Consider the following 280,892-nt stretch of genomic DNA (forward strand, 5'->3'; position numbering starts at 1 on the left):
CTCCCACCCAAGGCATCCTAACGTGCCTTTAAAAGGAATAAATGTCTTTACTGAACTGCTATCTAGACTACCATACTGTTAGCATTTGCTCAGAGAATAAGTTGTTACGGTATACCTGGTTTCCTAGAACCTAACTATAAGCCACACACTCCCCAGAGGTTTGTATTATCTATTGCTGTGAAATAATTATTTATTTCTAACTCTAAAACTTAGTGGCTGAAATACCAAACATCTTAGTTTCTGTGGGTCCAGAATTTGGAAGCAGCTTAGGTGGTGGTTCTGGCTCGGTCTCTCATGAAGTTACTTACAGTCAAGGTGATAGTGGAGGCCTGCAGTCATCTGAAGCCTTTATTCAGTCTGGATGATCTGCTTCTAAGCTCACTCACATGGCTGTCGATAGCCAGCTTTGGTTCCGTGTTGCCTTTTGGCCAAGAGACCGCTCTTCCCCCTGTCGACAGCCATGTGAGTGAACCATCTTGGACCTAGTCCAGATTCAAGAGGAGGGGAGATAGCTTGTTAATAGAAGTGGTAGCAAAAAAATTATCACCATATTTAACCTACCCTAGTTAGGTAAAAACAAAGCCTATTGCTTTGTTAGAATTAGTACTATAACTTCCTGGGCCTATTTAGTTCCCCCTCCCCCCCAAATCAAAGTTTAGCATATGGAAAAGCGATGTGCACAAAATGATATTTATATTCTCAAGCATAGTCATCAGGGGAATCAGTAGCAAAGTACTTTAACTTCTCTGGGCTGATATTTGACTAAAAGAAACCTACAGGACAGAGATAGCCAGGTATTTCTGTAATTTAGAAGTTCTTTTCTGCAGTATTCTTGATAAATGATTATTGTGATGGTTAATTTTATGTGACAACTTGACTGCGCTATAGAGTGCCTAGACACTTGGTCAAACATTGTTCTGGGTATACCTGTGGAGGTCATTCTAGTTGAGATTAACATTTGAATATCTGTAGACTATAAGGCAGATTGCCATCCTAATGTGGGTGGGCCTGTCCAATCAGTTGAAGGGCTGAATTTAAAACAACAAAAAAACGTTGCCTCCCATGCCTCCCACATTACTCCATGAATAAGGGAGAATTCCTCTTGCCTGATTCATCTTTCCTTGCCTTTAGACTCAACTGAGACATGGGCTTTTCCTGGATCTCTAGCCTACCAGCCTTTGGATTTGGAACTATACTAATGGCTTTTCTGGGTCTCTAGCTTACAGACTGGAGAGTGTAAGACTTGTCAATTTCCATCATTGTGTGAGCCAATACCATATAATCACTTTCTTCTGTGTCTCCCTCCTCCCTCCTTCCATTCTCCACCCCCCACCCCTTTCTCTCGACCCCTAAGGCAATTATCATGCCTCTGGTTATATTCTTCCAGTGATAATGACGTCACTACTTATTGAAGAAGCACATTTCGGGATCCCTGGGTGGCGTAGCGGTTTGGCGCCTGCCTTTGGCGCAGGGCGCGATCCTGGAGACCCAGGATCGGATCCCACATCGGGCTCCCGGTGCATGGAGCCTGCTTCTCCCTCTGCCTGTGTCTCTGCCTCTCTCTCTCTCTCTCTGTGACTATCATAAATAAATAAATAAATAATTAAAAAAAAAAAAAGAAGCACATTTCTTTTATACACAGTTACAATTATTCTTTATTTTTTTGGTAAATGTTCCTATAACTTCGGTCATGAGGTCCTATTCTACACTCTAGAGCAATGCGAAAATAAATTTGGTGTCTTTCTATATGCTACTACCCCTTCAGATAAAGGGACAGCTATTTTGATTTTTTAAGTCTTCCCCAAGTGAACTATCCTTACTACCCATGACTTTGTTTAACCTGGATCTTATGCATCTTAGCTATTCTTGTCACCATTTTCTGGATACTTCTGGTTTATTAATGGTTCTTCAAAGTGTGGTACCTATAAATAATCAGTACCCCAGATGTGATCTGAGCATTTAAAAAATATGGAATTGCCTGAATTCAGCTCATGCGAAGTCTTGGAATGGTGGTATTTTCTAAGGGAGCACAGATTTTCTGAAAGACAAGTGTGCACATAGAAGGAATAACAATGAACTGGAGGGGCTTCTGGGTGGCATGCAACTCTTGATCTTGGTGTCATGAGTTTGAGCCCCACGTTTGGTGTAGAGATTAAAGAAAGATCTTTTTAAAAAATTGGAAAAGGATTAAAAACTGAAGGGAAATGAGACATAATCTTTATTCTATCATCTATGTGAGACTGGGATTAGCTCTCATGTCCAAGTAGGCCTGCACACCCCCAGGTGCAGGTAGTCTAGGATTGAGTCTGTTACTGATAAGTCAACTTGATATTCTGACTGGAACACTCCATTCTGCAGCTCCTCAGGATTCTACCAAAGCTGATAGGATATGATACAAAAATTAGAGTTCCTTACTCTAATTAAGAGTTGTAATTGAGAGAATAGGAAATGCATGTTGTAATTAAGAGAATAGGAAATGCATGAATAATTGAACAGCATAATTTTACAACTCTTGAGTCAATGGTTTATTATCCTTAACAGAATTTGTACCTGTTCTAAGGAGGAATAAATTAGATTTTTATCCTTTCATATATGTTATCTCTATATTTTAAGCACCATGAAGGTAGGGACCCAGCTTTTATGCCTTTTTTCCTGTCCAGTATGTACAGTGCCTTGCTTATAGAACATATTAAGTTTATTTAAAAACAAAGGGTGTGGGATCCCTGGGTGGCACAGCGGTTTGGCGCCTGCCTTTGGCCCAGGGCGCGATCCTGGAGACCCGGGATCGAATCCCACGTCGGGCTCCCGGTGCATGGAGCCTGCTTCTCCCTCTGCCTATGTCTCTGCCTCTGTGTGTGTGTGTGTGTGTGTGTGTGTGTGTGTGACTATCATAAATAAATAAAAATTAAAAAATAAATAAATAAAAACAAAGGGTGTGCCTGGTTGTCTCAAGTCAGGCAATTGACTGCTGGTTTCAGCTCAGGTCATGATCTCAGGGCCATGGAATCGAGCCCCGCGTTGTGCTGGGTTCCATGCTCAGTGGGGAGTCTGCTTGAGAGTCTCTTCCTCTTCCTCTACCCCTGGTCTTCCCTCCTTGTGCCCTCTCTCTCCCTCAAATAAATAAGTCTTTTTTTTTTTTTTCAAATACATAAGTCTTAAAAAAAAAAAAAAAAAACTTGGATAATTCACAAGTCCGGAGGTCTAGATTTTAAAGAATCATTTTAAGTGGAGGCCCACAGAGGCACTAGAAAGGTGTTTGTTTCTACCTCTCCGGGTCATTTTGCTTCTGAGCAAGCTTGCCCTAGACTGGGACATATCAATGCACTCTGCTCAGCCAGTAATAGGTTACCTGGTTACCTGCATGGGGTAGATTATATTAAGGTGAAGGATATCAAGATGGTTTGCAAGCAAGGCAGAGGAAAAGGCTTTCTTTTTGTAAGAAAAATGACCTATCCTCCCTGCCTCCCAAAGAAATTAGCAATGGAAGTTACTATCTTTTTTTTTCTTAAAGATTTTATTTACTTACTTGAGAGAGCACGAGCGGGGATGGGGAGGGGCAGAAGGAGAGGGAGAAGCAGACTTGTTTTTCCACAGATTTCTTCCCATTGCTCCCACTTCTTGAACCCTTTGCCATCCCTGCCTGCTAAATAATAACCCTTTCTTCTAAGCTCAGCCCAGATATTTCCTTTTTTAGTAAGCCTTCCTTTATCTACCCAGAATTAGTCTTCTCCTTCATGCTCAATCTTTTATAGGTTCTGCCTCTTACAGTAAGTTTGTTCTAATACGTCTCCCCTTCATTGTTTTGAACTTGAGGCCGTAGTTTCATACTTTATTTTTCCCTGTGCCTTGCACAAACTGATATTTCAATGTTAATATAGCAAATATATTTTGTCTTCCAGCTAGTTGAAAGAAAAGAAATCAGAGATAGGCAGAAATGGGTGAGGATGGGTAAGAGAAATGGGATAAAGGCAACTGAGGGGGAGAACATCATAGTATATTGGGAAGATTGCTGAATTCTGACAAAAATCTGCTGTGAAGGGGGATCCCTGGATGGCTCAGCGGTTTAGCCCCTGCCTTTGGCCCAGGGCGTGGTCCTGGAGACCCGGAATCGAGTCCCACATCAGGCTCCCTGCATGGTGCCTGCTTCTCCCTCTGCCTGTGTCTCTTCCTCTCTCTCTGTCTCTCTCATGAATAAATAAATCTTAAAAATAAAAAAAAAATCTGTGAAAATAACAATTTTGTCAACGATCTCATTCACAAATTAATGATATATAAATTAAACCAGGCCCTTCAGCCCCCGTGGCACAGCGGTTTAGCGCCGCCTGCAGCCCAGGGCGTGATCTGGAGACCTTGGATCGAGTCCCGCGTCAGGCTCTCTGCATGGAGCCTGCTTCTCCCTCTGCCTCTCTCTCTCTCTCTGCATCTCTGTGAATAAATAAATAAAATCTTAAAAAAAACAAAAAACAAAAAAAAAGAAACAGGCCCTTGATGCCCTATGGTCTGGAATAATAGCCCTGAAACTCACCAAGGACATTAGTAGAAAAGCATTCTTCAAGGATGTAGAAACTATAAACATGAGCTGAGCTTTTGGACTTCTATGATATACTACTAGTAGGTAGCCCAAATGAGAGTCCTAATAAAAATTCAACAATAAATAAGCACCTTATTTATTCCAGGCACTACAGGTAGAATAGTGCACCAAACCCATATCCCTGTCCTCATGGAGCTTACATTCTAGTGCATTTGTTGAAATTATCCCCTGAGTGAAGCTTCAGAGGGTCCTAGTGGCCTGCCTTTGGGACTTCTAGAAGGGCTGTTAGATTTCCAGCCCTGAACTAACCTAGGGCAATTTTTGCTGCCTGAAGTTCCTGAGTTCTGCAACAGTGGCTGTGAAGTATTCCCAATGAGGAAAGGTCCTGGAAATCTGAGAAAAAGACTCCTAGGCAAGGAGAAAGAGGTGAGTATGTACCTAAATAAGAAATTGGAAGCAAGGATTGTCTGACAAACAGCAAGCAAATCTTTGACCATTCAGAACAGTCCTGATAGCCAAGGCTGTAAGTTTCTACCCCAAATTGGGGGATTTTGATGTCAGGAAAGAGTTCCCATCTGCACTCCAGTACTTAAACATTTGTGTGAGATTCTCAGAATCTCTGTCTCTGACTCCCTTTCATGGTATTTGAAGTCACAAGGCAACAGCTACCTTGAAGCCCCGTAGTTCCTGCCAAGCCAAGCCCCTCACCTTGTCTCCAGTTATGCCAGTTCGGTACCCATAGTCCGTGCTTTTGCTTGGGGTGCTCCATCTGTCTGCAATAATCTCCCTTCACTCTATAAACACTGGAGTTCATGTGTACATCTTTCAAAGCAGTACTTGACCAAGAAATTAAAGTGAATTGATCATGTGGAATTTTACCATACTCTAAAGGACCACTGGCCTTTAAGAAATTTAGTTTTGGTTAATATTTGATTTCCTTCAATGACTGTTTTAATCTTTTCCCACTCTTTCTGCCAAATGTAAATACTGTGACAATGGTAAATACAGTGGAAAGAGCACAGTCTTTGGAATCAGATTGGAATAGAAATCCCAGCTTTGAAACTCAGAAGCACTATGATTGCACCCGAGACATTTAACCATTCTGGGCCTTAGTTTCTTCATCTGTCAAGTTGGGATAATACATGATGGATGTTAGATTTATTTGATCAATTTGCAATATATACAAATATCTAATCATTATGTTGTGTATCCGAAACTAATGTTATATGTCAATTAAACCTCAATAAGGGATGCCTGGGTGGCTCAGCAGTTACGTGTCTGCCTTTGGCTCAGATCGTGATCCTGGGGTCCCAGGATTGAGTCCCCACATCAGGCTCCTTGCATGGAGCCTGCTTCTCCCTCTGCCTGTGTCTCTGCCTCTCTCTCGGTGTCTCTCATGAATAAATAAATAAAATCTTAAAAAAAAACAATTATACCTCAATAAAAATGACAAAACATTTGGGATAATACTACCTACTTTATAAAGATTGTTGAGGATTCAACAAGAAAATTTATGTAAATTAGTATATAGGAAGTGTGATCAATAAATGTCACCTGAGACAGAATAGAACAGGAAATGGAGAACTCGGGGCACCTGACTGGCTCAGTTGGTAGAGTTGTGACTCTTTATCTCCAGGTCCTGAGTTCAAGCCCCATGAGTGTAGAGATTGCTTGAAAAAAAAAAGAAAAAAAAAAAAAGACTACAATGCATTAAACAAAAGGTTGAATCAAAAAGTTTATTTGTAAAGTTTCAGGTTAGTTGCAGTGAAGGATACAAAAGAAATATTCCATTTTTAATGAAAATACAATCTAATATGGATTAAATTATTCAATTTTGATAATGTCAAGTAGTTAATAAAAACACTTTGCCATTCACAACATTCCTATTTACAAAGCCCTGTGAGTGGGTGAGGATTGTTACTTTCATAGCTTTTTTTTTTTTTTACTTTCATAGCTTTTAATAACGTCACAATATTATAACAAAAATACAATTTTACTCACAACCTCAGTACACTAAACATCTGTTTTTCCTTCCTAAGACGTTTTCACTGGATACCTAATTTTCAGTAATCAGTCAATGGATAAACTGAAATCTTTCCAAGCCAGATAGTAGCTGCAAATATTAAGGTTTTACAGAAGAGGAAACAGGTTTAGAGACGTCAGATGGAAGAGCAAGGGCAGAGTTTAACCCAGATTACTTAACTTCCTTCAAGGCCCTTTAGTATCCCCACTAACAGTGGTAAAAATTGGTAGAAATGGGAAAGCTTCCTCAAATTCTTAGGCGGAGGCTGATAGCCACTGTCATGCCACTGCCTCTACTGGAGGAGTTGGACTTTTCCTCTCCCTTGTTTTCCTTTCCTCTTTCCCGGCCTTGGCCTTGACCCTGATCTTCCCACTCTTCTGCCCAAGTCCGGATCACACCTTCTTTCTCATTTTAAAGTCTCTACACGTCATAGGGTCGTTTATTCGAGGAGTATTTACTGAGCACCGACCATAATACACACGGGAAAATGTGCGAGATGCAGGTAATACCCTGGAGGGCTTAAATGAATCATGAACCACACAAATCACATTTACCTTTTTATTAATTCCTCTCCTTGGGAGCCTTAGCTTTTGAGTAAACGCCTCAATTCCCACTCCTCTGGCACACGTTTGAGTCTCAACCACCTAACGGGGTTGCCCCAGAACCGCTCAGAGGCGTCTCCCCCCCACACCCAAGCCGACCCAACCGAAACCCCAACCCGCAGTTTCCGGAAGAGGAATAAAGGTCAGAAGTGGCTTTTCGGAGATCCCCGGGGGGCTCAGCGGTTCAGTGCCTGCCTTAGGCCCAGCCCAGGGTGTGATCCTGGGGACCCGGGGTCAAGGCCCACGTCGGGCTCCTGCATGGAGCCTGCTTCTCCCTCTGCCTGTGTCTCTCATGAATAAATAAAATTAAATAAAAAATACAATTAAACTAAAAGAAGTGGCATTTCCAAGGTGTTCCTTTCCAAGGTGTTCCCTAGAAGCAACTTCCGTCCAGCCTGTACAAACGCGGAGACACCTTCTTAGGTGAGACCTACTCAAAATTCAGAGAATGCGTCCTACGTCTGATTCCTCGGGGAGACATTTCATTTTTGCTGATCTTAGAGGCCGAGATTTTAAAAAAAATAAAAAATAGAAAGAAAGGAAAGATAGGAAAGAAAGAAAGAAAGAAAGGAAGAAAGAAAGAAAAAAAGAAAAAGGAAAAGGAAAAGAAAAAGAAAAAGAAAGGTAAAGGAAAAGGAAAAGGAAAAAGAAAAAGAAAAAGAAAGAAAAGAAAAAGAAAGAAAAAAAAGAAAAAGGAAAAGGAAAAGGAAAAGAAAAAAAGGAAAAGAAAAAGAAAAAGAAAAAGAAAAAGAAAAGAAAAAGAAAAGGAAAAAGAAAAAGAAAAAGAAAAAAATTGGGGCAGCCCGGGTGGCTCAGCGGTTTAGCGCCGCCTTCAGCCCAGGGCGTGATCCTGGAGACCCTGAATCGAGTCCCACGTCGGGCTCCTGCATGGAGCCTGCTTCTCCCTCTGCCTGTGTCTCTCATGAATAAATAAAATTAAATAAAAAATACAATTAAACTAAAAGAAGTGGCATTTCCAAGGTGTTCCTTTCCAAGGTGTTCCCTAGAAGCAACTTCCGTCCAGCCTGTACAAACGTGGAGACACCTTCTTAGGTGAGACCTACTCAAAATTCAGAGAATGCGTCCTACGTCTGATTCCTCGGGGAGACATTTCATTTTTGCAGATCTTAGAGGCCGAGATTTAAAAAAAAATAAAAAATAAAAAGAAGAAAGGAAAGATAGGAAAGAAAGAAAGAAGAAAGGAAGAAAGAAAAAAAAAGGAAAAGGAAAAGGAAAAGAAAAAAAAAGGAAAAGAAAAAGAAAAAGAAAGAAAAAGAAAAAGAAAAAGAAAAAGAAAAAGAAAAAGAAAAAGAAAAAGAAAAAGAAAAAGAAAAAGAAAAAGAAAAAGAAAAAAATTGGGGCAGCCCGGGTGGCTCAGCGGTTTAGCGCCGCCTTCAGCCCAGGGCGTGATCCTGGAGACCCGGGATCGAGTCCCACGTCGGGCTCCCTGCATGGAGCCTGCTTCCCTCTGTCTCTCTGTCTCTGTCTCTCTCTCTTGTCTCTCGTGAATAAATAAATAAAATCTTAAGAAAAAACGAAAAAGCAGTAGGCGGAAAAAAAGAAACCACACAACTCGTTGTCATGACAACCAAACGGGTCTTGAAAACCCCGCCAATCGGCCTGCGGGGCTGCCCGCCGCCTGGCCAATAGGAAGAGCACGGCGCGGGGCCGGCCGCCCAATGGGGGCGCGAGCGGCGCGGCATTTGAATCCCGTCACCGGCGACCTCGCGCAGGGCCCCAGCGGTGCGGGCCGGAGTGCGGGCGGGAGTGCGGGCCGGCGGCGGCGCGGCAGCTGGTGTCCTCCCGGGCCGGGCTGGCCTCCCTGCCTGCCCCTTCCTTCCTTCGCACATGGCGCTGCTCCGACGCCCGACGGTGAGTGCGCCCGGCCGGGCCGCGGGGGGCTCGGGCCGCGCCTCCGGCCTCCCCCTCCCTCTGCGCGGGGCCTCTTGGTCCCAACGGGCCCGGCTCTCGGCTTCTGCCCGCCCCCCTGCGCCCCGGTCGGCTGCCCTCTTGGCGGCGTCCGCGCCGGGGCCCCGCTTCCTCCGGCGGGGGGTGAGGACGGTGTAGGAGGCCCTGGGAGGCGGCAGCTGTCAAGTGAGCCTCTGCAGCGCTGCCCTTGGGCCCCGCGAGCGACCCCCGAGCGCTCTTTGTTGCCAGAGGGCTCTGTGGGACTCCTGGCCAGCTAAGGGGTGGCGCGGGGGCGGGGGCGGAGGGGGGAGGCCTGCAAGAGACGCTTAAGTAGTAAACGGTTCCGATTGGGCAACAGGCGTGGCTGCTTTTCGGGTTTTTCACATTTCGCCTTGCACACGTTTCCCATTTATTTCTGCCCACGAAGTCTTCCAGGCTAAGTTCACTAACATATGCGTTTGTCACTTGAAAAAAAAAATAATTTCTTTAATCAAGGGTAATAGAGATTTTTGCATATAATTGGGGACAGTAGGGCAGAGATAAAGATGGGTCCAGATTAGTTTGTTTCTTCTTTTTTTGCATATAATTGATTTGCATATAATTGATATTTTGCATATAATTGATATTTTGCATATAATTGGGGACAGTAGGGCAGAGATAAAGGTCCAGATTAGTTTGTTTCTTCTTTTTTTGCATATAATTGATTTGCATATAATTGATATTTTGCATATAACTGATATTTTGCATATAATTGGGGACAGTAGGGCAGAGATAAAGAAGGGTCCAGATTAGTTTGTTTCTTCTTTTTTTTTTGATAATAAATTTATTTTTTATTGGTGTTCAATTTGCCAACATACAGAATAACAACACCCAGTGCTCATCCCGTCAAGTGCCCCCCTCAGTGCCCGCCACCCAGTCACCCCCACCCCCCGCCCTCCTCCCCTTCCACCACCCCTACCAACCTAGTTCGTTTCCCAGAGTTAGGAGTCTTCCATGTTCTGTAGTTTGTTTCATTTTTGCAAAAACTCCCAAGTGTTAATGGTGTTTTGAATGTTTTTGTTTTTGTTTATTGCCTGTGGGCTTGATTTGTATCTAAGTCTACTTTTCCTTTGCTGAAAAAAATAGAGGGCCCTGACACACCTGAGTTCCATCCTCCTGGCTGTAAGGCTAGTTTAAAAGCTGCCAGTTTTCCTCTCCAGATGGCTTTAAACTAAGATTAGTTTAAAGGCTTCAACCCATAAGCATTAACATTTCAAACACTTTTTATTTATTTTTTTTTAAAAAAGATTTTATTTATTTATTCATGAGAGACAACAGAGAGAGGGGCAGAGACACAGGCAGAGGGAGAAGCAGGCCCCATGCAGGGAGCCCAACGTGGGACTCGATCCCAGGTCTCCAGGATCACATCCGAAGGCAGCGCTAAACCCGCTGGGCCACCCGGGCTGCCTCAAACACTTTTTAAAATTGGCAGTTACTGCTGGAAAAAAAACCTCAACAGTGTGCTTTTGAGAATCCTAATAAGTTGTACACATTGAGTATTAAGGATCTAAGTTGAACTGACAAGTAATTTTTGTCTCATCCGTCCCATAAAGTTCTTTCATTGTCAAATTCTTTCTGTTCAGGGAAGGCTTGAATTTTCCCTTGCCCCTCGGCCTACCCTGGTAGGTCCATTCTGTCTATCCCTGTAGATCCACTCACACCCCACTGAGAGATTTTTTTTTTTTAAGCATTAGGACCCACAGTTCTCAGGGGTAGGACATGCAGTTTTTTTCCTCATGAAATGTTTATCACTGCTATAATAAACTTTTTTATATGAATTGTTGTTTTTTTTTCTAGCAGGCTCTGTTTCTAAGCATATTCTGTCTAAAGTATGTTAAGGACAACTTATAATTTTTTTATTTCATATCATTTCAACTTTCTGAATTTGAGAGTAAAACTATTTTACCTGTGAAAACGATAACAGCACAATATTATAACAAATAAAAATATGATTTTACTCACAACCTCAGTGCCCTAAACATCTACTTATAAGAGAATCCATGCAATGGCAACCTCATTTTAAAAGGCATTATCTCTAAATATCATGTGTCTAGGAGCACTTCTTCTTTGTAGAATGGCATAAGAATCAAAGCTAGTTTAGGTTTTAAACATCTGGACCTACTATAGGATTAGCATTTAAATAGTGTATTAATTGTACTTGTTATTAATCTCTCTAAAGAAAAGTTTTGCTGTTAGTGAGAGCTTGCATGTAAGGTAGAGAGGCAGAGGGAGAGAGAATCTTAAACAGTAGAATCTACCCAGCACAGAGTGGGGTGGGGGAGGGGGGTGGGTGGGTCTGGCTGGATCTCACAACCCAGAGAGCAGGACATGAGGTGAAATCATGAGTAGGATTCTTTTTTTTAAGATTTTATCTATTCATGAGAGAGAGAGGGAGAGAGGCAGAGACACAGGCAGAGGGAGAAGCAGGCTCCACGCAAGAAGCCCGACGTGGGACTCGATCCCGGGTCTCCAGGATCATGCCCTTGGCTGAAGGCGGCACCAAACCGCTGAGCCACCCGGGCTGAGTAGGATTCTTAACTGACTGAGCCACTCTAAAGGATGGGATTATTTATTTTACAGATAAAGTAGATAAGTGATTTGCCTAATTTCAAGTGACATGATCAATCACAAATGGTATTTTTAAACTTTGTAAAAAATGTATCTTTTCCCTCTCACAAATAGGTCACTGCATATTCACCTTCCCAAATTCTACATTTGGGTATCAGACATTAGCAGAGTAGTGTATGTTGTCTCAATTTGTCATTAACTCTCTGTTTTTTTTAGGTGTCCACTGATTTGGAGAATGTTGACACTGGAGTTAATTCTAAAGCTAAAAGTCATGTGACAATCAGACGGGCAGTTTTAGAAGAAATTGGAAATAGAGTTACAACCAGAGCCACACAAGTAGCTAAGGTAACAGCCATGAGGACCGTACATGTGCACACTAGGCTGATTGTGTATAGCTCTGAAGAGCAACACTGGCTGTCTTGCCCTATTTACATTTCTTTTCCTTGTAGAAAGCTCAGAACACCAAAATACCTGTTCAACTCACCAAAACAAATGTCAACAAACAACTGAAACCTACTGCTTCTGTGAAACCAGTACAGATGGAAATGTTGGCTCCAAAGGTAGGATGCTTTGTATTTACAAACGTACAAAGTAGCTTGTTTTTGGCTAGACTGCAGGGGTGCCTTTATCATTGCTGCAACTTTTTTTTTTTTTTTTTAAGATTTTATTAATTTATTTGAGAGACAGAGAGAGAGATTGTGAACAGGGGGAGGGGCAGAGGGAGAGAGAGAGGCAAACTCCCTGTTGAACAGGGGATCCAGCACAGGGCTCGATCCCAGGACCTGATTGCATGGGATCCCAGGACCTGATAGCTCATGACCTGAGCTAAAAGCATCTATTTAACTGAATGAACCACCCAGGTGCCCAATCACCTCAACTTTTGTAGAATATTCATAACTAGAGCTCTACTTTGAAAACAGCAGTGTACAAATTGAACATACGCATCCTTTTAATGATGGTACCTTACTATAATGCTTTAACTTTGAATAACAAAGTTAATCACCTTGGTACTCAAATAAATTTAGTGTTCTCAGAGTGAAATGTGGTAGGTTTTATGATCCATTATAAGAATGAACTTGCCAATGAAGGCTGGGGAATCTCACAGTTCATGTAGTATAGGTAAGGTAATGCCCAAATTCTGTGTTGATAAATTGTGGGTCTGTGACTGGTTAGCTCAACTGGAATTAGAATGCTAATGGACCTATTGGCCTGTAATTATAGGACAGGCACTATTGTGCTGAGAATATAATAATAACTACCTTGATCTTTCCAGCTCTTTCTCTGTATGTGTGTGTGTATGTATGTACATTTATTTATTTAATATATAATATAATATATAATATATTAATTATATATTATATATAATATAATATATATAATTACATTAATAATATCCATAACATAGTTTGAAAATTTTCAAAATAGCACATTGGACATATTCAAGAAATATATATATTGAGCACTTACTATACACACCCAGTAGTGTTAAGGCTGCTGAAGAGATTTCTTGCCTTGAGGAGACTATCCGGAAGGGGCCTATGTACCTGAAATTAGTAGTTCTGGGGAATGATGCCAGATGCCCCTGGGCAATGGATGATTGAGCATCAAATGTCTGGAGTAGATGGAAGCACCATCCTTCAGAACATACTTCTATGGGAGGAGAGAACACTAAGGGATGGAGTGGTTGGGGGAAACTTCATGGAATGAGTAGGATTTTTAAGGTTAGAGATGATGCTGACAGGAAAGAGCACTTTTTTGGTGGAACAAAGCACAATAGGAATCAAGGCACCAAAGCAGAAATAAGCTTTTTTTTTTTTTTTTTTTTTTAAGATTTTATTTACTTATTCATGAGAGACTACACACAGAGAGAGAGAAAGGCAGAGACACAGGCAGAGGGAGAAGCAGGCTCCACGCAGGGAGCCCAATGTGGAACTCGATCCCAGGTCTCCAGGATCACACCCTGGGCCCAAGGCAGGAGCTAAACCGCTGAGCCACCCAGGGATGCCCCAGAAATAAGCTTATAATCTTGTCCTCTGGAGAAGGAGTCAGAACACCTAAGCTGGATCAGAAGGTTTGTGTGAATAAGCAGAACATAGAAGTCGAGAAGGTCACAGTTGGATTTGAAGGCTTTGGAATTCGGATTTTATCCCATTAGGCAATGAGGAGCCTGTAGAAAGTTTGAGAAGGTGGGAAATGATGAAAGCTGTGTAGGCTGGCCATGGGAGGGCCATAAATTAGGAGGTATTGCAGTTGTCCAAGCAGGAGCTGATGAGGGTCTTGAACTAGCCTGGATCTCCCCTAAGCACTCATCCATATACCCCTATCTATAAAGGTGCTAGAAACAACATGGAATGTGTTGGGGTGTACCAACTCCTTCCAGGGACAGCCTCCTGTATTATAAGGAATTATTGGGCTGTGTTATTTGCAGAGGAAGAAGAAGACCCTTAAGCACTTGTATATTTAAGAAACCATTTATTCAGTAAGGTAAAGAAATGGGAAAGTCAGGAAAGGGAGGTGGTTCTGGGGACAACATCTCACTTGGCTTTAGATTTGTTGAGGTAACAAACACCCACGGGGAATGGCAGTCAGAAATACGCCAACAACATCTGAAGGAGAGGGCGGACTTGGGAGCTTTCTACTTACAGGTGATGGTTGCACGCATGTTGCTGTTCTAAAGCCAGGACAGCGCGTCCAATGAAGAACTAAAGCTAAAGCTCACAATCCTGAAGATTGACCTTCCTTTCACGAGCCTTTCCTTGGAGGTTTCTAGTGATATCCTGAATGCCAAACCCAAAGCAGCTTTTCAGCTCTAACCTCTTGTATGTTTGTTTGTTTGTTTTTTTAAGATGTTATTATTTATTCATGAGAGGGAGAGACACAGGCAGACAGAGAAGCACAGCTCTGACCTCTTGACCCTTATGCAACATTTGATACGGGTGACTGTGGTTCCTGCTACATGTCCGGAAAGTGATTTGGCAGTGTATTTCAAAAGGTTATTCTCCATACCCAGCAAATCTGGTTTTAAAATTTATCCTGAGAAAATTATTAGAGGCACACCAGGGATTTTTAAATAGTGCTGCAATGAATATCTCTTATATAATAGAGAAATATTAGAAAATTGGTTAAAGCTATCTATTTAAATTCAAGTATAATTAACATACAGTGTTATGTTTCATGTGTTCCACATAGTACAGCAATCCTGTCCATCAATCACTGCTCACCATGATAAGTATACCCTTAATCCCCTTAACCGAATTCAGCATTCCCTCTACCCAACTCCCCTATGGCAACCACTGGTTTGTTCTCTATATTTAAGAGCCTGATTTTTTATTTTTCGGTTTGTCTCCTCTTCTTCTTCTTCTTCTTTTTTTTTTTTTTTAAGTTTGTTTGTTTAGGTATGTAATCTCTACACCCAACATGGGGCTTGAACTCACAACCCTGAGGTCAAGAGTCACATGCTTTTCTGACTGAGCCAGCCAGGTGCCCCTCTCTTTTTTTTAATTGTTTGCTTCATAAAATCTGCTTATGAGTGAAATTGTATGGTGTTTGTCTTTCTCTGTCTGGCTTATTTTGTTTAGCATTAGACCCTCTAGATCCATCCATGTTGTTGCAAATGGCAACATTTCATTCTTCTTTTTTTTAGAGGCTAAGTAATATTCCATTATACACATACACACACACCACATCTATCACCTGTGGATGGATGCTCGGGTTGCTTCCATATCTTGGCCATTGTAAATGATGTTGCAGTAAACATAGGGGTGCATATATCTTCTCAAATTAGTATATTTCATCTTCTTTTTTTTTTTTTTTTAATTTTTTTTATTTATTTATGATAGTCACACAGAGAGAGAGAGAGAGAGAGGCAGAGACATAGGCAGAAGGAGAAGCAGGCTCCATGCACCGGGAGCCCGACGTGGGATTCGATCCCGGGTCTCCAGGATCGCGCCCTGGGCCAAAGGCAGGCGCCAAACCGCTGCGCCACCCAGGGATCCCAGTATATTTCATCTTCTTTGAGTAAATACCCATAGTAGAATTATCAGAGCAGCTTAAATCCATTTAGTGAAATACATTGACTATTAATATCATGCTTTAGTAGAAAGATGTCAAAATGCATGTTACATTAGTGGAAAAATCAGATTATAACACAATAGATGCAGTACAACCCCAAATTTCCTTTTGTTTTCTTTTTTTAAAGATTATTTGTTTATTAATTTTTCTGAGAGAGATTGTATGTGGGGTGGGAGGAGGCAGGGGATGGAGGAGGGAGGGCAGAGAGAGAGAGAGAATCTTAAGCAGACTCCATGCCCAGTGCAGAGCTTGATTCCATGATCCTGAGATGTCACGACCTGAGCCGAAATCAAGAGTTGGATGCTTAACTGACCGAGCCACCCAGGCTCCTCTGATTTGCTTTTAAAAGTGTGTAAAGTGTGCATTTTCTTTGAGGGGAGGAGGAGCAGAGGAAGAGAGGATCTTAAGCAGGCTCCACACCCATTGTAGAGCTTGATCTTACAACCCTGAGATCCTGACCTGGCCGAAATCAAGAGTCGAAATCAAGAGTCAGATACTTAACTGACTGAGCCACCCAGGTGTCCCTAAAAGTGTGCGTTTATATGCAAAATTTGATGGTAGTTATTTTTGAGTATTATGTTGGGCATAAGATTCATTTTCTTCTTTAAAATTTTTGGATTTTTCACTCTAAGTATATATTACCCTTCCAATCAGAGAGGAAGGGAAAAAGACATATTAGAAGAAAAAAAAGAAGAAAAAAACCCCAAAAAACAAAAAAGAACCAAAAATGTTATGAACAAAACAAAGGAGAGATTTCCTCCTGTGACTTCTGCAACTCCACTCTTTCTGAATTAACTCTGCATTTCCTTGGTGACTCTTTGCTTTGGCTTCCTGATAAAATTGAGGCCACAGTGTTTGAGATAAAGAGTTATGGACCTGTAACTCCGTTCATATAAATATCACTTCCATGGCTGAACTGTGCTGCTCATTTTAGAAGACATCAGGGATTAATGAACAATAATTACTTCCAATTCAAATATGCTTTTCTGGGGGATCCCTGGCTGGCTCAGCGGTTTGGCGCCTGCTTTCGGCCCAGGGCGTGGTCCTGGAGTCTCAGGATCGAGTCCTGTGCTGGGTTTCCTGCATGGAGCCTGCTTCTCCCTCTGCCTGTGTCTCTGCCTCTCTCTCTCTTTCTCTGTGTCTCTCATGAATAAATAAATAAAATCTTAAAAAAAACAAAACAAAACACAAATATTCTTTTCTCTGAGAAATGCAGGACAGAAGAGATCCACAGTTTAGGGAGAGCTCCTCATCCTGACAGATGAGACCCTCTGCTTGCTTGGCTCTGCTCAGCCATATGGCTTTTACTTTGTCATCTGTTCTATCTGCAGTCATTGCTGCTCCTTTATAGCTGGTCCCTGGAGATGTGGAAATACCAGTTGAGCACAGGGTTCTAGCAGCAATGAGCCCTGGAAAATTTATAAGCCCTGTGCTCATGAAAGCAGATGTTCCCAGCCAAATCCACTTACTATACTCTGCAAAACTAGGGGCAAGTCTTATTCTTTGTACCGTATGAAGCAACTGAATCACAAAGGACTCTGGCTGAGAACTTGAAATGGTTTCAGCCATTCACAGATGTTTGCAGAAGCAGATTATCCTGCAATTTTTGGAGAAAACAGTGTTTTTGTTATTTTTTGCTGACCAGTTTGGTTTTGGCAAACACTGAGTTTTTGTGGGAAAAGAAGGAGAAGGTTTTTTTACTAGTCCCCTTGTTTCCTGGGCACTGGAGAAATCAGGTGAATGAACTACCAGCTCTTTCCTCAAGGAGCCCCCAGTCAAATGGAGAAATGTCATCATATGCATTATAATAGGCTGTAGCAGAGATGGATGTAGACTTAGGAGAGGTGCTGGGGAGTCAGAGCTAGAAATTCAGATGAAGTTTTAGATTTACAGATTTAATCTAAGCACTAAATTCAGTGATAGTTGTGGGGCGCTCTGATTAAATGGGGGCCCACCAAATGTATGGTGTCCCAATTGGGTGGAGGCCAGCGGTGTGAGTGGTAAAAGAATTCACCCACAGCAGAACAAGAGAGAAAGTCATTGAATACACCACTAGGGAGCAGTGGGCAGGACAGCAAAGGAGAGACTGTCTGCCAGAAGATTGTGGTGAGGGGACACAGTTCATAGGGTGGAATGAAGGAGTATGGGAATGTATGGAATCTTCCCGTTTTGGGTAATCTTCAAAACTATGCATGGATGTAATTGGTCAGTTAGGGCCTGTGCCTATTTCGAGGTAGTTTGCTTAATGAGCCTGTTTGCATTCAGCTGGGTAGTCACTGTGAGCCCCTTTCCTTTGATCAAGTTTCACTGCTCAAGCGTGTTGCCTAAAAGTGCCTCAACAGTAGTCATTATTCAACTAGGAGAATGTTTTATGGCTAACCATCCCTAATACAAAAACTACATATAAAAGGGAAATAAGGGATCCCTGGGTGGCGCAGTGGTTTGGCGCCTGCCTTTGGCCCAGGGCGCGATCCTGGAGATTCGGGATCGAATCCCATGTCGGGCTCCCGGTGCATGGAGGCTGCTTCTCCCTCTGTCTCTCTCTCTCTCTCTCTCTCTCTCTCTCTCTCTGTGTGTGTGACTATCATAAATAAATAAAAATTAAATTAAAAAAAAAAGGGAAATAAGGACACCTCGTCACATATTTTTTAAAAAAAGAGTGCCTTTTATTTTTAATCACCCAAGAAACAGTCATAACAAAGCAAAATACCCAGAAATACATGTTGGGGGAGTGCCTGCCACTGAGTATCTGCCTTTGGCTCAGGTCCTGGGATGAGTCCTGCATTGGGCTCCCCATGGGGAGCCTGCTTCTCCCTCTGTCTGTGTCTCTGCCTCTCTCTGTGTGCCTCTCATGAGTAAATAAATAAAATCTTAAAAAAAAAAAAAAAAAACCCTCAAGTACATAGAATAGAAAAAGTCATTTTATTTTTACTACTCTTTCTACCTTCCAAATTCCATTTCACTGTGTTCCCTAAAGCTATTCCCAGTGAATGATTTTGCCTTTCTACAATTGTGTATGTGCCTCTGTATGTACAAGTACGCATTTATTGCTACAAATCATGAGCTATCTAATTGGAAGCAACAGTTTTTCTGGGAGTCCTTTCTTGTTGCACTTAATTGACATTATTATAAACTTAGTAAAAAAAGGAAGTCTGGTTGCGAAAAACTTGCACAAATGCTTACATGTTTGCATATTAATAATAGTATATTCTATCAACAAACCCAGCTTAGTAGTAGGAGAATTTCAGTAGCCTATGCTCAGAGACTCCACCCTGCTCCTGACCAAACAAGAGCTCTCAAGTTCAGCAAAAACTCACATCTTTGTTATTTCTGATATGACTTTTCAGTTGTCTCTGATAACCAACAGAACTCATTCATTAATCTAACTTGAAGGTTTTTATTCTCAGATCACTTTTGTCATTCAAAAGTTTGTGATGGTTAACTAGCTAATGAAGCTTTTAGTCTTGCATGCAGCAGGCACTGGACAGAGGATTGCATAATTGTCCCGTAGGGCTTAGGCTACTACCTGCACAGACAGTGGGGTCTTAGGAAGGATTTTATAATAATTAAATTATTTTGGAGCCCAAAAGGAATGCTTTTAAGAAATTCTAAATTAGGGGTGCCTGGCTGGGCATTCGGTTAAGCATCTGCCTTGGGCTCAGGTCATGATCTCAGGGTCCTGGGATCAAGCCCCTTATCAGGCTCCCTGCTCCTCGGGGAGTATGTTTATCCCTCTCCCTCCCCCATCCCCAAACCCCCCTCCATCACCACTCCTGCTCTCACTCTTGCTCTCTTTCTGTCTCAAATAAATAAATAAAATCTTTAAAAAATAATTCTAAATTAAGGGCCAGAGCAATTATCCATGTCTTTTCCTGCTGGCTTTGGGATATGGCTAAACTCAGGTATACTTCAGAATAGACACGGGTAAACATTTCAAGCTACTAAGGCAGTACACATGGCACATGACTGTAACCTCTGCCTCTTTAAACCAGGCTACCCAGTACTGACTGTACTTCCGGGGGACAGTGATGATGCTTATCCTTGAAACAAACTTATCCTTGAACTTAACCTAGCTGTATGTGCTCATTAAAATACACATCTGACTCTAGTCACTCTTTTCTTTTTTAAAAAAGATTCTAAGTGATTTCTATACCCAACATGGGGCTCAAACCCACAACCCCGAGATCAAGAGTTGCTTGCTCTACCAGCTGAGGCAGCCAGGTGCCTCTGATTCTCGCCACTCTTGCTCATTTCCTTTAGTGGGTTCACTTCCCTTCGGGTAAAATCTAAACTCCTCACTTGGGTTTTCACTCACCTTTCCAGCCCATCTTCTCACACATCATACACTAGCGCCTGCCATCCCAAATCACATATGCTTCCCAGAATGGCCTTTATCTCTTGGCTTCCTCTGGGACTTTGTACGCGCATATCTTTTGCCTACTCATTTTCCTTAAGAGCCTATCCTCTGTGGTAACCTTATCTAGGTTTTTCCCTGGTGCCCCAAGTAGCTCATATTCATCTGAGTTCGTTGAGGTTCTTAAGTTGTTGAATAAATGGCATGTATACCTGCATGACTCTTGCTCCTCTGGCCCTCCCTCAGCTGGAGAACTCTGATGTAGGAGGGAAGGGTTGGTTTTGAACTACTATACATATTTTGCTGCTGCTCTTTCATCCTTCTCTAAGCCTGGAAACTATCATCACAGAGCTTTAATGTTAATTAAAATTGTTGTTTATTATACAGCCTTCTCTTTCTGTATTTTATTTCTTTAATCCATAGTCTTTATAGCCTTGCAGTCTTGTTAGGTTTTACTTTGAGAAGTACCTTTTATTCTTTTAAAAAGTAATGGGTTATTTATACTTCATTATTAAACACTTGTTTTAACTTACTTTATAAATTTTTAATTTGTGTGATTTTTTTTTTATAGTCACCCAGTCAGCATAAGAAAATACTGGGTGTGTACTTCCTTGGTTTCTGCTTCCTTCTATTTTATTCATAGGCCAGAATGTGCTTTCCTGCTTTTAAATTGCCAGTTTCTCAGTTTAGAATAAATTAGTTTGTGAGAGGAAATCTGCATACTCCGAGAAGAGGCTCCAGCTGAAGTGAACTATCAGCTCTAAGAGTTTCTGCACCCAGGTGTCTAAGTTTCTTTGACTCAAATATTTACTGAGTGCCTACTATGTGTGAGGGATGATATAGGTATTTCAGAGGCTGAAGGGGACAAAATCAGTTTAAATAAATGTATTATTTATTTATAAAGGTATTGGTAAATTTATCTATTTATTTATTTATTTATTTACTTGTTTATTTATTTTAAAATATTTTATTTATTCATGAGGGACAGAAAGAGAGGCAGAGACACAGGCAGAGGGAGAAGCAGACTCCATGCAGGGAGCCCGATGTGGGACTCGATCCCAGGACTCCGGGATCATGCCTTGGGCCAAAGGCAGCTGCTCAACTGCTGAGCCACCCAGGCATCCCGTAAATGTATTTATTTATAAATATCATTTCCTACCTCTTCTATCTCTATAAGCTCTATAGAGCTGGCAGTCTAGCAGAGATAGAAAATAATACACGTCATACATAGTAAACTCTGTAATATGTTAGAAGGTTATAGGTTCTCTGGGGAAAAACACAGAGAAATGACATGTGTGAAGTGGGGAAATAGGTGGCAGATGGTAATTTGAAATAGGGGTCAGGATAGACCTAATTGAGAAGGTTACATTTAAACAAAACTGGAAGACGGTGAGAGAATTGCCCATGAGGGTGCAGGGACAAAAATGCGAGCATTGTTGGAAGAGGGAGCACTCTTGTGGTCAGGGAGGCTGCCGTGAGGCAAACCCAGAGGAGAGAAATAGGAGACAGGTCAGCAGAGGAAGAGGGCCAAGCTAGATCATGCAGGCCCTCAGGCCACCTTGAGGACTTCTGGTTTTCTCTTGGAGTAAAATCTGAGGATTGTATACAGAGGAGTATATCTCTAAAAACTTCATCTACTACATCTTGAATTCCTCATGTCTTACTGTGAAATTTATTGTTTTGGCTTTCACATATTTTAACAATGCGTATGATACTCTTAAACCTGTTGACTCTGCGCATATGTGGCCATGATTAACGATTCAGGCTCCTGCCGACATAGTGGTATGTGCACTTTAATTCGTTCACGTAGGGTCCTCCACCGGCCCTGGAGGAGATCTCCATGAAGGAAGAGAACCTCTGCCAAGCTTTCTCTGATGCCTTGCTCTGCAAAATTGAGGACATTGATCAAGAGGACTGGGAAAACCCTCAGCTCTGCAGTGACTATGTTAAGGATATCTACCAGTATCTACGGCAGCTTGAGGTGAGCGCGCCTTTTGTGCTTTGACTGTGGAATGTGGAATCTACCTACAGCTGGGAAGGAAATGAGGTCTGTTTTTTTTTTTTTTTTTTAAGATTTTATTTATTTATTCATGAGAGAGAGAGAGAGACACAGGCAGAGGGAGAAGCAGGCTCCATGCAGGGAGCCCGACGCGGGACTTGATCCCGAGTCTCCAGGATCTTCACCCTGGGCTGAAGGCGGCACCAAACCGCTGAGCCACCCCGGCTGCCCTGAGGTCAGCTTTTTAAACTTTTAATTCTGCCAACAGGTTCTGCAGTCCATAAATCCACACTTCTTAGATGGAAGAGAGATAAACGGACGCATGCGTGCCATCCTGGTGGACTGGCTGGTGCAAGTCCACTCCAAGTTTAGGCTGCTGCAGGAGACTCTGTACATGTGCATCGCCCTCATGGACCGATTTTTACAGGTAAGTGTGGCTTCGGGGACATTGTACCAGTGGCTCACTGTAATTGCATTTATGCAACACCAGAGGGTGATAACCTGGAAGAAAAGATCAAAAGCCACTTTGTGAGAAACCGAGGAACTTGAGGTGCTAGAAGAGGAAGGAGCCAGGTGTGTCCAACCTCTGGTGACGCTGACTAGTGCTAGGCATTTCTGCTGGCTCAGCCTTCCATGGAGTGCTGGGGGCGGGAGGTCAACGCTGCATGGCCAGTCTTTCTTCAAAGGAAACATAGCAGCAAGAGGTCTGAAAGTCAACCGGAAGCCTGTGGTGCCTGCGGGCACTGGTTTCTCAGGCCTGCTTACGGGATTTCCCTGTAGCTTATAGTTTGGTACTCCTTGGTGTTAAGTTTTCTCATCTGAAAAATGAGGATTTTAGCTAGAGAATATTGCAGTTTCCAGGCAACTGTGACATGACTGGGGAAAAGAGAGGACGCAGAATTATTTAAGAAGGATATGTGTGGGGAGTGTACTGAGAACGGAAGCTCTGAAGTGGAAGAATGTCAGAAATTAAGCTGAGAGGTGGAAGTGATCATCAAAATAGTTATCAAATGCAGACACAAAACACTGATCAAAAAAACAAAAAAAACAAAAAAACCCCACTGATCAGTTAGAAGAAATGCCAGACATTAAGCACACTAGTGTGCTATCCACCAGCCAGTAGCCCTGCAGATAAGGATTTATTAAAGTCAACATTTAGGATACAGTTCAGGTATAAATTCACAGTAATAATTGTGTTTATTATAATAATGACTCTGAGATACTGCAAAATCCTATGAAAGCATAGATTCAGTGGTTTACATTATACATTCCTCATGGGGTAGGAGAGTAGTTAATTTTAAGTAGATTTTCATTAAGAGTTGAAGCAAGGAAAGCAAATTCCCCTTAAAAAAAAATTAAGGGAAACACTTATACCATGAACTGTGATTTTCCCCAACTTTGAATCTTTTTCCAATGTTCTTTAGGCTGAATAATGAATGCACTTTTGGTAAGGATTAAGAAAGTGTTTGAGAGATCCCCTTCCTCATCCCTAGGTATCCATTATTTTATCCTGCTTTGGGGCTTGGCCTCATCTTGAGGCAGACATGTTGAATGCCGGGTGGGGCTTCACCCAGACTCAAGCCGGGATGACGGGGCTGGAGCACAGACCAGGAGATTGGTTCTTAGGCATAATCTATATACCCAATGTGGGGCTCAAACCCACAACCCCGAGATCAAGTCACACACTCCACCGACTGAGCCAGCCAAGTGCCCCTGATGGTACTTGGTATTAACGTGTAGGTTACCTGTGCTTGTAAGAGGGATGCAAGCAGAGACGATGTGTGCTTCTCTGGGATGTGGTCCCCTCTCACTTTCCAGAGCCCCAGAGGCCCAGTCCTCTCGTTAGATAGGACTTTTGACACGTTCATCTTCAATTAGGTTCAGCTGGTTTCTCGTAAGAAGCTTCAGCTGGTTGGGATTACAGCTCTGCTCTTGGCTTCCAAGTATGAGGAGATGTTTTCTCCAAATATTGAAGACTTCGTTTACATCACAGACAATGCTTATACCAGTTCCCAGATCCGAGAAATGGAAACACTGATTTTGAAAGAACTGAAATTTGAGCTGGGTCGACCTTTGCCACTGCATTTCTTAAGACGGGCATCAAAAGCTGGGGAGGTAAGTGCCTCCAGTCCATACCAGACTTTATTTTGCTGCTTGTTGTCTTATCCTAGAAACATTGATCCAATTAAAAGACAACTTAGGCATTTATAGGAAACATCTTTTCAATAAGTTCTAATGCATATCTCTCAGTTCTTAAGAGAAAAGACCTCATGCTCTGTGTTAGTAACACACTGTGGAATTAGGGCAGTTGCTGAGCAGGACTGGAGAGTTGAGTGGATTTGAACTCCTAGGCCTTCACCTAGGATTTTGCAAGAGGGTGATAGTAACCATGCTTCTCATTGTCCTTGGCTGTTCTTTTGTAGGTTGATGTGGAACAGCATACTTTAGCCAAATATTTCATGGAGCTGACTCTCATCGACTATGACATGGTGCATTATCACCCTTCAAAGGTGGCAGCGGCTGCTTCCTGCCTGTCCCAAAAGATTCTGGGCCAAGGAAAATGGGTAAGTGTTGGGTTAAGAAATTAGGTTATATTTCCCGCCCTCTTGATATGAAAGGCCTTAGCATTTTCACAACACTATCCTTGAAGCAGTTGTTAAAACCCAGAGGCCTAAAAGAAGGCTGCTTGGAATGCTTCAGATGGAGACTGAGTAATCACGTCATGGCACCAAGTGTGCTTAGAGTTGTGAAGACTGAGGAAGGCCACCAATGACTTGTGTGCTAACATTTCTGGGATCTTTGGTTAAGTGAAACAAACAAGTTGTCAAGCATATATGACAAAGCAAGGCCAAGGCCTGACTGATTTCGCCAGTAAAGATAAAAGGAGCCACTTTTAGATTCATATAAGTAGCCAAAGCTGCCAGCAATCTGGGTCCTTATCTCACACACCAAAAAAGGGACCAGATGACTGCAGTGTGAGTCCTGGGATACCCTTCTGTGGTCGAGCAAATTCTAGACTGCCACTAAGCAGTCTTATAGTCTGTAGATGTACCCCAAGAGCGACAGGATGGAAGCCTCATCAGAAGCCAGGTGTTAAGAAACAGTTTTGTAATAGCCTCTTGGCGGGGAGATCCGGAAGGGAATGGGAGCAGCTCCTCCCACGCCTCCATCCTCTGCTGTTCCAGGAGGATCACAAAACATTTTGCCGAGACAATATAAGCTGTGGTTCAGGCCTTTGCCTGGGTGGCCCTATGTGGATACACGCAAGATTGCCAGGGCACCATAGCAGAGCTGTTCCTCTACACAAGTGTATACGTTTGACATTTTATATAAGATAGAAGGGGAATAAGAGAGAGAGTGTATGTGTGCTTATGTATTTTCTAATTTTTCAAAAACTACATGTAGACCAGAAACTAATGAAAATCATACCTGTGGGATTGAGAGGGAACAGTGTAGTAAGCTGATGATGAGAACAGGACTTCTGGTTGTAACTTTTTAGTAATTGTGTACAATATAATGTAACTTTTTTGGCTTTTGAACAATATGAGTGTTGATGCAAAACTCTAAATGGAATTAAGCAGAAACAACAATGTCACTATATATCAAATTGGTAACAGAACACAGGGAAGAATTAATTCAAATAACTTTTAAAGGCAATATTCTAACTGTGCATCCTTAGTGGTATGTGGTTAGGCAAATCAAAGAACTAAAAAATGTAACATGTTTAAAGTTTACTTAGGAGATATATTGTTAATAATAATCTGTTATTATAATTGTGAAACTTTTTATGAATATTACAGAATAAAGCAAACATTCAGGTTACCAAAGACTAAAATTTTCACCATAAGAAGAGAGATAATATATTATTAACAATTGAAAACAAAAGGAAAACCCTGTAACATTAAATCTGTTTTGGAAATATGAGTAAACTAGTAATGACAGGAACCGGAAACAATGATAGCCACGTAGCAATGCACATATGTAGTGCCCACATCTTGGATACTAAATGCCATAACCCACTAGGAACTAGGCATCCCTGGAGAAACACTAATATCAGGCCTGTGGCAGAGGAAGCACAAGGTGAGCCTAGGTCAATTTTTTTGTGTGTGTGGGTTTTGTTTTGTTTTCTTGTTTTTTGCCTAGATCAATTTGTAATAGATACCAAGCAAATTCTCAAAGATCAATGGGGCACATTAAAAGGACATTAGGGAAAAAAAAAAAAAAGGACATTAGGAACTGGCTTGAAAGAGCTCTTACTAAATCTGAGGTTTTTTCTTTTTAAATTTAATTTTGTCTTTTAAGATTTTATTTATTCATGAAAGATTCACAGAGAGAGGGAGAGACATAAGTAGACGAAGAATCAGACTCCCCACAGGGAGCCTGGTGTGGGACTCAATCCTGGGACCCCGCGATCACAACCTGAGCTGAAGGCAGATGCTCAACCAGTGAGTCACGCAGGTGCTCCTAAATCTGAACTTTAAAAAGAATAGGGACAGTAATAGATTGTAACGCATTTTTATAAATCCATGTGTTTATAATGTTACAAAAGAAAGAATGGAAGAGGGGGCCTTTTTTTTTTTTCTTAAATCAGTAGAATAACAGCTGATTAAGACAGAAAGAATGGTAGAGTTAGAAATCAAATTGTAGGGGTGCCTGGGTGGCTCAGTCGATTAAGGTCTAGTCTTGATCTCAGGGTCCTGGGATTGAGCCCCATATCCGGGTCTCTGCTCCATGGGGCGTCTGCTTCTCCTTTTCCCCTACTTGCTCTCCCCTCCCTTTTTTTTTAAACATTTTATTTATTCATGAGAGACACCCCCCCCACACACACACACACACAGAGAGAGTCAGAGACACATCCATGGGAGGGAGAAGCAGGCTCCATGCAGGGAGCCTGACGTGGGACTCGATCCTGGGTCTCCAGGATCACACCCTGGGCTGAAGGCGGCACTAAATCGCTGAGCCACCTGGGCTGCCCTCCCTTTCAAATAAATAAATAAAATAAAATAAAAAATCGAATTATAACTCCTAATGCAATAACCAATTCAAGCAAGAATCAACTGATGCTTAAGGTGAAATAGTTTTGGAGAACAAGATTCACATGGTCTCAAAATATCCCCCCCACAGATCTATAGTAATTCTGAAGAAAAACCATGCCTCTGTGATAGAGCGGTCTGGCACTTACCACCTTAACCTGGTAATCAAGCTTGGCATCACCGGTGGTAGGACCTCTTGACTTGACTGGTCTTCTGGTGCAGTAGGATGTATAGATGATCGCCTATATGAAATTCATACCCAAAATGTTTGACATGAATCCAATTGTCAGGAAACACTGAGATTTAAAATGTGGGACACTTTTTTTTTAAGATTGTTTGATTGATTGATTAGAGAGAGAGAGATAAAGAGTGAGCATGAGGAGGGGAGAGGGGCAAAGGGAAAGGGAGAAGCAGACTACCCCCCTAAGAAGGGAGCCTGACGTGGGGCTTGATTCTAGGACCCTGAGATCACAACTCAAGCCAAAGGCAGCCGCTCAATTGACTGAGCCACCCAGGTACCCCAAAATGTGGGACATTCTAAAAGTAACTGGCCTGGATCCTTCAAACAAGTTGTCATGTCAAGCCAAGAAAATAGGAGTCATTTTTTTAAATTAAAAAAAAAAAATTCAGATACACTTCATGTACCTTGGTTGGCCTGGATTCAGAAAGGAAAATCTGTAGAAGATATTTTTGGAACTATGGGAGAAATTTGAGTATGGACTATGTACTAGATGATAGTGTGGAAATGTTGATGTTTTTTCTGTGATAATGATTTGTGGCTAGATAGGAAAATACTTTTTTTTTTTTTTTGAAGATTTTATTTATTTATTCATGACAAACGCACAGAGAGAGAGAGGCAGAGACACAGGCAGAGGGAGAAGCAGGCCCCATACAGGGAGCCCGATGTGGGACTCTATCCCAGGACTCCAGGATCACGCCCTGGGCTGAAGGCAGGCGCTAAACCGCTGAGCCACCCAGGGATCCCCGGAAAATACCTCTTAGGGATGTTTCTGAAACATTTAGAAGTGATGTGTCATGGTGTCTGCAACTCCTGTTCAAATGGTTCAAAAATTGTACGTGAATACATACATACACAATATTTGCTGAACCATTTGCAATTTAGTTGCAGACACCATGATAAAGTGGCAAAATGTTAAATATAAATGAATCTACACAAAGGATAAACAGACGTTCATTATAATATTTCAGTTTTTCTGTGCATTTGAAATTTTTTGAAATTAAAAACAAAGCTGCTAGTACATGAATGATACATGGTCCTGATATGATAACAGTGACTCATTTTAGCTCAATTACTTTACTCTTAGACCTGCCTTCCTTGGGCTCTAAAACTATTAACTATAGGTCTCCCTGTTTTCTGGGAATTGATTTCAAAAGACCAGAAGTTGTGTTATTTGAGAATTACTCCTACTACTACTACTACTACTTCTTCTTTTTAAGATTTTATTTATTAGAGAGAGTGAGTGAGAGAGAGGAGTAGAGGGAAAAGCAGAAGCAGACTCTTCACTAAGCAGGGAACCCAACGTGGAGCTGGATCCCTGGACCCTGGGGTCATGATCTGAGCCAAAGGCAGAGGCTTAACTGAATGAACCATTCAGGCGCCCCTATTCTTGCTTCATTCTTTTTCTTTAAACTATTTAAGATTAAGATTAAATTGTGATTTATTTTCCCAATTACATTGTGCATATGACACAGATGTACTTTAGCCTTTAGAATTTTATCACAGAACTGAAATAAAGTCAGGCTACAGACACTTACACACTTTACACATAGGTGATAGGTCTTATTATCAAACAGGAACTATCCTGTTGCTTGATTTTTGTTCTCTGGGAGCCTAGGTCACAAGGCTGGGGGTAGAGGCTTCTCTGTTCTCCAGTGCTTACGTACACAGGGCCAAACAAGAATTCCAGGTAATCTTAGTTCTTCTGAATTTCATAGATTCGACTGCCACTTGTGGCCCATATTTCTTAGTTCTGAACCTGTTTCCCTGACAGTATGGATATCTGGACTCTTGAGCTCCCCACCAGCCACTGCCCAGTAGGGCTTTGATGAGGGGTGGGTAACACGTGAGAACTGCTAGTCCCAGGTTCTGCCATTCCTGTGAAGCAGGCATTCCTTTGTTGGGTTTTGTTTTTACTCTGTCCTACTTTCCATCCCTTTTCAGTGTGGTGATAGAGGTTAGCATGCAAGTTTTGTTACTTGGAGGAGCCTACATACCTGTGCAACCTTTAAAAAATGATATAGGACCTTTGACACTTGATTTAGCTGAAGCTGTACATCGTCTTCCTTTAGTCTCGCTCAGAGCCAAAGTCATCTGGCATTTACTGGCTGCTTTGCTGGCAGCATGATAGTGTTTAGGGCTGTTACTGAATTTTCAAAAGGTAAGAATATAGTTTTACAGCTTTTATGTAAGTGATAAGTGATGTCAGCATGTATAAGCCGTGCTTTTCTAAAGAAGTGAAGCCTTTATCTTGCCCCTACTCTTTGCGTTGTGTTCCAGAACTTAAAGCAGCAGTATTATACTGGATACACAGAGAATGAACTATTGGAAGTCATGCAGCACATGGCCAAAAATGTAGTGAAAGTCAATGAAAACTTAACGAAATTCATCGTAAGTACTCCTTCCTAAACTGTGGAAAGCATTAGATTATGGGTTTTGTGAATGAGGGTATGTGTATGTATGTGTTTGTGTTTTCATGTAATACTGGCATATGTGAGAATCTGTTTTAGCACAAACTCTTTTTCAGTACAGCAGGGGATGGAGCATACTGATATACCCCAAAAGCAGACTTTCTTTAAAACACGGTAGCTAGGCTGTGTCCAGGCCCAGTGTAGGCAGCCAGCCAGGCATTCAGTGCGTTTAGCCATGCTCATCCTTGCATCCTGGGGACAGCACTCAGGAGTCAGGGGAGGTGCTCACCATGACATCTGGAACACCCCGAAGGGCCCTGTGGAAGGCTGGGGTATTCAGGACCCCTGTTCGGGACCTTTTGGGACAATGACCAGAAGGCACCTGAATTGCAAGCATGATGAAGGAGGAGGAGGGGCAAGAAACCTATTCAGAGAGCTTCCCGGGATATCTGTGGAGTCAGACAGATTGGGTGCTGTCCTGTGCTTGTGTGACAGAAAATCACTAGGGATCTGGTGACAAAGAGCCAGCATCTGTGCCAAGTGTCCTCACAACCTGATTCACTTCCTTGCGTGAGCTTTCTGCATAGCTCAGCACACCGTGGAAGTGGAACGTGTTTTCAGGCCTGAGGGTGTTGTCTGGGATCTGCTGAGCACTGGTTGCCACTTGCTTTTATTGCCAGTTACTGCTCCCATCCTGGCAGACCTGTTATGTCCTGATGGTACTTAGGTATGACAAACACGGCTCCCACCTCCCACCCCTCTGGCCACATAGGAGAGAAAGCCTCCTCCTTGGACCTTGACATCGTTTATGCCTCCACCACCTGTGCTACCAGCTGGGCTCTATCTGTTGCTGGGCACAGAAGGAAATTGTCAGGTGCCAGACATTATGACCTCAGACTATTTGCTGGCTTCAGTGATGCGGCATCTTCAATTGGAGATTGTGGGTCTGGCCCTTATGTACTTGGGAGTTAGACTAGGAATGAGGTATAAGGTGGGGGTCCTGATGTGTGACCTAATCACAGATGACTTCTGCAGGCCATCAAGAATAAGTATGCAAGCAGCAAACTCCTGAAGATCAGCACAATTCCTCAGCTGAACTCAAAAGCCATCCAAGAGCTTGCCTCGCCTCTGATGGGACGGTCGTAGGCTGCCGTGGCCCTGGGGGGAGAATGCTTCGTCCGTGCACTTTGTCTTACTGATTTGGAACTCTTCACTTTGTATATAGTCCTCTGGTCTATTTCATGAAAAATTTTCTTAGACCTATTTTCTAAGTGTATATTGAGGAAAAATAAAGCTATTAATTTTTCTTAAGGTATCCTGTGTGTATTTATTTGTGTTTTATACTGAATAAAGTCAGCAGAAGCTTAGTCTAACTTCTTTTTTGAGATATTATGAATAGCATGAATTGAAAATGGGAGGATAACCATGACAATTGTCTTTCTAGAACCTACTCAACTATCTTATCCTATACAGGAACACCTGGCTCACTGGAGTGAGGGCAACCTGAATTGCAAGGAGGAACCCTCATAATGTGTCTCTGTCTCAAAGGCACAGTGGGGACCAGGAACGTCGTCCTAAAGGCCAACATTGGCTAACGAAAATGGCCTGCAACACCTTGTTAGAGTTGAAGGTTGGAATGCATTTTCCTATTTAAGCTAATGTCATAGGTTATTGTTTGTTACTTATTTTTTGGCAGGCAGTCAATCACATTTGACATTCTCCGGCAGCCCGGGTGGCTCAGAGGTTTAGCGCCGCCTTCAGCCCAGGGTGTGATCCTGGAGTCCTGGGATCAAGTCCCACGTCAGGCTCCCTGCATGGAGCCTGCTTCTCCCTCTGCCTGTGTCTCTGCCTCTCTCTCTCCTCTCTCTCTCTCTCTCTCTCTCTCTCTCTCTCTCTCTCTCTCGGACTCTCTCATGAATAAATAAAAACAAAACAAAACAAAACAAAAAAACCATTATTCTCTAAGGGGGAATGCATTCTCAGTCATAAATGAGTGCCTTATGGCAACAACTTCCCAAAGTATTAGTTCAATACATGTTAATTGCTTTTTGAGAGAAAGGAGCAGCTAGTCAAATACATTTGGGAAACATTGCAAACTCACATTAAGATTCATAAAGGCTCTGAAGCTTTGCAGTAAACTAACTCCGCCTTCCCCCAAGGGAGAGTGTGATAAAAGCTGCCTTCTGTGTGACAGTGAGGTCTGCAGGTGCTGGTTCTGTGACTCACCTGTGGCTTGTGACTGTCCCAGGAGGAGAGCCTGGGTGGCTCCAGCGAGGGCTCGCTCCCCACCTCTCTCCCTAGGCAGGTCTGGGCCACCTATGCAAGTGCTGAGCACTTGGAGGAACCAGGAATCTGTATATATTGAAGTCCTGGTGTAAGGTTTTCTAAGTATCCCTTGTTGAGTGAGGCTTGTTCCCATGGCACCCTTACACTGACTTGGGTCACACATGTGAATAGTAATGAAGTGAGACCACGCAGGGAGCTTTCCTGGCTCTGAAAAGCAAAGTTATTTCCCAGGGATGTGTGTGCTCCAACTTCTCATCAAGAAGGGGATGGGTTTTGTGGGAATATTTTATAGCTTATTGCATATTTTGCTTAGTTAAATATTAAATACACTGACTCAGGAAATTCATACTTCCAGGATGTCATAAAAAAAAGACCTTTAAGATACTTCCTTATGTGCCACGGCAGGCACCCAAAAGTAAAGTGTTATAAATGTGAGAGAAGCTGTAAAAGTAGGAATCATAATATCATAAAAACACCGAATTCGAAAATGAGATGATGTAACCACAGTTTGAAGAGCACACATCCTGAAGCTGGATTCCATGGGTTTGAGTCAACTTGACAGCTGTGTGGAGCTGTTTCTGTAAAATGGGGCTAAGAGCATCTCCCTCATAGTGCTGAAGTACTGGGTAAGATATGGCCAGCCCTGAGCAGTGTCTGGATATGCCCCAGTGTTAGTGGCTATTAGTTGAAGGATCTTGGAAAGAGACGGACTCTGGGCATTCAAAGATATGTTAGACACCGTGCTTGCCCATCGAAGGAGTTTGCAAATTTAAAGCTATTGAGTCCTATTTGTGAGGTTTTCTTCCTTTTTAAAAAAATTGTTGATTCTTGCTTTTTGAGAAAAAGAGAATTGGAAATTGAAAGGTTGACGTTAGCCTATCAAACTCCTTGGTACTAGCTGGATTGAAGACAAAAATGAAAAGCATGGGCCTTGGGGTCCGATCAAGGGTCAAATGATGGTTCCTCTACTTACAAGCTCCGTGACCTTGGGCAAGGTAGTGAACTGTACTGAGCCTTTCATTGCTAAGTGGTCTTAGCCTAGGCCATGCCTGTCAGAGGGGGCAGGTACAGGACTGGAGGATGGAAAGGTGTGAAGTAACTGGTAAGAGTGAAACTCCTAAGTTCAGGAGCAGCTGTGAAGGCCAGCTAGGCCTCGGGAGAGACCCAACACGAGGCAGGAAAGGGAGCGAGCAGATGTTGCAGAATGGCTTCCGCTCTCTGACCATAAAAGTGAAGGGTACCAGGAACATCATTAGGTTCTCCACTGAAGATGCGTCCTGTGCGTACTGCATTCCTGAGACCATGCTAAAAGCAGCAAGTAGAGGCAGGGGCCCTTAGTCTGCCCAGCTCCACTCGGGAGGTCTGCGGAGTCTGGAGGGAGTCCAGAAGAGAAAAAATTGGGATTTTCTGTAAGCCTCGCTCTGTGGCACGCAAGCCAGCGAGATCATCAGTTACGTGGGCAGTTACAGGATTACGTGGTGGCCGGGTTGTCTCACTCTTGTTCTTGTGGACATCGCTGCCTGGAAGGAGACATGCCTGAAGGGGAAGATCTCTCCCTGGTGCCCTGGCAAGCTGCTCTCTGCACTGAGGCTAATTCTCCCAGCAAGAGACTCCCAGCTTCCCTGGCAGTGAGGCCATGTGAGTAAGTTCTGGCCACTAGAATATGAGTGGACATGGTGTGTGGACTTTGCAAGGAATGTTCTTTGTGTTTTTTTTTTTTTTTTTTTGATTTTTTTCAGATCTGAGAGAGAATGAGTTTGGGGAAGGGCTGAGGGAGAGGGAGAAGCAGACTTCCTGCCTGGCAGTAGGTGGGGCACATGGGGGCAGGACTGGGGCTGTTCTTGCTGCCTTTGTGGATGTTAGACTCAGTGTCTGTGCTGTCACCTAGAGCCTGAGGGGTCCCAGTTACACGTCAGATTAAAGGCCAGTCATTAAATTAAAAGCAGCCGAGACTGATTTTTTCCCTCAGGGAGTTTTTTTTTTTTTTTTTAATGCATAACATTAGGAAAACTAGGTAAAGCCAATAATTTTTGTTCTGAGTGTAGCTGGCACACAATGCCTCAGTAGTTTCAGGCATACAACTCAGGGATTTGACAATTTGATACGTTCTGCTGTGTTCACAAGTGGAGCTACCCTCTGTCTCCTCACATCACTGTTACAGTGTCACTGACTGTATTCCCTACACTGTGCCTTCTATTCCGATAAGGGACTCATTCCATGACCAGAAGCCTCGATCTCCCATGCCCCCTCACCCATTTTGCCCTTCCCCCGACCCCCTCCCCTCTGCCAACCACCAGTTCTCTGTATTTATAAATCTGATTCTGTTTTTTGTTCATTCTTTTTTTTTCCTAGATTGTACTTACGAATGGGATCACATGGTATTTGTCTTTCTCAGCCTTATTTCACTTAGCATCGTACCCTCTAGGTCTATCCCTGTTGTCTCAAGTGGCATGATCTCATCCTTTTTTATGAACACATTTTTATTTAAGGAATTTCACAAGTGATTCCTTCCACTGCCCAAGGCCACCTTGGTTCCTCCACAGCCTGAGTTAACACTTAACCTCAAGAGAGACCTTTTCAAAATAACCTATGCTTAATTCAGGTTGTCCTGTCATTCGGCCCCAAATGGTTTTATTTTTTCTTAAATTTTATTTATTTTAGAGAAAGAGTTTGGGGGAGGGCAGGGGCAGCAGAGGGGGAGGGACAAGCAGACTGTGCTCAGCACAGAGCCTGACATGGGGCTCAATCTCACGACTCTGAGATCGTGACCGGAGACGAAATCAAGAGTCGGCTGGCTGTGCACCCGACTCAGGACTCAGCCACCCAGGCGCCTTGGAACCAAAACAGGCTTTAAACATTGGGTGTTACTGTTCTGTTCTTGAACACACACAATTAAGTGGCTTACTTTGTTCCAAGTTCAGATACTATTTTTCCCTCATTTGTAACCCTTGATGATTTTTCCCCTTGGGCTCGGGAATCTTGGAATGACTAAAAGGGTCAAACCCTACTTTCCTAATAGCTTCAGAAAGGCTAAGGCAAGGAGGAGAAGAGGCAGAGAAGTGACAGTCTCCCTCCGAGGACCACTGCCTCACCGATGGTCCCGTTTCCAACTTCTCCCTATTTCTGTCCTGAATGATGCACTGGCCTGCCAGGCTCCCTTCACAAAGTGCCACACTGGGGGGGCAGAGATGTGTCGTCTCCCAGCTGCGGAAGCCTGAAGTTCAAGATCTGCGTTCCTTCTGAGGGCTGCGAGGGAAGCTCATCTTGGCTCCTCTGTCCGTCCGAGTCCAAGTGCCTTCACCAGAACACCAGGTATATTGGAGAAGGGCCTACCCCAATGACTTCATTTTATCTCTGTAAAGACTCTATTTCCAAATAAGGTCATATTGCGGGGCCTAGGGGTTAGGGCTTCAACGTATCTTTTTTGGGGGGGAGGAGGGTTGAGAGACACAATTCAACCTGTAACAAATGTCACAAAGGAGCAGGTGGTTCACTGATTCCTTTATTTATTTAGGAGGTAGGGGGAGGGACACAGGGGACAGAGGAAATTACCTACAGGGAAAGAGCTGGGGAGGGTCTGCAGGGGCTGGGCTAGAAAGCAGTAACACTGATTCTATAGTTGAAAAGGAGTAGTGCACATTTGTAAGTACCTGGTGGGAGTCTTGTAATAAAACCTACCTTATGAATAAGTACAGTGGAATACTACTTAGTACATTCATACATGTTTCTACCATCTTAAGATTTTTATATATACAGTATATGATCTGTTTTTATAAATGTACAGCTTGAAAAAAAGAGATCCTTCTTGTAATAGGTACAGCACGAAACACAAAACCAACATGGGCCAGCCACATTCCAACTGAAGACCCAGAGTAAGCAAGGCCAACAGCCCAGCCCCCGGCCCCCGCTCAGCCCGGCAACGCGACGGTCCTGGCGAAGTGGGGACCAGCGCCCCTCTGCGCCCGTGGGCTCCGCCGGCCACGCCGGCCCTCGGCATGTGCACGGCAAGTGCCCACTCACGCCAAGCCCAGCCTGCGGAGGGCAGGTCCTCCCTGAGGGAAAGTGGCAGAGAGGAATGTGTGTGTCGGGGAAGGAAAAGAAGGATGGGAGAAATGTGCTCTTTGACTAAAGGCACTTGTCAGCGGCCGCCTCCAGCCGTTCCCTGGGCCTGGTGAGCGAGCGGGCTGCTGCTGTGACAGAGCCAACAAGGTCTGGGTGGCCCTCGCCTGTCCTCTCACCAGGTTTAAATACAATAAATAAATCTTAGTAGGTGGTTGTTTTGCCCTCCTGGGCTCCTAGGAATAGGCTACCTTTTAGGATCGTTTATGGAGTGACACTCCTTGTCCCCAACCCAGCTTTTCAATGTCCTCCATGGGGAAGGTGCCAGAAGAACTCTAGGCCTTGGAGAAGGAAGCAACTGCTCGCTATGGATCAGAGAGAGAGCCCCGAATGTCCCCTTCCCTGCCTGGAGCTCCTTCACCCGTGCGTCAGAGTCTCTGCGCGCCTCAGATCTTGGTCACATAGTTGTTGGGGAACAGGCCCTGCTTGCCTCGTAGTCGACCCGTCCACCAGCCAGAAGGATCTGCAGGAGACAGAGACGGCGAGAGTGAGGGTGGGCAAGGCAGTCTCGCCTGGGCTGCACACTCTGCTCCTGCGGGTGCGTCACATGGGCAAAGGTGGTTTGGCTCCATCTGCGTCCTTTTTCCTTCTTTCTTTTCTTTTTTCTTTTCTTTTCTTTTTTTTTTTTAAGATTTTACTTATTCATGAGAGACACAGAGAATAGAGAGAGAGAGAGACAGACAGGCAGAGGGAGAAGCAGGCTCTATGCAGGGAGCCCGATATGGGACTCGATCCCGGGTCCCCAGAATCACTCTGGGCTGAAGGCAGTGCTAAACCGCTGAGCCACTCGGGCTGCCCTATTTTCTTTTTTTTTTTTTTAATTATTTTTTAAAAAAGATTTTTCTTGGGACGCCCAGGTGGCTCAGCAGTTTAGTGCCACCTTTGGCCCGAGGTGCGATCCTGGGGTTCCTGGGATCGAGTCCCACATCGGGCTCCCGGTGCATGGAGCCTGCTTCTCCCTCTGCCTGTGTCCCTGCCTCTCTCTTTCTCTCTCTGTGTCTCTCATGGATAAATAAATAAAATCTTCAAAAAAAAAAAAGATTTTTCTTCATTTGAGAGTGGGCGAGAGCATGAGTGGCGGGGAGGGGCGAAGCAGACGCTCCACTGAGCAGGGACCCCGGGATCATGAGCTGAGCCAAAGACAGACACAACCCACTGAGCCACCCAGGTGTCCCCTTTATTTTCTTTTACATGAAAGAGTTTGTTGTAAAAAGTAACCCCTCCCCGACAGCAGACACACACCTCGCACTCAGGGCCCAGTTCAAGGAAGAACTTGCTGCTCCCATGTGCGGCTTTGCTGTCAGCTGGAGGCTGTTGGCTCCCTTGGGGCCCAGGGTGGTGGGGGATGGCCCCCAGCCCTGTCCCCACTTTTCCCCACCACATCCTTCCCACGCCTTCCTCCAGCGCCAAAGTTGCTGGGAGAACCTGATCTGCAACATCTCCCAGGCCCTCCCTCCACCGTAATGAGTACGGGGTCTTCATCCTTCCAGACCCTCTGCTGTGATTATAACCACACTCAGGCTCATTTTAAACAGAAACCGGCCACTCTTACTATTCTGCATCATGCTTTTCAATACTTACTAGATACTGTCTTTCCATGTCTATCTCATTTTTAGTTTTTTTTATATTTTATTTTTTTAAAAGAGTTTATTTATATTTATAAATCATATAAAAAGATTTGGATAAGGGAACATGGGCTGTGTCTTCATGAGAGACACACAGAGAGAGAGAGAGAGAGAGAGAGAGGCAGAGACACAGGCAGAGGGAGAAGCAGGCTCCGTGCAGGGAGCCCAACGTGGGACTCGATCCCGGGACCCCAGATGCTTAACCGCTGAGCCACCAAGGCGTCCCTATTTTTAACTTTAATAATACATACTATAGATCATTTCATATCAGGATATAGTTTCCATATGCTCTTCTAATAGCTGCATGAATTCCTGTCATTTGCCTATTTCTCTAACAGCTATTGGGCTTTATCTTACTGATTAGGAATTCTTTATATATTAGTGAATTTGTCCTATGAGTTGCAAATATTCCTTTGACCCCACAGGTGCCCCTCCTCCCATTTTTAATTATATCTTAACAGGTAAGTATTGAATCAAATGATCTATTATTTTACAGCTTCTTGATTTTTCTATCACTTTTGTACATCCTTTACCACACTGATATTATTAAAAAAAGAAGCTTCCCCCATACTTAGGTCTAGAACTCCTATTTTATATATTTACATATTTATGTATTTGGGATTTATCTTGGTGGAAGGGATTAAATATAAAATCCAAGTAATTATTTTGACATGGGGATTTTAAAATTTTGATACATAACTTTATATTTCCTCCACAAAAGTCGATTCTAGCAGTAAACTCTGAAAGAAGGTATCTTTCTCCCGGACTTACCACAGATATTATAGTCCACCCTTTATTTGCAATGACAAAATCCAGAAAGTTCTGAAAAAGTTCTTAAAAGGTCTATAAATTCACTGGATGGCAACACTTGACCTGAACTGATGTGAATTTATGAGATCTCCTCCCAGAGTGTGAATGCTCATCATGTTGCTCAGCAGAGATACTAGGTTTGACGCAGGACGTTGCCCTGGGAACCATAAGGGGTGTCCTAATTTATGATATGATGTATATGATATATTACACATACACACCCTATTATTGACTATCTAACCATCTCTGATCTCTCAAACTCATTTACCTTAAAGATTTGGATAAGGGGGGACACCTGGGTGGCTCAGCGGTGGAGCCCCTGCCTTCAGCCTAGGGCGTGATCCTGGAGTCCCGGGATTGAGTCTCACATCAGGCTCCCTGCTAATAGAGCCTGCTTCTCCCTCTGCCTGTGTCTCTGCCTCTCTGTGTCTCTCATGAATAAATAAACAAAATCTTAAAAAAAAAAAAAGTTTTGGATAAGGGAACGTGGACTGAATCATGACTTAGTCTTTTGCTGGAGCCCCAGGTGGAGTCTTTTTCCATCCCCCTGGTGAGCAGGGAGGCTCTGGCCTGCATTGCCTCAGTAGCCTTGGTCCACTTTCAGACCAGACTGTTTCTCACTGTTCATGTGCAGGAGCTATTTAGATGTGGAAAACATTTCCTCCCAGTCTGTTTTTTATCATTTAACTTGGTGTCTGGTGCAAGTCACCATACAGAAGATTTTGATTTCACCTTTTGATGAGGTTTAAATCTTCTATGGTTTGGGGGTTTAATGTCCTCCACAGGAAGACTTTCCCTCCTCAAAGATTAATACAATATTCTAGGTTTCCTTCTAGGATTTTTTTTTATTTAAAGATTTTATTTATTTCCTTCTAGGATTTTTATAATTCAGTTATATATCTTTAATTCATCTGATATTTATTTTGTGTATGAGATAGAGCTCTAACTTTATTTTATTTTCCAAATAGAAAGTCACTGTCTCTTCTTTCCCCTGATTTAAATGCCACATTTATCCTGTATTAAACACCTGTATACACATGGGTCTGTTTCTGGATTCTGTTCTGTCTGTCCCATTTATTTATATGTCTATTCATGTACTCACACTGCACTACATAAATTACAGTAACAATTTATAGCATTTTCTGAGAACTTCAAGGACTCGGCATTTTACACAAATACGTAATTACTTCGATTTATAACCAAAATACATGTTATTTCTGGAAAAATCTGAAATATTGAGAAATAAAAGAAAGCAATACTCAAAATTCAACACTCAAGGAGACCACATGTGAATATGTGTATACATACACTCAGCCATTTGTTTTATATTTTTATAAAAATGAGACTAAAGTCCACAGTCTATAGCCTTTTTCCCATGAACATTTTTCTATGTCAATAAGCATATTACACTACTGCATCATTATCTACAATAAAAATGTCTGTCATTGAGGTTCAGTGAATGCATATTGTAAAGCTTCTTTAGCTAACTTCAGCTACTGGGTAATTGGTCATCTCCAATATTTTTGCTGAACAGAGCTGGTGATAAAAACTCATTTGTGTTTACTAAGCATTTATTCCAACTTTTATTTTTACTCCAACACTTTCTAGGAAGGATACTAAATGGCTAAAATAGGGGATCCCTGAGTGGCTCAGTGGTTTAGCGCCTGCTTTCAGCCCAGGGTATGATCCTGGAGTCCCGGGATCGAGTTCCACATCGGGCTCCCTGCATGGAGCCTGCTTCTCCCTCTGCCTGTGTCTCTGCCTCTCTCTCTCCCTCTGCCTGTGTCTCTGCCTCTCTCTCTCTCTCTCTCTGTGTGTCTCTCATGAATAAATAAATAAAATCTTAAAAAAAAAAAAAACTAAATGGCTAAAATATTAAGCCTATAGCAAACTAGATGGCTAAAGGAGGTCAAAATAATCCCTAGAGGCCGATTAGAAGGATGTCGGTCCAGGGACATACACATCTCCTGAGTGAGCCCAGGTGATGACGGAATTGGTTAAAAACACCATTCTCAGGACTGTCTGTCCTTGGCACCTCTTCTTGAAGGCTAAACTCACCAAGGCCCACTTCCCTCACATGCTGTCCTTGTTCTGCTCATGATGGATGGCTCCGCACTGTCCACGAGTCCTCTCGAGCCTGACATTCAGGGCCACTCCTAGCTTCATCTCGCCTCCTGTGACATCACCTGGGGGATCCTGCCACACGGCTGAGTTGAGCATCGGCTCATCTTCCTAAAATGACCTGCTTTCTCTAGCCTCTGGCTTATCTGTCTCTCTCCCCATTCCTCACCACAAATGCCATTTCCTTCATGGTGCTTTTTTAACATTCTAAGGAGTTTATTATTGTTATTATTATTATTTTTTAAGATTTTATTTATTTATTCACGAGAGACACAGAGAGAGAGAGAGGCAGAGACACAGGCAGAGGGAGAAGCAGGCTCCATGCAGGGAGCCTGACGTGGGACTCGATCCCGGGTCTCCAGGATCACACCCTGGGCTGAAGGCAGGGGCTCAACTGCTGAGCCACCCAGGGATCCCTATTATTATTATTTAGTTTTATTTACTTTAGAGAGAGAGAGTGTGGCAGGGAGGGGGAAAGGGAGAGAGAGACTCCCAAGCAGACTCCCCGCTGAGCCCAACACGGGGCTCCATCCCATGACCCTGAGATCATGTTGAGATGAAACCAAGAGTCAACACTCAACGACTATGCCACTCAGGCATTCCAGAAGTCATCTTTTAAAAAATACTTCCACGGGATCCCTGGGTGGCGCAGCGGTTTGGCGCCTGCCTTTGGCCCAGGGCGCGATCCTGGAGACCCGGGATCGATTCCCACGTCGGGCTCCCGGTGCATGGAGCCTGCTTCTCCCTCTGCCTATGTCTCTGCCTCTCTCTCTGTGTGTGTGTGACTATCATAAATAAATAAATAAATTAAAAAATAAATAAATAAAAAATACTTCCAAAGGACAAATGTTTGGTCATATGTTTATTATATTCTAACTTATCTTCTCTACCAAATTAGTAAAGCATTCAGCCAAGCTCACAGATTGCTATTATAACAGATGTCATAGGTCCTCCCTGGCTTCCATTCCATCTACCTTCCGTGTGAAGAGGACATCAAGTTTGGGTGGGATAGTCCTAACTCTTTCCTACAGAAGTCCCTGCCACACCTAACCTACTTCAGGTATAGCCTTATCTTGCTACAGAGATTCAGGGATAGGCACATGACTAATTTCGTCTAATCAGAGTAAAACCTAGGACTTTTGTCTAATGGCCAAGAGAAATTTCAAAGACAAAGTAGATTTCAGACAGTTTGATCTGTTTGCTGGAACTGATGCAGCCATTTTGCTGCATAAGGGAAAACAGCCCAAGAAAGGAGCAAACACAAAGAAGGCAGAGCTGAAAGAAGTATTAAAAAAAAAAAAAAAAAAGAAGTTAGAGCCTTGATCAAACTGAGCCTGAAGGCCAGACTCCTGCTACAAGTTTCAGTTAGAGGAGCCTATAACTGAACTCTTTGTGTTTAAACTAGTTCTTATAGCAATGTGACCGAATGTTTTCTAGGAGGCTCTCCGAGCCAGCCAGCCACACACTTACCTTCTTTGATAATATCGATAATGTCATTGGCATTGAAGCTGAGTTCATCTGTGTCCTGAGCATCATAGGCATACAGAGCCTTGCACTGTGGCACCTGAGGCTTAGGCTTGGGCTGGGGCTTGGGTCTGCCCCCTGCTGGGGGAGGCCGGCTGGTCGTTTGTCTCCGGACGCTGTGGAGAGAGTGGAGGCAGATGAGAGACGGGACCTAGCAGAAGGCAGCACCATGTAGTGGTCTGGGGCACGGGGACCAGCTCTGGCCTGCTCCGGGTCACATCCGGCTCCATCCTTAGATGATACACCACTCCCCAAACTTTGAGAATAAAAATAGCCCCACCCCCAACTTCAGAAACCGAACTTTTACCAGGGCCACAGAAGCCTGTAGGTGCCTCTCCCCAACAGCAAGCCTTCCCAGAATCAAACACCACCCTGCATTTTGTATTAATAATTCCGCTTTTGTGGGTTTACCACACACACACAAGTATCCCTAAACAGTACACATAATTTGCCTGTTTTTTTTAAAGATTTTATTTATTTATTTATTTATTTATTTATTTATTTATTTATTTATTTGAGAGAGTGTACAAGCTGGGGGGAGCGGCCGGCAGGGGGGGAGGGAGAAGCAGGCTCCCCAGGCAGCCAGGAGCCAGATGCAGGACTCGATCCCAGGACCCTGGGATCGTGACCTGAGCCAAAGGCAGACGCTCAATCCACTGAGCCGCCTAGGTGCCCCAGTTGGCCTGTTTTTTTAATTGTATAAAAAGAATCATGTTCTTTTTTTTAAGAAGGACAGGGGTGGGGAGAGAGAGAGAAAGAATCATCAGCAAGTTCAACGCCCAGCGCAGAACCCAATGTGGGTGGGGCTGGATCTCACAACCCTGAGCTCATGACCTGAGCCAAAATTGAGAGTCGGAGGCTTAGCTTGCTGAGCCCCCCAGGTGCCATGTGTCCTCATGGCCTTACACTCTTCCAGGGCATGACTATGTTACAGTTTACTTACGCAGTCCACTGTTGATGCTCATTTGGGAGGATTTCAGTCTCTAGCATTGCGAAAAAATTAAAACGCTGCTTTGAATATTCTTGTGCGAGAGTTTAACCACAGCAATTTCTCATCTCAGCACTACTGGCCCCCAGGGTCAGCAGTGCTGATAATTCCCTGTGGAGGGGCTGTCCTACACACCGCAGGGTGTCGAGCAGCATCCCTGGCCTCTACCCTCTGGATGCCCAGTAGCACCTCCCCGTCCTCATCGTGGTCATCAAAACCATCTCCAGCACTAGGCCCCTTATCCTAGTCTTCGAGCTCTAAATATACTCTTTCCACACACTATACTGCCTCCAGGATCCATTCAGACATTGTCTGAAAAGCACAGAACTGCAGCTTGAGAGATCCTTCCTCTTTCTTACTTTTTAAGATTTTATTTATTTGAGAGTGAAAGCTAGTGAGCGAGAGCACGAGCAGGGGGGAGAGGGAGAAGCAGGCTCCCAGCTGAGCAGGAAGCCTGATCTGGGACTCAATCTCCGGCCCCCGGGATCGTGACCCAAGCCAAAAGCAGATGCCCAACCGACTGAGCCACCTCAAGAGATCTTTAAACTTGTATCTGAAACAACTATTTGTTAAATATGTTCTCATACAAGGCATTTAGAAAAAATAAAAAGGGGAATAGAAAACATTTTCTTTCCCACTTTGCTTAAGAACAAAACAAGGAAAAGCCTACATTCATTTGCTCACAAAAGAAACAGGCTTACGATTTCTCTAGGAGAAACTGGGCTATACTCAACTCGGTGGGGCTGGCTGTTAGGCCAGGTCTGTTCACACCTGTGGCAGGAAGAGGGGAAGGGAGGATCTTTCTTCCAGCCTGAGTTCTGGAGGGGAAATACATACCCAGCTTTGAGCTGTGGTCTCAGGAGGCCAGAGCCGCTCCGTCTTTGCTGAGGTCTCATGATAAGAGATGCTAACGGGGTGCTGATGAGCAACTTAGATCAGAGTATCTTTTGGGGGGGGTAGGTACTGGCTGCCAGCTGGGGGGTAGGACTGTTCCTGTCAGGGGTGGGGTTTCAGAGGGCTGCCTGGGGGATGGGGTAGCAAATGCCAAGGTTCCTCAGGCTCCATTCTTCTTAGGTCAGCCCCTGTCCCCACCTTCCCACCTACCACCAAGCACTTTTCTTTCATCATAGAGGAAAGGCATCTTATAGATCATTAGCATGACATCATTTCCTCCCTAGTCTATTGGAAATCCCCATTCCCTGCTCAAGAAGTGCTTGCTTCTCCGAAAGCTGGCCAGGCAAGCAGGCTTTTAATTAAGCAACCTATATATTAGGGATGTGTCAGCATTTGGTTAATAAGAGCCATTAGCCTGGATACCAGAAGTCATCTGATTTCCCAGCAACAAGGAGGGGGGGTGTGGAGAGGAGGGGTGTGCATCAGAATACCCTGGGAGCGAGGAAAGCCTCCAGCCTGGTAATTCCAGGGCACAGGGTTGGGAGGGTACACACACACTCTCCCCAATTACTCACAGGTGGAGATCTGGCGTCTCTGGTAGGGGGGAGACCTACCAACATTAGTGCAGGTTGATGAGGCATCTGGGCCCAAGAGTATTGGGACTTAGGTGTAGTCTCCAGGAAAAGGGGCCAGGAGGGCCTCTTAGTGGGGAGAAGATAGATGACCCTCGGAAATGTAGCACTGTCCTTCCTACAGCAATCCTGGGAGTCACCCCCTGGCTCTTTTCCCCATCGCCCCTGGCAGTTCTTCCTCCTTCCTGTCTTTGCTGCCAGTTGCTTCTTTTCTGGGCTCCCCCACCTCAATGTCTATTAGTTCACTTCACTCTCCATTAAAGATCCTAACAGCTTCTTCCCTGCTCATGGACCAAGAGCCTTCATGGGTCCTGCCAGGTGTGGCCCCAACTGGCTTCCAGCCTCAGGTCCTGCCACAGGCCACACTGGTACTTTCCTACCTTTCTTTATGAGCCCTGGTTGGGGTTAAGACATCCCCCCTTTCAAGTACCCCTAGCTTACATCTTTAGAGGATAATGCTTGCCCCTAAGATCAGCAACGAAACAGGGATGTCAGCTCTCACCGCTTCTGTTCAATACTGCACTGGGAGCTGTAGCCAGTCAAGAAGAATAAAAGGCATTCAGACTGGAAAAGAAGTAAAAATACCTCTATCTGCAGATGAGATGACCCTGCATATAGAAAAACCTAAGAAATACACTAAATAACTATGAGAACCAGTAAACAAGTCCAGCAAGATTAAACAATTCTATGTACAGTACATACAAAAGAATATACTACATAGGAGTAAATTTAACACAAGGATAATTCTGTTTATATGAAATATCCAGAGAAAGCTAGTCTATAATGAAAGAAAGTAGATCAGTGGTTCCCTAGGGCTGGGGCTGAGGGTTAGGAGAAGGAGGTCTTTCTTGGAGATGATAAAAATTCTAAATTTAGATTATGATGGGCGTGCCTGGCTGGCTCAGTCAGTAGAGCATGCGACTCTTAATCTCGGGGTCATGAATGTGAGCCCCATGTTGGGTGTAGAGTTTACTTAAAAACAGATTTAAAAAATAGATTACAGGCATGATCCCAGGGTCCTGGGATCAAGTCCTCCATCAGGCTCCCTGCAGGGAGCCTGCCTCTCCTTCTGCCTATGTCTCTACCTCTCTCTCTCTCTCTCTCTCTCTCTCTGTGTGTCTCATGAATAAATAAATAAATAGAATCTTTAAAAAATTAGATTATAAACATGGTTGTACAACTCTGCACTAGAAACTATTGAATGGGGGCAGCTCGGGTGGCTCAGCGATTTGGCACCGCCTTTGGCCCAGGGTATGATCCTGGAGACCCGGGATCAAGTCGGATGTAGGGCTCCCTGCATGGAGCCTGCTTGTGTCTCTGTCTCTCTCTGTGTCTCTCACGAATAAATAAATAAAATCTTAAAAAAAAAAAAAAAAAGAAAAAAAGAAACTATTAAATGGTACTTTAAATGGGTTGATTTAATAGTATATAAATTCTCAAAAAGATCTGCTTTAAAAAAAAAAGAAGTAAATGACGTAGACCCCTGTGGCTCGGCAGCTCACTGCTGTTCTCTGAGTGACTCAGTCTGCTTTGCTGCAGGCGCTGGATGTCCGGAACCAGGGCAGGTGGAGGAGGACACGGAGCGGGGAGGGGCTATTTAAACACCTGTGAGAACACAGCCATTGCACGGTGTTTGGTCCCAACGCATCAGAGGATACCTCCTTAGGGTAAATCAGAGTCAAGCCAATCAAAATAAAATCTCAGGGATTACTGGGGGATGTGGGTTCCCTTGTAGGCCCTGGTCGTCCCAGCCCCGGACAGCTGCCACCATGTAAAGCCATCTGGTGACTTATCACTTGGCTAAACAGGGTTCCCAGTTCTCCATGTTTCGGAGCAGGGAAAGCCCAGGCAGAGTTGAGATGAGGCTGTTTGCCAGGGAGCAGCTCTGCATCTTTTTTTTTTTTTTTTTTTTAAGATTTTATTTATTTATTCATGAGAGACACAGAGGGAGGCAGAGACACGGGCAGAGGGAGAAGCAGGCTCCATGCAGGGAGCCCGACGTGGGACTCGATCCCAGGACTCCAGGATCACGCCCTGGGCCGAAGGCAGGCGCTAAACTGCTGAGCCACCCAGGGATCCCCAGCTCTGCGTCTTGCATTAGAGAACCGTCTGTTTAGACACCCGACCCCGAGGTCACCGCGATCTGGCTCTTCCCTGTTTACTTTAAGATTTGATTTATTTATATATTTGAGAGAGAGAGAGAGAGGGAAAGAGAGCAGCAGGGAGGCGGGGCAGAGGGAGAGGGAGAAGCAGACTCTGCACCGAGCGGGGAGCCCGACGGGGGATCCCCGGACTCCCAGACCATGACCTGAGCAGAAGGCAGCTGCGTCATTGACTGAACCCCCAGGCGCCCCTGGCTCCTCCTTGTTTAAACGTCCCCTGTGACCCGACAGGAGTGCAACTGCCCCAGGAGGGCAGCCGGTTAGAGAAGTCGCTGCTGCCTCGCTCCCACGCTGGGCCGGCTTCCCCCCTTCTGGTGTGTGCCGACAGGGGGAGGTCATCGGGGACCCCTCGCTGGTGCCTAGGGCGGTGGCTGCCCCGGGCAAGGGGGTGCACGGGGCGTGTTCACCGGCGCTGCTTCATTTCACCTCCCAACACTCCAGAAGTGACTGTCGCACGATCCTGGGGCTTCCTGCCGGTCTCCTCCCTAGATGGCGCAGTGGCAGGTGCACGAGGCTCCCGGAGCTCCAGCCGCGCTCACTTGCCTTCCCTTGGCCTGGCCTGCGCTCAGCCGCCAGTGGACACTGCTCATCCCTGCTCGGCCTCCGGTTTGCCTTCCAACCCCGGCGGCGACCCGGGCGGCCCCCAGCTGCTCAGAGCGGGGGAGCGGCGCGGCCTGGAGGCTTGGGCATCATCCAGCCGACACCCTCCTGGGACAGCAGGTGCCACGGGGGCAGGGCCTGGGCCTCGTCGTGCTCAGCACTGTAGCCCCTGGATCTGGCACCAGGCCCGGGGACACCGAGCGGCCTCAGTCTGCACCTTCTCGTGGAGGGACGGTGCGCAGCAGGGAAGGGTTCGAGCCCCAGCTCGGCCACCGGCTGGCAGGCGACTTGGGTAGGTTGCTTCCCCTTACTTTAAAGATCATGTCTCCATCTGTTCAAAAAGGAGATTCAGGCAATGGTCCAGGTCCTTTTTCTAATTCTTAGGACGCTTTGCAGCGCGCTCTCCACAAACGCCCTACTGTCAGATGTGGCGCGGAGCACAGGAAGCCTGTGCCAGGACAAGACTGCTGCCTCTACGCTCTACCGCAGTGTAGACGAGACTGCTGCCTCTACGCTCTACCGCAGTGTAGACGAGACTGCTGCCTCTACGCTCTACCGCAGTGTAGACGAGACTGCTGCCTCTACGCTCTACCGCAGTGTAGACGAGACTGCTGCCTCTACGCTCTACCGCAGTGTAGACGAGACTGCTGCCTCTACGCTCTTACCACAGTGTAGACGAGATTGCTGCCTCTACGCTCTACCGCAGTGTAGACCCGAAAACCATCACAGAAGAACAGTCAGGAGCAACAGCCATTTTCCCGACTCTATCTTAGCCTCAGCCTTAAACCCACACAATCCCCTTTGCATCACTAGGTGGCGATCCTGTGTAATCCATAATGAGGAAAGAGCCTACTCGCTGCCAGAAATGGATTAATGAGGCCTTTTAGGTGCCTGGAGCCTTCCAAACGCAGCCCCTGTGCAGCCAGTGCAGTGAAGAAGGGGTCCAGACCGCCCGCCCAGCAAACAAGACCCTCATGCTCAGGGACTCAGTCCAGCCCAGGAGACAGGGTTGTTACACCTCAGGAATTTTGTGAGTCAGTTGTTAAAACACAGCCATTGTTACAGATGAAATGGATGATACAACTGAATGAATTAAAAGCAAAGGCAGTAAATACTCATCACTCAACCCTTCCTAATTATCTCACTACCTTTTCCTTCTGTCTACATGCTTGACATTATACATAAAGGTCTGGTTGCTCAAGGATGGCGGAAACACTATTATACAGTGGCACGTGGCTACGCATCTCCTTCCAAGTCTGAGGCCAGTGGGGTCATGCTGGTAGCTTGCCCTTGGCCATGGTGAGTGGAAACGGAGTACAACTTAGGCCCTTCTATGTCCAGAGAGCCGGACACACTGTTGTCCCCACACTGTCGTGGTGCCTAAATTTGCCTTGTAACGCACATGCAGGAGTCAGGTCATTTTGGTACCTCTGATATTTTAGGACATGTGCACTCCTAATAAGCTTTACATGATTGAAAACTGTTACAAAAACAATTATTTCATTAGGATAATGGGGGTTGGAGCAAGAATTTCATTCTCACAATAAGTTGTGTTTCCTGTTGCCATTTTGATAATACACGCTCACTTTATACATATTAACATAGAGTTCTAAAGCTCCATGTCACTGAGCATTCAGTGTTTCCTTCTGTGTAACTTCAGCACAGTATATTTTTTTCTTTTCAAAAAAAGATTTTATTTATTTATTTATTCATGAGAGACACACAGAGAGAGAGGCAGAGACATAAGCAGAGAAGCAGGCTCTCTGTGGGGAGCCCAGTGGAGGACTTGATCCCAGGACCCCTGGATCACGACCCAAGACAAAGGCAGATGCTGAACCACTGAGCCACCCAGGTGGCCCTAATCCAGTTTCCCTACGACAACATGACCCATCATATCAGGGGAATTTGTACACACCTACCACGTGAGTGTATCTGTTCCCCATGAAGAGGGCGAGCTATAGCAACCTGCTTTCACAGCAGATCGTTTTTCTGTGTAGGGCATCGGAGCTCCAGTGCAACCTCACCCTGACCTACACCCCAAGGTGTCCGGGGAAATCAGGCGCCCCACCTCCAGGTCACTCTGTGCAAACCCGCTCTGCTGGAGAAGCCGTGTCGTGTCAGTGGCTAGGGCCACCAGTGCTGCCCCTGCCCTGAGACCTCAGGATGCCAAGCGACCGCTGAACCCTCATGGACAGCCACCCAACCTCACGAGATGCCAAGAGCCCACAAGGAAGCAGAACCCCAAATGACGTCCATCATGACAAGGCTCTCAGAAGGGAGCGTTCATGCATTTGCTCTCTTCTAGTAACGTCACTGTTCCTGGGATGTGAGCTGCTCCGGGGAAAGGAGCTAAGGATGTATCACTAGGAAAAGATTGGGGGTGTGGGCCAGCACAGGTGGAGGGAAGTTTGGGGCTTCACTGACATGGTCCAGATGGAGCTAGTGTCTGTCGTACTGTTACCTCGTAGCTCTGCACCCCCAGAGAGCAGCATGCAGGACACACGTGTGTGAGGGCCAAGGTGCCTCCCGGACCGGTCCCTGTGTCTGGCTTCCGCAGGCCGCCTGTCCCCCTCAGTAGAGCCTGCGATGCCTGAAGCTTAGACCCGCGTGGAGTCCAGAGCTCTATGCAGGCCAGAGATTTTCTCGAGAGAAAAGCCACCTTTCAATCCTGGTGGGATATTACTCTTTCCCCATTAGACAGGAGCACACGGATCACAGTCATAAAACTGATACAAATAAACTTTCCAGGTGCCCAATGCTCGCCCCCTACCAAGCCCTGACTTCGGGAAGCCCTGAGGAGTGGGCCTGCACCTTAGATTATTCGGGAAGCCCTGAGGAGTGGGCCTGCACCTCCCTACTACACAGGCGAGGACACCAAGGTGCAGAAGGATTGCGTGACGCACACGAGTGGGCACAGCTGGCGCTCAGGGAAGCGAGCCAGGAGTCCAGCCCGCCGCGCAGAGAAGGCATGTGGCTCAGCAAATACCTGATGAGCGAATTGACGAAGGAACCAAGAAAGGAAACGGGATGGACACCCAGTCCCTGCATCTGTGATCCTCTGCTCTCTGCACACCACCAGGCCACCTTCCGTGAGCTTCTCTGCAGCTCCCACACTCTGGGGCAGCGGGCTGTACCAAGTCCATGCCAGGGGGAGCTGGGATTAAGCTTTCTACTATCACCTCTTTGCTCTGCAGATGTGAAATTTAGGTCTTGAAATTCCAAGAAGGAAAATAATGGCATTTTGTTTCATTGGCTCTTTAAAATATGCTCTGTTCCAAAAGGTTGAATCTATAAACATTACTGGAAATGTGGGAATGGATGCCAGGAATTCCTAAGCCTCATGTCTGCCTGGGCCTGGATACGGCTGCTGCTCCTGTAGATTATGGGTTGAGAAATATTGCTATTGGACACTTGTTGGAAATTTTAAGCCCCTTGAAAATATGACTCCATTAGGAGAATCTTGTCAAGAGACATAGAGGCAGCATTTGAATTTTTCTATCGATCCCCTCCGCCCTTTGTGGCATGGCCAGAAGCCCTAGCACTGAACACTTTCAATATTTTTCTGTTTCTCCAACTTCTAGTTGGATTAATCTCTAGAGTATCTCAAAATTTCCTAAAGTTGCCCTCCCATGAAATAGACCATAGGATTAAAGAGGCCAACAGAAAAGACATTTCCAGTCTAGATTTTAATGCTTCCAGTAATGAACTGGAGATTATGTGCACCTCAGATATAGGAGGGATAACATAAAGCATATTTGACTAGCAAATCAAGTGTTCCTGCGAAAAGGCTGATGAATGAACTGTCTGTGAGGTTCTTGCTTAACCTGTTCTCTTTCCTGACAATCAGGAAAGATCTTGAACCTGCAGCAGACATTTCAAAAGGTATGCTAAGAGACTGCAGGATAATGATTCCCTGTATATCTCTCTTAGTCTCCTTGGACAGAAACAATGAGGATGACGCTAAGAATAGCTCCAATGTCACAAACACGGCAAGGCAAGCATCAAGAACCCAGTTGGGATGGTAACTTAGCGAAGCTGCTTCTTCTTCTTCTTTTTTTTTTTTAAGATTTTATTTATTTATTCATGAGAGACACACAGAGAGAGAGAGGCAGAGACACAGGCAGAGGGAGAAGCAGGCTCCATGCAGGGAGCTCGATGTGGGACTCGATCCTGGGACCCCAGGATCATGCCCTGAGCCAAACACAGATTCTCAACCACTGAGCCACCCAGGTGTCTCTCTCTCTCTCTCTCTTTTTTTTTTTTTTTTTTTTAAAGATTTTATTTATTTATTCATTCATGGGAGACACAGAGAGAGGCAGAGCCACAGGCAGAGGGAGCAGCAGGCTCCACGCAGGGAGCCCGATGTGCAAAGGCTTCTTGCTCTCTCCAAAAAACCTGGCTGAACCTAAAACGAACTGACCAAGACTTCCTTGAATTAACTTGAGGTGCTAATTACACCATTTGATTTTATCCACATTACACGATCCAAAAGAAATGATCGCTTATGTTACATATGTCTATATGGAAAAGTGCACTGGGTTGGGAGAAGGAAAAGAAAGATGTGCCCAAGGATGTGAAAGCCCAAGCAGCAAAAGACGGCGGTATTCTTGTTTTTATGGATCGGCACATTCAAGGTCACCATTTGGAGCTCACATATAGGAGTTCTCGTGTTTGTGGAAAGGTTTGGGACGCCAAAATCCACTGTTTACGCCACCAAGCTCCTGTGAAATTAATGCAATTCGTGTTTTCTTGGAGAAGAGGAGCTATTAAATGCAGCTAACCTCGAGGCTCCTGAAATGCCTTGGGCATGTCTAAGGTCTCTGACCACATGAGAAATTATTTTAATTTTCACTTTATGTGTTTTAGAAAATAAATACTAAGAAAAAACTTAGCCCTTTGACCGGGTATGATTTTTTTTTAAAGGGATATTTGCATCACAGCAGATGTAAGTGTACAACGAAGAGGCTGGCTGAGATTCTCGTAGCTAGCTGGCTCCGTGCACCTCGTGCACCTCGTAAGAGCACATGCACAACAGGAGGTCAGTAACTGCTTACTGCCTGGGAGATGGCCGTGAAGGAGCCCTCCACGCCCAGCCCCATGGCCCTCGCCACGGCAGCACCATGTAGCTTCATGCATCGACTCAGAGGTGGCAAAGGGCGTGATAAGACTTACATAGGGAGCCACGCAGCTGAGGGCTGGAAGGGAGCAGCCTCAGTTAAGACACAATGTTCCTAAATTGCCTGCTTTTGGCTGACAGATGCTCCCAGTTGGCTGGTGTGCAAGTCTGTAACTTGCAAAGCAGGGCTGGAAAGATGGTCTTGCTTGCCAAAGCCAAAGCAAGTAGGAAGCTAACAGACAGAGCTAAGAGATTCGGTGCATTTTGTTGGTTGATTTTAATCCCCCTGCCTGCTTTGGGACATCACCCCGGGCCCAGAAAGGCTGTTTGATTATTTTCACTGTGTCTATCCATCTGAATAGCGTAGGTCTCAGTTATAGAGTAAAAATCCTATCTCCTCCTCAACAGCACCCTTTCAATTCACTTGTACACAGAACCTTTTTTGGCTTTATCAATTAGACACCAGATGCCTTCAGATGATTGGGTTTCAAAATGTGGTCCCTGGATCAGCAGCAGCAGCATCTGAGAACTTGGTAGAAATGTAAATTCTCGGGCACCGCTCTAGACCTACCGAATCAGAAACTCTGGAAGTGGTCCAGGAAGTTCTCCAGGTGATTCTGTGCACACTGAAGTCTGAGAAGCAGCACTGTCTTCGACCAAACCAATCAGGTAGGCCGTGATCGTTAGAGCTGGTGGGAGGTGCGAGTGTGGGGGTGGGTGGGGAGAGAGACCCAGTGAAGAGCAGCGACCCCTCAACAGCCAGCCATCTGCACAAAACTGAGGTGCTTTCATATCTGAAGCCCAAATGAGGTGCGATTTACAAGATGGAAAGGCACCCCAGGAGAACGTGGTTAAGTTTGTAAGAGCTTTGTGGTCTTTAGAAGGGGGCTGACAAGGCAGGAAAAACACCCTGCAAGGGGGCCAAGATGTGAGCCAGAGGAGCTGTTGTTTCTCTCCCAGCATGGCTCGATTTCATACACAAGTCCCCTGAGGATGCACAAAACTTCATCATTCTAGAGACACGGAGAGAATGGGAATGGAGGTGGGCCCCAGGGAGGGGAAGAATGGGCTGCAGCAGGCCCATTCTGGAGTTCAGCAGGGGAAGGTGCTCCACTGCTGAGGATCATGAGGCTTGGATAGTTCCTTACAAGTCACTAGTTCAACCACCATGAGATAATGGCTGGACCACCGTCACCCCCACCGCCAACATCGTCATCAGGCCTCGGCTGACCGAGTAGCCTCTTGCATGCCCAGTTCCGTGCCGGGTATCCTATGTATGTTATTTCGAGTCCTCCCTACAGCCCTGCCAGCCTGTTGGTATTACATCAGTGTGTGAATGAGAAGATGAAGCTCAGAGAGGGTAAGCAGCAGGTCCAATGTTAGATGGGTAACAGGGACTCAAACGAGATCCTCATCTTTATCTGATATTTGACAACATCCCTCCACAGTATTTCTGCCTGGTTATTTCCACCCACCTTTAACTGGATACCTCCAGGGACAAGGTGCTCCTTACATCCCAGCTCATCTTTGGGCTTCTAGAATGCTCTTTTGTTTACTGAAGCCAAAATCTACCACCTGGCAGTAGAATTCACTGACTTGTCTTAAAGCTGAACCATTTTATGTCTGGTGATTCCAAAGGACGTGTCCAACCCCGATCCGCAAGGATGACTCTCTGAATACCAATATAGAGTTCCAGAAGTCTTTACTTCCTCCAGCTAAAAACCCTGGGTTTCTTTTTTACCAGTCTCCACTTTCAGTTCTAGAAAGGCAGAGAGGCTCTCATTTGGAAGGCCTGAAGATCTGTATTCATAAAAACATCCATACCTCACAGAAGGCTGAGGTGTTATCCTTAACGTTCCTAATGACTCTTTGAGCTACATACAGTGTTTATGCAACTGCAGTCAAGGACAGAGATCAAAACCCCAACATTAAAAAAATAATATAAACAAACAAACAAACAAACAAACCCAACATTCCTCAGCCATGCCAGCCAGCAAGACAGGTTACCGAGTAACTGAATCTCAGGGCTGAAGGGGACCCTCTTTGGAGGTTCACAATAAGCCATCTCCAGAGAATGAGTCGTGTGCTATCAACTGGCTGTACTTTTAGAAATGTCAACCAAGGGCCTCATGGTTTTGGGTTCTGGATCACAACATGCAGGTGGTAAAGCAACTTGAGAATCATGTAGAGACTACTCAAAGGAATCCCTGGACCTTGCTGTGATCAAGAGAGAGGTCACCAGCGTCATCTGTCAGAGGTGGGACTCTTACCCGGCGGCACCCTGGTCTGGGACCTTAAGGAAATCCAAGCTCTCCGGAGTCTGTGATACTCGGTCTGAACCGGTGGACTGCTGTCGTGGCAAGGGCGGGCGGGCCATGGAGGTGTACAGACTTTTCTGATTTAACCTCTGGTTTCCAGGAGCATGAGGATGTGGCACAAACTGGTTTTTGATGACTCCATTCTGATGGTGTCCTAGAGAGAGGAAAAGGGGAGAAAACAACTCTTGAATGTTCTGAGCTGCCAAAAGGCTCTCCAAATTCCTTCCAGCTTTCAGCCAAGAGCAAGCCACTTAGCTTCTCTGGGCCCCTGTTTTCCCATCTGAAGATACAGAGGGCCCGACTGCAACTGTACGGTGAGGAACAGAGCTAATACACTGCGGGCGGCCTAGCAAGTGACTGGAACAGAGCAGACACTCACACGTGCTTGTTGAATCTGACATTAGAATCACCAGATGTTCAGGGTTTCAGAGCCCACATGCAAGGAAAGGTAAGCTTGCAATGAGTTGGCAGGCGCATTCTTAGATCTAAGAAAAATTATGAGGTTATGATTCAGGAGGGCTGGCAGGCAGCTGTTTAAACAGTTAGACATCATTTCAAGGGGTCAGCCTTAGGTGTCCTCTGCAGGAGCCCGCTGTGGGAGGTAGAGGGAGCACTCCACACAGGCAAGGGGAAATGTGGTCACTGGCTGGATCAATCAGCAGAGGGCAAGTTCTCTTCGCCAAACAACTGTTCCTAGTCAGGATCACATTATCTGGTAAGTAATGGAATATGGCGATGGGCTCCAAACCACAGGCCCTGGCTGAATGGGGCATTATCATTCCATTGTGTGTATGATCTCTTCTCCTCCCTTATCTCTTCTCCCACCGGCAGATCTGGGCAAGAATGCAGGAGAACAAGACCCCCCGAGGCACATTTGGGTGAACCTACCATAAAATCGCTTCCAGTGGAATTAAGAAAACACTCTTTGGTACAGATGGGACAATCCCTCCTTTATAAGAGGGAGTAGTTGGTCAGTTTTGGCTCTGCCTCCATTAGCTCTGTTGACCTTGAGCAAGATATGGGACCCTCGGGTGTGTCAGTTGCATGAAGGAGACGAGGAGTGTGGTGAGCACCTACTTGCTGCCAGGGTTGCCAAGGAGAAGGCCATACCAGAGAGGGTGAGCCCTAGGGCTGCAATAGTGGAAGTGGGAAGTTCATGGATGGGCCACTCCATGCTGCTCAGGACCCACTCACCCTTCATAAGTTCAGAAATTAATAATAAGCACTTAGAAACATTCAGGGCAGCTTCATAGACATTTTTCATGTCTTTTGAATCCAGCAAGAAATTTGGGCTTTTATATCTTGAATGCTTTTAAAATTCCATTCTTTGAGTAATTTTTATTACTTGCAAAATTATGGTTTGTGATGGGTTGAAAAAGAAAGAAATAAATTAAGAAATGAAAGAGAGAGAGGAAAGAAAAAGAACAACCAACCAACCTTGTTCCTTCACCACAAATAGTGTGAGAAAGGCTGATATAAGGGATTTGGGTCCAACTGCCTCATTTTATTGATGAAGAAACGGTCACGTAGAGAGGCTGGGAGCAGAGCTCAAGGTCAGGTATTTGGTCTAAGGCAACTTTGGCCAACCTAGCTGAGGCAAACGAGCTTTCCAGGTGGTCTGGCCAGGATCTTGCACAGGGGAGGGGTAGGGGGCCAGCACATCAGTAGTAACACAATCCTACAGTGGTTCTGTTAGGTTCCTTTGTGCTTGGATTTTCTTCAAGGGCGAGAGCAGAGGGGAGGAGAGAGAGCTCGGCCAGGCAGCATGGGGACTCCAAGAGAGATGAGAATTACTTTCTTACTTCTAGGCATGGGCGCTCATATTTTAGCACGCCAACGGTGAGATTCCAGAGCAGGAGACAAAAGAAATGCTTTTCACTGCTTACTTCAGGATTCCCTGGTCTGGGATGATTTGTGTTAAGTGTAGTCCTAAGATAACCCTCTCAGACCTAGACTCCTAAACTTATGACCACGAAATATTCTGGGGCCAGTTTCTTATTGGCTGAATTTTGTGAGCGATGGAAAAACATTTTGTGAATTTTGAGAGCGCTCTTAAAGCACTAAATGGATTTTTACAGGCCAAAAGGCTCGCCTTTACTCAGGCTTGGATTTGACTGACCCGCATGCTATATTTTTATCATAAAAAATGTGAAATATGAAACGTAAGGTCTAAAAGAATGTTTGTATCAATTTTGTAATTCTTTTAATTACTTTAGTTTTTGGAGCTGTTGTCCTAGAGCCGATCTGACTGAAAGTAAAAGTTTTCTACTTGTTCATTAAGGAATTAACTAGTTGCAAAATATCACTGATATTTGGCTGGAGCAGAGTGGTGGTGTCAGGGTTATAGCTGGCAAACTCCTGGCTCTGCAAAGGATGCATCCTACAGCCGAAAAGCTGACAACATTCTGGTTGCCAGGGACAAGGAGCACCTTTTTCTCTTACTGATGTAAGAAGCCTCTCCTAAGGGAGTAATACTGCTAGGTAATGAAATCCAGATCGTTAACTCAGTCACAGTTCAGTCTCACTAGCTCATCCTTCTGCATTTCGGAGTCCCAAGCAGGGCCATTGTGTTGGTAGAGGTACATCTGGCACTGATGGCTCTTGGCTGGCTGATATGTGTGCATTCACTTGCTTATGGGTTTCTTCCCAAATACATTTTGCAAGTCATGGGTTGTGATTAGTGGTCCTGTTCTACGGCATATGCTTGGTTTACCTGGAGGCGGGGGGGCAGCTCTCATTGGGTAGTTGGCATTTTGCGTCCCACTGGGATAACCTCTGTTTTGAATTGTGTTCCTTCTGGTAGGACCTGAAATAAACAAGTGAGGCAGAGTTAAAATCAGTACCACAGGTTGGTTTTATGGCTTCTGATGGGCTTTTTTTTGCTGATAGGAAACTTCTGAGAAGTGTGGAATCAGGTTCCAGCAGGATCTGCAGGAGGTTGCAGCGGAGGAGGGATATTTGGAGGAAGTACTGTCGTGGTGGCTATTGGATGGGAGGGGCTGGAAAATATGTCCATAGACCCGTGGTTTTGAATTATTAGAGGATGGCTTTAAAAAGAGATATTAACAATCTTACAAAAGCGTTTCTATCTTTGCAGGCTTTTGGAAGAGATACAGGGGGCATTTTAATGTTTGCACTTGTGTTCTTCACACAGCACAGAAGCTGCGCACATGTGTGACGTGGGTGCTGTGCATCACAGTCAGTGGCATGAAGCACATTTCAGCACTCACTGCACCTCTGCTTAGGTCAAGAGCCTTTCATGCGAGAGCTTGCATTTTGCAGTCTCCCGATTAAACAAAGGCTGCAAGCAGACTGTGCCCTTGACACAGACATGAGGAGTTAGAAAACAAGCTGGTGCTACACAGAACATCGCTGTGGGCCAGAATTAGGGCTGGGACGGCAGGAACTCTGCGAGGCGGATGACGTCGCTGCAGAGACATACATACTGGCAAAGGAAACAGATGACTAAAGCCTCAGGTAGGACATGAAGGAGGGTAGGATTAATCCAGCTGGAAGAGGGGTGCAGAGGGAATTCCTTGTAAAGAGAAGGGCTGAGGAATTAAGAGCAGAAAGTGACAATGTGTGAATCCCACAAAACGAAGGAGGTGGGTCTGGGGGCCCGGGGGTCTAGGGGCAAGAGAAAGCAGCCTGACGGGGGTTTCCCACTCAGCAGCCAGTCTCCTTCCCCCGCATGAAGATATAACAAAACACCGTATTAGACAACATTCCGTTCTGGGGCCTCCTGCACATTGTTCACACACACCCTGCTGGTTATCCCTGCTCTGAGCCCAGTGGACTGCTTCTCACTCTGGCCACGAGGCCTCTGCCTTCCAGTTGGGTTGGGCCAGCGGGAGGTACTGGCAGGAGACCCGAGTGGGAGAGGACAGAGGGGTTGGGGTATCTCTTCCACCTGCTTCCCGCCTGTGTTTCAGCTCCACTCTTTCCTCCCTCCGCCCCTTGAGGCTTAGGGGTAATAATGGGGTCCTGCTGTTCTTTGTTGCTAGTTACCTAACCCAGCCCCTTCTATACTTAAAAGGCTCTTCCAAACACTGCCCTCTGTTTTCGGCAAGTACCAGTGGATACGGATACGCAGACTTACACCAACATTTTCGGAGTGGCCGTTTGTGTGTGTTGTGTTAATGAGCTGTAGTATCTGCCAGCGTGTACCTTCACGGATAGATTTCATAAAGGCCTGTTTTATACCTAGCACACTTTTCTCTCACCATATATATAAAGTCTTTTTTTTTTTAAGATTTTTAAAAATTTATTTATTCATGAGAGAGAGAGAGAGAGAGGCAGAGACACAGGCAGAGGGAGAAGCAGGGTCCATGCAGGGAGCCTGATGCGGAATTTGATCCCCAGTCTCCAGGATTAAGCCCTGGGCGGAAGGCAGGCGCTAAACTGCTGAGCCCCCCGGGGATCCCTCTCTCACCATATACATGGCAAAGGTTTATAAGGATACCTACAGTTTCCAAAAACACAGTATATATGATTACGCTGTGCATTATAAATTTAATTTTACAAATGCCACTAATAAATAGAAAAGGAATCAAAGGTTCTTTGAAATAGAAAGGAATTAGAGCAGGGGAGGGGAGGGGTCCCTAGCGCTCACTCTCCGGTGTGGGTGGGAGCCACTGGCTTCCTGGCACAGTCACGCAGTGAAACCAGGCAGAGGGTTGGTGAGCGTGGTCAGTTTCTTTTCATCGATAGAAAAGATAAGGTTTGGGCAGCCCCAGTGGCCCAGCAGTTTAGCGCCGCCTTTAGCCCAAGGCCTGATCCTGGAGACCTGGGATCGAGTCCCACGTCGGGCTCCCTGCATGGAGCCTGCTTCTCCTTCTGCCTGTGCCTCTGCCTCTCTCTCTGTGTGTCTCTCATGAATAAATAAATAAAATCTTTAAAAAATAATAAAAGAAAAAAAAGAAAAGATAAGGTTTGCCTTGCTGACAAGATCCGACTGGCATGGATGGGCTGGAACTCTGAAGCCGACCGACGGAAATATTTCAAACACAACAAATTCTGTAATGCCAGGGATCCTATAAGGAACTATCCAGTCATTCAGAGAGGCGTAACCTGCCCATTTGCCTCGGTGTTAGGTCAGTTGGAAATGCTTCTGTGGGGGGCTGAGCCCCGCGCGGGGAAGCGCTGGTGGTCCACCCCACCGATCCGCCACCCGCCACCCAGTGATCCGGGCACCCACCACCCACGGTGAGCGCCGGTGAGCAGGGCGGGGAGGGCCGGGCAGGGAGAGCCGGAAGCCAAGCAGCCGGCGGCCGCGGGGCCCGGGAACACTTACGGGAGTTCTTGGGCAGCCCCGGTCCGATGCTGACCTGCAGCACCTTGTTACTGGGCTTGAGGATGGCCAGGTCACCGAAGCCTTGGTGGAACTGCACTTGCCGGGAGCCCCCGGCACTCCAGGGACCCCAGTTCTCCTTTTTCAACTTGAGTTCAAGCCTGCGACAGGGACATTTGTTGGTAACGGGCAGGAGGGCACCAGGGAGGAACTGGTGCTCGCCCACCCCAGCACGGACCTCTGCTGCCGGCAAGTGTGCTGTAGAAGGTGGCTGGCCCGGGGCCTGGGAGCTGACGCGGGGCCCTGGGAGGGGGACAACATCCATGGCCTTGGCACAGCGGCATGGTGAGCCCCTGACCAGGGGCAGGAGCCTCTGGGCCCGGCCCCTGAGAGGAGCCGGCTGGCGAGGGAGGACCCCCAAGACAGGTGCCAGTGTCATTCTACCAGGTGACCTCAGAAGCACCTGCCCAGGGGACAGAAGGAAGGGGACACTTTCCAGGCCACACCTACTGTGGAGTGTCCTGTGTCTCTCTGATTTCACACAGTCTGTGTTTGTAGAGAATTGAGAGAAGCCAGACATGAGATAGCCCGCATCTCCCCGGCATAGAAAGTGGTTATTATTTAATTAAATTCTGTTCAACACTAGCAACCAAAATCCACATAGAAGGGAAGGTTACTCACAGCTCCAAAACTACCCAGCCAGTTTTTATTGGTCATACTGCCTATATGCCTACATGACACAATTCCATATTCTGCTCTTCTGACTTATTTTCTTAGGCCATAAGACCAAAAAAAAATCTTCATTTTAAGTAGCTGTCCATATGACTTCACAGAAATGCAGAAGTGGCCTTTCAAGGTCTGTAACAGCCATCATGACTATCTTCTGCAGGCCCTGGGACTGTCTGGGGGTAAGTGGAGGCAGGCAGGGCTGGGCTTCTCTGAAGCCACTGCAGTCAGTCAGATCCCTGCCACCTCACAGGCCTCCCCTCCTGTCTGAACCCTCCTGTCCGAAACCCAGCAGAGGGATCAAGTTTGACTTGGAATTTTGGGCCTTAGGTCCCCACTTACGTGTTGCTAAATTTCAGAGGTAGTTGTTTCTGGGTTTTTTCCTCATAACGCTTTGCTAAGAGGCTCAAGAATTCAGTTTTGAAGACGGACTCAAGCAAACTGTCATACTCTTGCTCATGAAGAATGAAAATGTCATCCTGCATAGTACTGAAAAGAGATTGGGAAGACTTAATGAAAGTTGCACTTCTATATTCCATTTTTCACATCCTGTGAGATACTACTACATTTCTACAGTCTTTCTATAAGTGATCATCTTTAAAACAAAACACAACAACAATGTATTACGGTAATAAAATTGCCGGAATCCATTTATAACCCACTAAAAGCATAGTCAAAATAAATCTCCCACGTGACTTTTTAAAATCGGGAATTTAAGGATAATTTAGTCCATATTAAAAAAATAACTCACTTTTCAAATTCAACTTCTACATTCTTAAGACCCTAAAAATCCAAACATTACAAATAGAATGTTGGCTGGAAATGAACGATCCCACCTAAGTGCCAAGTTAGAATTTACAATATAGTTGTAACTGTTATAATATATGCTAACTTGAAGAATTGCAGCTCACTTATCAACAGGGAAGCCACCATCCTGGGCTTTGTATGTACTTATTAGGAATCTTTGGGTATTCAGGGCTCTGCTTAAACTGTGTGCCACATGCTGCTGAAAGTGCAAACACAGAAAATTGGCTACAGAGATGTTGTACAAGGCAGGTGGACCAACAGAAAGCAAGCAGAAGCTTCACCGTCAGGCTAATGAACTTCTCGGGGCAGGGAAAGAACACAGCGTTGCGGAAACTGTGTGTTTGGCTAGGGTAGGGCTGGTGACAAACTTGGGCCTGGAGGGAAGGGCATGTGAGGAGCCGCAAGAACAATGGAAGAGGCTAAGGCAAACCCAGTTCTGGGGGAAATGCCTTGTGGAACAGTAGAGGGGACTGATTAGACTCAGTTCCATGTCCAGGCCCAGCTAGACTTCATGGAAACAACACACATATAATTGAGGCTTCTTATTCCCTATGTGATGTACAGCTCAGTTGAAGGAGGCCACCGATCCCAAAGGTTTCATAATATACACACTTACAACTATCTCCAAGCACCACCGTCAAATATGGACGACAACCCTCTGAAGAATGACATTTCATTAGGGATGGTGTTTTTCCAGGTATGAAAAACAAAGTAAACCTGCTTCAATGAGTTGGCCACAGTAACATTTTAATCCTCCCAAGTGCAGGAAATGCCAACAGCATGGCTTTTTTTTTTTTTAAGATTTTATTTATTTATTCATGAGAGACACACAGAGAGAGGCAGAGACAGGCAGAGGGAGAAGCAGGAATCTGATGTGGGACTCAATCCCAGGACCCCCGGAACATGACCTGAGCCAAAGGCGTCTGACGTTCAATCACTGAGCCTCCCAGGTGCCCCACGAGTTTGTTTTCAAACTTCCCTACATCACGACTAGTTTTCTGTATACTCTTGTTATAGTTGGGATATAGGTTTTTCTGTCACAATGAAGACGCTGGCAACTGGTGGTTTAAACAACACTGAGTTTTTATCTCTTGTTACTCCATAGCATGTGTAAAAGCAATTCAGGGCCGACATGACCATGCTACACTGGCTGGGAGCCAGGCATCCATGGCGTCCTTTTACACATGTGACCAGGAAGTTGTACAAGTCACTTCTGCTCACACCCCATTGGCCAGTGTCCTGTCCCATGGTTACTCCTACCTTGCAAGGAAGCCTGGGAAATGCAGTCTTTGGGCAAGCCATCAGCTCTTTGCATGGAAAGGACACAGTTGGTCCTGTAGGACAACTCAGTCTCTACTACACCTCCTTGTTCATAACCTTTTCCAAATTAGGAATTGGAATATTTTCTTAAAAGTCCAAGAAGGTACCTCAGAGGGTATAGCCACAAAGCTATTATCAGCTTCCTATTTCTAGGCAGATGAAAACTCTGGAACTGTCTCAATCACTTCAATTGTAGTACGTCAGAACTCTGAACAAAGGTACTTACATAAAAGATATTTGGAATTAATGAAATAAAATCCGAGCATCCCGGCATCCTAACCCAGGGGTAAGAAGACTGTTGCATGACGAAGAGAGTGCATGCAACAGGGAGAGAGTAAAACAAGAAGCCCCACTTTTCGGTGTGTGGAGTGAGGAACGAAACTCTTGTTTTAGTTGCTCGATGCAGAGTGCTCTGGGGCAGGTCTGGATGTGTCTGTTTGTCTGGCTGTACTTGAGACGGGACAGTGCTTATCCAACAGGGCTGAATGAACCCAACACGAGTAACCTTCAGTAGTTTAATGTACTGAGATTTATTAGGAGTTTCATTACCATAAAGAAGAGAAGCAAGCAGGCCAAATCTTTAGGGTCAATTATCAGCAGGAGTCTGGAAATGAGAAAGTGTCTGGACACTTTGACTTCAACCATCAAATTCAAAATCCCCTCCCCTCCGGTGACCCAGGCACGGGAGTCAGTGAAACCGTCTTCAGCCAGGCCTCTTTCCTCAGCCCACGCTCCAGGGTCTGAACACAAAGCTTTTACATTTATTTATTCTAAAAACTCAGACTTATCTTTGGACCTCACCCCTGTCTTATTCATATGCTCAAGCTACAATTCCTTACAGATGTTTGATGTAGTACCCCGTGTTGAAAGATTCTTTACTAGTCCTTGGGTTTGGCTCTCCACTCAAATTTTATCCCCTCATCTTTGTGGCTTATTGTTGTACTGCTGACAACACTAGAAAAATCTTGTTTCACTCCCTTAACCAATGTCTTTTTCACAAAAAGGTTAGTTACAAAATACTGAGTAAAGACTTAGTCTTTTTTTTTTCTCCTTAAGCTGAAAGGGCAATTTCTTAGGCCATCCCTGCCTTTATTTAAACCTTTTCAAAATGTTTTCCTAATTATGAAATATGCTCCTGTTAGCAAACTGGAAAGGACAGTGGTGGTTAAAGAAGAAAATAAACCTTACCCAGAAGTCTACCATTCAGAGAAACCAGGGGCACCAGTTTGGGTCCTACTTGATTTCTCTGAGAGTGTAGACATGTGCTGTGCCAGGTCTAAATAAGGGCCTCCTTGGGAAGGAGGTGAGAAGGCTCATTCCCACCTGTATCCTGTGTGCCACATGTCTACTTAGGTGTCTGCTCCCCTTTCCAGAATGAGAGGGAGGTCCCTGTGGCGGTGACTATGTTCTGAGTCACCTTCAAACCTCAGAGCTGAACAGAAAGCAGGTGGTCAGTCCAAAAATGTTGGGCTTGCAGGTTCCCAAAGCTCAAAGGTCCCTTCAGGTAAAGATTTCAGTAACGCTTCAGGACAGCCAAGTAGTAGTGAAGTAGGCTGTTCTTACTGCCAAGTTTAGGCAATTAGGCAGTGAAACATTCTGGGCAGGTAGGAGACTGGATGGTACCAATCTCATGACCTACAATGCGAGAGCAAAGAACACAGGCTCTCTCACCTATGGCCACTGCTCCCGCAAACTGAGTTTCTCAAACAAGAGTGAAGCTAGCTCACTACTTGGTTAAGAAGCAGCTTTTGAAGGATCTTTCAAAAACTAATGGTCATCAGCCTTCGTGAGCAGACTCTCCAAGCCCCAGAAATCCAACATCTCAACTACTTGTTGGTATGCCATCTCCTGATATTCTTGCCAACTCCCCCATAAAGGCAGAAATGCAGGCATGGGTGTTTGATTGAAGTTGCATTCAGATAGGATTTTTCCTTTTCAAATTATTCTAGAGCTCCTTTGAGAAACTGTAGTCTTCCTATCTCCCTGAGCTGTTGGGCCTATCCTATACTTTTATTGTTAACTAAATTTTTAAGAAAAAGTTCAACGACAATTGAAAAGATTTTATTTATTTGAGAGAGAGAGAAAGTGTGTGTGTGTGTGTGTGAAAGAGAGAGAGAGAGAGAGCACGAGCAAGGGGAAGAGCAGAGGGAGAGAGAGAAGCAGACACCCACTAAGCAGGGAACTCAACTCAGGACTTGATCCCAGGACTCTGGGATCATGACCTGAGCCAAAAGCAGCAACTTAACCCACTGAGCCACCTAGATACCCCGAAATTTCAATGATAATTTGGTTAGATATATTTCAATCTATTTTTTATAAAGGTAGAAACTTCTAAAACTATGTCTACCAGGAGGATTAGGAAAAACTTTTACTACGGAAAATCTCAAATATTTTTTACAAGTATAACAGCAGAATGAACCTCCACTCGTTGGGAGGTTTCAACAATTATCAATCTACAGACAATCATATTTGTCTATACTCCTACTACCCCATTTCCACACACAAACTCGGTTATGTAAGAGCAAAGTATAAATATTATTTCATCCTTAGATGTTTTTTATTGTGTATCAAAGAAAGGCAAAGCCTCTTTATTTTATTTATTTTTTTAAAGCCTCTTTATTTTTTTTTAAGATTTTATTTTTAAGTAATCTCTACACCCAACGTGGGACTCAAACATACAACCCCAAGATCAAGAGTAGCATGCTCTACCAACTGAGCCAGTCAGGTGCCCCAGACAAAGCCTCTTTCGACAAAAATAACCACCATACCATGATCACACCTAAAGAAAGCAGCACTAAATCCTTCGTATTAAAATAGTCATGCTCTCATTTCCCAAAATGTCAGTTGGTTGTTTTCACATGGTTGGTTGGTGTGATTGGGAGCTGTGAGCCCATTCAGTTTTCACAGTGGTTGTAAGAGTTAGAGGTGGTCCAGAAGCCCGAGCTTGCAGGCACTGTGATGGTCTTCACTAGAAGAAGCCATTGGATGATCATTCCAGCCAGTAGTCAAGCACTAAGCCTCAGTTTTCAGCAAACATATACACGATACAACTTTTTCCCTGAATTACCAGACAAATATTAGAATCCTTCTCTATGCCAGTACTGAAATATTTTGAGAAGACACACACACACACACACACACACACACATTTGGTGGTCTGGTACCACAATCAATTTCTACTCTGGGTTTGATTCTGTGCATACCATCACCCATCTGGTTACATTCCTCACTTGGTTTAGATTACTGGCCTAACCCAGTGGATGAAGGAAACGAGGGAGCGGCATTAAATTCTGTGAGTGTGAGGCTCAGTAACTATAACATGCACAGATCACAAGTTACAATGACTCAGACTCTTTTCTTTCCAGAGAGAGCCAGAACAACTTTTAGCCTAAGTACCTCCTTTAATTACATCGTCTCGTAAGAAAGGCCATAAGGGAGCAAATGTCCAGACCATGAATACTCAAGAGGAAGCAAGAGGAAGGTGGTTTTACCAAGAGACACTGTATCCCCAGAGGCTGTGAGAGAAGACAAGACAAAAGGAAAAGATTTGAGTGGGGATATCCCACACCTTGATAAATCGCAAGGACTAGACAAAAAAGATGGCATCAGAGTGGCTGATACAAATGCAGACATAGGATTATTTATGATCAAGCACTGCTTGAGTGGTCTGAAGGTTATGCACAGGCCTGGGCATTAATAACACGGGAAGAATAATAACCACTCTCAGAGCAATGAGCACATATGCCCGGGAGCTACGATTCCCTGGCGCTCAGCCACAGCTTCCTGTCAAGAGCGCGCAGCATGTTTCGGCTAACCCCGCTTAGCTCAGGTGTAGCTGGTCCCCATGCAAGAAAAAAGGAAGCTTTCGGTTGGGTTCCTGGGAACAAAAAGGGCAGCCTCAGAGCCCGGCTAGCCAAGAAGTGTGGCCAGCACCTGCCCAGCTCAGGTTGTGACCCAGCTGGTGAGCTGAATGCTCAGGAAGACTTCCTGAAACCACCTGACTCAGAAAGCAGGAGGCAACCAATTCCCAACTTCCTATAGATTATCAAAGATTAGCTGAGGTTCAGCTTTTTTTCCCAAAAGCCGTGGGGGTTCAAAATCAGGGGGGTTCAAGACCAAAAGGAAGAGAAAGAGAGAAAGGAAAAAAAAATCTAGATCATAGACACATGTAACAAGCAAACACAAACCTTTTGGTGTCTGATGTCTAAAGTGGGTTCTTAAAACAAACATGAAACGTGACAGGGCCTAGAGCTCTTCCTTGAAATCCGGGGCATTGAGGCCCATCTGAGGTGAGGCTACGAAAAGGCTGCGGATGGACTCATCTGCTTGCAAGTTTTACCACATCCTCAGCTGAAATGTTTTAAACACTTAACCTCACAGCACCACCTGGCCCTTTATCAGGAAAACTGGGAACAGAGAGAATCAGAAACCACAGGGACACAGGCAAGAATGGACACAACTCACAATCTGTTTTGGATTAGACACTGGAGCCAGGATTCCCGGCCTGGTAGGTCGGACGCCTGAGCACACAAAACCCTGGCTTTTTCCTGAGAGCAGCAGTTTTGTCTTCCATGTGGAATAAGAGTTGAGAGGTGTTCCAATTCCAGAAAGACATGTTCATAAGCGACCAGAACATCACTAGCTACCTTTGAGACAACGGCGGCCCGCAGCTTGCCCCGATAGAAGCAACAATCTCCTCAGAAGGATCCAGGGATGCAACTAACTCAGCGGGAAGCTACTGAGCTCAACAGGGCCTTTCTTCCTCTTTCCTCAGCCTTCTGTGGACTGGGAGGATTTCCTCTCATCAGAGGGAAATTAGTCTGGAAGATCTGAGCATGGGAGGATTTAGGAAGTCTCCTCACACATACAAGCCCCTCTGCCAAAAGAAAGCCAGAGTGTTGACAGGAAGAGGCAGGGCCGCTGCCTGTGAACTTGGGGTTGAAGGGAGCATTTGGCAATGACTCCAGGGCTACAAATTATGGGGACCATTTGTACTCTCTCCATGCACGAATAGGCCAAAAGGAACTTAAGGCGTCCAAAGAAACCTCCCTCTCAGCACAATCCATGGTCACCGCAAACTAAAAAGCAATACTGATGAGCGAATAGCTACCTCTGCTTGGGCCTTTGCTAGTGAAATGGGTCAGGTCTTCGACATGGGTGAGGTGGGCTTGGGGGTCAGGACTGTGGGACAGGACAGGACCCCAGTCAGAGCCGGTATACTCAGTTTCAAATAGCAGGTTTCCCCCTCACACTTTATGAGAATAAGGGATCCCAGCACCCCCTTGACTAGTGGAGCTGGCCAGGAGGCCACTGCTTGGAATCTCACTCCTGAGACCTATGAAGGTCTATGAAGCGGAAGCTTGGTTCTCTTCACCATGATTTTGACAACTGGGGAAGCCAGCCAGGCCTTTATCCAGCCTGCGTTTGGAAGGGCGGACGGTGACGACGAGGAGAGTCAGGCAGCCCCGCCTCCGACACTTGCCACGCACCTGAGGGACACAGACAAGATTCTCTCCATCTCGATTTTCCGCTTCAGCACCTCCTTCACCAGGCCTTTGTCTGGGCCCTGTTTGACCTTCTCTCGTCCAATTAAGTACAAGCACTTTGGAGTAAGAAGCAAGTCTCGCTTTACACCCTGTAAGGAGAGGGGCTGTAAGAAGGTGCATAGACGTGTCAAAGTGCAACTGTCTCCACGGTGCGCCGTGCCCAGTGTGTACCTTGAACCTCCTGTCATACTTGGTCACCGTGTCTGCAAAATCGATCTTCTCCCTCTTCCCCACAAACTGCTGGAGTTCCGGGTGCTCTTCCATCCCGATATAATCCCCAATGAAGTTCCTGTTAATACTGTTTCTCCTTCTCTCCTTCTTGTTCAACAGGAGGTCTGAGGCTAGGATAACCGGAAGGATAGAGAAGACGGGAAGGTCAGGTACCCCAAAAAGAGGAGGGAAAGTATGTGGGAATACACAGAGAAACGCATGCAAGCTTTTTAACGTGTGACATTATATGCAGAGTAAGGTGAACTGTCACTTCATCCACGCTCAAAATTATTCTCGAGATTTGTTAAATGCATGAAACAAAAACAACCAAAATACCTTCTTCTCTCATTTGCACGTATTTCTTCCGGGCCACAAACTTTCTCCATGATTTCTGTATCACCCGAGCATACCCATCATACTTCCTCTCTCTCATTTCTTCTAGAAGAAATAGCTGTGAATATAAAGAAGGCAAATGTGAGCCAATACCTAAGACCCGGACATCATTTTCTTTGGTTATTTCAAGACATTCAGTTTTTAGTCAAAGACATAACATGGGAAGCAGCTTCTCAGACTCATGAACAAAAGTGAAAACATGATTCCTGGGGCATATTGTTTATAATCACTAGAACGTCCTTATCTCTCTGTTTTCTTCCTTTAATAAAAAACATAATGGGAAATAGCTGTATCTGAGCGTCAGTTGGACCCTGATAATGTCTGCCCTGCCTTGCTCATAATCTGTGCAAATCAAATGAATGATTCACCATTTATCCACTGGTTCCCTGCCTCGATCCCAAGAGGATATTAGCTAGCTAGATGAAACGAGTTGGAGGAGGCTGTTGTTTACTGCTGCGTGTCGCCTCTTAACAGGGTTTCCAGCTTCTGTAGGAGCAGAGCTTGTGCTGCTGTGGAAAGAGGGCTGCCCTACTTTCAGTTCCATAAAACCATAGACGTCCTGCTGCACAGATTCCCCAAGGACTCATTGGGCCAGAGGATAATAACCAGAGCAATTGGAGCTGGACTTAAGATGTGCGATTAACAGACGTGGGTTCACCAAGAGGGACTCAGACTGTTTTGTTTAAGGGTCCATATCAGACACTGTCAGGTCTTGAGACCCAGGCCATTTTGATAGTCCTGACTGCTCCGCCCAACTCAATGGAGCTCTGAAAGAATGAAGATGATAGCAAATAGCGGTCACGTGCCAAGTGCCCGCAATGGCTCAAGAATCATTCTAGAATACATTATTTCATTCAGCACATCAGCAACACACAGGCCACATATTCCTGTTATCTCCATTTCACAGATGAGAAGATTGGAACTAGGGTTGGGTGGGTCCAGAAAGTGAACTAAGGTCTTCCAGGCCCTGCCAGGCTCTTCTCACTTTGACACACAAATCTTTCTCGGTCAATCTGCATTTGATCAACTCATGAAACGGTGGGAAACTTTCTCATCCACCTAGGAAGTGGTTTTCGCGACTGTCTAGGAAACAAAATAAAATGTACCAATAAAAACAAGTAAAGATGACAAGTCAGTGCAGAAATGTTTCAGAAGTAAACAAGTGAATTTGGTTTGAAGGCAGCCAGGCATGATCTGTTGTCTCTGTTTATCTGGGTCTGTACTCAGAAGCCACATCTGTCCCTTCCTGTCACTCAACTCCTGCTTCTCACAGCCCCAGCTGTGCAAAAACATCTCAAACTCAAAAGGGAAGGGGCTGCTTCATTCTGCAGCCTTCAGTGCCATACACAACAGGCGCAAGGAGTGTATTTCTAAAACCAAGAGGAATACATGGTTTCACATTTGGACAGAATGTTTCAAATCTCAGCCCTGTGGTTGCCTGTTTGAAGAATATTCGTTGGTCTTTCTTATCTTTTGTGTTGGGTTTCTGAGTAAGCCTTGTTTTCCTCGTTCCCAGAACTATTTTGGGAGTGTCACAGAAAATACACTTGTGACTCAGAAAGCAGGAGGCAACCAATTCCCAACTTCCTATAGATTATCAAAGATTAGCTGAGGTTCAGCTTTTTTTCCCAAAAGCCGTGGGGGTTCAAAATCAGGGGGGTTCAAGACCAAAAGGAAGAGAAAGAGAGAAAGGAAAAAAAAATCTAGATCATAGACACATGTAACAAGCAAACACAAACCTTTTGGTGTCTGATGTCTAAAGTGGGTTCTTAAAACAAATAGGTTATTTTGTGTAGTCAGCACATTTACCATAAAAGTCAAGACAAAGTCACAATGTAGATTTTTTAAAAGCCAGTTTTTGTAAAAGTATTTGCAGTGTCAGTGCTCGATGTGGACGGAGAAATGATGGGGGAGGGGAGAGAGTGTATGTGAAGGCGCGTGCACGTGTTTACATGCGTGCGTGTGTAAAAAGATGGGGAAAAGGAAAATCAAGTGATGGTAATAAAACATTTGGGAGGAAGACAAGGAAAAGCAAAACCCAAAATAAACCTTGGTTTTGGAAGTAAAACCCCACAGCTCAACTAAATCAGAAAAAAAAAAAAAAGTATGAAAAATATTGAGGCTGTTCTAATTATATGTGAAAATCAGGCAAGACAAAAAAGTAAAAACGGGTATAAAACAACAGAGGAGTTCTGCATTGTACTGATAAATCACTCCATCCCATTTTAGAAAGAACAGGAACTGCTCTGTGGGTTGCTTAATGGTGTATGACACAACATTTTCATTTTATATTTGGAAATGAAATTGCTGTGAAGCTACAAATAACTCCAAGTGGAAAATGCTACCACAAACTTTTCATAAACGGGTTCTATTGATGTGTGCCACTTATTTATTTAATAATTTTTATGGTTCTTAAAGCCATTCAGTGACAGCCATTAACAGTTGTAGGTCTCAGGCTGATCCTCGGAGGCAGAACAGTGGCCGAGGGGCCCATTCTAGAGGAGAGAACTCACTGCAAGACCAGGATTTGCCTCAAGTTCAAGTGTTTCCACTATCACCCACGCTGTCAGTTCTCATGTTATTTCCCCTTGATCTGATGACTAATTTTGCTAAGTGCACCATAGACTCTTGAAATGGAGTCTTGTGATTGTTCAAGGAACCTCAGAAAATGATGATGCCTAACCTTGGTTAATGCCAGAAGTTTCTCCATCTTAAAAAGTAATGTCTCCATTCCATAGCCCCATAGCCCCATTCATAATGGGGCAGAAGGACTGACAGGTTCTGCTCTAAGGAATTCAACTTAGAAACTGAGAGAAATTTCCTACAGACATTCGTTAGGCTCATAGAGACCCCCCTCCCCATCAGGAAAAGATAAAGAAGTTCCTCCAATTAATCTGTGGAGGTCTAATAAGTTTGTGAATTGTAAAATGTATGTGTGACTCTCTTACTGGGAAATATTTGTGTTCCATGAACCCAGAGATTTCTCCTCCTCCCTCCAAAATTATTTCCAGGTTCCTTCACGGTCTTCAAGATATAGTTCTGAGACTTCCCACCCCGAACTCTGTTCTACCTGCAAGGAGGAAGCCTGTGCCCGTGTGTAAGTGGCCTGTTAGTGTCACCCAAGTGACGATGTGAGGTTACCCAAGCCTTCTTTATGAGACAAAGAAGTCGTTTTAGCTTAGACTCTACTGGACACTATAAATAACTGGAGGCTCCTGCTTTGAGCCACTTTCTGTGCAAGGCTCTGAGTACATAATGGCATATTAAAGGGACAGGAGTCCCTGACCTTGAGAGCATGACCATGTAATGAGAGAGAGACAAGAAGAAAGAAAAGAAAACTATTCTGTGATGACTTCTTTTCATACTCCCTGAGCAATCGGAAGGCCATAAGGAGCAGGGATGTGGGGAGTGACCTACATGGGGGCAGGGGACAGGAACTCAAGGTGGGAAAAGGAAGCCAGACGCATGGGGAACGGGCAGCAGAGGTGCTGCAGGGAGACGGGGAGGCACCCAGGAAGCGAGCGGGGCAGCCGTGCACTCACAGACTCCGGGGCTTTGATGAACACTTTGCTCCTCCCAAGCTGGAACTGGTCGCTGTCCATGTTGACGGACTGCAGCAAGTGGAGGACACCCTGTTTCTCATCCCCTCGCCACGAGGGCCAGGTGGCTTTGGTCAGAATGGCATACCTGTGAGGACAACAGGGGAGAGAAGGATCAGACTCACTCTGGACTACCCACCAGAGGCACCTGGAGCTGTCGGGTCCCAGAGATCCGCTCACCTCTGTTCTAGGGCTGAGGGATGGAGCCCGACAGTGGCAAAACCCCACTGGGCCTAGTATTCCCATTTCGGAGCATCCCTCCTCCCTATACCCCGTCCGACTGCTTCCATGTCAACATCCCATGAAAATCTGCTTTTCCTTTCTATCGCCATCTAAAAATAGCACTCCTGAAGGTGGCCAATGACAATCTTTGGGCAAAACCAAACATTCTTTCTCTATAGTGATTTCCCTTGATTTCTTTAGCACGCTTAAGTTAATGCAAAGAGTTTCATAACTCTTTATGAAGAGTTTGTCTCTTATGTTTGTTTAAGATTTTCTTTATTTATTCATGAGAGACACGGAGAGAGAGAGGCAGAGACAAAGGAAGAGGGAGAAGCAGGCTCCCCTGCAGGGAGCCCAATGTGGGACTCGATCCCAGGACCCCAGGATCACAACCTGAGCTGAAGGCAGATGCTCAACCACTGAGCCACCCAGGCGCCCCAAGCAGCAGTTATTACTAAGCATCAACTTTCACCTTCGGAATTCTGTGTAATTTTGAGTCATGAGGCCCCGGTGATGCAGTCCTTGGCTCTTCTCTCTACATTCTCTCCTGTTCCCTGTGTTCCTGGAAGGACGGCCTCTTCTTCATGCCCACTAAACCTTCCAACTTCACAGCCTTGCCCATGCCCTTCCCTCTACTGGGTGTGCCATTCTGCAAATGCCTCATGTGGCTGGCTCCAGTGCAGGGGGACTGCCCTTCAGTGACACTTCCAGAGGGACATTTTTGGACTACCCAAGCAAAAATTGCTGCCCCTCTTCTATTTTATCTCATAGAAAATAATATTTTTCCTTGAGAGCATATATCATCACTCGTAATTATATTCATATTTGCAGTTACTTAATTTGTGCCTCCTCCATGAGGACGAGAGCTCCACACGTGGATGCCACACCCGAATAGTTCATATTACCCATCTAGCACCTTCCCAATGTCTGGGGCTCAGTGGTAATGAGCAATCGTCCTACATCTATGGGATGCTCTCTCTGCATCGAGTGCTGTTCCTGGAGCTTCAGATGTATGGTCTCATTTTCTCCTTACAGCCACCTGATTAGTTTGGTCTTAGCATTTTGCCGAGTTGGACACAGAGGCAAATAGAGACTCACCTAGGGTTACTTAGCTGGCAACTGTCAGAGCTGAGATTTGAACCCCAGTCTGCTTCTTTAATCATAACACTACATAGGAGCCATGGATTGGCTTACCCGTAAGCATTTCTTTTAAAGACCATGTGGTTGGGTGGCTTAGGTCATGGTCCTGGGGTCTGGGGATCGAGTCCCGCATTGGTTCCCCATGGGGAGCCTGCTTCTCCCTCCGCCTATGTCTCTGCCTCTTTCTGTGTCTCTCATGAATAAATAAATAAAATATTTTTTTTTTAAAAAAAGACCACACAGTCTACTACACATCTATACCACAAACATTGTAATAACGCAAGAGACTGACCTACGACGGATGGGAAGCACACTAAAGATGTCAAATACAGAAGGTCCCAAAGACTCAAGGTGGCAGGAAGGAGAGGGAGGGAGGAGAAATCAGAGAAGAGTGTAGAAGAGAAATTGGAGGGCAAAGCCTCTGCACAGGCACATCCAGAACACAGTCAATGAATGGGCTCCGGGCCTCTAGAGAAGCCAGGCCCTTTGTTCCCAGAAGCTACTATCAGGATTAGACTGACTTATGGTATCTAAGGAAGAAAAGAGAAGGGAATCTTGGTAAGAAAAGCGGCCATGTCTTCAGGATCCAGAGCTCACTGAGAGGACAGGAACAGGTTATTGCCCTTAGGGTTGGCTGTATGGGACTAAAGTGATTCTAGGGACTCTCTCTGTTCCTCCCAAATATCCACATCTTGCCTGATAATGTCTTTAAATGTCTTGAAGAAGCAAATCCTCCCATTCCTTAATTAGAGATAAAAAGTTTAAAAATGAAAATACCTAGGTGAAGCCACACATCCGCATGAATATATTTCATATGTGGTAAAATGAAGTCAAACAAATGAAGCCACATACCCATGACTGATAGCAGAGCCTTTCTAGATGCCACTCTGGAACCCAGTGAGCAAGCAGGAATGTACTGGGAATCTAAATGGATGAGGGAATGACCCAGCAATTACACTACAGGGTATTTACCCCAAAGACACAGATGTAGTGAAATGACGGGACACCTGCACCCCAACGTTATAGCAGTAATGTCCACAATAGCTAAACTGTGGCAGGAACTGAGATGTCCTTCTACAGATGAAAGGATAAGGAAGATGTAGTCCATTTATACACAATGGAATATTACTTAGCCATCAAAAAGGATGAATACCTACTGTTTACATCAATGTGGATGGAACCGGAGGGTATTACACTGAGTGAAATAAGTCAATCGGAGAAAGATAATCATCATATGGTTTCACTTGTATGTGGAATATAAGAAATAGTGAAAGGGACTGTAAGAGAAGAGGGGAAACTGAGTGGGAAGTGGGGAAATTAGAGAGGAAGACGAACCATGGGAGACTCCTAACTCTGGGAGGCAAAGGGTTGCAGAGGGGGTGGAAGGTGGGGGGATGGGGTGACTGGGTGATGGGCACTAAGGAGGGCACTTGATGGGATGAGCACTGGGTGTTATACTGTTATGTTTGCAAACTGAATTTAAATAAAATAAATACAAATAAAAATAAAATAAATGGATGAGGGAGAAAAATTCCTGCAGGCTATGGGAGAGAAAGAAAAACCCAGGCCCCCAAGGTGATAAGTCTCTAAGAGTCCAAAGCTGCCTGGCGCCATCTAATCAAAGTTCTAAAGGGAAGTATCCATATTGTGCAACCGCAAATGGGTAGCTCTTTGCAATTCACATGCTCCCACCCCTATTAAAATAATGCTGCCTTTCTCATTTGATTTTTTTATAGTAAGGAAATTGTTTTGCAGAGACTTTCTCTCCCTTTTCCTGATAGGGCTTCTAACATGTCTGGGCAAGACATGGGGTTTGCATGGCATTTCCAGGGCCCTCTGACTGTGGACCATGGCAGTGGTCACCTAGCTTTCAAGAAGCCTGATGTGCCCTCCTCACTTCCTTTTGTATTTGTTGGAGAGACCAGGGCACAATTCTAGCATAAGGCTCTCCTACTAAGTAAGCATCCCCAGTTTACTCGTCCTTCTCTGGGATACGGGGCTGATAACAGGTGGCACGAGGCCATGGTATGCTGCCTAAGTGGTGCCTGCGATAATTTTGGAGAGCTGAGGATCAGAGCTTACATTCCTCTCATCAAGCATTTTCAGTTTAAGACCAAGCTATGCCAATATTTCATCTCAAGGCCTGTGCACTGGCTGCTCTCTTCGGCTCTGACTGCGGGCTGTTTGTTATCTCAGATGACCAATCAAAGTTTCCTCCTCAGAGGAAATGCCACCCAGACCCCAGTGACCTCTAGATGCTGGCACTGGAGTTGAGGATGTTTCCAACATCCAAGGACACCAAAGTCTTGGCAGCTAGTAGGACACCCTTGACACTCCACAGTTTCCTGAACCTTCTTTTCTTTCTTTTCCCTTGCCCAGGATATGGCTTGACTTTCCTCACAAATGTCCCTTTCCCCCTGCCCCTACCATTCTGAGAGGCTGAGTCAAGGTCAAAGGAAGGATGTTTGTGAGGAGTATAAATGGTGCCCTAAGATAAATTTCAGAAAGCTCTTATGTTCCTACCAGATTTTTTTTCTTAAGAATCAGGACCCACATTTGGGCTTATTTTTCCAGCCATGGTAAGGGGCACATGGTACTTAGCTCAAAAAGTTGTTTTCTAAGAATTAGCAGATATTCTCTCATTCCAAGACCCAAAGTGGCTGCCATTTCTAATAGCTTTTTAGCACTTTCTAAAGATAGGAAAGGAGTAGTGGGGGTGGTGAATAGGGTGTTCTTCTGAAGGTGGGGCAGGGTTTATATCAAGAGCACATGGCCCACCAGGAGGGATATTAAGGCATCTTTTGATTTTTAGTCTCCAATTCTTAGTCAAGAGGGATGGTTTTGATAAACATAAAGGATTTTTCACAGAGGAAATGAACACACACAAAGGCCCATTTCCCATTTGCTAGGCCTACCCTTTAAGCTCTAGGTTGTGTGTGAACCACCGCTGTTAGACCTGTGGGCTTCCCTCAAAGGGTGGGGTGTAGGAGGCATGCACACCAGTCATGGTGGGTATGAATACATCCTTTTCCTTCAGGGTAGGTACTTTCTTACTCTGCAGGCTTTGTACAGATATCTAGAAAGCAACTTTATAAACAAAGCCTTTTTTCTCAGCCATGAGGAATAGAGGTATGACATGGTTCAAGTACTCACAGAGGATTATGGGATAAGATCAGGGTCTCAGACTCACACATCTTGCAGAAAACAGCATTGTCTCTGGAGAAATATTCCTGGCCCATGGACATAGATGGCCTTCTAGCCATTTCTGAGTACTTTTTATTGAAAAATTTTCTTCCAAGCTTTATTTTTATTACTCTCCTAGCATTCTCAAACCAAAAGAGATATGACATCACAAGAGCCTGCTCTAAGACAGGACTGCCCATTTGTCTCTTCTGAAAGGAAAAGCACACACAGCAGGGGGGCTAGAGGGGAGACATCCAAGGATAGAATCACTTCAGTGAAAGCCCCTCAACATAAAAGGGCTAACCAACAGAGATTCACTACATGTTTCCTCTGTGTCAGGCACTGAAGAAAGTCCCGTGCGTGTGGTCAGGATGACCCTCAACAGAGGTCCAGATATTATAACCAACAAGGTCACTTCACAGCTCAACTACGGAGCTCCTGCAAACATGTAACACAACCTGCTCAGGGTGGCTCAGATGTTCCTGCCAGGGGAACCAGGATTGCCTGCTCTCCCCAGTGAGGAGGTTCTCAGCATTGCTTCTGGAAGTCAAGTTTGATGGCTAGTCTTTTTCAAACCCAGTGCAGGGTCTGAATTCATGACCCTGAGATCATGACCTGAGCTGAGATCAAGCAAGAGTCGGATGCTTAACTGACTGAGCCAACCGGTGGGGGGGGGGGGGGGGGGGTGCAATGGCTTGCCTGTTTGTAAATAATTTGGAAGGAAGGAGGTCTTTCAGAACTGGTTTCTCCAAAACCCAAACAACAAACAAAACACCCACAAAAAAAGCCGAGTTTAAATTTTAAAAAAATATCTGATCAGTTTTCAATTTTTTTTTTTTTTAGAGTTTTTATTTATTTATTCATGAGAGACACAGAAAGAGAGAGAGAGAGGCAGAGACACAGGCAGAGGGAGAAGCAGGCCCCACGCAGGGAGCCTGATGTGGGATTCGATCCTGGGTCTCCAGGATCACACCCTGGGCTGAAGGCGGCGCTAAACCACCCGGGCTGCCCTGATCAGTTCTCAATTGTAATGTCAACTGGAGAGGCTGTGCACTTTAAAGTTTTCAAATACAGGAAAAAATATTGAAGGAGGATAAAATTATGAATGCTTTGGAATTGTTGAGGGCAGGCCTTTCTGAATTAGGGAAAGACCGAGGGAACACCTTTCATTCACTGTTTTCTGAATTTAATTTTTTTCTCTTAATTAAAAAAGGGTATTTTTCAAACATGCAGTTTTACAAAAACATTAATGATTAAGCCGTAGTTCTCAACTGGCTTTGACTCCTCCCGCTCCCTCCTGGGCAGGGGACATTAAGCAAAGTCTGGATACACTTTTGGTTGTCATGACTCAGGAGGGATAGAGGCTTGTAGGTAGAGCCCAAGGAGACTGCTAAGCATCCCACCATGCACAAGATGGCCCCGCGACAAAGACTCATCCGGCCCCAAATGTCAATAGCTGAGGTTGAGAAGTCCCATTCTAGCTCGTGTTATCGATCTGTTTAAAGGAGAGTGAAGTCTTTCATAATTAACATCTCGGTTGTTCATCAGCAAATGTTTGCTGCTATAGTCATGCAAGAACTTGACAGATTTATTTTCTCAACTTCCTAACTACCTCTTTCGGTACAGTTCTGCTTCCACTATACACGGAGTGGCCCCTTTAATCAATTCAGAGAGCCATGAGAGTAGACTTTATACCTAATCTAGACTGTCTTCCAAATTATCAGGGATCTTGACTGTGTGGAGACAGAGTCCATGGGGCTTTATTGTATAGAATGATCCACTCATTTGTAAGCCTCTCTGGACCTTCCACATCAGTGACCTTCCACATATGACAACCCACACTGGTAACTGGTAGGCTGGCCATTCCAATCTCAGGACACAAGAAATAAGAACAGTCTTAAATGAAACACTAGCTCATTAGAATTACTGTATTTCAAAAACCATAATGAAGCTCTTCTTCAGCCTGCTACCTCTTTGTTATATGAAATTTGAATTAAAAAAAACTCTTACATCCTATTCCTATATCTATAGCAGAAAGACATAATTATTATCTGATTAATATGCTAAATATGTCTTCCTTCTCTCTTGATGGAAAGTAAATAGACATAGAAAATATAGTGGGACCCTATTAACTTAGAATTGTTAAAAGAAGTGAAAACTGTACTATTTGAAGGATTAAATTTTATCCTTTTCAAAAAGACAAAATAAGAGAAATTTAAGTACAGGTCTTGCCAAATATACTTTAATGGAAATGTGAAAATCAGTTTAAGTTTATACATGGGCTATACAAAAATTTTGAGGTAAAATATTTTAAGCTTATTTTCTTAAGTAGGCTAAATATTTTCCTTAAATCATCTTCATACTATTAATTTGGTCAGTTAAACCTTCCTGTGTCACAATTACCATGATTTCCTGAACTTATGTGTTATACTAAGCAGACCAAATACTGTGGCTACTGACTTATTCTACAATAAACAAGGGTAAAAAGAATTCTGTTACAACTTAATAAAAAAGGAAAAATAGCTCGATTTAAAAATGGGGAAAGGAGCTGAACAGACATTTCTCTAATGGTCAATAAGCTCATGAAATATGCTTAACATCATTTCCCATTAGAGAAATGAAATCAAAACCACAAAATACCACTTCACTCCCACTAGGATGGGTGTAATCAAAGTCAGATACTAGCAAGTGTTGGCAAGGACACAGATATACTGGAACCTTCAAATGCTGCTGGTAGGGGCATAAAATGGTAGAGTCACTCTGGAAACCAATCTTGCAATTCATCAAAAAGGCTAAACAGTAACCATCAGACCCAGTAATTCTATTTTTAGGTAAGCACCCAAGAGAAATAAAAACTATGCCTATACAAAAATGTGTATGTGAATGTTGACAGCAGCATTCTTTGTTATTCAAAATAGCCAAAAAGTGGAAACAACTGATGCCTATCAGCCAGCTGATGGACGAACAAGTAAAATGTAATACATTGCAGTATCAGTGCAAATACGTAGTACCAGGAAGGATTAGGAATGAAGTGCGGATACACACACTACAGCCTGGATGACCCATAAAAACATTATGCTAACTGAAAGAAACCAGACACAAAGGACACATATCATGTGATTCTATTTCTACGCAATGCCCAGAATAAGGCAATATTTTGAAATTCTTTCTATAGAAACAGAAAGAAGTGTCCTAGGGAGGAAGGCGGGGGAAGAATTGGGGTTTGGTGACTAGGGAGGTGGGGTTTCCTTTCGGCGTGATGAAAATGTTCTCAAACTAGCTGTGGTGATGGATGCACAACTCTATGAATATATGAAAAGCCGATGAATTGTATACTTGAAAGGAATGAATGCTACGGTAAGTGAGGTATATGTCAATAAACCCTTTTAAAGCCAAAAAAGAGTCCAGAGTCACCAGTTTCTTACCTCTGCAGGAATTTTTGGAAAATGCGCCGATAAGCGTAACCAGCTCTTCTCACTCGGATGTTTTCTTTCAGACCCAGGTACTCTACTTGATGCTTCACCCTATAAATGAGAAAATAGAGCCAGGATATTATTGGATACTTCCTGTGCCTTGTTCTCTTAGCCACTATCTCCTCAAACCCCCGGTTGTAAGCAGTAGGACACATTAAGAAGACTATATTTTAGGAGTGTCATCTTATGCAAATAGACTAGGTGGGATGCTGCCCAATTCATGAATCACTGAATAAAGCCAATCCAATCTTTAAATGTACTCAGTTGAATTTACACACACACACACACACACATTTATAAAGACTATAGGGGCGCCTGGGTGCCTCAGTCTTGGTTAAGCATCTGGCTCTTGATTTTGGCTTGGGTCATGATCTCAGGGTTGTGAGATTAAGCCCTGTATGGGGCTCCTTGCTGGGTGTGGAGCCTGGCACTTGATATTCTCTCCCTCTCCCTCTGCCCTTCCCTCCTCCCTGTCTAAAGAACAAATAAACTATAGAGTGTTCAGAGTCTGAGCTGACCCTCAGGTTATATAATATTAATTAAAAAAATATTTTGTTGTGGAATCCAGCAATTACAGAAGACTTTATATATCTATCTAAAAAAATAGTAAAACCAACAAACAAAAACAAAACAAAAACAAACAAAAAAAATAGTAAAACAGAAAGCCATAGGCCCATCATTGAGATTATGAACAAAAGTATCAGTTTTTTAAAAGACTAAAGGAAAGAACTTTTATTTTTTTTTTTAATTTTTATTTATTTATGATAGTCACAGAGAGAGAGAGAGAGAGGCAGAGACACAGGCAGAAGCAGGCTCCATGCAGGGAGCCCGACGTGGGATTCGATCCCGGGTCTCCAGGATCGCGCCCTGGGCCAAAGGCAGGCGCCAAACCGCTGCGCCAACCAGGGATCCCGGAAAGAACTTTTTTTTTTTTTTTTTTTTCGGAAAGAACTTTTAACCTTGGAATTACACTATAGCTATTTTTGTACTCAACCTTAATTTAATAGCGACTCTAGACCTAAGGAGATTACACAACTAAGCTTTTCAAATACAGCATAAAAAAGGGCATATAAAATGATTAATTTCAATACCTAAATTTAAAATGTTCTAATAGGAGCACCCGGGTTGCTCAGTGGTTGAGTGTCAGCCTGTGGCTCAGGGCATGATCCCGGGGTCCTGGGATCGAGTCCCACATCGGGCTCCCCACGGGGAGCCTGCTTCTCCCTCTGCCTGTGTCTCTGCCTCTTTGTCTTTCTCAGGAATAAATAGTAAAGTCTTAAAAAAAGTGAAATGCCTTAATAGCATACCTAAATTATAGTTTTGGTTTTATTATTATTTTTTAAGATTTTACTTATTTGAGAAAGAGACCGAGACAACAACAGAGATAGTGAGAAGGAGCAGAGCTGGGGATGTGAGGAAGAAGCAGGGTTCCTGCTGAGTAGGGAGCCATCCCAGGGGCTTGAGGATGGGATGCTGGGGTCATGACCTGAGCCAAAGGCAGATGCTTAGCTGACTCAGCCACCCAGGTGCCCCAGTTTGGGTTGGTTTTTATGACGGTAAACAACTGTCAGTAGGTTTTGGAAAATGGATGCTGGTCCTACTAGCTTGTGTTCTCACATAGGATTTTATTAACAGAGAAAATGCCTCTGGCTCCTGCCCCTTGGGGAGTCTAGTTTAGGAGGCCTGGTAGGTCTGGGGTGGCACAGACACGTGAACTGCGAAAATGCCTCAGCCCTTCCTGAGAAGCAAAGTGTTGGGAAAGCCGAGAGGCAGATCCTGGGCACTGGCCTCCGACTGTCCCCTGGGGAGGTCAGTGGGGTCTTTGCTTACATTATGCAGGATGGTTGAATACGGACGCTTGGAAACACAGTATTTGAGGGAAATGAGAAATAAAAAGTACACTTCTTCTCTCTTGTGATGACATGATGTCAGAACTGTGCTGTGGCAGGGAGGCAGCTGGCCTTCTCCCCACGGGGTACACTGTGGGTCCACTGCACTGGGGGCTCCCCTCGTGACCTGCTGCCCAGGAGAGCTAACTAGCAGCCTCCTTCCAACGTCATTTAGTTGCCTGACGCCTGTCTCTCCAGCCAGGCTCTTGGAAAGCCACACTTCCAACACCACACTGCACGCGCTGACACCTGCTACGGGCCATTGCACACCGCGCTGCGCAAGGTGCTTGGGCAGCAGGAAAGGACGGTATGGCTCCCGCCGAAGACCTTGCAGGTCTAGTGGTTCACAGCCAGGATCTGGGGTTGGGTTTCTGGTATGGGCCTGGCTCTGCCACTTTCCAGAAGTGGAAAGGGAGGGCAATGACGTTAGTTCTTTCTTCCTAGCTGGGTACATTGCACGTAAAGCACTGAGCGGGCTCCTGGCATGCATGACATAAAGCTGCCGTTAGTGGTACTATATTCACAGGCACAGTAAGTAAACCAGGACAGGAAACTAGAGAAAGAAATGGATTTTTCACAGTGAGGGGAATTTCAGATGGTGACACATGCCTGGGCCTGGAAGGAGTTGAATTTGCCAGGTACAGGGGAGGGACGGGCAGGGGCGCAGTGGCAGCGGAAGGCACAAAGGTGGGAAAAGCTGTGGCTCCGGGGCAGTGGGAGAGAAGCAGGTGGAACACTGAGCTGGAAGAAGGGGTGAGGCACTGCAGGTGGAGAGGGCTTTGGAGGACCCATCAGACTGGGAAGGACTGGTGGACTGCCCTGGGAAGGATGACGTTACACAGGGAGGGGCGTACAAGAAAAGTCTCAAGTCAGATGGTCTTAACTTGAACCAGTATCCAGAAATGTCAACTCCTTGGAGATAATAACTTTAAAAAAAAAACCTTTATAGAAAGTAATCCTCGGAGCGCTTGGATGGCATGCATCGGGAGTTTTGGCCGCGCTCCTGATTCTGCACCTCTGCAAGAGGCCACAGCCAGACCCAAGCCGGAACCATGTTTTGCAACCACTATGACAATGATGTCACTGTTTGGAGCCCTCAGGGCAGGATTCATCAAACTGAATATGCAATGGAAGCTGTCAAACAAGGTTCAGCCACAGTTGGTCTGAAATCAAAAATCCATGCAGTGCTGGTTGCATTGAAGAGAGCAGTCAGAGCTTCAGCTCATCGGAAGAAAATTCTCCATGTTGATAACCATATTGGTATCTCAATTGCGGGACGTACTGCTGATGCTAGACTGTTATGTAATTTTATGCGCCAGGAGTGTTTGGATTCCAGATTTGTATTTGACAGACCTCTTCCTGTGTCTCGTCTTGTATCTCTAATTGGAAGCAAGACTCAGATACCAAAACAACGATATGGCCGGAGACCATATGGTGTTGGACTGTGTACTGCTGGCCACGATGACATGGGCCCTCACATTTTCCAAACCTGTCCATCTGCCAACTATTTTGACTGTAGAACCATGTCCATTGGAGCACGTTCTCAATCAGCTCGTACTTATTTGGAGAGACAGATGTCTGGGTTTATGGAGTGCAATTTGAATGAACTGGTTAAATATGGTCTGTGTGCCTTACGAGAAACACTTCCTACAGAACAGGACCTAACTACAAAGAATGTTTCCATTGGAATTGTTGGTAAAGACTTGGAGTTTGCGATTTATGATGATGATGATATATCTCCATTCCTGGAAAGTCTTGAAGAAAGACCACAGAGAAAGGCACAGCCTGCTCAACCTGCTGATGAACCAGAAAAGGCTGATGACCCAATGGGGAGCATTAAGTCACAAACCAGTCTATATGTGTATTATCAAATGCAGGAACCCTTACTGATGACAATAATCTATACTTGGAACCAAAAGACGCAGTGTAGTCTTATGATATGTTTTAGGAATCAGTCCAGATGTGTTTTTCCCAAGTAACTTGCCTGAACCATATAATGGTGTGCATTTTTCTTTGAGAGGGTCTATATAATCATTTTCTAGACAGTAGAGTTATCTGTACTAATGTTTTTATATGAAGAACATAGTGTCTTTGTGGTTTTAAAGACAACTGAAATAAAACTGTTTCACCTGCTTGTGGAAAAAAAAAAAAAAGAAAATAATACTCAACATCCACACTTGATTCATGGCACATATCTGGTTAACTAAAGGAGTAGAAGTTGGGATTTAGGAAAATAATTTTCCTTTCTCCTATCCTCCAAATCCAAAACTTACCACTGGCCTTCTCTCTACTAAGGAAAATACACATGAGGGTGTCAAGTAGATGTTTTTGGTCATTTTTTAAAAAGATATTATTTATTTACTTGAGAGATAAGGAGAGAGACAGAGAGAGAGAAAAAGCACACGAGCAGCGGGAGGGGGGCAGAGGGAGACGGATAGAATCTTAAGCAGACTCCCTGCTGAGCACAGAGCCTGATGTGGGCTCCATCCCAGGCCCAGTGCTGAAACCAAGGGTTGGGAACTTAACCAATTGAGCCACCCATGCACCGCAGGTTGTTTGCTCATTTTAAGAATTTTTCATAAATACTGGTGTTATCCCCAGCTTTTGAGGCAGGGAATGCATCACCTACTGATTCAAGTAGAAACGCCGCTCCATTTCCATAAACCCCACAGGAAAGAACATCATCACGTTAAAACACTTTCATTCACTATTAACTTCCATAACCAGGAAATTTTCTTACAGAAATTTTCTTCTACAGGACGATTGGTTTAGCAAATTATGTGCTGTTTAGCATTTTATGTAATCAAAAGATCCAAGTTGATTTTTGCTTATCCTTGGAGTGGTGTCCCCTACTCAGTAAACATCAGCCCCACTAGTAATGCCCAGTGGGTCCCTCAGTTGTGCCCTTTCTTCCCTCGGGCCAAGTCTTCTTCAAGACTTTTCTGGGCCATTAGTGCAAGTAGGTCAAGGCCTGAGAACTCTGCTAGAGCAGCAATTCAGAACCCAGGGCAGGCAGCTTTGCCAAAGCCAAACAAAAACACATTTTCAACAGGAAAAGAAAAATAAACCACACCCCATAAACTTGTGGAATGAGTAACCCCGTCCACCGAGAACTTCAATTGACCGTGTAATCCCTGCCAATGAAGCACAGTGCCCTTTCACAGCCCCTAACTCTCCACACGCAGAAGAAGTGAAACCATCTGTTACACAATAAACCTGACCCAGGGTGGGGGGGAGGGGCGCATCCCAGGAAGCAATCCTCTGCGGACTATAAATCCACACTTGACCAACAAATACCTTAGACTTCTTAACACCTGTTTACACGAATGTCCAGTATGAAGTTCCTTACTGCAATTCAAATAAGTTAGTGTAATTTTTTTAAAAAAGGAAAACACCACTGGGGGGGGGGGGATTCTATGGGGATTTACTGAATAAATGTATCCCTGTCTTAATTTCTCCAGTTTTTGATATTTCAATGAATCAGCTTGGATTTTATGAGAAGGTAGCCTCAGGGCTGGGAAGTGTTTGACCAGTAGCTATTGACAAATTTCTGTCTTAGAGGGACTTTGAGCAGAGCAATCTATACAGGGTAAGGGAGAGAGTGCTGAGGAGGCATTGCATTTGTAGGGGGAGAGAGATGTTCTCATTTAAGAGGACGTTTATTGGAAAGGGCCGGGGAAGGGAAGCCCGATGGGATTGGAAGTAAGGGGAAGGGTGAGCTAAAGCCTTGTAGCACTACCTCTGCTTCCAAGATGCTGTAATCTGTTTCTGAGGTTGCCTATCTCACCACCCTTCCACCGTGTGTGTATATGAGCAGGAGATGTAATGTGGTGTGCATACCTGTGGACCTGTGGGTGTGGGAGTGACATGGAGACACGCATGGCAGGCTTACAGCTCACCCAGGTCTGGGAGAGACATTCTATCAGCCTGAAGGAGATCCCATTCTGAATTGAGCCTCTTAGTTTAATGAGGATGAAATTGAGGACGGAGGAGATGAAGTGTCTCACTCAAACCACTTACTGCCAGGCCGGCACCACAATACAGTTCTTCCAAGTCCCAGGCCAGCCCTTTGCTCTAGATCAGCTGTTCTCAAAGTATGAGGCCCAGACCATCAGCACTAGCATCGCCTAGGAGTTTCTTAAAAATGCACATTCCTAGCACACGTGGGTGGCTCAGTCAGCTAAGTGTCTGAGGCTTGGTTTCGGCTCAGGTCACAATCTCAGAGTCCTGCAATTGAGCCCTGCCTTGGGTTCCACACTCAGCGGGGAGTTTGCTTGTCCCTCTGCCCCTCGTCCCACTCACTCTCTCTCCAGTAAATAAATCTTTTAAAAATGCACATTCCTGGGCCCCACACAGACCCACTGAATCAGTTTTAACAAGCCCTCTAAGGGATACTCTAGTGCATCCACAAGCTTGAGAACTAGTGTAGGAAGGCAAAAAAATACATACATAAATAAATAGACATTTCTATCTTCAGGTGGAAAGAGGTGATAATGCTGGTATTCTCTCAGTCTCAAAGAAGAAATTCTGAGTGACCCATTTCAGAAAAGCAGAAGGTGGGAGCTCCTGGGTGGCTCAGTCAGTTAAGTGCTGAACTCTTGATTTCAGCTCAGGTCATGATCTCAGGATCCTGGGATCAAGCCCCACATCAGTCTTTGTGCTCAGCAGGGAATCTGCTTCTCTGCCTCTCCCTCTTCCTCTGCACCCCCTTTCTGCTTGTGCTCGCTCTCTCTCCAAAATAAGTAAACAATTCTTTATAAAAAAAAAGAAAGAAAGAAAAAGAAAAGCAGAAGGCAAATTAAGGACATCCAGGGGAATGATCAGATTCCACATCTAGTTCCTTCAGAGAACCTGCAGTGGGAGAAAAGATAGCAGGGAAACGTGATGACTGCCAGGAACTAACATAAGAGCTGTCAAACAGAAAAGTCCTGAGGAAAATTCTTAGGGCAAATTAGAGATGTTGGATTAGGGTCAAACCAATTAAGAGAAAGACTATAGAGCCTGCTAATAATACAAGAGACATCCCAAGCTGGACTGAACAGCTAGGGGGAGTGGGTCCCTCATTGGAGCCTTGGTATCATTACCTAAGAATGTTTAAGGGGAGTCACGGTCAACCATTGAACGGAAACGACGTTTGAGGAGCATGTATCTATGGATGAGATTACTCTGAATGTTGTAGACTGACAAAACGGAAAGGTGCTGCATCCCACAGCATCACCGGGTGAGAAACAGACTTAGGCTGCACATGACGTAGGAAAACACAAACAAGGACTGGCAGACAGTGAATGCTGGCACCTGGGCACTTTTCTCACCACTCATCTTTTACCTCTGGTAACCGATCAAGTCTCATCTGCCCACCATGGTTAGGAAGGATCTTGCTGGCAGGATGGAATGGACCTATACATGTCTCTTGGGTAGGGGCAGGGGGGTGACTGGCAGCCACGGCTTTCCCTTCTGGTCTGGCCATTATGGAGCTTAACCTTGGTAAGTTGCTTGATACCTACGTCTATCTTTAAAAAAAAAATTTATTTATTTGAGAGTTAGCGAGAGAAAGAGAGCACAAGCAGGGGGAGCAACAGGCAGAAGGAAAGGGAGAAGCAGACTCCCCACTGAGCATGGAGCCCAATGTAGGGCCCCATCCCAGAACCCTGAGATCATGACTTGAGCTGAAGGCATTTGTTTACTTAACCAACTGAGCCACCCAGGCGCCGTTACCTAAGTCTATCTACTTTTCTCCAAGAGAGAAAAGAAAAAAGATAGTAGTTTTATATGCTCCTGTCCAGGGATCCGACTGTCTGGTGGCAATGGTGGGCTCCTCCTTCTGGTCCAATCACCCTAACGCCTTGCCTCAGCCCTGTTTCCTGTGTGCCCATGGACGGTGGGGTCAGGCCTCTTAGGAATGTACATCTGGACCCCTAGTTAGATAAAATTATATTCTCTTGCCATCCTTAACATTTTCCTACTCAACACCCCATTCCATCCTGCAGAGGCCATGCCCCTAAATGCCAGTGTAGGAGGAATAGTGACACAGGATTTTTCTGGAGTCAGAAACAAGAGGGATTTGCTGAACCCCACATGCCACATGTCTCCCGGTGCCTTGTTCCCTCCCAAAGGAAGTCATCACTCTGCTCATAAACACAGCCCCCATGGGCACGTACTGAACCTAGAGCATGCCCCCAGTATCCCTAAGAGCCACCATAAAGGACAGATTGCTTTTTATCCAGCTCTTTAGACCTGCACTCTTAACCCCGAGCTGAGTATGCTACGCCACATCCTGTGGGTACCAATGAGGAGCTAAGTGTACTAAGAATGTCTACACAGGAGCTCAAACTAATTTTATTTTATTATTATTAGTATTAGTATTAGTATTGTTATATATCAAACTAATTTTATTTTATTTTATTTTATTTTTTAAAGACTATTTTTTTTTAAAGATTTTATTTATTCATTCATAGACACAGAGAGAGAGGCAGAGACACAGGCAGAGGGAGAAGCAGGCTCCATGCAGGGAGCCCGACGTGGGACTCGATCCGGGTCTCCAGGATCACACCCCAGGCTGCAGGCGGTGCCAAACCACTGCGCCACCGGGGCTGCCCCAAACTAATTTTAAAACCACCCTGATTCTGCAGTATTAAGGTTCCCCCCCAAATCTGTCCCTAGACTAGCCAAGATCAACATTATAAATTGCTAATTCTGAATTGAATGGAACTGCTAACATTTTAGGAAAAGACAAGGAGGGGAAAAAAAAAAAAGGCCTCATTCATCATGAAAAAGTTAAGACACAAGGATGTGAAACACATCTGAAAACAATTTCAACTGTCTGTCCTTGGCATAGGGTAGCCCATCGCAAGCAGAGGGAACGTGTGCCAGGGCCCACCTCAGCTGGCTTCAACTTCCCCATCGGCCAACCTGACCATACCTGCTTTCTTCCCAGTCTCTGGGCTTCTTGGTTTCGTTTGGTTTAATGCAGCGAATGTAGTGAGGTGTGCATTTCATCAGGGTGCTCACAAGGTCATTGGCTTGTTTCTAGAAAGGAAGAATAACATCAGATGGACACATGGAGCTTTCTCCCAAGCACACCGACTTTCAAAGGGGAACTGTGAAACTCCAGTGTGGAAATATACAGCTAGAAATTAATCTTCGTGACAACTTGCTCATTAAGCTTGCCTCTGGCCTAGTATACTTTTGTAAGGCTCGACTGACTTTTATGATGATTTTAACACCTACCAATGAGTTTGAAATTCGATTTTTGGAAACAACCAGGTCTTTTCAGTATAGTTAATAAAATAAAACACACAAACCCCCAACAAACCAAAACAACAAAACCAGTAAATCTTCCCATACAATTCTTTTCATGAGAAACAAGGAAGCATGCCAGTTATTAACTAATTAAGTTTATATTGATTGAGGGCCTTTGCAAACACATTGTTCTCATAAACTTTTTGTGGTGCGAGGGTGGGGCAGCGAGGAGAAATTATTTGTAAGGCTAAAGCATCAAAGGCCCCTGTACTCTCTGGGCAATCTAACCAATGAGGAATCACCTTATTAAAATGATGGAAATTCATAAAGGGTGGGAGAGACATCACAATCTCAGAACTTGTAAATCTTTCTAACATGCCACTTCATTCATCTTCTTCCTGAACATGTCCTTTTATAAATCTGTAGCACATGATTGCTTTCAGTGTGGCAGGTCACCTGCTCCTTCACAAAATATTCAATTAAGAAAGTCATCTCTCACTACCTGCCTACCGGATACTAAAAGAAAACTGGGCTCAAACAGAGAAAGCCATAACTAAAGCTGGAATTGCTTCTGATGCCTTTCACATCATGAGCATCTCAAACTTTAAAGAGAATGGGAGCAGACCCACATGGGCATTCCCACTGACACACAGCAGGGCCCTTGTGAGGCCACACAAACTCTCCTTCCGAGCAAGTCAGTGCAAAGACAGAAAACCTCTAAAGGAAAATAGAAGGGATCTCTAAAGCCAGCAAAACCATTACAAAGTCAGCAGAAGAGATATGCCTGCAGGAGACAACCCTCTCTCAATTAGGGCTTTTTGTTTTCATGGGTTTGGGAAATCTGAAACCCTTGAGAAAAACTCGAGTAGATTCAAAGCTAGATGTTCACTGGTGAATTCTGTTCTCTGTTTAGATGTGCAGGATATAGCATTTTTTTGCAATGCTTAGAAGGACAAAGCTGCAGAGGTCGTACGGTCAAAGCAAAGCCCTACGGTGAAAAAGTCAATGGACTCCCATCTCTTCTGTCGATGTAGATGGTATTTGAGAACAAATCTGATGATCTTTGCAACACAGGAGGCAGGGTTGGGCAGGGCCTGCGTATACCGATGCTTCTTTTTAAGTTCCCAGACTTGTTATTTTTATTTTTTATATTTTAATTTTATCAAAACTTAATTTCCAACAGTAACTTGGCAGACTCTTCAGTCCTAAGCTTATAAGAAGACACCTTATTTTCACCTTAGTATGAGCATACAAAGCGGCAAGGATGACTTGAGTGACCTGCTACCTGACATGGCTTTCTCCAGCTCAAAGTAGTAATGGGGTGACATTTACTGAATGTGCACCAGGGGGCTAGACATACGAACCTTCTAATTTCTGCCTCACCATTCTTTTTTTTTTTTTTAACTTTTATTTATTTATTTATTTATTCATAAGAGACACATAGAGAGAGAGAGGCAGAGACAAGGGCAGAGGGAGAAGCAGGGTCCCTACAGGGAGCTCAATGTGGGACTCAATCCCAGGACCCCAGATCACTCTCTGCGCTGAAGGCAGATGCTCAACCACTGAACCACCCAGGCATCCCTCTGCCTCACCATTCTAAGTGATAGCTACTAGTATTATTATTATTTTTTTAGATGAGGAAATGGGACCATAAAGAAATAAAGTATTGCTCAAGATGGTACAATTAGTGACACAGCACTGAGGCTTGAGGTCAAGTGTGCTGCCTCCCAAGTCTGTTCCTTAACCACAAGGCTATCCTGCCTTCCTAGGGAAGACAGGAGATAGTTCGGTGAGATATAAGAGGAATTAACAGAGTGAGCCAGGAGTAGATAAAGCCTTTAGGTTGTGGGAAAATTTGTTTCGGCAAATAGGAATACGCGTTGACCATCAAAATTATCCTGAATTTAGCTATGGGTCAACTTTAGATGTCTCTTGAAGTGGCTGGGAAGCAGCAACTGGATTTATCTGGACTCTAGACCAGAACTGTCCAGGAGTTAGGAAAGAAGGCTACCAAAGGCACTTGCCAAACAGAAGCAGAATGTAAAATATGCAGATGGGACAGGACAGCAAGAAAAGGCTTAGGGTAAAGGCTCCTCATTCTACCTTCAACACAGATTACTAGCAAGCCCAAGTTGGGTTCTACCTCTATTGTTTGTAAGCTACATGACAAATCACTAAATTTCTCTGGAAATTCACAGTTCCCCCATCTGTAAACTAAGTGGATTGCACTATAAGACCTCTAATATCTTAATTTAAGGGTTGGAAAAGACGTGGGTGCCTCAGTCGGATGAGCATCTGCCTTCAGTTCAGGTCATGATTCTGGGGTCCTGGGATCAAGCCCCACATTGGGCTCACTGCCCAGCAGGGAGTCTGCTTCTCCCTCTTCCTCTGCCTCCCCTACTCATTCTCTCAAGTAAGTAAATAAAACTTAAAAATAAAATAAAGGTTGAAAAGATGTTAAAAGTCAACAAGTACAGTCCCCAGATCATGCTTTCACCTCCTGACGTATCCATTCCTCCAGTCTCCTCTCACTTAGATGAAGCCACAGGCCTGTCTACTTGGCCAGCGCTAAGCTCAATGCAATTTCCACAGCATCAATCTTCAACTCTAATTGCAAAACTGGTCCCTTCTAGCAACAACAATGTAGAACTTAGTGAAGCTTCAACATCAAAAGGTGCTATTAAATATAGCATATTATGATTTATAAATGAGAAAATAGTTCTCACCAAATAAATACTCATTAATTAGATCCTATAGATCAGTTTGAAATTTTCAAGAATTAGAATATAATAAAATACCTAACGCTAAAACTACCTTGAACATAAATTTAATTTCTTTTCCAAGGAACTCCAGATCCCTTTAAATGTCTATACTTCAGGGATATCATTGAGATGAATTTAATATCTGCAAAATGCTGCAGATATGAGAGGTGTAAGAGATTGGCCATGGCTATATCTCTCTAAGAGGTGTTTTAGAGGGGATTATAAAACAGGGAGAATTTCATTCCTGTGTGGAGGTAAAGCATCAGACAGACATGAGTCACACAGTCCATGAACGAGGGTACCCCTGGGGGTAAGAACATGGACAGTATTACAATCCCACTTAAGCTGGCTGACTTGAGGTTGACCTCCTCAGACCATAGCCATCTTTGCAGTCCTTACAATACTGAATATTTTGAGTATACCCAGAAGGTGGCAATTTTGAGCATTCAAGTAGACAAGAATATAGAAGGAAAGAAAGAGGTCAAGTCTTCTAATGAAGAGAAAAATGCCTCTATCTCCACCCTCTGCTTTATAGGGAATAGGCTCAACTGAGTATCCAGACCACTTGAAAGTGAGTCATTGGAACCTTGATGATCTGGGCCCCTTGGATCTGAATGTGACAGTCTTGTGACTAGATTTTCCAGCCCAGAGCTAATCCTTATCCAGGACCTTGAAGTAAAGGCATGAGTCAGAAGCTTCACACAGACATTACAATCTGGGGCCTCATGAGAATGGCATCTGCTCTCTGCCTTCAACTTTCTGCTCCAGTGAACTCAATCCAGGGATCATCCCAGGGCTACTAAATGTCTCTAGTACTTTGAACATGACTGTCCCTAGTCCCAGAGGAGTATACCCTCTAGTTCAAAGCTGAGCTTGTATCTGACTTCCTCCCCTAACCCGAAGGCTGCTCTTGACTGGAATCTTCTTGTTGCTATGAATTTCTGACTATTGTTTCCTTTATTCCAGCCAGTGTTCTTGCCCGCAGGGGCTGGGGAGGCAGGCTTCCATACAGGAAAAACTTAGGGAAGAAAGCCAGCCAGAAGAACAGACGGCAACAACCATGGTGTCCAATGGCTGGGGTTGTAGAGAGCCTTGTGAGGAGGTGGAGCAGGATTTGGATACATAGAGCCAGGGAGGGGGCACGCAAACACAGAAACAAGAGTCCACTAAGAATGAAGCAGAGATGAGTAAGCATGGCACACAAGGAGGGGGAAACAGAGCAGAGTATAATAGGAGACGAGATCCATTTTGTGTTTATGATGTTTCAGGCAGTGTGCGGCATGCCTTAGGTAGATTGCTGAATTCAAGACCACAGTACCCCTTGAGGTAGGTGCAAAGATCTCCACCTTAGAGATATAGGAAAAGAGGCGATGAGAGTTTAGGCAATTTGCTGGCAATCACAAGCTAACAAAAGCCACAGCTGGGATTTCAACACAGGCGATGGACCCCCAGGGACCTACTGTTAATCATTCAACGATCCTATTGATTATAAAATCAGGGTGGTATTTAACTGGTATGATTTTTTTTTAAATAGTTTGGTGACTCAAAGAATTACATGATTAAGTGTGTTTGACACAACCTCTAAATTCAGGGTGTAATTAGGGACAATGAATTTCATCACACAATGGTTCAGATAACACAGTGCACTCTCCACAGGGGCTCCCCCAAAACACTGCAGGAACTCCTTCTGGCGTGAAGGCGCTACGGGACCAGATGTGTCTGTAATTTGCAGAAAGGAGAGGCCTGCAACATCCAGGGAGGGTGCATAAATTGCCCCCATGAGACCTAGTAGAATTTCAGGTAGGTGAAGTTCCATAATTGGGAAGTTTTAGGTTCCAGTCTGGAAAAAGGTCATCAAAATCTAAAATCTGGCTCAATCATAAAATTTTCTCTGATAGTTAAATGTGAATTCTTTCAGATTCTGATTAAAGCCATTTCCTCTTAGAAAGTAGTTGATTATCATCTGCTGACTACGAAGCTATGAGGTACTTAATATCCATTTAGGGTTTTAGTGCAGCCAAGTCAAATTCGGCGTGCATCCTGTCACTTTTTTCAAGCAGCAACCCCACTTCTGGGCATCTTCTATAACCATTCTTACTTGATCTTAGCTAAAAGGCCGAGAAGCGATTATAACCATTCTGTTACATCTCACCAACCTTATCCTGGCCTAAGGGTGTAGTTCTTGACTCCTAGAAAACCCTGCCACTTAGAGAAATCTATAAACGTCCCCAAATAGAACAAACCTTTATTTTGCTTCCGGCAGTAGTTGGGCGCCCTTTCTTGTCAGCTTGCAGATTTTCCGGAAATAAAGACTTGATAAAAGGTCTGGAAAAGGAGAAAGAGAACAGTAAGCCATCAGCAGGTACCTCAGGGGCTGAAAGTCTGCTTCTGTAAGGAATGGAAAGGAGGGCCAACCAGAAGTGCATAACCTTGCCTCATCGGACTCAGAGCACAGGCCATCAAGGTATGACTCCGGGAAATAAGCAGTGGACAAAAGAAAGGGAGGAAGAATTCTAAGAACTAGGCATCCTAGCGTCAAAGCCTGAAAAATAAATTTTAAAACTCTGCCTTTTGAGAAAAAAACAAACAAACAAACACTCTGCTTTTTGAATTTGCCCATGCCCTGGAACCGAGGTATGACTTGACAAGAGGACACACGGACGGGGTTGGTGTAGGTTTACTGAGTTAAGATCTGGACAGACTGGAGCTTGGGTGTGTGTATGAGTTGTCTGTCAAGATCCGATGCTGATTCTGCTTTGATCTAAGGCAGGTCATCTTCATCTTGGCTATTGATACTGGGATTAAAGGCTGGATAATTCTTTGTTGGGGGTGGGGAGGAGGAGGCTGCCCTACACATTGTAGGATATTTTGCAGCATGAGTGAGCTTTGCCTACTCAATGCCAGTATGACACTGTGCCCCTCGCCCCTGCAAAAAAAAACTTTGACAAACTGCGCTTTTGAGTACAAGTCATTTTAAGTGAAGCAGTAGTGATTCACCAATCCTTTGCCTGTTAAATATATTTTCATTAGTTGCTCCAATTGAGCTGCATTTGTTCATCTGCCTGCCTCACCAAGACACAGGGCAGGGACAAAATCCTAGTACTCTCAGTGCCCTTGGTGTCTGGAACACGGCCTGGCACTGTGGATGCCAGCAACCATCAATGGATGCTCGATAAATATGTGCTGACTGGTTGAATAAAGTAATCCATGTAAACCAGTAGACTGACACTCAAATTAATTTTCTCCTAAATAGCTTTTGGGCCATCTTGATTTTTCTAGGAAGTCTCCCCACATTCTACTTTTAACTTGACCAGATGCAATTATAGATTTTTGCAGCGAATGTGTTTAATGAACAATAGACTATGTCTAGAGGACAGAAATTTACATGGAAGCCATCAGTAGCTCTCAAACTTGGCAATAACTTTAATAAGTAAAAAATAAAAATTAAAAAAAAATCTGAAAGCAAGTCTGCACCTGACCATCATAAAAACCCACAGGGCAGGACTTGCGTCTTACCTGACTTTTTAAGAGGAACAGATCGACTTTATGTGTTCTCAAATGAAAACAAATTTGAAATCTCCAAAGTTGGGGGCATGAGCACAGGAAGTAGAGCATGGGGAGATGAGAGCCAGAAGAGGCAGGATGGGGAGAAGGGGAAGAGAAGGAAATGGAGAACAACTTCTGGCCAAAGCCTGAAAAGCATGCTTGGTTTTCTTAGAAAATTGTCAGACTTAGGGCTATTAACTAAGGAAGCTAACCTTAAATATTTATTATAGCAGCTCGAGTACCAGACTCAAAGGGCAGCTATTACTTGGAGGCTGCTCTAAAAACTGTGAAGTCTTGAAAACTGTGCAATATTGTATTTGCCTGGCACATACAGGCCCGACCATGTAAATTACACTTTATATCCAGGATCTTGGGAACTTTTGCAGGGAAGAGGGGAGGAAAGGACATAGCAGAGCTGGTCTTGGGGGCTCCTACAGATTGCAAGGGGGATGGATGCCCCTACTGCTTCTACCCTTAGAGCTTAGACAGGGTCTTGGGAGTTCAAATAAATCCCCAAGGCAATCCCTTTTAAGTTGCACCTCCCAAATTTCTTGAGCCATTTCCCAAGTGCTTCAGGGACAAGTTATCTCACATCCTGCTAAGCCATTAGCAATTCAAAAAAATTGAATGACCATAGAAAGTCCTTGGGATAATATTCTCAGGGCAAAATATCCCAGAACCAGAATATTCCACTCTTAGATAGCCAGAAATGGCCATCCCAACCCAACTCCAGGAGCCTCTCCCTGATAACACTGCTAACAATGATGAAACTGTGGGCTCGGAAAGGCATGACGCAGCATGCAGAATCTAGTGGCAGAAGATGTTAAGGGGCACAAGGGACTGGAGAAGAAAAATTATTTTGAAAAACCAAATTGTCCAATGATACCCCAAACTTGAGAGCTCAAAGAACAAACTGCTGGCCACACCACAAGTTATTTTTTTAAATACTAAAAATTTGATCAAACCTATATCCCATGTCAGACAAGGCAAAACGCACTTACAGCTCACTGCTCTGCATAAGCTCAATCAGATCCATAAAAAGCACATCACGGTTCCTTTCACAAAAGCCATCCATGTCATAGGATACCTGGCCAAGAATGGAAAGAAATCGAATTTTATCCTGTAAGTATTTCATTGAACAACAACAACAACAACAACAAAAATCCAAGTTGGCATGGCTATTCTTACCAGAATGTGAATATTTCCAGATGTACAATTGGGATTTCATTATGAACTATCCAATTAAGTCTGTGCATGTTTTATTTAACTTGTTAGCTAATTTAGGTGGTGATGGTCTATGGATGCTGATGAATGGTATTCAGCTGCCTACATGGCCCAGATGATCTATGACCAGGACTTCGGCTACCATGATCACATACCCCTTTTCTCCAGTGAATCCACAGGAGTGTCTAAGAAATAGACCTAATTACTTGCCTAAATTTTCACTACAACAGAATAAAACTCCTTATGCTCATTTATCCATTGCAATGGGGCATGTCATCTGAGGTTTTGTAATTTTTTCTACAAATGGCATCATCATTGGACCATGTCAGCCAAAAACTCATGCTCAGGGACCCTGGTTAATAAGAAATTAGATGGGTGAAAGGTGAGACCTGTGGATTTCCATAGGACTAGAAGACACCAAGCAGCATGACCTCAACTTACTTCTCTTTGCATTACTGGCACCTAGACAAAGCCTGGTGTCCCGGAGGCACCCAATAATCATGCATCTTATGAGGACCAACATCAAAAGCAAGCCTTATTTTTTAATTAATTAATTTGTTTATTTAAAGTAGGCTCCATGCCTATCAGGGGGCTTAAACTCTGACTCTGAGATCAAGAGTCAGATGCTCTACTGACTAAGCCAGCCAGACATCCCCAAAGCAAGCCTTATGTATACTTCCAGCAGGCACAGGCAGGTGAGGGATACAGGCTTGTGATTGCAGCAAGAGGCAAGACAAAAATCCATTCCTTCAGCAGGTTAATATACACACCAGGGTGATTCATGATTTTAAAAGATGCAGCAGTGTATACTACCCTTTGTACTGCCTCTGCAAAAACTTCATAGGTCCCATGTTGTTGAAGGAATGAATGAATGCTGAATGAATAAAATACAGTGAAGCAGATGAAACTATATGGATATTATCACCAGTTGCCTCATGAGAAAACAGATCACCGACCCAAAGGCTTAAAACATTAAGGTAGGCATTGGAAAGGGTAACTTCTCCTTTCCCGTGGGACCCCTGCTCTCTGAACATACCTTCCCAGCATAATGGTGAATAATGAAGCCTTGATTCCAGCTGTTGAAGTGCTCATGACTCCCAATCTGCATCTGAAGCTTCTGCAGCAGCGTCTGATCTGCTCCCTCCCCCACTGCGTGCATCGTGGCACACACGTCGTCCAGAATGCTCATGATCCCAGGAGGGTTCTGACGGGACCAAGAAAGCAAAGCCCCAATTCAGTGACTGTTTAAAGCCCCAGTTGGGTGGCTTATTGGGTCTTTTCTTAAGCCAGAAAATAGTTCCCTAGACTCAAGATACATCTTGAAAGTCAGTCTTTCCCTTTGAGCAAGAATGCCATTAACAATCCCAAATGGGAGTTACCACTTAGATCTACTGATGGAGGAAAGTCCATTTAAAAAATAAATAAATAAATAAATAAATAAATAAATAAATAAATAAATAACAATAATAATAATTGTTTAACTCCCTGACGTTTTGTTCAAAGTCATATACAGATCACTATCTGTTGACTCCTATTGGTACTAAGTTGCTTTTAAAAAATCAAAAGACAAATGAAAACATTTCCCTTTAACTCTAATTCATTTCTTAATGTTCGATTTTAGCCACAGAGGATGGTTTACAGTTACACAACATACACATTCTCTCACGCATTACTTTTTTTCTGCATAGCTCTATTTTATAAACAATCTTCATGTTTTACATAGTCTTCATACTTACTATTTTAATGGCTATATTTTTCTGCTCTGATACGCTATAGTTTTTTTTAACAACTGAATTGTCTTTGGATGCTTTTACCATTTCCAGTTTTGGACTTTTATAAAAAACAAAATAAAATAAATAGTACTGTGGAGATCTCTGCCTGAATTCTTCTTGTTTTCTTTTGGAAAAATTTTAGGGCTACAGTCCTAGAAGGGGTATAAGATGGTCCAAAAGGCAGGGCCAGTTTTATGTCTCTTCATTCACTATGCCACCCAGGTAAGTCATAGAGGTCTTCTCTCAGAGTTCAGTAACAACTTCCATTTGTAAATCGACACTTTATTCACATCTGCATATTCCTATTACTACATATACTTATATACACAATTGATGTAATCACCAAAATTCTCTGCAAATCAGAATTGTCACTCCTCCTACTCTAAAACAATGACACAGAGAACAAAAACCCACTTGACATAAACCTGTGTGCAGTGAAGAGACACACCAGACTGATACTTACAATTTTGTTCTCAATGAGGTCACACACGATTTTGTTATTAAAGTACTCAATGGGTGTCCATCTTATTCCCTCTTGAACATATTCTTCCTGAGGGACAGAAAGCGAGGATTCACATTATTGCCCAGTGAAGACTAGCTGGAGCTCTGCACCAGTGACTGTCAAAGGCATACAGATGGCCACCAAAGGAAAATTTGAATGCTCTTTGACATAAAATGGGAACTTTCTCCTTTTTTCTAAGAGGGTTAGAAAAAGAATATATATATTTTTTTAAGTAAATTCTATGTCCAATGTGGGACTTGAACGCATGACCCTGAGATGAAGGGTCAAATGCTCTACTGACTGAGGGAGCCCGATGCCCCATGCTTGGTCATTTTTAGTTTGAACCATGTGAAATTTGTTACCACACAACCATTCTTGATATACAAATGATGGCCATTTAATATGGCTTAAGCTATATAGGTCCAGTTAGAAAATATCTCTGAATTTAGCCTAAGGACAGCAGTACAGATTAGCCTCTAGGCATCCAAGGGGAAGGCCTCTTACTCAGGTCACTTGCTCGTTTAGTCTGATTAATCCCACCACATTCTCCTGGTTTCCCTCCTTCCTCAACAGTCTTGCTTTGTTAGCTTCTTTCCAGATCTTCACCTGATGGGAGCCTCTGGACTCAATCTTCCAGTCTTCCTGTATTCTCAGCCCTGCTTCTCTAGGAGATTTCAATCAATCCCATGGTTTTAAATAGAACCTAGAGGCTAATGCCCTCTCAATTTACTTCTCTAGTCTAGACCACCCCACTGAGTTCCAGGGTCATACACATTTCACCCATTAGAGTCTCTGTTCAGATATTGTCATAGGCCTTACAAATGTAACCTGTTCAGTGGAGATCTGATTCTGCATTTCCCCATGATCACCACTGCCTTGCGATTCAAGCTACAAAGGGAGAAATCATCTTTAATTCCCCTTCCCTTCTTGGCTCATTGTTAATTATTTTGAGTAAGTCCTGTTGACTCCCTTTCCAAAACACATGGCGAATCAGACCACCTCTCACAGTGTTACAACCTCTGATGGTATCATCATTGTCTATACTCCACCATTTCCTGCCCAGCCTCCTAACTGGCTTTTATATGTCCACTCCTGTTTGTCTTCTTGTCCTACTCCATAAGTCTATAGAGCCTGAATAACCTTTTCAAAAACACAAATCAGACCATGTCACACTCTCTGATCACAATTCCCCCGTGGTTTCCCATCATACTTGCTACAAAATCTTAAGTTTCCACCACGCTGTACAACATTCCTATATGATCTAGCCTCTGCCTACATCATCTGGTCTCAGTCCCTACCACGTTTTACCCTGGTTATGCTGCTCTGACATGATGGAAGACTAGAACACCAGGGCAGAGATTTCTGTGGAAACCACTGGTCACAGAGGTATGAACACTTCCATGACCTAATGTCCCCCAAACAGCTTTTCATATGTATACTGGGTTACATGTATCCCCTGAGATTTCATGTCCCCCGAGAACTTCGGAATGTGAGGTTTAGAAATCAGATCTTTGAGATATAATTAGCTAAAGATCTTGTAAATGAAACCATCCTGGATTTAGGGTGATCCCTTAATCCAATGACTGGTGCCTTTGCAAAAGAAAGAAGGGGGGGAGAGTTGGGCACAGAGAAATACAGAGAGGAGAAGCCACGTGAAGGGAGAGGCAGAGCTTGGAGTTGCTCTGACAGGACGAAGATCACTAGGAGCCCCCGAAGCTGAAGAGGCAAGGAAGGCATGTGGCCCTCGGGACACTTTGGTTTCAGACTCTGGCCTCCCGAACTATGACAGAAGAAATTTCTGTTGTTTAGAGCCACTCAGTTGGCGGGACTTTGTGACAGCAACCCTAGGAATTCAAAACAACATGGAACCCACAATAAAAGGGAACTTTGAGGAGAAACTATAAGCAAGACACTTCAAGTCAGAATAAAAAATATGAACTTTGTTAAGGACATATTTATTATTTTTTAAATATTTAATATGAGATTATGGCATTTGTTTTATTATTTTTTATTTTTTAAAAAAAGATTTATTTATTTATTTATTCAGAGAGACAGAGAGAGAGAGAGACAGAGACAGAGAGAGAGAGGCAGAGACACAGGCAGAGAGAGAGGCAGAGGGAGAAGCAGGCTCCATGCAGGGAGCCCGACACGGGACTCGATCCCGGGTCTCCAGGATCATGCCCTGGGCTGAAGGCGTCACTAAACTGCTGAGCCACCTGGGCTGTCCGATTTATTTTATTTTTAAAAAGATTTAATTTATTGATTTGAGAGAGAGAGAGAGAGAGAGAGAGGGCACAAGCAAGAGGAGTGGCAGAGGGAAAGGGAGATCCTCTACTGAGCAGGGAGCCCAATGTGGGACTCGATCCCAGGACTCGATCATGACCTGAGCTGAAGGTGGCCACTTAACCAACTGGGCCCCCAGGTGCCCCCAAGACACATTTATTTTTAAGGAAGACTGGGAGTAGAGCAAATCTGAGAAAACCAAAGTTTTTTCTCTGGAACGCAGTCCATGCCATGGACAATTGGGGTTGGAACTAGGTTTCCATTTTCCACTCGGTCAATGAGTCAGAGTAGTAAAAGCAGCCAGTAATAAGTCCAACTTCACAACATCATTTGCTTAAAGGAGAAAGAAACTGTACCAGATGGTGTTTACATTTCATAGACTAAAATGTCACAATGGCATATGGTTTTTCTGCCTGACTTTATTAAGTACATTTCCTAACACAAGACTAAAACTTGAATCTAGTACCAAAAGAGAGACTTTTGTATCTTTTAAACAAAACACATTAGAAATAAAACCAGGTGAAAGAAGAGGGACTGCTTACCTGTTCTGCCTTTAATGTCAGTTCAATAAAAATCTGCTGTAATTTTTCATTGACAAAATTGATACAAAATTGTTCAAAGCCATTTTTCTGAAAAGAAAAAAAAGTCACTTGCATGTAATTGTTTCTCTGAAATCATTATGAAGTCTCTTCTTAAGTGGTTAAGTGAAATGCTTCCATGTGAGAAGCCTTAACAGAAATGCTGGAGGCATTGGTAGACAGCAACATAGTTTATATTTAGGAGAAACTAATTTAGTAAAGGTACATGAAGAACTCACAGAGGGAAGAATGAACGGCAGTGAGGTTTTTTCCATTACCTAGATTGTGTCTTTCAAGCCAGATATAATGCATCACCCTCCCACAGCCTTGAGTTGTTCAGACCGGTCTTACCTGGAATATTTCAAAGCCATAGATGTCCAGGACACCAATGTTGTATTCTTCGTGGTCCTTTTCCATTGCTTTGTTGATGGACTAGGAGAAAGCAACCAGCATGGCAATTAACTCCTTTCCTTTTCTATTAGAGAGGGGCAGGTGTGGGGGAATGGGGAGCAAGACTGTATACAGCAGATGCTACTGCCTGCTGCAAGCAGAGGATGACAAGAAGAGAGGTGACTTGCAGCTTCAAAAAAAAGTCTTGGTGCAAGGTCAAGTACTCTGGGAAACCACCAGGATCCAAAAAAACTATGATTGCTTAATGAAAGCCATTAACTTCTGGCAGTTAGTTTTTCTCAGGAAGTCTGAAGAATTAGAAGAAAATGTCATCTTGGATGACTGAAGTAAAACCTACTTCATATAAAGAACCAATAAGACAAACATCCATAAATATTATTTATTCCACTGACCCCATTCAGTAGCCATTTAATGACCCCCTGACACAGCTGGGAGGGATAGCCATGCGAAGACAATGTCTGAAGTCAAGTGCTTAGAGAGAGGGTGAGCCGGCTATGGATAATAATACCAGCAATTATTATTAGAGTGATGGTAAGATAAGCAGCCTCTGTGTATCTACCATTTGCCTGTGCCAGGCTTTGCTCAGTGCTTTCCATGTGCTTCATTTAATCCTTGATAAGATTTTGTCAATGACGGTGACATTAGAATCCCCACGCCTGCCCTGGGCCAGAGGCAGGATCTAGGGCTCTGTGGAACAGCATGACATCTACTACATCTGTGTTCTGGATCACTATGAGAAGGGACATGCAATAAAATTAAAAAAGAAATTAAAAAAAAATTAAAAGAAGGGCAGCCCTGGTGGCTCAGCAGTTTAGCACCTGCCTTCAGCCCAGGGTGTGATCCTGGAGACCCTGGATCGAGTCCCACGTTGGGCTCCCTGCATGGAGCCTGCTTCTCCCTCTGCCTGTGTATCTGCCTCTGTGTGTGTGTGTGTGTCTCTCATGAACAAATAAAATTAAAAAAGAAATTTTTAAAAGGAAGGGACAAGCAAGCCAATGGCTAGACTTCATAAGAGAGGGTGGGTGCAGGTTCTAGGGGCCTGAGGAGGGCGGCAGGGCATGGAGGAACACAGGAGAGAAGTTCCCAGAGGTAGCGAACACCTGGATGAATGTGGAAGCACCCCGAGGTGTTTCCCGGGCCAAGAAAATGACGTGGCATCGTTTGTGAGCTAATGGGTAATGACATACAGCACTCAGCCCAGTGCTTGGCACATGCTCAGTGCCCAGTAAATGTCAGCTCTAATTACATGGGGCGTCCATCTGCTTTCACCACACAAAAAATAAAGGGCAGGCAAAAAGGAAATGAGGTAGGAAGCCCAGCACTGGAAGGCATGGTGAACAAAGAGACAAGAGATGTGGGTTCTACTGTCAATTTGGTACCAATCTCTTGATGAATGGCCTCAGGTAAATCCACTGATCCTTAGGCTTAAGATTCCCTTGTCAGTAAAATGAGGAGTCTGGACAAGTTAAAAGCATGACTAATGTTTAGTATAACCCTGACCTTCCACAGAAAGTACACAAAATAATTACCCTATCCTGCCCTGCCCTACTCAACCCTAACCACACCTAACCACACTTTAAGCCTTATATATAGAGACTGTTGCCTGGATTCAAATAGACTTTTTAGAGCTAATGGCTATGCTGCTGTTCTTTCCCTAGGGTCCCGCTATGGTTCTTTCTAGCTTGAATAGATAAAAGGCAGAGGAGTAGGACGGTTAGAACACTCCCAAATTACCTGGGTGTCATTCCTAGATTTATCACTTAATAGTGCTGTGACTTTGGCTAAACTCCTTAGCCTCCCTATGCCTAAGTGATCTGTAAAATAGGGATAATTATACCTAAGTCACATGGTTGTTGGAAGAATTGCATTATTTTGTACTGAAATACTTAGAATGGCATCTGGCACATAGTAAGGCCTAGATAAGTGTTTGCTATTTCATTCTACCGTTTGGAGGCGATGGTGATTAACATCGATTGTCACTGGCAGTTCTACACTGCCAAAAGACTAATTTTCAGAATCTATATGTAGTATACATATGTAAATAAATAAGTATATATGCACATGCATATATAAGTATATATGATTATGTCATTATAAAAACAGTCTATGGTAGTTTTAAAATCTATCTAAAAAGCCTTTGATATTCTTCCATTCAAAAGGCAGAACCTAATTCTCCTTCCCTTATCTGTGGGCTGTACTTAGTGACTCGCTTCTAATCACTAGAATATGGCACAATGTCAATATTTGAGTCCAAGCTTACAAATTAAAAGCTTTGTGGCTTCTTCCTTGTTCTCTCTTAGATCACCCCATCTGGGGGAAACCAACTGCCGTGTTGTGAGGATATTCAAACAGCCTACAAGCAAGTTCATGCAGCAGGGATCTGAGTCGTCCTGCCAACAGCCATATGAGTGCACCATCTTAGAACTAGACTTTCCAAGCCTAGTCAAGCCTTGAGATGACAGTAGCTCCAATCAGCATCTTGACTTTGGCCTCATCCCTAAGTCAGAACCACCAAGCTAAGGCACTTGCAAATACCTATCCCACAGAAACTGTGACAGAATTAATGCTTATTGTTTTAAGCCATTAATTTTGGGGGTTTAATTTGTAACACAGCAATTCATGACAAATACAGTATTATAAAGCTTTAGGTTCAAAAGTCAATAAGGTTTCACGACCACAGGTCTCTCCTTTTTATGTTTGTAGTTCTGGCTGTACCAAATATTTTGTCCATAGAAGTTGTTACCATATTAGTGTCTTCCAGACACCTCTGTAAGTAAAAATGGGAGTAAATGATCCCAGGGTCAAAGGATAGAAAGTGGAGGAATGAGCTAATGGTTATAAGGAACAAGCCAAACATGAAAGCAAAGCCCTAAGTAGTTTTACTCTCTAGAGCTAAGATGTGAAATACCATCAATGTTAACTTATGTTTACTTACATCTACCAAGAAATCAAAGACCCGGGCGTGCAGAGCCTTGGCAAGTGCATCCCTGGTGTAACAGGCCTGCTCCACATTGAGGGTCACATGGATAGACTCCGACTTGCCTCCCCACTTGCTATCCATCTGCCGGCTTGTGAGCTTCTCTTTCAACCGGTCCTGGTTTATTCCCAGAAGATATGCAGGAAAAGCCAAAACTATGAAAAACCAAATAAAACATGATTGTCTTTCAGAATCTAAGCAATTTATTTCATAAACACATGGAAGCACTTTTGTGTGTGTATGCACACATAAGACACACATACAAGACACCATTATTGGTCCCCAAAAACTTTCACTCTACTGAAGACTGCTAAGCAGCAGTCCCACACACATCCCGCCACTTTGTTTTTCTCAATTGTTCTATTACATGAGTCAATTCCTATGACTGAGACTTCCAATAATACAAATCAGTGATCCAAGAAGGATGGTGAACCAATCCCCCCTACTGAGATCACAATTAAATGCCTAAAATGGACATCTTTCCAAGCTTGCAGCAAGGTAGCCCGGAAGGAACTAAATCAAGAGACATTTCTTTGGCTCCAAAAAGTGTTTTCTTCCTTTCTGATATAGTGTTTTCATAGAATCATTTCCAAAGATGTTGAAGCACCTGGTACCACAGAACTAATAATCATAAGCAATCTCGTATTTCTTCAATGCTTACCATGTGTAGAGTTACTAGAGAGGACAGCACACAAAATATTAAGAAATCTTGAAGACAACCTAGATGAGGCATGGATAGCTTATCAAATTAAGAAGCCTACTAAAAAGTTCAACAGGTGATACAGGAAGACAATAAAGTCCAGGAGGAATCTAGAACAGGAAGCTGTTATGGCTTGCTGGGGTAGTCGAGGAAGATGAGGAATTTGGATGGGGCCTTAAAGGATGAATAGGATTTGTACAGATGCAGAGGAAGACAGAAGAGGGGAGGACAATGGGGTATGCACAAGTATGGAGGCAGTGATGTAAGAGATATGGTCAAGATGCAGCAAATGGACTAGCATAGGCTTTAGCTGAAATGGTAGGAGATTACAAGGTTAGGGTGACTCTGACACTGGAGGTCCTTGAATAGTATGAGAAATTTGGGCTGAGGCAAAGGGGGCCTGAATGGTTTCTGGGGAGGTGTGATCCATAAGGTTTCTCTGGGAGAGGCATATGGAGTGAAATGGGGGGCATTTGTGCTATTCATGTCCCATCCCATCCTATGGATACGTAGTAACATAGTTTTGGTCTTCCAATAGAAAAGCTGAATAGATGGCTTAGTAACTTGTTTCAGGTCATGAGACTTGCCAAGAGGAGGGCCAGTGATATAAATGGATTTTCTTGATTTCATCTCCAAATACTCTAATGTGACTAAATGATACCATTCTGGGTCATGAAAGAATGCTCAGATCTTTTTGTACTATGAATGAAAGATTTTCATGGACACAAATCCAAACTCTAAACTTGGATTTGAGTCTTCTTTTTCTTACATAAAACTGTATCAAAAGTTTCTCATAAAAGGATTTTGTTAAAGACTTTATGATAATGCTTAAAAATCACAAGCCTCCCAATAAAGGATAATCTGAATTTCACAGATGGTGCTAGAATGAACGGGCTGACATTTCTCAGTATATACCTTCCAATGAGATTAAGTCAATGAATGCGTTTGAAGAAGTGTAATGCCAGAACAAGGTATCTATTTGCTATGCTAGCATTCTGCAGAAATGCTCTGACTAGTAGACGGGCTTCCTTTTACAAAGGGCACGTGAACAAGATCAAGTGCACTCATTTGCCAATGGACAATTCCTTTAGTTTGGTTTTAATGTTAACACGTATGTTTAGGAATCTGGATGTGTCTTCCACTAAATTGAAAACCTTTGCACAAAACAAGGACATAAGATATCCATAAGCCACAGTAGACACGTGCACGGTTATTGGGAAAACCAAGAGACATTTACCAAAGTATCTAACATATAAAGTGGCCTTTACTAACGGGAAGCTATAATGTTGGTTATCATCACACCACTAGGCAGTTAGACACATATATGTCTCACTTGATACAGTGGATATTATTACCAATGGTTTGTAGTAAATTCACAGGGCCCCTCACTGTTCATGGTAACTACACAGTACATACCTTGATACAATGAATAATTAGCCTCCATTTGTCGGTTTTGTAAATATGGGCTTCTCCCAAGCCCCTAATCGTGCTAAAATAGGGACACAGTTAAAATATTTCGTAAAAATGTTTATGCCATTATCTTTATGATCGTAACTAAAGAAATACAACACTAAGCCCCTGGGTCATTATCTAAAACTGAAAAAGAAATATACTAACTTCCAAGTCCCACTGCTTCTGTAGAAGGCAGGAGTGAAGGACCGTAGGCACCTGGAAAACGAGGCATGGAATCTGGCCAAGAATCAGAGCCACAAGCTTAGGGAAACCATTAAGAAGTTTAAAGAGGAAATCTAGGACTTGCTTAGATTTCCATGTTTTTGGAAATCCATGCCATGTTTTTCAAGTACAAGCTTTTACGGCCCTATATTTTCACCAGTGGCTGCCCTGGTGCTGAAATGATAGGGCTTCTCATATTGACTTCCTGCAGGCTGTGAATTTCCATGAAGGTGTGTGCAGGTGTGGCTGCAGAAGAACCTCAGTACAGAAGTACAGGGTTGTGGGGGAGTGATGGGGCTGGGGGGAGGAGGCTTGGCTTAATTTCAAAATGCTGATGTGACTGCTGTAGTTAGAGTTACACAGAACATAAAAGAACCTGCTAGAAAGTAATGTTTCAACACATTTTGATAATGAGAACAGATTTCTCTTATTGCATTTAAGTGTAAAGCAAAGTTGGACTAATTTTTCGGTTGACATCTGAAGTACAGAGAAGATAAGATAAAAAGATGTAGCAAAAACAAAATACTGTTTTATAAATATAAAATAAGTGGCAAGGTAATGTGGGCTGTCTTTGGTGTTGAGGTTCCATGCACTCTAATCCATCAGTAACACCGCAAAAAAGATGGCCATTGTCACTTGTATTTCCTATTGCTTTTCATGCATTTTTTTCCCCTTCAACAAAATTCATAGGCTAATGTCTTTTGAGCAAGACTTGTTTCCAAAAGTATGTCATCTTACTGCAGTGATTATGATGGATACCTATGTGCCTAAGTTGAGATTTGTTTGACTGCTCAGCAATGTAAAGCTTTGGCTTAGAAAACCCTAACAGCTCCATTAGTCTAAGGTCAGGTCAACAACAAAACCTGTTGTCACGGATGTCTGTTTTGCTTTGTTAGGTCAGCTGTGCCGGGAATCTTTTTTTTTTTTTTTTTAAAGATTTATTTATTTATTCATGATAGACATAGAGAGAGAGAAAGAGGCAGAGACACAGGAGGAGGGAGAAGCAGGCTCCATGCACCGGGAGCCTGACGTGGGATTCGATCCCAGGTCTCCAGGATCGCGCCCTGGGCCAAAGGCAGGCGCCAAACCGCTGTGCCACCCAGGGATCCCTGTGCCGGGAATCTTATCGTCTTTTTCTACAATAGCTTGAGAAAGTCTGCTTTCTTCTGTTATAAAAACATGGGCTAACACTTGCCTCTAAAAATTTATTCCACGGGATATACTCAAACACGAGAAAGATGATATAAAGTAGGTTATTCATTTTAGTGTGTTCATTCAGTATTGTACTAGCAGAAGTTCCACTCTGATATCCACCAACAGATGATTGGTTCAATAAAAGTACACATAGCTAAGCAGTGGAATACTATGTAGCTAAAAAAGGATGAAGCTCTTAATGAGTAGAATAATCTTCAAGACATAATGTTAAGAGGAAAAGCAACTGTAGAACATTATGTTCTATGCTCCCATTAATGCATAAAAGTGAGAAAAAAAAATGGACAAGCGTCATTGCTCTGGAACACATATCCCCTGAAACGGATACAAGAGACTGGAAACTTTGGTGCCTTCTGGGGAAGGGAACAAGATGACGAGCAAAGGGGTAGATGGGAAACTCTTCTAAGGGGTAATGACTCATTTTAACATATACCAACTGAGGAGGAAACAAATTATCAGAAGGAGGGCCCAATTCTTTGTTAGATCTCTTTGCTCAAGCACAGCCTCTCCTAATCTCCATCACTCCACCATGTCCACATCAGGGCATTTAAAGGGAGTTGCCAATCCTGGGCCTCACCCAATTGGCTGAGGAGGCTACTTCCTCCGGACATCAACGTGCAATGAACCACTGCTTGGCTCAAGTATACGGGGGAATGCTTGCTGTGTCAGACTTGTTTTGTCCTCCAGCATAAAGAGGAGATAAAAGGTTGTACTATCCAAAAAGACAAGTCAAATTCATTCTGCTTCCACCAAGCAACCCACAGTGTCAATGTTAAAAGGACAAGTGTTAATGACCCTCCTGGATACTTATGTGCATTTGTTAAATGTGAAGGAAAATGTACATAAGTCTGGAAACAGTTATTATTAGGTCCTGTTCCTAGACTTCATGCACTCCACATATATTTATTGTTTTCCACCCCACTCACTTCCCTGGTCAACATAATTCATCTTTCTCTTTATCAGATAGACATCAGAAGTTAGCAGAACTTCCCTCTTTTATCACAAAAGAAAACAAAAATATAATAAAAAAAAAAGAACCTTATTTGGAATGGAAATAGCCTCCCTGCATTGTCAGCAATGAGTGGGATACTATTTATTACTAAGCATCTAAATTTATCATTCTGGAAGAATGCTGAGAAAGGAAGAAATGTCTTCCTGGGTGGTTAAAGGCTGTGTGGGTTCTGAGAGCAGCCCGGAAAGCCATCTGATGCCTCAGATTGCAGCTCGCACAACCAATAACGCGTCTCTGCAGGAACGACTGGTATCTTCCTTAAGAGTACACGTGATCAGTCTTTAGGCTCTGACTACTACAGAGGTGATCAAAAAAGGTGATCACCAGATCACCAGCAATTTCAACACAATAGCCAATGCCCATTGTTTGTTTTCAGAATCCAATCTAAGGCAACCCATAGGCAGGCTCAATCTGTGAGCCTTCCATATTGACATAAATCCAATCAGTTGCTCTTCAGGACCTTTAGGTGAATATAGACCCTAAATGTCAGGGACAGAGAAGATTTTTATTAGGAGACAAATCTTTGGAGTTATTTAGCTACTACTCTCATCTTCATTCAAGTGTCACTTTATTTTTATACCAAGGTGTGAAATTTTGCCAGATTCCCCCAAGGTTGATGGTAAACTGAAACTCAATCTCATGAATGGCCTACTGGTGTGGGCTGTGGTGAGGAGGGCAGGTGCACAGGAGAAGCCCAGCAGGACACGGGACTCCTCATATCTTCCCCAAATCACTGGCTGAGACCCTAGCAAAGGACATCAGCGGGTTATACTTGGGATGGAGCTAACCGATCGTTCACCCCCACTCAACCGCTATGTGCCAGAGTTACTCACACTCCTCACTCTCCACAGCTGCGTAATTGCCAACTTCTTTGAAGCTGATGTTCCCCAGGTGGAGGATGCCTGCCACTATCTGCAGCACCAGTGTCTGCTCCTCCGCGAAGATCCCAATCACATTCATCGCGTGCTGGGAGAGAAAAGACAGATCATCTGGGTGAGCTGGTCACCAGCTTCCTAAGCACGTCATAAAGAAACCAAAGCTTGGATTGAGTTGTCAATCCCCAAAGCAGTCACATGGGGCTTAGCCGACAGTGGCGGCTGGAAGGACACTGTCACTGCCCAATGCACCCATCCATTCCTCTCAAGTCTCAGAGGCACGCTGGAAAGGCAGTTCTGTCTTTAGTTCCTCTATGTGATCCCCCCAGCTGGAGACCTCCATGAGCAAAGATATACAGAGGGAGCAGCAGCTGTAGCACAGTCAACAACCTGTCCTTGTGCCCTGGGGTATCCTTACTGTCACCTCCCTCCCTCCAACGGCACTGATGCCCCTTTTCTAGTTATTCCAGGGAGCCTTTGGAGATCTTTCGCCTCATCTGGAGGGCGAAAATAGATTGTACTTGCGAAAAGGATCTTGCTTAAAAATCTCCAGCAAATCCAATAGAAGCGTCAATAGAAAAGTCTTGTTTCTAAGGTCTGTGAAATTCAGTAAAAATTTCACATTTTGAAATGCCAAGACTTATTTATCTGAATCCTACGAGAACCATATGCTAGGACTAATGTAGGCCCCTTGATGCTGTCTTCACTCCTGCACCCAGGATGGAGTCTGCCTGAGTAGCCTGCTCCCCTCAAGCAGGAGGTCAGCTCCCCTCAAGTTGCATCCTGACCTGCCCTGTCAGGGTCCCTGCCTCGCACCTGCATCTGGGCTGAAGGATGGGCCCGGCTGCCTCCAAAAGCAGAGGTGATGCAGTTCTTTGAAGCTAAATGGGTACACAGCCCAGCTCCAGAAAGTTCTAGACTGACTTCCTAAGTCGTTTCCCTGAAGATGTGACCCTCCAATCATGTACTTGGGTTGACCCTTTGTACCATAACACACACACAGAGTGAGGGCACGGGGTAGAGGGTCGCCCTCTGCTCATTTAGTGTGGAGGTGAAGGAAAAGCACACGGAGGTGTTGGAAAAGATCAGATGGGTAGTCTCGGCTTCATCTGTCTGGGGAAAATGCTGAGCAATTATATGAGCTATAGGTAAATAGGGATGGTAAATGGATTACCTACAATAATGTTCACCGGTTAATTGGAGAACCTGCGGGATGTGGGTGGGGGGATGAGGAATTCACTTTTTTACCCATTTCAACTCATTCAGTGGTCCCCAGGCAGCTGGCCCAGGGCTATTGCAGAGTGCTTATGCATGTTTTTAAGGAAATGAAGTGCTTACAGCAGAACGCGGTGGAAATTGCACGCTTCTCTTTGCTTTTACCCCTCCCTGCCCTTTCTACCACAGGCAACGCCAGGTCTGCTGAGCCCACCCTGCCTGGTCATGGGCCAGCACTTACCAGTGTTTCCTGAAACTCCCGCCTATCGTCAATGTCATCCACCTTGTAGGACCCAGAGAGGCTCAGGTAGTAATAATAGTCCATGCTGGTGATGCCGAGGCTGTGCTTCTGCTCTGCGGAGGCGCCCTCGATGAGCTGGAGCAAAAGGAAGCAGGGTGTGTGTGGTGTGGCCCACAGAGCAGAGGCACCACTCCCGGGCCCAGGTGATGAGCATGTTCTGACCCTGACTTCTAAAATGATGGGTGGTCCTCGACTCCAAAATATGGGCTTCAGGACAGCTGCCCCAGGTCACCTCCACAAATTCTAGTCCTTAATGTTGGTATGACCTACAAAAGCTGAGAATATCCCCTCTGTCCAGTAATGAGAATCGCAGTGCTGTGTTGGTGAGATCCCTCCGAAGAGTGGAAAATAAGCCAGATTATAATTACTTCATTTCTGCTCAGCTTGCTTCTGGCTTTACAAAGTGCAGCTGCCCCTCCATGCTTCTCCCTCTGGATGCATACGGAACAGCAGCCCCAGGGCCCCCTGCTCTGGCATTCTGAGACCTCCTAACCAATGGACTATCACTGGCTTTCTGTTCTAGCTCTGATATTTGCCTTTGAGTAAGACCTTCTTACAAGGGCTCTCACCAGTGGTGTGCTAGAAAAATTTTCAACAATCAATTCTTGGGAACAAAAATGGATTTGTAGTGTTTGCTGACTGCCATGGTGTAAATACTCCTACCACAACTGATTTCAAACTACCAAGAAAATACCACTGAAGGAGAAAGTGGGAAGGGATGCACGCAGCCCATGCAAACCAGCTCTAGCAACCTGAGGGATTTAGGAAAAGAGAGGGCCTAGCCACACTTCTCCATCTCCGTCAAGTTCCTCATGGCATCTCAGCTCCACACCCCTCAAGGAGGGAACATCATCGCCATTACAGAGAAGTTCTAGGTCACCCATGACAACAGGGTCCCTTAGCTTTCTTCCACCTCCTCAAAATATCTTTATGCCTTCCTATTTTTCCCCTCTTGTTTTTCCTCCCCATCCACATCACACAACCCCTCATTTGCATCTTCAACCCCCCGTCTCCACCTTCTCAACCCTCTTCTGCCTACAGACACATGCTGCTCTTGGTTGTAAGCTTTTCCTTGACTGTGAACTTCTTCAAGCCGCAGAATAAACTTCCTCATCATGTGCTAGCCACCTGGAAGAATGATTTGCCATCATCTGAGATAGCTACCTAATTGAAAAGACTATGTATGAGCTCCTGACAGTTTAACTTCCTTCTAATCCAATGATCTTCAAACTATAACAAAGTAAAACTAACACAAAAAACAGCTGCAGGCCTTTCTTCAAAAAAAAAAAAAAAATCTGACATGGATCACAAATATAAAATGCTAATACATAAACTCATATATAAAGAAATGTTTTGGTATCATTATATTTCTTAAATACTTAAAAACATTAAAAAAAAGTAGTCGAATCTGAAGATTCCTGAAGCCTCAGAACACAATCAAAAAAGCAACCCTGCACACTGCTCCAGCCCCCTTCTGTGGCTTCTGGACATCCAAATCAGAATTTCCTGACCAGGGATTAAAGATCCTTAGCCTATCTCTAGTCTTTCCTCCAACAGCTCCCCTTCAGGAGACTTCCGCCCTTGCCAACAGGTCCAGGCCTGACTGCCACCTCCACAGCATTGTTCGGGCCACCTGACTCACCAGAGCAGCCTTCCCCATCATGTTCCTCTGTGGACCCTGGGTAACTCTCCTTACTGTCCCGGCCATCCCTCCCCATGTGAATTCCTGCCTGGCAAAGAATCAAACATTCCTACTTTTGTTTATTACTTTTGTTGTATTATTATTACTTTTTAATATGATTATTTATTTGTAATATTACTATATATTAATACTGCTATATTATGATTATTTTTGTTTTTTTGTTTTTTTATACATATATATTTTATATTTTTGTTTTTTTTGTTTTGTTTTTAATTTTTTATTTATTTATGATAGGCACACAGTGAGAGAGAGAGAGAGGCAGAGACACAGGCAGAGGGAGAAGCAGGCTCCATACACGGGGAGCCCGACGTGGGATTCGATCCCGGGTCTCCAGGATCGCGCCCTGGGCCAAAGGCAGGCGCCAAACCGCTGCGCCACCCAGGGATCCCTTGTTTTTTAACACTTTCTTGATTATTTAATTTTTGGGAAGTGTTTGCCTTCTGTCCCCAAAACCTTACTCTCCTTGCAGGTAGGGACATCCTCCCAATTTTTTGCACATTGACTTATACATACTACAGTAATGAATACTCCTTGATTTGGCAGACTAGATTGTCTAAACCTGAGAGCTGAAAGGTTAAGAAAAAAAAAATCTTTTTTTTTTTTTTTTTAATGTGGAGAAGGAATAAGGAAATAGAAAAGAAAAAAACATAAAGGAAAACCTGGTAAAATATGTGAAAACTCCGCTCTCCGGGGTTCCTCATCACCACCCTGGATTTTTCCAGAAGGAAGTTGGAGATCTTTCCACCATCTGGTTCCCCACCTGGACTGAACTGGATTTCAAAGTATTTTCCCTGCAAGAAAGTTAGGGATTTCCTTCAATGGTTGGTGAACAGAAACATGATGTTCCAAACAGGCTTTGAATACAGTATATAATTCAAGGAAATTCATTAATGAAAGATACATTCTGAATTATTCCCAGTTCTGATCAAGACTTCCTTACTTCTTCCTATCACACAATAACCAGGGCTTTTGTCCAGTCACACGATTCTGTATTGAGAGAGAGAATCTATCCTTCCAGCCCAACTAAATAAGGCTATGCTGTATTCCTTGCCCATTTCCCCTCAAGTGGGTGCTTGCCTGCTAAGCCGGAAGCTGTAAAGAATGGGATAGAAAATCTCAAGGTTCCCTTGATCTAACAAGAGAGAACTCTCTCAGCTTCTCTCAGGGAGAGCAAATTCCCCCCTCTGCTAGACTTATCTTGATGGCTTTGAGCAAAAGGAATGCCTTTTACCTCTGGATCATGTAGCATTCTTCTATAAAATAAAAACACTTGATTATAAACAATGTTCTTTCCAGCTATTGTGGGTGTGGAGATTTTTGTTACTGTTGTTAATTATTTCCTTTTAAATTACTGCTAAGAGGGAACAAAGGAGAATAAAGCCCTGGAATTCAGCTGGAAAGGTGTCCAGATCATAAGGAAATGCCATTATTTTTCTTGCTAGAATCTGGTTGCTCTCCCATCCTCGGAAAGGGCCAGGCGAGAGTAAATGTAACTGAAGGAAAAGATGAGACAGTGGGTGTTAGGGAGTGGTATGGCCTAAGGTCACACTGGAGAGCATGCCCAGCCTAACTGCATTTCTTTTTTTTCTTTTTTTTTTTTTATTTTAAAACATTAAATCTTTTTAAAATGTGTACGCTGATGAAATCCACCCATTTCAGGGCCGGCTCCTGCCAGGCCGCAAGTCTGGGACTAGAACCATAAACTCATTAAGGACAAGAAAAGCACATTTTGTGTTTTTCCTGCTGCCTACAGGATCCACTACCTACTGTGTTCCTGCTAAGTCTGTTGCAGATTCCAAGTATCAGAAAGGCTACAAAAGAAGGCTGCTCTCTACCATTTTCTGATGACTCCTCCTCTGTTCCCTCTAAAAAACACAAAAGCAAACAACACATAGAGGCACCAGACAGAGAGAAGGACCACAAACCACTGCTCTCCCAAATTACAGTGGTTCCTGAGAAACGACTGCTGAACAAGAGTCCCCATGCTTCCTATTATTATAACTATTCCTTCACCATCTTTTCCCTTTGGTACATTTTGGAGGGATTAAACCAGTGTCTGTCCACATACATCTCTTAATCATTCCCCATCAATTTGGGGGTGAGAATGAAACCAAACTGGACATAAATCCAGGAAGGGCAGATGCAGTAAATGGCAAACTCTTCATGCCCTTCTAGAAGTGGTTCAATACTTCGGCCACCATGTTGCAAAAACCTGGGGAGACTGAGAAATGCTGGTGCCCAGGGCCACCCCAGAAAAGTAAACCCATCTCTAGGGACTGGCACACAGACTCGAGCACTTCTAAAAAGCCTGGGTGATTTTTATATGTGGCCAAGGTGGAGAGCCACGGTTTCAATGAACAGAAGTGCTAATACACAATTCACATTTGTGATATGAAAGGTAAAACCCCTAACAAGAGACCAAAAGTTTAGTTTTGTAGAGCAGCCTGGGGGAAAAGAGGAACTTGTATAAAGAAAGGAAGTCATGTTTTCATAACTAAATGGAAAGCAACGTTGATTCTTGGTAATGTTTTATTTCTTAAAGCTAGATGCTAGCTACACTGGTGTTCAATGTATTATGTAAATGTATTATATATATTGTTCATGTATTGTAAAAATAGTGTTTGAAATATTTCATAATATATTTCTTAAAATTTGACAAGACTTGTAAGTGGAAATATGTGAGTTCTTATGATTCATACCGCATGTCCATTTTTTTAAGGTTTTATTTCTATGTAATCTCTATACCTAACATGGGGTTTGAACTCATAACCCTGAGATCAAGAGTTGCATGTTCTACAGACCAAAGCTACCAGGTGCCCCTGCATGTCCATTTTAAAAAAAGAAATTACCTATATTCCCACCCTGATACCTCTTGTATTGCCCCCTACTAAATAATGCCAGTTAATAGTATATTCAAACTTTGATTTTGAGACACCTTAGTTAAGTTTTATATAGTGTACCTTTTAAAATAAAAATGAGACCATATTGTATTGTTCTATAACCTGTTTTTTAAATTTAACAATATATTATGGATATCTTTTTTTTAAAGTCATTATTAACAGGGAACTTAGATATAACACCTTAAAAGTACTCTTGGGCCAAAGAAAATGAACATTAAAAAAAAAAAAATTTTTTTTTTTTTTTTTAAAGTAGACCCCGTGCTGGGCATGGAGCCCAACATGGAGCTTGAACTCACAATCCTGAGATTGAGACCTGAGCTGAGATCCAGAGTCGGACATTTAACTGACTGAATCATCCAGGTATCTCTGAACATTTTAGATGTTGATAAAAATTGCCAAATTGCTTTCTTGGGGGAATGTGTTAGGCTTCAACCAATAGCATTTTTTTCTCTGGTATTATCAATATCCTTAATGTTTGCTCTGAGAGACAGAAAATGATATATGGTTTTAATTTACATTTTTCTCATTATTAATGGAAATATCTTTGGATGCCCCATCAGACATAATTCTGTGTGTGTGTGTGTGTGTGTGTGTGTGTATGCACACACAAGCTCACACACAAATTACCCATCCATACTCCTTCTCATCTTTCCTTCAGGATTATACCAAATTTTATAATCAGAAAAATAATAAATACTGAGCATCTTTGTTTTGTTTTACAAACAACGACTGATGTATCCTCCTTTTCCAAGGAAAAAGAATAATTTATACTGGAAAAACCGAAATACTGATTTAATTATTCTTTTGCTCCCTTAGAAAGGCAAAGAGGAGGGGATGGGTAGCTAGAGAGTTAAATTTGGTCAAGTGCATTTTTACAGGGCAGGCTGCGACAATTAGGGAAAAAAGGTCAAGTGGAAAATTCACTCACATTTTCTTTTGTATTTCATTACCTAGAAACTTCTTCAAGATAACACAACCCAGGCATTGAGCAGAAAAATATGAGTGGTGAACTAATGAGTAAATAGAATAGTATTGAACATCAAGGAAAATGAGGGCAATAAGGACAGATTATAACTCACCAGGGAATCTAACAATCACTGCATGAGAACCTAGTAAGAATTCTCTTGGAAATAGAAGCTTCCTTCCAAAATAGAAGGGTGAAAAAGAAATTGTTTTTCTCCAAAATTCCCACTATTTATTTTAAAATGGTCCGGAATCAGCCTCACAGATGGCTCCCTGAATGCTTTACTGCCAGACATAATCTATGGTTGAGATAAGATATAAAATCTACATAAATCAAAGCTACTGGCCAAATACTCATTTCTTTGTAAATGTGGCTTTTTGTCAAGGGGAATATATTCACATGCATCCTTGCCAGCTTTCCAATTCACCCCCTCAGGAGACACTCAGGCAGAAAAATGTCTAAATGGGCATTTGTGACAATGCATTTGGCTGACATCTTCATTGCCTCGGGTAAGTGGACCAGTTAAGAGGCCATCTGACAGGCCATCCAGTTGCCTTGGGATGTTATTAGGTTACATGAATATATCTAAAACAAATACACAAAGCTCTGAGGGGTGGGTAGACAATTGGCTCACTCTGGCTCACAGTGAGGAGGAAGGTTCTCTCCAATGTATGGGATCGAAGTATCTGCTGCCTTTCATGTCTTTGGCCCAAGTTCCATGAAACGGAAGCAAGGCAAGAAGACCAGCAAATCTAGTTGACTCATTATTTGTCTGGGAAAGGAGGTCTTTCCTCCAGGGCACAACGCAGACTCCTCCAGGACAAAAGCTGACACTTTTATCGATTTTTATTTTCTCTAGTAAGGCAACTCAAGTTGTGAACTGTTTTCAAAAATTATCTTATATCCCAAGGCTCAAAAATAACTTCAGTGAAAGGGCAAATTGAAGCCTGACAGCAAACTGCTATTGAAAATGAAGAAAAGATTGAAATGGCAGCCTCCTGATGATAGGTAAAAAGCTCACATTTCCTTGGGGATACCATACTTAACCCAGGAAAATTAACATCATTTCAGGTGACGGTCTGTGAAATGGGGAAGAGACTTACAAATCGGCTAGAGTTGTTGTTCCGGACGGTCTTGGCGTTCCCAAAGGCCTCCAGCAGCGGGTTGGACTGCAGGATGATGTCCTTGACGTGCTGTCACAGCAAACAGGCCAGAGGTTAGGACAGTGCAAGCATCAACCACCAACCATGAAGCCAAACTTTCCCTAAGGACCTGGTTTCTGAAGGCAAGGTCTCAAATCTACATGGTCCTGGGGTTTCTGCAAGATTTATGCTTTTCTCCCAATAGACCTAGACTGCTTGTGTGTTCATGCCTTCCAGCTCCTCTGACTTGATGCATCATGCCCTGGAGCCAGGGTACCAGCAAAACAGGAGCTATATATGTTCCAGGACTGGGTGTCCAAGTTGGATGGTGTAGCTGTACCCCGCAGTCACAGGCATGCCAGGAGTCACAGCAGGAAGGAAGGATTTGAGGTAGGAAGGAGCATCTCATTGCCACATTGATCAGTTTTTACCAATCATCCCCACCCCTTTTTTTACCCAACTTCTCCACACCTGCCCTCTTCATTGCAAGGGAGAGAGAACTTCAGGGAAATTAAGTAGTTTTTCCTCCCTGACAAGGCTGTGGGCACATAGTCTTGTGTTTCCCAAACTTTCATGTTTGTGAATCACCAAGGGATCTTGCTTAAATGTAGATACAGATTCAGGAGGTCTGAGGCCGGGACTGAGAGTCTGCATTCCTAATCAGCTCCCTGGTGCTACTGGTTTTGCCAGCGTAGAGCCACATTTTGAGCAGCAAGGGCCAACACAGGATTGTATGGAACAATTCCTGGCCTACTAGGGAGGAAGAATTTGGTTTTCAAACAGCCCACTTCAGTGCCAGACTGAAAGTGTGCAAAACACTCTATGGGCAAGACAGCTCAACAGATAGGAGTTGATGTTGGAGAGGTCTTTCAACAAGTGAGTCATTCCCTGTAGTTCTAATTATTCACATGCTATGGTTAAACATGTTCCAGAAATAACAAGTCTTTGGTTTGTGCTCTTCAGCTACCGACTAATTTCAAGCCAAGAGCTCTGTATCATTGTCCTCATAGAAAAACAGGAAGAGAAAAGTCAACAATAAACGTCTGCAGTCTGGCCACTAGGTCGTGGTCTGTAGCAAACAGGACCAGGTTAAGGCACTAACTACTTATTAACTATGTAACAGCCAAAGAGTTCCTTCGGCACCCTCCTGAACATTCAGAAGAGGAATGAGAACAGGAATTTCACTAACTGGGACAATAGCACCAAAGGCAAATTCTGGGTGGTCCCTCCATGGGGTCAAGTTCAAAGCTTAGAAATGGCTTCCAAGCTGCCTACCATCCTTCAAAAACTCATGGATTTATACAAACAAGGTTTGCTTTGTAAAATTAATTTTGACTTTGTGGCTCTTCATCAATCCTTTATATCTGTTGTATGACACCATTTATCAACACTCAGCTTCTCAGAGGGGAAGAACAAAAGAAAGGCTCTTCTTGTCTCTTCCCTTCTTTAATTACTGACTGTTAAGCTGAGAATCCTTATGCATGTATCCATCACCTGTCCATCCATCCATCAACTATCAAGATGTCCAACAGAATTTTGTGGCACATGATCAGCATTTGGGGAAAGGATAAAAAACAAATTAAGGCAAAGGTGCAGCCCACCCATAAAACAGTATTCTGAATTTGTCTTCATGTCAATCTTCTAGGGATAGGGCAGGATCACATGAATAGAGTCAATCGAGTGGCACCACACCAACCTAAGTTCTTAAATCATCCCCACTGTCCAATACCAAAGCCATGAGCCACATGTTGCCTTGAGTTTCAAGAAGGCTAGTCCCAATTGAGATGTACTATTAAGTGTAGATTACACACTGGGTTTCGAAGACTTAATATCAAAAAAAGAATGTAAAATATCTCATTAGCTTTTTGATATTCATAACATGCTGAAATAATCATGTCTGGGATATGTTGAGTTAAATGTATTTTTAAAATTAATTTCACCTGCTTCTTTTCACCTTTTTAAAAATGTAGCCACTTGAAAATGTTAAATTATGTATGTGACTAATGCCGTCTTTCCACTGGACAGTGCTACTCGAGATCTTCCTTTCATTCAGTGAAAGAGACCATTCTCAGACCCTTTCACTGTGAAAAGAGTTCTGGATGCTGCCTGAAGTCTTCTGACCCATCAGGACATAACAGAACACCATTTAATTAGCAGCCAGAACATGGTGAAGAGAATTTGGATGTATCTTTTTAAAGTCAACACATGGCTTGCAGTAGAGACATCACTTATTCAATGATTTGGATTAAAAAATTCATATTTATGGTGAAATCTACCTGAGAGCATGAGTTCCAGTAAGAAACTGTTCCCAGCAGTCTGTGCCAGAAATGAGCCCTATGTGTTTGGGTGGCCCCCTATGGACCCTTGCCCACCTTCGCCATCATCCATTGCTCTTCAGGAGGGGGCTTCCCCCATTTCTGCTGATGCCAATTCTGCTACCACGACAGGTAAAACTAAAGACAGATGAAGCTGTAGCTACCATTCTCCATGCTGCACTCTCAAAGTGCTGCTTCTTGGCCCATATACTTTTCCCCCTTTTCATCTCTCCTGTGTCCTCATTTCTCTGGATGTTCCTGCTTTCCTAATGTTACCTTCGAATGTTTCCTTCTTCTTTATCTCCCCTACTCCTCCCCCACTCTATTTTAAGATTTTTGTAAATGTCTTAAATTGGAAATGCAGTCACATAGGTCAAAAGAGAAAAGTTTCGGGCAGCCTGGGAGGCTCAGCGGTTTAGTGCCGCCTTCAGCCCAGGGCATGATCCTGGAGACCCGGGATCGAGTCCCCACATTGGGCTCCCTGCATGGAGACTGCTTCTCCCTCTGCCTGTGTCTCTGCCTCTCTCTCTCTCTCTCTCTCTCTGTGTGTCTCTCATGAATAAATAAATAAAATATTTAAAAATATATATAAAAGTTTCAAAAGGTTATAGAGGAAAATGTACCCTTCCCCTTAGTCTCCCAGTTTCCACCCCTGAAGAACCCATCATCAGTTTCTTATAAATCCTTCCAGAGGTATGTTATACCTACCCAAACAAACACGGATATACCTTCTCTTATTCTCCTCAAATGGCAACACATTATGCACAATGTTCTGAACCTTGCTTTTTTGCAATTCATCATTATCTTGGAGATCATTCTCAAAAATGAAGCTTCATTTTTACAGCTAATATGCTATTCTATTATGAACCATAATTGTATCATCAATCTCTGATGAACATTCAAGTGGTTTCCGGTCTTTTACGTTTCTAAAGAATGCCATATTAGATAACTGTTTCATTTTGCATACATTTCAGCACATCTAAAGGATACATTCTCTTAAGCAGAATTGATGAATCAAAAGGCACATCTACATCACAGAGTTGATAAATTCTGCTGAAGTGTCCTCCATAAAAGTATACTGATTCATGCTCCTACTAGTAATGTATGAGAAGAGCTATGTTCCTATGTTTTTACCAACAGAGTGTTTGAAACACTACAAAATTTTTGCCATTCTGACAGTTAAGAAATACTTTTTTGGTGAGGTTTTAATTTGCATCACCCTTATTACCATGAGGGTGAGCATATTTTCATGTTTTATAAGTTGTCCCTCATACCCTTTATTTATTTCCTTTTCAGATTATTGATCTTTTTTATTGATTTGTAGGAGCTCATTATATACTTGGTATCTCCATCTCATGCTATTTCTCTGCATATTTCAAGCTTCTCAGTTATAGAACCAATGTCTTTTCTGTGGAAAAAAATTCTTTTTTTAGAACAGCAAATGGAGGTTTTTATCTCTCACATAATACAGAGCCTCAAAATGGGCCGTATCACTAACTCACCTGGACTTTGGGACCCCCTCCAGATACTCTAGAGATGTAACTCATGATGTATTTGGCAGCCACTGTCTTTCCAGCACCACTTTCACCACTAAGAAAAGAAAGACAAAAATACCCACCCATGAAGTGGATTACAACCAGTTCCCTCCCCCTGACAAGACAAACATACAAACAAACAAACAAACAAAAACCAAAAAGAAAGTTAGCAGAAAGGAATTCAGCAATAAATGCAAAACACCAGTTGAGAAAGACAAATCATGGCAAGATGAGGTCACCTCCTGGACTTGTATGAGCAATGTCAACATGGGTTGTGGACCAAGGTCTTGGTCACGATAATGTCCAGAATAGACAATTAGTCATTCTAAATGCCCAATAATAGAGAACAGGATTAGGAACATTATGGGATAGCAGAAGGATGGAATATTATACAGAAATGACAACTGATGGGAAGATTATAAACTCAGGGGAAAAGCATATGAAATAATGTTAGGTGAAATAAACCAGATAAAATTATATATGAAAATATGGTTATAAAACGTAAAGAAAAAATACATTAAACAAACAAACAAACAAACAGACTAGAACTACCACAAAATACTAGCAGAGGTTCTGGTGAAGACAAAAATAACATGGAAGACTCCTTTCGGGTCATTATTTCCCAAACTTTAAGTAATGCATATATTACTTCTGTAATTTAAAAAAAAAAAAAAAAAAGGAAAACGTAGGCACTCTCAGGTTTCAAACTGTGTGCCTTGAACTGATGCAAGCAACTTTATTTTAGAAGTTCTAAAATTAAATGATGAGGCAATATTAATCACATCCTGCATAACAAAGACTACCTTCCGTTTTAATGGCCTTACTACATGGGGAAACCCTTTTGTTAACAGTGTATAGTCTGCTCTTCAAAATACCCATTCTTCCTTCAAAATCCCCTTGAATTGATGATGACCTCAACTCACAACATGCCTAAGTCAGTCAGATTTCTCAGCTCTCTATTGGTTGCCTTTGTCATTCAACAAAATAGGAAGCGTCTGCATAGGGTACATCCAGGCCAGATGACCCCTTACCTTCAAAAGGAAACTGAAATAAATTTGGAAATAATTTGATATTTTGAAACAAAACAAATACAAAAAGGAATGATGTAGCCATCAGAACAAAACTCAGAACTCGGTTGGATTTCCTTGACGTAATACATGTTTAATTAGGGAGATTAGAGGGAAGACTAAAGGAATGACCCTCTTTGCAACTGACTCATTCACCATCCCTGTACTCAGAGCTCCCCACTTCCAGCTCACATAACTAGGGAAACTAAACTGAAATTCCATAAGATGCGGTGGCAAGAAGAAAATCAGCAAGTCTGGGATGAAATATCACACTATTTTTAGAGGACATGATTACTGGCAGGAACAAGCTGGTATAGTAAATATTTCAGCTCCATGAGGAAATGATCTGTTTAAATAGTCCAGGTAATCAAATGATTTATATACAAGATCCAAGGTCAAAACATGCACTCTTGCTCATTTGAAGCACAGGTTTTGTCAACAAATGAAAGTCCATTTTATGTTGCAAATAATGTGAACATTCAAGAATATTGTAAAGTCTAAAAGTGCAAAGGTACAACCAACCACCCAATCTAAATCACAAGGACCTTTAAAGTAATTAGAAAACTATGTGGCAACATTCATAAAGACTGCGGCTAAGGCTAATGGCAACATAAGCAGAAGACAATATACCTATAATGTGATCACAACTATGTAAAAATAATGTATGGACAAGAATAGAAGTGGAACAAAGAAAAATATTTTTTGACTTGGGGTGCCTGGGTCGCTAAGTCAGTTGAGTATCTAATTCTTGACTTTGGCTCAGGTCATGATCTCGGGTCATGGGATCGATCCCCGCATTGGGCTGCATGCTGATCATGAGTCTGCTTGAGATTCTCTGTCTCCCTCTTCCCCTCCACCCATGCTTGTGCATGTGCTCTCTCTCACAAATAAAAAAATAAATAAATATTTTTTAAAAAGAAATATTCCTGATTTATATAGATGATTCTTTTTTCTTTTGATGTAGTATCTCTTAATGCTTAAATTTTTGAAACAGGTAATTATCTATATATTTTAGATTTTTAAAAATAGCATTTCTAGAAAACTCATCCTTTATCAGGATGAGTAAACATATTTTCATGTTCAGAATTTCTTGGAGCAAGCTGTGTGTGTGTGTGTGTGTGTGAGAGAGAGAGAGAGAGAGAGAAAGAGAGAGTGAAGCAACAAATCCCACTAGAATTATAAAATAAAAGTATAACAATACCCCACTGTGTCTTTGGTTAATAGTGTGATCAGACATGAACTATTTTATCTCTTTTGTTGGAAGTGAAAGAACAGAAGAATAATGGAACATAATTCATTTTATGTATTAAAATAAGTATGCCAGGTCTAATAATAGAACATTGACATTCTAGTAATTGTGGTGTTTTTCAGAAGCTTTAAAATAATTAGTTCTGACTGAACATTGACTGGAAGTTTCATTTCTTGGTCTCCATTTACAAACACTTAAAAAAAGTTCTGTTGATCCAGAGGCTGGTAATTTGCTCAGAATATGGTACAATAATGGACATAATATTACATACATAATTATTTGAAGCTTACAGTATATACAACCATAACTATACTGGCCCTTTTGGGATGGGAAAATATCTTTTCTTCCTCTGGACTAAAACACAAGTCAAAAGAATGCGAAGGTATCAGACATTATACAGCACACCCAAAATTATTTGCTTTGCATCTCAAAGCAGTTAGGGAATTTGCTTTGCTTATCGTTATAGGTAGTCTTTCTTAATTCAGTTGCCTTCACTTAACTTCTTTTTTCTTTTTTAATTTTATTTATTCATAAGAGAGAGAGAGAGAAAGAGAGAATGAGAGAGAGAGAGAGAGAGAGAGACAGGCAGAGGGAGAAGCAGGCTCCATGCAGGGAGCCTGATATGGGACTCGATCCTGGGACTCCAGGATCACACCATGAGCTGAAGGCAGGCGCTCAATTGCTGAGCTACCTAGGTGCCCCGCCTTCACTTAACTTCTAACATGGAAAAAACCCCAACAAAACCCTCTAGTAATATATGTGCTTTTAATTAGAAAAATGCCCCATTGGTCCCTAAATCCAGCATCCTACCAGAATCCTCAAAGTACTTTTAAAATGCTCATGTTTGGGCTCTCTTCTGACCTGCCTCCAATCCCAGTCTCCAAGGACAGGACCTAGAAATAAGATTTTTAACTAACATCCCAGTTCTTATATAACTGGCTGGGAACCAGTCAAGCAAATTTTTATTTTTTTAGATTTTATTTATTTATTCATGAGAGACACATAGAGAGAGAGAGGCAGAGACACAGGCAGAGGGAGAAGCAGGCTCCATGCAGGGAGCCCGATGTGGGACTCCATCCTGGGACCCCAGGACCAAGCCCTGGGCCGAAGGCAGGCACTAAACCGCTGAGCCACCCAGGGATCTCCCCAAGCCAAGCAAATTTAAAACAAAATTAAGACAGACTTCATAGGAAATATCAATTCAAATAAGAAATAATGTTCTGTGTACATTAACTACAGAAATGGAAACATATGCTAAAATTTCAAAGAAACAGAAAGAATGTTCTGGGGGTAAAAGCTATTTACAATGGTATATTAATAATTGGATTCAAGAACCATAATTGCTTTTATAGGTCTGGAAGTTATTCCTCACTTAAAAGTCAATAGTGTTTTCAATTCACTTCAACCCTACTCTAGCAAACGTAAAAACATTTCCATCATAGTTTTTGTGTGGATTTTCCATAGAATAAGGAGATTCGATCATTTCTACTGCTCGAAGATTCAACAATCTACTCTCTCCCCACCCCTAGTCACAAAATATCTGTAACAGTTCTTTTTTATTTTTTAATCTTCTTAAAGATTTATTTATTTGAGAGAGCGTGCATACATGCATGTTAGTGCAAACTAGGGGAGGGGGAGAGGGAGAGAAACTCAAGTAGATTCTGTGGTGGGCATGGACCCCTAGGCAAGGCTCAATCCCAGGACCGAGATCATGACCTGAGCTAAAACCAAGAGGATGCCCAGCTGACTGAGCCACACAGCTGCCCCTAACAGCTCTTACTATAGTAACTATTGTTCCCTTATAACTGATGAAGTTAATGTGATTGAAATGTTGCTTTTCCAACTTTAGATTTGTTTGCACTTTACAAAGGATAAACACTTAAAACAAATATTGTTGTGTGTTTGTTTACTCTACATGTGCTGTGTAGGCCCCTCCACATGCCAAGCTCGGGCTGGAGGCTGGAATGAGACGTGGCTCCTGCCCTGAAGGAGCTCACTGCCTGCTGGGGAAGGTGAGTCACACATGCTATAATAAACTGTATAGATGGGGTATGGTTTTAGGGACTCCTGGGGGGCATGTATACCTGATTGGAGTGTGTGTAAAGAAAAGATCCTTAAAGGAAGCCACAACTATTTCAAGTTTCAACAAGACAAGTAAAGTTAGCCAGGAGAGGTGTGTGTGTCCCTGTGCAGACAGACCAAGGGTAAAGGGTAAAGCCTAAGTCCTAGCTGGAGACAAAAATCCTTTTGGGTGCAACTGAAAGGAATTACCAGCAGTCAAAAAGGAGCTGGAAGGATAAAGAGGGGGACTGGAAGGGGATGAAAAGTCCATGACAATGCCTTGGGTATCAGTTTTGAGCAAGGACCAAACGCTCTGGTCAGCAGTAGTAAGTGTCTTACATTTTATACAGATCAGACTCCAGTCCTTTCTGCATCATATTCATGAATTTTGCCTTTACATCTCCTCTAAAGACCAGCTGATCTATCATTTACCTAGTATTTTTCTCTAAATTGACTCAATTTACTTAAAATTAATTTTTTTACTTAAAATTATTTTTAAAAAGAGCATCTATATGACTACTATAAATAGAAAACCGTTATCGCTTATCCCAAATTAGCAACCTTAAAAATAAATACAACAAAAAATAGTTATTTGTGAAAATAATTAAAATTTCTACCAACACAGAATAGACAGATAAACTGTGACATATTCAAAAGTGGAATACTTTTCTGGGGTGGGGGGGGGGAGAATCATAGCTACTCAGTCCCAGTAAATTTCAATATTAATGTTGTGTGGGAGAAAAAAGATAGCTGAAGAAAAATACATGAAACGCATATAGTAGGATTCCATTTACATCAAGTTCAACAGCACAAAAAAACAGTCAAGAGGTTGGTTAGAGAAGCAAATGCAAGTAGTAATACCATAAAGAAAAGGGAAGTATATATTCAAAATTCAGGACAATGGTTATTTCCCTGTGAATTGGGATGGAAAGGATGGATTGGAGAAAGGAGGGTCAATTCAGAGGATATTCTTTTTCTTTTCTTTTTTTTTAAGATTTATTTTTTAAAAAGATTTTATTCTTATTTATTCATGAGAGACACAGAGAGGTAGAGGCCTGGGAAGAGGGAAAAACAGTCTCTCTTTGGGGAGCCTGACGCAGGAGTCAATCCCAGGACCACAAGATCACAGCCTGAGCCTAAGGCAGATGCTCAACCTCTGAGCCACCCGGGTATTCCTAAGATTTTAAATAATGTCTACATCCAATGTGGGGCTTGAACTCACAACCCCGAGATCAAGAGTCATATATGCTCCACCAACTGAGCCAGTTGGGCAGGCCTCAGGGGATGTTCTTTTAACTTAAAAGTGAAGTGGTGGGTGATATTTTTGGGTCATTACTCTTTTTTTTTTTTTTTTTTTATGATAGTCCCAGAGAGAGAGAGAGAGGCAGAGACACAGGCAGAGGGAGAAGCAGGCTCCATGCACCGGGAGCCCGATGTGGGATTCGATCCCGGGTCTCCAGGATCGCGCCCTGGGCCAAAGGCAGGCGCTAAACGGCTGCGCCACCCAGGGATCCCGGGTCATTACTCTTTAATGTACTTGTGTTTTATAGAAATAATTTTAATGTCCTCATTAACTAACATGAACCACTCTGGAAGTAGTTGAATTCTAGTTGGCCTGCCAAAAGCCTTGAGCCTGAAGCCCACTCATTTTAACAAAGAGATCAACAAGAGGTTTTAAAACATACCAGCACAAAAACAGACTTACTCTCTGATAGAAGCGGGAACATTGAAATAAAACTAAATATGGGACCATCCTCTGTGCATACTTTAATATTATGTACACCCTACATAGGTGGGAAGTGTTGCAGTCATCAATGGGAAGCACGTGTGGAGCATGGACACCATGTTGGAAGGAGACAGCCAGGTTAAAAGAGAGTGCAGGATCCTGGTGAAGCGGATGAAGGCCTCCTTTAGGGCAGTGCTGGTGGTAAAATGTGTAAGAGGGTAAACTCTTGCCCTATTAGGAAGTATAATTGGTAGAACTCGGCAAGGGATGGGTCTTGACAGAAGATGGATAAGAAGGAATCAAGAATGGCATCCTGGTTTGGGGCCTCAGGAACCGATGGATACTGTATCACTAAGATAAGAGTTTACATAAGCTGCAGGGCAGGGTTGGGGATTATATCATGTGCTTGTAGGAGCCCAGAAACTAAGGATGCAAAGCAGGTGAAGGGCATTTGAGGGCCACTCAGGGGTGGGGGCCAGTGGGCATGGTGGGCCAGTCTCAGAGCCATCAGGAGGCTGAGGGGAGCACGGAGGTAATGAATGGAAGAGACGGCTGGTGATTGGGGGACTGATTAGATTGAGCACATATATTAGACTGAGCAATAAGCAGACAAATACATTGAAAATAATGTGAAACAAGACTCTCATTGTCAGAGAAAGTATTAACAAATTTGAAAAGAAAAAAAGAACCCTGAGGGGTTGGATTGGTTTTAAGGCATCCATTTTAACTGTTAGAATGAAAGGTATCAGTACACATGCACACACAAACTGTTAGAAAGTGTGTGTGTGTGTGTGTGTGTGTGTGTGGTGTATATATATCTTATAAATAAATAAAAGGGACCAAGGCTTCTTGGAGAGATGGCCAATTACAGGGCTGGACCAGGGAAAATGCAACCTGAGCCTAGAACATGTAGCTGTGATAAAAGGTACAAAAGTACAGTATCTGATGTGGGCATGTGAAGCACACAAGAGCCAGTATGAAAGGGCTCCCACTGATCAAGATAATGATAGTACTGGATTATGATCCTGCCATGAAAACAAGATAAATCAATAATAAGGGGGATGGGAAAACTTTTCCTTATAGTTGAATGCCACATGTAGAAGAAGTGATGGAAATAGATCATCACCATTTGGCAACTGTCATCTAGGTGACTGATTTGGGCCAGAGTCATCAATGGATGCTATGGTGGGTGGAGGTTTGATGAGAAGCAGGATTGCTGCCATAATCTCAGAATATGCCCACAAAATGCTAACTTGCCCTAGAAGAAAACATAGTGAACTTAATCAGAAGAAACAGAGCAGACACATACAGGCCCAACCAGCTGATCAAGAGCACGGTGTTGTTTCTAAGGAAGTCCCACTTAGCCGGAATGACCCGAATCTGGTCGAAGGCATCACCAGAAAGACCCAGGCTGAGGTTGACCTCCTGAATTTAATGCCCAAACTCTTTAAAACTCTAAAAAGCAGAAAATGCACACACTGGGTAAACCCCGCAATGTGTCCCCTGCAATCTGAGGAACTGTTCCAAAATGATGGAGTCTGAAGAGATACGTATTCCTGGGAAGAACAGGGATGGTCAGCAGAGAGTTGAAAAGAGGAGTCTGAAGCACAGGTAAAGGTTCTGGATGTAAGTACCATGTGAGTGAGAGTAAGTGGGACTACCGAAAAGAAGCATGCCTGGATACAGGCCATACTGGGACCCCGGGGACTGTAGTGGCCATTACTGGTTCCCACCCAATCTACCACCTCTGCCTCCCCTTCCCTGACAATGTCCTGATATGGTTAAGGTGTCTTGCCTGGTGCACCAGGCAGAGAGAAGCTGGTCCCAGGCTCAGCTGAGCCCACCTGCACCTGACCACCACCCTCAGGGAACTCAAGAGTCCATATTAACAAAGCTACCCAACTAGACTGAAGGGAAGGGCTCAGGAGAGAGGCTCCTCTCTCCTTGAGGCTGTAAGGAAGTACATTACTCTGACTGCCACTGGTAGCCACTTGCAAGGAGAGCCAGAACAAATCTCAGAATGTCAGGACTGTGAAGCAGAGAGCTGGAAAGAACCTGGGTCCTTGATGACATCAATGGACGACTGAAACCAGCCCTGAGGACTGCACAGCCTCTGCATGTTCTTTTATGGGGAATGATAAATCGTCTTAATTTCTCAGTCAGTTTGAATTAGATTTTCTGTTGCTGGAAGCTCAATGCGTGTCAAATGAAATGGGGACCATTTTGGGAGTGTTGAGGAGGAAGCTCCCCATAGAGAACAAGCTGGCAAGGTTGGAGAGGCATGAGGAAAAGGATGGGGACAAATGTAGCATTCATGGGAGCCCAGGGAGCTGGAGGCCAACTGTGTCAACCTGGTGGGGAGCCTGAGAAGACAATGAAGTTCTGAAATATTCCTGCTGGGACTGATTCTCTCAAACCTTACTTTTTGATACAGGGACATAGTAGTATTGAATTTGACTATTTCAAAAGGTATAACCCAGGATTTAAAAAAAAAAAAAAAAGAGCTAATTAAAAAAATTTTTTTTGCCTAATTTGAGAGTTCAAAAGATGAACATATTTGTGTCTGAGAAATAGTCCAGAAGATGAGAAATAACATCAATTCCAAAGGAGATTTGAAAGGAGCAAACTAGTGGATGTAATCATTGTAGCACTGGCCAGTGAGTGAGCAGCTAGCTAAGGCACGTCATGGACCGCTGTATAGGTTTCACATCTATCAGTCATTTGATCTCAGTGATAGCCCTGTGGGGTAGGAGCTCTTATCCCCAATTCTTTGACGAGAAATGCTACACAACTCCCTAAGGGGCACACTAGTGAGTGGCATTGCTAGGAAAGAAGCCTGGCTCTATTGCTCCAGAATAGGGCATATATATTTAAAATCCTCATATGGGTTAGCCAGTCGATTAAATTCAACAGTGTTTCGCAAAATAACTCCATGAATAGCACGGTTCGTAGCATAATCAAACTTTTAACTACACCTGAGTCTTTACTGATAGACACCTCTTTAATTAAGGCTTCTGCCAAAAACATTTATTATCTCACACAAAGTGGGAACTAAAAAATAACAGCCTGCACCACTGTGATCACGTGACAATGTGCGATCAAGAAGAGAGACACATCAAAGAAGATTCTGGACAGCCTTCTCCAAAGGAGATTCACATATTCCCTTCCTGGCAGTCCTAGAAGATCTGGGGGAAAAAAAAGAAGTCTGGGGTGAAGCATCTCTGTTGCCCACCTGGGGGGATTCCAGGGCTGCAGAGAAAGGGGTGATCTGTTGGACTCTGTCATGACACTGAAAAATAAATCCTCAAGTACATGCAATAGCTAAGCTTGTAACATACAAAATCAGACAGACATGTCGAAGCTGAGTAAATGAAAAAAATTCATTCTTTAACATAATGAGGAAAGTGTGAACAACATAGAGAGTTCTTATTTCTTCCCCATCAATGAGTACTGTCAAGCAGACAAAATTTTCACCTAACAGTCTGCCAAGAAAATGGCCCCACGGCAACTCTCTCCTCAGCCCAGGCTGATGCAATAGGAAGAGCCCAATGTTTAGTCTGAAGACCAAGTTTGAGCCCCAGTTCAACTATTCATTAGCTTAGAAATTCTTTTCAATGACATTAGCAGATATTTTATAGCACTCCTTAACAGTTAAAAAATATTTTTGGGGTGCCTACATGGCTTACCCAGTTAAGCATCTGCATTTGGCTTGGCTCATGATCCCAGAGTCCTGGGATCAAGCCCAGTGTCAGGATCCCTGGTCAGCAGGGAATCTGCTTTTCTCTCTGTCTTTCTCTCCCTCTGCCCCTCCCACTCCCCTGCTTGGCCTTGGTCAAATAAAATCTTTCTTTTTTTTAAACATTTTTATGTGTATTTTTTTATTTGGCTTTCCCTATGTTGCTTTAAGGCATTAATCCTCATTTTGTCGATGAAGTGACTGAGGCTTGCAGAGGTCACACACTTGATACAGAACCAAACAGAGTCCACCCTATGACTCAACCCCCGAGGTCTTTCTTTCCACTACAGCACGTGACCGTGGGTGCTAACGGATCATCACCCAGATAACCTAACACCTGCTGGCTCAGCGCAACAGGGAGCAATGGAAAGAGTATAATAATAGAGCCAGGCAGCCGTGGCTGGGAGCACGGCTTTGCCACATTGCAAATGTGAGATGTTTAACATGGTTCCTTACCTTTGAGACTCCATTTCTTGAGGTGCAAAAAGTGGGGTAGTAACACCTAGTCTGCCAAGTTGTAAATGATATAAGTGAAAGATGGTGAGACTTAAAGCAAGTACTCAAAGAGCCACTACTCTGATTTTGGATACTATAGTAATTAGCTAGTGAATCAGCCTTCCTCAATAACATCCTTTGATGATAAAAGAATTTCTACAATCACACAGGCTGGAAGGTAAGAGCTGCAGCGAGCTTGGGGGAGAGGGCAGATTTGAGGTTGGCCCTCATGTAGACCCCAGTCAGGGGTGTGAGCTAGACAAGGCCTCCCAAAGCCAGGCCAGAAGGACAGGGAGCCTCAAAGGCCAATGCTGCTGGGATAAACAAGAAGTTGGGTGGACCAACAGAAACAGAAGCCTTCCAATGCTAATAAGAAAAGGTTCCTGAAATACATCAAAGACAGGAAGACAGCTTGAGAATCCAGGAGACACTTGATGTTGCAGATGCAGAAAGCAGAGATGGGACACAAGCCAAATATTGGAGGTGCTCTGATTTTTTAAAATCTTTTCATCTTTAACCTTTACTATTCCAAATCTTAGGGCTTCCAAATCCAAATCGTCTTCTGAAGCAGATCATTCAGAAATCTTAGACCCAATAGTGACAAGTATCTCCTTTTCCTCTCTGAAAATATTCATATTCAATCAGTCACCAAATGCTAGTGATATACCTTCAAAATATCTCTCATGTCTTTATTCTTAAAACAATATTCATTTGGCACGGATTTGGGATGCAACCCACCAAGACTTTACAAACTGGTGTTGGATACATTAAGGAAGGAATGCCCAGTCTTTAAGAAAACAACTCCATCAGAATATTTTAAGCAAAAATAAAATTAGGAACTGCACCAAATGCTCTGAAATTGACAACACATTTTTAAAACCAGCCAGGATGGCAAGAGCTGATGTGGGCCAAAAGTGATAGGAATTCACTTTTGTTGGCAGCAATAAAACTGCCACAGAAATGTTCTCCACGGCCCCATATGTCCCCACAGAGGTCAGCTGGCAAGGGCCCCAGAAACGGCTCTGGTCACACTGCCAAGATCTTGTCTGGTAATATAGAGCCGGCACAGAATACAAGAAAAACCTGCTGGTTCTCCTTCCCCTTTTACCACACCATTTACCTTTAACCACATGATTATTTTATTAAATAGATTGGCAATGATGTCTCAGAGAGATCCAAAGGTATCACCTATGTAATTCTATAACATGAGTCCAAATTCTGGATTTTGTAGCACAGAAGACAAATGAGCTGGGCAGATGTGGGTTGCTCATGTACTGGAATCACAGGTGTCTACTTGTGTCTCCAGGAGCTCACCATCGTCAGTGCTGCTAATGGGGCTAGAACGGTTGTGTTTATCTGTTGGCATTGTTCAGAGTCCACATTCCCGTCCTGTTCTTTTAGTGCTTCAGGCTTACTGAATGTCACACATCAGATTCCTCTTTGCCTTTCCAGTTCAGGTCAGGCCCTCATAACCTCACCAGCTATCTGTATTCTCTCAAGATCCCATCTCTTTTCTACCAATAGACTTAGTTTTATGAACCAGCCTTTTGTGCATCATGTCCCTGCTCAGAGACCTACAAGACACTGCCAAGCCCACAGGTTTACTTCAGATCACGCAGCCTGTCATTCAAGGAGGGCCCTGTTATCCAATCACAGTTACCTTCCCCAAATCAACCGATCTGCCACTGATATACAAATGCTATGTGGAAATACAGAAATATAGAAACAGAAATGGAAGGCCCAGTGTTAGTCCACGAGGAATTTACAAGGACAATTTGTCAATAGAAACCCTTAATAGCCACACAGACATCCTCCTCACTCCCCATCACACAGTGTGGGCTCCAGGGGCTCTCAAGCCATTCATGTTTTCTTCCTCCTACTCATCCAGTGGGGAAGGCTCAAATCAAGACCCGTGACACCTTTGCTGACTGTTTTCATCCAAAGTGATCGCCCCTTGACCTAAAGGCAAATAGCACTTATAGCTTATTTCAAGTGTTTCAGTTTCAAAAGTATCATTAAATAAACATTTATTGTGGCAATCAAAGAAAGCAAGAACCCTAACACATTTCTAGACAACAAAGAGTGAAAAACTACTTAAAATAAGCACATGCAAATTAAACAATAGTACTACTATATCAGGTGCTACTGAAATTCAGGAAATGGAAAGATCACTGGGTTGAGATTGATGAGAAAGGTTTGAGTGGGAGATGGGGAGAACAAACCAGTCAAGGACTTGGAGGCAAAAATGAACCTGACCCATCGGAGGGAAAAGAGTAGAGCCATTTGGTTAGAGTAGCAGAAAACAGTGGGAGGTGTCCCAAACTAGGGACTTTGGTCTCTACTCAAGCAAGGTACTTTGGACCCTATGAGGCAATGGAGAACCACTGAAATATTTTAGCAGAAGTGAACACAGTTTAAATATATAATAGTTAAGAGCATTCATCTAGCGACTGTGTTTGGAAGAGAGAGTTGGTGAAGGAGTAAGCTTTAGGGTAAAATAAGAAGAACCATTATGAATTTGCAAAGTTGGAAATGCTGGTATGTCATATAAATGGGATTATCACAATGATAATTTGTGCCTCAGGCAGGAGTTGGTTAACTTTTCCTGTAAAGGCCTGGATATGGTCTCTGTCAGTATTCAACTGTGCCATTGTAGCACAGAAACAGTCAAAGATAATATGGACACAAATGGATGTAGCTTTGTTCCAGTGAAACTTTATTTACAAAAACATGCAATGGGCCTTAGTCTTTGTTTTTTTTTTTTGTTTGTTTGTTTTTGTTTTTTTTTGGGCCTTAGTCTTTGGACCTGCAGGTTAGGAGAGAGGCCTGCACTGGAGATACAGGCTCTCTCATTTCTCATGATTAGAGTTCTTTCTCATGTCTTTACTTAATATGATATGTTAACACTCATGTGATAAAGAATGATCCCAACTTTTAGTTGAGAAGAACTCAAATAACTTAAATACGCCTCCTTACAAATTTGTTAAAAGAACATATCCACTGAAACTTTTTAAGATAGCTTCTTAAAGAGATATTAACCACGTACATCATAAAGAGATTTCCTAAATTCTGAAAAGATTAACAAAATGAATATCTATTGTTTATTTAACATTTATTGGAATTCTATTATTTCATATAGGTCAACTTTAAAATACACTGTTATTTTATTTTTATGTGCCAAATATGCATAATTTTTTATAGTACATGAGTATATCTTTGATAAATGCACACATTTAAAACTACATGGCTTGCAATGAATAAAGTATGGGGTGAGAAGCAAGGTTATCTGTAAAACCGACCCCTGCTGACTTCCTCTATAGACGAAGGCCTCTTTAACAGAATGTACCAAATACACAGATCAATGCCCATCCATAATTCCCTCATTGGCGTCCAAGGCTAAATAAATATCAAGATAATGAAATGGCCCAGGTATGGCCATCTAGTGTATAGATGCATCTTCACTTCTCAGAAAGAAATTGAAATTAATGTATTCATAAGGTTGTGTTCTTTTTTTTAAGATTTTTTATATTTATTCATGAGAGATATGGGGGTGGTGGGCAGAGAGACAGGCAGAGGGAGAAGCAGGCTCCATGCAGGGAGCCCAATGCGGGACTCGATCCCAGGACTCCAGGATCATACCCTGGGCCGAAGGCAGGTGCTAAACCACTGAGACACCTAGGGATCCCCATAAGGTTGTGTTCCTTCAGTAATTCTACCTGCCTGTCTTCTACTGATGACAATGCACGATCATCAGCCGCCTGGATTGCAGAAGACATCATGGCCAACAACCTATAAGGGATTAGGTTAAAAGAAGCGCTATGTTTTGGGGTGGAAACTTTCACCATAGGATAACTAACCTTAGCTCATAGTATATGGTAGCTCTAACACCTCCCCTGAAGTGTGGGACATTTCAGGCACAAAGAGGTGTCACTTACAGTGGGGGGTAGAGAAATTGCACGGGGTTTAAAGTCAGTCAGGGCTAAGTTCAAATAGAGACTCTGCTATTTACTAGTTTGAGGATCTTAGAATTCTCTTACGCCTCCTTTTCTGGATGAAACCTTGGGAAAAAATCAAGCCAAGAGCCAGAGCAGCTGTGAGGATAAGGCGAGACAACCCACACAGAGAGCGCCCAGCAGAGGGCAGGCGCTCAGGAAGCTTACTTGCTGGCTCTAATGGTGCTTCAGGACAAGAGGTGAATTAGGATTCAGGTTGCCTTCATCTTGCTTTTCAACTAGAAAAATTGGGGAGCTTGAAAAAAAAAAAAGCCACTAATGCTCTGGACCTACCACCAGAAATCAGTTGGCCCAGAATCTCTAGAGGCAGAGCCAAGATCTCTTTATAGCCCCTCAACTAATAAGACAATTTGAGAATTGGAAATCTTTTTTCCCTGGAAAGTTAAATGAGAGGATGCAAGGGCTGGGATGAAATTAGCATCCACGGCAGCCACTCTCCCAGCCTGTCTGCCAGTCAGCTGGTGGGCTGTTGGGGAAGACTCCGGGAATGCCTAAGGCAAATCCTGGGTGTTTACTCCTGACTAGGATTTACCCTGAAGGAAGGCCGGGCTGGCAGGAGAGTGTAGGTTACTAAGAGGGGGTTGACTTATATGGGAGTGGGGACAGGAAGATAAACAGCAGAAATGATGGGGTTTCCCCGAGGCAAATAGTCTATTGAGGAGTAGAGGAACAGCCTACCTCATTGTCTCCAAATAGAGGTAGGGGCCGTGATCTAATGACATGAGCCAATATGATCATCCCTTTGCTCTGAATTCCACTTTAAGATGGGACTCTGGCTCCCCTCAAATGATCCAGGGAAATAATTAACTGAACCATCCAGGGCCAAATCCTCCTTATAAAATCATGATATGGGGCACCTGGGTGGCTCAGTGATTGAGCGTCTGCCTTTGACTTAGGTCATGTTCCCGGGGTCCTGGGATCGAGTCCCGCATCAGGCTCACTGCAGGTAGCCTTCTTTTCCCTCTGCCTCTCTCTCTTTCTCTGTGTCTCTCATGAATAAACAAATAAAATCTTAACAAAAATACAAAATAAAATCATGATATGAAGTCTAATTCACATATTTGTTGAGTGTTGTTGGCCAGACTCCATCTCTCTGAGGCTGCACAACTCGAGCTATTTTGGCAAATCAAGTCTATGAACATTTGCAAAATCAGGACCAAAGCTTTGAGGGAGACTGGTACTTGAGAAAGCAGCCTGTCTCCTTCCTTGAGTTCTTTCTTTTTAAATTCAATTGCTACACTGATTTCTAGTCCCAGACTAGTCAGCCGCCAATCTACCCTGTGCCCATATCCACCTCTTAGGAAAACGTCAGTCTGGGAGGAAACTGATAATACTGCCTCTGTGTGCTGCCATCAGCCCCTCTAAAGAGTGTGCATTTCGTCATGGAGACCAAGTCACACCTGGGAAATTGGAAGCTGAAGGTCTAAAAGAACATGGGAAAGATTAGGTCGTTGTTCATTTTTACTTCCTAGTGAAATGATTTTACAAACTCCCAGCTTTGGGATACCTGGGTGGCTCAGGGTGTGATCCCGGGGTCCTGGGATCCAGTCCCGCATCAGGCTCCCTGCAAGGAGGATGCTTCTCCCTCTGCCTGTGTCTCTGCCTCTCCCTGTGTGTCTCTTGTGAGTTTATTAATAAAATCTTTTAAAAAAATAAAAAAATAAAAACTCCCACCTTTACCACCTATGGCAGAAGCCCTTAATAGCAGGAGCAGGCTTCTCTTCCAGCCCCCAGGAAAATGGGTTTGTTTTCTGTTCCCAAAGGCATTCAGGCAAGCAGCATTCCACTCAGCCCCGAGTAGAACAAGCGCCCAGCCCTCCCAGTGTCAGTGGCTACAAACCCGGGTCTCTCTGGAAAAAAATTTCCCTGCTTTCCCTTCCCTCCAGCATTATTTGGAAGAAAGAGTTCCCAAACCCAGAAAGGCCTTGGAGGTCATCTATCTGGTCAACCAGTTGACCCATAAAGGAAGAAACTGAGGCCCAGACAAGTTTAGGTGTGTTGCCCAGGATCACAGGGCTGGTGAGAGTGAACCACAGCAGCTCAGAGAGAGCAAAACTACTTTTTCAAAGCAGATGAACCACAGCTCTTAGGTAGGCAAGGATTAACACAAAGAGAGGTCAGGCTTTAGCCTCCTGCCTCAGGAGGGAATCTCTAGGGCCCTTGAATATCCTGCCAGAGTAAAGTGCCTCTGTTTGCCTGGGGGCTTTGGGAACTGGACAATGATTTATGATAAGGGCTTTAAAAAACTTAAGTACTGACCCCTGGAGGAATTAGAAACTACAGGTATTAGCCCGGAACTTCATGAGGGTCTGGAGACCAAAGTGAGCTGTGCAGGCAGTACGTGACTGAGCCCAAATGAAAATTCTGAAAAAAAAAAGAAAAAAAGAAAAAAAAAGAAAATTCTGGACAACAGGGGGTCCCTGGGTGGCTCAGTGGTTTAGTGCCTGCCTTCAGCCCAGGGAGTGATCCTGGGGTCCTGGGATCGAGTCCCATGTCAGGCTCCCTGCATGGAGCCTGCTTCTCCCTCTGCCTGTGTCTCTGCCTCTCTCTCTGTCTCTCATAAATAAATAAATAAAATCTTAAAAAAAAAATTCTGGACAATGGGGTGCCTGGGTAGCTCAGTCGGTTTAGGGTTTGGTTTTGGCTCGAGTCATGATCCCAGGACTCTGGGATCAAGCCCCACTTCGGGCTCCCTGTTCAGTGGGAAGTCTGCCTCTCCCTCTGCCTCTTCCCCTGCTTGTGCCTGTCCCTCTGCCTCTTTCCCTGCTTGTGCTTGTTCTCTCTCTGTGTGTGTGTGTGTGTGTGAAATAAATACATAAAATCTTTAAAAAATAAAAAATAAATAAAATTCTGAACAACAAAGGTTTGGTTGGCAATGCTACTAACAACTCACACATCCTAAAGGAGGTAACACCATCTATGACTCCAGGGGTGGAGGACAACCAGAAGCTTCACATTTGGATCCCTCCCACACCTTCTTTTGTCTGGTTCTCATGTGTAGCCTTTTGCTACAGTAAAACTGTAATTGCAAGTGCAGCACCTTTATAAGTTCTGTGAGCCATTCTTGTAAATTACTGAACCCAAGGGGGTAGTGGGAACCACTGAACTTGTACCTAGCTGGTCAGAAGTGAGGGTTTGGCCTGGGAACCCCCAAACTTGCAGCTGGTGTCTGAAGTACAAGCAGCCTTGTGCAGAGACTGTACCTTAACCTGAGAAGCTTGGCCTAACTCCAGGTGGTTAGTGTCAGGAGCCAAAGTAGCTCCTTGTTCCTCCATCTCCTGAATTATATCGGACAGCCACCACCACAGAAATCTGGGTGCCTGGGTGGTTGAGCATCTGCCTTTGGCTCAGGTCATGATCCCGGGGTCCTGGGATCGAGTCCCATATCAGGCTCCCTGCATGGAGCCTGCTTCTCCCTCTGCCTATGTCTCTGCCTCTGTCTCTCAAGAATAAATAAATAAAACATAAAACAATAAATAAAACATTAAAACTGCCACCTGAATAGCTGAAAAAAGATTCTAGAAAAGGCACATTTCCTACTTCAGTGTCCATGAACCTGCAATGATAGTAAGGGTGGGAGAGATGTGGGTCGAGTCACCAAAGCAGCTTCCAGACTTGTGGAGCTCAGGCAACAATGCATCATCACTCAAGTATCCCTTCCGACGGGGCTTAGCCTATGTCTAATTAATTTTTTTAAGAATTTATTTATTTGTTTGACAGAGAGAGAGAGAGAGAATGAGCCGGGGCAGCAGCAGAGGGAGAGGGAGAAGCAGGCTGCCCACCAAGCAGAGAGCCTAATAAGGGGCTGGATCCCAGGACCCTGGGACCATGACCCGAGCTGAAGGCAGCAGATGCTTAACCAATCGAGCCACCTAGGTGCACCCTAATTAAGTAGTTAGATCTAACTCTCAATTTACAGAAAATCCAGTTGAAGGAATTAGTGTAATCAGGCCATCAGGGAGCAATTAGACAAATCTGGAAGGTGTTTATAGGGAAACTGGGTTGCTCTCTTCACCAAATCAACATCATGAAAAAACAATAGTGAGAATAGGGTAACTATGGTAGGAAAAAAAAAAAAGAAAAGAAAAATTCATGACCACGTGCAACCAGCGTTCCTTGATTTACATAAACCTGCAGGTAAGGACATGTTTGTAACAACTAGAGAAATTTGAACATGGACTGCTTATTTTTAGACGATATTAAATTATTACTAACTATTTAGTCGAGATAATGATTCTGGTGTTAAGAAAGCAAATGTTTTTTTGTTTTTTGCGTGTGTTTTTTTAAGATTTTATTTCTTTATTTTAGAGAGAAAAAGAGGGAAAGCAGGGGAGGGGCAGAGGGAAGGAGAATCTGAAGTGGACGCCAAACTCAGTGTGGGGCTTGATCCCCAATTGTAAGATTAGGACTTGAGCTGAAACCAAGAGTTGTATGCTAAACTAACTGAGCCACCCAGGTGCCCCAGAAAGAAAATGTTTTTATTTTCCAGAGAAATATATGGAAATATTTAGAGGCAAAATGTCACAAAATCTATATTTACCTTGAAAGGTTTCAGTGTTCTTGCTTTATAGTTTTGACCTTTGAATCATGTAGATGTTTTATACATTTATAAAACAAAATTAAAATTAAAAATTTTAAACCCCTAAAATCCAAAATAAAATAAATGAATCTGTTAGGTTAGGTTGGCACAAATCACACAGAAAAGGATTATTTTAAGTGGATTTTTAAAACCCAATATTTTGGGATGCCTGAGTGGCTCAAGGGTCAAGCGTCTGCCTGTGGCTCAGGGTGTGATCCCGGGGTCCTGGAATCCAGTCCCGCATCGGGCTCCCCATGGGGAGCCTGCTTCTCCCTCTACCTGTGTTTCTGCCTCTCTCTGTGTCTTTCATGAATAAGTAAATAAATAAATAAATCTTAAAAAATAAACAAATAAAACCTGATATTTTGACTGTACATTCTAAGACCTAAGGGCAAAAAAGAACAACAAATTTTAAAGTGAACTCAGTATTGCTATTAATAATATTGGTGGTTACTTTAAAGCATTAACAAGACTATTTGCTTTATCCATTGTATAAGTTTATTTATTTATGTTTATACTTTTTATACACAGAGTACAAAGCAAATAATTGTGATAACGTCATCAGGAACCAAGATATTCAGCATTAGAAAAATAGGTACAGGAGCACCTGGGTAGTTCAGTTGGTTGTCTGACTCTTGGTTTTGGCTCAGGTCATGATCTAATATGGTTCCAGCCCAGGGTAGGCCTCTTGCTCAGAAAGGAATCTACTTTCTGCTTAAAGACTCTTTCCTGGGATGCCTGGGTGGCTCAGCGGTTGGAGCATCTGCCTTTGGCTCAGAGGGTGATCTCAGGTCAGGGATCGAGTCCCATATCAGGCTCCCTGCATGGAGCCTGCTTCTCCCTCTGCCTGTGTCTCTGCCTCTTTCTTTCTGTTTCTTTTATGAATAAATAAATAAAATCTAAAAAAAAAAAAAAAAAAGACTCCCTCTGCCCCTCGCCCCATTCACACCTGTGCTCTCTGTCTCTCTCAAAAAATGGATAGATCTTCAAAAAAGGAAAAACAAGAAAAATGGGGTGCAAACAAAAATCAAAAAAGTAAAAACCCTATAATCTTAAAAATGAACTGGAAATTATTGGCATGAACTCATGTTTCATTGTTTTTCTAAAAGGAAGTTCACTTTCTTTGCCTTTTAGCACTCTTAGTGACTAGATTGGTGGTCTCTAAGTGCCATTTCCCAGTAAAACGAACCAGGACTTTTTGGTGAAATGGCTGACTCCAGAGCTCAGCAGAAAATGTAAACAGAGCCTGACTTTTTTTTTTTAAGATTTTATTTTTAAGTAATCTCTACATCCAGTGTGAGGCTTGAACTCAAAACCCTGAGATCAGGAGTCACATGCTCCATGAGCCAGCCAGCCAGGCACCCTCAGAGCCTGACATTTTAAATAAGGAAACTACCAAAAACTACTAGGGTCACATCAAAGGGACATAGGAGCTAATAAAAGGGCTCTCAATGGCCATAGACAAGACTATTTGAGCCCCAAAGAAAAATTGCCATGTAAGTAAACAAGATATTTTAAACCTATTAGGTTGGAATGGTATCGAAAATAACATTTTACCTCAGGAGGCTGCTACGGAATCAACTCATTGCTTCAAAAATTGGTAAATAAAGATAACAAATTAAGCTGTGTATCTAATTTTCCCATATAAACTGTATTTTAGGATAACCAAATAAAATAATTTTGAGTAATAAATGTAGAAGGAATAAGAGAATTAGAAAATAACTATTTTTTAACCACTAATTAAACCATGACGTGAAATGAGAATTTATAATGGATGGACCCACTGGCAATCTGAACATCACACAAAGAGAGACCAACAGGCATTAAGTGCACAGCATCATGGATGAGACATTTTTGTCAAAATAATCAATCTGAACCTGATCAAAATTTTAAAGCCAATAACTACAATTTTACAGGAAATATAGGCAACAGTGCAGTGTTATGGTGTACAACCAGCTAACCTCAAACTGCAGAAAATACTGCAGGACAAACTAACTTTTCCTCTAACAAGTAAGTGCCAAGAAAACAAAGAGAATCAGAGATAATTGTTAATGATTAGGAGACTTGAGATACAGACAACCAAGTGCCACGTGTGAGCCTTATTTGGAACCTGAGTAAAAACAAACCAATTTCAAAAAAGGATGAATATGACAGACATGGAATTGGAATACTGGTACTACTAGATAATGTTAAAAGAATGATTCATCATTCAGGTATTGTAAGAAATTATCATTGAAAGGCACATCCTAATTCTGTGACTAGTGAGATGATTCGAGAACTAGGATTTGTTTTAAATAACCAAATAGGGGCAGGGTGGAAGGACCAGGTACAGAGGATTGGCCATATAGTAATATTTGGACAAGCTGAGTGACAGACCCACAGGAGCTTATATTATAAGACTCTTTCTCATTTTGCCTGTTTGTAAATATCCTGAACTTAAAAATTTTCAAAAGTGCTTCCATTAAAAAAAAAAAAGGAAGAAAAAGATGAATGCAAATATGATAGAACATTAACAACTGTCAAATTCAAAGTCATGGAGATATGGATCCTTATACTTTCTGTATGTTTGGAATGTTCACAATAGTAAACAAAATTGTAAAAGTGCTTAAACCCAGCAAAGACTCAAGAGTTGGCTCAGGTTAAAAGGATTTTGAGATGTAGCCACAGACACCTAAGGCTGGTGTTTGCCAGTGATGCCCTCAGGAGATTAAAAGCAAATGACAAAGTATACTAAAAAAGTTCAAACATGAAGTACTAAATTATTAAGGAAAGGAAAAAGAGGAACCTAGGGGAAAGGACTCCAGCTGACACAATAGTGAAGCATACTTACTCTACTTATGACATAAAGGATCTTCAATTCAATGAAGCCATGGTACAGTCAAAATGAGAGGGGAGATGTTTTATATTAGTTCAGGGCCCATCAGAGAGAGGTCAGGTTAGAGCCCTCGAGCCTTAATGCTTTAAGCAACAGAAGTATAAACCACAACCCCATAGAAGCACAAAGCTTTTATGATTCAGAATTATAAAATAAACTAGGACAAGGCAGACAGCTTGCTTGTTACTCAGGTACGTTAACCAGCCTCTGACACCAGCAGCTACAGAAAAAGCACTGTTCCTTGACCATGAATGCTAACTCTGGCCTGGTCTCACCCCCTCTCTTCCTAATAAGGCTCTTTCCCATACCTGATGATGACACACTGGTTCTCTCTGTCAATGATCATGTTTCTGTACATATTATCTGCAAGAGCATAGATATGTGGTGGGTTTTCGTACTGTGCCTAGAGAAGCAAAAAAACAAAACAAAACAAAACAAAAGTAAAACCATGGTCAGATAGAGCAACACATCACATTTCTTTTGTTGGTCTTAGAAATGAATCTGCCACTGTGCCGTTCCCATCTTAAGCGTTGTGTAACACAAGAATTCATAAGCTTGTCTAGGTCATCAGGACTAACAAAATGAAGATGGGTTTGGGAAGGACTCCTCTGTAGGCAAGTGTGTGTGATTCAGCCTTCAGACGTGAACCATGTCTTCAGATACTCCAGCACCACACCCTTCCACCCAACACGCCTCTGCACATGACATTCCATTTCTAAACGTTTCTGAAGACATCTGGGCAACAGGTCTTAAAGAGAGGCCTACTAAAAACCTAGATCTGACTTTTACTAGACTTCTAAACTTCCACATAATGTGTTTCTAAGAGGTAAGTCTGACATGTTGGAACCCCAGAGGAAATGAAGTGAAACTGTCTATAAATGAGGAGAAAACTTAAAAATATTCCCTAAGAAGAGGGCAAGAGGTGTAGTTCTTTAAAGGGATAAACTGGTTTGACCAGTTTGTTTCATCTTCATAGGTGGGGGTGGAGGGGGGGGTGTGTGTGGAAATCCTACCACGCCAAGCTATTCTCCTGGTGCTTTAGTCTCATGAGCTATCTTAGCTATGTCTGGTCTGAATACAGATTCGCCAATAAAATTGTTGTGTCAGGATGACTTCGGCCCTACTTTTCTCAATTTCTTGAAGTTTAATACCTCTACCTCAAAAATTACCAAAAATTAAGAAGACTTCGTGTGGTATAAAGCTGAAGAAAAAATGTGCCTTACACTTAAGAGTACCTAACATCAAAGAGTGAAGAACATGGTGGATCCAGTGAGAAGCCATTTAGATTGTCTGATCCTTCCCTGGTCCCATCTCTAAAGTTGGGATAATATTGTCCCACACTCAATCAATTGGAGTACTTAACTTCTCTGAGCCTTACTTTGCTTATCTGTGAAATGGGGCCGGACACAGTCAGCAACCAGGGCCATTTTATTTTTGCTGTAGCGTAACACAGGACCTAGCACTCAGTAAATATCTATATTTTACAACACTCTTCCACTAGCGGTTAAATCTGTTTCTTAAAACTCGAGGCTATTTCTTTAAAGAGAACTTTTTAAAAGATAAATGGTCTAAAAGGGACTCGAGTGACAATTTTCAGAGAACTGGAGAGAAACAATATGAATGCACAGCACTTCCAGCACCCTGCCTTGGCCTTGGCTGTCATTGAGGATGTGGAACCAGCTCCGTGCCTGCTGCCCCGGGGCCCCACTGCTCAGGGCGCCAGGGCAGGGCCTCGCCTCTGCTGACAGTGTTTCCCTTGTGCTGGGCTCCCATAAAGGCAGCATTATCAAAGGTCCTTCGCGTGGCAGCCTCCTTGGGCTCCAGCTACCAGCACCATTCATCTGGCAACAATGGGGTGGGCTCTTGCTCTGGGTAAATTGCCTTCCACTTCAACTGATGAATTTGTGTGGGCTCCCTTTTGTTTGTTTTCCAGGGGTCAGGATTAATGAACGCTCTCGTGCTTCTGCTGCAGAGGAAGGAAGGGAAAAGATGCAGAGGAGCGGAGTCCTGGCGAAGTGCTGAACCATGTAATGAAATATATTCATTAGATTTACAGTTTCTATTTTTATCATACAACTAAAGTGGCTACAGAACTGGATCTGAATAGGGACCAGAGTTACATTAATAAAGAAGTAATGAAAAGATTCATTTTTCATGTTCCATTCATAGCCACAGCTTAACTAAGGTTCTGATTTGGAGGGAATGGTTCTCATTGCCCTATTTATTTTTTACCCATTACTGATTTTTCAGTCTTTAGAATTTTGTGGCTTGCGGGGAAGGAGGAATCGCTCCCAGCCACCAAGCTGTAGGTCCTACATCCTAATTTTGTATATAATATTTTGTATATATAGTACATATACTAATTTTGCATATAATGTTCTGTCCTATGCTTTTCTGAGCTGCATTCTAAAGAGCAGCACATCATTAAAAATCAAACAATGTCACCTACTTGAGCTTCCCCAATAAATAATTCACAACAAGAAAATGCAAATGTATTGCCAACTTAAAGAAAAATTACCCATGCATCATAAAAGCCCCAAACACTACAGTAATTTATGTGGCATATAACTTACCGCTCCTTGGTACATTTCAATTTCCTTTTCCCCAAAATATGGCATCTGCTTGAAAGGGTTGACTGAGATTAATACGGATCCTATATATGTCTGAATTTATATCCAGTTAAGGTCCAGCATTAATCTTCATAGCTACACATTTTTCAAATTAAATAACCAGATGTTATCAAGAATTCATAATGACTGTTCAAACAAAAACTCAGATACTTGTGTTCTAAAAGATTATAAATAAAGACAAAAGCAATTACCAACTAGCTCAGGTTTTGTTCCTCTCCAGGAAGAGTAATGAGCTTAATTACCAAGGTGCTACAAAAAGAAATCATTATTTTAAGTGATTTGAAGCACACCCTTTTAACTGACACGTATGGCTAGGAAAAAGCAAAACAACCCAAAATAGAAATGACCTAGGACTGAAAAGAGCAGTTATCATTCCTTTTCTCAAATAATATTTTTTCCTGGAAACTTGCATATCTCTTAGGTATACTAAAAATGTATTCACTTACTCATTGAACAAATAGAGGGATACAAGATGAACTAAATAGTTCTACTCCTTAGAAGCTATGAGGAACTGAGTTATATCTGTAAGACATTATTTGGAGCAGAAAATCACAAACCCACACAGATCAGATTTAGGGAAAGAAGGTATTATTTCTGCATGGGGAATCCAGGAAGGCCTTCCAGAAGAGAAAGCATTCACACTGAGTCTTAACTGTTTTATACAACACATTTTAACGTGCCCCAATAAGTGAAGTATTATTATAACATAAAAAGTATTTCCATTTTTTCAGTAATCAACTAGTTTGAATTGGGTGTCCACAACATGCCAGGCACTGTCCTGGATACTGGGAATACAGCTGTGAACAAATTAGAATCGTTAAGCTCCCTCTTCTCATAGAAGAAAACAATTACTTAAAAAGAGAGGGGGGCACCTGGGTGGCTCAGTCGGTTAAAGAACTGCCTTCCGCTCAGGTCATGATTGAGCCCCACGTCGAGCTCCCTGCTCAGCGGGGAGTCTGTTTCCTCCCTCTCCCTCTCCTTCTGTACTCCCTCTCACTCTCTCAAATAAATAAATAAATAATCTTTTAAAAAAATAGAGAACAAACACAACAAAATTCACATACTCAAAATTGTTTCTTTTAATCAATGATTTCAAAATGTTTGGATAATTTGAAGTCAAAGACATAAAACTGTGATATTTCCTCTCCTGAGGGGATATTTATATATTTATATAAAGGACCTGGGTGTCAAATAGAGCAGCAAAGGGAATCCAGTCAGATTGCCTAGTTGCCCAAAGCCCACTTTGACTCTGACCTTGGGCAAGTCACATCTCTAAGCTGTGGCTAAAGGATGATGGGGTCCAGTAGCACTTACTTATAGGCTTATCATGAGAATGTAATCAACAGTACAGAAGGCTCAGCAGTTTCCTTAATTCATGTACTTCGAGATGCTTGTCTTGTCACGTGTTAACATCTTTGAGACATGGCTTTGGTACTATTATTGAACACAGATGAGCGAAATATGGGATAGACCAGTTAATATTTGAAAACTAATATGTAGACAAGGTGAAAAATGGAATGATTCGGTTGCAATTTTGCTTCCCTTTTCACTGACTAGAATGATCTTCAGACTTGAAAGGGCTGAACATGAAAGAGCAGGAGAGGAGAAAAGGGCCATTGTAAGAGCACACCTGGATGCACCCAGTGCTAACCTGGGGGCAGTTCACGGCAGAAATAGCAAATGCATGTGACCTGCAGAATCCTAACTGGAAATCACTGAAGAATCAGAAGAATGGCCAAGTCTAAGTGCCATAGTCAGGTGAGGCCAACGACAGATTAGTAGTGGTCTTGTTTCTTGAGGAGAAATTTAGAATCGGTAAATTTATCATTAAAATTATGAAGCAGGGGCATCTGGGTGGCTCAGTCGGTTAAGCGTCTGCCTTTGGCTCAGGGTCCTGGGATCAAGCCCACATTGGGCTCCCTGCTCAGTAGGGGAGTCTGCTTCTTCCTCTCCTTCTCCCTCTACTGTTCCCCCTGCTTGTGCTCTCTGGCATACTCTCTCTGTGTTAAATAAATAAATAAAATCTTTTAAAAAAGAAATTAAAATTATTAAGCAGATAAGAAACGTCCATGATGTTTTAGCCAAGACTCCGGAAGTGTTTGTAATATGAACACTGATCGAATACACACACACACTTACAGGGTACAAATTAAGCTCCTAATGATAACCCTATTACCCTTTTACTCTTTTTTTTACTATGAGGAAACTAAGGCAGAGAGGAATTTTAAAACTTGCTTGAAAAAATAATTGAAAAGAAAACAAAACTTGCTCAAAATTAAAAAAAAAGAAAAAAACGTGCTCAAAATCACAAGCTAGTAAGTGGCAGACCTATGATTCAAACCCGGGCAGTCTGGTTCTAGAGTCTACACTTTTTTTTTTTTTTTTTTTAAGATTTTATTTATTTATTTGACAGAGCACAAGCAGACCAGAGGGCAGGAGAGGGAGAAGCAGGCTCCCCTGCTGAGGTCTCCATGTACCTCGGGATTAAAATAAACCTGGCCAAGTATGATCTGTCCATGGAGGAGGGTGTGCCTCCCCCTAGCTGTAAAGGGAATGCAGTGAATGCCACCTCTCCTAGACAAAGCAGCACTGCACTCAAAGAAGAAAGAGCTGCCGGAGGACATGAGCCAAAGCTATCAGCTCCCCACCAACCGCTTCTTACCCAAGCCCTTGGCAATCGGACAAACATGGACTAGACTGCATGTGAGCTCTTATAGGAAGCAGTATTTTAACTATTAATAATCTGCTATATAAAAAAACATCTTAGAAAGTCTGGATTTTCACTAAGTCATCCACATAAATTCTAAAGGATTTAAGGGCCTGATAAAAAGAGGGGAAAAAAATCTCTTTCAGATTATTGCAAGCCAATCTTGAATCAATGACTCATAGAAGAGGGAAAACTATTAACTATTCCCTCAATCTCCCAGTAGGGTTCTCGAAGTCAATTATTATTTGGGAGGATTCCTGAAAAATAAAGTTTGGTTTGAGATGAATAATGCAGCTCTTGTCCATGCTAAATCACTACACGCTTACTCAGATCAGAAGAACTGAGAGAAGAGAATTAATTTAGAATTTGAAGAAAACAAACATATTTTAGTTATTTCAGGTGTGAATTTGGCCTAATCGTTTCTCTAACAGTCTGCCCTGTTTTTCACCAGGCTATGTCTGCAGAGACCTCAGCTACTTTTTTCAAAGCACAGGTCTCCTACTGGGTTGGGTTATTTCCCAGATAACTCACTCCCACTCCCTACTACTAATTCAAGTGTGCCTTTGGAAAAAGCTGCTCGGGCAGGATCGGAAGGTAAACTGTCTCTACCCACGTAATCTTTGGCTGTGAAGGTGTGGCCCAAGGTCAATTTTCAAAATATATGGAGATATGAGACTATGATATTATACACATGCATACCAACCAGACAAAAACAAATACATGTCATCTTGTCTAATAGAATATATGGAGGAGGAAACAGAGGAGAAGACCCAACAGATCTTTGATTGTTTCTTGTATGCTTGTGGTGGATCTATGAGTTTTCATTGTTCTGCAGCAGGGATGACAAAAAGAGAAACATGCCCTGAATTTTTCATAAAGCTCAATGTATTCAATACAAAGGACTGTCCTTTATTCTTAGATTATCTCCTTTCTACTTCTGGGGTATTAAATTTTTCTTCCTTTTATGAAATGTGATGGTAATACAACTTCTGTAAGTTTGTTTTTAATGGTCTTACAAGCAAAGTTGGGTTTGACTTAAAATTTTTTTTAATAATCAGTGAATTCCCCCAAACCACCTACACTGATCTAGTTGACTTCCCTGGATTTATCAGTTAGGAGGGGCGGGAAGGTAAGGTGACTTGCCTGAAGTCACATATGGGGAAACTGGTCAAGCTGGAACTTGAGCCCCTGACTCCAGCCACCAGACCAACACCCATGTCACTGCAGCAAGCTGCCCCCTCCACTTGAACTGACTGCCAGGGGCCAAACCTCACTCAAAATAGCTGCACTGCCTTGGGCCCTGGTTGGTCGGGCACAAGAGTCTCAACTAATTCAAGGGCTGAAAATGCCAAACACACTTGAGTGTGGTCTTTGAGTAAAAACAAGTTGGAGTGCTTTGCACAGGAACTATTTTCGTCAGCGAAGTGGCTATAAATGATGTCTTGCCACGCACAAGAGCGAATACAGCAATGTTTTCCTCATGTATTTTAGAATGTAATTTTAAGAAGTGTGGCAACATTCAAGAAAAAAACGGATGGTAAATTAAACCTTCCTTGTCTTAGGATAAATAGCTGAAAATTACAGGGTTTTATTGGTAAACAGTGTTAGCATTTTCTAAGAGGATTTTTTTTCCTAATGTAGAACAAAGAAATGTGCATGCATCCTGAATGTATTAACAATTGATTGTTCCAAATGCTGACCTTCAATGTGAAACTGTGCTGGTAGGAGATGTAGAAGAGGTGCAGTAAGCAATGTTATAACTTAATATGAAATTGAATCTCTTCTTGCCTTAACTATTAAGCTTAGGAGTGAAAGGGGGAAAATCCTCTTCTTTAAAATAATGTTATTCTATGGTAATAATATTCCCATAGCACTGAATGTTAAAGAGGATTTTATCACTTAAAAGAGGGAAAGATCTGCATTTAGACCCTTGGTATTATTTCATAAACATCCAAAAGGATCATCAAGCTTTCTCAAAGCTGAAAGGTGCTCTGTGCTCTTGATGGAAAGCACACGGATGCGGAGTTTCTCGTGTATTGAGTGGGTAGAGATTTCTAAAACATGAAGCCATTAGTGGTCAACTAACTCATTTCCTTGGTAGAACACACGATTAGTCAGCCATTGATTCAAAGGCATTAATTCAAAGGCTCGTAATCAGCCCCCTCTGTGTGAGTCATTTGAAACTTCTGCTGTCTGAATATAAAAAGCAAGTCTTGATAGTCAACAGATTTTCAATGAATGCTTAATACAATGCACCATGCCAAGAATTATGCATGAAACTAAGAAATATATGAGGCAAGATGATGCCATTTTTGTTAAAATTAACAAAAAAGCACACATACACACATATGCATATATGTATATGTTTAAATTGAAAAACATACACCAAGAGGTTATGGTGGGATCTTAAATGATGTTAGTGTTCTCCTTCCTTGACTGTGTTTTATAAATCACGTTAAATGAACACGTTTGCTTTTAAGAAGATAAATGAAAGAATGTCCTTAGTTTTAGGGGTAAATCCTCTTTATGGGGAGAAGTGAGTCTGCCCAGCTGGACAATGGACTGGCTGATGATAACCACTAACATGTTTTTTTCAAAACTCGTGTTTCTATGTAAATAACATAATAAGCTGAACCCATGTTCTAAGAACATTCCAATAAATTTATTCAACTATATTCAGTGGAAATTCACCTTTTATGGGCCTGTCAATAAACCAATTCTCCAATTAAAACAGTTTCTATGGTAAAATGTATTTGAATTTTCAATAAGCAACTTTAAAATTGAATTTTTGGAACGTAACTTAGAAATGTGGAAGGAACTTATACACTTGCCTTAGTATATGCTAATAATAAGTAATGTTTACTGTTACTTACTGCATTCATTATTTCATTTAACCCTACAATAGCTTCATGTGGGACATTTTATTATCATTCTCATCTTACAGGCAAGGGAATCAAGGCACACAGATCACAAAAGGCATAAAAGCTGCAGGAGGTCACCAAGCCCATGTAGAGTTGGGTTCAAAGCCAGGTAGTCCAAATCCATATCCTGCATCCAACCCTTATCACCTGCCAGTTCCCCTGTGCCATGGGGCTTGCACATCAAAGGGATTAAAATGTTTTCATGGTGATAAGCCCAGGTAAAGTGAGCATATTTTAATTTTTTTGACCAAATAAAATGAAAATTTACCACTGAATACAACTGCTTCCCTACAATTAAATTAAAAGGAAGCTCTGCACAGATAACTAGGAATCAGCAAATGTTTTCTCTAAAGGGCCTGAAGGTAATGATTTTAGGTCCTACGGTCCAGTGGCAACTACTCACCTCTGGCTTTATAGCTTGCAAGCAGGCACAGACAATAAGTAAAAGAATGAATATGGCCATATTTCAATAAAACATTTGTTATATAATGGGCAATGGGCAGATTTCATTTGCAGGTGGTAGGTCACCTCCCAGATCAAGATGCTATTATTAATGTAGCTAACAAATCCAAACATATCTGTTAATAGTTAAAAGGAGGGGTTTAGGCATTGAACTACCCAGAGATTTGGTAAAAATTTCCTCTGGTAAATAAGAAACAGCACAGTACTGGTCAGAACCATCCAAGTGTCTTGGAATAATTTTGTTAATTAGTTTTGCTGGATGTGTTGAATATATGTATTAGTATATCCTGTTGTGTTGAACTCCCCACTCACGAATGATGAGAAAGGCAGTCCCTGCAAAAGTATCGTTGCATATGTATGGGCACTTTTAACTCATAGTCAAATGAGTGGCATAAATAATAACAAACAGAAGCTACAGATGTTAAAACTATATATACCTCTTCAAGCTTTGGGGGTTAAAATCTAAAATGTATGTAATGACAGTTGCAAAGACACTACCTTTAATGGTCCTCTGAAATACCATGCCTTCAGAAGTCAACAAGAGCATCACAGTTAAACCTTCTGGTACTGCAATATAGATTTGCACAGACCTTCGCATATCTAAAATTCTACAATAATTTCACTAAGAGATCTTTATATAGTTGTACCAAACAAAACTGAATCCTGTAGGAACTTAAGCAAATATCACAGTTCTCTGTTTATAATGAAGTCAACACACATTTGAATCAAATTTCCATTCTGAATTTTTTAAAGCCCCATAAAAAATGGCATCTGGCAAGCTAAAATTGAAACATAAAGAACAACTCAAAAATGTCAGGCATTTTCAATAGTTGATCTTCACTTCTCATGTTTCCTTTAGTAAACACAGAATGCAGAAAAACTGGCAAAATTGCATATTTTTTGCATGAGGCAATCTTTTTAAAACCTTTTAAGTCTGGACTTAACTGTCTGCTTTGTAATTGGGGAGCTCTATTGATAGAATTCTCTGCAGGCCAGGACTTTCCCTAGGAACAGCAGAGGTTTTAGACACCACGTGCGTGGCTAAAGTACGTCAAAGGTTCAGTGCCATTGATTGAAACAGATGAATATTGGCTGCATCCTGATTTCGTGAAATTCCAGACAAATAATTTAGCATCATCTTTGCCCTTCCCACAACCTCAACTAAGGGACAGAAAAGTACAAAACCATGTTCTGAAATGGTGAAAATGACTTGAGCACATAGTGTCAGTTCAGAATTTCAAGTGGATCTTCTCATGTTAGGAATACGCCACGTTACTATGGATATGGTCATCTCAGAATAAGTCTAAAGAAACTAATAAAGGATACAAAAATGTAGTCATCCATGTATCTCTTCTTTAGGTTCTCCACGATGGCATTCTCTGTGATCTTGGAGAGCAGGACCATGTCATCCACGCCACTGTGTTTAACATTGTGGCTCTGCCAGTGGTACCGGTAGGCACCTTTGCTTCCCTGTGAACATAAAATGCACAATTATTAGGATGGTTTCTTTTCTCCTGGTGAAAAAAAAAAAGCCACTAAGTTCCCAAATATTCCTTATATCAAATGCTGCAGAATGAGCACAACAAAGATTTTGTTATCAACAGATCTGAATTCAAATTTCAGTTTTGCTATCTACGAACTAAGAAAAGTGGAGAAGAGTCATATAGGTTCACTGTGTCACTTAAGCTGCTCTTTTCTCATTTGTAAAATGGGAGAAATTAAGACCCACTTCATAGAGTTGCTGTAAGGATTAAGGAAAAATAACATACGAAGTCCCAAAGAGTATTTCGAGTATAATACAATAAATGATTAATGATATCCAATAATTCCTTCAACCTTATTGTTTTGTAGAATTAACAACAAAATAAGCAATAAAACAGAAACTTTCTAGACTTGTTTTGCAAATTATATGACAAAACTCAGAAGCAGAAGCAGTATGTATCACACAACAGCTAGGTCACCTCATCCTAACTTCTCAAGCCATCTAAATTATTTTCCCTCCATAAATTTATCACTATCAACATAATATTGGCCTTCCAGATTCAAAAGATAAGCTACACTTTGATGGCTGATCACTGCTACATTAATGAGGAAATGGACAAGACAGCCTAAATGTGATTACAGAACATGCTGTGGACAGGAGGACCTCATCCAGTCCCACAGCCTCCTTGGAGAGATGAAGCTGTAGCCCTTTTCTTCTTATTGGATTTACAACCTAACACCAGAGGTGGCCTCTGAACACCCTGTGGCCTGCAGGAATTCCTTTCACTTGGCCTTTCTATAGTGGAATGCCCACATGTTCAGCTATGTGCAAGTCCTGGAGTTAGAGGCAGATGGGAGCACCATGGTGGCTGCACTTGGGGAGCTCATGTCCATTGAAGGACACCTAGATATTGACAGGAGTAATTCATGAATCAGCAACAATCAAAATGAAAACTCATATAAAATGGATGTTCCAGGAGTGCAGAAGACTTCTTTGTCTTAGGAAAGACAGACAACTTCCTGAAGGTGCCATTTGAGGTGGATCTAAATTATTTTGAATTTGCCAGAAAAGATGAGACAAGGAAGGATAGTCCTTATAGTCTACACTCACTAGGGCAAAAATCTAATATATATGTGATAATGGTAAATGATATATGACAAGTTATTAGAAGATCCTCCCTTGCCTTCACAGCCTACAAGCATCCTACTGGAGATGTCATGTGCTGCACATGTGTGGTGTGCATTGACCTGAGTGACACTTGGCTCCTGCCCCCATCCTAGGAGTTCACTTTCTTTGGGGGATTTAGATGAAGGAGAAAAAAATTCTGAATAAGGGTAATAAGGGTATCTAGAAAGGCCACGTGCTCAGACATCAAAACTAGGATGAGAAAAGGTCATAAGGAAGTTCTTTGAGATAAAGGGAAGGTGGAAGGAAACAAAATAAATACCAGTTAAATTCCACTTTTAGAAATTGTGTAATGTTTTCTCTGTAGGATATTTGAGTCCTTCATAAGAGCAATTGTAAGAGGCTCTAGGAAAAACAGTTTTTAAAAACCAGCCAGGAAAGAGTTACCATAGGAAAGGCATACCAGTGCCATGGGCTGAAGCTCCAGAAAAGGGCTCTGGAAGGCTTGCCACCCATGCTGCCTTGCAGAGGGCATCTTTATATGATATATTTGGCTTTTGCAGAACCACATGCAGCATCAGTTCTACAAAACTACCCCAGACCTCACCACACCTTCTTCCTCTTGTGGCACAGCAGAAAGAGAGAAAAAGCATCCAGCATGACTCACTGGATCTCAATCAAATGTCCACAGTCTACTTCCAACCAGATAAAGACTCCAGGCAACTCCTCTCCTTCTCTGTCCTCCCTTCTTTCCTTGATTATTTTTCTGGGCACTCAAGAAATTATTCTGCCTAGAAAATTAGGGCCACAGAGTAACTAACCAGTAGGTATGTTTGCTTTTAACCCCTATAAATACCCACCTACTTAAGAGGCCAAAAATGTTATTTTCTCTTTGAAAAATGTAAGCACGGTTTAATAAAACAGAAGGATATTAACAAGCTGTTATTTAATTCCTGCAAAGGACAAGAAATGGAAGGGCTCTGTGTCACAGTGTATGTGTTGGTACTGATCCACAGAAACTGCCTCCTCAAGGTAACCCCAGTTGGTCTTGGTATCCAACCTAACTGTCTTGATTCTGTCTTGCTGCAGAATGATGTATTACTGTCTGTCCCATTTCAGAGGCAGTGTCCTTTTTATGGTAACTATTTCTCATTAAAACAGGGCTTTGTGGAGTTCAGTAACTCTCATGGTCTCAAATATCCCTCGATGCCAAAGAGTCCCCCTTGGGGGCCTTCAGACCTCTATCTATAAATGGATGAGGAACCAATAGTGAGACTGAGTAGTTACTATAAGCAAAACAATCAGCCATTTGATTTGTGGTGGCTTTTATTATTGCAATCAACTCAATGATAGAGGGTTAACATTCCCATGCTACATGGAAGGAAACAGACTTCCCAACTAGCAAGCAGCAAAAACAAGATGTGAACTCAAGTCTCTATGATGATGAATTCATTCAAACATCATTGTTTCTTCACACTGTCTCCCTGGAGACTTTACTGGATATTTCCACCTGTTAAGTTTAAGATGGCCACAGAATGATAGACTGTCTCCAGAACCGAATTCATCATGAAAGAGACCTATAATCTTTGTTAATGACCACTTTCTCTTAGCATCAAAGACTAAAACACTGGAGTTATTTTTTATTTGACGCATTTCCTATATCTAGTTGGTCACAAATACCTTTTCCCCTCTTTCACCTCTCTGTCCCTCCTTCTCCCAGGTGATGATATATGATAACTCATTCAACCTTCACAATTATCCCCCATACTGTGTATTATTCACTCTCTTACTAATGAAAAAAACTGTAAATTGCCCAAAGTCTTCTGATTGTAACATCTCTAATGTTCCCCACCTTGCTATTACTTTCTCCTTCCTCTTCCCTCCTATCTCTGCCCTTCCTCCCCCCAAAAATCAATTCAGATGAGGTAAAGGGAGAGAGAGCTAGAAAGGGTGGGAACAATCAGAGTCTTTGAGGGAAAACTCACATGTTTGGATTGCCAAGGACAAGATCAGAGCCCACCCCATGGGTAAATGAAAGCTGGACCAGGGCTGGGCCAGGGCTGGGCTGGGCAATTCTAGCACAGGGTGAGAACCTGAGCAGGGAAGCTAGGAACCGAACATAGATGCATAAGCTCTCATCGTTGCCCAGACAAGCTTGATAGTTCCCCACAGTGAAACAGAAAACTGTTTTCTGTTTTTCTGTAGGGGACAAAAGAGTTTGATCATAGCATGACTTTTCTAGAGGTGTTCCTTGGAACACAGCTGAGGACAGGCAACAAGTGGGGAACCCAGCAGGAAAATGGTTAACATTTTACAATCCTAGACAATGTTTCCGGGAGCAGAGGCCAAATGTGACCTTCAGACCGCAAACTACTGTGTTACAATTGCAAGAATATGAGTTGTATTTGTGGGGCAAATAACCTTGACCTCTTTGCTTCTTGCTCTCACTCCTGACTGGGAGGGTGGGGGGCAGGATTGGCTGCCATGCGCGCTGGGAGAAGGAAGGACAGTGACAGGGACTTCCCCATCTGCTTGAGGAGGGCCACTTTCTTCAGTTGGCAAAGGCCTGGCTTACCAGGCTCTCCCCTCAGCAAGAGTCAGCTTCCTTCTCTTCTGTGGGCTTCTTTTTTGGATGGGTAACTCAAACTTTTTGCTTTTTTGCACTAAAAATAGGAATATTTTATTTATTTATTTTATTTTTAAATATTTTATTTATTTATTCATAGAGACACACAGAGAGAGGGGGCAGAGGCACAGGCAGAAGCAGGCTCCATGCAGGGAGCCCGACGTGGGACTTGATCCAGGGTCCCCAGGATCACACCCCAGGCTGCAGGCGGTGCTAAACCGCTGGGCCACCGGGGCTGCCCAAAAATAGGAATATTTTAAACAAGTAGGGGTACTCAGCAACTATGCATCCAACAGTCCTTAAAGAGCATGGTCCTTGTACCAAGGAAGGAATACAGCTACTGATGTGCCAGCTAAGAAATAAAAATGAAAATAACAATAATGATGATGATAAAAGTTACTCTTAGCCCTGACAATTATTATAAATTATGAGGGAAATATTTCCCATTAAGAAGGATTGAGTGCAGACTCTCTTGGGCCTATATTTGGTTTCTTTCTTTCTTTTTTCCTTTTTAAGATTTTATTTATTTGAGAGAGAGAAAGAGCACGAGTGAGCATGGGGGTAGGGCTGAGGATGGGGGGAGAAACTCAAGTATACTCCGTACCGGGCACACAACCTGATATGGGGCTCTATCACAGGACCCTAAGATCACACGACCTGTGATGAAAAAGTTGAGTCCGATGCCTAACCGACTGAGCCACCCCATCGCCCCTCCATATGTGGTTTCTAATGATGATTCTGTTTATTAAAAAGCAATGGATTCACACACAAGTTCTAGAAAGTTGAGTATACCCATATCCACGTAATGGCCTGGTTTGTTCCTCACACTTAGGAGGTGGCACCAAGACACAGGAGTCCCTTGTGCAGAGGAAGGAGCCCGCCTGCTGATTCTCTGATTTTAAAGGCAGAGTGTCACTAACTCACATGTGTTTACCAGGGTGGGGACCAGGAAGAGCAAAGGTGAGTCAGCACACAAAGGCAGGGATTGTTCTACCCTGAAACCCTACCTTCGCTCAGCCTTGGGGGGAGCCCCTGCCTGCCACAGCTTCGGTGCTACAAACATTCTTACTAGTGTCTCAGGGAGCACTGTTCTTCTTTGGTTCATCCAGGAGAGAGGAGGAGACCATATACTGGGTGACTACAGTCTTCAACACCCTTCGGACACCCAAAAAAGGGAGGCCATGAAATGTGCTGTTTAAATACAATAGGCCTAGTGTCGGGCAGGGCCTGGCTGGGAGGGGGTGATCATAAATATCTTATAGCCTTCCAGGAAGAGGAAACTGCACAGTATTTTTAGAGAGTAATGTGGAAATAGCTATCAAAATTCTAGCCACGCCAACCAATGTAAAAATAGTTACTTAAATAAAAATAAAACTCACACTCTCTTTGTTCCAGCAATTATTTTTAGGAATTTACCTCAAGATATACCAAGTATGTACACCATGACGTATGTACAAGCCTGCTCACTACTGCAGAGTTTGTGATGAGGAAAACTGGACACGTGATTCGGGGCCACCGGTCAAGAATATGGCACACCCTACAAAGGAGTTCCAGTGGGTCATTAAAAGGAATCTGACAGAGAAAAATCTTCAAGATACCCAGTTTCATGAAAATCACAATCAATATGTGGATCGAAGCACAGAATGACTGCAGACTGCAATTGTCTCAAGTTCTTTTTTTTTTTTTTTTTAATTTTATTTATTTATGATAGTCACAGAGAGAGAGAGAGAGAGGCAGAGACATAGGCAGAAGGAGAAGCAGGCTCCATGCACCGGGAGCCCGACATGGGATTCGATCCCGGGTCTCCAGGATCGCGCCCTGGGCCAAAGGCAGGCGCCAAACCGCTGCGCCACCCAGGGATCCCTGTCTCAAGTTCTTAAGAGACATCTGTTTGTTTTTTTTTGAAAAATACACAAGTTTCCATTGGGAAGAAAGCCTGGGGTTTGGGACAAGGGTGACTGCTACTTTCCATTTTGAACTTTTCTGCAATTTATTTTCTTTTTAAATAAATGCACATACTTGCATGTGTCAGTAAAATAACCAAATAAATAGAAATGTTGAAAATGATGCTGATACATTGGAGAATTTTCTGGGGGTGGTGTTGGGTATTGATGGGACTATCCCAAAGCTGGATCATCATTGTAAGCCTGGGTGCTGTGCCGCTTCCAGGTTTGAAAAGTGGATTGGGAGGTGTTGCCTGGATGACAAGATATTATCACGTCTGGGATGTTTAGCTGGTCCATGAGCACAATAGGACGGCAGATCTGATTGCCAAAAAAACCTGGGACTAGAAAACTAGTGTATCACCCTAAAAAGCTGATAAACCATATTCTGATTGTGAACAATGGACAATGGGTAATGCTCTAGCCTGCTGTTGAACGGGGCTTGTTTTTTAATGGGATTTTTCTGTCCTAGTGAGTCATAACAGGAAAGGAACAGAACTATCTGTTGTACTTTAATCGTTTAGTTGACAGTCTAGGATTTCTACCTTTTGAAGTTCTGCTATTTGACCAGAATGAAACACTTCTATGGCAAATGATGGGGAAAAAAAAAAAAAATCAACCATAAATATTTGTTTCCTCTGAGCCAGGCACTGTAAACTCACACTGGACTTGCAATGTCTTTCAACTTTATGGAATTTAGACACCCCCCCCTCCACTATGTTGATGATGTGAACATGTATGTATGTGTGAAGCAAGCATACATGGGTATGTTGAACTGCAGTGAAGAGAGTACAAAGAAGTGTTTCTGGTAGAGTGGAGGGTGGGGTGGGGATGAAGCAGTCTGTAACCAACAAATATCCTCATTCCCTTAATCCTCCGAGTAAATGGAACTAACATTTACTGAATCCATAAAGATGTGCTGATATACTTTACATGATCTCATTTATTCTCACAGCCCTGCAAGACATGATTATTATAATCCCTCTGTCACTATTTTACAAATGGTAAAGTGAGCCCTAGGATTGTAATGTACCAAGCTGCCTCTGCTTAGAGGGGCTGGGGAACGGAAGCACACTGTGTGTTTGGCACGTAAAGTGTAAGGAGTCCTCAATGAATACAGAATATGTGCTCACTAGCTATCATTCGTGTTAAGTACATGTGACCTGACCAAAAGTTTGATATTTGTGTAACATTTCTACTGACATGATCTCAGTTAATCCCTGTGACAAAGGGCCAGGGGTTGACTTCCTTGTCTTTGTTCTTTCTGCCACATTACAAGTCACTTCCAATGTGATCATCAAGGCCAAGTGTAGATAGATGCTGGCTCCAGGATCACTAGGGCCAGGGTCTCCTAGCCAGGGTTGGCCCAAGGCAATCTTCCTGGAAGCGACTAGTGCAGACATAATTTATCATCTAAACAGGGACACTCTGAGTGCAGAAGGACTTAATAGCTTTAATAATAAAGCTGGAACATGATGCATTAACTGGGGCTGTCTTGGGTTGCATGGCTCTATCTGTGACCAACTTGATCTCAGAGAAGTCATGGAAAGCTTTCAAAGACCAGCCCTCCTAGATAGGATCCTGTGCTACTGACTCACAGGTCTCCCACAAATCACTCAGTCTCTCAGCCCTCTGACCTACCCACTCAACAGAAGGAGGTTCCTGACATTACACTAACCCCTGGGGGCTGCCATGAGGAGCCTAAGGATCAAATAAGACTGTCAATGACCCTAGCCCCCAATGTCTCTCAGGGTAGAGTTGGTTTTACGTGATGACATAATCAGAGGACAACATGTGGATGGTATATACCAGGCGGGTAACATGGAGTGAGGGAGGGAAAAGAAGTTTGTAAGAAAATAACAAGAGATGGGAAAGTGCCCAAATTTTGTTTTAATTGCATGTATGATATTTTTATATAAAATATCTATGTGGAAATATGGTTCTTAAAACATTGCAGTTGTTGCATCTCTAAGTGTCCTTTCTGTATGGTTTTATTTTTCGCCTGAGCATATATTTATAACATGTGCACACACACAAATACCGGTTTTCAGTGAAAAAAGATAAGATTAAGGGACATGAGAGAATCCTGTGAAGTGAAATGAAACACACATGACACTATTTTCTGTATTTTTTTGATAGTCCACATCAGCTCAGGTCTCCAATTCCTGTTGTTTACTCCAGGTTGCAGCTATAAGTAAACTCTTTTAAACACAAATGGATCCTCAGCAGGAAAAGAAGCAGCCTTTCTTTGACTTATGACTTACTCAACCTGTAACGTTGCTTCCAAAGCACCATTTTCTGTGTCAAAGAACAGTTCAAATCTAAGATGTTATAAATCAACAGTTAACATAGTTCATCAATTCCAAGATGCATTTTCTTCACATTCTAATATTCTGAAATTAGGATGCCTTTTTTTTTTTTAAGCAATCTCTACCTCCAACATGGTGCCCCAACCCATGACCCCAAGACCAAATGTCTCATGCTCCATGGAATGAGCCCGCCAGACAGCCAAGGATGTACCTTAATAATCAATGTCGTGTCACAGCTTAACTGACACTGGTTTCTTTTTCTGGAGTTTTTTTTTTTTTTTTTTTTTTAAAGCAGAAGAATAAAATAATGATGGCTCTCTTACAACTAGTAGCATCTTTGGGCTTGATGAATCACGGCACATAACCCTTAGAAGGGGTCAGGCACTATTCCATGCACTTCACAAATATTAAGTCACTGTGTAGTATCATCAAAGATAAAAATATTATAAAGATTTGCATTATTCTGGAAGCATCACACCATGGATCAACGTCCCTTCAGGAATTACACAGTAGTTTTACCGATGGGTTGATGACTGCCCAGTTCTAGAAGCTTCACTATGAAAAATGTTTGCAGCAGCGACGTGATTTCCTCTCTGATTTGTAAAGGTGTGTTCTTGATTTGTATCTCTTTCACCCTAAAAGTTCCTTTAGTGTTAAGATTATTTGAAGCAGGAGGGTCCCCGCCTCTGCCCCCACAAGATACATCAACCATGGCAGTTTAAAATGAGTTGTGCCCTTTATTCACAGACAACATCCTCCAGAGTTTCCTAAACCCAGAGTCATCTTCAACTATTTTCTTTTTTTTTTTTTTTTAATTTTTATTTATTTATGATAGTCACAGAGAGAGAGAGAGAGAGAGGCAGAGACATAGGCAGAGGGAGAAGCAGGCTCCATGCACCGAGAGCCCGATGTGGGATTCGATCCCCGGTCTCCAGGATCGCGCCCTGGGCCAAAGGCAGGCGCTAAACCGCTGCGCCACCCAGGGATCCCTATTTTCACAACTTTTCTATACTGTTTCTATGTTTTAACTGTTTCTATGAACTGTCCTAAAAATTCGACTAAATCGTAAACAATCACCTCCATCAAATCACCAGTTTGGTGTGTTAGCTTTATTTCTTCCATACATATTAAAATAATAATGAAGGCATTCAATTTAAAATATACACTGTGGGGTTGTCCATACTGATCTCACCATCCATCTTGGTGCATGTTTCTTTCTTTTTTTTAAAGATTTTATTATTTATTCATGGGAGAAGCAGAGACATAGGCAGAGGGAGAAGCAGGTTCCCTGAGGAAAGCCCAATACGGGCCTCGATCCCAGAACCCCGGGATCATGACCTGAGCCAAAGGCAGATGCTCAACCACTGAGCTACTCAGGTGTCCTGGTGCCATGTTTCATATGTGGGGACCCACTGCCATTCTCTCCTGGGTCGCTCCCATTAATTTCAAGTCTAACTGTTGGGTATGTATATATGTATGTATTTTTATTTTAGGTAGGCTCCACACCAACATGGGGCTTGAACCAATGACCCCAAATCATATGCTCTACTGACTGAGCCAGGCAAGTGCCCCTAGCCACAGGGAATTGAAATGGCTCTATTCTTTTTTTTTTTTTTTTAATTTTTTTTTAATTTTTTATTTATTTATGATAGGCACACAGTGAGAGAGAGAGAGAGAGGCAGAGACACAGGCAGAGGGAGAAGCAGGCTCCATGCACCGGAAGCCCGACGTGGGATTCGATCCCGGGCCTCCAGGATCGCGCCCTGGGCCAAAGGCAGGCGCCAAACCGCTGCGCCACCCAGGGATCCCCGAAATGGCTCTATTCTATTTCTCAGGTGTATTGTTCTCTGTTGTGGAAAATCCTGCATGGGGGGACCAGATTCCCTTTTGGATAGTAGGTGAGAGTAGGTTTTGTTTTCACAGGTAGAAACTACTCTGGATTCATGTTCCAAATCCTCTGTTCTTTCCATCAGGGATCCCAAGACCCCTCCTCTAGTCTTCTCTCAGTCAGAAACCCCCCCGAGCCACATGTGGGACATTTTAGCGGATTCCAGGGTAAGGGCTTGTCTTGAGGCCAAGGAGGTAATTCTCTCTTGGGCACCTGGAATTTATTCTTTCTAGAAAGCTGGTAAGCACTGTTCTTTTTCCCTCTTAGTCTCTAGGAAATCTAGAATGGTGGCCCTCTCCCCTTTGGGAGAATATTCTTCTTCTCGCACAACAGCTACTTCCCATTACATGCCAGCACTGTTTTGAGTATTTTCTACACGATAATTTATTTGATCCTCACCACCTCACCAGGCAGGGAAACTGAAGCACAGAGAAGTTAAGTAACTTGTCTGGCTCTTTCAATCCCAGGCCATCCGGCTCTCGAATCTTCAAGTTTAACCATCATATCTACTGCCTCTCATAATAAGGTGAGTGGCTGCTGGAAATAGCAATCATTCTAAAGTTAATAGTAATTGTGTGATTGCATGTTTACTATCCACCCTGTATCAGCCTCTTTCATCTGCATGATACCACGAAGCAGACACTTTTATAATTAGTATGGAAGATACGTTGTGCAAAGCCCAGCACCAAGGAGCCCACAGAGCAAGCAGTCTAGCTCTAACATGGCCCCGTACAAGTCAGAGAAAGCTCAGTGCCATGGAATCAACCTTAGGAGAACATCTGTTCCCTGCTGTGTCCCCAGCATGCAGGGCAGTGCCTGATACCTGGCTGGGCTCAACCAATACTAGCCAGGTGAATGAATTCCAGGCCACTGCGCTCATCTCAGGATTAGATACATCTCATTGAGGCAGCTGTCGGTGGGGAAAATGGGATTTCTGGGCCCAGAAACTGTCACAAGTTTCCAAAACTCTCCTATTGCCCCACATTGGGAGATCAAAGGGAAGAGACTTTGCCCCTAAAGACAACTCACCTTAATTGTTCATTGTCATCCAGGTAAGGAAAACAGGGTATTCTCAACCAATGGATGAGGACATTGCATGCTACAGCATAAAATCAACAACTGTATAAAATCCCCTTATAAGACAAATGCTACTTTTACTTCTGCCTCTATTTATATTTTAATCGAGCAAATGATGAAGGGTCACACAGATGTCAGTCTCTATCTTTGCAGCTGTGGCTCTGCTAGCTTGACAACATCCTCAAACACTAACCAGTCCTTTCAGGGGCTTCCTGGTCAACACTCCTTGTTTTTTGAGTACAAAGGTTGTGGAATACAATTCTTCTTACTAATTCAGCCTTGATTAGTATCAACAGACTTGAGTTCAAGGACAGGATCTACTTCTGTGACCTTGGGCAAGGTGCGTTTCAGGGAATTTTATTCTCCACAATTAAGGCAATCTATTAAATGCTATATACTTAAATGTGATTTAGGGTTTGTATCTCTACTGACAGGACTTTCATTAACAGAAGAACCAAGCAAACAAAATCTTAACAGACTACGTGTTGTAATTTTTATTTTTTTTTTTTTTTTTTTTTTTTTTTTTTAAATTTTTATTTATTTATGATAGTCACAGAGAGAGGGAGAGAGAGGCAGAGACATAGGCAGAGGGAGAAGCAGGCTCCACGCACCGGGAGCCTGACGTGGGATTCGATCCCGGATATCCAGGACCGCGCCCTGGACCAAAGGCAGGCGCGAAACCGCTGCGCCACCCAGGGATCCCCCGTGTTGTAATTTTTAGTTTGAAAATAATAGTCCCTGAAACAGTGGTAGCTGTTCAGTAAGTTTCTTTAACTGAATTCAGAAGTCGAAGTGATAATACAGGCAGACCAGCATTAGCAACACCAGTGTCTCTTGTTCATATTATTAATTGAATTGGAAATAAAAATAGGGAGGTAATAGAACAATTTCTTGACACACAAAATGAACTATTGCTCTGTACCAAAAAAGAAAAAAAATCCTAATTTAAATGCTGTTCTGCAGAAAAATAAATATGCAGAGACTTGCCAAGAGACTGCAGCAGAGTTGATATCAACTTGATTAAAAATAGTCTCCCAGGACTCAGTATCATTTACAGCATCTTTCTATTCTGATTGCAAAATATGCATTATTTATACCATGCAAAATGGTGGAGGCATGACAACCCAAGATAATCAACTGATTTTATGTTTTAATATTATTTAATTTTTTGGGAAAATGAACTATTTGGGCATATCCGAATGAGAAAATTGAATATTAAAAAAAAAGTTGACAATTCGTTTCTTACCTCAAATTTTTTTTTTAAGCCCGTGTAGAAATACCAAAAAGGAATAAAGAGTAGGATTTTCAATGGATATGCACCAGGTACAATGTTGCTGTATCATCTCCTACTCAGGGGTGTCATTTCAGGATGTGCTAAGAGAAGGATCATGGATGGGATGGGCTGTCTCAGAGACATGGACAGCCTTTGTCATGGATTAGCCATGCAAATAGAGTCTAAAAGCAGAGCTCAGGGGTGAGCGCTCATCCCCTGAGCACCACAGTCACTAGCCAACACTGAACAACAAAGTACAGAAATGAGAAATACCTTCTACAGGTAGAAATTACTCTGTGTTCATGTTCCAAATCCTCTGCAAATCCTTCCCACCAGAGATCCCAAGACCCCTCCCCTAGATGGTGAAGGCTCAGAATAGCTCCAGGTGTGGAGACAAAACACTCAATCTAACCTCTCACTCCTTTTCATCACCCTGCAGAGGACACAGAACCCATCCTGCCATTTCTTCTCAGGACTCACATGTTGAACTTCAGGACCAATGGGGCTGGGCTGAAGGGGGCAAGGAGAATCCTGTGTACGCTTGATAATGTCATTAAAAGCCCCACAGGAGACAGCAAAGCAGGCGTGGTCTCCTGATGCCCTGTTCTCAGCAAGCCATACCTCAGAAGCCACACCTGGACTGTGCAGGGCCAGGGGCAGGGTGTGGGTGTCTGTGCAACAATGAGGAGCCAGAGACAGATCTCATCAAGTATTGATGTGTCCTGTCCCAGGAGAACTTCCAAGGGGCTTACTACCTACTGCTGTGTGCCCCCCTCCCCAGTTCAGTAAGCAAAGTTTGGGGATGAATTTGTAATAAAACCAATGGGGGGGGGGGTCAGCACAGCTTCACTCTGAGCTTATCCAAAGACCCCTGCTACTGTGTCCTTCCAGGTTTGAGGGAGGCCACCCACAGGTAGACTTTGCCTTCCTCTGACCAGCTTAAATCCTTAGTAAAGGTTCAACTGTCAACAATTACAGATTTGTAAAGCTATAGAAATTGGGAAGGGAGGTAAAGGGAGAGGGAGAGAGAAAACCCTCTCTCCGAGGGGAAGAGGAAGAGCTTCTAACAGAACAGAGATCTTAGTAGCCCTAAAAAGACTTTTTTAGGAAGTTAAGTGTTTCAGGGCTATTTCGTAAAAGCAGCATTGCAAGAACTCTAATCTCTAAGCCTCGGTTTCTTTTTCTATAAAATGAGGATAGTAACAATATCTACCACTCAGGGCTTTTGTGGGAATTAAATAAGATAATGCATAGAGGGTTCATATTACACTGCCTGGCCTACCATTAGTGCGAAGTTGTCAATAATAGTTGTCAATAATAGCAAGTGACCTGGGGAGGCTGGGAGCCAGGAATCGTGCTCTGATTGGATATCTGATGTTTCAAGAAAGAACTGGGGAACTGTCTCATCGGGCTGATAAGAAGATAACAGCAGAGACAGGACTCAATAAAGAAATATGGAACTTAAAAAGTTTTGTGATGCTCAAATGATACATAATTTTGTATGGCATGTGAGACATTTGAACCCAGATTCTGAGAATTGGGATGTACTGCAGCAGAGCAGAAAAAAGACAGTCACTGCGAGAGAAGACACATAGAGAGCTGAAGAGGCTAACTAAAAAGGAAGAAATACAGTAAGGATCATTTGAGCAATAGATTAATTCCTTACATGAAAAAAGTAAAGGTGTTCAAACCAACTACAAAGGAAAAAGGCTAAGGGCAGAATGCTTCTATATTTACATTCTGAATCCTAAATTTTTAGAGCTGGAAGGGGCCTTGCCTATAGATCAACCTCCAAGCTTTTCCTGTACTGATGAGAAATCTCAGACCAAGGGAGGTGCATGCATGTCCATGGTGCCAGCTACTTAGTTGCTTAGCTACTTAGTTCACACACTAGAACTCCGGTCTTCCAGCCCCTTCCCAGCACTCTGCAGCTCTCTGCAGTCAACCCCTCCTGAGCAGACCTGTGGCAAAGGTTTGTTTTTTTTTTTTTTCTTTTTTTTTGTAGCAAAGGTTTTTATCACCCACAGAGGTTCTGGAAAGAACAAATTAAGTCTAAGCATATACATATTTTAAATTTCTCAAATAATAAACACTATCATTTGTGAACCTTGACCCTCTGGCAATAAGACTACATGAGCGGGCTGGTATCCATCTAAATATTAAATATTTGAAGAGCTTAATTTCTTAGTTTTTAATATTAAGATAAACAGAAGTTTTAAATGTGCCTTCCAGGGGGTTATCTAGTATACAAAAGTGCACAGACCCCACACTTTGGGGGCCACTTTCCTGGGACCCTCTGCCTTCCACCCAAGATATAGGCCTCCATTTATGGGTGGCAGAGGGGGTAGGGACTGGTGGAGGGAGGAAAATCCTGGCATTGGCTTAAAACTTAGAAGTAAGTAGGTAAAGGCAATCTCCAGAATATGGGGAGAAATGTAAGAAGAAATTGGAAAGCCATAATCTAACTAGAGATCTCTGGCTGTAGGATTCCATGGTGCTCCTTCTAGTTGTAACTTTCTGCTGCCATAATCACTAAAATTGAAAACAAAACACAAGCTAACCATGTCTGATGTGATTACGGGCCATGGGTGGGTCACACCAACTTAAAGTTCACAACTCCACAGAAAATCCGGGATCCCTGGGTGGCGCAGCGGTTTGGCGCCTGCCTTTGGCCTAGGGCGCGATCCTGGAGACCCAGGATCGATTCCCACGTCAGGCTCCCGGTGCATGGAGCCTGCTTCTCTCTGCCTGTGTCTCTGCCTCTCTTCCTCTCTCTGTGACTATCATAAATAAAAAAATAAAAAAAAAAATTAAAAAAAAAAAAAAGAAAATCCAAGAATTCCCTTGCTCCCTGTATCCTGCAAAATGTGATACAGCAGGCAACCCCTGCCATCAAGAAGTGTGATCCACAATGTTTGGGGAATAGGAAATGGGCACAGCTACCTACCACAAGTCAAACACTATGTTAGGTACTTTGTTTCACTTGGTCTCAAAAGAATTATAGAACCAGAGAGGTGCACTGATCCCTACGTAACAGATGAAAAAGTTGGCCAGAGAGAGTGTCACAGAGTCCAGATCTGTACTTGGGTTTGGTGGGTTTAGAAACCCACAGCAGCTCCCTTTGAGGCTGTGGTGGAAGACAAAAGAAGTAGATTCTCCATTCTGGGAAACTCCCCCAAGGGAGCCACGTCTTCTGACAGCAAGGTTTCATGTACAGCACCGGAAGCTGCCTGTAGGTCCTTATGTGGCAAGTTGGATGAAGGATCACTTTGGCTATGGAACAGAGGTCACCACTCTACACAGAGGAGCATTTCAGGCACACTGCTAGGACTGACTCATAGAGAGATAATGGGTGCTGCGACTGGCCCCTCACTGGAGCTCAGAGGGCAGAGGGTTAGAGCTACTCTGAGACATTGTGCCTCTGCCTCTGCTCCGTCTCCTTCAAAGTACTCCTCACAGCCAGCTTCAGATAGAACTCCACCCTCTGGTCTTCAGTATGTGTAGGCTTCTCATCCAATGTTCTTTTGGGAATAGATGATGGTTTCCCTTTGTGGCAAAGGTGCCTCCTACCACAATGAAGACACTTAAGTATGTTCCAAATAACCTCACAGAAATTCTCACTCAGACAAAATAGGCAAGACAGACGTGAATTCCCAAAACTGTTGCTGCTAGGGTTCCGCTGCAGGAACCTGCCACATAGCCATGCCAGGTGTAATGGCATAGCTACCTTCAGACCTGCAAAGTCAAGAGCAAGAAGGACACTCTGGTCTTCCTTACAGTAGGGACAGGAATGGGAGTCAAGGGGGCTGGGACTGACACTCAAATGATCCCAAGGCAGTAGTGAGAAATCACTGTAGACAAGGAATCAAGACAAAGTGAGATCTGCTCTCTGTGTTAGGCAGAGTGTGCCTACCTAGTTATGGAGAAAACTGCTCAATTTTGGGCAGGACAGTGAATGGACAACAGGTATCAACATCACCACCTCACAAAGAGGGTTGTGCTCAAAAACTGCCAGCAAGACCACACGTGGATTTGTAAATGCATTTGCATGGTTTCTGGTTGCAAAAATGCTGAGAGAATTTGACCACACTCTGCTTCCAAGGGCACAAAAGTCCCTTTTTACCTGAGTTCCAAACCCAAAATATGAGGACAAGTAGCACCAGAAGTCTTAAAATATGCTCTCTCCGGCTGTGACCTCTTCTCTTCCTGGGAGTTGCGTCAAAAGCACAGTGTTACCTACTAATCAAATAGCCAACACCCCTAGATACCTGGAAGGGACCACATATCAATTAAGGCTCACTGGAATCAAAAGCAAAAAGTTTCACTGTTTGTTTGGTGGAATTTGGCTTTAAGATGCAGAAGTAGCTACTGGTTTTACATTTACAAGAAAATCTCATTTTGATTTTTTTTTAATTCAATGGAGCAAGAGTACAAAGGTTAGGAAAGAGAAATAGTTTGAAATCCTGAGAAAGATAAAAGGAAAATGATTTAAATTAAACATGCGGGAAACATTAAAGGAGAGAAAGACATAAAACAACCCTAGAGATCTAAATATACAACATAAGAAAGGTTGTTTGATCATAGAGCGTGTGAATAAATAAAATAAAATACTATAAATGTTCTCAAGGAAAAAAATTAAATTAAGAAAAAAGCTTCCTTCCGACTTCCATTCTAAGGAAATCACAATTCTTTTGCTTGGTACAGCTACAGTTTACACACTAACTGGTTATAGTCAGCTTTGAAAAACCTATGCCACATTCTCTAGATAAAAAACATGTAAGTGAACCAATCATTGTTGGTGGGTAAATCTTGTTTGGTGGATGGGTTTATTTTGAGCAGCTGTGAATAAAGGCAAGAGTGATTTTATTTATTTTATTTTATTTTATTTTATTTTATTTTATTTATTTTATTTTATTTTATTATTTTATTTATTTTTTGGTCATTTAAAATTTTCACCCTTAAAAAAAAGATCTGTAGTGGTTTTAGAGGGCTCAGCTTTGAAGAGTGCTTTGAATATTTTTAAACGTACTCAGTTGGTGCTCCCCCTGGTCTCCAAATCAAGACGCTGTACCACCTTTTCCTAAAGGTATTTTTTCTACAGGATTTTGTACACTTTCTGGCTGTAGAACTGTTGTTATTATTATTTAAACTTACATCAAATGCACTTCAACTGGCAGGCATGTGAGTCGTGAAATTAAAAGTGTTTTTGGGAGGAAAGAAAGTATAAAGTTGGGCACCAGGATGGACAGGCATGCGCAATGCTACAGATGGTGATGGGAGGCCTAAAACAATGTGTCATTCCTTTCTATTCTGTTTTGTCCCATTGTGTTTTGAATAGACTGAATCACTGCCCAGCTTTGGGACCCAGCCTCTGAAAGGCCCCATTGTAAGGGATATGCTTTCCCCCAGCAGAGTTAAGGTTGCTGTAGTAACCTTCACTATGAATTTCCTCAGCAGTGTGATGAAAATCTCAACTGAATTGTGACATTACTATAGTTACAAACAAGACTGCAAAATGAGCATGGGCCCATTTCGGGGGTCTTTTCTTATCTGAACATAACCCACTATCTGCTGCCCAAGTCATCCACATAGCCAAAGAAGGGATGGAATTTCAAGCCAGAGCTTGAGAAGTGAATCCGTAGAGTATAAGGGAGGGTCTCTCTGATTTGTGTGCAAGTGGTAGGAAAACGGGCGTTTGCAGACCAAGGCAGGGACCCCACAGTTCATGAACTACTTTAACCATAGAGTTTGCTGGGTTAGGAAAGCCACTTTTCTGTTGCTGAGCAGAGAGGCATGGGTACCCAAGGTCCAAACGCCACAAGCAAAAAATAAGTCTGCACTTTGTTTGGAGAAACAGTTCAGGATTCAGCAGTGCCCCTCTTACTCTGCCATGAAAAAGAGACAGAAGGGGACGCCTGGGTGGCTCAGTGGTTGAGCATCAGCCTTCAGCTGAGGGCATGATCCCAAGGTCCTGGGATCGAATTACGCATCTGGTTCCTGATGGGGAGCCTTCTTCTCCCTCTGCCTGTGTGTCTCTGCCCCTCTCTCTGTGTCTCTCACGAATAAATAAATAAAATCTTAAAGAGAGAGAGAGAGGCAGAAAGCAATCATCCCAATTTACCAGATGGCATTACACCAGAGTGAAACCCCTGTCCAGTGACTTCTGTAGATGGCTCACTATGTATCAAACAACATCCTAAGCTATTTTATATATTAACTCATTTACCTGTCCCAACAAACCTATAAAGTCAACATTATTATTAATCCCCATTTCGAGGATGAGAAAACCCAAATACAAAGAAGTTACATCACTTGCCCCAGACCAACACCAGTGAACAAGTATTTTCCTTCCAGCATCTATACTCATAATCTCTTCTTGTTTGAACTTTTCCACGTTAAGCACTTGGTGTTCAGATCTGGAGCTCTGGAACTTGGGAGCAAGAAATGGGCCAGGAATATCAATTAGAGAGTCCACCACTGGCTACTAAAAAGTTGTTGCCATGGACATGCATGAGCTTGTGAGGAACAAGGAAGAAAACAGGAGATAAGAAAACCAAGGATAGGATGCACTTCATTCGTTCGTTCATTCATTCCAACAGTTATATGCCTACTAGGAGGAGCCAACCACTGCTCTAGGTGCTGGGGTAATACTTGCACACTATACAGACAAGGCTCCTGCTTTCATCCTGCATACTTTCACTGGTGAGGCAGAAAATAGTAAGGGTAGCTAGAGAGATAGGAAAATAGAAGCAGCCAAGCAAGGCCAGAAGGCCAAGGCTGAGGACTTGGCACTGGAGACAGGAAACAGGCAGGCAAGATGGAATCCCCATCAGAGGGTGCAGCCCAGGTCACACAGAAACACTGTCTGCCTTCCAAAGGAAACAAGCCCAAACTCCCGTAGTCAGATCCCCATCCAATAAGAGAAATAAGGTCACCTCTAATCTGTATATTGCCTCCAGTGTCTTGCTACTTAACTGCTGATCATCCCACAGGAGACCTCAAGTGGCTCCAAGAGGTAGGCCAGGAACAGGTATCACGATCTACATTTTATAGCCTGGATCGGCTGGCAAAACGTCCCTGATACTTTAGAGGACCCCAGAGGAGTGGTGGGGATTTGGGGAGGACCGAAGAGCAAATTTCCGGTTGGGCTCATCAGCTTTAGGGGACATCCCTCTGTTTATCTGTCTAGCACGGTAACGGCTATGCCACTCATTGCGGGATATTATTAAGCTGGGCTGTGAGCCTCTCTGTGTGCTGCGTCTCGCCTACTTCGAAATAAAAGAGGGGGCAGGAGGAAGGAACCAGAACCGGCAGCAGAGCTAGCCTGCTTTTAAATCTAGAGACAGGGTGAAAACAAACAGCTCTTTAAAAACACAATTCCTAAGCTTGCTGAAAGGTAGCAATCCCAGCCTAAAAGCCTCTCAGCTGGGTAATACGCTACACCAAAGAGAGGGCAAAAGTATCAAGGCAAAGAAAAGAAGGAGACGTCAGGCTGTGGATGGAGGCCCTGCTCCATGCCAACTTCTAAGTCAAATGAGGAATTACAGTAACTCAGCCCACAGTGATTTCCCGTTTTAACCGATGTTTCCTGTTTTCTATGCTGGGCATCGTAAGGATATTCAGAACCAGACCCAGAGTTCACAGGCTCTCCCTTCACTGGGCTACATTCTTTTCTGTTCACTCATCGCATTATGTGCAACATGACAACCCAAAACAGATCTGTTTTCCTAGCGACCTCAATTTGCGACCACCACTACTGCTGCTGAAATGCGTGGCTCTGGGGGCCGAGATGGGGAGAAGAGCCCTCCTGTCCAGCGGTCCCCCAGGCCCGTGGCCCTTGAGACAGAGTTGGGACCTGCTGGTTGGTGTCTCCGCAGGAATCATCCACAACTGCCTGGGAGGTTATGACGCAGGAGTCAGCCTGAGGGGCAGAAAGGGAACAAAAATCTCTTTCCAGTCCTTTGGGCTGATTGCTGACCCATCCCAGCAGAAAAGAGACAACTGATTTTCTATTCATTTTGTTTGTTGATAATGGTAGAATTAGAAAAGTATAGGGATCCCTGGGTGGCGCAGCGGTTTGGCGCCTGCCTTTGGCCCAGGGCGCGATCCTGGAGACCCAGGATCGAATCCCACATCAGGCTCCCGGTGCATGGAGCCTGCTTCTCCCTCTGCCTGTGTCTCTGCCTCTCTCTCTCTCTCTCTGTGACTATCATAAATAAATAAAAATTAAAAAAAAAAAAAAAAAAAAGAAAAGTATAGTTTTTTAAGCCCATTTTTTAAAAATAATTTCACTGTTTCAGAAAAGTCACAAAAAACATACAAAGGATTCTTCTACTTGTTACTGATCTGTAACATTTTGCCAGACTCGCTTCCCTCCTTCTCTCTGTATATATGCAGTTTTTTTAATATAAACCTGTTGAAAATCGGTTGTATGCATCATGACCTTTTGTTCCTTTATACTTCAGCATATATTTCCTAAGAAGGGACTTTTCTTATATAACCAGAGTAAAAAAATCTCAGGAAATGGAACATTGATACCATAGATGCCATACTTTTTATCCAAGTCAATAATCCAATTTCATCAATTATCCCAATAATGTCCTTTGACAATAATTTTTTTTTGGCTTCGTGCCAGATCATCATGTGTTGCATTTAGTTTTCATATTTCTTTAGTCTCCTTTAAATTTTTTTTTAAGATTTTATTTATTTATTCATGAGAGACACACACACAGAGGCGGAGACACAGGCAGAGGGTGAAACAGGCTCCCTGCTTGATGCAGGACTCAATCCCAGGACCCTGGGATTACGACCTGAGTCAAAGGCAAATGCTCAACCACTGAGCCATCCAGGCATCCCTCACCTTTAATTTCTAACAGCTCTTCAGCTTTCCTTCGTCCTTTATAATGTTGATATTTTAAAGAATTCGGGCCAGTTATTTTATAGAATTTCCCTCAATTTGGGTTTGTCAGATGCTTCCTCATAATTAGATATAGCTTTTGCCTTTTTTTTTTTTTTTTTGGCTAGACTTCTAGTCAAGTGATTTTGTGTCCTTCTCAGGGTATCATGTCTGGAGGTACACGATGTTTGTTGATATTTGTGGATGATACTCATTTTTGTCACTTGGTTAAATATTATCCCATTTCCCCACTGTGTAACTTCTATTTTTTTCTCCTTGTAACTGCTAAGCAATTTGTGAGAAGAGACTCTGAGACTATGTAAATATCCTGCTCCTTATCAAACTTTGACAACCAACTTTGATGGAATTAGAATTTTAAACCCAGTTATTTGGCATTCAGGGAGAATGCATTACGCTCAGACGCTGAATGTTTCAGACAGACAAGGGCTATAGAGCATCTATGCGGGCTTCTCCAGGACATGGTAGCTGGTTCCTCACACCTGCTGGGTTCCAGATAGATTGAGGTTCCTTGAGTGGCCATGCTCCTCGTCTGTGACAGCGAGTTACACCTCCACAGGGCATGAAATAATGCATTCCTAGAAGCTGAACTGAAAACCAGAAGTATGAGTCACGGTGATTCCTAATGGCCCAGACATCACCATGGAAGGAGGTGTACAAGGAAATCAGGTCTGCCCATATGTAAAGCTATTACGTGAGGGATGTTTATCTCTGATTTCCTTTATCAGTGTGCCTATAAACCTCAACCTCACCTTAATCCCACCCCTCTTCTCTTTAGCGCCAGTGCTGTTGAATGAATATCTACTTAGATGGTGGACTTGGAGGAAGTCCTTTTGGACCAGAAAGCTTAAAACCCGGTAGGGACAAGTGGGTTGGGGGTAAAGAATGATGTGAATGAAAAAGATGAAGTCCAACCAGTCATTTGAAAGACGCTGCCAACAATTGTTTTGGAGACCTTTATGTCCAACCTTAGATTCCAGACATTCTTGTTCCCACAAGGGAATCCGCCACCACCTGGGATAGTCCTTAAACATTTTCTTTTTGTTGATTATTTTTGTGTGGAAATATTACCTCAGAGGACTTTATTATATAAGAGCCACCAGTAGATGGCCACTTCCACAACCAGAGTGGCTGCGACAGAACTTTGGGAAGAAGCACAAACAGTCTGAAGAACAAATTATCACAGAAATAAAGATCAGTGAGCTTATCTGGAGCTCAAAGATTCTCCTTCCCCTGTCAGAATTACAGACACATGTTCTAAGCCTGGAGCCCATTCCTGAAAAGTATGTGTAGGTTAGTGATTTTAATAGCTATTGCTGAACCAACGCCAGAAAAATAAACCTTACACCTTCCAGATAAAAAGTTTATATATAAGATTCATTTTTTCCTCTCCTAGCTAGAATAATGAGATATAAAGTATTGGTAGCGTACTCCAAAATTCTGAAGGATTTATAAACAGGAATTGGCAACAATAATAGTCATTGCAGGAATGCTATTCTTTTCATACTGACTGTACTCTGTGGCCTTTTTCCTCAACCACATCCTATGTTTTTTTTTTTTTTCACTGATTCAGTCATTCATTGATTCAGTCACTTAACCCAGGCAACAATACCTGTGTTGGGTACTGCACCAGCCCTGGGGACATAATAATTTTCTTAAGAGATATAAAGGCTTACAAATTAATTACTCAAGTCTGCAATTGCAACTCAAGTGTGAAGAGTGAATTCTATTGATGTTAGATTCAGTTCTTTGTTCACATAAAAATACTAAATGAGCTGGTGGCTACCAGGAAGAGGAATGCCCAGCACAGCTGACACCTAGTTGTGAAATATTACACTGGCCGCCAGGTGAGCTGAGGAGACATGGTGCACACAGATCATTGATCCTGATCTTTGGTGACAAGTGAATTCTAACCTGAATGACCCCATTTTAAGAACTCTGTAGTTAATTTCATTTTAGGGGCAGCCCGGGTGGCTCAACGGTTTAGCGCCGCCTTCAGCCCGGGGCGTGATCCTGGAGATCCGGGATCGAGACCCACGTCGGGCTTCCTGCATGGAGCCTGCTTCTCCCTCTGCCTGTGTCTCTGCCCTTCTGTCCCTCTCTCTGTCTCTCATGAATAAGTAAATAAAATCTTTAAAATAAAAAAAAATGATAATTTCATTTTAGAAACACCAGCCCAGCTCTGTCAGACAAAGATTAGCTCAAACCATTATTTATTCCATTTAAATTAAGTTGGTTAGATTTCCCCTGAAAATTGTGGGTATTTTTTTTTCCACTTCAAACATTATTTTTTTTTTTTTAAATCTCAATGCCCAACTATGAAACTCAGAAATTTGGTGTGAGGCATGCTATTCCATCTCCCATCTGGCGAGAGGTTTCAAATATCCTAACTGGAATCCCTAAATCTTTAATGTGATGTAAGATCTTTGTCAGATATACTTTGTTGCCACTGAGAAGCTGAAAAGGCATTTGAGCAACTGTTTACTACAGACCAGTTAGCTACTCCATAATTCATTACCAGGTAAAACACTAAGTGTTACATGCCAGGCTTTGGGTTCTCTCGAATCTCTTCTAGAGGAGAATCTAGGGCAGCTCCTCCCAGCCAGTAGGTCCAGCAAGACCAGTCCTTGGAGCAAGGCTGAGGGTGGACTGGGATTTCCTGTTGCCAGGGCTCTCCAGCCCATGCTGAAGGCTCTCCCTTATCTGACATCTTTATTGGCAAAAGATACTACCAAGCACTTAGAACCATTTAACAGAATCTACCACCATTCTCAGCCCCCCATCCTTCCCACCTGCCCTCACTCTCAAGACTTAATCAAGAGAGGAAGCGAATCTACCCAATTATGCCGTCATAATTTTTGAAATCTGGAAGTGGACCCCATGATATGAAAGGAAGTTAAATGCTAGTGGAAGACCATGAGTTCCTACACCTGTCTAGAAACCTGTGATTGCCTTCGAGTTATAAGTCTTCCAGGGTTCTAATTTAAAAAGACATTCCCCAAATGCCTTCTCTGTTTGGAGGTATGGTTATCAAGAATTTTGTCAGGTTTTCTTGAGAGGGCTCATGGACTAGCTCTAAGAGGATATCTAAATGATAGAAACATGATAATAACAAGAGTGATAGAAAAAATTAACTCTTTGAGGGGACTTATACCTTTTCTTTTTCTTTTTCATTTTATCAGTAAAAGCACATGAAACCTTGAAACCTGTTTAAAATGTCTCCCTAGTTAATGACCTACATTTGTTAATGTACCCATAGTCCAGGAAGCGACCTCTGGCGGAAAATCTGGACTCCCAAACAGATCTAAGCACTTTAAAATAGATAAATTTCCCCATTTGGATTGTGACAACTTGTCACCAGAGTTCACCCTTCTCCTTCCTCAGAACTGTCTGCATTCCTAGGAAGTCTTACCCATCTGTTGCAATCCTGAAAGCTAGCCTTCCTTCCTGATGGACTCCATCCCCTCACAGACTTTCCAACAGGAACCTATTGGTGAAAGCACTTAGTATTGTCCCCAGGGCTAATCCCAGAGGTTTTGGTTCATAATTGAGAAGTTTCTCTTGGATACTAGGAGAAATAAAGTAACAGCCACTCTGAGTACTTGAGTCAACTTTATGAAGGCAAAGTCCATGTTCTGACACAGTCTGGCAAAGAGCGAAGGCCCAAGACTGAAGAACAGACTCCAATTTCTTCATCTGCCACTCACTGACTGGGTGGCCTGGGAGATTTACTTAAACTCCCTTTTTTCCCCACCTCTCAGGGTTACTGGTGAGAGACCAATGAGATCGAGGGCAGGAAAGTCCTTTGTAAACCTTGTGGTGTCATAACAACGAGTTCTGTTGATATCACCAAGAGAGAATGAGGACATTATATAATCTGTTAGTTTCTCCTAATTTATGCCCTTACACTCATTTGTGATACACTTTGTAGAGCCTACCTTCCCCCATTCTCAAACCTGTTTCCAAAAAAATGCAAGAACACCTAAATGAAAGTAAACTTGTGCACTGCCTGCCAGAGGTAAAGCCTCTACTGCAGGTACTGAAAGAGGATGGGGTCTAGCAAAAACTCCAGTAAAATCCTGGGTGGGATGAGTGTCAGATACGGGAAAAGGTGAAAACAGTACACCTCAAAGCTAAAAGAAGCTGGCATGCCAATGAGGAGACCAGTTAGCTACCAAGGAAGATTTGGGGACATGTCCAGATACCTCAGGAGCTACCAAGGAAGATTTGGGGACATGTCCAGATACCTCAGGCACCTTCCTAAATGTCTGGAGGGAACAGTCAACCCAAAATATAATTTCTATATAATCCACAGAAATGAATCTGTCATCTCGATACGACAACATGCTATAAGGGAATGATGACAAGGTAAGGGAGATGGAGCAGCATGCCCAGGTGGAGAAGGCTGGGCTTATAAATCAGACCCCCTTCGCTGGGTGACCACAGCAGCCACTTAAGGCCACTTGATCTGTCTCACTTTCCTCCTCCATGAAGAAGTTGTCACAACCAAACTCACAGGGCCAGTAAGAGAAATGTGCTATACCTGGGACCCATCTCAACTGCTGGGTTTGACATGCTGTCTTGATGTGAATTGGATGTAAACACAACTGATTCTCTAACTAGTCCTTGACTGCCCCGCGGGCAAGGATACCTGTCTCTTTTTCTCTTTAATTCCCAGTCTACCCATCTCAGTGTTCGGCACTCCTTGGGACTTGATCAACTTTATTAAATTTATAGTCAGTGAGGTGTAAGTGCATTATGAACGGAATATAAAGGTCTATAAATACGTAAAGGTAAGGCTTGAAGGCAAACCAAAGACCCTTGCCAATTTAAAAAATAAAAATGGTATTTGGAAAGCAAAGACTGGTTAGGGTCTCTCTTCTGCCCAAGAGACAGTGACATCATGACCAGGGCACCCATGAATTTTGTCTGCTAGGCTAGGGCATCTGTAGGGTGGAGAAAGGAGACTCTCTCAGGTGTTGTCTGGGGAAACTACCCCTTAGCATCATTCCAAACTACCTACCATATTAACTGGTTCCCACATAAAAGAAAATGTGACGCGCTGGCTGGTTTTTCTAGAAACTATCCAGCTTGACAGGGAAGCTCCATGCTGCAAATAAAGCCTTCAGTTTCTGATCCCAGTCAAATCTAAATCTGACTGGTACAATCTGTTGCCAACTTGATAAAAATCTATTGTCTGAAATACAAAAGAGGCCATGGTGCCTTCTGGGTTTCTGCTTGGAGCATGAATTGCATCACCACAGCTAGGTTCATGTCTCCAAGCAGCAGCACTAAGGTAGAAACGTCTCCTCTAACATGGCCTTCTACGTCACTCAAAAGAGTGCTTAGTGAAATAAAGTCTGGGCTCAGAAGCTGCTGATTATCCTGAACCAGCTGTGTTCTCCTAATAAAACAGCAACACCAGGAATGTAATGGTTCCTTTCCTGAACATATGGCACTTCACATGTAAGTTCTCACTTACATATCCTATCAGAGTGAAGCCTAACGTAGTTGTAAGGCAGCCATCCCTATATGCTTTTTCGAAATGAGGAAACTGGTAGTCAGGAACTTGGCCAAGATCCCAAATAAAGCAAAAAACAGAGCTGGATTCTTACTCCACTACTTCAGGTAGCTTCTCTTCCTCTTTCCACAAAAGTGGGGTGACAGTGACCCTGGGAAATCACTAGAGCTGAAATAGGTCTTGGTTCTAGGATTTTCCTTTAGACTTCAGAAGCCCCTGAAAACTTCACAGAGGCTGTTGGGGAAGAGTGCTATGTTCTCATTATTTAGGTATGACACTACATAAGTCAAAATGTGACTTTTTGCCTTTTGTTTTTTCCATTCAGATGAAATGGAACTTTCCTTTCAAGAAGGCCCTGTTGAAACTGCCCTGGTTTGTGTAGAAATGCCCAAGAGTCAGGCTCTTGATTCAAATTTCCTTCCGAAGTACAGAGAAGTAGGAATTATTAATGCAAATGTCTTAATGATGTAAATTAGGCTATAAATTGAGCTATTCATTAACCTCAGCTCAAAGAAAATCTTAGAAACACAGAATTTGCCATTATTTTCCCTGTCATAATCAAAACTGAGCACCTCAGATTTATGAAGTGCAATTTAATTCACTTTTTCTTTTTTTAAGTAGGCTCCATGCCCAGAGTGGAGCCAAACGCAGGACTAGAACTCACAACCCTGAGATCAAGACCTGAGCTGAAATCAAGAGTTAGATGTTTAACTAATGAGCCACCCAGGTGCCCCAAGTGCATCATAATTCTAATGTGTCTTTTTTTTTTTTAATTTATTTATGATAGTCACACACAGAGAGAGAGGGGGGCAGAGACATAGGTAGAGGGAGAAGCAGGCTCCATGCACCGGGAGCCCGATGTGGGATTTGATCCCGGGTCTCCAGGATCGCGCCCCGGGCCAAAGGCAGGCGCTAAACCGCTGCACCACCCAGGGATCCCTTAATTCTAAAAACCACTTTCATATCTTTCATTAATCTTCCCAATCTTGTAAAGTTGATCTCACCATCTATGATTTACAGATCAGGAAACCAAAGCTTTTAGAGGTTTAAGAGACTGGCCCAACCTGGCAGTGAGGTCTCCTCTAAGTGAACCCAGAGGTTCTGAATCTATAGGGCAGGATTGCCCCTTCCACTATACAACACGTCAATGTCTTCCAGCCAAAGACGACCAGGAACACACTTAACAGCTGCACAGTCTCACTCATTATTTGTCACAGTGAGGGAGAGTCGGCACAGTGGGGCCCCAAGGACCTCCTCTGTAAGAGGGTATTAGAATCTCTTACAGGATTCGGACTTTGGTGGTGGATTTGGGTGGAGGTCTAAGGAAGCAAGAATTTGCTCTAGATGGGGTGCTGTCAGAAAGTAGGGCAATTCTGTGATTGAGTATCTCAATAAATGTTATCTGCAGGGAGCTGCCCAGAGCACAGAGGGCGGAAAAATGGTAAAGCAGCTGTGGCCACTCCTCCATTAGCCACGTCAGGGTGGGAGGGGTTGACAGGTATATCATGGGTTGTAAAGGAGCCTTGGTTTTGTCTGTGTTTAGATGAAATTACACCATGGCCTTGCTTGGTCTGATTTGACCATGGTTTTAAGAGGGAATTCGTCTGAGGCTCGTGTTGTGTACACTTGCCCACATCCAACAGGAGGACAACATCGCCTAACTGTGAGTGCCAGTCCACCTTCTAACAACACTGAAGCTTAGCTGTGTCCAGCCAGAGGACATCAGGGCTTGCTTTGTTCCTTTCTCAAACAACTTCCTCTGAGCAACCTTTACATCTAACAGAAAGTCAAGGAAGATAATTCACAAATAATTTAATTTAAATGAAACCTTTACATTGTGAAACCAAAAAATACAATCAGCATTAAACTGCTGCAGGAACTCCCTAATAGATGCAATAACGCTTGAGTCACAGTCTTCTTGCACCGTCTTGTCTCTCCTTCCATTCAAACTCCCTCCTGTCTGAACAACTGGTTCACGGGAAGAGAGGGTTGAACTGTGGCAGCACCCTGACATCTAGGCTTCCTTTCCTTTGGTAACACAGTGTCTGGCTTTTAGTTGGGCACATGGACACTCAGAATTATGTATTCATTCCCAGATTCTTGTGCAGCTAGGTGTGGCCAGTGATGTAAGTGGAAGAAGTATGTGCAAGCTCTCAGGCACATCACAAAGTGGGGAGGGGACACGACCTCCTGACCCCGCCCTTGCTCAATTTTGGCAGGTGGTAGCCAAAGCTCCACAGGGGCCCATAAGGACCAGTGCCACACCCTCAGGGTGGCAGAGCAGGAAAAAGTAGTCTTCACTCCAGGCCAACCACAGTGCTCCATACCAGCCTTGCACAGCCTATACCCAGAATGTTATAGAATGTGGGAGAAAAATAAACCCACACACCACAGTAACAATTAAAAAAAGAAAATTCACTCAAGTCAATTATACTTCCATAATAAATTAATAAATAAAAAATATTAACTCATAATTGTTGCTGCATCTTCTCAGGTGGAAGCTTTTTTTCCATTTAAATGTGATAAAATTAAATTTAATACCAGAAGTTCCTCTGTAGCTCCAGGCTTACACAGATCTTCCCTACTTGAATTCTTTTGCTTTGTGCTAGCCCCAGCTCTCTCCAGTAAGGCAAGATACAGGTAAAAACCTGTTTAAAACGTTGCTGTATATTGCTGTGCTCACTGTTTCATGAGTATATTTATGTTTTATCTAATTATATATATCTAATTTTCACCTTTTTGTCTTACCCTTTCCCAATAACACAGGCTCACTGATGGGGCGTAAAGAACTGAGCAAATGTCTGTTTTAATGAGCCTTTAAAGACTCTATAATGGAATCATATTTTAATTTCTACTACTTCATCTATTCACCTCTTCTCATCTTCCTGTGGGATCATCACATTCATGGATGGATGAAAACATATACCTCAGCTAAACTGCAAATGGCTATGGGATTGCTCCTTTGCTTGGCAAAACCTCAAATGTTAAATTTGTGAGGGCCAAGAGTTTAAATACATAAAATGCCTTTATTTGTAAAAGGCCTCAAAGGTTTTTTTTTGCACTGTTGAGTCATTATATCTCCTACATTTGTAAAATCATTTGCAATTTACAAAGTGCTTTCATACTTATCATCTCATAGTCCTTGTAGTCAGGCTGGATATTAGTAATTTCTGTGTTACAAACCAGGAGCTAGAAGCATCCTGAGACAGTGAGTCACTTGCTCATGGTAGCATTCATCTAAAAAAAAAAAAAACCAAACCTGTCAATGGCCCTTTGGGTTATTTTCCTGGTTTCTTCATTATGAGCAATATTGCAGTAAGCCTTCTCATACCTGTATGTTTGCCCCTTGGGCTAATATTTCTGTGGGACAAAGTCTAAGGTGGAACCTCTGGTCTAGGATATGAGGATGGGATATTGAGCAGGAAGAGAGGGCACTGGGAAAGCATTCCCTCCAGCAGCTGCATCAACACCTACATCCCAGAGGGAGGAGGTTCTGCAGAGTTGTTCTCTCTTGTAGAAGAATGATCCAGGGGCTCCAGCTGATAGATAACAGCAGCTGAGTGGCTGGGACCATCCGGTGTGGGCAAGGGACAGAACGAGCACCAGATTCTGCGTCTCAAACTTGATCTCCACTAATCCCAATTATAATTCTGATAGTTCCTTCTCACCTTCACTCTCACGGTTTGCTACAGATATTGCCAGATCCCTGATCCAGCCCACGGGGTGAGTGTGCAATTGATAATGATTCCATGGAGTTTAAAGCAAATTCTCTGCAGGACTTTGTTTATAAATGTATTTCTCTTTATTTATCTGTGTTTTACTTCCAGAGGGATAGAACGGCAGAAAGATTGGCCGTTCTGGGCCATTTCTGGGCCTGAGATCCTGGAAGGAGACAGAGGAGGAAGATTGAAGAGGAAGGGAATTGGAATGAATAGTGTGGGGCACCAGCTCTGAGTCGTCACCTAACACACATCAATTGATATTTATCCTCACAATAATCCCGTAAGGATGGTGTTGTTGGTCCATTACTGATGCAAAAATGGAGATTGGGGGGCACCTGAGTGCCTGCTTCTCCCTCTGCCTGTGTCTCTGCCTCTCTCTCTGTGTCTTTCATGAATAAATAAATAAAATCTTCAAAAAAGAAAAAGAAAAAGAAAAAGAAGAAAGAAAGAAAGAAAAAGAAAGAAAGAAAGAAAGAAAGAAAGAAAGAAAGAAAGAAAGAAAGAAAAGAAAAGAAAGAAAGAAAAGACAATGGAGCGTTGAGAAGTTAGAGTCTTGTCCAAACACTAACCACCACCTCTGAAAAACAACAGGATTTCTGCCCTGCAAGAATTTTCCATGGTTCTACAATTGGGAAAACCAAATGAGATGGTGGATGCAAAAACTAGCTCCTGTAGGGTGAGAGAATATTATGATGGTAATGCCAGGACCCTGCAACTTCTGTTCTCCAAGAAGGTCTGAGGTTCCCTGGAGGTCAACCAATCGCCCAGTCTGGCTGGCTGAAGGCTGCATGATGGCTGGATGAGGCCTGGATAAGGGCTGGATGATGGCTGGGAACTGACTTGCACAAAGGGCCCACTGGGCTGCCCTTGGCAGGTTAGTGGTGGCCAACGCCCTAGACAATCACACTGTGTTTACAAGAACCTTCTCAGTTTGGTTGTGGGCCAAAATTTGAGTCTTTTGTCCCTTTTGCCTTTAAAAATCTTTAGATTATCCATAGATTTCTAAGATTGCTCCTTACTTTCTCCCATATTATTTCCTTTTTTATTACTCTCCTTTTCAGGATAATGAAGCATAATTGCAGTTAACTCGGGAAGGACAAAGGAAGAGAAAGCCTCCTCTAGAAAGCCTTGTTTATCTTCAAAACACGAACATATATACATGTATAACATATAGATAGTTATCATATACCTATATATATATATATATATACACACACACATGCACATTTTTCAACAGGCTAAGAATTAGCCTTAAGCTCTTCCTCCCTACACCCAATCCTACTAGTTCTACCTTGGACCAGTTCCTCCATGCTATCCCTCTTCTATTCTCAAGTCACTGCCTCACTCAGGGTCTCGTTATTTCTCACCCACAGTAGGGTACACCTGCAACTTCTTATCTCCAATCCTAACTGGTCTTTGGGTCAGTGTCCCACCTCCTGCTGCTTTGCTCCTGTGCTTCCTTCCTTTCTAATTACTTAAGTGAGCTGCCATTTCACTCAAGGTGGAGGAAGCTCCCTAACTCCCAATGGGCACATTCCTGAGGCCAGTAGATGAGCTGGATACAGCAGCAAAACCATTACTATCTTAAGCCCTAACATACCTAAGATGTAGCAAAGTAAGTGTCTGTTATGGGTTGAACTGTGTCCTCCTCCAAAAAAAGATATGCTGAATTACCAACCTCCAGAACTTGTGAATGTGACCTTATTTGGAAACGGGGTCTTTGTAGGTGTAATAAAGTTAAGATGAGGTCATTAGGGTGGGCCTCCATCCAGTATGACTGCTGTCCTTATAAAAAGAGACAGGCATGCACAGAGGCCATGTGATGACAGTGGAGAGATAGGAGTGATGCAACTAGAAACCAAGAATTGCACAATACCATGAGCCAAAAGAAAGACATGGAAGAGATTCTCCCCTAGAGCCTTCAGAGGGCGCATAGTCCCGCTGAAAGCTTGATTCTAGATTCTAGCCTCCAGAAGTGTTAAGTGAATCAATTTCTCTTGTCTGAAGCCACCTAGTTTGGGTCATTTGTTAAGGTAGCCCTAGGAAATGAACACAGGATCTTCAAAAAGGAGGGAAGAGTTGACCGTCAAGAAAGAACCCTTCAAGTCAAAGCTCCTTCATTAAGTTTGCCTCTGCTACTTACCTACTCCATAAGAAGCCAGTGGCCTCCAGATCTATGGTTCTAAAAAACATACTTGATTATGTCATTCCCTTTTATAAAAAGCCTCCCATTTTGTGCAAGACAAAGTCTAAGTCCCCAATGTGCCATAGAACATCTTCACAGTCTGGTCCCAAACTGCCTTTCCAAAATAAGTGCAATCTTTCTGCCTCCTCCCCAACCCCCTCCTACAGGCTGACCCCCAGTCATCACACTGCTTTGGAGTCCAGTGACTGATTCACAGGCATGGTGAAAGCAAACTGGCCAGGGTGGCCCTGGGAGTAGGCCTGGGTATCCACCATACTGAGCAAGCCCATGATCTCCTTTCTCCAGAAGACCAAAAGCTGGGTAATGCTGAATCAAACAGAAAGATCTGCTGCTTTGGGCATGGAAGACACAGAGGATTACCATATCAGAAGCATAATTTGGTGCGTAAGTATCAGGCAATACCACATAATGGGATGTGCAGCATTCTATTTCCTCTCTGAATTCACTTTGGACCTTCATCAGTCAATAAATTATTGAGCTACCTACCATGTACTTAGCCCCATGCTCAACACAAGGACACACAGAAGAGTACAAGAGGTGTGTCAAGCTCATTAATCCAATCAGTCTGGTCTAGTCGGGGAAAGGACAAACACGCGATGTGTGTATGACACAAAGCAGGAGATTCAATTCTGGGGCTTTGTTGAAGAACTGGAAGAGCTCAGAGAAGGGAAGTGACCTGAGTGGACTGGAGCAGTCAGGAAAGAGTAGGTGGAGGAACTGGAACCGAGGTGGGGCCAAGGTGGGGCCTGGCAAATGCAGAGGACTTGGCTGGCCAACGGGAGGACGGAGACTGCAGGGACAACACAAATCTTCATCTGTGCACAGAAGCAGGAGAGGCAGACATCACTACTACTGGGGAAATTTGGTTTTCAAAGCACCGTTCTTGATTTGTCTAGTTCACAAAGGGGGGCTCCACATCAGCAGTGCCTGCAATACCTGGAAACTCGACAGACTAGGCAAAGTCTTGGCCCTGCACCCCCCAACCTAGTGAATAAGATGCTCTGGATGTGGGGGGGTGTTTCTACACATTCTCCAGGTGATTCTCAGGAAAAGACATGTTATAAACAAACCTATAATATCTATTCCTACAGAAGAAACCTTTAAGTCCTCTCCTACCTCTAATTCATTTCATTTAGTTTTTGACAGAACCTAAATGGCAGCACAGCGACTTGTGCCAAGCACAAGGCAGAGACAGCTGTGCGCACACATGAGGATGTGTGTGCCCAAAGACCAAACCAGCTATCAGACTGCCAGGAAGCAACTGTTACTATACATCTGAGAAAGATCTAGAAAAACCATTTAAGGAAGCAGCACTGGTCTGCTGTCACAGTCCTATAGGATAAGAGATTTTATAGACTAAAGATAAAGACAGTGATTTAATGTGGTTACCACCCAGGCCCCAGAAACGATAATAGTACAGATAGAACTACTTCCCTTGTTACCCCATCATCTTTCTGTGATCATCTGATGACTAGTTCTATTTCCTCACACCAGAGATAAGACCTGCACACTCCTCCGTGTTCGAAGCTTCTGTATTTGAGGATCGCTGACAATCCCCTACTTTCACCACTCCTGCCAAACGAAGGTTGGGTTTATTTTGATTTGTGTTGGGCCTACAGCTCCTCGCTAAGTAAACTAGGACTCCGCGTCTGGCCAATGCATTCAAGAAGAGAAAAAGAGAAAAATAGAAGGAATCAAAGTGAATTGTAGGGAGGGAAGGAGGGGGAAGTTCCCTGGAAGTCTAAAAGTAGGAACCAAGGATGGTATTTTTGGCTTGGGACTTTCTGTACCACATGAAATTATGAGAATGACTTAATTGTTCCTGTGCATTCGAAACCGGAGAGAGACCATAATGGCTGGGTTACACCCAGACAGGACTGGAGCAGGAGTTAGACAGAGTGGCCTCCTGCCAACCAAACCTGCTCTGCAAACATGACAGACTGGCTGCCTGGTTGTGTTTTCAGGGCCAGGCCAAGTCTGATGATGGCCAGCTTTGCTTTTCCTCCTCAATCTCCCCAGAGTAGACAAGGTGCTAGGTCACAGATGGCTCCCATTTTGGGGCTAAGCAGAGGGCAAGAGGTGTGCTCCAGAAAGCCAAGGTTCTAGTCTTTTTCTCTATGTAGTGGCTAAAGGCATTTAGGCAGCAATTTTTACTTTTCTCTGTCTCGTCATCTACTGGAAGAGAAAGGTATGCTGTATGTGCCTTGGCTATATCACAGAATGGTGGGAAGAACGAAGAAGAAAAAAGACATAAAGAACATCCTTTGGATAGTGAAAGGGAATAAAGGGGAAAGGAGAAAAGATGAGTGGGAAGTACCAGAAAGGGAGACAGAACATGAGAGACTCCTAACACTGGGAAACGAACTAGGGGTGGTGGTGACTGAGTGACGGGCACTGAGGAGGGCACTTGATGGGATGAGCACTGGGTGTTATTCTATATGTTGGCAAACTGAACACCAATAAAAAATAAATTTATATAAAAAAAAGAACATCCTTTGGAAAATTAAGATTGTTAGACTATTGGGAATTATTCCTAGACTCTCGTTTTCACCTGGTATCTTTTGCACCCCTCTTCTCACAGTGGATGCCTACCGGGCTGCCTGCCCTGCTTCCCTTTCTGCAGAATGTCATGGTCATGATGGTTAATGCCTCACCACCTGGCCACAGGAGAAGACCCCTGACCCAAGCCAGACCAATCAGATTATCATTCCCAGGAATTTGTAACAGAGAAGCTTAGCAGGCTGATTTCCTGGTGGCTTAGATTCATTACACTAGTAGTTCCTATAGGGGGCACTTTTACTCCCCGGGGGTTGGGGGGTGGGGGGTGGAGAGCATTTGGCGATGTCAATTTTTGGCTGTCACAATGAGGAGGGGCTGCTATTGGCATCCAATGAGTAGAACTAGGGGATGCTGCTAAACATCCTCCAATGCGCAGGAATAACAAAGAATTATCTGGCTCAAAATGTCAGTAGTATCAAGCTTGAGAAACCCCGCACTAGAGAAGTGGTTGCAAGGCCAACAGCTTCTGGGGTCAGGCAGATACAAAAGGGATGAGGCAGGCAGTGAGGAAGTGAGCTGACTGGCATTGGAGGGTCTGAATAAGAGAGCAACCACCCTGCAGCTCCCCAGCCAATTGTCACCACAAGGGAACGAGACTTAAACTTGTCACTTCTCAGTTTTCTAGACAAGCTGGAAAACTGGATTTTCATGTGAAATCTGATTTTTTTAAAAATTTGTTCTTTTTAAGTAAGCTCTATGCCCAACCTGGGGCCTGAACTCATGACCCCAAGATCAAGAGTCGCGTGTTCTGCCAACTGAGCCAGCCAAGTGCCCTGAAATCTGATTTTTAAATGCCAGCTCAGATTTTTTGAAACATATGGGCCAAATATGTACATCTCCAGGCCTTGTGGAGGCTGAGGTCTGTCACTAGTTTATAACCTCTGATCTAGAGAGAAGACCCAAAGCCTCCTTCATATGAACACCTAGAAGCTTCTACCTCTTTCTTCCACTACCTTGGATTTGTGAAGGAGCCCAGGAGGTCCCCTTGTGCCCCCAAAGTCTTCTCTAGTGCACACCCCTACCATTCTCTCTCACACTCACTACACTTCAGCGACATCTTGGACCTGATGTGCCATCTCCTCCCAAATAAGAATTCAATCATTCAGGATTGAAAGAGACCCTGGAAAAAGTCTAGTCTCGACCTGCCAGGAAAAATATTTGATATCTTACTTAACCCCTCTGAGCCTCAGTTTCCTCATTTGTAAAATTTAGGTAATAATAATAATAATACTTCTTCAGGCTGTTGGGAAGATCGAATGAGTTCATACATCACTTCAACCTCCCTCTTGAATCGTTAGCCTTTGGAAAATAATGCTCCAATGCTACTGCTGCTGTTAATAAAAATAATAAAACAAGCACACTTAGATGAAGATTAATGTTAATATTTGTTTGAGGCTTAGTCTAAAAACTCACACAGGGTGGAACTTGAATATTAAATCACTTTCCCAGGACAAATAAGCCATGTCTCATCAGTTACTTAGACACATTCTTGGAACCCTTTACAGATGCCAAAGAATATTTTGTGTTGATGTATGGTAGACCAACAAGTACCAGGGTGACTTGGCTCATGGGGATTCTGAGAAGGGGCATGAACAGCAGGAGAGACAGCGAGTAGAGAGCAGGCAACTGTCAAGCCATCCAACCACCACTCACAAGAAAAGAAAAAAAAAGTATACAAGAAATTCTCGGGCCAAAGTGCAACAATCTCTCACCATCTTAAGAATTTAGTGAATTCAGGTTTATGGCAAATCTAACCTGTCACAAGGGCTGTGGCATTCTTTACTACAGCCAAGCCATTCTGGCCTGAATTCTTGCCAAGGCTACTTGACCCTCATAAAAATCCTTGACAGTGGAGTGGGTGCCATTTTTTCCTTCTGCCTTTGAAAAGCTTCCTTGACACAACACCCGTTACAAAGAGAATAGGGTCTGCTCTCCAGACTGGAGGCCAAAATGCTAATTAACTAATACCCAAGTCTGCCAAAAAAAAATGTGGATAGAACGCTCTCCTTCCAGCAGTATTATAGAGAGAAAAGAGAGAAATGGGATGAAAATGAAGAAAATCCAGAAAGAATTCTGATGTTAAGACCAAATGGAAAAAAAAAAAAAAGACCAAATGATAATGTATTTTTTCACAGTTGTCCTTCCTACTTTACTTCTGATCACTTTTGCCAATATAAACTGGTCTTCCAACGACAAAATCATTTCATCACATGTGGATTGGATACTGGTTCTGTTGCTTTCCACAGCCAACCTCACAGAAGATGTATGTGAGTCTTCTGGGTTCATTAGCAATTCTGTTTCATTATTTCTATAAAAGCACTGTGCTATGTCAGGAAGATATCTTTTTTTTTTTTTTTTTTTTATTTATGATAGTCACACAGAGAGAGAGAGAGAGAGGCAGAGACTTAGGCAGAGGGAGAAGCAGGCTCCATGCACCAGGAGCCCGACGTGGGACTCGATCCCGGGTCTCCAGGATCGCGCCCTGGGCCAAAGGCAGGTGCTAAACCGCTGCGCCACCCAGGGATCCCCAGGAAGATATCTTATAAAGCAAATAGTGCGTACTAAAAATTGAAACTATATTAGGAAAATAAATCTGGATTCAGTCCAAGTACTGGTGAAAGCTAATATTATTAAGATATCACTCATAAATGCTAACAGCTAACTTCCCACAGCTTTGGCAGTAGCAGGGCCCCCCAAATAACCCCTATAGCCCAGGAGTATTTTTGGAACATTAAGTCGCATTCTTGTGAGGAGTGGTTTTCTCCCTAGGAAGGAAAGAAGGTGAATCCGATGCTTTGCAATTTGGTAATGCAGAGGGGCCATTATACTTTCCAATCTTGCTTTCTCCATCCATTCAATAAATATCCACTGAATGCCTATTACGTGCCAGACAGTGCTATGAGTTGGGTGATGGAGATGAACAATACACGTATTTTGTCTGCCCTCGTAGAGCTTACAGTCCAATGAACCAAAGAGACAGGTTAACAAGCAACTCCAACGGTTGGGAAGAGTCATGTATGGCAAGACAGGCCCTTCTCTTTCTCCTCCCCAAAGAAACTTGGAACAAGGGACTGCAAGAATTTAATCTGATGTGAGTCATGGAAACAGTGAAGAGTCTGGGAGCAAACTCTAAACTCACAATCACCAAGGCAAACCAACAGAAAAAATAACTTGAGAAGAGAACAGTGACGGAGACCTCCATAAGGAAGAGGAAGCAGAAATGAGGGACAGACTTTGGAGATCAGATTGTCTGGCTTGCTGGGAGCCTGCGGTCCTAAGAAAAACAATGAGAGCAGTGCCAGGAAAGAGAGTTGGTGGCGCATCAGGGAAGGTGTGGGATACTTTTTCCAAGCCCTGTTCACAGGCTAATTCAACCGTAGGATAACCCCGCAAGGCGGGTACTGTTAGTATCACCCCTGTTCTATGAATGAAGAAGCTGAGGAAAAGAGGGTACAAGGGTACAAAACGTGTCCAAGCTTGTTAGTAAGTCATGGTGCCAGGATTCAAGCATAACCAGCCTGGCTCTAGAGCCTTTGCTTCATGCTGAATGTGTGTCAAAGATTTTAGACATGCCTTAGTGGAAAATGAGAGTCACAGAGGACTTTTAAGCAGGGTACCATGTAATTTAAACACTGGTTTCAGAATTCATGTAGTCACTGAAGGCAGAATGAACTGGAGGGGAAAGGGAAAGGCAACTGGCATTTAAGGAATGCCTCAGGTGTGCCCAGACCTCTTCAGACATTATCTTATAACTCTACATCAGTATCCAACGATCACTCCAAAAGAGACAGGTTTCCATTTTACTGACACCAGAACTTAGTCTCAAAATGGTTCAGTAACTTGTGTATTCACACCTGTACATGGTGGAATCAGATTTTGAACCCAAGGAAGGCTACCATTAGAGTCCCTGCTATTCCTACCACACTGTCCCAGAAATGCTGGAGGCAAGCACTACCAGGTGGTGGATTTTTAAAACTGTCAAAGTGAGTGGTCATGAGAATTAGAAGAAGGGGTGGGTGGGAGGCCTGATAACTTACTGGACACTGAAGTCAAGGGAAAGACTGAGGCGGGGCAGCCCTGGTGGCTCAGCGGTTTAGTGCCTGCCTCCAGTCCAGGGCGTGATCCTGGAGACCCGGGATCGAGTCCCACGTCGGGCTCCCTGCATGGAGCCTGCTTCTCCCTCTGCCTGTGTTTCTGCCCCTCTCTCTCTGTGACTCTCATGAATGAATGAATAAAATCTTAAAAAAAAAAAAAAAAAAGAAAGAAAGACTGAGGCAAAAGACCAAAGAAACGACACAGGATAGTGAAATTATTTAACTTGAGTTTGGGAGGCAAGAAGTAGTGGGAGCAGCCTCAGAATGCTAAGAGTAAAAAAAAAAAAAAAAAAAAAAAAGAATGCTAAGAGTACTGGCATTTACTGAACATTTACTGTTTGCAAGGCATTGTGCTAAGGGTTAATTAACTTATTTCTCACAAAACTCTTCGTTATCAACATTTTAAAGACCAGGCAACTAAGTAAGCTACCTGAGATCGCATAGTGAATAAACCATGGAGCAGAATTTGAGCTGAACAGACATGTTTAACGTCACATCTTATAGAAGCTGGACATTTCCTATACGTCTCAGAGGAAACAGATGACACGATAATGGGTTAAAAGATTTGCATGGCTGGGGAATTCCAGAGAAGCAGAAACAGCATAAATGGATAAATGCCACAAAAATAAATAAATTTTGCTCAAACATGAAGTTTCTGTGGTAACCTGTATTTATGCTAATTTCAAAAGTAAATGGATTATACAAAATTCTTTTTAAAAAGAAAGATGAAAAAAAACACAGTTGCCTTCACATTTCTAATGAGTTAAGCCGTTGAAAAATAAACAGGCTCCCTTCTGAGACATGAGCTCTTAATCACTGGAAATATTCAAGAATGCTGTCAGAAACTGTCAGAAGGATTTCTGGACAAGGCAAAGCTGTCACAAGAACACTGAGATAGAAATCTCCCAACTGGAGGATCCTTCCTGCCTTTTTTATTTCCTTCACTGGCCATTTCTCAATGTCACCCTTCTTACAGGATGATGTTACCAGACTCTACAGAGAAAGTGTGTCCTTTTTGACACCTTAAGCTATAAAGAACCTGCCACAGTGAAGTACCTATGCGTACAAATTGCTTTGACAATTTTGACCTTATAAGCTATCTCTCAGGTTTCTTTTCATTTTTAAAAAACATTTTAAAATTTTATTTATTTATGAGAGAGAAAGGGAGAGAGAAGGAGAGCAGAGGAGCAAGCAGACTCCCCACTAAGCAGGGAGCCTGATGTGGGCCTCGATCCCAGGACACCGAGATCATGACCTGAGCCAAAGGCAGAGGCTTAACCAACTCAACCATGCGGGTGTCCTTATTTCTTAGTTTTGAAAAGTGAAATGAAAAGGAAAAAGAAGTCCACAGCATATTTTTAGATAGAAAAGCCCTAACCTTTTCTGGTTAAACAATCTAGATCATGTGAGAATATAGTCAAGTGGTCATGTGTTTTTCAGGTTCAAAGAGCTAACATTGAACGTGGGTAGGAAGAAAACCAAGCGACAGTGATTAGCTGGAAGGAAATTGTCCTGCTTACCTCGCCATTCTAAAAACATGAGTAACTCTGTCAGAGGGAAAGTGAAATCTAATTGAGTTCTGATCCAGGTTTTATCAATTCTAAGAAGCAACTGAGGGTGGGAAGGAGGGAGACGCATCGTTTTGTTTTTGGATTTTAACGCATCTGAAGTCAGACTCTCGACTACCACCCATCACATGTCTCAATTTTGCTAGTGGCATTTTTCTTTTCTACAAGTACATAAAAAATGGTGCTTCTTAAAAATCAATGGCCATAGAAACCGGAAATAAGGTTGACAGAAAGTAAACATCAGGGTCTTAAAAATAGAAACAAATAAGCCAATGGAATCTGAATCTTGATGAAATATAGTAATTTCTGAACTAGCTGCATAAAGAAACAATTTCCACATGAGAATTACAATTCAGACTTAAGCGGTAAAGCATGTGACTCTGGATCTCAGGGTTGTACGTTTGAGCCCCCACACTGGGTGTGGAGATTATTTAAAAATAAAAATCTTAAAAAATAAAATCCAATGCGTAAAATAAAATTCAGAGTTAAGAATTAAGGACGCGGGCAGCCTGGGTGGCTCAGCAGTTTAGTGCCTCCTTCAGCCCAGAGCGTGATCCTGGAGACCCAGGATCGAGTCCCATGTCGGGCTCTCTGCATGGAGCCTGCTTCTCCCTCTGCCTGTGTCTCTGCCTCTCTCTCTGTGTCTCTCACGAATAAATAAATAAATAAAATCTTAAAAAAAAGAATTAAGGACGCTATGGAGAACATCTGTGTGCACTTGTCTGATGACTGCATGGGCACTGGTGTGTGTTGCAGGGTCCTACCATACTGAAAGGAGGGGGTGCCTTAGAGTTTAGAGAAAGCAAGAGGCTTGGGATCTGGCTGGCCCATAAGAGCATCTGGGGAGCTGTCACCTTCTATTATTACTAAAACTTTTGGGGGCTCTGGATTTCTTAGTTCAGAGCTACAGAGACCCTTCACATGCCCTCTGTGACTCCTCTGGTCCTAGAAGCCAAGCCAACTACCTGGAGACAGAAGAAGCATCAAAAAGCAGAATGAGGAGCATCTGAGTGGCTCAGTGGTTGAGCTTTTGCCTTCGGCTCAGAGCATGATCCTGGGATCCAGGATCAAGCCCCACGTCAGGCTCCTTGCAGGGAGAGGACACAGTCTCCCTCTGCCTGTGTCTCTGCCTCTCTCTCCGTGTGTCTTTCATGAATAAATAAATAAAATCTTAAAAAAAAAAAAAAAAAGGCAGAATGAAAACAGAATCCGAGTTATCTGAAGTTCAGGACCTAAGGAGGGGGTGGGGGTCGGGAATCTCCCCTTGCCCCAGCTGTATATTTGAATGAAGTGAGGCATCTTTCCACGTGCCCTCAGTCCCAGGTGGCAGGACCCACACATTGGCCACAAACCATAAATAGGAAAAGGAAGCTCAGCCAGAAGAAGGAAGGGTAACTAGATTTTCGGAGGTCAAAGAGCGTGGCATGAAGTCAGACAAGTCATACACCTGTGTGGACAAGAAGGCAGAGTATAGGACACCTGAACTGCTAGAAAACAGAGTTAACTCTGCTAGACGGCGTCCTTAGTCTGTTAGCACACAAAAGTGCCAGTGCTGATCAAATCAGTGAAATCCTGAATTACATAAAACAGAATAATTTGCTTTTTAATTAAAAAAAAAAGAACTTTAGCATATCAGACTGTCTTGGGAATCAGCCAGGTTTGGGGGAATGATGGGGTGCAGGAGTATCTGGGTTACTTCAAGGTGGGAACAGGTGGGGAAGAAGCATCTCAGAGACAGAGCAACCCAAATTCAAGGAAAACATTCTCGTCCCTGAAGCCTGTGGGTAGGAGAAAGCCTGTGTTTATCCTACTCAAGCACCTGGCCCAGAAAGCAGCAAACAGCGGAGCCTCAGAATTACTGGCTGAAAGAAAGTCCGCATGTTGCACCCACTTCTCCGGAAAGTTGAATGAACTTTAGATGTGAAATGGGGTCTTGTGTCCTAAGGATGTTAAGAGGCTCCTAAGAGTCTTACTTCTAACAGGGAGTCATGAAGCACAGGGAGGAACCCAGGTTATTTCAATTGCAAGTTGCAAATTTAAAATAATTGTTGGATTTGTTTTTATTTTTGGCATTCTAAGGCTTTTTGGAAAGAACTGACTTTAGTCTGGGGAACTATATTCCCTTTCAGCAGGGTTTCACAATCTAAACAATTCAATTTTCCTTTCCTATTAGGACAAAAAAAAAAAAAAAAAAGCCTAATTACATAACCAGGGATTTGGGAGAAATGGTCACAGCTTGACAACAGAAGGCCTTAAATTCCTATATGAGTCCCAGTCAGCAGGGTGTGTGAGCAGCTGAGTAGCAACATCAACTGCTGGTTGAGATGATTTATATTTCAACTCAGGGTCTTTTCGAGTTTAGTGCAATCCTGTAACATATCCTTTAAAACAGAAGTACATGGGGATCCCTGGGTGGGTCAGCGGTTTAGCACCTGCCTTTGGCCCAGGGCATGATCCCAGGATCGAGTCCCACATCAGGCTCCCTGCATGGAGCCTGCTTCTTCCTCTGCCTGTGTCTCTGCCTCTCTCTCTCTCTCAATCTCTGTGTCTCTCATGAATAAATAAGTAAAATCTTAAAAAAATTAAAAAAACAGAAGTACTAAAAATGAACGTCCAGTCGCTTTGCTAGCTTTTTTTCTGTGAAGGCAGAGTAGCAGCTATTTTTAAAAACTAACCCAGCATTTCCTTCTTATATTTTTAAAATTAATTAGATTCATTAAAATCAAGCCAGCATTTCTTTCCTAAACTGATCAACCCAGAGTAGAAGAAAGCTGCTGAGCGTGGAAGCAGGTGTTCTGTTCACGGCACCTATCGGAACCCTGTGTTAGTTTAGGCAAGTTCTTCGGACTCTCAGTACATGGCCCCGGTTTTCTCACCTGTCAAATCAGGGATGCAAATTGGCCTCTGCAGCCCCTTCCAGTGCTGACCTCTGGGACCTGCCACCAGGGCTGTCCAAGGAAGCACAATGTGGAGGTACTAAGTATCTTCTCATAGCACAAAAGGTAACACTAAAGCTTCACAGAAATAGGAAAAGGAAAGCCACTATGCATTCTTCATGGTTTTGAATATGTTAGCGTCCAAACTCGAGGCAAGCTCAAAGGTCCAGTTTCTCATCATTGGGTACATTTTTTATTATCAGGTGCCTCCAAGGGGGAAAAAAAAACCACAACCCAGACAGTTATCTATTTCTCTCAATACACAAGTAATTCTCACTTCCTCTAGAAAATTGCCCAGAATTAGGTGGGTGGTCAGCCTGAACCTACTTTCCAACTTAAAATCATAAGATGTTTCTCAATGTCACATCAGCTGACGCTACCTGTCATTTCAGACTAAATGGCTCCTGCACAATGGATATACATTTTTATGATTTTACTGGTTTTTTGGTCTATGGACCTTCCTTTTGTGTTAAAATATGCATTGTAACTTGCATATTTTATAGCTCTGCTTTAATTAAAGATGATGTAATCGCTACATAAATTCCTCCCTTGGTCAATATAGTAGAAAGGACACTGGAAAGTGTCTCATGGGGGAGGTATTTTCCTACTTGACTTTTTAATCACACTACTCTGCAGGAGTCTCCAATCTGGTCTTCCACTTTGTGAAGAATAAGACATTGCCTCTTGTCTCCATGCATCCATCACAAGTGCTGCCCCAGGTCACTACCGGGCACTGCCAAGACTCAATTCCCGCTTACCTTTCCCTACACCTATGTCATTTTGTAAACATTTTCAAGAAATCTAGAACTGAGTATTACTTCATATGCTGGCAGATAGTAAGTATTATGTAAATGCATGCATTTATTTACTTTAAAAACAGCACCACTCTGGAAAATGCAGGAGGGCAAGTGTGGAAACAGAGAGACCACTGGGAATATCCTACACCATTCTAGGTGAGATATGGTGGTCACTGAATTAGGATGGCAGCTATGGAGTGATGTAAAGCTGTCAGATTCCGTTATCTTTTTCTTTTTTTTTTAAGTAGGCTCCATGATCAGCATGGTGCCCAACATGGGGCTTGAACTCACGACCCTGAGATCAAGCCCTGAGGGGAGATCAAGAGTTGGACACTTAACTGACTGCGCCACCCAGGCACCCCTCCATTATTTTTATAAGTAGAAATAACAAGACATTCTGACTGAGATGTAGGGAGTGAGGGAAAGAATGAAATCAAGGAAAGGCTAGGTTGGGCTGCCATTTCCAGACACATCCTGGGCAAGGGTGAGGCTCCCCATCAGGGGGCAAAGGAATGTTAACCAAATGGGCCTCCTCTTCCTCTTCCCTCCCCAGCACTATGAGAGCTGTCTTGAGAGAGAAGGTAATGGGTTCAAGAGCACAGGCAGGAGGTGTGGAGGCTCACCTCTTGCTGAAAGGAGGCAGAGGAAAAACAAAGCCCTACAGAGGTTCCTACCTCCAAAGAAACGAAGCTGGCTGATGGGACTAAGATGGTGGGGCTGCTACCAGCGGGAGCAGCTATGGTGGTGACAGTTCCTGATTCCTTTGCACTGTACCCAACGGACATAGGGACAAGTGTCATCAGCAGAGAGAGTCAGAGAAAGAGAAAGCTGACCCCTGGGGATTAACTGGGCAGCAGAAGGCCTAGCAAGGTTTGGCCCTTGTTTAAGCCAAAAATAGGAGGTGGGAACAGACCAGTATACTTTCTTGCACTGGGAAGTGGCTTTTATTTGGACCTGTGCCACCTCCCAGAGTGGATTGCAAGAGAGACTCTGCAGGAGGAGAGAGAACTTGATCCATTTCTAGGCTCAAACTATACATTGAACCAAAAGGGTGTAGGGAAAGTATCAGAATATGCACTTTACAGCCTCTGTGAACCCTTAGATATGTTGCGGTTGATGGTGGTATCTCTCCAATTCATATGGCACACAGTAATACTAGTAGTATTTTATAAAGACAAACCGTGGAAACTTAAAGGACATATACAAAGCCATATACAATGCTTTTCATAAATGAGCCTCATCAAAAACACAGATGTTGGGCAGCCCAGGTGGCTCAGCGCTTTAGCGCCTCCTTCAGCCCAGGGTGTGATCCTGGAGACCTGGGATCAAGTCCCACGTCAGGCTCCCTGCATGGAGCCTGCTTCTCCCTCTGCCTGTGTCTCTGCCTCTCTCTCTCTCTCTCTCATGAATAAATAAATAAAATCTTAAAAAAAAAAAAAAACCAAACATGTTTTGAGCAATGTGGAAAGGAAATGGGGCCACTCGTCACAAACCTTCCAACATGGCTGTTCCCTGGGGAAAGGACTGCACCAGACCTCCACATATTGAGCAAATGTGCAATGGGCTCCAGTGTGGAGCATACCACACCCCCAGGGTTAAGCTGTAAGGGCATGTGATAATCCAAGAGCTGGGAAAAGGAGTAGAGTAGGTACCAGGGTCATTCATATCCACATATTCTTGAGAAAACCAAGGCAAAGAGACAGTACCCACTTAACCTCTGTGAGTGGACACTACCATCCCAATTACAGATGAGGAAAGTAGCTCTGAACTTTACCCATGGCTAACGAGGGCAGATCAGGATTTGAACCTAGCACTCTGTGGAGAGCACAGCTTCATAAAGATGACTGTCATCAGCAGAAAGGTAAGGAGAGGGACTCAAAATAGAACTTGAGTCTAAGGGTAACATAAGAAATAGTAAATATGAGAGTAATATTAATAATAATAACTTTAACTGAGTGCTGTGTAATAATTAATTTATCAAATATTTCTTGAGTTCCTACTATGTGCTGTGTACTGTTATAGACGATGGGAATACAGCTTCCCCATGGAGCTTACATTTTCATAGAGGAGATCCCATGCTAGGTCCCATGAGTTATTCCTTCTAATCCCTAAGCAAAACTATGTTGTACATACTATTATAACCCCCATTCAGCGAAGGAATCAGAGGCGTTAAGGACTTGTCTAATGTGCCATAGCTAAGATGTGGTGTGAAGCCAGGACCAGAACTGTCTAGAATCATATGACTGGTCCAGTTCATTAGCTACCCCAAAAGCGACCCTCAATGTACACTGCTGGGAGAAAGATGGATCAAAGGCTCAGAATATAAACATTTGGGGCAGCTCCAAACCAAAAGATTTTGACGTCTGTTCAAAAGAGCTGCAAGAACACTTTAAAGGATATCCCAGGACCTCTGCAAATAGGGGAACAGGGAGCCCACCCAAACGTTCCCATAATTCAGTGTTCCTTCCAAGTTCATGGCATCATATGACTCGATATGGAAACTGCCAGCTGTCAAATACTGGGCAGGGCTGCTTCCTGTATAACCTCAGCTTTTTTATTCTCTCTTAAGGTCTTTCAAAGAGCAAACCACAGCCATTCCCACTTCCCAGAACCCTCTGCTGATTACAGCGAGATCAAATCCCCCATGGATAGGGAGGACTGGTATTTTCAAACATGAAACACTGGAACGCAGATTAATAATTTACCAATGACTCTAAACAAATATCGTTCGTGGGGGGAAAAAAACCTTCACTTTTAAAAGGGAAGTCACAGTCAGATTACCTCAGTACTTTAAAAAGCAAACTGCAAAATAACCTTCTTAGAATTCAATATTTATTAATGCTGATGGTTCATTTTTTAAGAATTAATCATTCCCAGCTTCAATATTCTGCTTCAACATAAAGTTCACTTTATTCGCATGTGGATTCCTGTACTCCCTGCCCAAATAAATTAATACATATTCCAGAGTCTGGGGCCATGATCAATGAAAAACCACAGTAAATTCCTAAGCGGTAATAGATATTCCACATGGCTTGAAATGGTTGGAGGAGAATTTTCTTAAGGTTAAGAATCAAAGTACTGTAATTGAAGATCTTAAAAATCAAGCAGCAACAGCTTCTCAAGGTATCTGATGTTGACTTCAAGGATCATTTAAGGTAAATTTCCTCTCCTAGTCTTTCTTTGCTCTCTTTCTCTCTCAGCTTCCAGCTCTAAGAGTGGTATAGAGTTGGCATTAGGTCAGTGGCATTAATTTAAAATGACAGTGCAATGTGAAAAATGGCAGACTACGTGTGGAGAAAAGTAAATACTTGAGAAACTATTTGAGGAAAAGTAAACACTTGAGAAAAGGAAATATTCCTAAAGTCTTGCCAGGCCTTAGCCTAATCCAATCTATAGGTACATAGTGTGAAGAAGAACTGAAAACTGTGACAACACAGTCTTCTGTAGGTCAGTTCCTTAGCAAACTGAAAAAAAATCTATCTTTGATTCAACTTTAGGGTACTGACAAATTAATACCATAAATTAATTAAATGTATTCCATTGAATACCATTAAGTACAACTGTCATATCTGTGTGGAAATGATGTAGAACAGGGATCAGCAAATTACAGTCTGTGGGCCAAAATCTGGCCCACTGCTTGTTTTTCTAAGTAAAGTTTTATTGGAACACAGCCATGCCCATTCATGTGTGCATTTTCTGAGGTTATTTTCATATACAATGGCAGCGTTGAGGAGTTGCAACAGAGACCATATGGTCTACTGAAATATTTCCCATGTGACCCTTTATAGAAGTGTGCTGACTTGATGTGGAAGAAAAAATTGAGGAAAATCACAAAAGATATTAGAGCAGCCTTGCATAGTTCATAGTTGTGCTCACGGTATTGTGAAAGCACTATGTGGAGACTGAATCATCCAGAGAAGTGACAAGCCTTTTTCAAACTGTACTCTGCAATTATTTTTTTTAAGATTTTATTTATTTATTCATTCATGAGAAACACAGGAGAGAGAGAGAGAGAGAGGCAGAGACACAGGCAGAGGGAGAAGCAGGCTCCATGCAGGGAGCCCGATGTGGGACTCGATCCTGGGTCTCCAGGATCACTCCCTGGGCTGAAGGCAGGTGTTAAACCACTGAGCCACCCGGGCTGCCCTGCACTCTGCAATTAAAAGAAGCAAGATCTTGAACTAAGGGAAGAGCACTGATACGTGGAATTAGAAGTCAACAAGATGTCAGAGGAGAAGCACTTTAGAACTGAGTGATTGCTCCATATTTTAGGATGAGATGGAGGAGGTACAACACTATATACAAAAGGCAAGACCAAGATGGGACAGGATCCCTCTCCTATGGATTGCGGTCAATTTGATCATCAATGTCAGCCCCAAATTGTTTTTTTCTTCTTTTCTATTTTTTTTTCTTTTTAAACGTGCAGCTTGAACTCACAACCCTGTGATCAAGACCTGAGCTGAGATCAAGAGTCAGACGCTGAACTGAGCTGCCCAGGCTCCAGCTCCAAATTGTTTCTTTCTTTTTTTTTTTTTTTTTAAGATTTTATTTATTTATTCATGACGGGGGGGGGGGGCGCGGGCAGAGACACAGGCAGAGGGAGAAGCAGGCTCCATGCAGGGAACCTGATGTGGTACTCGATCCCGGGTCCCTAGGATCACGCCCTGGGCTGAAGACCACGCTAAACCACTGAGCCACCCAGGCTGCCCATCCAAATTGTTTCTTAATGGGAAATTATATAGGCACATCAATCTCCTACCTCCAAAAATATTGAGCTGGAAAAAGAAATTTGTGTCCCAAATTATCAGTACATATCCCCCACAATTTGAAATTTACATCTGTAATTTGTGCTCCACAATTTGGGAGCACATCTCTAAAAAAAATGTAAATAATCCTGTTAGAGCTATAGCAGTCATTTTCACCTTGATGAGAGTAATTTTATTTTTAAAGATTTTGTTTATTCACGAGAGACACAGAGAGAGAGAGAGGCAGAGACAGAGGCAGAGGGAGGAGCAGGCTCCATGCAGGGAGCCTGATGTGGGACTCGATCCCGGATCTCCAGGATCAGACCCTGGGCTAAAGGCGGCGTTAAACCGCTGAGCCACTGGGGCTGCCCGATGAGAGTAATTTTAATCAGACTGCTTTTCTCTTTAACCTATAGTGAGTTCTGGCTTTCCAATTCTATAATTTCACAGTTTGATTTCACTACTTGCAGTTCTATTTTATTATTGAAGGATAGGGTGATGTTCAAAAGAGATGGAAGAAATGGGCTAAAGTAAGGATAAAGTAGGGCTAATTCAAGGAAAATGAATGCTGAGAGCTCTCTTTCTTAGCCTAGAATCTTGGCCCTAGATAAAAATTGATGCATGAGTACAAAGCAATTTAAAAGCAAAAAGTACCCTACAATTTTGCAGTACTTTAGCTTTTATCTTCTTTACCATTTTGAGCCCTCAAGCCACCCTGTGACTGGAAGTAGACATTATTTCCATTTTGCAGATGGGGAACTGTGTTCTCAGAGAAGTTAAATCACCTGCTCAAAGTCACGGGTTAAGTATTCAAAGGTCCTCTAATTGTTGCTACTTTGCTCGTGAGAAAAAGTGCCTGATGGGATTACAATGTAATTTAATGGAAATGAATTCTGGGCCTTTCTATGGCTCTTACAAACACATTTACCTTCTCAAAATCAGAAGTAAACCCAATATTTCCAAGTTATGACTCACAGACCAGAATAACTGACCCAGGGCTTCCGTTATTTGCTCGTCACTAGGGAAGGTGATTTTTTTAAACCTTTTCTTTTTTTTTTTTTTTTAAGTTTTTATTTATTTGAGACACACAGAAAGAGGCAGAGACATAGGCAGAAAGAGAAACAGGCTCCTGGTGGGAAGCCCGATGCGGGACTCCTAAGACTCCAGGATCATGTCCTGAACCAAAGGCAGACGTTCAACCACTGAGCCACTCAGGCATCCCAGGTAGGTGACGTTTATCCTCACTAGAATGTAGATTCCCCTAAGTGACACCAGGAGTTTATAGTTATGGGTATTTCTAGTTGTAGTATTCCCCATCCTATAAATCCACAGGAGAATTGTCATTGACCTAATGCTAAAGCTGCATAAACTAAATTTCTTCATCACTTAGGTCACCTGGATGTTACTACTTGACAGAGATTTCAGGAATTGACTTTGTTGGTCTTCTACTGGATGCAGTCAATTAGACTGGCTCCATAGTGTCTTCTAATCAGGTATTTCCCATTATGTAGGCAAACCTAATAGCATCCTCCTCCATGGCCTATACACCCTATACCTCAAAAAAAGGTGTTGAGCTGAAGAGAGACATGAGTCCCAACTTCTTTCCTTTTCATGAAGAATTGATGGTCTTCTTTATCAGGACTGGCATGTATAGTAACCTCACTAGCTGACTGTTGCTTAATAAACACAACCTAAGTGTAGTCTACTATGAAATGTCACATTTCCTCTAAATTCCAAGATTCTATATTCCTACTCCATGTCTTGCTTGCCAAGTTTCTGCTGTAACTATCCAGCCTCATTGCCATCTACTTCTATAGTCCATCCACTTAACCTTCTGTACACATTGTAAGACTTCCTGCCACCAGTGGGGCATCTAGGGGGTGAGGGGGGGGCACCTGTCTGACTCAATCAGTAGAGCATGTGACTCTTGATCTCAGGGTAAGAAGTTCAAGTCCCACGTTAGGTGTAGAGATTACTTAAAATAAAATCTTTAAAAAAGACTTCCTGCTACCACCCATACCCCACTGCACACAGTAGACATATTTTCCATTGGTGGTGTGTCCTTCATCTGAACAAACTAATTCCCCACTTCTTTCTAGATCTATTCTCTTCCTGCCTTGATTTCAGCCTGTTTTTTTTCTTTATTCCTATAATGTTTGTGTGTGTTGTCTAAGTAGGCTCCATGCCCAGCATCAATGTGAGCCTCATGACCCTGAGATTAAGACCTGAGCTGAGATTGAGAGTCAGATGCTTAACCAACTGAGCCATTCACGTGCCCCCTATAATGTTTATAGTTGAAACCTGAACCACAAGAATGGTTCAATAAATACCTTTTGAGCTTCTATCACATGTCTAAGTAAAACTTTGGAATAGCATATCTTCATAGGAAAGAGTTACTTTTTCTCCCTATGAAACCCCCTGGAAATATGCCCAAGTAATGGGGAACAGCATGAAAGGTAAGAGACTTCTTCACTTCTTCACTGAATAGACTGATTACATTAATCGGTTAACTATGTGGTGGAGGATATAAAGGAAATACAAAGAACCTCTTATCCTCAAAATTTCTGTGAGCTTACAGGCAGTTAATTTTTAGCTACTTGGAACTATCCTCCTCCAATTAATTCCAAAATGTCACCATATTTCCATAACTCTCCACTCATTAATGCCCTTGGTGTTTATGTAAATAGACAACTCCTTTCTGGAAGCCAAATATGGGATTCCTCTCAAAATGTCATAGGCATATACCCTATGAATCAACAATACTGTTGCACAGAGTCTACCTAATAGAATACTAGGGGAGTGTTTAACAAAAATGGAAATAACCTAAACCTGAATGTCCACCAATATTGAATATTTCTGAGTAGCAGAGAACAGCAGCAAGTGGGGAACAAAGTAGTGGTTGATGGTGACACTCAAGATCCAATATTAGAGGTGCGTGCTAAGAGTGGGTAAAGATCAACTTCATTCCATCCACTGCGTCACCAACAAACAACACCATATAAAGACTGGAGTCTAGTGGATTTTCCCCACTCTTGGTCTTTGAAAACCAATGATCCAACCAAAAAGCCACCCACCCACCAACCAAACAAACAAAAAAACCCCCACACAAATGTAATTAACTATGGGAATTGCTTATTTTTGCAGCTGCTCCCAGGAACTCCTTTTCTACTTGATTTTTTATTTACTCACTCAATTCAACAAACTGAGCTCCAACTCCATGCCAGGCACTGCACTAAGTACGGGAGAAACAGTAGTGAACAAGACAGGGCTTCTGCTTCCCTGGGGCCCAAAGCGTTGTGAGACTACAAGACCAAATGGAAGACGAGGCCAAGGGGACCCGAACATATCCCCATGATCTTCTGTTAGTTCATCTTACTCATTCTTAGGATGGACAATATAATTTCAAATTAAAATAAGTTATCAATGTCTCAGACCCAGTCAACAGCAGCTGAATGCTTTGCTCTTCGACACACGGCCATTATGGACAAATTCTGAGATGAATACAAGGAAACAGTTACTGAATGTCATCTTTTTCCACTCTGGTAACAGCATTTTCTCCTCATTGGTGACAAACTGGCAGAAACTGCTACAGGCCCAAAGCAGAATCAGATGGTAGCAATAAAACTGCCACCAACTTCACCCAAATATTCTCCAAAGCCTGTGAAGTCTCCATAGATGACTACACAGAAATCGCTTGGCAGAGCTAGCCAGCCCCTTCTCATTACATTGGTAGGTCTTTGGGTTCAAATAGCAGAGTCAAAAATAGTAGAGGATCTGAGAAAAACCTGTCAATTCTTGAATACTGATGATTAGAACTATTTATTTATCAGATTGGCATAAATGTCTCCTTCATTTTGTGCTCCATTCACCTGTACGTGTGTCATTTTTGGGTACAGGTTCAGAAACCTGAAAGGAAATTAGTAAGCAGACAAAGGCAGCTTATTCACAAAAGACACATCCACTAACCCCTCCTTGCTGTGAATATTGCTGAAGAAGTTTTAAATAAATGTGTTAACAGTCTTTAGCATCTCCTATCAGAAATATGTAACATAATCAAAGACTATCAAAGAGAAGGGCATTCACAGGGGACCCGAGCCAGCCTGGAATAATCTTTACTCATTCCCTCCATAGCTCATGGCCTTATACTTTTATTATCAAACAAAGTATAAATTCAATGTTAAAATTTTAAAAAGAACAAGACTTGGCACGACTTGGTGGGTATATGTACTATTCTCAGTATGTTCTGAAAGGTGGACTCTCATCAAAGAGTTTGTTAAAATTACTTGAAACCACTTTCAGACACTTTGCTGGCAGGCACAGGCTACTGCAGGATGACATGTGATCCGCCAAATACCATCAGAATACAAGATTTCAGGGATTTTGAAAGAAGCAAGTGATGATTCAGTGGCCACATTAGGAGTGTGTGTTTTTTGCATCAACAGACCTGTGCTGAATATGAATAATAAAAAAAACCTGCTTGGTTGGGCATCAAGCGGGCTGCTTTTCACTGTCATCCCATGCACATGCCACATGATGATCATCAGGGCTGGAAAGGTAGAAGAGGCCTGACCAGGCTCACTTCCAGATCTCTCTGAAGTCCAGCACCTGTTTTTCCCAGCTACTTGGAAGCTAGGACAGACTAACACGTAAAGTATATTGTACTCCATGCCCCAGAGAACAGCCACTGCTGAGCAATCTGAGTATTTATGTACCAATAAACTTTGGCAGGCATGACAGGGGCGACAAAGAAAAAAAAATCAATAAATTCAAATGACTCCCCTTGAGGATGGTGCTAAAGAACTGCTATCACTTGAAAGTGTGACAGCCCGAGTTTATATTATATTTTTATTTTTTTTAGCCCGAGTTTATATAAAGGATGGTACAAGTGTCATTTAGGATATATATGGAGTACCATTTGCACATGTGTTTCTGATATTCTTCCCATGTGACAACCTCCTGGTGGTGTGATGTGGGTATCACTCTGGTGACATCAAAAGATGGGTCCCTCGGTGATCCCTATTTGCTACTCCTCTTCCCACATATACCCAGCAAAAACCAAAGCAAAAGAAAATCTTGAAGCTTCCTCATGGATTAAAAAAAAAATCATTCAATGTTTATTTATGTCCTTTAAAATCTTGATCTCAGGGGCGCCTGGGTGGCTCAGTCAGTTGGGCATCTGCCTTCAGCTCAGGTTGTGCGTAGTCTCAAGGTCCTGGGATCAAGACCCACGTCAGGTTCTCTCCTCAGTGGGGAATCTGCTTCTCCTTCTCCCTCTGTGCTCATGCTCTCTCTTTCTCTCAATGAATAAAATCTTTTAAACTAAATAAGTAAAATCTGGATCTCAGAATGCCATGACAACTGTTTTTTTTTTTTATTTTTTTAAATATGTTTTTATTAGGACTTAAGTTTTGGACACATGTTGGACCATCTGGAAAATTCTCTGGTACCTCCAGCAATTCATACATCACACCCCTAAGAATCCCCAGTTTTAGTTTTAAAGCAAATCAATGCTTATAAAATGCTTCCTTATAATTATTAAATTATTTAGGATTTACAACATACTTCTAGATAACTATTTTATTTGAACCTTATAACAACTCTAGGAGGTGATTTATTATAGGAATATTATGAACAAACCAAAGATATTGCTCTAAAATGACAAGAGCCAGGATTCAAACCAAGCCCTACACTACAAATTTCCACTGAATAGTTTTTAAGTACAACTAAATCTAATTTACTACAGATATGAAAATAAAACACATAAAGGCAAGCAATTAGGATGAAACCGACTTCATTTGGCAAAAGCGTAGTGTTAGCCATATCTACAAATAGTGAGCTTGATTATGATTTTTCTAAACATGAACATCCATCAGATTTAACTTTTATAATGTAAAGCACATGGTTTTATTCTGTTCCACTGTTTCACATTTGGCAGAAATTAGAGCCTTAGCGTGCAGTACCAGAGTTAAAAGAACATTCAAACTACCATAGCCTAAAATATCTTGCTCATAAAGTTCTTAAAGGACAAGGTAAAAACCTAAGCCAGAAACATCTTCACTTAAGTAATAAGGCAAATAAATCACTTACACACACTCCCTACACTTCCCCATCCCTGATGTGGCTAATGTGGTTAAATTAAACTAGTTTTTTTCCTCCTACTCAACTGAGAAATGTCACCCAACGGTGTAAATTAATCAAACTAAATCCTTCTGAAGGAAGTAAAGCTTTGTGGTATTTGCAGATTCAGCTCCTAGGTGTAACTAAAGTGGGGCCATAGCAACAATTGCACTGTGAGGCAAAGAAAATGTAGTTAAATTTGAAAAAAAAAAAAAAAAGTAATAGATGGCTTAGGAATTTGGTAGCCTCTTTCATTTCCATCCAAATTTCTGTTTTCATGAACAGGAATTCTTTCTTTCTTTCTTTCTTTCTTTCTTTCTTTCTTTCTTTCTTTCTTTCTTTCTTTCTTCTTTCTTTCTTCTTTTTCTTTCTTTCTCTTTCTTCCTTTTTCTTTCCTTCCTTCCTTCCTTCCTTTTCTTTCTTCTTTCTTTTCTTTCTTTCTTTCTTTCTTTTCTTTCTTTCTTTCTTTCTTTCTTTCTTTCTTTCTTTCTTTCTTCCTTCCTTCCTTCCTTCCTTTTCTTTCTTCTTTCTTTTCTTTCTTTCTTTCCTTTCTTTCTTTCTTTCTTTCTTTCTTTCTTTCTTTCTTTCCTTTTTCTTTCTTTCTTTCTTTCTTTCTTTCTTTCTTTCTTTCTTTCTTTCTTTCTTTCTTTCTTTCCTTTCTTTCTTTCTTCCTTCCTTCCTTCCTTCCTTCCTTCCTTCCTTCCTTCCTTTCATAATAATAGCCACCTAAACTAAGTTAGTGTTCAAACTCCCCTTTTGCTTCAAAGAGGAGTTGAGATGCCTTACTCGGCACACAGTACATTTCTGACTCCCAGATCTGTGCCAAACAAACTTTCTGTTTCAACCTGCTGGTCAGAGAGGAATACAGTATCAATCCATGAAGGCACATCCTCTGCTGAATTATGAAGTGGGAAGTTGTACACAAAGAGCTGTTTCCTCTGTGGTTTCTGAAGACCTCCCTCTAAGTTTGCTCCATGAGAGGCTGAGCGAACTCGGCTCCTCAAGTGGTACCCCACTCCCAGCCAGGACTGTCTCTACGGGCTCTCAGGAGGGCTGGGGCTGGTGACCACCTAGAAGGGAGTAAGGGAATCTCAATCCTCTCTACTCCGTAACCATTTTAACATTCAAAAACAATCTCACGTCTACTTATTTCACAGAGCAGAATATAATGTAAAAATAGGAAGATGAGAAGAGTAATTTAATGGCTGCTTCTCCCTCTGCCTATGTCTCTGCCTCTGTGTATCTCTCATGAATAAATAAATAAAAATTTTTTTAAAAAAAGACAGAGATTTTGTTTTGAAGTTTTGACATGATGATCCTGAATTTTATCTGGAAGAATGAATGAAGATGAACTGCCAAGAATTCATTTAAGAAGGAATATATATATATAAAAAAAAAAGGAAGGAATATAAATAGGGAGGTCTTGCCCAAACAAATTTAAAAACATATTCTAAAACTAGGGGATACCTGGGTGGCTCAGTGGTTTAGCGCCTGCCTTCGGCCCAGGGCATGATCCTGGAGTCCCAGGATCGAGTCCCACATCAGGCTCCCTGCATGGAGCCGGCTTCTCCCTCTGCCCGTGTCTCTGCATCTCTTTCTCTCTCTCTCTCTCATGAATAAATAAATAAAATCTTTAAAAAAAAGAAAAAAACATATTCTAAAACTAGAGGAATTGCACAGTATGGTATCAGGGGCTGGCTCAAGAATAGAGAAAAGGAAGAGAATAGAAGAGGCCAGAAACAGAATACAGATGTGAATGTAATAAAGGATAAAGGCGGCACTTCAGAACAGAAGATGAAGAATGCATACTTTAATAAATTATCTTTAGAATCATTATTTAAATATCCATTTGGAAAAAGTTCAAGGGGGTGTGGTCTCTCACACCAGAAAAGTAAATTTTAGATGATACAAGGAGCTAAACTTTAAAACTACATAGAAGTTCTAAAGGCACCTGGGTGGCTCAGGGGTTGAGCATCTGCCTTTGGCTCAGGTTGTCATGATCCCAGGGTCCAGGGATCAAGTCCTGCATCGGGCTCCCTACTGGAAGCTTGCTTCTCCCTCTGCCTATGTCTCTGCCTCTTTCTCTGTGTCTCTCATGAATAAATAAATTTTAAAAATATTTTTAAAAAAAAGTTCTAGAGAAAATATGTGTATGACTGTATAATTTAGGGGTAAGAAAAACAATCTAGGGAAGACCCCTGCCCACCCCCCCAAAAAAAACCCAGTGCTTATAACACCCACATTGTTTTCAGTTCCACAGACATGCAGAGCAGTGGTTCTCAAGCTCTCAGGAGTCACCCAGAACACTTGTGAAAAACAGATACCTGAACCTCATGCAAACATGAAAATCACCTTCCCAGGTGGAAGGAGTCCCTGCCATGTTTCGGAGGCCTCTGTTCTAGGACACAACACCACAGTGGGGAGGAGGTGGAAGGCTGCTAAAGCCAGGCCACCACTAAGGGCCCAAGTGCTGTTCGCACAGAGGTTCTTCTTTTATAAGGTCCCCTGAGAGCTAGTTTCCCTTTTACAGAAGTCAGATGCAGTTACCAACACTACCCTGATATATATTTACTGACTGATTTGCATTTGATGTTGCACCAAACGATGGCATAACCGACAATTTGTAAATTTCTACTACTAACACCGAATCTCAACCCTGACTATTTTTAGGAATCACCCAGGAAATTTTGAAAGGTAATACAGTTGAGTTCCACCCAGGGAGCTCTGATTTTAACTGGTCTAGGATGGAATCCAGAGACTAACATTTTTAAAAGGTCCAAGAGTGCTTCTAAACTAGATTAAGACCGCGGGCTAGTGTGCAAAACAAGCCCTGCTCTCCAGAAGTCCACATCCTAGTGAGACATGGAACCTGGGTGTTCTAATACCAGGTAGACCAGGATGCATGAGATGAGGACATTTTCAACAGGTGTCATGATCTCAGGGTCCTAGGATAGAGTCCCACCTTGGGCTCCCTGCTCAGCGGGGAGCCTGCTTTGCTTCTCCCTCTCCCTCAACCCCTCCCTGCCCCATTCATGCTCTCTCAAATAAACAAATAAAATCTTTAGAAATTTCATTTTCGTTAGCAATTAATTCTTTTATTTTCCTACCGTAACTCCTGTGATGAACATCTAAGTATGTATACATATGTCTCTTTTATTTTTTCAACTTGTAATTTTAATTTTCTAACAAGTGATTTTTGTCATATTTATGAAAAGGATATAATCATGGGTTTAGCATGCTTTAGGCAAGGCTGTCCTTCCTCCAGCCCAGGAATAAGGCTGAAAAGGCTGTCTTTCCGCACTTCCAATAATACACTTCGAACAATCTACCATATATAAAAGGCTGAACTGAACTTGCTCTATTCAGAAAATTCAAATGCAATAAGCCTTCTTTAAATTACCCAGCCAATTATGGAGGAGGGTGATGGAGAAATTTTGCCAAGAATTTTTCAAATAGGCAAGCTACCCTGCCCAAATTCAATGAATTCATTACTAATTCATTTCATTCTGTGATTTCTCTTCTCTGCCATTCATTCCTCCCCAAACTACTAAGATGTGAAAATTTGAGGCTGAGCAGGTCAAGCAGAGACGTGCCTATTTTCTTGAAACATTTCTAACTTTACTCAATTGATTCCAATTTTGATGCATTTCCCTAACAGGTAACACAAAACTCTTTCAAAGACAATCTGTTAAAAGACTGGAGATAACCTCCATAAAGCATAGTGAGCCAGGCCTCCCAAGGTTGTTGGAAAAATACTTCTGTAATAGCTGTATTAGGAAGAGTTGCCTGCAAGCTTTGAGGGGAGGCAGGAGAGCCAGAAAGGAGGGGCATACAGTACAGAGCTTCAACTGTGATAGAGTTGTGGTACTTTGCATGTCACAATGATTGTATTCAAAGCATTTTATAATGTTCTTATTAATACTCAATGCAGCACCACTAGAAAAGAGAATGTAGGCTATTCTTGCTTCCTTTTTCTTTTTTTTTTTTTTAATGAAATTCAAGTACAGAGTCAAATACTTTGTTTACTTAGTTCCAGGAAACATAAGGGGGTGAAAAATCTCTTTCCCCATCACCAGACAGGCTCCTGCCTCCCTCTCAGAGTGGAACAGGTCCACTACTGCTGCCTCAAGTGGCTCCTGACTACATTCACATAAGGAAGATTCATGGAGTCACAATGGCATTGACTTTTATTAACTATGATTGTACTTGGATTAGTGGAGAAGTGGGAGTTCCATGGACTCAGCAGAATGAAAAAGAGGGACATAAAATTCAGAAGGACAAAGCTTATAGCATCCATCATTTCAACAAACCGTAGATGACACAAAGAGAAACCAGATGATGCAGGACCTGCCCCAGGGACCCATGCATTCCTGAGAGGAGGGGTTCCTGACCCACAAACAAGCCTAATACCCAACCCAGGTGCTGTGAATGAGCCGCCAATGACCTGAGAACAAGAAGGGCAGGCAGGAAAATGTGAAAAGGCCAAAAGGAAAGATGCTCAATTCTGAAGAGTATAAAGAAATGCAAATCTTTTCTGACCTAGAGGGTTATAGTCTATCTCTGCAGCATGATTCACACACACACAGAGCATTGCAAGATTACACATGATTAAGTACCAAATAAATAACTCCAGGACAATGGCTATGATTTGAAGAAGGAATGAACTCAGTGAGCTAAATCAAAAGTTTCCAGGAAATGAGCCTTTACGTGGGCCTCAGAGGATTCTGATAAATGACAAGAAAGGGAAGGGAGGCCAGTCATGAAGAATGGCCTGACCAAGGAGTGAATTTTAGCCCGACGATAAAACATTGACAGGAGAATCTGCTCACTCATTCATTTGTTCAATCAACCAATATTTATTGAGAACTATTATGTGCAGGCACTATGTTAGGAGCTTATAGCTAGGACAAGGCATTCAGGCTGCCCCATCGTTGTTTACATATTCCAGAAGGATTACAGGAAAATAAGAATTGGACAGGAACAGCCTGCAAGAGATTTGAGACTACCAAATTTTGGCCTTTGGCCTGTTTTCTATAAGAGCTGAGAGTTTTTGAGTATGAGTGACAGGTGCAAGGCTGTACTACCAGGAAAATGGTTCTGGCAATGCTGTTTCTGTGAATTACAGGGGGAAAGACAGTGAAGATCACTTAGGAAACTTTGTGACAGTCCCAGTGTCAGACAATGCAGATTCAAACCAGGGTGACAGCTGGGAAAAGGATGACACACTCACAGGGTTTGGGACCAGCAAGAGTCCAGAAGGGAGGAGGGCAGACAAGAACCCAGGCATCACCAGTCTAGATTCTGGGGAAATACTAAAAGGAAAACCAGTTAAGAAAAGAAAGTAAAGAAAGGACTTTCTCTAGCCCCAGGCTGGGAATTTCTGGAGGCCGGGCTCTTTTCAATGACCTCCTCTATTTTTGCTACTGAATCCCCACTCTGGATCTCTTTCTCTGTGTCCATCCTGACAAAAACTGTTCTTGGGTGGCTTTAGAATGTTTGATAGAGCAGTTCCCAGTAAGGTGCTATGAACTGACCAACATTTTTATCAAGAACAACGCAGTAGCTCAGAGGGACCAGTAATGGTAAAGCTTGGCACTGACAGTAGCCACCAAGGAGCCATTCTGGGTGGAGGGCTTTCTAAGCATGGTGTCAATGGCCATTGATTCCATGCATCTGACTCCAGAACTGCCTCAGTCCACTCCTGAGCATTGCCCTGTCATTTTTGCTTCAGTAAGATAATTAGAGATGATTGATTGGTTGCATCCCTATCCTTGTCAGATGATGTGCTGGAGGACAACCACCAGACTTCCTCTGAGGACATGTTTCACGGTATGTTACCTTGCTTGGCCTGTAGGGTTCCTGTGCACTAGTGCTCTCCATCACCTGGGGAGCTTGTTGAAATGCAGATTCAGAATCAGTAGGTCTGGGATGGGCCCTGAGAGTCTGCAGTTCTCATGACATCCCAGGGGGCACCTATGCTGCTGGCCCAGGGACCCACACTTGTTCTTTGTATAGGAACAGACAGCTCCCTTCCACAGTAGACCTTCAATTTAGGTGACCCTGAATTTAAGTCTGTCCTCTGCCACTTTTCAGATGAGTGACTGTGAGCAGGTTACCTAACCCATGTATTTTGTTTCCTGTCTGTAGAAGGAAAACTAATACCTACCTCAAAGGAGGTACTACAAATGCAGGACAACACAGAGTGGGTCCTCAGTAATTGTTCATTCCAATAACAGATTTCTCTTCTCTTCTCTTGGATGGCGTGAAAAACTGTTAAATTTACAGCTGCATACTCCCACAACAAAAGGTAAGGTCTCCAGAGGGAGTTACTGACAATGCAAAGCACAGAATACCTTCAGAAACTAGATAAGCCACTGAAAACTTTGATCATCATGTAACCCTGCATGATTACAAACACAGCCAAAAATAGCATGAGCCCACACTTAGCAGTGATTTATAATATCAAGATCTGCTACCTGATTTCTTAGCTCTGAAATATATCCATACTCCAGTTTGTAGGAAAGAAAGCATTTCTTTTCTTTTTTTTCAAGATTTTACATATTGATTTGAGGAAAGGAACAAAAGGGCAGAAGGACAGAGAGAAGAGACTCCCTGCTAAGTGTGGAACCCGCTGTAGGGCTTGCTTGCGGGGCTCCAGGGGCTGGGGGCGGGGGTGGATCCCAGGACCCTGAGATCATGACCTGAGCCCAAAGCAGGCATTTAACCAACCTCAGTGTATTTAAGCTTCTTCAGCCTTTCCTTGTAAGAGTCTTCCCTTCTCCAAAGTCAGATTCCACCCTGAATTATTGTCCTAACAAATTACAAAGTTGTTTTTGTTTGTTTGTTTGTTTGTTTTTATGATAGTCACACAAAGAGAGAGAGAGAGAGGCAGAGACACAGGCAGAGGGAGAAGCAGGCTCCATGCACAGGGAGCCCGACGTGGGATTCAATCCCGGGTCTCCAAGATCGCGCCCTGGGCCAAAGGCAGGCGCTAAACAGCTGCGCCACCCAGGGATCCCAAATTACAAAGTTTTTTGATCCAAAATGTGTCACATGAAACTTACAAAAAAATGCATTTACTACATGAACCAGATTAGTCTCATATTTGGAATTCTTTGTCATAGGTGAAGAAATAAACCTTCTCTACATTTCTACGTTTTGAAAAGCAAACCACAGCTCTGTAAATGCACGGTTTTTGTCAGGCTAAATATCAACATTCCTTTGCATGCATTAATCTTTTAACCCCAAAAACTCAAGTATGTGAGCCAAGTGAACATAACTGCATAAATATCAGGCTCCAAAATAATCTACTGCTTGTTGTGTAGATATAGAGCACAAAATTTCTTTTTTAAAGCCCTTCCTTTCACTCTCTCTATCCCACACCCAGAAAAACTCCTATTGAGAGAAAGCCACACCTATCACTAAGAGCTAACCAACCTTTCAAAAAAAAAAAAAAAAAAAAAACACATTAGGAGCAAACGTTAGGAGCCATTCAAAACCAAAGGAAATGCCAAGACACACACACACACACACACAAATTGGTCCTACTCTCAATGCAAATGAAGCCACCGGAATTTGGGGGGAGCAGAATAAACAAAATGATTAACCATTAGCATGTCTCCTTGGAGACAAACTGGCCTTTGGAAGAGGGCAAAACCAGATCCCACTCAGGCAGGTGAGTGGTGAGTCCACTAAGAAGAAACAAAGGCAGTAAATTCTCCTCTTTAAACCTGAACAGACATAAAGTTGGTCAGGTAATAATTTTACAATCTGGGGATGCCTGGGTGGCCCAGTGGTTGAGCATCTGCCTTTGGCTTATCATGATCTCAGGGTCCTGAGATCGAGTCCCACATCAGGCTCCCCGCAGGGAGCCTGCTTCTCCCTCTGCCTGTGTCTCTGCCTCTCTCTGTGTCTCTCATGAATAAATAAAATCTTTTAAAAAATAATAATAGTTTTACATTTTGATGGTTCACACAGCTGAGCAAGGAAAACCTTATCTTCTCTGGTAACGATCTCTTATATCACCAAAAACGGTCCAACCATAACCCTGCAACAGAGAAAAGCCCAAAAGCGAGGTCCCAAGTCACACCTGATGTGGAATTGGCTCCCTTTGGAGTTGGGAAACTTTTCATCAAATGGCCTGGGTGAATTTTGTTTCCCTGTCAGCTAGAAAGGAGCAGCACTACCCCTTAAAGGGGCCAGTTGGGGCTGGTTGTGTGGCTTCAGGCAATCCTGTAACCTCTCTGGGTCTCAGCTGAAGGAGGGTTATCCTGAAGAGAGTAAGACGAATCAGCTATAGAAACCATTCCAGCCTACCAGCTTCCCTCTGCAGCCTCTGACTTCCAGGAGCTGAACTGAAGTTGCTAATATCCTGTTCTATTAAAAGAAAACTCCAAAGGAAGCCCTACTGGTTTTATTGGAGGGGGCTATTTTTATCTTCGAAAAACATTTCCAGTTTACAATTAGTTAACTGTCTACTTTAATCCACCAGCTCTCACCACTCATTCGTTGGAGGCTTCGACACCACCACCAAGTTGCACTGGAAGGCTTTCCACTCTCTCTGCATTTTTGGCCTACTGGGAACAACAGTTTGGCTCCATTCAGCAAAGTTGCGGCTTCCACTGTGCCAGGCGTTTTGCCAGGTGATGGAAACACAAAAGTGAGGGTGACACAGTGTCCCCTTTAGGAGTCTACAGCCTAATTGTGATGTGGGAAGCAAAAGCAAAAGAAAAATTCATTTCCTTACCACTTATGGCCCTTTCACAAGTCCTCAAAACAGGCAGAGTGACATTCCTCTAGGAACTCAGCTGCCTTCACATTAATGCTTTGCTAAAGTCAAAAGATAATCTCAGCTGGACCCTCCAGGATCCTGTAAGTCTCCTTCAACATGTAAAAAGCCCTCTGGAAACTTCCTTTATCTCTATCCCCCAAGACACATGTTGGCAATCATTCCCCAAGCATATGGCCCACCGATATAGATCTGAAGGGTCTCCTAAGGTTTCATATAGACAGTAACAAAAAAACTTTTCCCAACAGTAAGTTGCCCCTCAAGGTCCTGGAAACCCTGCTTCCAAAATTCTGTAGAGACTTACATTATCCCTAACCCTCTCCCAACTTGAAGTATACACAGGCCACTCCTCATGACCTCGTACACCTTTCTACCCTCGGGTCCTGTCCCTGTGCTTTATTAAAACCACCTTTTTGCACCAAAGACGGTTCCAGAATTCCTTCTTGGTGGTTGGTGTTGAGACGTAACATCTTTCTTCCATCAGTAGGACAGGACAATAAACAAATATTTAATGAATTAATATCACTCAAAAACCTCCCATTGGTAGGAGGACCCCAAATAACCCTGCCTGTCTCAACCCTGCCATTCTTGGTCTAGAAGCCACTTAAAATCTCACTCAGAATGCCTGAGTGGCTCAGTGGTTGAGCATCTGCCTTCAGCTCAGGGTGTGATCCCGGGGTCCTGGGATCAAGTCCCACAGCAGGCTCCCTGCAGGGACTGCCTCTGCCTATGTCTCTGCCTCTCTGTGTGTCTCTCATGAATAAATACATGAAGAAGAAGAAGAAGAAAGAAGAAGAAGAAAGAAGAAAGAAGAAAGAAGAAAGAAGAAAGAAGAAGAAGAATGTTCTAGCTGGTGACCATTCATATCTTTCCAGACCCCACCAGTTATTCAGACATCCTCCCCTTCTTCCTGCCTCACCTTGGAGGCCATTTCTTTTATACCCTGGAGAGCTCAGAATTCCTCACAACCCATCCACCTGGAGCAGAGTGTGGAAAACAGACTCCAAAAAGCTCACAAAATGCAAGTCTGCCCATTCTGCTATAGTTGATGAGCTCCAACAGAAAGATTTCATGAGGACAGTTTGAATGTACCAGTATTCGGATTACCTGTGAATTTTAAACATCTGAATTCAACCTGTCTCCAAAACCACAAGCAACTTAAAAAAAAAAAAAAAACAAAAAAAACATACTGTCTGCTTCAGAATCCCCTTTCGATTCTTTCAGTCCCTTTTTCCATCCGTATCTCTGCCTGTTCCCGAAACATCCACACTTGTGAAGATCACTGGCAACAGATAGAATAGATGCCATTTTCTGGGAGAACTACCTCTTTTTACAGATTCTGAAACAGCTGGGGGGCCAGGCGGGGGTGTTTGCTCTGATTTCAGCATTACAGCTGGCAGGTGAGTGAAGACAGGTCTGATGGGCAGACTGATTCTCCTGCCTTTAGTGAATGAGCGGCTCAGCTTTCTGGTGCCCTTTTAAGTATCTTCTCTCTGTCCTCACCGGTCCATCTCTCCAGAGGCAAGCTGAATGAAGTGAAGAGTGATGTCGACATCAGACAACTTCATCGTTTCCAATGAAATCAAAGGCTCTGGTAATATTTGAATCACAGGGTGCTTTCACAGCTTCACCCCTCCCTGGGTCACTCCATTAGCCGAGTAACCAAGAGCAGCGGTTTACTGGTGGGATTTAAGTTGCATTACACTGTGTCGGGTGTTCTATCCACTGGCTACTCAAAATAGAGACCAAGTGGGTGGTTTTAAAGACTATATTCACACACAGCAGAAGGAAATACAGCACGTATTTCCCCCCAATATGTTTAAAAATAGCACTGGGGATGCCTGGGTGGCTCAGTCCATGAAGCATCTATCTTTGGTTCAGATCATGATCTCAGAATCCTGGGATCAAGCCCCCTGTGCTCTCCCTTCTGAGTGGGGAGCCTGCTTCTCCCAGGTGCTCTCCCTCTCCTTTGCCCCTCCCCCTGCTCATGCTCTCTTGCTCTCGCTGTCTCTCAAATAAATAAAATCTTAAAAAAAAAGAATTCAAGTATTGAGAAAGTCATATGGAATATGGTTGAAATAAACTTAGGTTTATTTAGCAAATGAAATAAACCTAAGTTTATTTCAAACTTCCTAAAAAAAAAAAAAAAAAAAGATAGCGCTGTATATCTAGTAGGACATATCACAAAACAAGGTAGGATACAAAGATGAACAACGGCTCTACCTGAAAAGTAACTGACCAGAAGAGAAGATAAAACATGCATAAACAGTCATGAAATCTTTGCAGCTAAGACAGCCATGGGATTTTGAAGATAACTTCCAACTCTAAGACTCAATAAGGTGGAATTGGGACTCGCCTAAAAGGAGAATTAGACCATTGGCACGGGGAATTAATTGTAGCTAAACATCAGCCAAAGTGAGAATATCTAAGCCTGTAAGGGGCACACCAAGTAGTTGGACTTGGCCAGGTGATCCAGGTAAGACATAAAAGAATAAGGTAAACTGAAGCAACACAGCAGAGGTCGAATCCATAGGATTCAGCAACTGGTGGAATTTTTCATTTGCTACAACCTTACAGTACATAAAATACACCTTTGCCACCTGACAGTTACATACAACTGCTGCAAAAACTGAAGACTGTTTCATCGCCCCAAACAAAGATGACAGTGTCTACTGTCTCTGTAGACCAGACAACAATTGACAGGCTGGCACTCCCTAGTCACGGGAGAGGTGCTAAGCAGGCTTCCACCGAGGACAGGAAAGAGGGCTGTGACCAAGGTGGGAGGAGAAAGCTGCCTTTCTTTTGGAGGACTTCATTATGTGTCTCACTTCTGGGCAAGTGCAAACTTGGTTTCCTGCCTTCTCCAACCCTTCTGCATCTAGAAAGGCAAGGACCTTGTGAAGAAAGAACACGACACTAGATGGATAGAGGATGTGGTTGGGGCTTAGGTCAGGAGAAAGATGGAAGAGGTTATCCGAGCTCCAGTTTTTTTTTTTCCCTACACTCCAAGCCCTAATCCTAGATAATAGAAACAGGACACAGAAGTCTGTGCCAGAGTCCAGTTGTTGAAGCCCAGCAATTTCCTTCTCATTATGTGCCCTCAATTAATAAATATTAATTTTATAATTAATAACAATAAATCCTTACCAGGAAAATAATGAGCTTTCAATTATTTACATAAAGTCAAAACCTTATGCCCTTGATTTATATTTGAAAGTCTATATTGCAGGTATAGACTCTTCTCTGTGATCACTGGAGAATTTAAAAACATAATAAATATAAGACCAATGCTGTGACTCTGTTTTTATGCCTTATTTTTATTCTGAAAAATCAAGTTAGTTGCCAACAAATGATACCTACCATTACTTCATGGTAACATATTGGTTTAGTGTCTATGGATATCTTACCAAAAAAATTTGACTTACCACCTTCCACCTCCCTTCTCTCTAGTGCTTTATTATGTTTGATTTTCAAACTTTTCCAGTAAAAGCATGTTTTGGACCAAGATCCCTGAATTGTGGCTCAAGAGACTTATAATTCTAAGTCCATCTCTTCTATTAATTTGCCAAGTGACCTTGGTCAGGCTATTTAAATTCTTTGGACTTTAGACGGTCATCTAGGGAGGCCATAGACCACTTTGGGGATTTACGAATATTCTTCCCAGGGAAAAAAAATGTGCAAAGGAACATAGACACAAACTTCAGCAAACAATTTCATAGGACCCCCAAGGAGTCTCCAGGATATTTCTTATCCTGACAGTATACATTTAAATGCATCTGATCATTGAAAGAAACAAGTATTATTTGTAGAGCTATCACCATGATGCAGGCACGTGGAAGAAGGAATGAAGAGACCAATAACCATGAACTGGTTCTACCAATCCTACCTAAGCAAATAGTGCCTGAGTACAGCTAGGACTGCAGGGTAGGGAGCCACCCCTGTTCTGCAATCCAAGACAATGTATGCCAAGATATCACTGCTCCATACTCCTGCAGGTGAAACGGGGACAAGTATCAAGAAGACTGCCCAGTGACTGGAGATGTCTACATTATTCTGTAAAACAGAGCTCCTACTGTTAAAAGTCAAGTGGAAGCCCAAAGAGTAGTTAGCGCCAAGAGCTGAGTTTTGCTTATTTAAAAGCCAACCTAAATACAGATATAAAGTGATATCTAAGATTGGCTCCAAAACAGACTAAGGAAAGGTGAAAATACAGAAAATGGGGTTGGAACAATTGCATGCTGATAAATTAGACAACTGAGAAGAAATGCATAAATTCCTAGAAACATACAACTTATCAACACCAAATCATGAATAAATAGAAAACCTAAATTATTGGCAAGGAGAACGAATCAGTAATCAAAAAAATCCCAACAAAGAAAAGGCCAGGGCCAAATGGCTTCCCTGGTAAATTCTACTAAATATTTAAAAAAGCATTTATACCCCTCTCAAACTCAAAAATGAAGGAGTAAGGAACACTTCCAAACTCATTTTACAAGACCAGCCAGCATTACCCTGATACCAAAACCAGACATGAACACCACAAGAAAATTACAGGCCAATGTCCCTGATGAACAGAGATCAAAAATCCTTAACAAAATCCTAGCAAACCAAATTCAATAATACATCAAAATGATCATACACCAAAATCAAGATTTATTCCAGGGATTCAGGGATGGCTCAACATCCACAAGTCAATCACTGTGATACACCCCATTAATAAAAGGAAAACAAGATCAGCCATGAGTTGCCCAGTGTTGAAGTTGAGGGATAAGTTTTCTCTCCATTTGTGTAGTTAAAAATTTTCCATTTAAAAAGACAGGGAGAAGGAGAGAAAGTCAAAGTGAAAGATCCATGATTTTTGAGACTGTGTTCAAAACCAAGTTAATCCTCAATTTACATCTTGTTCAGGAGCTCACAGACAGCAGTCTGTGGCTCACAGAAGACGAAATTGACACGGGGTTATTTGGGGCCCCATCTTACTGTCCGAAAGATATGACTTTCAACCAAGACAAAGAAGTATTTTTGTGTGTGTGAAGTAAGTCTTTGTCCACATGACAGCTCAGTGCTGGCTGAAAAGGCAGAAAATTAGGCAGGGAACAGTATTGTCCCCACCTGTTCCAAACAGTATTGTTCCACCCTTATGTCCAACAGGCCATCCAGCCCAGTCTGGTTTGGCATGATTCACTGCACTCCCAATTTGGACTTATTTCTAAAATATCTGTTATTTTCACAAAGCTCCCCTTAACAGATAGAAAATTATTTTTCTTCTGGTTGTTAGCTTCTGCTTTTACTTTTTTCCTCCAATAAAAAAAGTAATGTAAAGATCATACTGAGTCTCCATACTGCAAAAGAACTGCAGTTCCAATTCCTGGTGCTTTGGGAAAATAGGAGCAGTGGACCTATCAAGAGCCATGGTGGCTTCTGTCATACAGAGGGTCAGCCAGGGTAAAGCTGAAGCTGCCACGGAAACCATTCCTGCCTCAATGTATTCACCCAATTAAGGCAAGCTGAAAGAAAGGCTGAGGGTGGGGAACTGTAGCTCAGCCCTCAGGTACTCTTCTCCCACACTACTTTGGGCTTGGCCATGTGACTTGCTTTGGCCAATGGGGCAACAACAAGCATGACGCAAGCTGAGGTTTAAAAAAATGTGTGTGTGCTGGGGCTTGCTTTCTCTTTCGCTAGTTCTTGGGAACCCTGTGTCCACTGCTATGTAAACAAGCCAGGACATGGCCAAGTCATCTCCACTGCCCCAGCTGAAATCTTGCCAGCTATCTGACACGGATGGGAGTGAGGACATCCTAGATCATCCATCCCTAGCCAAGCCATCAGCTGACCACAGGGTTCTGAGGAACCAGTCCAGCCCACAACTGCCCAGCCAATGCACAAATCATGAGAAATAATGTTTATTACTTAAACTACCAAGTTTGGGGTGGTTTATTGTACCAAAAGCCAGCAGACACAACGGGACAAAAAAAAGTAACTGATGTACTGAACATCCTGGGATGTAATCCCTAATGACACTTTATATAACACTCAATGGGACTTAATAATGATTTGATTATATGTCAACTGTCATTAAAATAATCTGATATAGATCCAAAATTGACCATACTCCCTAATATTCATCTCAACACAATGTTTGTTCCAACTTTTGGAATGAAATAGTATGGGTTTCAGAGGTTTATGAACCTCCTAAAATTATATGAAGAATTTGTATGTTTATGTGTCTTTTCTTAATTGGAAAAAGATGTCAAAAGTATGGAGAATAACATAAATATTTATGCACACACTGGCCAGAATTAATGATACAATTTTTTCTGTATGTGCTAATATATAAAGCAAAACATTACCAATAGTGTTAAAGTTAGTCAACTGACCCGGTCTTCTTCCTTTGCTCCATGTAATCTCTACATTAAAATTGAGGCTCAAACTCACAGCCCTGGGATCAAGAGTCAGATCCTCTACCATGTGAGCCAGTCAGGAAGGCCCCCTCCTTCCCTCTTTAGCAGCTTGAATTTGGTATCTTCCCAGTCCACTGGTTTGTATTTTTTAAATAATATATACATTAATATGAATATGTATCCCCAAACAATATAAATAGGTTCGTGTTTTTAAATTTTCCTTATATGATTTTTATTATACATATTTTCTACAACTTGCTTCATCACCAAACACAACTTTTCTGAGATCTATCCATATTGATACCCAATTATCAGTAAGATGCATATACTTATGCATTTCTCTACTAATGGATATTCAAATTATTGCTGTTTGTTTTTGCTTTTACTATTACAAATGCTGTCAGGACAGGTCAATATCTTCCAACATATTTTCAGAGGACCTCAGGACAGCCTCAAATATTAGGAATCTCTGATAATCTGATGGGAGAAAGTTGAGTTGCTATCATTTTGTAGACATATTTCTGCATTTGAGCGTTCCCAAGTTCTGGAGGAAGCTATCTTTATTTACATTCTAAAACAGCTCAATGCTTTTATATTTAAGTCCAAAGGTCTGCATCTACTTGGGACACTAAAAACAACCTTATTTCTTTGTTGTTGCTGAAAATCCCTACAATCAGACAATGATACTGTCCAAATCACTCTGTTACCAAGAAATGTTATGCTAAGTTGCTATCAACATCAATTGCTAGTCACGCCAATTAAATCACTAAGAGACTAATGATACGGTATCCTAATTTTTTGTTTTCTGTCATGTACAAGGACTAACAGGCTATATTTCTTGTGATTATCTTGTTTCCCTTATTTTCTCCTTTTTTGACCTAATTGAGGTCAGAGGGCTTTCTAGCATGACTTTTCCTTTTACACTTATTCCCAGTGTGATAACCAGTATCCAAACTTTATGATATGCAAAATCCCAAAACAAGGAAATTAAAGCCCAGACCCTTGTTACTCATAATAGGCAATGTTCTTGGGTCTAAATTATCCCACTGTGGTACTACTGAGTAAAATTAACTAAGTTTATTTTTTAATCAACCTTGCCTTCCCTCAGAAGTGTGTGAAATAATTAAACATTATACAGATACCTGGATTCAGAAATTTCAAATTAGAAATAATTTATTCATTTGCTTGTGAAAGAGCATAAAATTAAAATGTGGTTCATTACTTACATAGGGTCTAGGTCCCTGAACAGTTCTCTTTCTTTACCTTCCTACATTTGGGTTTCTTACCTATAAAATGGCAACAAAAACCATCACTGGTGTTAAGAGCGAAATGAACTCATTTCGCTCATCATTCGTCCATTAGGCCATGAGCTCCTCATAAAGTGGTGCTTAATTCATCAATGATTTCTCAGTGGTTGCCACCATATTCGGTAAGGATTCCTACATATTAGGCAAGTCTGCTATAACCTCTTTTGCAACTACTGTTGTCTTTTCCACTTTGGGGTTCAAAGCTCTCCATCCATCTCCAATTACTTGCGTTCTCTGATAAGAGAACTCATACTCATCAAGTTGGGACCAGAGGCCTGAGCATCTAGTCATGTCACACATTTGAGTGTCAACAGCATAATCTATGAAGAACACCAATAGCACCCACCTTTGAACCAGGACTTGGGAGTGTGGAGTGTCCCCCAAGCCTGCCTGTCCTGCTTCTGACTGCACCAAAGAGGGGGTTACCATGGCTTAGGAGCAGCAGGAGGCTGAGCAGTTCATTACTGACCAAAGAGATTCCAGGGGGTACAGAGAGGGTCTCCCTGCCCTGGAGGCAAAGTCTCTGTACAGTTATGACAGGCTGGACAATCAGGCTACATGGGAATTATAATGTCACCACCTAAATATGATAAATATGCTCATCAAGAAGAATTTATAAAATAGGTGGGAAAATACCGAGCCCAAATTGTACATTTGCCCCATAATTAATACTACAGAAAAATGATGTGCATTTGGATAGGCTGGAAGGAAACCCAGAGACATGAAAATAATTACTGTTCAGGTAATGGTATCCTGGGTGAATTCTCCTAAATTTATTTCTTATAATCTCTTTTTTAAAAATTTTTAAAAAAGATTTTATTTATTTATTCATGAGAGACACATAGAGAGAGTCAGAGACACTCTGAGGGAGAAGTTGCCTCCCCACAGGGAACCTGATTTGGGAGTTGATCCAGGGACTCTGGGATCACGCCCTGAGCCAAAGGCAGATGCTCAACCACTGAGCCACCCAGGCGTCCCTCTTAGAATCTTCTAAAGTTGATACAGTAACGAATCAAAAATAAATGACCTTCTACCTCCAAGTAGGCTTTTTTGCAGGAAAGAAGTAATTTCCAGAAACAGCTGAGAGGGACTTGGTATGAAATCTGGTGAGTAAGATGGGTAATCAGGTGAACACTAACATTTTAGGTCATAGAGGAAGTTAAAAACAAAAAAAGATTTTCTTAAATGGCCATTTAGAAGTGCTTTGTACATTAATGACATTGTTCCCTGGTGGCAACTCAGAGGGGAGGGCCGACTTCACTGGGATGTACAGTTGCAGGTTCCACGGCTTGTCAGAGCCAATACCTCTATTTTAGGGAGCACTCTTGACTAGTTCTATTTCTCTCAAGTGTGGCTGTCATAAAGATAGGTTAAAAAAAAATAACAAAGAAACAACACTTTGCTAGGATGCCCAAAACCCTTTTGTCTCTGCCAATATAAATTGTGAGGTTGAAATTCAAAACACAATTTGCTTATTACCATTATTACAGAATGTGCTTGTAGGGCCAGAATGTTTATTTTTAATACCTTTGGCATTTAACCTTTAACCTCTTATTGCTCTGTAAATATTGAGTCCCAGCAAGGTTTAAAAAAATAAAAATATTAAAAACTCACCATTTTAATCACATATTGATGAAAACACAATTGCTGCATCTTTGTAAAAAAAAATAGTAGATGACTCATACTTGGAAAATCATAACAGTACATAATTTGTACATATTCCATAATGAAGCTCATAATATCTTGCATTTGTACACCAGTTTCAAAATATTTCTGCTTTTTGAAGCTGATGAAGAAAGCTTTCACAAGTTCTTACCAAGTAATGAGACGATCCTTTCATTAGGAAATGCAAAGTACTGCACATTCTCTCTTTTATTTAATCTCACAAAAGCTCATGACATTAACACTTGAGTACAGGATCAAAAAGTCATATTCTGAGTCACAGTTACCAAAATGCTCATTATCTAGCCCCAAGGATAACCCCTGAGACAGACCTCAAATCCATGAGATTCAACTGGGAAAGGAGAAGTAACAGAGGTCTAGAGTGCAGTATAGGGCAGGGGGGCATTTTCATCAAAAGAATGGGGTGACAAGTTAAGAAAGAAAAATACAATTAACATCCTCACCACTCATACAACTTAGGCATCTACACTGGTGTTTAGATAGCTCCGAATCTGGATGCAGATTTTCCCTGTTAATTGTTTGGAGGTTCCATGGGCTGAAAATACCAGGCAATTCCCTCTCTTAAGGGAAACGCTGTGGGAAGGTGTGGATGTATCAACAAAACACCTTTACTGGTATACGGCTAAAGTTTAGACATTCCTGTTGGTGAGTGAAGAGAAGGAAGCATGTGGTTCTCAGGGACACCACTTTGAGACTTACAGTAGAGTGGCTACAAACAGCTGACCTGCAGGTGTTTGGCCTCTCGGCAGTGATCAAAACACTTCAAAAAGTACAGTTCCGGCAGAACAATTTGGATTTCCACCTTCCCTTGAAATATGTAATATGGGATGTCTGGGTGGCTCAGCAGTTGAGCATCTGCCTTCGGTTCAGGGCATGATCTGGGGGTCCTGTGACGGAGGCCTGCATCAGGCTCCCTGCAGGGAGCCTGCTTCTCCCTCAACTTACATCTCTGCCTTTTTCTGTGTGTCTTTCAAGAATAAATAAATAAAATCTAAAAAAAAAAAAAAAGAAAGAAATGTGTAATATGGTCAATGCAACCATGGTAATATGGTAGATAAACTAACCATGGCCTAAGGTCAAGTAATCGTGTCTCTCTGTAGAGGGGTATATTTACTCTCTAGAGGCCAGCCTCACCCCATCAAAAATTGCATCCTGTAGATACCTGAGTTTGCAACCACTGATAATCAAGCTGAAATCTCCGGCAAGAGTGTGGAAGAGGTGGGCTTTACCTTCCACAACTGTCTGCTTCCTCCATTTCTCCATCCCCATCCATCTACTGATCCACTGGCTTCCCCTTGGTGCTCCGCACAGATCAAACTTTTCCCATGAGGCTAGCCAACTCACACTGGCCCCTAGATAGTATCGTGAGCTCCAGATCTTTCCCTAACCCCTTTGCCTCCATCACAACTTTTTGGGGGGTGCCTGGCTGGCTCAGTCAGTAGAGCATGCAACTCTTGATCTCAGGATTATAAATTTGAGCTCTATTTTGGGTGTAGAGATTTCTTAAAAATAAAATCTTAAAAAAAAACCTTTTTTGTACTTCAATCCATTTTTTTGTGTGTGTTGTTTTGGTTTGGTTTTGTATTATGTCGTTTGGGCCAGGAAACTATTAGCAAATCTGATAAACTAATCAAGGGGAATGGACTAGGTTACCTTCCCAGAAAACATATTTGAAATGGATTCCAGACTTTCTGAATATATGCCCTGCCTTCACCCAAAGGAACTTACCTACCTTGTAGTCAGCTGACAGATTTCTAAGTTCATAAGTCTATTCCTGTGTATTTTTTATGAATAACATCTGCAATTTATTCGCAAGTAATATGGAAGTGAGGAAAAAGGGATGTATCCTGACCGCAGTCTGAGCAGATGGCCAATTCAGATTCACTCAAATAACTTAGTATTGAAGTCAGAGAAGCCCTATGAATAACTGCTGTACCTAGAGTATGTTAGAGCTACAGACATGGGTTCCAGCCCATTAGACAGTCCAAACTGTCACGGCCACAAAAGCACAACCTCCTTTGTAAATGATAAAGCCAGATTTGACAAAGGAAATCTTCTAAGGTAAGATTAATTAAAAGACAAGGAGGGACGCCTGGGTGGCTCAGTGGTTGGGCACCTACGTTCGGCTCAGGTCATGATCCCAGGATCCAGGATCGAGTCCCACATCGGGCTCCCTGTGAGCAGCCTGCTTCTCCCTCTGCCTGTGTCTCTGCCTCTCTCTCTCTCAGTCTGTGTCTTTCATGTATAAATAAATAAATATTAAAAAAAAAAAAGACAAGGAGATTGTTGTACCCTCCTAACTAAGGTACATACACTAAATTATAAAGACAGGCTGAGATTTTTTTTTTCCCAGTTCTTCCAAGTCTCCTATGGAAAAAGGTACAAAAATTAATATTGCCCGGTAGCATTGTTGCTTCTCCAAAAATGGAGAAAAGTATTCCGAAGTGAACTTTCAGGAAAAAGATACGGGATGAACTATAAACTGGACATTGTGCTCATGAATCAGAAAATGACAATACTCCTTATGAGTCACAAGTGAATGAATCTCGGTAGGGCCTTGGGGACGGGTGGAGAGTCTTCCTCACGTGCTACCAGACTTCCTAAAAGAACACACACACACACACACACACACACACACACACACACATACACAAACATGCAAACAGCAATACAGGTGCTCTCCTTACAACCCAGTCAAGGGCGATGAATTATATTCTCCATGCTAACCCTCAGCCACACCCACCGAAGGCAATGCCCTTTCTCTTCCTGTTCTGAGCAGCTGAAGGATGCAGCTGGGCAGACCCAGACAGATGTGAAACACAAAATGAAGTCTCATTTGACCCGAAGGCGTCTTATATAAACAGTACACATTATAACTGAGGTTTCCGACTATTTAGGATGGGCGATGCTCTGTTCTCAGACAATTTCACATAGCCAATGAACAATTTCTCAAGCCGGTCAAGAAATGATTCATTTAATTTTTGCCAAGTTACTTTACATCTAGTAGACTGAGCGATGGCACATCTCCGATTTCAGGACAGCAACAGTTTCAACTTTTTTCTGATGCACTGATAGTCTGGCTGCCCACAGCAGGGCCATCTGTGCTACTGGCAGGGAACCCATCAATAGGTAAGTCACACCCTGTCCTCCCACAGACACACTACACAACTCTGGAAACAACTTTCTTCCTTAGAACATGCCTGCTCTGAACCCACTTGATCAACCATCTTCTTCAAAAGCAATGCCGCCAAACTGAGCATGGAGATCTCGAGGTCTCCAGAAGACACGTCATAGTCTACCTGGTAGTGTGTCCTGCAAGACACATGAACTAACTAAGGGAAAGTTAATGCTCTCAAGGGAGCACTCAAGTATTTGAATTCAGTTAAGTTTCTTTAAGCTCTTGACATAAACACATTGATTTTTTTTCTTTTCTTTTTCTTTTTTTTTTTTTTTTTTTAGAAATATTGAACCATGGAAAATACTTAGGGCCATTCCAAAGTACTGGGACTATCACATTGCTTAAATTCAAAGTGGCCAATTAGGTAGTGGCCCAATTAGGTAGCTCCTCCACCCAACCACACACTCAGTGTAATAAGTAAATGGTTCTCTTACAGGGGTTCCAAAAATAATGTAGGTTAGACTGACTTCTTAAAACCTGAAACTTAAAGTGGAAATTTATTTACAGATAAAGTGTCCTCTTAGGGAGAAGCAGAGGTGACACAATGTTGGACTATGTAAAACGACCAAGCTTCTGTCAAAGATGCCCTTTTAAAGACGGTTTTGTTTTTAAGCATTCTTCTGAGTCAACACAGACTAGGTCTGGAACTGCTTTTGTGTTGTGTATGTACATTCAGATGGGTCTTCGCCACATTTCTCAGGCTGGTCATGCGGCATTGATGTTTAAATCGGGGTGGTACCAGCTATCCTCTAGGCCTAGGTCCACAGTCACAGTCATTAAAACAAACCAGAAGAGGATCAGGTCATCCACCCGAGCAGGGTTCTTTGCAAAGAAGAAAGTGGGGATCCCTGGGTGGCTCAGCGGTTGAGCGCCTGCCTTTGGCCCAGGATGGAGTCCCAGGATCGAGTCCCAGGATCGAGTCCCAGGATCGAGTCCCAGGATCGAGTCCCACATCGGGCTCCCTGCATGGAGCCTGCTTCTCCCTCTGCCTCTGTCTCTGCCTCTCTGTCTTTCATGAAAAAATAAATTTTAAAAAATCTTAAAAAAAAAAAAAATAAGGAAATAGGCAAGTGTGGAAACTCTGAAGCCTTGCAGTAGAACTTCTCCCCCCTCCTCGGATAGGCTGTCAGTCTTTTCAAAATAGAGTCCTCGCTTCTGTGCTGCGGGGAGAAACGTACCCCCGCCCAGGACCCGGGGGCGCGGCTCAGGTTACCGCGGGCGGCGGGAGGCAACGTCGGACCCGAGTCAGAGACCAAGTCGGCCACTTCCACGTATTCCCAAAGTGCCAAAGGAAAAAGAACAAAACATCGACTTCCTCCCGGGCGACCCATTCGCCGGACACCCGCAAAGCGCCAGGCACCTCGCCCTCGGGAAGGGGGGGTTTCCTCGGCCTCCCGGGCGCGGAGACCCCGCGGGGTCCCGGCCGCCGACGCCCCGGCGGCGCGCGGTCACTGTCGCTCCGGGCCGCCCGCCCAGGGCCAGGTGCTCAGCCTACCTGGCGCCCCCGCCGGCCTTGGTGCGGCCCGCCCCGCCCCCGCCAGCGCGCGGCGGCCCGGCTGCGGGCGGGCAGGGGGGCGGCGGGGCGGGGAGGCGCGGAGGCAGCCGGCGCCCGTGCGCGCGGGCGGGGAGGGGGCGCGGTGTGCAGGGGACGGGGCGCGCAGGGGAGGGGTCGAGCAGGGGAGGGGAGAGGGGCGAGCAGGGGAGGGGACGCGCAGGGGAGGGGCGCGGCGAGCAGGGGAGGGGGCGCGCGGGGGGGGGCGAGCAGGGGAGGGGGCGCGGCGCGCAGGGGAGGGGCGCGCAGAGGAGGGGCGCGGCGAGCAGGGGAGGGGGCGCGGCGCGCAGGGGAGGGTCGCGGGGAGCAGCCTGCCCCGCGCCGCCGAGCCGCGCTCCCCGCCGCGGCGGGCGGGACCGCAGGGGCAGGGGCAGGGGCAGGGGCGCGGGCGCTGCGCCGCGGTCGGGGCGGGCGGAGCGGGGTCCCCCGGGCGGGGCGGGCCGCGCCCCCGGGCGCAGAGCTGCCCCACGCTGCCTGCCGACAGCCGGCGGCCAGAGCGACCCGGCCACGAAAAAGTTTCGCGGCGCCCGGAGCGCCTCGGAAGAAAGTTTTGCTCGGCGCCCCGGCCCCCCTGGCCCCCGGCCCCCCCGGCCCCCCCGGTCCCCCCGGCCCCCGCCGGGGAGGGGGCGCGGCGGGCGCTCGGAGCTCGCGACGTGCCGACGGCCGCGTCCACCTTGTCCACCCCCGGCCTCGGCGGGCGCCCCGCGCCGCGCTTCCTGCCCCTTCCCGGGCTCGGGCGTCCCGGGGCGCCGCGCGGCCAACTCACCATGGTGACTGGCGCCGCGGCGGGTCCGGCTGCCGGGGAGCGGGGCTGCAGCGCAGGCTCCGGGGCGAACTTCAAAAGTTGGTCCCCTTCGCCAAAAACAGGCTCTGGACACCCAAGCACTCACGGGAGCCAATGGGAACCCTGGGGGGACTCCATCCAGGCGGGATCGGCGGCGCTAGGTGAGGGCGACCAGGGGGCGACTCCGCAGGCGGGGCCCCTGCTGCCGAGGGCAGGCCCCGCGCCCCGCGCCCGCGCCCGCGCCCGCCTCGGTGAGCCCCACGCCCCCGGCGCGGCTGCTGGCTGCCCGGCCGCGCTGCTTCTTTCTTCGGCCACTTACTCTGCACTCCTCCGGCGGAGCCTCGGCTCGGGCCGGGCAATCTGTCCATAAATGGAGAAGTCAGCTCGGGCCTGACCAATCAGGGTTTGTTTTCACAGCGTCACTCCTCGGGGAAACCGTGGCAGCCAACGGGCTTGGAGCTGCTGGAGTTTCCAAAGCCCTCTGGATGCTGTAGTCCTGCCCGCGAGCCTGCGGCGAGCGCCGCGGAGCCGGCTGCCCCCCCCCGCCCCGGGGCGACACCTCCGCTGGTGGGGGCAGAAGCCCTCCTTGAGGGAGAGGTAACCCCCCGCCCCCCCATTCGCGCTCTCTCTCTCTCTCTCTCTCTCTAACGTGAATATTACCGTAGGTGTGGCTCCCAAGCTCAAGTCGTATGATTTTCCCATAACTTTTTTTTTTTTAAGAAGGAAATATTTTATCAGCATAAAAGATCAGAGTCGTGGCAGCGGCCCAAAGGAAATCCTTTTTCTTTCCAACGTCTGGATTGTGAGGAAAGTCAAAAATATCATTTCCCCTACCCCTCCTTTTACCTGAATTTCCTTGGAAAACAAAGAAAGGCTCCCCCCCCCCCGCCCTTTTTGGACTTTTGAGTGGTGGAGAGGTTGCACCGCGGTGAGCAGAGACACAAGGGAAAGAGAAGTGGGAAGAAAGCACCATCCAACCTCAGTCAACCCTATCTGTTGAGATCGGTCAGCAGTACAATGGTAACTGCCAAGGGGTGTGATTAAGGAGGGTGGAGTTTTCAAGACATCGGGTGGGCAGTGGGGAGGAGATTGGAAGTGGGGGAAGAATCCTGAAATAAGGTATAGAGGGTCCGGCTTTATGGTTTTAAAAGTTCAGAAGGTAACCGTGGTGGGTTACAACAGGATTGTCCTCCCAGGATCAATGGGAGGTAAGATTTGAAAACTTCAGACCCAGAGAAAGTACGAAGCAGAATGATTTATGGTGATTTACTTTATGAACTTTGGTGGTAGGCCTTGACTTGGTATTGGATTCTAGAGTTGGTATGGATGTTAAAAGTCATCTTGCCTGGAACGGGTAAACAAAAGGTGCTATAGCCTTACAACGGAATACAATTCAGCCTTTAAAAAGGAAAGAGGTCCTGACACGGGCCACAGCCTGGACAAACCTTGGAAACATTATGTTAAGTGGAGGAACCCAGGTACAAAACCACATATTACATGACAACATTTACAAGAAAGTAAAGAATAGGGAAATCTGTAGGGGAAGGGAAATCTATGAGGAAACTAAATTAGTGATTGCCAGGGACTGGGAGGGAGGAGAAGAGGATGGGTGTAATTGCTAGTGGGTATGCATTTTCTTACTGGGGGTGAGGAAAATATTCTGGAATTAGATAGTGATGATGGTGGCACAACTTTATGAAAATACTGAAAGCCACTGAATTATACATTTTAGAAGGGTATGGAAATTGTTTCTCCATTGGGGCACCTGGGTGGCTCTGTAGTTGAGCATCTGCCTTTGGCTCAGGGTGTGATCCCAGGGTCCTGGGATCGAGTCCTGCAATGAGCTCCCGGCACCGAGCCTGCTCCTCCCTCTGCCTATGGCTCTGCCTCTGTGTGTGTGTGTCCCATGAATAAATAAGTAAAATCTTTAAAAAACATTGTATCTCCATTTTATAAATTGAAAGAAAATCATGTTGACTAAATTCTTGTAGCAATCATCCACGCAGTGAGGCAATAGGTATAATTGAATGCCTACTATAGGTCAGCACAGCGACTGTGAGTGCAATGGTTTCTTCCCTCACCAAGCTTACAGTTTTAGAAAGAGTAAGACAGAAGATAACTTTTTTAAGATTTTATTTTTATTTCTTTGAGAGAGAGCGAGGGCTATCACAGAGGAAAAGGGAGAAGCAGACTCCCTGCTGAGCAGGGAGCCCAATGTGAGGCTCCATCCCAGGACCCTGGGATCATGACCTGAGCCAAAGGCGGGTGCTTAACTGACTGAGCCACCTAGGCACCCCAACAGAAGATAATTTTAAAACAATAATAATAGGAAAGGTACAAATATAACGAGAAGTGAAATCGTTTTGTGCAAGGAACTGCCATATTTGGAACTACTGTGTAGGTTAGAGAATTCATCTGGCAGCAATCTGTAGCATGAACTGGAAAGGAGACAGCACTCACTCTGTCCTAGGCACTGGGGAAGTACAGACAGACAGAATCTGCCAAATTCTCAGGTAAACTGATTCTATGTTTTGGGGGGCATGCCAGAGTATGATCAGGTGTCTCAGGAACTAATGAACAGAGATTACCAAAAGGAATATTGGAGTTTACCAGTTATACAAGAAGCACTGCTTGTGTTGGAAATGACATGTTGCTTAAGCCCCCATCCCATCCAGGGTCAACCCTGGTTAGTAGACAGATTGACATGGGCTTCAAGGTATACAGGCAAAGATTTGGTTGTTTCCCCCAGGGTTATTTTTCCTGGTATTATTTCCTGCAATGAGACACTGAAAAATCTTTTAATAATCCATCAACAACTTATCAATCTTGGATTTATCTAAAACTAATGACACTAAATGTTGGTTGTATTATTTAAAGATTTTATTTATTTATTCGTGAGAGACACAGAGAGAGACAGAGAGGCAGAGACACAGGCAGAGGGTGGGACTCGATCCCAGGTCTCCAGGATCACGCCCTGGGTTGAAGGTGGCACTAAACCACTGAGCCACCCAGGCTGCCCAAATGTTGGTTGTATTAACATGTGAGATTTTTTTCTTAAATGCTTACTTTTTTTTCTTTTCTTTGTTTTAGGGGACTCCACACCCAATGTGGAGCCCAGCATGGAACTTGAACTCACAACCCTGAGATCAACACCTGAGCTGAGATCAAGAGTCGAATGCTTAACCAACTGAGCCACCCAAGCACCCCTAAATGCTTACTTTTATTTGCCCTAATAAACTCTAGTTTCAAAAGGTAATTCCAGTAGGTGGGACTCTGTTGAAGATATTTGCTCATGTTCATTTTTCTTGATTTTGTAATATAATTCTCTTCCAGATTGAAATATAAATATATATATCTGTGTGTATATATTTTTTTTAAGATTTTATTTATTTATTCATGAGAGAGGCAGAGACATAGGCAGAGGGAGTAGCAGGCTCCCTGCAGGCAGCCCGATGTGGGACTCTATCCCAGGACCCTGGGATCACGACCCAAGCAGAAGACAGACACTCAAGCACTGAGCCACCCAGGGGTCTCTAAATATATGTATATATATTAATAGGTATGATGGAGTACCTGGGTGCTCAGTCAGTTAAGCACCCAAGTCTTGATCTCAGCTCAGGTCTTGATCTCAGAACCGTGAATTCAAGCCCCAAGTTGGCTCCATGCTGAGCGTGGAGCCTACTTAAAAAAAATTGTTGGGGCACTTGGGTGGCTCAGTGCTTAAGTGTCTGCCTTTGGCTCAGGGTGTGATCCTGGGATCCAGAATCAGGTCCTGCATCAGGCTCCCCATAGAGAACCTGCTTTTCCCTCGGCCTGCGTCTCTGCCTCTCACTGTGTGTCCTCATGAATGAATAAAGTCTTTTAAAAAAAAGTTGTATGGCTAAGCAGTACTTAGATTGTAAGATTTAGTGGCACATAAAAGTGAATTTAAAGTCTGGCTTTGTCACTTAACTAGCTGTGAATTGTAATTTCTCTGGGCTTCAATTCCCTTATCTATAAAATAGATTGATGTGCATATGAAATGAAATACATGTAAAAGTGGCCAAGAAATATTGATTCCCTTCTCCTGCCAACTGCCATGTGTTCTAGGTTAGAGATTCAGACCTGGGTCCCTGGGTAGCATCAGACAGATTGAGGTCCTCTGAATTATATGCCAAGTCGTGGGGGCTTTTGTGTGTACCCTTTCCTTCAGGGAGAGTTAATAGCTACCATCAAATTCTCCAAGGTGTCATAACTGCCAAAATATTATTAAGACCCACAGCTCTTGATCACATTGGTTATGCCTTCCTGGATCTTTGCCTTTGTGTTTTTCTTGAGGTATAGGGATTAGAACTGAATCTGATAGGGATCCCTGGGTGGCTCAGCGGTTTGGCGCCTGCCTTCAGCCCAGGGCGTGATCCTGGAGACCAGGGATCGAATCCCGTGTCAGGCTCCCTGCATGGAGCCTGCTTCTCTCTCTGTGTCTCTCATGAATAAATAAAATCTTAAAAAAAAAAAAAAAACTGAATCTGAATCTATAAGGGCAGAGCTTGGATTCTCAAAGCAGAACCCATAATTCACACTTTGAATGTAGAGAATAGAGTACGAGTGTATGATAGAGCCTATCATTTCACAAAGAACCCCTTCAAGCCCTGCCCTGCTCCATCCCCGTCTTAAGATACATTGTCAGTTTTGGCCTGTCAGTCTTACGCCCTGGTGTACCTGGGAGAGTCCTAGTTTATGCCTTTATCTCAGTGAAATTATTAATTGAACCCCTCTTGCATTCCCAAAACAGCCTGATAATTTGAACAATAGGTTATGGTCACTCTGAATTTGTGGCCAAATTGCACTCCCCGCAAAATTCTCACGTTATATAAAGTTTTTCCAATTTTCTTGATTTACACCTATTTTTGAGAGTACTCATCAATACATTTCCCAATATTCTTCGTTATTTGAATTCATAGTAGCAATGAAATGAAAATTACTTGTAAAATTGTAAAACTCATTATAGACACATGATGGAGCTAGTCAGATGAGACTTTACACATACGTGGGCATGATTTAAAATGTGGTTTTATCTGGGCTTGAATGAAAAGGAACAAAGAAAAAAAATCCAATTGGATACAAACCACAATTTCATATGAATCTAGCAGTGAGGGAATCCCTGGGTGGCTCAGCGGTTTAGCACCTGCCTTCGGCCCAGGACGTGGTCCTGGAGTCCCGGGATCGAGTCCCACATCGGGCTCCCTGCATGGAGCCTACTTCTCCTTCTGCCTGTGTCTCTGCCTCTCTCTCTGTGTCTTTCATGAATAAATAAATAAAATCTTAAAAAAAAATCTAGCAGTGAAAAAAATTACTGCTTATACATTTTCCAAATGTAAGAAGACAATATAAGGCAATGAAACTAGTTTCGATGTCAGTACCATAAGAGAACATCAGAATGCATTCACAACAATACATTAAAGAAAAATTTGTCAATGGGAAAATTAGGCAAGAAATCTTTAACAAAGCACAAGTGAAAGAAAGATTTGTATCACATCAATGTGGAATGTTCTGGGCAACCACTGTTTCTACCATAACAGGCATTTATTAGGTTCAAAAGGTATTAGCTATGTGCTAAGTGCTTGCCGCATAATAACTAATCCTCCATATAACCCTATTAATTTCATTTGCAGTTAAGAAACTAAGCTAAACTTTGCAACCTGGACCAGACAGGCCAACTCCTGTAAAGAAGAGTGGTAAGAGAGAAATGGGAACTTGAGATGTGTCCATTGATACTAGACTCAACAAAGCTATCAGGGCCAACAGAATAAGGAATGTCCCATACCATATCTGTATTCAGTTGTCCAGAAAATGTAATAAGGATGATGGTTCACCAGACAATTTCAGGTTACCTGTATACCTGTCACCACTTGCAAAAATCTACAGACAGTTAATTAAGTGGATGAGAACTAACTGCTGATTCCAAATAAAGCTATAAAACTGAAAAAGAAAGAAAAATAAAGATACTAGACCAAGTTTAAGTAACTTGCCCAAGCTGTTACTCAGCTTTTCTGCACCAACTCTATATATTTGGCCACATCTGAAGCCCCAGCTCTTACCCTATAAGCAGTGACTCCATAGTAGGAATGTCCTACTACAAATTTCAGAAGAAATTTTCCCTGATGCAGGCCCAATATGAGTAAAAACACACTTATTAAAACCCTGGGAGCCTCTCCATACCAGGACTCCTGGAAAAATTCTTGCTTCTTCTTATGTGACCTAAAAATCACATTTGTATTTTAAAAATTACATTTGGGGATGCCTGAGTGGCTCAGTAGGATCCCGGGATCCAGGATCAACTCCTACATCAGGCTCCCTGCGAGGAGCCTGCTTCTCCCTCTGCCTGTGTCTCTGCCTCTCTCTCTCTTCTCTCTCTCTCTCTGTCTCTCATGAATAAATAAATTTAAAGAAATTAAAAATTTTAAATTACATTTGTTTTTTTATTTTTTATTTTTATTTTTTTAAATTACATTTGTATAGAGAGTTTAACTCAAATTTAAACAACTTTGTTCTTTTCCTAGTATGTTAATATCAATTTGTACAAAGGATATTGCAGAGAATTTCAACAGTTGGGTAACATGTGATACTACTTCTGATTAATATAAGAAAAGTTTTGTGAAGTACCTGGCTGTCCCAGTTAGTAGAGCTTACAACTCTTGATCTCACAGTCATGAGTTGAAGCTGCATGTTGGGTGTAGAGATTACTTAAATTTTTTTTTTAAAGATTTTATTTATTTATTCATGAGAGACACACAGAGAGAGGCAGAGACACAGGCTGAGAGAGAAGCAGGCCCCATGCAAGGAGCCCGACGTGGGACTCCATCCCGGGACTCCAAGATCATGCCCTGGGCCAAAGGCAGGCACCAAACCGCTGAGCCACCCAGGGATCCCCCCCTGAGATTACTTAAATTACCCTATTTTTATTTATAAAAAAATAAAATAAAATAAAAAAATAAAATAAAATAAGTTTTCTATAATGCAACTATTATTCTACTGAAATAAAGGAGTGATTTTTACCAAAATAAAGGAACCTGGGTGGCTCAGTCCGTTAAGCATCTGACTCTTGATTTTTTTTTTAATTTTTTTTGATTTTTATTTATTTATGATAGTCACACACACAGAGAGAGAGAGAGAGAGAGAGAGAGAGGCAGAGACACAGGCAGAGGGAGAAGCAGGCTCCATGCACCGGGAGCCCGACGTGGGATTCGATCCCAGGTCTCCAGGATCGCGCCCTGGGCCAAAGGCAGGCACCGAACCGCTGCACCACCCAGGGATCCCTGACTCTTGATTTTGACTCAGGTCATGATCTCAGGGTCTTCAGCTCAGGGTTATGAGTTCAAGCCCCATGGGAAAAAAAGAAAAAATTAACAGCTTATTAAATGGATTTTTGTTATTATGTTTTCTCTGATTTAAGCCAATATTTTCTTTTTTTTCTTTCTTCTAGTTTCAGTTTGACTTTTACATTCAGAATATAAACTCTGACCTTCCTCCAGATTTAAAATTGATTCCATAATGAGTAATACCAGTTATGATGCTCTATGATCTATCAAGGAGTGAGGTGTATTTCACAGAAGTGAGTTTGCAGATAACTGAATCTCCTGAATCAACTTCATATCCACCCTGGGTTTCTTTCTTCCTCCTCTTTCCTGTCAATTATACGGTCTTATTGGATTTTGTGTATTTTTATAAGTCATCTTTAATCTTTGCTTGAACAAGGAAGGCATGGATAAATAAATATATGTATTTTTAAAACTAAGAAAATAATGACTGCATGAACCTTGCCTTTTTAAGGAACCAAAACTTTTTTTAGCTTGAAGGAAATTTTTTCTGTAGCAAGCTGCATGCTTCATTGCCTTCTGAAAATATGCTGAATGTCAGGCAGCTTGTGCCTGAAGACTCAAGGTCATCACTATAAATATCGATTATCATACAGGGTTGTACTGAGCGGAGGCCCTTGGGGACGATTGAATGGAATGACTCCTGCTAGACTTCATGACCCTGTACCACTTTACCTGTAGTTCTTTATAGTTTGTTTTTTCTCTTTCTTCTTTCTTTCTTTCTTTCTTTCTTTCTTTCTTTCTTTCTTTCTTTCTTTCTTCTTTCTTTCTATCTTCTTTCCTTCCTTTCTTCCTTCCTTCCTTCCTTCCTTTTTAAAAAGATTTTATAAAAAAAAAAAAAGATTTTATTTATTTGAGAGAGAGCACAAGCAGGGAGGAGGGTCAGAGGGAAAGCAGACTCCCTGCTTAGCAGAGAGCCCTGGTTTGGGGCTCAATCTCAAGACCCTGAGATCATGATCTGAGCCGAAGACAGACTCTTAATGGCTGAGCCACCCAGGTGCCCCCCTCCCCACCTTGATTTAATGGATTGATTGATTGATTAATTGATTGATTGATGAGAGTGAGAGGGAGTGAGCAGCGGGGAGGGGCAGAGGGAGAAGCAGGCTCCCCGCTGAGCCAGTGTCTGAGGCAGGGTTCTATCCCAGGACCCTGGGATTCATGACTGGAGCCCAAGGCAGATGCTTAACTGACTGAGCCACCCAGGTGCCCCTGTGTTGTTTCTTGATTTTGATTGTAAGTTTATATCCTCCAAAATCAGAGACTTTTTTCTCCTGCTATCTGCTGCTCTAATTTAGACTCTTTTAACACCAAGGAGGTGAAAAAAAGCACACAGGTTGTGTCATGAGAAAAAATGTTTTAAAGGTATATATGCCCAGGAGCCCAGGGGAAACAACAGAGAGGCAAGGCAGGTAGTCCTGTACAGCTGTCTGCCCTCTGGCTTCCCAGCCTCTCCAAGTAGATGAGTGCTCTCTGTCACTTCAGGTTTCCCCCACTTTGAGCAACTCCCTTGTAGCTGCTCATCCTCCCGTAATTTCAGCTTGCAAAGTGTCTTTTGTTTGTCATAGGCCTGACTCAGGCTCCCAAGCGATCTTTCAGCAATGCTGCCCACAGTTCACCGGAAACTTTCCTCTTGGTCTCTTGATTCAAGTTCCAGAGAGAGAAAAGGAGGGAGAGAAAGAAAGAGAATCTGACTCACACAGCTCAAGCTTTTAAACCACGCCACCCAGGTCATAGGTCATTGGCAAGCCTACGGCAAGGCTCTGCTTGGATCAGGTGTCTGTACAGTTGCATTCCAACCACATGTTGTCACAGGGGTGGTGGCCTAAAGCCACTACCCCATTAAGTAAAATGGTGAATGGAGACAGAGTCTCTGAGGAAGGGACACGAAACATACTCCAAATTCGGGGAATGCAGCAGTATACCTACTGCATCTGTCTGCTGCCTTCATTTATACACAATTATCTTGGTGAGGTCATGAGGGCAGTTCCATTCACCTCTTCAGCAGAACAAATTGTGCGCATTTTGCAACAATCATCATCATTTCAACTTATCATCGTGCACCTATAAATATTTTTACATATTTAAGATGTGGCATATGTTTTGCCTTTATTATCATGCACCTATAAATGTGTTTATAGATATGGCTATAAATATTTGTACACAGAGACGTGTGTGTGAATGTGTATTTAAGATAACATATTTTTCAAGATACTGTTACAAATATTTAGGGGAATTTACTTTTTTTCTTGATAGACTATTTTTTAGAGCAGTTTTAGGCTCACAATAAAATTGCCTCCCGTTCTCACACCTCTCCCATTATCAATAGGGGGATTTCTTTTGAATAGAGTGTTTCTTAGTGTTGGTGGTTTGCAGGTTGGCAGCATGGTTTCCAAACCACTACTGTTTTCACTTGCCACAAAAAAACATTTGCTGAGCACTATTGTAGGCCCTGGAGAAGTATAAGACAAATGCCCTGTCCCCAAAGAATTCACATCTTGGGGATCCCTGGGTGGCTCAGTGGTTTGGTGCCTGCCTTTGGTCCAGGGCACAATCCTGGAGTCCCGGGATCGAGTCCCACGTCGGCTTCCCTGCATGGAGCCTGCTTCTCCCTCTACCTGTGTCTCTGCCTCTCTCTCTCTCTCTATGTCTATCATGAATAAATAAATAAAATCTTAAAAAAAAAAAGAATTCACATCTTTCCATGGACATTGAAAACATATACAACAGAAATGCTTGGGGGCTCAGTCAGTTGAGCATCAGGCTCTTGATTTGGCTCAGGTCATGATCTCAGGGTCATGAGATGGAGTCCCACATTGGGCTCAGCATGGAGTCTGCTTGTCCCTCTTCCTCCCCGTCTGTCCCTCCATCCTCACCCCTTGTGTGTATGCAGGCATGCACTTGAGCTCTATCTCAATAAATAAATAAATAAATAAATAAATAAATAAATAAATAAATAAAATCATTAAAAAAAATAACCACATACAACAACACAAGGGCATCCTGGTTTCATATACAACACGTTCCTGAAAATACACACCAGTGTTAGATGTGTAAAATTCAAAAGCAGATTTGCATTTTTTAAGGTAAGAGCTCTATTTTCAGAGGGCTAAAATACAGTGTAAAATCACTAATTGTGCCTTGTCTCTTAGATATAGTCTTTAGCTATAATTCCAGAATTTAGTAAATTATTTTTTTTTAAGTAAGCTCTACTGTCCAATGTGGGTCTTGAACTCATGACTCTGAGATCAAGATTCACATGCTCTACCAACTGAGCTAGCCAGGTGTCCCAGTAAATGTTCTTTAAATCTGGACTTCTCCATCCTGGCTGAGTAGAGTTGACTGATCATCTAAAGTCTAAAAGGAAGGCAACTTTCCAATTTGGATTAGTCTATTTACATCTCTACAAATCATGAATCATTTTCCTTATCTGTAAAGACAGAGATAATGATAGTACCTCCATCATTTGTTTCTTACATAGTATTGTGAAAATTCAATAAATTAAGTCTTACTTTTTTAGCAGGTTTGTGTTATTTGTTTTATTATTTAAAAAAAAAAGATTTTATTTATTTTTTCCTGAGAGACACAGAGAGACAGAGAGAGGCAGAGACACAGGCAAAGGGAGAAGCAGACTCTCTGCAGGGAGCCCAATGTGGGATTCGATCCCGGGACTCCAGGATCATGCCCTGGGCCCAAGGCAGGCGCCAAACTGCTGAACCACCCAGGGATCCCCTGAATTAAGTCTTATAATGTGATTAGAATAGTGAGTAATGCATAGAGAATTCTCCGAGTGAGTTGTCATTATTAAGCCTCAAGATTCACTACCTTCTACATGCCCTAGGATTTCCTCTGTCTCAATTGTTCTGAGTTTATGAGAACTACACTACTGTTTACTGGTGTTTGCATTCTCATTAATTTTGATAAAGCAACAAGGCTAAATTCAACTTAGTAGAAACCTAGTTGAATGAATGCCCCTAAGTTGATAGAGATGACGACCCAGGTGGAACTGAACTGTGAGCTGAGTTGGCAAACAGCACCCTCATGAGATGGATCAAAATGTTCCTTTGTCACCTGGCTGATTGCGGGCTGCCATATGGAAAGATGGCTCAGGTGCGTTCATGTATAATGTCCTTATCTGTACGAAAGTGAATGTACAAAGACCAAGGGCACCAGGTCTCTTTACTGGTACCTTCTCTTCACTATATTAGATTCCTGGAAATCTCAAAATAAAGCCAAGCATGAAAAGTTGATTATAGTTTCCCATAAGAGGATGCCTTGATAAGGCATTATAGAAAATGAATTATATATTTGACCAAGAATGTGATTCTAAAGGCAGCTATGGCAGTTACAAGCTTCTATCATTTTTTTCAAGCTTCTATAATTTAAGGCAGTACAATTCTACTACAATTTTGTTCCAAATGGTATAAAATGGATATAAATGTGCACTTTTACAGAAGACTTCTGGATTGAAAAGTGTACTGTAGCACACGGAAATAGAACATAGCTGGGGATCCCTGGGTGGCTCAGCACTTTAGCACCTGCCTTTGGCCCAGGGCATGATCCTGGAGTCCCGGGAGAGTCCCACATCGGGCTCCCTGCATGGAACCTGCTTCTCCCTCTGCCTGTGTCTTTGCCTCTCTCTCTCTCTCTCTGTCTCTCATAAATAAATTTTAAAAATCTTAAAAAAAAAACCAAAGAAATAGAACATAGCTATCATAAGTCCTTACTATGTAAATGTTTATTTTATTTATTTTTTTAGAGGCAGGGGAAGGGCAGAAGAGGGAGACACACAGCGCTCTGTCTCATGACCCTGAGATCATGACCTGAGCTGAAATCAAGAGCCACTCCTTAACCAACTGAGCCACTCAGGAGCCTCTTTAATATGTAAATTTTGCATAAAATAGTATTCCAGCTCCTATAACTATTAATTAAACATTTCGTTAAGAGTTTTTTCTTGGGCACCTGCGTGACTCAGTCTGCTAAGCGTCTGCCTTTGGCTCAGGTCATGATCCCCATGTCCTGGGATAGAGCCCCACACCAGGGCTCCCTGCTCAGCGGGAAGCCTGCTTCTCCCTCTCCCTCTGCCTCTGCCCCTCCCCCTGCTTGTGCTCTCTCTCTCTCTCTCTCTCTCTCAAATAAATAAGTCAAATCTTAAAAAAAAAAAAAAAAATTCATCTGTTTTAAACTCTTTTTAAAAGGAGAGAGAGCTTTTTCTTTTTTCTTAATTTTATTTATTTATTCATGACAGACACACAGAGAGAGGGGCAGAGACACAGGCAGAGGAAGAAGCAGGCTCCATGCAGGAAGCCCGACGTGGGACTCAATCCCGAGTCTCCAGGATCACACCCCAGGCCGAAGGCAGCTCTAAACCGCTGGGCCGGGATCCCTGGGTGGCGCAGGGGTTTGGTGCCTGCCTTTGGCCCAGGGCGCGATCCTGGAGACCTGGGATCGAATCCCACGTCGGGCTCCCGGTGCATGGAGCCTGCTTTCCCCTCTGCCTGTGTTTCTGCCTCTCTCTTTCTCTCTCTGTGACTATCATAAATAAATAAACATTTAAAAAATAATAATAATAAATAAATAAACCGCTGGGCCACTGGGGCTGCCCCCAGAGAGCTTTTTCTTAATTTCTTTTCACTTTAAAAACTGGGAATAGGGGGGCACCTAGCTGTCTCAGTTGGAAAAATGTGTCATTCTTGATCTTAAGGTTATCAGTTTGAGCTCCACACTGATTATAGAGATTACTTAAATAAAAATGAAACTTAAAAAAGAAACCTGAGGGACACCTGGGTGGCTCAGTGGTTGGGCATCTGCCTTTGGCTCAGGGTGTGATTCCAGAGTCCCAGGATCGAGTCCTACATCGGGCTTCCTGCATGGAGTCTGCTTCTCCCTCTGCCGGTGTCTCTGCCGCTCTCTCTGTCTCTCAAGAATAAATAAATAAATAAAATCCTTTACAAATAATTAAAAAAAAAGAAAGAAAGAAAGAAAGAAAGAAAGAAAGAAAGAAAGAAAGAAAGAAAGAAAGAAAGAAAGAAAGAAACCTGAGATTGGTGGCAGGGGGCAATACTTAGGAATAATTTGTGAAGTCCTAGAATTAATATTTTTTTCTTAACAAACTTCCTTATAAAGCTGAGTGTTTTTAAACCATTTCCCTGAGCACCTGGCAGAAAAAAAGAAAAAAAGAAATAATAGTTAACAGACTAAAAAGTACTTGAGTGAATAAATAACACCCCCTCCCCGAAAAGTGACTAGACTTCCAATTTTTTTTGTAGTACATTATCACTGGTTTTAACTTGCAAAAGAAATATACGCTTCTTGCTATAAAGCTTATGAATTTAGGGTTTGTAAAATGAAAAGTGAATGTCTACCTGCCCACACTCTCTCCTACAAGATTTTAAATGTGAGAAAATTGTGATTCCATTAGTAGAAAATGAGAAACCAAGAGGCTTCAGGTTCAGTGAACAAAACATTAGATGTGTTCAGTTGGAGCCAACAGAGGACCCGTGAGAGAGACTGGGTGAACCTCAGGACTGTCAGGTCTGACACTGTCCTGGCCCTGTAAGTCTGCATGCAGTCATCCTCCTGTTGAGTGTGGTCCCAACCACCCCCTTCCTAAACTTTCTGTCCCCCCATACCTCTCTGTTGCCAAGGCTATGGGAAGACAGATTACTTATATTTTGTATGGGAATATAAATAGGTAGAAACCCTATGGCAACTTGACACTATCTAGCAACATCACAGAATTGTGCAATCTCTGACCCAGTCATTCTGCTTTTGGGAATTTATCCAAAGATGTACACACACAATGCAAATTAACATATGCCTACAAAGCATCATTGGCATAGCAAAATATTGGAAACAACCCAAATGTCCATCATTAGTGGAACTGGCTAAATATATTAGAGGACAACATATACTAGGTTTTTAAAAATCATTTTTAAAGAGCTTTTAAAACAGAATGAGGAAAAAAAAAATAAAACAGAATGAGGAATTTCTCAATGAACCAATTGGAAATACATCTCAGCTAAATTTCTAGGATGTATTAGTAAGTCAAAATGAAAAGAGCAAAATACTGGATAGTATGTATATCAAACAATAGTATGTATTTCAAGAATAATATGTATATCAAGGTACCTTTTGTGTAAGAACATAGGGATGGGGAAATAATAGGTTTGTATTTATGTTTACATGAGGAAACTTTAGAAAAGACACAGAAACACAAGTGTGAGACACAGGAGCAGGGGTAGGAGTTAAGACTGTACACTAGGTATGTTTTATAATGCTTGATTTTTCAACCATTGTAAACGTTTTGCTTAGAAACATTTGCAAATATTGTTATGAAGAAAGATTTACAAACTGAATACATTGTGACACAGGGCAGCATAACACAAAGACCAATTAGGGATCCCTGTAAGCAAAGATTCTGAAAGCATAAGAAGAACTTCTCGGAGTGGTCCCATATGAGCTGGCTGTTCTCACAGATCAATCTAGAAAGGTGGAGAATTAGCATAGGATCCTCTAGGTTTTAACATCTGTATACACAAAAGCTCAGGGGTATGAAACGTTATTGAGTGGTTGGAAACGTTTCTCCCCAGGACACTTTTCTCAAACTCACTGATAAAATAATGAGCTGAGGGATGCCTGGGTGGCTCAGTGGTTGATTGATGTCTGCCTTTGGCTCAGGGCGTGATCCTGGGGTCTGGGATCGAGTCCCACATCGGGCTACCGCATGGAGCCTGCTTCTCTCTCTTCTTGTGTCTCTGCCTCTCTCTGTGTCTCTCATGAATAAATAATAAAATCTTAAAAAAAAAAAAAGAAAAGAAAAGAATGAGCTGAGAGTACACTTTTGTCTCTTTGGGGCTGTCGCAGAATACGTCTGTTTTTTTTTTTTTTTAATAAAGATTTTATTTATTTATTCATGCCAGAGACACATAGAGAGAGGCAGAGACACAGGCAGAGGGAGAAGCAGGCTCCATGCAGGGAGCCTGACGTGGGACTCCATCCGGGGTCTCCAGGATCATGCCCTGGGCCGAAGGCAGGTGCCAAACCGCTGAGCCACCCGGGCTGCCCACGTCTGGTTTTTCAGTCTTTGCTCCATGAAAAATATAATTTACGATGCTGCTTATATACTGTTGATATCCCATCTTCAGACATGTCAGATCTCCATTGCTCATCTTTAAGAAGAGTCATCAGGTAGGGACACCTGGGTGGCTCAGCGGTTGAGCTCCAGCCTTTGGGTCAGGGTGTGATCCTGGGGTCCAGGGATGGAGTCCGGTATAGGGCTCCATGCAGGGAGCCTGCTTCTCTCTCTGCCTATGTCTCTGCCTCTCTTTCTGTGTTTCTCATCAATTAGTAAGTAAAATCTTTAAAAAAAAAAAAAAAAAGTAAAGTCATCAGGTAAATGTGAAGTTACTTAAGCTATGGAAATTGAGTCCTAATCCTTTTTAGGACAGCACTTAACAGAGAAGTCAAATAATTAAACCTGATTTTTTTAAGATTTATTTATTTATTCATGAGAGTCACAGAGAGAGAGAGGCAGAGACACAGGCAGAGGGAGAAGCAGGCTCCTCGCAGGGAGCCCGATGTGGGACTCGATCCCAGATCCTGGGATCAGGCCCTGAGTCAATGGCAGATGCTCAACCACTAAGCCACCCAGGTGTCCCTTAAACCTGATTTTTAACCTCTTTAACCTTGGTCAGAAATTGGTCTGTTGTAAAAAAAAAAAAAAAAAAAAAAAAGAAAAAAGAAAAAAAATTGGTCTGTTGTGACTAAGCGACTCAAGATTGTGTAGTAATTTCCTTGAATGCTGAAGTAATAAAAGCATGTGCCTTCCTTGTATTTCTTATCCCTGCATCTCTCCATTTGTATCTTGTTAGCCTTTTCATTGAACATGGGCTGTGAGAAAAGCAGTTGAATATCAGAGTAGGTGATTCCTGATGACAGGATAATGGAAAGTCAACTTTGTTTTGACCAAACCTCATGAAGTTGCTCAATAATCCTAAAGTGACTCATTTTAGTACTTTAAAATCACATTAATCCTGTTGCCTTGAAAACAACACTTTGGGGAAGTGGATCTAATTATGTTAAAATCAATCTCTCTCTCTCACACACAGACACACACACATCATTTATGCAGAAAACAAAAAAAGCCTTGAAGAAAATACAACAAATGTTAACATGGATGAGATTCAGATGGTACAACCATGGATGGTTTCTCTTTTCATTTAACTTATTCTGTATTTCCCAAATTTGATTTAATGAGCATAAATTACTTTTATAGTAAAAACAGAAAAGAAAAACAACCAAAGCACATATTTAAAAGCAGAGAGTTTAGTGGACCTAGGCCAAGCATGCAGTTTATCTCTTCGTTCATCCTGCAGAAAGCCGTGAGCGAGTCTGCTGTGGCTGCTCCTTGCTTCATTCTCAGCTCTTTGGTCATCTTCCCTGAAGCCTTCACACAGGCAGCTCTAGAGAAAGAGAAATAGATGCCCACTATTCCTTCTACTTAGTTCACCCAAAGTGCCATGGCCCTTGGTCCCTCCTGCTACCTCTCCATGATCCTCCTCAGGCCAGACTCAGCACTTGGTCCCATCCCTCCATCACCCTCCTCCACAACAAACAAATCCATAAGCAGCCTCCAATAATCAATGGAGTTCATAGACCTTTCTTTTGGAAGAGTAGGCCAGTTCCTTGTACTGAGTAGCAAAATTTTCCTAAAAATACTTGTGTACACTTCTGCTCTTTCTTCAGAGTTCCCTTTCTCCTAATTACTTTATCCCCTCTTCTACCCAAATTGCCTCCTGGGGCTTCTTGTGCCTGACACTGTTCCCTCCTTTCTTGGCTGGCACATGCCACTCAGTAAAAAGGTAGTTGGGTTGTCAGCTAACTTTGAAACATGTAATCTCTTTTAGGCATGTCTCCAAGGCCCATAGTTCCATTGAATTAAGTGTAATGGTCCCTGGAAACTAGATAAAGCTTATGTTCTATTTCATGCCTGAAGCAAATGGATGTGGGAACTAGTATAGGGTTTGTGCAAAACATATGGCCAAAATATGAATCCTTAACTTCATGCCCTGTAAGATCTCACCACTCTTAGGAGTCATGTCTCCAAGTTTGGAGAATGGCACAAATACAACACTATATTCAGCATGTGGGTTTAGCTGGACCACTGAGCCATGTGGGCTGTGAAGTCTTCTCTTCCAGAAGGGACCAGAGTGGGGCATAGGGTGTCATAGGCCCCAAGAGAAGAGTCTGAATGGAAACCTGCAACCAATATGTCTGAGTATCATAAAGGTATAATCAAGCTAGCTAATCATGAAAGAAAATATGTTTTGGCCTCTTACTTTGACAGAAATACCTTCAGGACAACCTGGAAGTTCAGGCTTTAATTTAGAATTCTGGGACTCCTTGAGGAGAGCTAGTCCACACATTGGCCCTCATCCTGCATCCCCGTTCTCTTCCCACTCTTGACTCCAGCCTTTCCTACATCAGCAGAGATCCCTTGCATATGCATATGAACTCCCCAGGCAAGTATCCAAATTCCTTTCACACCCCTCAACACTCACTCTTAGGTGATTCCTTAAGCCTGTGGTGCACATGCCAAAATCGGGGTCACCCTTAGAAGGACTGACTTGGAAAATGTCTTCTCCGGGCTTAGAGACAAGCTTGGCAATGTTTGGACAGAAGGTTCTGGGGTCCCATGCATTATTTAAAAAAAAAAAAGAAGAAGAAGAAGAAGAAGTGATGCCAAACAGTCCACTCCTAACTCCTAACCTCTGTAGGTCCTCTTCTAGATAACTTGGGGAAGCTCAAAGTTGAGGTCGTTTTTTATTAACTGCCAGTGCTGCTAGGAGGCAGGAGGGTCAATTTCATGGCTTCTGAAGGTTATTTTGCCACCTTAGACTCCTCTACTGAACAGAGTATTGGGGGAGCTCAGGAAATCTTGGTCTACCCTCTGAACCCTCAGTGTCCTTTGACCAGCTTCTGGGAAGCAAAGTGCCCCTCTGTCCCCTCAAAGCTCTCTGCTCTGTTGAGGATGAGGATCAAGGGGGAAGATCTCTAAAGACAGAGCATATCAGCAGGAATTGTTAGTTTCCCTGAATCGGTCATACATAGTCTTTCCAGATACGGAGGCTGGAAGGCAGAGGAGGAATATGAAGAGACAGTTAAAGATGGTGAAGGAGTGAAGGACCACTGGGCATTCCATCTCTGCACCTGTGGTTCAAGTACAGTCAGGTCTGCTGGGAGGCAGGGAGAAAAACAGTATTACCCTCAAAGCTTTCTGACCCTTGTCGAATTGTATGGTGGGCTCAACCATAAAGCAGGGCAGCCCTGAAGACCATGAGTTCAGAACATCAGAATGGGAAAGGATGTAGGAGGGGTCTAGAAGCTGAATGTGATACCCTGGAGCTACATGTGCTGCTACAGTCTATTCTATCCCCCAACTCAGATGTGTACTCCATGTGATCTCAGCCAGGAATGGAGTACGGACTGGACATGAAAATTCCACAGAGGGGTTTATGCACACATACCTTGATCCTTAGATCAAGCCCTACCTTGCAGAAGAAAATGTTTTAGGGCAGAGTAGTTGGCAAGATGTCATGGAGAGTCCATACACCTGACCTTTCTCTGAAGTCTACTCCTCTTATCCGCACACACACAAAACAAACAAACAAACAAACAAAAAAAACACTTAGAAATAAGTACAATGCACTGATTTTGAGCTAAATGTCAATAACTTGATACGGGCACTGCCACTTGCATTTTCATTTCAAAAGTAAAGTCATTGGGAAATACCATTGGAGTTTGCAAAGAGAAATGATATAACTCTTTGAATACTATGGGTTGAACAGATTGGAGCCCAAGAGGCCAGGTTTGCATTGGGTTGTCACAATATCATCGTTAGGAAGCCAGTTCACTCTAACCTTTACACTGTGGAGAGCCTCAGCGTTTCCATTAGTGAGAGAGAGAACATTGTAGGGTAGGAAAGGGTAAGGGGAGGGGCTACTGATAGTGATAGGAAATAATAGTGAGGGGCACTTGGATGGCTCAGTTGGGTGGGCATCTGCCTTCAGCTCAGGTCATGATCCCAGGGTCCTGGCATCGAGGCCCCATTGGGCTCTCTTAGCAGGGACCCTGCTTCTCCCTCTCCCTCTGCCTGCTGTGCACTCCCTCTTTCTCTCTCTCTTTCTTGATCTCTGTTAAATAAATAAATTTTTAAAAAGGAAATAATATCAAACAGAAGCCTTGAGAAAGTTATCTCAGGGATTTTTGTACTGGAGTCCTAACCTCCAAGATCCATTTTGCTTCTACATATGCCCAACATGATTCATGGTAGAAGATCTCCCTGATAGCAACCAATTCTGAGAAGTCATATGCAAGATCTGTAGCATCTCTCTCTCTGAGAAAATCTGATCTCACAGAAAGCCACAAAACACAAGTCAACCCCTAGCTTGGGTTGTACAAGAAGATACATTGACATCCATGTAGAATTGCTAGATAAGAGGACAACTTTGTCTTTATTTGCTAAATCTGGCTACCCTCCATCCATGAGTCTCTAAATCTTCAATCTTCTCTGATTTTGTCGATAGCAAATGTTTTTTAATGTGTGGGACTGAAACTACATGGGCATCTGAGGTCTTAGATATCATATGGGGCCATACAGAAAATGAAAAGAAAATCTCCCGTTGAAAACAAGAGTATCTCTTCCAGTAGACTTCCTGTTGAGTAGACTTTGGTGTCTGTCTTCATAGTCAAACACATCTATGTCAGAATACCTATTTTGACTACCAGTCAAAAAAAAGAAAGCTCTTAAAACCAACAGGTGATAACACCCATTCAGTGAGCACTTGTATTTGCTAAGCATTGTGTTAGGTGCTTTATGTGCATCATCTTTTTAAAAAAAAAGATTTATTTATTTATTCATGAGAGACACCGACCGAGAGAAAGAGGCAGAGACAGGCAGAGGGAGAAGCAGGCTTCTCGCAGGGAGCCCGATGTGGGACTCGATCCCAGATCCCGGGATCACAACCTGATCCGAAGGCAGGCAGGCAATCGCTGAGCCACCCAGGCGTCCCTTTCATGTGCATCATCTTGTTTCATCCTTACCATACCCTTGAAGATAATTGTTTTTTATCTTCGGTATAAAACTGAGGAATCTGAAACCTAGAGATGTTTAAAAAAAAAAATGTTTTTCAGGTCACATACATGGTAAGTGGAAAAGCCAAGGTTCTGGTGATGACCATAATGATAATGGTGGTGATGATGAAAACAGCTAACATTTGTTGAGAATATATTATGTGCTAGCCAATGCACAGAGTGTGCTATATTTGTTAAGTCATTCAATTATCACAATTACCTCTTCTTTTTCTTGTTTTTAATTTGTTTGTTTGTTTTTTAAAGACTTTATTTATTTACTCATGAGAGATACAGAGAGAAGCAGAGATACCGGCAGAGGGAGAAGCAGGCTCCATGCACGGAGCCTGATGTAGGACTCAAACCTAGGAATCCGGGATCAGGCCCTGAGCCAAAGGCAGGTGTTCAAACACTGACCACCCGGGCATCCCTTTTTTTTATTTGTTTACTTGAGAGAGAGCATGAGCAGGGAGAGGGGAGGGGCAGAAGGAGAGGGAGAGAATCCTTAAGCAGACACCCTGCTGAGCAGGCAGCCTGATGCAAGGGTAAATCCTGAGACCTTGTGATCATGACCTGAGCTGAAATCAAAAGTCAGTCACTCAATCCATCCCTCAATTGCCTCTTCTGACTGGTATTCTCACTAACTCCATTTCAAAGATGAGGAAACTCATTTGTTCTTGGTCTGCTGATTCCAAAACACTGACTCTACTGGTAGCTGTTGCTCCTTTTGGTCTTGCCTCTCTGCCCACTAGGTGCTGACATTCCACTCCCACTCCTCCTATTGCATGTTGCTGAATGCATTTGCAGATCCAGCTGCTTCTAAAATGTTCACCTTGGAGCTGGCTTATTGATTCTTGGAAGATGAAAAAGATGGAAAGATGGATTCTTGGAAGATGGCAAAGCCTTAGCAGGTTGTCTGGTTGATGAGAGCCCTTACCTTAAATCTGGCAAATTTTGCCTTTTCAGGACTTGAAAATACACTTCTTACAAGTTTCATGCAAATTACTCTCAAGAGCTGATGCATAGCCAGAAAAACAGCCTCAGCAAAAACTTTCCCAATCTTAACCACCAGGAAGTACTTGGATTTTGCTGACCACAAGCTTAGAGAAACTTCCAGCCAGTCAAATAAGCAAGTCTGGTCTCAAACCAATATGACAAATCTGGTCTCTGTCCAATGGTGCTGATGCTACAGATCCTTTTTTAAGTATGTGCCTGCCCCATTGCCTCAGATGCAAGTTCAAGGTTGGAGAGACAAGTGAAGGAAGGAGCACAAAATTTCCACCCTCCCATTTTTTCCTTATCAGCCTGTGCAATATAATTTCCTTCAAAGGAAGGAAATAACATTCCTAACCTCTCAAAAGCCCATTGGCTTCTGTTAACTTCTCTTTGAGCAACATTTCTCTCACCTCATTCTTGTCTCTGTCTTCAAAAGGTAGTTCTGCTTTGCTGGAACTGTCTAGTGGATTCACTGCCTGAGCACCCTCTCCCTCTGCTTCCAGAGCTGACACATCAAGAGACAGTGGAGGTGAGGCTGAGGATGATAGTCAGAGGTGCAGGCTCAGGCTGCCTGGGATCAAACCCAGCTCTGGCCCATGCTTGCATATAAATTTTGGCACTCAACTCCCTCTCTGCCTTGACTTCCTCATCCATAAAATGGAGATGAGAATAGCCTTCTGCCTTATAGTGTTGAAGATCAAGTAAGGTAATGCATAGCAAGCATACAGCACTGCTCAGTAGGCACTAGCCATTATCATGTAGTGAGTGGGCTTCCATTCTCTGAGAGCAGGGACCCTATTTTCTTATCACACTGTATCCCTAGGAGGTACCATAATGCCTGGCATGTAGTAAGTACCTCCCCCGCCCCCATCCCGAAATATTTGATCAACATTAAGTGACTCTGTGAGGACCTTGAGTGACATGAGTCCTTGCTGGGATCGTCCTTTAAGATCTTCCCTGGCTGGAGTCTATGTGTAAGGGAGAGCCCTGCCCCATTGGTCACAGTGTGATTCCAGGAGCCAGGTGGGTAGAAGGCTGTCGAGCTGAGTAACAGGTGCACCATCAGTGGTAAGAGGAAGAGAAGCCCTTGTGTAACATAAAGGGAAAGCAGTCATTTTATCCGGGCTCCCGCAGCATTGTTATTTTGGCTTTCATTTATTTACACTAATTCTCTGATGACCAGACATGAGTAGATATTGCCAAGTTGGATTCTCTGACCTCTGTGGTAGAGGCTAATTGGCGCAAACCCTCATGGACATACTCTGGGGAGTGAGGCTACTTTGCAGAATCCTTTGGCAGGAGCTCTGGACAAGGGATTCTTTCTTGTTTCAAGCTGTGGCATGTGACTGTGGGCTTGCTTAGAGCTGGAAATGGAGAATCAGATGAAATATTACATGGTGACTTAACCAGGCATCTTAATTATTAAACATTGTTCCTCCAGTAAGAGTTATTGCAGCTTCTGTTGGTTTAAGACTGTGAAAGTCCAAAAATCCAGCATACTTGGGAGCTTAACCCTGTAAGATTTTCAGATCTATCCAGACATTTGAACATCATTCTATAGAAAATGTGTAAGTGTTTTTCTTTCAGATTTCTTTTTCTTTTTTCTTTCTTTCTTTCTTTCTTTCTTTCTTTCTTTCTTTCTTTCTCTCTTTCTCTCTTTCTCTCTTTCTCTCTTTCTCTCTTTCTCTCTTTCTCTCTTTCTCTCTCTTTCTTTCTTTCTTTCTTTCTTTCTTTCTTTCTTTCTTTCTTTTTCTTTCAGATTTCTAAGATATTGCCTAGGTTTTGTGCCTCTATCTCTCTTCGCCACTATTCCTTTTGCTTATACTTTGAAGCCTTCATTACTTACAGGTGAGCCAACTAAAGCAGAAACTGTTGGTGTAAAGGTATAAAACACCATCACACAAGTATTTGACCTCAGAAAGGCTCTGAGGGAAAAGAAGGTGAATTAATCAGCACAGACTCAGTGCTAAGTCTGTTAAAGAGTGTATCACCAAATCCCATGAATGCTGCTACAAAGGAACTGATCTGCCCGGATACACTCCCTCCTTGGATCCTACTAACATCCACCCTGACAATCTGTTTCTGCAGTTAGCAATGGTGACACAGATGCTGGCTATCGGGATTTTCCAGATTGCTTTCAATATTCCAAATGCCAAACTGTCAGAGTTTTAAAAATTACTTTTGATTCGCCAAATACCACAACATCAGGACATGTAGACTAGGAGAATGCCAGTCATAAGACATTCTGGGTGTGTGCTTTTTTTGCCCTGTTGTTTTCTGTGGGTTTGTTGGTGGTAATATTGCACTGGAAGAGAAAGGGACACAGTCTTAACAGTGGCATCACCTAGAGGCTATAAACCCTGAGACTGGGGTGCCTGGGTGGCTCGGTGGTTGAGCTTCTGCCTTTGGCTTAGGTCTTGATCCTGGGGTCCTGGGATCGAGTCCCACATCAGGCTCCCCGCAGGGAGCCTGCTTCTCCCTCTGCCTGTGTCTCTGCCTCTCTCTCTGTCTCTCATGAATAAATACATAAAATCTTTAAAAAATAAAAATAAGGGAAGCCCGGGTAGCTCAGCAGTTTAGTGCCGCCTTCAGCCCAGGGCCTGATCCTGGAGACCCGGGATCGAGTCCCCTGTCAGGCTCACTGCATGGAGGCTGCTTCTGTCTCTGCATCTGTGTGTGTGTGTGTGTGTGTGTGTGTGTGTGTCATGAATAAATAAATAAAATCTTTATAAAAATAAATAAATCCTGAGACCGTAAGGCAGTGTTTGGAGTGATTCCACAGCATCGCCTTTGGGTAACAGGCTGGCTTTCCAGTTACACTGGCAGTTGTGTGAATGATTGGTTATGTTAGGTGAGGGTAACTTTAGAGCCCTCTGCATAAGAAAAGTATAAACTCTGGCAGAGCAGATTTTGTTTCACTCAGTTAAGTGACTACAATGATAATGCAGGGTGTTTTCATAGGAATTAACATGTGGGAAGGACATTGGATAAATTGGGATTAGAGGGGCAGCCCAGGTGGCTCAGCGGTTTAGCGCCGGTTTCAACTCAGGGCCTGATCCTGGAGACCTGGGATCAAGTCCCACATTGGACTCCTTGCATGGAGCCTGCTTCTCCCTCAGCCTGTCTCTGCTTCTCTCTGTGTGTGTCTTTCATGAATAAATAAATAAAATCTTAAAAAAAAAAAAAAGAAAGAAGTATCTTATATCGGGCAGCCCAGCGGCTCAGTGATTTAGCACCGCCTTCAGCTCAGGGCCTGATCCTGGAGACCCAGAATCAAGTCCCACATTGGGCTCCCTGCATGGAGTCTGCTTCTCCCTCTCTCTGCATCTCTGCCTCTCTCTGTGTGTGTCTCTCATGAATAAATAAACAAAATCTTAAAATATATATATATATATATATTATATCATGATTTGCACCCATAATGAAAAATGGAAATACTTGCGGGAATTGAATATTTGAAAGAGATGGACCTCCAAAACCTAAAGAAGTCTGCTTTTTTAAAGAAAGACACATCTCCACCCCAACCCTAGTCAGATGATGAAGGCTTCTGCAGTAGGTCTTGTGAGCCAATGAAACACTATTCCTGGGGGTGGGTCCAGATATCAGAGCCCCTTGTTCTCTGGCAGCTCTCTGGCCCCCAGTTTTGTCATTAAGGTCTGTGATGTCAAATATAACAAAGAAATGTTAGTCAGTGCTCCAGCCACACTGGTTTCTTTCTGTTCCTTGAACACACAGATCTCACACCCAGCATAGGACCTTCACACATTCTCTTCCCTTTGCCGGGAATAGACCTTTGTTTCTTTTGATCCCAAGACTTTGCTAAATTGTCACTTCCTCAGAGAGGTCTTCCCTGACCACCCATCTAAAGGAGCCACCCCACCGCCTGCATACTCTACCCTCATTAGCATCTAAATATAGATTCATTTCATTCCTTGCTCATTGTCTGTGTTTCCCACTAGAATATAAGCTCTCTGAGAGCAGACACCTTGTCTAGAATAGCCCTCGCATATAGCAGGAGTTCCACAGATGTATGTTGGGTGAATGAATGAGCAGGCCGGCCTGCCAAGGACAGGGTAGAAATGGGGTTCATGAGAGTATGAAGTATGCAGCTGTATGTCTCTTTCCTCCCAGGATGATTGCTACTTCATTCTGTCTATCCCTGGTTTCTAAAACCTTCACACACACAAGGAGAAAATAAGCCCTCTGAATGGGTTTTGGGACCAGTCCCTTCATCCTATAGGATCTCTTTCCAGAGGAAACTCCAGTTGTCTCATTTTGCTCTCATAGTCAGATTAGACTTTTCTGGGCTCATCTGGGCATCTCTCAGGAGATAGGAACCTGTGTGCACATCTAGTTGCCCAGATCATAACTGCCTTAAAGCATCCCCTAGGGCAGCCAGCCTGGAATAGTCACCAAGGGGCCTGGAGTCCCTGCAGCCATCTGCTCTTTTCATGTGCTTGGTAACAAATTTCACTCCTTGTATTCTCACAAACTTGACCCATGAGGAGGTGAAAGTCAGTGTCCAGAGACCCCTGGCAACGGAGGGTAAAACTGTGGGACCATTGGACGCAGGGACATTGGTGAGCCTGAGAGATTCAGCATATTTATCTGCATTGAAAAACCCAGAATGAACTTTCCTCCCCAAGAATGATCAACATTCACACCTCCCTGCAGGGCATCCCCCCATTCCTAGCTTTAGGATGAAGTATAATACCTGAGGAAGCAATGGCTTTGTGCCAGTTGTCTCATTTATGGCATTCTGCTTTAGAGATATGCATTATCATCTCTCACTTGATAAAGGGGGTGATTGAGGATGAGGAAAGTGAAGTGAATTTCTCCAATTCACATGGTTTGCAAGTGGCCAGGACTATGATGTAGGTACTAACTGTGGTGTTGTTTGGCACACTAGTTTGAACCAGTCACCTACACTACCTTTCTTTTTAAAATAGCTTTATCGAGGCATAATTTGCATACCATAAAATTCACCCATTCTAAGTGTGTATGCAGTGATTTTAGTGAACTTGTAGAGTAAGTAGTGCAGCCATGACCACAATCCAGTTTTAGAACATTTCCACTATCCCAAAATGTTTCCTCATGTAATTAATCCCCACTCCTACACCTAGTCCTAGACAAGACTAATCTATTTTCTGCCTCTATAAATGAAATCATCCTGCACTATCTTTTATTTTATGAAAAAATGCTTTTGTTTGGTGAAGACTGGCTCAATGCTCAACATTCAGTTGGCAGGTGTCTAGAAGAACATAAGACAAGACTGAAGGCATTATACCTCCACTTCTGCAAGAGGCCTGGAGGGAAAATTGTTTGTCTATGAGTTCACTATTCCAGGCTTCTGAAGACTGCCGCTCTGGAAATGAAGAATCAAGGTCAAGGAGTCATACATGTTGATTTGTCTGTTCCTTTACTTCTTAAAACAGATGAAATAATTCAACTTGATTCATGGGCTTCTAGTCTAAATAGTTGCAGGAAGGGCACCATTTTTTTAAAAAGATTTTATTTATTTATTCATGAGAGACACAGAGAAAGAAAGAGAGGCAGAGACACAGGCAGAGGGAGAAGCAGGGCCCACGCAGGAAGCCCGATGCGGGACTCGATCCAGGGACCCCAGGATCATGCCCTGAGCCACCCAGGGATTCCCCCTCCTTTTTAGATTTATTTGAGAGAGATAGCAAGAAAGAGCAGGGGAAGGAGCAGAGGGAGAGGAAGAGAGAGTCCTCAAGCAGACTCCCCTCTGAGCACAGAGCTTGACATGGGGCTTGATCCCAGGACCCTGAGATTATGACCTGACCCATAATCAAAAGTCAGCTGCTTAATCGACTGAGCCATCTAGCCACCCCAGAAAGACTTTTATTTTTTAATTAATTAATCAATTAATTAATTAATTAATTTTCATCACTGTGACTTATTGGAATGGTTTCATTCTAAGTAAAATATAGAGAACAAAATGAAGTCCTACAAATCTAATTGAAAAAAATGTAATCCAGGGATGCCTGGGTAGTTCAGTTGGTTAAATGTCTGCCTTAGGCTTACATGATCTCAGGACCCTGGGATCAAGCCCCCCATCCAGCTCTCTGCTCTATGGGGAGTTTGTTTCTCCTTCTCCCTTTGCCCCTCCCCACTGCTCATACTCTCTCTCTTTCTCAAATAAATAAGTAAAATCTTTCAAAAAAGAGAAAAGCTACAAATATTCATATCCAATTCATACATATTCATTTTGCTTTTGACAGTTATGTGAATTATATTCGCTTTACAGTTACTTTATTTTTGAGTTTTGTTCAATGAATGAGCTCAGTCCCATAGGTCAGGGAGGAGCGTGGACAGGGCACAGGCTGAGATTTGCTTTGGGCACAGTTGCTGGGATTGCAGACATATTATAGGAGGGAGGTTCTTTGCAAGTGAGGCTGTGGGAGCCTAGAACCGGACTTTAAGGACTGCAAGGAGAAGCAGGATGGACCTCGATCCGCAGCAGAAACAAAGTGGCATGTATGCATCTTCCAGCAGAGACCGAGGGGAGGGAGCACTAAGAAAAATATGCAAACAATTCAGCTGGGAGCACAAATGCAGAAGGTATTGATGAGAGTTTCTCTAGCAGTCCTCAAACTCAACGGACTCAGCACAACCGCACCACTTTGGGAGAGCACTTCAACTGTTCCATTTGACCTCAGCGGGTAATTTCTAATTGACAAGAGTTCTTTCCTGCTTTTTTTTTTTTAGGTAAGCTCTAGGCCCAACGTGAGGCTTGAACTCAAGCTCCCAAGAACAAGCGTCTCGTGCTCTAATGACTAAGCCAGCCAGGCAGCCTTTCCAGCTTATCTCTTAATTCAGGCAAAAGACCCTGTGGCAGGCAAAGCATCCCCTGAGGGAAACCAAACCCCCCGCCTCACGTGATAAGGACTCCCCTGAGCCAGCAAGAGCCCAAAAAATTGACGCCAAGACCAGGATGGACCTGACCTGGACTGCCCACCTGCATGTGCCCACTGACTTCTGTCCCACGTTCTCCTTACATGATCTTGGAAGTGTTTGTTTGTTTTTTTTTTTTTAAAGATTTTATTTTATTTATTTATTTTTTTAATATTATTTATTTATTTATTTATTTATGATAGTCACAGAGAGAGAGAGAGGCAGAGACACAGGCAGAAGGAGAAGCAGGCTCCATGCACCAAGAGCCCAACATGGGATTTGATCCTGGGCCTCCAGGATCGCACCCTGGGCCAAAGGCAGGCACTAAACCGCTGCGCCACCCAGGGATCCCAAAGATTTTATTTATTTATTCATGAGAGACACAGAGAGAGAGGCAGAGACACAGGCAGAGGAAGAAGCAGGCTCCATGCAGGGAGCCCAATGTGGGACTCGATCCCGGGTCTCCAGGATCATGCCCTGGGCTGAAGGACGCTAAACCGCTGAGCCACCAGAGCTGCCCCCTAGAAGTGTTTTCGGAACTTTGGAGACTGTCTTTGGGATCTAGTCCACTGTCTTCCCCACACTGGCCTCACTGAAAGAAATTCCTTTCTGGTTTCGCCACTGCTTATGTCTCTGTGTCTGGATTTTGTCAGCAGCCAGTGGCCAAGCCCGGTCTGTGTGGGCCCCCCAGAGCCAGGTGCTCTTGCATCTCTGTGCCCCAGCTACAGTTCTCCTTTGGTGCAGGGGACAGACACAGGTGCAGGTCAAGTCTGTCCTTCACAGAAGGGAGATCACCTCCCTCCACCAGAGGAATTCAGTGCTTTGTCTGCCTGTCTAGCCTCTGGGTGGCATCTACTACAGCCCTCAAGGGAGTAAGTAGGAGGCAAATGGAGGAAGAGAGACCATCCTGGTCATAAGAAAGGGGGTGGTGGCGCAGAGTGAGACAGGAGGGCTAGAGGGGAGCCAAAGGGAAGAGGACTTCCAATCTGTGGGCTGACTGCCTAGGATTGCACCCAGATCCAGCTACACTGCTCCCCCTTGAGTATGGGGGACTGTGCTGGAGAGAGTCAGGACTCCAGCGGAAAGAGGACTGCAATTTGTAGGATGAAGAGATAAGGTTGGAAGTTCAGAGCAGATGGTGTAGCATTTATGATAGTCAAGGAGAGTCAGAAGTTTTGTTGGAAACAGAAAAGATTTGCTGGAACATCGTGGATATGAGAAGCAGTTAAGTAATTCAGAATTCCAGTTTGAATTCAGGTTCCCATCCCTGAGGCTGGTTTCCCAACCAATCAAGAGACAGTTTCAAAGACAGTGTTATGGTTACCCTTCCCTGAACTTTCTCTGTTGCCATCTGTCCCACAATGGCCAGGGAGGGGGAAGTGGTGTCTGGGCCTCCACGGGATGCCCTCAGCAGGACTGACTCAGACCTTTCTAGTCTTTCTTCTGTTGGCATTAAAATTAGCCTTGAACCTGTTGAGAAGGTCCTTTGCAGAGAGAAAAATCAATCAAAAATGTAAAAGTAAGAAAACCCAATTAAACCCCCTTATCCTGGGTTTGAACCATATTACCTTGGGTAAGGTCAGACTCAGACCAAGAGAGAGCAACTGGAAAGAGTGCTACACCCACAGCTCCCAAGAGAGAAACAGCCCGCCTCCCAGGGCCACTCAGGGGAAGCACCGGGTAGGTCACGAGGCAGAGGGAGAGAGGGGAAGGGTAGGCAGGCACCTTGTTGCGGTTTCAGCAGGAAGGGACAGGTGAGGAGGTTAGGACTGGTTGATTGGATCATTTCAGGTGGCTCTGAGGTATCCGGGGTGTCCCTCCTCGTCTGGCCCTGGGGCCATTAGGGAGGCTAGACAGCTGCCTGGAGGATGAGAGTCGGGTAAGGGACGTAGTTGGGGTGTGGACATCATTGCTCAAGAAGGGGAACCAACTGGCTTCTAGCCAGGCACTCAAAACTGAGTCAAGATGGCATTTTATTTCATTTTATTTAAAGATTTTATTTGTTTATTCACGAGAGACACACATACAAACACACAGAGAAAGAGAGAGAGAGAGAGAGAGAGAGAGGCAGAGACACAGGCAGAGAGAGAAGCAGGCTCTATGCAGGGAGCCTGACGTGGGACTCGATCCCGGGTCTCCAGGATCACACCGTGGGCCAAAGGCAGGTGCTCAACCACTGAGCAACTCAGGCATCCCAAGATGGCATTTTAAAGACCTATATTACAAAAAAATAAAAAAATAAAGACCTATATTACACCTTCTGAACCTGGGAATGAATACCTCATTTCCTTATTTTAGGGGACATAAATGTGGAAACAGATGAAATCTCTCCACTGAAGCCTAAATTGGCAGAGTTCTAAGCCATTGCTAGCTGTCCTTTATTTGCATGCAAGCGTTCCTATTTAAGCCATTGGTAGACATTTATCTCTATTCATTAGGAAATGGCCAGCAAACAACTTTCCAGGTGTTTCTATTATGGAGAAAAGGGAGAGATGGGGGACAACACTTATAAGGCTCTGACAGGGAGAATAATGGCTTTCCCAAAGCTGTCCATATCCTGACCCTGGACCTTATGACTATGTGAACTCACATGGCAAAAGGGGGCTACAAAAAAAAGGGGGGGCTACAGGTGCAGAAGCAATTAGGTTTGCCAAACAGGTGATCTTGAGAGGGGGCCCATCTAATCACAGGAGTCCTTAGGGATGGCAGAGGAAGGCAGAGGGGATCAGAGAGATGCCATCTCAATAGGACTGGACCCACTGTTGCTGGCTTTGTTTTTTTTTTTTTTTTAAGATTATTTATTTATTCATGAGAGATAGAGGGGTGTTTGTGGCAGAGATATAGGCAGAGGGAGAAGCAGGCTCCATGCAGGAGCCCGACATGGGACTTGATCTGGGAACTCTGGGATTATGTCCTGAGCCGAAGGCAGATGCTCAACCGCTGAGCCACCCAGGTGTCCCTTGTTGCTGGCTTTGAAGAAGGAGGGAGGGACCCCAAGCCACAGACTGCAGGCAGCCTCTAAAAAGCTGGAGAAGAAAAGGAAAAGGAGTCTTTTCTGGAGGCCCCCCAAAAAGAAATGCAGTCCTGCCAACCATCAATTTAGCCCCGGGAGACCAATATTGGACCTCTGAACCGCAGAACTGTAAGATACTAAATCTGTGCCATTATAAGCCACCAAATACATGGTAATTTGTTTTATGGCAGCACCAGGAAAAGTAGAGAGACTGAGAAGTACTTAGGCGTCCTTGAGTGGCAGTTTGTCCCCATTCAGAACCTCTCTCCTGTATCTCTTATACTAAACACATTCAATACCAAAGATTTATTTTTTCAAAGACTTATTTATTTATTTTAGAGAGAGAGAATGTGTGAGCACAAGTACCGGGAGGAGCAGAGGAAGAGGGAGAGGGGATCTCAAGCAAGAGAGAATCCTGCTGAGCCTGACCTGGGTCTCGATCTCACAATCCTCAGATCACAGCCTGAGCTGAAATCAAGAGTCAGATGCTTAACTGTCCAAACCACCCAGGTGCCCCCCAAAGATTTGTTTTTAAGCAGAAATGGATTTACTAATGGACCTTCAGTAGCTTATTGGATTCCTGGGAGGACCAGAGACCAGGCTCTGGAACACACAGCCAAGAACAATGCCCAACCGTACCCTGGGACTGCTTTTCTGAGACATTCAAAAAAAGGGTGGGGGGCAGCCTGGGTGGCTCAGCGGTTTAGTGCTGCCTTCAGCCCAGGGTGTGATCCTGGAGTCCCAGGATCGGGTCCCACATCAGGCTCCTACATGGAACCTGCTTCTCCCTCTGCCTGTGTCTCTCCTTCTCTCTCTCTCTCTTTGTTTCTCATGAATTAATAAATAAATTTTTTTTAAAAAGTATTCATTTACTTTGAAAAAGACAAGAAAAGGAAACAAAGCCATAATGTGTGCATTAATGAGCAGCCCACGGGGGTAGGTTCTAGTGGAGATGGTCTGGGAAGTAATAGGAGCTCCACAGTTGGCTCACCAGAGGATGGGGCCTGGGGCTCTTTTTCCCACTGCTTCTTATCCCCCTTGGGTTGAGGGTTGTCCCTGAGGGGGTCAACTGCCTCAGTTCCGGGTTGTTCCTGAGCAACAGGGCTTAGCAAATCCCTTTGTGCCAGAGAAGACCCTCTGGCTGGAAGCAGAGAGACACGTCCTGTGAGGTGTAAAGTCTTCAGTGTGGCCAACTCTGTGCCCCACAGCTGTGAGCAGACTCAAACCTGAGCTGAGGGGATGTGGCATGTCATCTGCTACAATCCCTCTACGATTCCCAGCCAGCACCTTGCCACCTTTGCCATCCTCTCACTCCGTACACCCATAAGCACAACAAATACATGTACGTATCACAGGCAGGACACTGTGCATCTGTTAAGTCCTTGAGTCTTCACGATGACCTTATCGGGTACATTTCAAATAGCAGTACTGCTTAGAAGATACTGGAATCATTTCAGAGTGTGTTGGAACAGTTCAATTCTACAATACTGATATGCCAGAAATCATATCTTGTGCAATTATTTGCACGTCTGGTGAAACATTTTAGATAACAACTTCAAAATGTACATGGGGGTGTATAGTTTTCCCAAATTCTTTCTGCAGGTAAGCAGCTGAAGAGTTTGGAAAGCACCGTCCCAGACTTCTGCAGATGTGTCTTCCCCAGGTGATGTGTGCTCAGAATCACTAAAGAGATTGGTGGGGGAGGGGGGAGTGTGTGATGAAGCAGGGGAGCTTCCATCGTTACCCAGAAAGAATCCTGGGAAATAAAGGAAAATCAAAACGAAAGACTCTATAGATAGAAAATGAGTTCAGCTTGCTGAAGGTCCAGATGGATGAGCGCTGAATAACCAGGCTGTGCTCTCCAGCATCCCGATTTGCTCCTTCCCAGAGTCTGTGGATGCTGAGTCAGTGGCTTGAATACCATCCCAACCTGTCATCTCCCCTTTTATATTAACTTGATTGTCTTAATGTTGCCTTCTCACGCTCTACGTGGTAAACTTACTCTGTGGTTAATATAGCAATGTAAAAAAAAAAAAAAAAAAAGGCAAAAGGCTCATTCTATTTTACCAGGAATGCATCAAGCAAGGGGACCCATTTTTTCTCTTCTAGGGAACCAAATGAACATCATAGCATAAGCTTCATGGCACAAGCACCTCAAGCTATGAGGTACTTCTAAGATTGTGCTGACAGATGAGCTGCAGAGGTGAGGCAGTGATCAGTGGCAACAGGAAACCTACCTTATGTAGAAAAAAGATGCCTTGGATGTAATTTATCTGAACTGACTTTTTTTTTTTTTTAACTGACTTTTACAGCCAATCAAATTGATTACCTGTAACCCTACCTTTCCCCTTTCAGAAAACAATACTCAAAAAATTTCAGGGATGAGTGGGTTGGTTTTGTGGTCTTTCTTGAATCTCTTCTCTCGATGGTGAGTTAAGAAAGCTTAGAAGGGATTAGAGGAGGTTAGAATTATTTCAACCAAAGTTGCAAAAGTGCTTATCAAGGCTGGTACAATGTTCACTTCTGTTCACCTATTCAGCTATTTTTTTCCTCCAAGTGTTGTTCATGTGAACACTAGGCATGGCAGGAAAACCCTTAGTGAATACCTTTTCTTGCTCTGATACCTTTTTGAAACCTGGTAACATAAGGGCAAGAGGTTGGTCTTTGAACCCCTTGCATGGCATGCATGAGTTTAAATGCAGGCTCTATCACTTATTAGGTGTGAAGCCTGGCTCGTGCACAGTGGGGGTGATGTTTCCTTCTCACAGGACTGCTGTGAAGAATCAGTGAGGCCTTGTGTGCAAAAAACAGAACAAGACCTGTGTACCAGAACACTGGCATACAATAGATGGTGGCCAGTGTTATTATGATCATCATTATCCTTTTGACCTGAAATTTGGTTTTAGAATAGATTCAGGGAAAATCTTATGCTGCAGAAGGTGGATATAAATCTTCTGGCTGTTTTTTTTTTTTTTTTTTTTAGATTTATTTATTTGAGAGAGAGAAAGAGAGCAGTACATGTGCATGCCAGTAGAGGGGAGATAGAGGGAGAGTGAATACCAAGCAGACTCCTCTCTACACACAGAGACCCTGAGATCCCAGGAACCTGAGATCATGACGTGAGCCAAAACCAAGAGCCAGCTTCTTTTTTATTTTAATATTTTGTTTATTTATCCATGAGAGACACAGAGAGAGAGGGAGGCAGAGGCACAGGCAGAGGGAGAAGCAGGCTCCATGCAGGGAGCCTGACATGGGACTCGATCCCGGGTCTCCAGGATCAGGGCCTGGGCTAAAGGCGGCGCTAAACCGCTGAGCCACCCGGGCTACCCCCAAGAGCCAGCTTCTTAACTAAGTGGGCCACAGGGGATGCCTCATGGTTTTATCTTCAGATGCAAAATCGGAAGCTGATACTCTGATTCTAAATCAGTGCTAGTAGGTTTCCTTCCTAAAAGCCTTTCATCAGTTTAACTCTTCAGATGGGAAAACATTTGCAAACACCATCTTATTTCATTCTCTTAAAAACCTATCAGTCAACCAGAACAAATACTATTATTCCTCTTCCCATTTAGGGAAGTGGACAGTGAGATTAAGAGATTAAATAACTGGGGAGCCCCGGTGGCTCAGCAGTTTAGCGCTGCCTTCGGCCCAGGGTGTGATCCTGGAGACCCGGGATTGAGTCCCACGTGGGGCTCACTGCATGGAGCCTGCTTCTCCCTCTGCCTCTCTCTCTGTGTCTCTTATGAATAAATAAATAAAACCTTAAAAAAAAAGAGATTAAATAACTCTCACCTTTGTGCCTTTACTCTCCCTTTTTTTCTTTCTAGGACTTGCCCCTAATCCTTTTACCCTGTGTTGAGATACCACACATTCACCAGGGCCCATTGTAAACTTTCCTCTCCTCTTTTCAGAGGAAAAGAACTCACTCTTCTGATCTTCTCAAGTACTAGGAGTTTGAACTGTAGAATTTACCAGTTTTTTACTGTTTTTCATTTCTTCCCAATGACTTCCTGTTTGTTTGTTAAACTCTACCCAGTAAGCCAAGAAACCTCTCAAGGCCAGGGATCATGCAACTTAAATATATTTTGGGTCTCACTACCCAGACACTTTTCCCCTTCACACTTCCCAGGGCAGAGCTGGACTCGGAACAAGTACCTGGTGTATCCTTGATTGATTCACAGAAGTTTACCTAAAGCGATGGCCTAGAAAATCCATGGCAGGATAAAATTGGAGACTCACTCCTTAGGGACTGCCATCTAAGAAGCAGGACAAAAATGTTCCTGCTGAGAAATTGAATTGCAAAAAGCAAATATAAGCACATTGCTTATCTGCAGCTTCTAGTGCTGATTCTGGCAATCTCCATCATACTCCTGTAAGTTTCTGTGCCCAGGACGTGCCTTGTCACAGTGTCCGCTGGTCATATCACTGTAGGTGGGGACATCCTTCTGTGGCTTTATGGCATGCTATTCTCCTTCCTGCAATGATGAAAATTAACTTCATATTGTCTCAAAAAAAATTAAATAACTCTAAACTGAGGAAAGCTAAATAGCAGCTGATATTTTTGGAGGCTCTCTTGAATCAGGACAGCTGACTTTAATGGAAAAATAAACATGTTTCATATTGAATATCTGTTGTAATATTGTTGCATCCTGAGTACCAGCTTAGAGAGAATTTTCCCTTTTGTTTCTTCCTTTTAATTACATTTCTTACTGGTTGTTTATATGATTCGTTATATAATCAAATAGATATTCCTTACAAATTCCAAGTGGCATGGCATTACTGGGGTTCTTTTAGAACACAAAGTTCCAGAATTTTTCCAGTGATTCCAATGATGAAGGTTTCTATCTCCCGAGCCACTTTCTTATCCGGTGAAGAATACACGGCTCTTTGCCAAGTTCTGGTGTGGTCATGTACTCCAGGTGAATGCTTCTTTTTCTTTAATATGCATACAAATCAACACAGGATCTTGTTTTGTTTTTTAAGATTTTTTATTTATTTGTTCATGAGAGACACAGAGAACGGTAGAGACACAGGCAGAGGGAGAAGCAGGCTCCAAGCAGAGAGCCCAACGTGGGACTTGATCCTGGGGTCCCAGGATCAGGCCCAGAGCCAAAGGCAGACGCCCAACTGCTGAGCCCCCCAGGCGTCCCAAGGATCTTGTTAAAATATAGATTCTGTTTCGTAGATCTGGTGCAGGACTTTCGTAGATCTGGTTAAATCTGCATTTTAACACAGAAGTGGTGGCCAGGGTCCTGTTCCACAGACCACACTGTGGGTAGCAATGTTCTAGGGAGAACCGGGAATCAGTGTATGGCAGGCCCCTGAGAGCTTGGCCAAAGATTTCTTTGGGGGGAGCGAATGCAGTCCCTATCACTGGAGATCAGAAAGATCCTTAAGTCCTAGATGGCCCAGCTTAAAACAAGACAAGCTGGGGAACACCTGGATTTCTGAAGGAAAATGGGTAGCTGCTTCTTGGGGGCATAGTGGGGAACCACTACTGGCTGGGAGATTTACCTCGTCCCATATCCAACTTTTCCCATTTGCCTTTCTAAAAGGATCCTGTCCTGAATTGTTGCTCTTTTGTCTAAAACATCAGTCTAAATCCTCATTTATAAATGTACCCTCCTTGGTCTTTGATGCTGGACTGTGTCTTATTTGATTGCTGGCCTATACCTGGAGCTTTTGGCTCTGCCTGGGAAAAAGGATTGAAGTCTTTAAACTTTGTCTTTAGGGAAAGATTGTCTAACCCAGCAAACCTTTTCTATCTGTCTATTTTTCTAATTATCTATCTACCTACATGTCTCTGCTTTAACTTCATGTTTGGACCAGAAAAGGAGAAGAAAGCTTATTGTGGCCGTATCTTCATAAACAAATTAAGGTAGAGGCACATAGTATGTATTCAATGTATACTTGTTTTTTTTTTTTTTTTTTTTTTATACTTGTTTTTTAAAGGTAAAGTTCAAATAAAATAAAATTAATCATTTAAAAGTATACAATGTAGTAGCATTTAGTACATTCACACTGTTGTGCAGCCATCATCTCTATCTAATTTCATAAAATATTTAATGCATGCTTTTGGAAGCTATATGAAAGCAAAGATTATGTGGGTAATTCAAGACATTTCTGTTGCTTATTGAATTCATGAGGCAATTTACTGGCTTTTACAGTTGTGAATTTTTTTTTAAAGATTTTATTTATTTATTCATGAGAGACACACAGAGAGAGAGAGGGAGAGACACAGGCAGAGGGAGAAGCAGGCTCCACGCAGGGAGCCTGATGTGGGACTCGATCCCAGGACTCCAGGACCATGCCCTGGGCCGAAGGCAGGCACTAAACCGCTGAGCCACCCAGGGATCCCCATAAATGTTATAACTACATGAATATCTTTTCACTTTGTTTTTTTATTTGCCATTATTTGGTAATGATACTATCAGCTATTATTTATGGAATGCCTGCTACGTACCAGATGCTTCACATATATTTTCTTCTTTAAGACTCAGAACCTAATGAAAAAGATATTAACTTTTGAAGAAAAGAATTGTGAAGCTCAGAGATTTTAATTAACTTGCCCAACACCACAAAGGTATCAAGTGGCAGAGCCATAATCCAAGGCGAGGCATAATCCAAGCCAGTCTGACTCCAGGACTGGATCTCTTAGTTACAAGAAAATAATACCTCGTGTGTATACAAACTTCTTATTTGTGACAAATGTGAATTATGGAGAAAGTTAAACTCTTAGCAAGCATAAAATTGGATACATTCAGACTCCAGATTAAATACTTTGAAACCAGGAAAGAGAAGCAGCTAACCAAACAGCAGAAATCTTCACAAAATTGTTAAAAAATATGGAGTTTTTGCTGGAAATTTTTCATACAATTTAAGGGACTTGTATTTAATTATTCACCTATTAGGATTTTTAAAGTCATGATTTATAACTTTTATCCTTTTCTCTTGTATTATTGGTTACTCTCCCTTTACTGAATCACTAGTATCAGAAAGGAAACCTGCTTTAATATATTTTATTTTATTTTATTTTATTTTATTTTATTTTATTTTTTAAATTTTTATTTATTTATGATAGTCAGAGAGAGAGAGAGAGAGAGAGAGAGGCAGAGACACAGGCAGAGGGAGAAGCAGGCTCCATGCACCGGGAGCCCGACATGGGACTCGATCCCGGGTCTCCAGGATCGCGCCCTGGGCCAAAGGCAGGCGCCAAACCGCTGCGCCCCCCAGGGATCCCCAATATCTTTTATTTTAAAAACAAAAAACAAAACCAAAAACCTCCCCTTAACCCCACCTTGTGCCTCTGGCTGCCTTTTTTTTTTTTTCTTTGCTACCATTTTTCTGCTCCCCTTTGCTGCACAACTCCCAGAAAACACTGTTTACGGTAACTGCTTCTTGTATTCATCTCCCATTTTTTCCTCAACCTGCTCGGATACTGTGTCTGCACCACTTCCAACACTGTCCCCGTGAAGGTCACCAGTGGCTTCCATGTTGCCAAATCCATCACTTACCTCTTGGGCCTTAACTTCTGAAACTTTTCAGCAGCCTTTGACTCAGCTGTCCACTGGATCAATACCCTCCTGGAAACTCTTCCTTTGCCTTTGGTGTCACCAGATTTTCTTGGTCCTCTTCTAACTACATGGGCTCCTTCTTCTCAATCTTCTTTCCTGGTTCTTGGTTCCTGAGTCTGGGCATCTGGTTCCTTCTGCTCTGCTCCAGGGCTTGGTTCCAGGAGCCACATAATTCCCCATCTGTATGTCTTCCCTAGATGATCTCATCCATTCCCGTGACTTTAAGTACCTTCTATGTGCTTAATGCTATCAAATGATATCAAACTCTCCCCCAAACTTCAGACTCATACTTGCAGCTACTACCTTGATATTTCTTCTTAGAAATTTAATAGGCACCCCATACTTAATATGTCGGAAACTGAGCTCTTGATTTCTGCCCCTACCCCTGCTCCTCCCACAGAGTTCTTCATTTCATCAACAGCATCATAATTTACCCAGTGGCTCAGATTAAAAACAGCAACAACCTTGACTTCTCTTTCATGACAAGTAGGCTTACCTCTACCTTTACGTTATATCCAACATCGGACCACCTCCATTGGTCTCTATCTCCCCTACAACCATTATAATCCAAGCCATCATCCTACCTTGCTACTACAGTAGCCTTGAGACCAGTTTCTCTGCTTTCTCTTGTGCCCTCATAGAATTCATTCTTAAAACAGCCACCAGAGCAAATTAGGTCAGGTTACTACTCTGCTTAACACTGTCCTTTGGTTCTCATCTCAAATAAAACCAAAGCTCTTTACAGTGGCTTTCAAGATCCTACACACACTGCCTTCTGAATTCATCTACTCCTTTGCTCCTTTCTTTTCTAAGCTCTGACCACACCGGCCCTCCTCCTACTCCCCATATTGCCAAGACCCTTCTTTCCTGGGTATTCCTTCTGCCTGCAATTCTCTCCTCCTAAATCTTCACATAACTGACTTTAGATCACCTGCCTGTCAAACACCACCTTCTGAGAGAAGTCCATGCTAACCATCCTTTCTAATCTAGCCATGCCCCATGATGTTCACTGTCTTATGGCTTTTTTTTTCTTTTCTCCACGATCCTCATCTCTATCTAAAATTGCTTTGCTCAGGGGCAACTGGGTGGCTCAGTCTGTTAAGTGTCTGAGTCTTGATTCCAGCTCAGGTCATGATCTCAAGGTCTTGAGTTCAGCCCCTGGTGGGGCTATGTGTTTAGTAGAGAATCTGCTGGATATTCTCTCCTTCTGCCCCTCCACTTGAGCATACGTGCTCTCTTAAATAAATGAATAAATCTTTAAAAATATTAAAAAATAAAACTACTTTGCTTGAGTATTTGTTGTCTTACCCATTTAAAATATAAGCTCTATGAGGGCATAGACTACATGGTGACTACTGCATTCCTTTTGCCTAAAATGTTGCCTAACAGTCTACAGTTCAACAGATGAGCAAATTGAGGCACAAAAATATTAAACAGATTTCCCCAAATCATCCAGTTAGTAAGAGAAGAGATGAAGTCAAAACTTAAACCCTTCTGTTACATGATAGTTCATATCATTTATGTTCAGCAGGCAAATTATTTCTATTATCTGAGTTATGGAAAGAGATCCCCTGGATTTTTGGTTTGTTTGTTTGTAACGCTTATAAAAAGCTAAGTAAAATGAATCTTTTTCTTTTCTTTTCCCTTGCTCTGAAACATTATTATAGTTCAAATGTGCATGCATACACACACATACATACACACCATACCTTAAATGAATATTCTATGTATCTGAAAAATATTTTCATATAAATAAAATAGGCTTCACCTTGACTATTTTATTTTTAATGAGTTAAGCCTAACAGGAAAAAGCCATATACTGATTTTTTTTTTTTTTTGGTCAAGGAGGTATTAAAATATATTTGGAACATTTTACTATGCAGTCAATGGGTTTATGTGGGGTTTTTTTGAATAAAATTTGTCTTTAAATTAGTATCTTAAGTCCCCTTAAAAAGGTTTCATAATATCTTCTCAAATGGAAGAATTATGGTTTGCTAACCACACATTTGAATGTGCCCTAAATAAAAATACAGAAAATTATGTCCTAGGAAGAAAGGCAGTAATAAGACTCTTAAATAAATAACCTAAGGACTTTTAAAATAAAATGTACATGTATTTTTAAAACACTCTCAAGATCTTTTCTCATATATCTGGATTTTCTTTTATTTTTTATTTACCATTTAAGGAATACAGTACTTAGTTTATTTTTTTAAAGATTTCATTTATTTATTCATGAGAGACACAGAGAGAGAGGCAGAGACACAGGCAGAGGGAGAAGCAGGCTCCATGCAAGGAGCTCAATGTGGGACTCGATCCCAGGACCCGGGGATCACGACCTGAGCCAAAGTCAGAAGCTTAACCGCTAAGTGACCCAGGTATTCTGTTTTGTTTGGAAGATTTAGTTTTCCTAGATGCCTCAAACTATCTTCTGTCACATACACTTCTTCTCCCCCAAACTTCTCAATATGTTGATATAACAATTTTGGATTAAACTAATAGTCAATGTTTACATTATGTGTAGTGTTTGCAAGCTGAGCCAAGTATGATTATACAACTCTGGTTTTTATCCTTAGCATTAATAATTGCCTCTTTGGCCATTAGTTTTGTTCTTTTTGTACCACCCACTAGTTCGTCTATGACAGAACTAGAATTCTTCTCACTGTGGTCAAACTTATTAAGTAATCTGTCTCTCTTCTCACTCTTTCCTTCATTTTCTTGGGTGTATCCTCCCTGTGGTACTCTACTTTTTGCTTCAGTCTGCACTTTTTTTTTTTTTAAGATTTTATTTATTTGAGAGAGAGAGGGGAAGGGGGAGATCGTGTACATATGAGTGGGGGGAGGGGCAAAGGGAGAGGGAGAAGCAGACTCCCTGCTGAGCTGGTAGGCTGATGTGGGGCTCCATGCCAGGACCATGGGATCATGACCCAAGCCCAAGGCAGATGCTCAACTGACAGCCACCCAGGCGCCCATGGTTGCTCCTTACAGGACCTGCTGGACATCAGTTCTGTGATTCCTTTTATCATGTTCTTAAGAATTCTTTTTGGTATTATTTTGAGGTAGATGTTTCTTTCTTTTTGGTTTACTTTCTCAAATGGTTTACATTTCTCAGTAGAGTACTGAGAAAGGGTGTATATGGGGTAGGTACACTTTTGGGAATTAGCATGTATAAAAATGTCTTTATTTTGCCCTCAGACTTGATGAATAGTTTAGCTGAGTGTAGAATTCTACAGTGAAAATAAGTTTCTCAGAATTTGAGAGGTACTAATGCTTATTTCACTGTTACTGTTGAGAAGTGTGATGTCATTCTGACTCCTGATTCTTCATATGTGATATTCTTAGAGTCTGGAAGATTTTAGGATCCTCTCTTTATCTTTAGGGCTTTGAAATTTCTTTCTTTCTTTCCTTTTGAGAGGGAGAAAGAGAAAGACAGAGAAGGGCCAGTAGGAGACAGAGAGAATTTTAAGCAGGCTTCATGCCCACATGGAGCCAATGCAGGGCTCGATCCCACAACCCTGAGATCATGACCTGAGCTGAAACCAAGAGTCGGATGCTTAATCTTCTGAGCCATGCAGGTGCCCCAGGTGTTATGAAATTTCAAAGTGAGCTGCCTTAATATGATCTTTTTTTAAATTCCCTTGGCCAGATACTTGGTGATTTTATTCAATCTAGATACTCATGTCTTTAAGCCATAAGAATTTTTTCTGAATAATTTCTACAACTTTAGGGGGCTTACTATTGGCAGTCTTATTGGTTGTCCCATCCTTCATAATTTCTCATAAAAAATGTCTGTGTTAAGAATTTTTAAAGACTTGATAATTTTCTCTTTTTAAACTGAATAAAAGAAAAGCTGGTATGTCTTGTGGAGGTTTTCCTGCAAATATTATTATTTTCTCCCCCACGAAAAAAGTAGACTCTTCCTTGGAAAAAGCAATGTCAAACTGATTATGGTAAGGTCAGATATTGGGTGTGCTTGAGTTTTATTCTTTTATTTTTTTTTAATATTTTATTTATTTATTCATGAGAGACACGGAGAGAGAGGCAGAGACATAGGCAGAGTGAGAAGCAGGCTCCGTGCAGGGAGTTCGATGTGGGACTCGACCCCCAGGACTCCCTCATCACGCCCTGAGCTGGAAGGTAGACTCTTAACCACTGAACCACCCAGGCATCCCGGCTTGAGTTTTAAATTCAATGAATTAGCAATAATTTTGTGTTTGTCATTGAAACCTGTCCAAAAAAGATCTGCTGATGGTTAAGCACTGGAATTACCAAATTCTCTCTCCGTGTATAACATAAAATAATTGAACCAATATTAATTAGTCATTCTAGTAATTGGATTTGGGAGAAAATAAGCCTGGAAAGGCTAAGCCCTAACCTCTGATATAAGAGATGTGGGCAGAGATACTGGTCAGGAGCAGGACTACATCCACTCCTGACACCAAGAACAGGGTAGCAGGTGGAGGAAAAGGATCATAGAAGGCAAAGCCTGGGTCAGATGGTTGGACCAGGGAGGTGAAAGTCTTTCTTGTTCTGATGATGCTCCTTTGAAATCTTACTTTATATAGTTCATGGGAATAAATCAAACAATTGAAGGCAGGGACCAGATAATTGTCTGGTGTTGGTGGCAGCGGTGGTGGCCATTGAATGTAGACATTGCTGCCTATGTTAATCTTCAGAGATGTCCATTGTGAAGAGAGTGACTTCAACTGACAGGGGGAGGAAGGAGGATGGACCAGTGATACTATTTCCACCTCTCCCATGAAGCCAAATATATAAGCCTCTTTCCCTTTTTAAGGGCCTGGGTGGATACATAATTTGGTTGAATCATATAGGTGGGGCAGGAAGGAGTCAGATAAATAAGACAGAAGACATACTGTGAAATCTCACTCATTGTTCTTAGTGAGGAGAGGCATTAGAATTTGTGTTAGGTGCAGCCAAAAATGATCCAGGACACTAGGAGTTGTATGCACGTTTGACTACAATATTGATAACTGCATGCAAAAGAAAGGGATGGTTTTGGGGTGTGGCTGACACCAGAAGGATAATTAGAATTGTTCTGAGAGAAGCAACATGAGTAATAGTGTAAGGAATGAATCAATCAGATTAATTACCAAATTCTGTCTCCATATATAAGATAAAATAGTTAATCCAATATTAATTAGACCTCCACTCTTCCAATCGAGTCTTGGGAGAAAATACTGAAAAAACAAAAAAAACCAAAAACTTAGGTGACAATAGATGTAACAAATATTAAAAACAACAAATACTAAAAATATTATTTGAAGTTTTTACATGAATCAATGCCTTTGATCTTAATTAGAACCCAGGTAGGCACAACATTACCTTCATTTTACAGATGATGAAACTGTGTCAAGGAGAGGTTAAGTAACTTGCCGAAGCACATACCAACAGTTTCCAGCAACCTCCCAGCATGGAACCTCTTAATGAAAATAAGAATGTGACAGATTTATGATTTATGATTCTAAAGGGGAAGAGAAAGCTATTTCCTGAGTCCATAGTGATGATAACTTAATTACCTGACTATGTGGGCCTCCAGCTCCTGTTAGAAAATCCTACAATCCATTTATATTGCCTTGGGAAATCTGTCACATGTGCATGAAAATAATTGAAATGTATCCAGATATTGGAGGGGAAACAAGATTATACTTGATATTTCTTTTTTAAGAGCAATTGCATAATATTAATTTTATTTTAAGTGCAGAATATGTATGTCTACTAATTAAGACTTTTGGAAAGGATATGGCTCTATATACCTTTTACTGGCAAGCATGTGCTCATAAGTAATTTGCTTCAGTTTCATTATTTAAGAAGATGCTCAAATCTCAAATCATTTTTGGCTCTGTATGTTCCAAAATAAAGATTCTTTTATGAGATTCATTTGGAAAATTACACTAAATCTTGACTCTTTTACTAGTGCAGACCTGGGATGAAGGTGTAAGAAATCAGATAGAATGTTAAAATTAAATTACTCTCTCAAAAATCATTTTTAATATGTTACTATTCATATTCTTTGATACGTGCTATCCTTGGGGGAAGGAAAAGAGAAAAGGAAAAATGCTTATTTTCAGCTATAAGAATTTTTTTTGAATGTGTGACACAGGCCTCACTGTGCCATACATTTTACATACTGAAGTTTGTGTTCCATTTTCCCTCTCTAGCCTCATGTAGTCACGAAGAGGCCACCTAGCACCTGGTTAAGGCACAGGGTGGCATCTGAGTGCCCATATTCAAATTCCAGTTTCAGTACTTAATAGCTTTGGGATATTGAACAAGCCATAGAATGCCTCCAAACCTCAGTTTTACTCATAGATTGTTGCAAGGAAGAAATGAAATGCTGTAGGGAAAGCCTTTAGCATGGGGCCTGACATACAAACATTGGCTATTTGTATCACCCGGGCCAGGGCCAGTAAGGACAGGATTGATCATCCTGCGACGCCTGGGTGGTGCAATAGGTTAAGTGTCCACCTCTTAGTTTCGGCTCGGGTTGTGATTTCAGGATCATGAGATGGACCTCAGCTAAGCCTGGAGTCTGCTGAGTGGGCTGGAGACTCTCTCTCCCTCTCTCTGCCCCTCCCTGCCACACTCGCTTATTCTCTGTGTCTCTCTCTCTCCAAAATAAATCTTTTTAAGGAAAAAAAAAAGGACAGGATTGATAATCTTGATTTTTCCTTCACTTAGCTTCACTGTGGTTTGGTGTGGCGTTGGATAGTATAACATGTATGTTGTACATATTGTCATGTAGTTTGTATTGTTTCTTTCTTGCCATTGAACAGAAGTGAAGGTTGTCTTGTAATTAATTCTTCTACCTATGAGAATCACTGTCCCATACAATAATGTCCTACTGGGCTCCTGGCTCAGCAGGGAGCCTGCTTCTCTCTCTCCCCCTGCTCATGCTCTCTCTCTCAAATAAATAAATAAAATCTTAAAGAAGGAAATCCCATTTTTATTCTTTTATATGTAAAAACAATGGATTTTTCATATGTCTTAAGTAAACTGGAATTGACTTACTTGTTTTTGCTAATAGTTTCCCTTTCTGTGTTGGCTAATTCTCTCAAAAATTTTGTTTTCCGGGCAACCCTGGGTGGCTCAGGGGATCCCTGGGTGGCTTAGGGGATCCCTAGGTGGCTCAGTGGTTTAGCGCCTGCCTTTGGCCTGCGTCGGG

General features: G+C 43.0%; 2 protein-coding genes, 3 long non-coding RNA genes and 1 pseudogene across 7 annotated transcripts; 4 read left to right on the plus strand and 2 right to left on the minus strand.

Annotated features, from left to right (window-relative positions):
* The first annotated feature begins 8,872 nt into the window (after nt 1–8,872).
* CCNB2 (cyclin B2) lies at nt 8,873–31,092 on the plus strand. 2 transcript variants are annotated; one of them, XM_072808824.1, is made up of 9 exons: nt 8,873–9,028; nt 11,888–12,016; nt 12,121–12,231; nt 21,907–22,077; nt 22,364–22,522; nt 23,974–24,210; nt 24,519–24,659; nt 29,647–29,757; nt 30,813–31,092. In XM_072808824.1, exons 1-9 carry the CDS (start codon nt 9,005–9,007, stop codon nt 30,921–30,923), a joined length of 1,194 nt encoding a protein of 397 aa, XP_072664925.1. In that variant the 5' UTR covers nt 8,873–9,004; the 3' UTR covers nt 30,924–31,092. The 2 variants fall into 2 exon arrangements, with proteins under 2 accessions (XP_072664925.1, XP_072664927.1); XM_072808826.1 differs by lacking the exon at nt 21,907–22,077.
* LOC140622991 (uncharacterized) lies at nt 22,157–34,304 on the minus strand. 2 transcript variants are annotated; one of them, XR_012022655.1, is made up of 3 exons: nt 32,004–34,304; nt 27,278–27,370; nt 22,157–22,596 (listed from the first exon to the last, which is right to left on the minus strand). It is a non-coding gene; the product is annotated as an uncharacterized lncRNA (long non-coding RNA). The 2 variants fall into 2 exon arrangements; XR_012022654.1 differs by lacking the exon at nt 22,157–22,596 and adding an exon at nt 25,523–25,658.
* On the plus strand, nt 31,257–35,984 carry LOC140622992 (uncharacterized). The gene is made up of 2 exons (XR_012022656.1): nt 31,257–31,407; nt 35,083–35,984. It is a non-coding gene; the product is annotated as an uncharacterized lncRNA (long non-coding RNA).
* On the minus strand, nt 35,550–234,971 carry MYO1E (myosin IE). Its single transcript, XM_072808823.1, has 28 exons — nt 234,711–234,971; nt 155,459–155,602; nt 147,986–148,075; nt 145,721–145,815; nt 123,579–123,666; nt 119,723–119,812; nt 115,415–115,546; nt 112,994–113,128; nt 111,496–111,628; nt 106,023–106,219; nt 103,028–103,108; nt 102,641–102,727; nt 99,777–99,863; nt 98,578–98,745; nt 97,319–97,404; nt 95,015–95,096; nt 89,690–89,796; nt 80,834–80,932; nt 72,807–72,951; nt 69,208–69,322; nt 68,833–69,002; nt 68,605–68,750; nt 61,331–61,477; nt 60,266–60,423; nt 57,686–57,778; nt 54,925–55,126; nt 42,209–42,378; nt 35,550–36,645 (listed from the first exon to the last, which is right to left on the minus strand). Exons 1-28 carry the CDS (start codon nt 234,711–234,713, stop codon nt 36,569–36,571), a joined length of 3,327 nt encoding a protein of 1,108 aa, XP_072664924.1. The 5' UTR covers nt 234,714–234,971; the 3' UTR covers nt 35,550–36,568.
* LOC140622989 (proteasome subunit alpha type-1 pseudogene) lies at nt 81,175–89,517 on the plus strand (annotated as a pseudogene).
* Nucleotides 234,961–237,984, plus strand: LOC140622990 (uncharacterized). The gene is made up of 2 exons (XR_012022653.1): nt 234,961–235,748; nt 237,819–237,984. It is a non-coding gene; the product is annotated as an uncharacterized lncRNA (long non-coding RNA).
* The last annotated feature ends 42,908 nt before the right edge of the window (nt 237,985–280,892 follow it).

This window comes from Canis lupus, chromosome 32, assembly GCF_048164855.1.
Source record: "Canis lupus baileyi chromosome 32, mCanLup2.hap1, whole genome shotgun sequence".
In the NCBI taxonomy this organism is placed as follows: domain Eukaryota; kingdom Metazoa; phylum Chordata; class Mammalia; order Carnivora; family Canidae; genus Canis; species Canis lupus.

Coding starts and splice junctions, on each gene's coding strand:
- CCNB2 (XM_072808824.1), top strand. CDS start 9,005: ATGGCGCTGCTCCGACGCCCGACG. Junction 24,211..24,518: donor GGGCATCAAAAGCTGGGGAG/GTAAGTGCCTCC, acceptor GTTCTTTTGTAG/GTTGATGTGGAACAGCATAC. Junction 29,758..30,812: donor AAAACTTAACGAAATTCATC/GTAAGTACTCCT, acceptor TGACTTCTGCAG/GCCATCAAGAATAAGTATGC.
- MYO1E (XM_072808823.1), bottom strand. Junction 103,109..106,022: donor TCTTTGATTTCTTGGTAGAT/GTAAGTAAACAT, acceptor GCTTTCTCCTAG/TCCATCAACAAAGCAATGGA. Junction 95,097..97,318: donor CTTATGCAGAGCAGTGAGCT/GTAAGTGCGTTT, acceptor CTCCTTTTCCAG/ACCTTTTATCAAGTCTTTAT.